The sequence below is a fragment of the Ciconia boyciana genome, chromosome 5, assembly GCF_034638445.1.
Source record: "Ciconia boyciana chromosome 5, ASM3463844v1, whole genome shotgun sequence".
NCBI classification, from domain to species: Eukaryota; Metazoa; Chordata; class Aves; order Ciconiiformes; family Ciconiidae; genus Ciconia; species Ciconia boyciana.
The window spans coordinates 50,077,980-50,366,337 of NC_132938.1; the positions used below are offsets into that span (position 1 = coordinate 50,077,980).

Sequence of the window (288,358 nt, forward strand, 5' to 3'; positions counted from 1 at the left end):
GCCCGATTTGCACCGTCCTAAAGGTTTTCATTTGTATATTAATTGCCTTTTTTATTACCAGATTTTCAATGGTTATTTTTATACCAGCAGTGCATAACTGTAGTTTGAGAATTGTCAGATTGGTTCTGGCAACTGGAGAAGTAAAATTTGCTTATTTGGGCACCTGAAAGACACAAGAAGCCATTTGATACATACTAAGAGATTTTGGCACAAAGATAAGGCTTCTTTCCTTCCCCCATTTTTTGAAGAGATTAGATGTGCTATAACTTTCAAACAGAAGGGGAACACAAATACATCTAGCTCTTATTCAGCTCATTTTGATTTTTAAAAAAAGATCTCAATAGAAAGATCAGGACATCTTTTGACTAGCTGCTCTTTCATGAAAAGGATGATTCTTCTCAAAACCAAACACTTCTAAATATAGACATTTCAGTGGTTTGTAACTTCTGCAAAAACTTTTAAAATTACTGAAAAGGGACTTCTAAACATATTTTGGAAGAAAGTTTTGAAACAAAAGTATTTTTCTATACAGAATACCAATGTCAAGTCCAGAAGTGGAGTGAAACATATTAGTTCAGTTAACTTTCCTCCTTGCCCCCAATCAACTCAAGTTTTATTTATTCTTACTTCAGGAGAAGCTAATGTTTGAGACTTAATGCTCTTTAAAATAGAGGAAAGAAAGTCTACTACAAAAATACCCAACCGGATATTACTGCTAAAAATACCAACACAGAAACCTAAAGTCAAGTCTGAGTTTGAACTTACATATTTCATTTTGGGAAGCAATACCTAATTAAGATGCATACACTACTGTCAGCACCAGGAAGGCAGTATTATCTCACTTTTTATTTTCTTCAAAAGCTGAAGAGATCTATACATGTATAATGCACACAAAGAGCAGAAGTTGAAGACTTACCTTATAATCTCTGATGTTTACCAGATTTGACAGGTTTCATGAATATAGTGGGGATTTACTTGTTGTAATCAGACTTCTGTTCTATTTTACAATTTGAAATAAGGAGCAAATGGCATATGTTATGCTGCTGTCGTTGGGATTTATATGACAAAGCATCAACACTAGCAGGTTTCCCCAACAGAAGAAGCAGTTTTGTTATTTCCTTATTCGAGTAATTCTAGCAGATCCAGTCTCCTCCCCCCCCCCCTTTTTTTAAATAAATATAGTAGTTTAGTTTCCTTGGCTTTCTGCTCTCAGGGATGCTAGTTGGGCTTTTTGTTGAAAAATTTTGTTTCTTTTGCAACAGGCCCAAACAATACCAGGAAAAAATCTTTAGTGTCTCCAACCTCTGTAGCAAATGCATTCAGGCAGTAGATGTAGTGGTAGCAATAATTTGTCTGCCTCAGACCTCTGAGGTTACCATTTGCCACAGATTAGCTGTCACTTTTATTATTCAGTTTACTGTAGTCAGATTGTAGCTATCAAGAATAAGCATACACCCTTTCTGGATTAAAGTACCTGAGTGCTTGTCCTGCTTTACGTTTTTCTCGCAGAATACAGCAAAGAGCACTCACTGCAGGGAAATGTCCAGTGAGCTATTACAAATGAGTGAATTATGCACAGGATGGAATAAAAGTATCAAAAAGCCCTTGTTCAGATTTCCTGAAAAAAAATATATATATAGAGAGAGATATTTGGGCATGGTATTGCAATGAACCGAAGTGTCATCTTTGGAGCAAGTGGCTGGAGGCTCTGTAGCCCCCCAGCTACCAGTAAAGAAGGATTTTGGGTTCCAGTCACACTGCTGGGGACCCTCGCAGCCCTACCTCAGTTTAGGGCACCCGCTTTGCTCTGCCTTAGAGGCATCCAGCTCTGATTCAAAATGATACTCTGACTGCCACCCCCAGGAGGGAATCCCCACCTGCAACTGAGAAGTGCTTTTTCCTGCAGTGCATATTCCACATGGAACTGTAATTCACACGACTGAAAGCAGGAGCCCAGGGTTTGGGGGTAGTTGGTGTCAGCAGCAGTGCCGGCAGCATGGGGACAGGAGGGGGAAATACTCTTTCCCCAGGACACGCTGGCTTGGCTGCCTTGCTCCCCAGGGTTTGGCCCGCGTTGGTTCCAAACCGATTGCTCTCTCCCCAGCAAAGGGGTGCCCAACACTTTCCGGGGAGCATCGCTGACCCTAGTTATCTGCCCATCACCCTGGGGGCTCGCTGCAGCTGTGGGGCTGCGAGATGGCGGGCTGTGCTGGTGGGACCAGCTGTAAGGGTGACCACCCCAGGGGATGAAGCTGTGCTGGTCCGTGCCACAGCCAGAGGAAAACTCTTCCCAAGGGAACATCACCCACAGCCCAAGCTTCTTCCACAGGAACGTGTGGCTTTGGCTCCCACAGCACACTAGAGCAGTATGATCTTCAGCCAGACCTTTTCAGTCTTATTCGATACTAGTCGTGCAGACCAGGCCAAATGATACAGGGAGACTCTTCTTGAAGCACTGAAAATTAAACTTAATCTGTATTTTGACAGTTTTCCTCAAACTTCAAGAGGACTTCTCTCAAGTAAGGAGATTGTTTAACAGCAGCATTTACTTTCCCAAGTATTACATGATTTTTAAATAAATCTTAAGGGTATTTCATAGCAAAACAGGAGCAGTTTAAGAAAGCAAAGAAACACAGTATTTTTTCCCCTAGAATAACCATAAGCATTTTCCTTGGGGAAAAGAGGTACGTCTTACCTGCTAGGCCGTATGGTGTTTGTACACAAAGTTAATGCAGAAGAAATCAGACAGCAACTTTCAGGAGCAGGTTGATTTAACAAGTCTAGTTTCTTTCAGTCACTATATAGCTGGACCTGTCAAAGGGTTTAATGCTTTATTCACAAAGAGGGCAAATAGGACTTGTGGAGACAGTAAAGTGGAAATCTTTCTGAAGCTGGTTCATCTGGTGTTCGGATGACAATGCTATAGGGCTACGTGCAAAGAGCATCGCTGTCTGTGGAGCAGTGACTGTCAGAGCACACAGATAAAAGGGGTAACCAAGGAGAAATAACAGAGTAGTTATAAAATAAGGAGCCTATAACCCCAGAGGAAAAACAAGGCTTTGTATAGCCATGTATTAGTTGGACTCGCAGAAGAGATTTATTTTTAGAAAAACACAGGAAGAAAGAAATGCCTCTTTACTGTAATTTAAATACTTACGGTTAAATATACTGCTAGCACTTAATTTAACTGCAGATAATTCTTTTCAATTTTTAGTGTCATGAGCAGCTTTGTTGGAAAACTTTAAAATATTATAAGAGCAGAACGAGTCAAGTCTTAAAAGACCATAGCCTAAAAAGGACAGGTCCTTGTATTACCTCTCTTGAGCCAAATTGCTGAACTGAAAGCAAAAACCAGAAGGAGGCATGAATCAAAGTATTATCCTTGTGCATTCCAGGAGCACGGGAAGAGCTGAGGTCTGGGGGAGGACTCGTAGGTCCAGGCAGGCAGCACAATAAATAGAACAGAAAGGAGCCAGTTTATTTTGCAGAGATTGCATCTATTCTGTGAACACAAGATTAGTAACAGGAGACTCGAGTTAATACTATTTATGGATATACACATTAGCATAAAATAACACCAGCCCTAAACCGCTCCCTCATTTCTGATCAAGTTTTATTTTATTAATAATTAGATTTATTGCTCCCACACCCTAGACCTCAGAACTTGTTTACAACACTTCATGCCAAAGCTTCAAATGCATTAAAGGGGAAGTTCATTATTTTTGATTTATAATTATCTATGACAAGAAAGATCTTAAACAAGAGCAGAAGAGAGCGGGAACTGATCTACTCATCCTCTGTTTATGCAACTACTACAAAGAGGCATGTGATGGTTCTGGCCTCAGTCCAGCTACCATTCTTCTCTATAGGGCTCTTTCTATGACTCTCAAACAAGCATCACGAAGCCCTTTTTAATCTTGAAATAACTCAGCTATAGACAGGCCATTGCTCTCAGTCTACAGAGATCCCAAGCTGCTGCCTTATGGCTGATGAGCTGTGAAGTGACAGAACAAAAAACTGTTGATATTTGGCATTATTGTTCTCCTGTAAATAAATTTTCCTGTAGCCTCAGTGATTCACTTCCCTCCTATCCCCATGTCATTAACTATCAACTGAGAAAGTCAACTAGTCTTGTTTAGTTCTGGGAAACATAGGCCAAAAAACCAACCAGCCAAAACTGTTGTTTAAAACCAGTAACACTTGACACTTGGGTTATGCCAGCTCTGCAGTCACGTTGTTCCCTGACGTGACCCCTGCGCACTGAGCAGGGGTCCCTGGCAGCAGCCCCCCTTGTCCCCTCCTCACGCCCAGGCAGGGCCACTCCAAGGTCTCAGCAGCTTGGGGGGCTTTGGCAAGTGCCGCCACACCAAAGTCAGTCCCAGTCCCCACCTCAGGCTCCACTGCTGCAGCACGGCGGCAAATACGACTGGCCAAGCAAGGCTTGGCAAGTTCCCTGCCCAGCTCACTGCGTCCCATCTCTGTCCGTCTGCCCCCTACTCATTAAACGTCATGAAGGCGTGGAGCAGGGGGGAGTTCATCCCCACAGGAAACGCACTGGCTAGACATCTACGGTTTTATTACTAGGGTCTTTTCCACATTACATTGGGGAACTGAATCAAAGTAATTGGTAACTTTATAGCCGTCAGCTCTTTGACCTACCCAGTATCTATGTCTTTTTTCCTCCTCCCACTCTATTCAAAATGTCAACTATAAAAACCTAATGATTTCTTCCTCTCTTCTAGAAATCCTTTTCAGAGTTTTGACCACATCCATGCACATAGGCGTTTTATTCCCAGTAGCTCCCCACCTCATTACCCTTGTCTTACCTTGGACCCCGAATTTATGGTTTTGTTTGCTGTTTTCTTGCATGCAATTCTGTGCCTTATGTATTTTCTAGATGTTTCTCTGCCTGCCACCTTAACACAGTCCTTGATCCTAGACAGACGTGGCCTGCATCTTTTTGCTTCGAAAAAATCACTTCCCCCAGTGATTCTTCCAGCAATAACCCTTTAACCTCTTTCAGATCAATATCAAAATCCACATATATTGTTTTTACTTTCAGTCTGCATATTCTTGCATATGTGCATATAAAAATGTTTTACACTTGAATATAAAGCTGAAATTAAAAATAATAAAACAAATTAATGGCTTGCATCTTCCCATCCATTCTAAGCTGCATTTATAGAATTTATTCCTTTGCCACATAAGCATCTCAATCCTTGGCCCCCAACCTGGCTGCCTCATAAATACAATACAGAGTTCCTCCTGGCATAATCTGCTGCTCTGTTTTTCTTCCCGTTTCACCTCGCTCTGCACCCCGGTTCCCCAGACAGGAGCAGCGCAGGGCTGCTGCAGGGAGCTTCGGCCATCTCTGCTGGCAGCAGGGGATAGCTCCCACCAGGACTGAGTCTGTGCCAGGTTATACTGGGGCCTGGTTTTACTCCTCCAAGGTTTGAATGGGGGAGAAGCAGAAATATGGCTTAAAGCTATCTTTCACTCCACCCATACACAGGATACTGCAACTGCCCTCCAGCTGCAAATTAAATTCTTTACTTTTTCTGAGGCAAAGGCAATTGAAGCGTTACACCCCCCTTCCCCAAGGCAGGCTCCCCTCCCATAGCTGCAGCACGGTGGGTCCCCAGCTACGACCCAGCCCTCCTGGGCAGCCGGGGTGGGCAGTCACACAGCTTGCAGAGGAGAGCTACACACCTCCTCTCATCTGACCCAACAGCTTCAGCACCTGCTCTGTCAGTGCTGTGAATTACTGGCGGGATTCGCACTTAGCAGGGCTGCTAAGAGCAGCAGAGAGCATTCCAACTTTGCAGCATCAGCAGCATCTGAAAGACAGAGCCACTGGGTGTCTATAAGCAGAGAGGGGCAGAAGACGGTTTTTATACACAGATTGCACAAGCACGTTTAGGCCTGTATTCATCATTACCTTTGAGATAAAGCCAACAGGGCTGCTATTCTTTTCCCAGTTAAATATATACATTCTCAGTCCCAAGATCATGCTTAAACCAATGTGCTCTAGGTAGAGGCAAACCTGTACTGTTGAAGGCAGTTAACCCAAGGGAAATACTGGGGTGGGAAGCCAAGGCTGAGTGGGTACACATCCAAAAGAAAGTGTGCAAGAAAGACCCTGGTGTAATAGCCCAGGAGAAGAGGCAGGGGAAGAGCAAGAGCCAAAGAATCCAACTGCTGTCTCATGAAACCCTTATTCCATAAAAAGGCACTGAAATTAGATGACATCTACGCATTGTGATAGCTTCCTTTATATAGATGAATGTAGTTTCTAGTGACTGATAGAAAGCAAGCAAGCAAGCAGAGCCGTTATGAATTTTATTGTGAAAGAAAACCAGAACAAAATGATTTCAAATTGTCCAGCCTGAAAGTGACCAGAGAAAGAGAAAAGGGCTTCTGATTACAGCACCTGCGGGAAGCTCTTCAGCCTCCTCCCTCCTGTAAGTGTTCTTTCAGCACTGGATGTGCCTACAGCTCTGAAGTGCTTTGTTTGGGTGCCATTAGAAGAGGTTTCCAGACAGATGCCTTATGCAAAGCCTGTAATTCTCAAATCTGCCTCAGTGAAGAATAATTTATATATAAAAAAATAACACTATGTTTCAGGTATTATTTTGCCATGGGACACATTCCAGTTGAAATTGAAGCATTTTATGTCTCGACACTGGGAGATTTTTTCCATAGAGAGTTCTTCAATCTATAGTCTATATTAAAAGATGCAATGGATGAAAGCTGGAGCTAGACAATAGCTCCAGCCCTAATAAAAAGGATAAGTAACCTAGGACCAGGATGCATTTGTTATTCTAAGACTTCTTCTGAAGAACTCTCACCTTCCCTCCATGACATGGGAACTCTGAACTACCACCAGCAGTTGGCTAGAGACATTTGTTGGCTGAGACATGGTTAGAAAAGTTTCTAACCTAAGGTCCTGCAGTTATGAAGATGCTTCCTGTGCACCATCTTCAATGCACTTGGAAAAGAGCTTGTTTTTTGAGGACATATGGGTATTGCTGGAGGATATCAGCAGAAATCAGGGTATCAGGTGAAAGTCCAGTATCTGGGAGTTATAGGCCAAGCTCATTCCTTGTCTTCCACTTATCTTTAGACTACCTAGAAGTCAGCAGATTAAGAGGATTTGAATTGTGAACCAGATTTGTTTTGAATCAGTGTTTCTCAGACTTGTGATCCCTCAGCACACATCACTCTGGATTAAAGTCCACAAGTGAACCTCTTTGCTGAGGCACCCTCCACCACCAAGCTGCCTCCCAGCCACCTAGTGGGTCATACTCTGGCACATTCCACCCTGCAGCTCCTTCTCACAAGCCCACACCACAGCAAGCTCCTACTGCACTTCTTACGTGCCTGTTGGGAATAAGTGCTGTAAAGGGTTTTATCTGGTTCCTAGCTGTGCAAAGGCGCATTGCATCTTTGCTTCTCTGGCCACAGACACCTGCCAAAACATGAAACTAAACATTTCCACAGTTTGCTACCTTCAGCCTCCTTTCTACATAGGCAGAAGAAACTGCCCAAATTTGAACCCCTACCCTGTTGCTTGCCAACGTGTCTAACTGACCCATCACATTGCTGTTAGACATTCCAGCTATGCTATTCATTTACTGCCACGGTGTTACTTCACAAAGATCAGTTTGAAGTGTCTTTCTTGGTTTTTTATATTACCGAAACGTTCCTTCCAGTTATTTCTTAACCTTCAGCAGTTCTGGGGTTTTTGCTAGCCTACTGCGTGTGGTTGCTCCTCAGTTACCATGACACCCACTAATGTGCAGAAGACTAGAGCCTAAGAACAGAAAACAGCCGAGTCACATGAGAAGATGGACAAGTTGTCAAGCAGATAAGCTAAAAAGCACAGAGAGGCTCCTCAGCTGATGTAAGTCAGTGTAGCACCATTGAAGTCAGAATTACAAATCTCTCCCTCTGACTCAGTAAATACCTTCAGGGATCAGAGAGTCGCACCTGCAATTTGCAGTGCTTGAACAACTGTTTTGCTACAGGTACCTTTTTGCCAATATATAACCATTTCAGGCTACACAAATCACAGCACAATTGATTCTAGGTATACACTTAAAATTGTTCTTTCCCCCCCTCCTTTTGCTGCTCCAGACATATTGAAATACTTCAAAATACCCAATTTCAAGCAATACCAAGCAGCTAGAAACATTTAGTAGCAACAGTGAATAATAACAATATGATGCACTCACTATTTGTCACGTTACAAGTCTGACTAGCACTCTGAAGTACTAGTGACCTAGCCAATAGGCCATCTGTTGCCTGGTATCTTCTCTTTTTGGTTTCCCCTTGGTCACATTACAGACTGCCTGACTCCTAAAGGGGCCTCTGAACAACAGCCCAGAAAACCCCCAGGCTGAGCCAGGAGCTGCTGAGAGCAGACTAACAGAAACACTCAGCACAGGGGTACATCCAGTTTCCTATCTGGCTCTTCATGAGACTAACACAAAAGCAGGCCAATTGAAAACAGCTCCAAGAACATAGGGAAAAGAGACTTCCTAGAAAACCTCTGTCTTCAGCATTCACATATAATGGTTACTTTCTAATCCAACATACCATTTATTAAAAGCAATCTCCAAGGCATCTGTTGTTTTCCTGACACCACACAAGAACAACACACCTAACTCATAGTTCTGACGCAAGTTTCAACAGGCTCATAAAAAGCCATTTTTTAGGGTCTGGTCAGCCTAAGATTCCCTAATAGTGCATCTTCCCTTGAAATCACAGGAACTAGCATCATGCTGTCTACTTCCCCTGGTAGGATCCCTCAGGCAATCAGCTTTGCTTTTATTTCCATGCTTACCTCAAATCTCAAGCCACAGCTGTGAGCCAGGAACACAAAGTTGTGGCACTACTGCTTGAAGTCTACAGTATAAGAGGACCACACCAAAGCAAATTGGTGGGCAAGGTCACTCCAGGTGATACCCATTCCTGAGGCTGGGAATTGGGCTGAACTGCTCCTAAAGGCTGAGATATAAGGACTTCCAGTGCAGGTGGCTGTTGGTTGGCTCAGGTGAAGGATGGTTTGAAGGGCAGGCTTTGATGTCGGTGCAGATAAAGCCTCAAAGGTTGGTCACTGCCTTACCCAGATTTCAGGCACCTGAATTCTTTAGTGGCTCTAGCATCTAACTGAGATTATATAGGAAGCTTGTGGCTGATGAGAAAGTAGAGAGTGAGAGAGGTTTCAAGCATTCAGTGTTGTTAGATACTGGTTTTCTTTGTATTTAGTTTGGTAGAAATATTTTCTTTCCTTTTACAACCTAGAAGGCAGAAATGTCTGAAATTTCAGTGCTGGGTTTCGCTTAAACAGAGACTACTAATTGTGGCTATTAGAAACCAGATTTAAATAATGAAATTCATATCACATGGGAGCTATTCTGAAACAGAATTTAGGACTTCATCAGTGAAAGCCTAATGCATTAACCCTACTATGCTTCCAATGCTAGAATTGACATAGATGGATCTTAATGAAACATGTTGTAGTTACTTTTCATTTTAAAAAGATAGACAAGATTGTAGCCTATTTGAGGTAAAGAGAGACAGATGAAGGGGGGGAAAAAAAGTAGGAAAATATGTCATTAAGCAATTTGTTCATCAAGTTCAGTATCTTGATAATATCCATGACAAATACCTACTGTTTCAAAGAGCAAATCCTCCTACTATAGATTCTAGATTCCATGGGTGTATAATAATAAAAATTCATCCTTTGTTCCTGTAGTTATTATAAAGCATCGGATTTAATTATCTGACTACAAACTTAAGGCAGTTACTTAAAAATTTCAGCTTATTCTATACCGTTTAAAAAATTATCAGCTTTTCTTATGCAATGAGATTTTAAGGGGGGACTATTTTTAGTGTAACAATTTAAACAACAAAATGTTTGTAGTTCTTCCATCATAATACTGCATGCCAAAGCTGAGCTCTGCAGCCAGTTTGCTGAAATCCTTTGTAATCCTCAGCACATTATTCACCTGGATCACCTTCTGAATTTTACTAAGTGGAGAGATAAGATGAAGAAAGTGAATGCTGCGGATTTTGTTGAGGTAGTTCAACTTTTAGGAACTACAGTTACAGATTTCAGAAATAAGCACAAACATGGACGTAAGTATGTAATTCAGCATTTATCAGAACATATTCAATGACTTTCCTGGAATTGTAAGAACAAAAAGCAGCTAACACTGTGTATGGAATACGAACACTGAAAGAAAAGCACAGGTGAAACTAAAACACAGATTCAAAGGACATGGAACAGATTTGAATTTCATGGCACAAACTTCTCCCCCACTCAGAGACTCAGCCCTGAATATCAAGTGCTTAAAATCTAAGTGACCGACAGAAAAAAATGAACAAACTTTCACACTTTCCTTCCTGTTGGAAAGTAAAAGTTAAGAAATGCATGGTCTTTCATCTTCTGCACTAGAAGATCAGGCCATATCCAGCTTGGAAGGCTTTATGGTAGCTGTGGGACAGGTATGTTTACGATGACACCGCAAGAAATATTTGATTGCCCTTTTATTTAAATGAGTGAAGTCCTAGCCCTAGTAAGGTCAACGTGACTTTTGCCAACTGTTCAGGAGCCTCTATTTTACATTTGCTTTAACAACCATTTAACAGAATGAATGAAGCCTTTGGGAGGCTATATGAAACGCAGCCTGCCATATGCTAGGTTCGATAGCAGGCTGGATTTGGGAAGCTCCTGCTTCCTCGGCTGCTTGTTCTCAGGCGGGCTCAGCACACCAGCCCCCAGCATCACCACATTATAGAAAAAGAGGAGCAGTTAGCTGACTGAGCTTCAAAATAAACCTCCTAAGAAGGGGTTATTTCTGATCTGGTTTTCATTAAGGCTGTACAAAAAGCTGGTACCGCCGTCGGGGTGGGGACAGGGCTGTGCGGCGTGGAGGTGAGGGGGGCCCCCAGAGCCGGCATGCACCAAAACTGCGGCATGACACTCGGTGCCCTGTCCCCAGTTGCAGGGGGGAAAGCCCAGTCTGCGTTTCTGAAGCCGCTGCCAAGTCAGGGGAGCAAAACTAAGAATGACCTGATTTTTTATAAAGAGATTCCAAGCAGAGTCTGAGATTTCAAAGCATTTTTTACTACTCCTCAATTCTTGAGTGAAAAGCCAAACCCCTGCGACTTTGTACCTTTTCAGATTGGCTAACCCGGCTGAGCAGACAGTAAAATGATGGCTTTTTTATTGGCAGCAGCATTAACAAAAATCCAGAAGGCCACACCCTGTCTAGCAGCAGTTGCTAGGGAGCACCAGGTTTTGTGTGCAGCATCATTAGCACACCAAACCCCAGGCTGAAGGAGCGGTTCCTGCTGCAGCCCGGGCTCCCAGGGGAAGGCAGCGATGCAGTCTGCTGGCATGCGCCTGGCCAGGCTCTGCCCGCTGAGCCTTAGCACGCTGGTTTTCCTCTATAGCCTCATATGCGGGAGTTTGTGGCTTTTCCTAACACCCCCTTTCCCAAATTCTGCTGCTAAATTGTGTGTAGTTGCAGTGTAAGCAGCGTCAGGAACCGGTATGAGCTTGTCCTCAGCTCTAGCAACCGCTTTCAGTTCTGTGACATTGACGCATGCTCCCAGGAGGCCTGATGAACACAATGCTGAACAAGTTTGCAAAGTTTGAGAACTATCTAGATTAAGGCTCTCAGCACTACTAATATTCGTGTAACTGATTGGGTATTATAACTCTAGGCATTTTTTCTACAAATAACATGGGTCTTGAGGTTTCCTGCTGAATTAGGATAAGTGTTATTGCATGGTAGCCTTCTGAGCAACACTGAAGATGATAATTGAGGAGACATTCTGGCTGAGGAATTTTTGTTTGTTGTTTTCTAGTACTGCTTCTGCTAAGGGGTAATTCTGCAAAATAATGTGCAGGCTCATTGCTTTGCTTAATATAAACAGTGAAGAACCTGACCTGAGCAGAGATGCAGAAGAGATATTATGTTATCTTCCTTTTGTTCGAACTTATGACATGGTTCAAGCCCATTATACTAGCTAAGCTACAATAAATACTTGACCTGTGAGTGCTGGAAGGGAATTCATTCTTATTTCCTTCCCCTAATTACATAAATCTGAATGACAAGCTATTTAATCTGGGTAATAGTTAACAGTCTCTGATTGCAGCTGTTAATATTACCCAAAGGAATATCAGCCACTAGTCAAGAAAGCTGTGGTAACACCTTGCTAATGAGAACCATATTTGAGGTTACTCAGACTAACAGTTTGATTCCCGTAAACACGTTCATTTTTTTAAAAAATAAATTTTGCTTTTATAATGATGGGGTCAGTAAGAGGGTCCCACTATATAAGGACCCTGTAAATTTTTTGAAACTTACTTGGACTGCCTCTGAACAGCCTGGAATTGCCTTTGGCTTTCCCTCTCAGGCAGCTGAGACTATTTCTTACTTCTAATAAGCAACTGCTTTCAGGCTGGTTTCTTTAATTAAAACTTTTAAAGCACTTTACATTGCACAATATAGCCTGCATAGAAGCGCCATCTCTGAAAGTGATGATGACCCTCAGAATAACCCTTGAAAGCACTAGGAAATCAAAAATGTTTTCTCTGTCTCCCCCCCCCCCCGCCATTGCATTTCAGGACCATCTTTTCTGCTGGTGCTTGGAGATCTCTAGCTTTTTCCTTGATGGAAAGGGGCTTTATGCTGCACTGCTAACTTTTATATCTGAGGTAGATGGAACATAATAATCTGAAGGGCTCGCTCATCATAGCAATTGTCAGGGCTGTAACACCTCCTCTCTTCAGGGTTTCCTTTTTCAGGGGAAAAAGACAGTATTCAACACAAATTTATAGTATTATTTTTTCCCCTCCCCTGAACCAGGGTCTTCCCTGGGAGCCTGTTTAGCTCTCTACGCTACTGTCTTCTGGAAAAATTTGTGTTACTTGCCTAAAGCAAAATTATCCTTGAAGAAAGAACAAACCTGCAGCCGTCTGCTTGGTTCCTCAGGTAATGTCTGTTGGTTCTGCCTTCGAAAAGCAAGTTTGGGAATTCTCTCTGTGAAGCTGGGCTCTTAGATGCAGATACTTTCAATGTTTAGTGTTCCCTATGTGCTGAATGTTTCTGTTTCTTAATGCATTTGGTTGCCTTTGGACTTAACGTGATATGGGTTTATCTGATGAGAAAAGGCATTTTCTAAAGGAAGCCAGAGAGTGTAGCACACCACTTTAAACCTGCCATGCAGAAGCCACTCTTCATTATATAATTTAATAACTTCCTGTTAAATTGTTGTTAATTTATTGAAAAATTATCCCAAAGAGCACTGAGGAAGTTTAAAATGTTAAACCTCACTGTCTTTCCATTCCTAGGGGCCTAGATCTATGTAGCTGAAGCTAAATAAAAAAGGGTAGCAGCATGACCAGCTAACCAAAGCTGCTATTTGGATTGCACCATTAAGAGATAGCAAGATTATTCCTTTTTCACAAGGCTTGCCAAATCTGTACAGTTTTCAGATTGTACAATACAATTCTGTGTAACAGCTATGTCTTGATTTTTTTAGTACACGGCTAAGTACTCTAAAAGTTGTTCTTGCTCTCTCTCTCTGTATGCGTATATATAATTATAATTATTGAAATTAAGTAGTTAAATTAAAGTCTATTTATTCTGGAGCAGCACAACTACAGAAACTTGATTATATTTTATTCAGTCACGGGAGAGTTTGATTTGCTTAGATACAGGAGAAGTAAGAACATACTACCAGGTAAAAGACAACGCAGGAAACAAGTTACTAACTGGAGAGCATGCAAGCAAATTGAAATAAAGTTCTAGGCTTATATTAATTTGATAGTATTTTTGATTGCAAAATGTAATCTCAGAAAAGCCTCAAAGCCTAGAATTTGATGAGATACTGTTGACACTCTATGGCAGTACTAATAGCCTAATTCAGATAAATTGAGAGCTGTCTCGCTCAGATAGGCTTTGGGAAAGTGCCTTTACCCCCATTCCGCTGATTATTAGTTTGGAGGACCAGGTGCCAATTGCCTAAAACTTCAGTGTCCCGTTTTATAGCCACATAATTAGAATCAAAAGTAGAAATGTCTTCAGAAACTTTAATTGATGAGAATACTCTGTTGCCTGTTACAGTTAATGATTATTCTCCGAGTTAGCTGAATACATGAGTCCAATGTCTTTTTCTTCCTAAGATTGTCATTTTTACATCTGTGCAAACCTTTTTGCAGGAGATGATGTACTGAATAATTGTTTTATTAAAATGTAACTGTTGGGGGGGGTGTTGATGGCCAAAGTAAGATGGCTGAACAAAATGTTAATTATACTGGAGAGCAGGACAGTGTCAGATAGTATTTGAAATAAAGATGAAATATAGGTGTTCAAATTTAAGTCAAAACAGGAATCTTAAATTTTGTAGAATTACCTCTGGAGATGTGGACAAGAAATTAACGAAATATCTGGGGAAAAAAAATGGGCTCTGCTATGGCTTGGGGTTATTCAGCACTAAGATCAATCTGTCACAGAAAACAGCAATGTTACTGAAAACAGGTTTCCACAGTGGTTTCTTATGAACTGTTGTTTAATGGTATTATAAATAGTTCAAATATTACAACTGTGACTCAGTTATTTGCAATACTGGGGGATACCTTATTAGGACTTGCTCCCACCAAACCTGCTTTGCTTACCATGACAGTTAGGCTACCATGGCTAAATATAGATTACAGAAGAAAGGTGCTAACGCTTTCAAGTTCAAGTACACACTTAGATAAATATTATGAATAGGCTGATGTTTTGTAAACTAGTGCTTGACAGAGGCACAGAATAGATGCTCTCCCGTGGGAATTTTCTGTGCTCTTTCTGTGGCTTTCATGGGAACAAGTAGATGCTCTTAAGACAGATATCTGAGCTCTCTTTTTATTACTATTAATTTCAGGTCCAATAGCAGCAAGAGACTGACAAAGCTCGCCAGCAGTGGGCTTTCGTGCAAGCTGCCCAATGTGGTTTTGCCAACACATTGATCTGCACTACCCTTGCTTGTCTGCCCTGACTTTTCCAGGGTACAGGTAATTTTAAACATGGTTCTAGTGCTGGTTTAGTCCTGCTGTAACCATGGCCTTGGTGGACCTGACAAACTTTGTGTTTTGGTGTGGATTTGGAGAGCATTCAGAAATCGGTTTACTTGAGTGTGTTATCAGGTGTGTCAGTAGTAAGGATGGAGTTAAATACCTGCCCATAAGGCTTCTAAGATCAGAGATCTGAGCCTGCAATGTTGCACAGGTCAGGTCAAACTGGGGCTTGGTTTCAAACATTTCACAAAACCCAGTGTTTCTATTTTTAAAGCTGTGTCTTTTAAAAGTACAATTTTGTATGCAGTGTTCAACAGTACTGTAAAGAAAAACCCCAGCAACACTCTTGTATTATAAGCAAGCTAAAATATCAGTGTGTAGCACACTTAGGCCAGACCTGTTTTAACTCGAGTTATATTTGCATTAAGCTATAGCCAGACATGCAAAAGTAATTAACTCTGTCATTAAAACTAGTATATGTATATAGACAATCTCTAGCCAACCTTCTCAGTGATTGCACTGTTTCTCTTATTTTATGAGTTACTCCTGCCAAAACCATTACAGTATCCGTAATAGAATGAGCAGAAATGGAGAAACGCAATAGGGAAAAAAAAAACCCCAAAAGGTCTTGCACTGTATCATCTCTGTAAGTATCAAAAATGAGGCCGTTTTCCTGAGTCAGGGTAAGAATTCACAAACCCTCTCTGATATGATATTACTGCTATGAAATTTATAAGCAGGTGTCCATGGCAAAGGATGGTGGTGTCACCAAGACCTATGGTTTGAGATTGAAATTCCCTGTTGATGAGATCATCTGTGCTATCAGCTTCCTGAGCTGGTGCTGTCACAGCATCGTCCTTTACGTGCAGCTTGATCCTGGCTCTGCTGCAGTTATGTCTGGGTAAACTTTCATCGATGTTGGTTGCAGTAAATTTACTCCCTTTGTCTCCCAAGCAGGGAGGAGGCTTGGGAAATAGGCTCCAGTTATTTGACTACATACATGAAAATTGGCCTTATCTACCTTGGAAATTTCTTTTCTATCTGCAACTGGAAAGTGTTAGGCTGTTACATCTCTTGAAAATGAAATCTTGGGTAGCTCTTTTTTTCTTTACCTGTTCCTTTTATTGGAAAAGAAAATTTACATTATAACTCTGCTTGAGCTCAGCATGTCCGTGAAGCCCTGTTTCCTATAGGAATAAAGATGAAATAAGATTTTAATTCTTGTTTTCTTGTTGTCAGTTCTGTTGTATCTTCTATACTTTGTTTGAATGCAAGAGGTTCTATCTACAACCATGACTTTATTGTCTAAGTCTGGTGGAACTTGCTTGCACACAGCTTTACAGTACTCAGTAAAACCATGGGAGAATAGTGAATTATGCCTTACCAGTGACTCTAAAAACATTCTTGAAAAGAATAGCAAGAAAACAGAAATGAACTAAATGTCTAGCTGCTGGGAGGGAAAAGGTTTCAATTCCATCATGCAGGGTATTTAAAATGATGTTGCCAAGGTCAGCTAGGACAGCAGTTTCCTTTGTTGGGAATTAAAGGTAGAACTAACCGTGACTTTGCTAGGAAGGTTGTCTATACAAAAAGGAGCCCGTTCCTTCTTTACTTGAAGTCTGTCATATTCTTACATGAAGCAGATAGATAGGATGTCTCATACCATTTAGAAAGTGGCAGCAGGTGGTCTGAATTAGCAGATTTAGTATGAAGGTTTTGACAGCCTATGTGCAACATACGCACTGCAGCTAGTAGGGTGAAGTTTGAGGCAGATGAACCAATCTATATTTCACTAACAACAAACTCTACTCCCTTGTCACTTGCTTATCTCGCCCATTTTGCTACCTTTTGTCTGCTCCTGAGATTTTTTTTCTCGCCCAGCAGAACACGCTGTGATTAAGACAGCTGCTGATCCGGCGTCCCCCGCTCCACTGCCTGCCGCCTCCTACACCTGCAGCGCAACAGCACAGCTTCCCCACAGCTCTGGCCTGAGTTTGGCAGGGGGGACCCAAAAATGTGGATAAGCACTATGCTGCAAGCCAGGACTTGTGTCTAGTGGGACTCCCTCCTCACAGGAGTCTTGCTAAAGGGTCTGTTTCTCAGGCCGCAACCCTGCCTCAGAAACCCTCCCCAGCCCAGGACCCCCACACTTGTGCACCAGCTGTGACCCCAATACATGGGCTGCCTGCCTCTCCCATCCCAAACCCTGACACATGGAGCCTTGGATATGGGCAGGTCAGAGAAGCTGAAACGTCCGTCTGAGACAGCACTCAGTTTCCATTCTCCTTTCTGCAGGCAGTGTGGTGCACAGCACTGCAAGCCATTAGGATGTATCGATCTGTAAACACTCAGGGCAAATCATCTTTAAAAAAGTAAGGATGTGAATTTAAATTGTATTAGTCAAAATGAACTAAACCTTGTACAGAAGGGCTCCTTCAGCATTAACTTTATTTGGAGCCATGTTTTCCCACACAAAGAAATCCTTTATGCTTCCCCTTATCTGCAAACAGCACTTCAAGCTTACCAAATTTATCATAGACATCTGATAAAACCAGAAATATGGGCAAATGAATCAGATTTTAAAAATGGTGGTTTAGTATTTGAATTTGCTCCTTTCATTTGGTTATTTCACCTTATTATTTATGTCATTTTAAAGATGACATAGTACAATACAGGGTCAGCTTTCCTCTATAATAACAATTTTCTTGTAGATTTGTTACTAATGCATGTGCCCTCTCTGTCCTGGCTGACTCAAATTTTCAAATCATCTAATTTTTCTCTGCCTTTTAGCATGTAGTCTTTTCAGTTACCAAGGTCGTGGGGAAGTTTTAATGTATTTCAGTGCAGGTTTTCTTATACATGCATTTTAAGTGTAATAAAAAAATGACAGATTGCAGTCTTGCTATTAAGCTTAATACCAACTTATTGTACAGATGGTAGTCCATCAAGATTAACAATGCTATGGGAACAAAATCCATCCATCCATCCAGCAGGTATCCCTTCAGCCTCTAGACAAAGTGCTTAAAAACAGTGTTTCTCTAGCTCTGTCACTATTTCATGCACAGTAATAACCTCTGGCAAGTTTTTTTTGTGTTCTCACTGGATTGTATGTTGAAAACAATACAGTTCCACTTCAAGCTGTTCTGTGTTTTATTTTTAAAACAAGTTTTATTGATACTGTATGTGCGGTGGCATTAGAGTCTGGCATACAAAAGTGTTAATCTCCCTGCTTAGTTCTGCCAATGCATTGATCTGCAGTACGATTGCTATTTTTATCCCTACTGTTTGAAGTACAGTCAGTCATGACCACATTTCCATTAAAGACTAGGCGCTGAACCATTTTAATCTGTGACTAATAAAAAATCGTAACATTTTCATTAAATCCACATACAGGCTCGGCACTATCATCAGTGCTGGCAGAGTAGTGATTTTCTGTTTCTTGAGCGATGCATCTGCCATTGTCAGTGATCTACACTGATTAGACAGCCAACTTTTTCCTTCACTCCCAAGTAACATGTACTCAGTATTAGTGTCCCCGATATGGTTGATCTATGTGTAAATCTATTGTTCAACGGGCAGAGGGAGAACACCACAATGAAAAGGAAAGCCAGAAGAATAAGCAATAGGTCCAAGAAACAGGAACTAGTAACCCCTTGACGTGGCCAAGATCTGAGGGAGAGACCTCCATTCTCTTAGCTCAAGGGGCAGAGATCCATACCGTAGATGTGAAAGTTTTAGCACTGCTATTTCCTTTGCAGAGGGCAAAAAATGCACAGGCGTTTTTGTAAACTTAGGAAATTGTGCCCACAAACACAGATGTTAAAATAACATTGTCGTTCTTTTAGCCTAACTCCACCAAAATGAAAATATTAGAATTGGATTACTCATGCAGACTTAATTCCTGCCTGCTCCAGGATTATAAAGTTTAAATTAATTACCTGATTACATATTTATCTATGTATTTATTACAGGGCTGCTTTGTCATTCTGTGGGAAAGGTGAGTAATGCTCTGTGAGAACCGGGTCTTGCTAGTGAAGGAGGCTGCTGTCTGCAAAAGCACCCCCTGCCAATTTGTGACAGAGAGCCTAAGTTGGGCAGCGGCTGGGGTGTGGAGCTTCAGCTGGTGAGGAAGGGACCTGGCTGTAGCTCTGGAGTGAGAGTGCTCCTCTGCTACCTTGTCCCAGCGGGGACAAGGGAGAGGTGTGGAGACTCGTGTAAGCTCAAACATCTGTTTTTAATACACAGGAAGAGAAAAATCAGGTAAGCAAGGTTATGGGAAAGGGTAAAGAAACATCCAGCGTAAGATGATGGGGAATAAGGAGCGGTATTAAAACTGAATAGCAGACAGGAAAAAGCCAGTGGGCAATCGGAAGGCTTCTAGCGTGGTTAGATAGCCTCTGGCCCAGAGCTGGCGTGGGGTCCGGGCAGAGCAGCCACCGTCTGTCTGCGGTCTGCCCGGGAGATACATTAACGTGGCAGAGATTAGCACTCAAAAGGTAGGAAATGCCAGACATAAATTACATGAGTAATCTTAATTTTGCTCTCGTGTATGCGTTTTATGATAGCGACACGATCAAATACTGCTGCTTTTTTTTTTTTTCCACAGGGCCTAAGCTTTTCTCGGTGAACAGGCTGGATGCTGCGAGCAGCCATCCCACACACTTAACGAGCGGCAATTACATTTTTTTTTTTTCCTTGTGTTCAAGTGAACAGCGTCGTATCTTCTGCATCGTGTGCTGGAGGAACCCTGGAGGAGCTCCCTGTAACGGCCACAACTCTGTAATAGGTGTTAGAGGCTCCCGTAATTACTATTTTTTTTTATCTTTAGGAAAGCGGGGCCAGTGTCACCATTATCCTGATTACCGGGTTTGAGGCACCCAGAGCTCAGCGCCGCTGTGGAGAAGCCCGAGCAGAGCGACAAGGTCCCGCTGGGGACAGGTACCTCCCGCGGCTCTGGAAGCGCCCGCGCAGCTGAGGCACGGCAGCGACGGCTGCGTGACCACCGCCTTTCATCGCCGCTCCTTACAGCCAAACGCTGCACGGACGTGAGGCCGCACCATCGGGAAGCGGCGCGGCTTGGGCCGCCGCGCTCGCCCCGGCCGTTCCCATGGCAGCGCCAACGCCCGCCCCTCCCCGCCGCCGGGGCGGGGGCACGCGCACGTGCGCGCGGGCAAGGGCTTCGCGCCCTCCCCGTGCCCCTGACGTCACGGGGGGTGAGCGAGCGTTGCGCCCCCCCACGCGCCGTTCCAGGCTGAGCTCACGAGCTGCCCCGCCCCGCGCGGCGGGGAGGGGCGGGGCGCGTCGAGGCCGCCGACTGCGGCTGCGCGCAGGCCGGTGCGGGGCCGGCCCCGCTGCGTGGCGCCGCCCCCTTGTCCCGGGCTGAACCATGCAGCCGCGGCGATACCTGCTCGGCTCCACCTTGCCCGCCCTCGGCGTCATCGCCTCGCGCCGGCACGGGGGCGGGGCGGGGCCTGTTGCTGGGTTACGGCTGTCATCCGCGCGCGCCGCCGCCGTGCTCGCTCTCTCGCTCGCCCGCCCGCCCTCCCCGCCCCCTCCCGGCGCCGCAGGAAACGAGCGGATCCCGGGGCGCTGCTGCCCGCCGCCCCCCCCCCCCGCGCCCCGTCCCCCGGCCCGGCCCGGCCCGGCCCTGCCCCGCCCAGCGCCCCGCGCCGCCGCTCCCACATGCCGGAGAGCGGAGCGGCCGCGGCGCCGAGCCCCGCCGCCCGGCTGCCCTGCGCCGCCCGGCTGGGGCCCTAGCGGCCCCCCCGCCGCTGGAGCCGGGGCCCGGCGGCGCCCGCAGTGCATGAGAGGGAGAGCGGGGCGGGGGCCGCGGCCCGAGCCACTCGCGTCCCGGCCGGCGGCGGCGGCGCGGGGACCGGCCCGGGGGGCAGCGAGGGGCGGCGAGGCGGCGGCTCCATGTGAGAGGACGCGGCGGCGTACCTGAGCCGCCGGGACAGCCGCAGCCGGGGGAGCGGGCCCAGGGCCCGGCCCCGAGGACCACCGGCCCGCAGCCCGCCCGGGGAGGGCTGGACCCGCCTGCCCCCTTGAAGCCGCCCGGCCCCCGGCGGCAGCCCCGGGGCAGCGGGTCCCCCCCCCGCCGGGGGAGGGGGGCTCCGCCTCGCCGCCGGCATCGCCCCGCCGGCGGGAAGGCGTGCGCGCCGCGAGCGGAGGGAGAGCCCAGCGGAGCCCGTCCCGAAAAGTGAGTGCGAGCGGGAGGAGCCGCCGGGGGAGGGGGGCTGGGTGCCCGGGGCCGCCGGTGGAGCACGCGGGGACCGGGGCGGGGGGCGCGGCGCCGCCGCCGCTTCCTATGCGGCTCACGTTGCCGGCTGCGCACGGTCTGGTGCCCCGCGGGCGGGCGGCTCCCGCCCGCCGCAGGCTGAGGGGGGGGGGGGCTCCGCGCCGTCGCGGCCCCTGGGAAGCGCCGAGGTCTCCTCCGCAACTTCTGCCGCCCCCTTTGTACCCGTCGCGGCGCGGGCCGGCAGCGCCGGCCCCTGCGAACAAAGGCGGCGGGCGGTTAAAGGGCTCGGGACCCCCTCCGTCCCCGCCCGTGAGAGCCGAGCGGAACCGCCGGGGCGGAAAGTTGTGCAAGGCTGGGAGCGAAGCGGACGGCCGCGCTGCTGTAAGCCCTGAGGTTTTCAGACACGCACCCCCACCCCCCGTGTTTGTTTTTTTTTTTTTTTCCTTCTGTAAAGGGTTGAGTTCCTCCTAACAGACCCTGTGGCTGCCTCCTGCCTGCTCGTTTGCATAACCCCTGGGTGGAAAATGCCGCTGTTATTGTCACGGGAAAACGTCATGAAGGAGTTGCTTTTTCATGTACAGCATTTTTAAATACAGTTTAAAAGCCAGAAGCAGTGTTGGCTCTTCCTGTTTATCGGAGAAGTTGCTTCTTCACGAAGTACGAGCAAGTGCTCTTGCTGTTCCTCCAAACCTTACTCTGAGGCTGGGGAACGAAGGGTCTCGTTTGGGAATGGGACTCTGTCTGCTTGGGGTTTGTTTTGCTTTGCTTTCTAGCATTTCTGCAGCGTGCGGAATTTCCCTCTGAGCAAAAACTACAAGAAAACTTAGATTGTTTTAATAGAGTATCTCAACTTGTTCTTAACTGCAGAAAACACTACCACAGTAGTTAGTCAGGGAAGGAATGTTTTCCGTCTGTCAGTGCTAAATTGTGCTATTTGGGAGTTAAAATTTATACAAGTTTGTTACATACGAGGAGGAGGTACTAAAAAGTGAAGAGAGTAGGTTGAATGTCGTTTATTTAATGAGACAGTGTTCAGACATAGATCCAGAAATCGTAACTATGCGAAAACTGTTGTCTGCATGAGTCTAGCCTCAGTGCTGATTCCTCTCCACATGGAGAGTTCCTCTCCACACTCCTTCCCTGGAAAGGGTCTAGAAAGACTTTGAAGGAAAAGGTTGTAGGATTTGTCTGGTTCTTCATTGAAGAAGAATAAATAGCTTGTGAACATTCTGTGGGTCAATTGCTAGGGTCCCGCTCTTCTGCGTTTTCTTTACCAGATGGAATGGAAAGTAGAGAAAAATAATATGTAGCAGCAATGTGTAGTGGCTGGAGGTCTAAAATACACGCGTGTGAACGGAAAGCCGTACTCCAGAGTTCCAGCAATGTGTGCTCGCTCTGTGCCTTAGTTTGTTTGTGCTATGCATTTGAGAGTAGTACAGTCTGTTTCCCAACTGTGTGCTTGTCTGTTCCACTGAGAAAGAGACAGCCTCTGAAAACTCGGGAAAATAAAGACATCAGTAGGAAGTTCAAAGGTAGATGGGGCACCTGACGTTTCGCAGTTTCTTTTTGAGACCAAGTATGCTCACAGGTAAGAAGACTCTTTTCTTAGACCAAAATATCTGTGTATCTTAAGCTCCCTGTCATTGCTGCTGTTTTAAAAAGGGGGTAAAAGAAGTTGAACTCTCCATTCAGTTCACTCTTTGCTTTTCTTGGCCCAGGACCCAGGAGGTGAGGAAAGGAAGTTGCATTCTCTTCAGGCTGTAGTGTTAAGGAGATGGTCAATGCTATGCTGTATTTAATATCTACAGGAGCTAAAAGGCACTATGTCCTTTTTTTCGATATGGTGATTACACTTGCTTTTATGTCACTTCCTGGTTCCAAACTTAAATCTGCCCTCTCCCAGTCCATCATCGTCCGGTAGTTAATGGCAGCCTGTTTCTGTCTCTTGATGGCATTTACGCATTCTTGTTGGTGTTCCAGGTTCATAAATATCTCAAGAAGATATATCACTTTGTTATTAAAATGACTTTTGTCAAGGTTTAAGTTTTTCCTCCTATTGCAGCTTAGATCTAATCAATGTAGTTCCTTTGTTCAAGCTGAATAATTTACTATTACAGCGGTGTCTGTTTGGAAACATAAATGTTTATCAGAAAGTATGTGAATTTCATTTGCATTAGCTCATAGAGATGCTTTTATAATAAGTAGCTTTTTAGTTTAGGGGAAGAAATCATTTTTATCTTTAGACTCTTAGACTGACAAATTAACTTTACTTCCCCTCATTATGTGCGCACGCAGTACTTTGCAAAAGTTTTGTTAATTACTTCAGTGGAATTTGTTGTCTCTGAATCAGTAAAACAAGGGAATGGTGTGTGATGATTTAAGCCTGGCAATGTTATTAAACAGAGAGGAATGCTATTCTTCTGTCTCTTTAAAGTAAACTAAGTTAGTTAAGTATCTTTTGGTCAGCATGTTTTAAATTCAGGCTGTATTTAGTGGACATGTTGAATCTTCTGGATCTTTTTCTGAAGAACACATGCTTGTTTACTGCCTATATGTACATTACATTTGAAAAAAAGGCAACATAAAGACCCTATCTGCAGAGCTGGTTCAGCCTTCTCTTATGTGGACTGTGTATATCAGGTAATTCTTGAAAGAGATGATGAGGATTACGTGTAATCACTCTTGAAAATGCTCTTCCATGACAGAAAGTATTGTGTTTTAGTGAATTTGTGGAAACTGATGGATGGCTCTGTACTGAAATGCTCCATGTATTCACAGGGTAGACAAAATCTGTTTACCAGGATCACTTCTATGGCCTTTAAGATAGTCGCTTGCGACAGCAAAGGCTAAAAAGACTTCAAATATTTGTCTGATGAAGACCTAGAACCGTGTAAGCATAGAAGTTAACTTATTGTTAACAAACTTCTTGGTCTTGCTTTGTGGTGGTACGGCCACTGGTTATTACACAGGCTGTTCTGGCTTAAATCAAAAGTCAGTTTAGCCCAGTATCCCGGGTCACCAGTGGGTCTGTGAAAGACTGTAGGCAGCACTGTGGGCTTATGAATCCCTGTCCCAGAACACCCTTCTGCTTGCTATCAGTGTGTGCTTTAGGACTGTGTCATTTCCGTGCATTTGGCAACCCTTGGTGGCTTCCTCTTGGGTGAAGGTGCTTGGTGGATTTGAGGGAAGAGTGGGCAATTCACTGCTTAGTGACTTGTTTTGAATATGTGAGTTGTCAGCTGTGTTGGATACCTTCTAATTCCTGTGTGAGGAGAGACGAAAAATACTTGACCCCTGTCCACTCCTCACCTGTCACAGTTTTGTGTCCAATAGAAAATGAAACATGGTTCTCCAGCTTTCACTTTATATAGATTATGGGTGAAATAATAAAGTAATCATTTTTTAGCTCTGTTCTCTGCTCAGCTGGAATCAGTAAATAAACATAACGGCTTGATTAGGTGCTTACTTAAATATTAAAGTACACATTTGCTTTTCTCCTTTGAGAACTTTGCATATGCAAGACATTTTTTGGCTGTAATGAATGTGAGAGGCATTGCAGCTCACTTGTGAGGGAACATTTCTTTGGAAGGGAGAGGGAATGGGAGCAATTATTCTGTTGCGATGTTGTGAATCCTGCCTAGTTCTTTCCGCCAGTGGTTCTGATCAGCCACTCCAGTGTTCATCCTGTATCAATGCATACATTGCAGTAAAGTGTTTTCTAATAGATCCTTGCTGGTTTTTTTGTCAGTAATGTGGATATGATTTATGTCTGTAAGCACTTCCACTTGCAGCCCATATTCCTGAAGTTTATGCTTAAAAAAGCTAGTAACTGGGGGGGTTTTGTTTTGTTTTGTTTTCCCCTACATTTACTTTGAAATAGCAGATTTCTTTTCAGAGCTTGATCAAAAAAATTTAAATTTGGAAACATAATGCATGTATATTATATTATAATTTAGTCTGTAAGGTCAAGTACTTCAAAAGTAAGGAATGTCAGAATAAAAAGGAACTACTGCATTCAATCTTGTTCATGTTCACCGTCACAAAAAGTACGTGGTCGTCTTTTTGCAAAATAGACAGGCCTCTATTATTCAGTAGCTCTTAAATATTTTGTTTTCTCAGTATTCTCTGAAACAATTGCAGTTATTTTTACAAGGGCAAAACAATGTATTTTTTCCATAATGTCATGTCTTAACATACCAGCAGACATCTTTTCCCATTTGCTGGGGCAACTGAAGATGTTACCATTGGCTAGAGAATACAAGCACCCACAGCTTGGCTGGTAAGAGGAGGTGTGTGAAATAGTCCGTATTGTCCAAAGCTAGCTTGCTTAGCTCAGATAAGCTTTGCCTGCACCTTGAGCTGGGGTGGTTGGCTTTGTGCTGGAGGATGAGGAGTGCTGGTGTGTGCTGTTTTGCTGGCACCATTCTGATGTGATCGTTTCAGCAAGTGCATGCTCACAAGTAGCTACAAGAGCAAGGTTTGCTCTGACAGCTCTTTTTTTCCCTCCTAAATCCCTCCAACATGATAAGTGGTGGCCACTGCAGTATGAACTAGTAAAATTTGTCTAGTTTTTTGACCAACCACAAATAGGGCCCTAAAATGGAGAAGCCCAAAATGGGATGTTTTAATTGTGTGTGCTGTTTTCAGTTTTGGCTGTAATTTAGAGTTGTACCAGTACAATACATTTTGCAATGCTATTTACCTTGGATTGTATTTAAAAAAAGAAAAACAATTTCCCTTTAATAGTCTCACAAAAGGTTGAGAGCACTGTTCAGATTTTGTACCCCAAATACATTGTTATGATACTGATTAACATTTCGAGGTGCCCTAGATGTCATGTGAGCATGGGGTCGTTGGGATGTTGGGGGGGCAGGGGGGGGCAAGTAATGTGTTTCTTGAAATTGCTTGATCTGTGTTTCTGATTGGTCACACAAGACTGCTTTCTAGCAACTACAGTATCAGGGAAGCCTGTAGTGGATGGCTAAGTTGGCCTAGGTGAATTTAGTTTGTCTTGTGACCTGATATTGGATGGCTGCTTATAGTGAGGGACGGCTCTGAGGCAGTTAAGGTTAAATAATGCTTTCTGTTTAAAGACTGACTATTCTAAGTTGTCCAAAATATGAATGTTTTGAAGTGCTTGCTTTCTTGAAAACCTTTCAGTAATACGGATGGTGTGAGCTGCCTGTTGCTTCTCTGGAGAAGCAGTGCTGAGAAGTCTATGAGCTCTTCAGCGTGGGCAGGCTGAGGTGAGGTGTACTCAGAGGGCAGGGCATACTGCTGAAGCAACACCTTCTAAGCACAGGATTTGCCTCCTTACCAAGGCAGGAGAGCTGCCCACAGGTGGAGCTGAGAGGTGTGCATGTGCTGTGGTGAGACCTGGCCTCGTGGAGCTGGAGCTGTGGAGAAGGGGACATTCAGGGAGGAGGAGTTGCAATAGTTTTCTCTAAACTCTTCATAAACCTCGATCAGTGAGTCTTGCCACTGCAGTATCCCGGGTTGTAATCATGGATTAATTCTTTCCCTTCCCTGGTCTCCCCCTGTATGGATGGGTCTGTCTGAAAATTAGAAACCTGAACTGATACTGGGATAATCGATACGCTTGCTCCTATGTTCCCTTCTCCAGTTCCTCAACCTTTTGGTCCGATGTCAAAGCTTGTCGTTCTCCCCCTTCAGCACTTCTTCCTTTAGAAATGTCACTCTGGGTGGCTAGGAAGGTGGGAGGAGACCTTGACGTGATACAGGTTACCAGAAACTTCCCCTGTGTGTTCCCTTGCTGGGATTATCAAAGAGCTTAAGGGTGGTGGTAGAGAGCTGACTGCACACGGAGTGTTGGGGGGTCTTTTTGATGGAATGAAGTACTCCTGAAATTGGTCATGCAGAGTTAGGGTTACTCAGCTGTAGTTTTGTGGTGGTGCAGGTTGTGGCAATTGCTTTGAACTTCTGAAGGACAGGAACTGCAAATTCCAGCAAGGTGGAATTAGAAATAATCAATTTGTTTGGGGCACTGCGTTTGTGAATTGTTTTTCTCCTAACTTGCTACTTGTTGCAAGAGTCTTGGGGGAGGGAGGCAATGATTCAACCTGCTATGCTTCCCTCACCCCAGACTGCCCACCTGGTGCATGTTTAAATTTCTCTGTGTAGCCAAGAAGGGGACAGATGCGCACTCTTGTGACAAGCCTCTGGTAGAAGGGGGCAGTTGTACCTCTCCGCTTTCATGGCGTGTTAGTCGTGTTCTCTGAGGTAGCAGGTGGATTCTGACTGTGCTGTCTCCAGTCCGGTTAAGAGCTAGACTTAGTCACTGCTTGACTCCCAGCTTGCTGGACTTTGTCTTGCCCTGGACTTGCTCTGCACTACCAGCTCTCTGTGAAAGTGGTACATGGTCCTGAATGGCCACTTCGTGTTCATGAAACGTGGGAAGAGTAGCATGTAGGCTTTGGTAGCCCCTTAGTAACACAGTAGTAATTCTAACTATGTTTTGACATTATATGTCTTCAGGGAAGTGATAATATGTGTGAAATAGGTCATCCTAAGAATATCTTACATGGGCCCTAATCTTAGGTGGGCTCTAATAGACAGATGTCTGAACTTTCCATTTTTCAAACCTGTAATACAGAAGTGTGTTTGTGTTAATGATCCTGATTATCTCCATAATGGTAGTTTCTTAGGATGTCTAGATGTTTAACTTAATTTTGAAAGTTTTACATACCTGAGAGTGCACTAAAACTAGGGTGGTTCTTAGACATGGCTTGCTGTAGCAAAACAACTTTGACATTCATGGTTATATTTGATTTGTTTCCAGGACACGCTGTTTCTTCATTTCAGGTTTTGTGTTGTATTCCCAGCTTTATAGCTGATTGTCATGGTAAATCTTGCACGATGTTCTGTTGTTATTTGTCCTTTGAATACTGTTATGCTGACTATTTTGAAATCAAGTAATTCCTGATGTGCAACAGAAAAGAAGTGGGCTGACTCTGGAATAACTGAGGGTCAAACTTCAGCTCAGCCATTTACTGATGTTTGGCTGTGCCTGGCAGGAGCACTAGATAACACTTGATATGACTCAGGAGCACAGGCAGGATATTTTGTTTGAAGGGTAGAGGTGGGTGGTGTCCCATGCCATGGGGTGGATGTGTGGCTGTCTAGTTAGGGGAGCTACATGCTGCGGTTGCTGGCTGCCTATGTAGGAGGTACGTACAGTCATACTGCTCAGCTTGCGTGTTGTTTACATGGGCTGTGGGAACCTTTCGAAAGGGTGCTGGGAATGACTGGAAAAACAAAAGCTTGTTTGGTGGCACAAAAGAAATGTTAACGTTTTGGTCCTTCTCATTCCTATTGTTTGTTTACACTGCAGTGCGGTGGGAACAAAATTGATTGCGTAGGTTAGGCATGACCTGGCAAAGATGAAAAAAGAGAAACTTAAAATTGAAACAATTTACCCTTCCTTCATAAAATCTTTTCAAACTTTGCAAAGATTGAAGGTTCCTGAGATGTTATATTCGCTTGTCCTTTATGGGGTTGTCATTTCATATTGCATTTGACCTGCTTAGTTGCTGCTGAAAGGAAGGGTTCCAGCTTCTCGCACCCCCAACCTCTTCCTGTGCTAGCTGTTGTTTTAATCTGACTTTTTGGTAATTAATTTTGTGCTGTTGGTTTTCTATCCTTTTAGTTCCCTGAATTTAAGTGAGAAGGAAACTAAAAATCCATTGAGTTGGCTCAGTGTGACATGGGATGTGCATTAGAGCTGGCACAGGGGATGCACAGCTGGTAGTGAATCATTTCTGCACTGGCTGGCCATTAGATCAGCTTAACTGTGCCCTGAAACCTCATGGTTGTGGTTTGATGATCTGCTGAAGCCAGTGTGGAGTATGTGCTGCAACCAAAAGGGCTGATCTTCCCCCTTTTTGGCTTTTGTGGTTGTGCTGTCCACTTCTCAAATCCAGCTGGTTGTGAACCAACATGAGTGCTAGTGCTGCCTGACTTAGCCTTTTGGGTAAGGGAGAGTGGGATTGCCCCTTTTAACAGCAAGACAAATTTAAGTAATCTAAAAATGCTTATAATCCATATACTAAACTGCAGAAGTATTGTCGTATGTATCATACTGTAAACTATATGCATGACAAAAACCACCTTTCAGCTACTACTGCCAATTCAACCTACAACTTGAGCATGCACTTAATCTTCAAAGGTTTTTCCCTGGAGTTCTCTTCATATCACAGTCATAGCTGTGCCAGTCTGGACAAACCAATCCTTTTATTCAGTAGAGCTACATTTAACACAGTGATCAAAGCTACAGTGTGCAGAAATATTAGTATTCAAATCTGTAAAAAACAAGGGAAACAAATTGTTCTATGAGCAGCAGAGCGAACAAAACCTAGTTTCCTGTGGATTTGTATCTGCTGCTGTATCCCACCACTGCAGTAACAGAGTCCTCATTACTGTCCTACTATCTTCTGTGACCTCCCTTATCACAATATGTTCAGATCCTGCAGCCTGACTACTGTGCTACTCTCCATATAACCTACCACGCTTTTTTTTTGTTTGCTAGATGGGCTGAAGGCAGCATGTGCTGTGATTATTGCAGAGCTATGTGTATGCTTGCTGGCTGCTGCCAAAGAGGAAAAAGACTCATATTCAAGAATTCTACTGATTGTAGAGCTGAGAGTCGAACTTTTGTGCTATTTTCTCTGTCTATTAGTTACCATCTCCAGAAAAGAATTAGGATTTCATTATATTAGGATTTCGTCACATGTATCTTTTTGTCTTTTCTTTATTTTCAGAATCACTTTTTGGAAAGGTGGGTAGTGCCACTGAAAAGTTTCACGTATAAAACTTCTAGTAGTTCACTATTTTTCAAGATCAGTCTTAATTGTTGTTACAGCTTATTATGCTGTTTAATAAAACATGTAATCCTTTTTAAAAGTACATTAGGTTTGTAGTTTAAGTGATTTTTTTTTTTTTTTTTAAACCAAGTTTGGGGATCTGAGCAATTGTTGTATGGAAATGTATTGTCTCGTATTAATCATGAATTTCATAGTAACGTCTTATGTTATTCATGATGTTTTAACACCGTAGTTTAGTGGAACATATTCTTGTTATAAAACTCCAGCTGAACTCAGAGTTCTTAAGTTTTTTTCTATACGTTTTCCTGTGTATTACTCTGCATTTCTCAGTTACAGTTAACATATCTGATCTTTCTGATGCTTTTTGGCATCCCCTTTAGGATGACTGTCGTCAACTTTCACCTTTTTTGAAACTGTTTTAGTTTAATTAGCATTTCAAACCATTTTTTACATTGTGTGCCTACTTGGAGTGCTGTATATTTACAAAGTGCCTACTTGGAATGCTGTATTCCGTTTGTAATGTACCAATTGTAATATTCTCCAAAACATTTTATATACATCCTAACAGGTTTTTTTACTGAATATCATTCTTCAGTGGACTATCCAGAGTGAATGTGTCTCTCTCTGAATTGGTTGTTAAAATCCAGAAAGTTGGCGAGTAGAACATTCACCTTGACATGCAATATCTTGTCGATTGTTCTTTTGTCTATCATATATTTCCCTTTTTATCTAGGTTGGTTAGACTATCTGAAGTTCCTACAGTTCCTTCTCTTGTCTTAACCTTAATAATTTTCATGTGAGTGAGTTTTGCCACTTTTTGCTTTCTGGACTGTTAGGGAATATGTGAAATAGTTCTAGTACAGAGCCCTGGCCTTCTACTGTTAACCCTTTTCTGCGAGTTTACAGACCACTTACTGCTTTTTCTTTCGAAGCTTTGTCGCTGGCATCTAATCACAAATAGTGTTTTCCCCTAACACCAAGATCAATTTTACTTAATGGTCTCTTGAGACTTTGGGGGAGGCTTTTTGAAAGTCAGTTTTTCAGCAATTTCTCCTTAGTTCACTGTTGTTGTTATAAAATTCTACTAGCCTAAAAAAGCATAGTTTCCTTTCCAGAAACCATGCTGTGTATATTCACTGATATCGACCTGCGTATGTTTTACAATAGTATTCTCTAAACAATTGTTTCAGCTAGCTTGCTGATGCATGAAAGACTTGTTTGTTTGTAACACGCTAAATTATATTTACTGGCTCTTTTAAATGTAGGTAAGTACTGTGTTTTCTCACATTCTAGTATTAGATATTTTTAGTAGGAGGTTAATGTAATTTTTTAATATTTACAAATTAATTTTTTTCTCTCGCTCCTCTGACATAATCCAGTTCTGATTTCTGCTAATAAAAAGAGAAAATGGAAAAGTAACAGACTTTCTCCAAATGTTAATGGCTTAGGTTTGTTAGCTCTCTTCTACACCCCCAAATTGTGTAGTGGAGTGCTGGCAGCTGAGAAACGTGAGTGCTCATGTAGTCTTTCTTAGACTTTGAATTTAGGATCTAGGAGGTCTTGAATTCGGATGACAGAAACACTGCAAGGTGTGCAGTGGAGAAGGAACAAACAGGAGTATAGAGGTGACTTGTTCTTCCAGCTATTTTTTGTGTCCCTTTTCAGGAAGGAAAACAACCTGCAAACCCAGGGCAGAGTGAGTCATTTAGCTTTTCTGAGGAGAAAAATGGCAGCCAGGACTGTTTGGTGGTAGACCATTCTGCTGCCCACTAAGAGCTTGCGCAGACACAGTGTTGTTGTGGTTTAACCCAGCAGGCAGCTAAACACCACACAGCCGCTCGCTCACTCCCCCCGAGTGGGATGGGGGAGAGAATTGGAAAAAAGGTAAAACTCGTGGGTTGAGATAAAGACACTTTCATAGGACAGAAAAGGAAGGGAAATAATGATAAAAGAATACAAACCAAGTGATGCACAATACAATTGCTCACCACCTGCTGACCGATGCCCAGCCAGTTCCCGAGCAGCGGCCACGCTCCCCAGCCAACTCCCCCCAGTGTTTTTGTTCAGCATGACGCCATATGGTGTGGAATATCCCTTTGGTCAGCTGTCCTGGCTGTGTCCCCTCCCAGCTTCTTGTGCACCCCCAGCCTCCTCGCTGGCAGGGCAGTATGAGAAGCTGAAAAGGCCTTGACTCTTTGTAAGCACTGCTCAGCCACAACTAAAACATCAGTGTGTTATCGACATTATTCTCATCCTAAATCCAAAGCACAGCACTATACCAGCTACTAGGAAGAAAATTAACTCTATCCCAGCCGAAACCAGGACAATATCCATCCCTTATTCTATACCATCTACGTCATGCCCAGGTCCCACACTTTCCAATATATACCAATTAATCACCACCACCTTTCCTGTCTTTTGATATATACACACAGATATCATTCCCTTGGTCTCTGGGCCATCCCTCTAAATTGTCCGTTGAGTTCATTTAGTCCATGACTTTGGGCTCCATCTGTCCTAACAGTCTTTCAGGGCAGGAGAGACGGTGTGTGGTGTTGGATTGTTGCATGCTGAAGCCAGTTCTGGTTCCATCACCAATGTGCTTGTCTGGTTCTGTCATCACTGCACTTTGCTTGGTTTCATCAAAATTCATTCTTCATTAATTTGGGTGATTCTTACTGTAGTACTGTTGATATGGCCTATAGCAACCATAGTAGTGATGATACACAGTATTATATAGCAATTAATGTCATACAATTCAAATCATTGTCTATTTTCACCCCGAATCAAATCCACTTGAGGTACACATCGGACTTCCCCATCCTTCCGCATTACCCACCAAGTGCACCCAGGTCCTTGAGCAAAAGCAGTCACACAGATGTGTTTGCCTTTGCCGGAGGCAGGAATAACCCAGACTGTCTTCCCCAGCATATTTTTTATGTGCGCTACAGGGACTTTATACCCCTTCTATAGTATGTAAAAGTTTTGATTGGGCAGGGCCAGCTCGATTGACAGATCCCCTAGTGTTGGCTAACCAGTTGGCTTTTGCTATATGTCCCCCCCAATGTATGAATGTCACACCACCCATTGCTCTCGGTGTAGTCTTTAACGGTCCATCGTATCATTTGATTTTCCTGGAGGCTGGTGCATGATAGGGAATGTGACATACCCACTCAATGCCATGCTCTTTGGCCCAGGCATCCATGAAGTGGTTTTGGAAATGAGTCCCATTGTCTGACTCAGTTCTTTCTGGGGTGCCGTGTCTCCATAAGGCTTGCTTTTCAAGGCCCAAGATAGTGTTCCGGTTGGTGGCATGGGGTATGGGATATGTTTCCAGCCATCTGGTGGTTGCTTCTGCCATGGTTAGCACATGGCGCTTGCCTTGGCGGGTTTGTGGGAGTGTGATATAATCAGTCTGCCAGGCCTCCCCATATTTATATGTCAGCCATTGTCCTCCATACCACAAAGGCTTTAACCGCTTGGCTTGCTTGATTGCAGTGCATGTTTCACATTCACAGATGACCGGGGACACTATTGCACAGGTTAAGGTCACCCCTCGATCACGAGCCCGTCTATATGTTGCATCTCTTCCTTGATGGCCTGAGGTGTCATGGGCCCACCAAGCTATAAATAATTCACCCTTATGTTGCCAGTCCAGATCCACCTGAGCCGCTTCAGTCTTAGCAGCCTGATCCACCTGCTGCTTGTTTTGATGTTCTTTAGTGTCCCGACTCTTGGGTATGTGAGCATCTACGTGACGTACTTTTACAACCAGGTTCTCTACCCAGGCAGCAACGTCTTGCCACAGTGTGGCAGCCCAGATGGGTTTGCCTCTGTGCTGCCAGTTGTTTTGCTTCCATTGCTGCAACCACCCCCACAGGGCATTTGCCACCATCCATGAGTCAGTATAGAGATAGAGCACTGGCCACTTTTCTCAATCAGCAATGTCTAAAGCCAGCTGGATGGCTTTCACCTCTGCCAATTGACTCAATTCACCTTCTCCTTCAGCAGTTTCTGCAACTTGTCATATAGGACTCCACACAGCAGCCTTCCACCTTTGATGTTTTCCTCCATTCTGGCAGGACCCATCAGTGAACAGGGTGTATTGCTTCTAATTTTCTGGCAGTTTATTATACAGTGGAGCTTCTTCAGCACATGCCACCTCCTCCTCTGGCGATATTCTGAAATCTTTGCCTTCTGGCCAGTCCATGATTACTTCCAAGATTCCTGGGCGATGTTTCCTAAGAAAGCTTGTGTTTCCTTTTTGCTAGTTGGTGGAGACGTAGCTGCTATCTTGTTGATCTCATCTGTTAGAATCTGATGACCTCGATCTTGCCATTTTATTCCTAAAAACTGGATCTCCTGTGCAGGTCCCTTGACCTTACTTTGTTTTATGGCAAAACCAGCCTTCAGAAGGATTTGGACTATTTTCTTCCCTTTCTCAAAAACTTCTTCTGCTGTATTGCCCCACACGATAATGTCATCAATGTATTGCAGGTGTTCAGAGCTTCACCCTGTTCCAGTGCTGTCTGGATCAGTCCATGGCAAATGGTAGGGCTGTGTTTCCACCCCTGGGGCAGTCGGTTGCAGGTGTACTGGACGCCCCTCCAAGTGAAAGCAAACTGTGGCCTGCACTGTGCCACCGAAGAGATTGAGAAGAACGCATTAGCGATATCAATTGTGGCATACCATTTGTCTGCCTTTGATTCCAGTTCATATTGAAGTTCCAGCATGTCCGGCATGGCAGCACTCAGCAGTGGTGTGACTTCATTCAGGCCGTGATAGTCTACTGTTAGTCTCCACTCTCCATTAGACTTTTGCACTGGCCATATGGGACTTTTAAAGGGTGAGTGAGTCTTGCTGATAGCTCCTTGTCTCTCCAGTCAATGAATTGGCTTATGGATGGGAATCGGGGAGTCTCGGTTGGTGCAATATTGCTGATGGTGCACCATTGTGGTATCGATTGGCACCTCAGCAACCCCATAACAGAAGGGTCCTCTGAGAGACCCGGCAAGGTAGACAGCTGTTTAATTTCCTCTGTCTCCAAGGCAGCTATACCAACAGCTCACCGGTACCCTTTTGGGTCCTTGAAATCCCCTCTCCTGAGGCAGTCTATGCCAAGGATGCACGGAGCCTCTGGGCCAGTCACAGGGGGGTGCTTCTGCCACTCATTCCCAGTTAGGCTCACTTCAGCCTCCAATACAGTCAGCTGTTGGGATCCCCCTGCCACTCCAGAAATGCAGATGGGTTCTGCCCCTGTATAGCTTGATGGCATTAGAGTGCACTGTGCACCGGTGTCTACTGGAGCCTTATACTCCTGTGGGTCTGATGTGCCAGGCCATCGAATCCACACAGTCCGGTAAACCTGGTTGTCCCTTTCCTCCACTTGGCTGGAGGCAGGGCCCCTCTTGTCCTGGTTATAGTATTCACTACTCACTTCCTGTAAATGTGAATCAGAAGTCCCTTTATTAAGATCAGAAGTAAGATCAGCCTTTCTACTCTGTCTGGGGAACTGCTCACTGCAGACTGGAGCAGCAATTTTCCTGGAAGAACCCCCTTTGTGATTGTTTTTCCTCGTAACTCACGTATCTGTGCCTCTAGGGTTGAGGTAGATTTTCCGTCCCACTTCCTCGTGTCCTCTCTGTGGTCACGCAGGTAAAACCACAGGGTGGCCCATGGTGTGTACCCACTATATCCTCTCTCTTGAGCAGAGGAACACTTACTCCTAATAGCTGAGATACTGGTCTGTACAGGTGGGGAGTAGGACCTATTATCTTTGAATTGCTGGAACTCCTGGGACAGTTTCTCCACAGCCGAGATGCAGGTCCACAGAGAGGAAGAGAGACTTTCTTCATATTGCTGGAGTTGGCCAGCCAATTCATCCACCATTTGTCCCTCTCTGTCTTTCCAGGTCATTACTGCCAATGAGTTGGCACACGACGATGGTGCGCTCCATACAAACTTCTACTACGTGGGTCGTGTGCGCTTGACTTCATCTGGATCTTTGGATAACTGCTTGTTGTCCAGGTCATCATAAATCACCTCCAGCACAACTAATTCTCTCAGGTACTGGATACCTCTCTCCATGGTGGTCCACTTGCCTGGGTGACATATAACATCTTCCTTGAAGAGATACCTTTCCTTCATGCTGTCACGTCCCACCTGTGGGGAGGGGGAAGTAAAATCGTGATGCTGAATGTGTCATGTTAAGGACGTGAGTCTGGTGTGTGGCTAAGGGAGAAGAGGTGGCCTTCCTGTTGAGTCACGAGGTTCAGAAAGGATCCCCTTTCTTTCTAAACTCCTTCTCAGAGAGGAGTCTAGGTGCGGCTGGATCCAGTCTTAGTCTCAGACTTGGTCAACGGTTTATGTCTAAGGGTTATGAGGATGGTAAGGGTAGCCACACAGCAGAGTCAGCGTTTGCCTGCCAGGTCCCTCTCAACCCCACTCAGGAGTGACTCAGATTCGCAGATCCCTCTGGTGTGGATTAAGGTGAAACGACACTCAAGGTCCATAAACAAACATCGACTTTACTAAGAACGAGAAACTCCTATATGAGCACTATTCTATAACTGTTGGTTATCGCACAGTTATATTGGCCTGAGCTGTGCGGCTTTGCTGAAAGTAAGGTAGGCCTTTTGTTAACAAACCCTGAGAGAAAAGGGGGAGAGAAAGATAAAGAGGGAGAGAGAGGAAGAGATTGGGGTAGAAATATCACCAGTCCTGGATCCAGTGTTGGTCCTGCCAACAGGGGTGTTCAGTGTAGAAGCCCCCGAGCCCCTGTGCGTGGCCCTGTTTATTGGCCCCAGCCCCGGACTTCTGGAACCTTCTCTCTTTCTGGCCTCAGGAGTGGTTCAGACACCTCTTTTTAGTAGCGTTGCACTGTTGTGTCGCTTACCGCCCGACTGCAGGACAGGAGCTGAAGGAGTCCCCGATCGGTGCGCGCTGGAGTCCACTCAGTTCTCTTCTCCCCATCAGATGCAGCAAGACGAACCAGGCAAGGCTGTCGGTGCAGTCCCATCTGGGTCGCCAAAACTGTTATGCCACAAGCGTGACAATTTTTACCCAGTGTGCAAGATGCCAATATACACACAGGGCAGAGGCATTTCATTTAATGTCTGTGCAGAGATGGGTGCTAGGTGGTCATTCCACAAAGCTAGCACAAAGTTCAGTCATGCAGGTACAATATTTATATGGTCTAGTTATACATATGCATAAGTAATTACACAAAGCAGTTTTCTGTTGGTCTCCATTTCTCTTATTTCAACTTAAAGCTACAGTGCTACTTTAATAGTTTCTTCTTTGAAGGTTAGTGATTAACAAGGCCTGCATGTTCCCCTTTGACTGATTAGCAAGTATGCGAGTTAGTTAAGCCTATACAAGCCAACTATTCAACCCATAAATCTCAGATTTCGGATATCAATTCCCCCCTTTGAGACTATCTAAGAATAAGTCTCATTTTCTCCCTAGATTGTTTAGCTAATGCTAAGCAACACTTGCAAGTACATTGTAATAACACATATAAACATACAAAGATACTTAAAGAAATTAGTATATCTACAAAGATATGTTAGCAATACTATTGATCCCAATAATGTAAGAAAATACAAGAATAATTCCCCTTGAATACAATCTATATGGGCTATAGATTCTATTTGAGTCCAAGTACAGTTCATTTAATTCCGAGTTAGCCTGTCAAGCCAAGAGAAGTGACGCTGCACCACTCCTTGTGGCTTCCATTTTGTCTCTCGGGGCATCATCCATTATGTCTCTCGGGGCTCACAGTACAGCTATTTGGGGCTCGTCCCTTACACATGCCTGACAGGAGTCGCCTCCAGAGGCTGAGGACTTGCGCCCCTTTTCCAATCGCTTTGTCAATGCTCCCTTGCCTAGAAAGGGATCCCAGTTGCTTGGCTTCCCTACCTTCTAATTCCAGGCTACTGGCCCCGTTATCTCAGCATCGGAGCAGCCAAGTGACAATGTGCTCGCCTGGACGAAGGCTGAAATCCTTTCGCATATCTCGCAGCTCACTCAGGGATAGGGATCAGGTAGTTACTGCCTAATTTATGAGTTCCACCTCTTCTTCTTCCTCTTCTCATGATGGCCCTGCTTTGGAGTAGCCTGCTTCATCCACTTCTTCCCTGTCTTAGTAGAAGTTTCTTCCCTTACTAAATGAGCTGACTTTCACATCCAATATTTCTTCTTGTGTATAGGAGCAACTGATACTGGCATGGGTTAGTTCTCTGGTTCAGCTGCAGTGCCTGTCACCAGGGTTGGAGTAGCCACAGTGCCTGTCACCTGGGGTTGGAGTAGCTGCAGTGCCTGTTGTTTTGTCATCAGATCCAGAGACCTTCTCTTCCACTTGAGAGTACTCAATAGTGTTGCTCTGTAGGCATGGTCCAGGCCCCAGCACATTGCAGTCATTTGTGTCTCTCTGGAATTGCCAGGGTGACAACATACTTTTTCCAAATAATTTACTAGTTTTTCAGGATTCTGCACTTGTTCAGGGGTGAAGTTTCAAAACATTGGATGTGCCCACTGTCCTAGGTGCTTGCCCATACTATCCCACACACCCTGCCACTCGTAACCATCCAGCCTCGGGCAGATCTCTGGGTGGTATTCTTAAATGGTTGTTTAACCTTAAAGAAGACCTGAAACACATTCAGGAGACATAGCAATAGGAACATGCCCATTTGAACATCGCAAGGATATTCAAAATTCTCAAGAGCTACTGTAACTAGCCTGGAGGAGAAGGGGAAGGTGAAGGAGCGGGGGGAAAGTGTCCCACCTTGTCTCCCCCATAAATTGGCTCTCTGAGGAGAAAAGGTAAAGAGTGTAATTATTAATAGTTTCCGAGAGATGGTTCCCGAAGTATGGCGATGACAGCAATTCTTAGTACAAATACAAGATTAGTCTCATGACCAGTAATTTTATCATATCATAAGCCAGTGTTACCCAGTACAGCAACATGATAACTTTAATCCAGCCCCCAGAGGTGATGAACAACACAACAGGGAACATACACAGCAAGTAAGATGTTACAGAACACAACTCTGAGAACAAGCATGACAACTCTGAGAGCAAATTAATCAATGTTGCAACCAGCAACCATTAACCTAATGTAATGAATGCTTATAACAAATTTGTTTTAATGTGCTCTGGTCAGATCTGTCGTTATCTCAACCCTTCGAGCCCCACGTTGTGCGCCAAAAGGACTGTCGTGGTTTAACCCAGCAGGCAGCTAAACACCACACAGCCGCTCGCTCACTCCCCCCGAGCTGGATGAGGGAGAGAACTGGAAAAAAGGTAAAACTCGTGGGTTGAGATAAAGACAATTTAATAGGACAGAAAAGGAAGGGAAAATAATAATAATGATAAAAGAATATACAAACCAAGTGATGCACAATGCAATTGCTCACTACCTGCTGACCGATGCCCAGCCAGTTCCCAAGCAGTGCCCATGCCTCCCCAGCCAACTCCCCCCAGTGTTTTTGTTCAGCATGACGCCATATGGTGTGGAATATCCCTTTGGTCAGTTGGGGTCAGCTGTCCCAGCCGTGTCCCCTCCCAGCTTCTTGTGCACCCCCAGCCTCCTCGCTGGCAGGGCAGTATGAGAAGCTGAAAAGGCCTTGACTTACTTGACAGTAAGCACTGCTCAGCCACAACTAAAACATCAGTGTGTTATCGACATTATTCTCATCCTAAATCCAAAGCACAGCACTATACCAGCTACTAGGAAGAAAATTAACTCTGTCCCAGCTGAAACCAGGACACGTGTATAGGAGGCAAAGCTATGAAACTGCTGTAGATGTTTTGGTGGAGAATAATCAGTAATGTTATTCCAGTAGAGCTGTAATAACTTTTTAACTAATATTTTGAATGAAAGGTCAAGCTCATTAAAACATTCAAATTTAATGTATTTTATCAAGCTGGCAGTTTTGGGAGGGGGATCTAAACGTTAAAATACTTTTTCTATATTTTAATTGGAATGTTCTGTTTTTAAAATGTGTGTATTAAATAATTTTAAAACAGAAGAATTGCCCCACTAGATCACACTGATGTTCTTTCTAGCCTAGTATCCTGTGTCTGATAGCAGCCATAAAAAACATCTGTAAGTGGATGCATGGGGAACATTGAGGACAAGATGTGTGTTAGATAGTTTTCTTTTTGTGCTTGCTCTCCAGCTGCTTTCAGCTCACGGAATCTCTGAGCCAGAGATTCTTTCTGCTTATTCAGAAACTCTTGAATTATTTCTCTTCTGTGAACTTGTCCAATTTCTCCTTCAACTCATGTAAATTTTTCATCTCCGTTGCATCCTTTCGCAACAAATTCCACAAGTCTACTAGCTATTGCCTGAAGAGTCACTCATGTTTTGAAGGTTGCCTTTACTAGCTTCATTAGCTGCTGTCTAGTGTTTGTGTTGGAAGGGGCAATGAAAAGTCAGTCAGTTGCTATCCTTTACTTTTCGTGTCACGTGCCTCTGGCATAGTCCCTTGAAATTGGGCTCTTTGGTCCAAAACAGACCATTTTTCAGGTGCCAGTTCTTACATACTTAAGTAATTTTTGCTGAAACAGTGCACATCTGTAAGAAGACAGGTATTTCTTCACTAACTGCTTGATTTTTTTATGGAAAAGGAGAGATGCTGTTTGGGCACCAGTGCTTACTAGCATTTCAGAATTGAAGTCAGCCCTAGGAATAGCAACTGCAACTGAAGTTTAGGCTACGGGGGGGATGTTTACTGAAGAATTGCTTGACCCTGTGGAAATGATGGGTACTAAAGTAAGGATGAGGAATTCTCATCTGTGTCTCCAGGAAATGGCAATTCCTGTATAGCTGTTCCCGTGGCCATCTTTTAACGTGGTTACAACATCAGCTTAGCAACTTAAGTTGCAGTGTCTTGATAATATGGAACATAAAAAAATAATAATAAAGAAACACTAGGATCTTTCTGAAATAGCAAGTTTCTTATGTAAGTATTACAACTGCTGCAACCAGGCAAAGCAAACAAAAATTCAACTCATAATTGAAGTTGTCTTTTGGTCTGCTGTGTTGATAGTGCATTGTCAATTTCCATTTTTTAATTATCATCACATGTATGAGTGTGTTTGTGAAGAAAAGTAAATTTAGTGCTTACTGGTTTTCTGTAAACCTCTAAAGCCTTTCTTTAACTGGGTGATTTAACTGGATAAATGTATAAGAAATAGATTCTGCAAGCTACATTTGAGGTCTTATTAAGGTTTTAGTGGCTTGTAACTCAAAGTGTTTCTTTAAAAGCTGATTTTAAATAATAATCATAGATTTTTTTTTTTTTTTTTTTTGGTCAAATTGGTAGCTGTCATGAAGACAAATCTGAAGACACTTGTGATGCATTTTAACTCAGTGGTTAATTTTCTGTTGCCACTACTAATAGGCTGTCATGCCAGTTCTTGTGGAGTACATGTGAAGACAGATAAATGAAATCCAGGTCTGATCCTGCAGTCATTGGAGTATACACTTAAATTTGGTCATAAGAATACCTGTAGAAAGCTACGTGTCTGCATAAATGTTTGCTGCATCAGTAGCTACAAATGTAAATTTGTCAAACTTCTTAGTGACGTACTTCTGTTGCCTCAGAACAAAACTGATTGTCAGTTTTTCATTGATAACACAATCTAAAAAGTACCAGGAACTTTTCATTAGTCTAAGCTTGCATTTATTTATTTGGAATAACAAGAAGTTAGTCTCTGAAGAGCAGGATTTTTCAAGTATGCTTAAGTCATTTAGGAACATAAATTCCATTGACTTTGTACTGCGAGAGGAGTAGAAATGAACTGAAGCAGAGGATTAATTTTGGAAGTTAAGCAAACTGAAAAGTGCAGCTGATCACAAATATCAGGCAGCATATTGTGTTATGAGGTCTCATTCTTGTATGAATCTTCTTGAGCCTAAACGAACATCTGACTAAAATTGTTGAAAGACTTGGTCAGGTATAGGCAGGGAGAATTAGCAAAATGTGAATTCAGAACTTAATTAGGAAAGCATTATGTTTAAACTTATTTTTAATTGCTGTTTAGAAGTCCTGTTCATTTGCTCTCAAGGAGGATACAGGAGAAGCGTTGTGTAACTCTCTCTTTAGAATCAGAGTCTTTGCAATAGTTATTGTACTGCTGTTTTCTTTGCGAGCACACGTCAGTGGTGCAATAGTAGGCAAAAGACTCCAAAGTCCAAGAAAAGCTTTAAGTGAAAACCTTAGAAGATGGTTGAAACTTTACAGTTAAGTAAAATTACCTGTCCATTTTTCCTATGAAATGTGATGGTTGTTTGCTTTTTGGCTACGCATTGATTAACTATTTGTTTGGCAGTAGCCAGGAAGACTGCAAAACTTGTTGTATGAATCTTATTTCAGCTATCAGTTGTCTTTCTGTGCCTTATCAGGCTGCTTGACAACTGTTTAATTGAAAAGTTTCACATGCTATTGAAGTGTTATTGTTAGAATAAGCACTTAATTCCAGAGGGAGGATATAATCTCATGGCTTGATAGTGAGAATCACAGTGTAGGGGGAGGGATGCTATCACTATCCTAGATAGGAGGCTTGTTTATTTTATAAATACCAATTATTTTTTCTGAATAGCAAAGGACAGAACCTTGGCTAATTGTAAATATCTCTGAGTGGGGACAAATATTTTACCGTCATTCTGTTACAGGAACTTTTGCTCAGAATTCAAATGCTACATCCAGTGTAACAAATGGGAATCTTGTCCCTGAGAAACTGCAGTAATAAGGATGAAACTCGCTTGCTTATTTTTGCTTGGGTAGTTATGCATATAAAAAACCCGGTAGTTAGCGCTATGCTTGACAAAAAGAAGCAGATGAGAAATGGTAGCAGAATGATTTCAGATTGCTTCTACACTGGCTTGCCACTAGGACAAGGGGTATTGCACTGTTAAATATTACACTGTTAAATATAAGTAATAGAGTGCATATACATACTTTTTCCGTTCAGATCTTGTTTTGCTTTATTGTCTGTGTTAACGTGTTATGCAGCTACAATACTTGTATGTTACTGCTGGTAAAAATGTCTTTCACAGATTCTAAATATAGTGGTTTAGAGGAACTATATCTGCCTGGCTTTTTTGCCTAGCTGATGGTGACTAGATGGAAGGATGCCTTCCCCGCCCCCCCCCCAGTCTCTAATCACAGAATAATGGAACTGACTTGTTAACAAAGCAAGCTGAGAAATTTTGAGTAAGGGAGGAGACTTCATTTTAATTCTCTCAAGGACTGCTGATATTGTACAGCTAAAGTTATTAGGGCAAAAATACTGATCTTGCTTGGAGGAAGTTTGTGGCCATAGTCATGTTAGAGCTGGTTATCAAGAATAGTTACAAAAAACCCCACTCAACAACACTGAGTGCTGGGGAATTAAGTTGAAACTTTGACTGCTTCAGTTTAATTGAAAGCAATGGACACAAGTACTTATAGCATTTTTGATCTTTGCTCACTATAGCTCTTCTCAGTTCTTTAGTTTGTCAAATCCAAATGAATCTTTGGATCCAAACTGAGTGCATCCATTGAGTAATTTTGTTGTTGTACAGAATTATAGTGCTCTCTTTATTATAGGTTGTCAGTATTGCATAGGAAGCTTTGCATAAGTCGTTACTATGATACATTTGAGCTTTTGGCAGGGAGGATACCTTGACCAAGAACCCTAAACTTTTCTGTTGACGAATAGGCATGAAAGTTTGCATTGCACTTACTGTCTTTTAAAAAGTCAATGCTAAGGCTTTTTATTATCAATTTAAGGAAGTGGAGAAGTTAACAGATTTTAGAACTTTTGAGTTGGTGATTTTTAAGAAAGCATAGTTAAATGCATTCTATGAGGTTTCTGATGTTTCATAGACTAACAAAAGGTTGCTTTATTAGTAGCTTTAATGAACAAATCGCTTTATTGGCTTAGACATACTGGTTGCTTTGTCGGTCCAAACAGCTATGGGTTCTTGTTTCAATTCACCATTGTGCTAAAGTAGAGAAGTGATAGCCATTGACCTTCTGTTAAAGCACAATAAAAAGTTTTTTGTGAAGAAGGAAAGTGTGCGGGGAAAAGAGCAATGCAGTTCTCTGACTTGAGTTCAGCAACGTAAAAATCAAGAGACCGTGTACCTCTCCTGTTGCTTTTCTTGCTAGGTGGCTCAGTATAGTGAACCACCTGAAACAAGAAAGGGCGAGACTGACTTTCTGAAGGCTGTTTTTCATGGAACCTGTGTGTAAAGTAAGAAGGTATTTGTATTGTAGCTGTAAGGAAGCATATCGAGTAGGTACTCATTTAATTCTGAATGGAAAGTGTGTTATTCTTCAAAAAAATTCTTTTTTATTATTGATTGTCTGGTTTGTTTTATTAAGTGATTAATACATGACTTAACTATAGCCTTTGATTGAATTAAGTGACCATATTTTATTTCTTGAATTACTTCGTAAGAATTTGTTTAAATGAGCAAACAGTATTTTTTTTTCTGGCTGTAGGGTTAAGACAAAGAGGAAATTTGTTAGATGCTTTAGACTTTTGTTAATGATAATAATTAGTTCTCAAAGTTGATGTCTGTGTAATGAAAGGATACTAAATCAGGTGGGATGACACATTCTTTGAGTTATCAGATTGCTTTCAAAACTTAGCATTTTACTTGTAAAAGATGAGCCTCTTCCTGTAACTAGAATAGTAGTGTTGCAGTTGAAGCTGGGGATTCAGATAGATTTGCAAATGTATTTTCATTACCTAACACGTGAAGTTATAATCATGGTTAAAAGGATTAGGAACTTTCTTTTTAATGAAAGCACTGTACGAGACCAATTTACTGTTCTCTGCAAACACTTTTTTTTTTTTTCTTCAGGGTGGGGGAGTACAGTGTAGCTCAGATGTTCTGTAGCTGGCTGGTTTCTGGTTTGCAGATGTGCATTGGAACACTTGTCATATGGTGGGAGCAGCTGCTGGAATATATTTTACACTTGAGTTATACTTTGAGTCTTGTTGTAGGAATCGTGTTGTATGCTTGGTGGTTATGATGTGTTGGGCCTAGTTCATAGTGGTATCTCTATTTGTATTACAATAAAGTGTTTGAATTACTGTTTTTCTCATGGAGTAGTTTCATGCCCCAATGCGTTCCTAATTCCTCAGGAAAGCAAGTTTTCCCTGAGATAATTTCTTGGGGAACACTATGACAAGCAGTGAAGCTGTCGTTGCATAAACTTATCTAGATTTCATTTTTGAGACAGTTGTTCCCTATAAACTTGTTTTTGAAGTTAGGAATGAGGTTGGGTGAGCTTGTATATGAATATATTGAGGAGAAGCAGTGCACTGAGAATGTGTTCAGACTGTGCTGATCCTGTTCAGAGAGGAGCTGACTTGCCATCATGCTCTGGTTAGCAGCTATAGCTTAGCAGTGCTATTTAGAGGAAGTACCTTTTGACTTTCTTTAGTTTTCTTCTGAATCTTATAGCATCAAAATGTCATTAATATAAAATTTGCATGGCTTTGCATGGAGGAAACTTAGAGCAGGAAAGCACATTTTTTTCATTTCCCCTTCCCATGAGGAGATGGGTTGGAGTTCTTCATTGCCACGGTACCTAGTGCCCTCTTTCTTACCTCTTCTGGTTACTGCCTTCCCCACTTTTCATCTTTCTCTCTGTGGTCTTTCAGCATGTGCTAGGAGGTTTGCTTTGCTCTAGTTCATGCTTTTCTTCGTGCTATCTCCCTATCTCCTTCTGGCTGCAGTGTTTTTCCTCTCCCCACTTGCTTGTCCAGTTCTGCCCTCCCACCCTTGTTTTGCATTTTAATGCTGTTTCAGTAGTTTTATATGTCTTGAAAATACTTGGTTTTCCTCTGTGAGCTGAAAAAATGACTTGTCAGCCCTGATTTTTGAAGGAGCCACCTTTTCCAGAGGCCATGTTAGCACCCCCTTCTGCCAGATATTCACAGATGTTCCTCAGCAACTCTGTGCTTGCCACTGAGTTTGTACCTCAGCTCCCCAGTGTACAAAATTAAAAGGTAACTTATGCCCTCAGAATTGTTTAGAATCAATTAAGGTATCCGAGTTTTTTGACATTATAATGGTTACTATAAAAATACTGTAAAAGTAGTCAACATGGAAATTTAGTTCAGGGGCAGCAGTTGGCTAAACAGGATTCATATTTGTAAATTCTTAATATCCAAAGTATCATTATGAGTAATGGAATGGAAGAGGTTGTGTGGCTTTGAATACTTTTTAACCCTTCATCCTACTATGTGGAAACTTGTGTTTTAACAGCCTGCTGTTGGGGAACTGGTTTTGAGGTTGTGTTGATATTATAATGACTGTGCACCATCTGTAACTTGAGTATGTGATGGCAACTGATGCCAGCTGTACGTATCAAAGAAAAGTGGTAATTCTGGTGCAGTTTTCATTGGAAAGATAGATTAAGTAAAGATAAAAAAAACAAATTGCAGAATTCTAGCTGTCCAGAGCTCTGCTGCAGTTAGCTTTGTCATTATACATTTCTTCATCAATATGAGCTTCCTAAACATCCATCTCGATAACAAATGGCAGCCCACAAACTGCATGTATTGAAGAAAGAAGACACAACTAACATCTGTTTGTTTTAAAACCAGCAACCATCTGCAACATACAATAAAACGTGTACTGTTTAGCCCTTAGATATCACTGCATCTGCAATATAAGAAGAGTGCATTTGATAGTCATCTTTCAAAATATATACCTCAGAACACTATTCCTCTAGAGAAATAGTAAAATCTTTGAATATCATGCAAGAACTTGCTGCAATACAACAAGAAAAGACCCTGTAGTGGCGTAGCATTGTGCCTTGGAATCTATACAGAAAATGGTTAAACATTAGCAGCTATAGTGGGAAATGTATGTGGAAGAAATTTCTCTCTGACCCTCTTCCCTAGCTTTCTAATAATCCCCTACTATCAAGTTCATGATCAGAGCCAAACTTTTTGTAGGTGAATTTGCATCAAATAGTACCAGGCCCTGCAGAGCAACAAATGCAAAGCTTGCCAATGAATCATCACCATCCTATGGTAAATATTTGCTCTCCTCCCCACTAAAATCAACAAAATCTGTGGGTCTTACATATCCACACACCAGAATGTAACGTACTCAATACAGTTCACCAAATGTTCTTATGGGAGTAAAGGGAGGGAAAGCAAACAACTGCTAAGCACCCAAATCAACTCACATCTACAAATGAGAAAAGACCTAACCACTCTATTCTTTCAGGCAAGCCAAGGTATCAAGAGGAACTGGGCAGTCAGAGTTTAACCAAGGTGGGCCTAAAGGAACGTTCAGAAGACAAATCTGGGTCTTTAAGTGCGGGATTATGCAGCCTATCATGACCTCAAGAGAGGGGTTTTGTGGAATGGCATAAACTTTCCCACTCCTTTAAATCTTTGGTGTATCACAGGTAAATAGTAGTTGTCTATTTTGCCCTCCTTCAATGACAAAGGCATTTTAACTTTTCTCATCTTCCTTGAAAAATCTCTCTCCATTCCACAGGTTTTCAGCCACCTCATATTAATTAACATAGCCCAGATGAAATCAGAGCTCATATTCTCAGCTTGAAGTTGTTTGGAAGGTTGTTCTCTGTCTTTTTGAAATCTGGAGGTCTTCTGTACCTGATGTCTTCAGCTATGTCAGTTGGACTAATAGAAGAGATTTTTTCCTTTGTAGTATCAGTGCTTCTAACACTGTTCTCCAGACCAAAATTGTTGTCTTAGAAAACTCAATTTCACTTAATTTGAGCAGAATGTTAACCTGGCCTTACAATGTTCAATTTCCCCAGTTTAGAGTCTAGTTCTGCCTTGAGTGAGAGACTGGCTCATTCGGTTTCCATAGGGCTTCTGTCTTCATCACTGCCTCGCTAATCGGAAGTTATTTTTAACTTGCGTAGCTGCCTTTTTCATCAGTCCTTTGGGGGTGGAGATGTAGACAGAGCAGTGGCATGATAGTTGGAAGAACTGGGGTTTCTATTCCTAGCTTCTGCCACTGACTTTCTCTGAGATTCTCTTATTTAAGAGCATAATATTCCTTTTTGTGCCTCATCCTCTATAAAACGAGAGTACTTAGCCACATCTGTAAAATGTTTCAAGATCTTTGGGTAAACGCTATTCTGAGTATTTGTGTTTATTTCAGGGGATCACAGTCTGTGATGATAGTACAATAATACAGTTTTATTTCTTTGTGGAAAAGAAGCAGCACCAGTAGTTCACCATTCTGCATTCAAATGGCAGTCTGTAACTTCTGTAATATTCTTAAGTTAATGTGGTCTTTAACATGTATAACTATTCATTATTTAATGGGAGCAGTGACTTAAAATGAGTTGCTATTAGTTTTACTGGACATGAGATGTTTTAATGAAAGCGGGGGTCTGCATTAATTACTTAAGTGTTTGTGGAACTGTTTTAGCAGGTGCTGAATTTCTGTCCTGTTGGTATTGTTCAAAACACGTTTAATGAAACATAAATATTGTTTTCCTGTAATGCATGCAATATCCAAGACAGACACACAAACTCCAAATGAGAAGGTACTCTGCTTAATGGTTCACATCTTATGTTTTTTCATTCTCATGGAAACAGCTTACTGCTATAGTTGCTGCATTAATCCATAATCCAATAAAGGGGATTTATTTGAGGGGTTGAAGGCAGAGAGAAGAAAAAGAATGTGTCTGTAGTGCACTGTGAGCAATAGTTGTGCTAAAAATAAGATAGAGCTCTTGAATGGCTCCGTGTTTGCCTTTCTCAGTATGTCAGAGACACACTAAAGTTTCACAGCAAAATTTTAAGGTGCAATTATATCCTTTCTCCTGCTCCTCAAGGAAAAAGACCACACCAACAAACCAAACAATCAACTCCCCAGGCCCAAGTTGTTCTTCCTGTTATTTCAGCTGTCACAAATGCAGGGATAACTGGGCCACTACTTAAATCCATACAATTGGCCTGTGTTAAATATAATATAATATTAAATAAATGCTGACCCTCCAGCTTTGGTAAGAACTATGTCAGTTCAGTGTACAACTCTGCTGTGGTATACCTAGCACACCTCTAGTAGCATATATGCACCAATATATGACCTCAAGACTCTTCTGAAATTAAGCGTTGTATAGGTATGTGTCATGTTGAAGCTCCCATGTAACTTACGTGTAGTAAAATGTTTGAATTAAAGCCATTCCTGATTGCAAAGAATGCATATGAATGGCTTGTACCTGTAGCTGAAGGAGGGCTGGCAGATTCTGCATGTGGATTTTTAAAGCTTTAAAGACAAAATTGAAAGAAGGAATGCATCGATATTTATTGACACTGATGAGTATTTATTGAAAGTTCAGTGACAGTCTGGTTCTTCCAAGGGTATGCTGACAGGCATTGCTACAAGTTTTCATGTTGATACCTTATTGCTAGAATTGCACACTTTTTTCTTTTCCCTCAAAGGAAGCTAAGACCTTGATGTATCTTCCTTTGAGTTTGGTGCTTCATAGAAAGTGAATGCAGGATCTTCGAACGACATTCATTGTTTTTGCTAGCATTTGAAAGGTACAATTATGTGACTCAGTCTCTGGAAAGTGAGCTCTGTGGCATCTTCAACTCTAAATGTCAGGTACAATAATTTTCATTCCTTTCCCCCTTTTCTTATGTGAAGGCTTTGCCTATAATTTTTAATGCAGTTTGTAAAGAACTCTGAAAAAACTTTATCAAAATGCTCAGACTTCTGAGAAAAGGTGTTAGTACTTACCTTTCTTCTTTTGAATATGGGTTGACTTCTAAGAGCTGTTAATTGCCCTATCTGGATCTTATAAATCACTGTCTGTAAGACAGACTATTTGTACTTTATTTGAAAATGTTGTTCGTTTCCCATGTCTGAAATGGATTTCACAAAATAGCCAAGAAGACGTGCTGATTTTTAAAGTTCTCATGCTAGAATCGTCATCTAATGAACTAGTGCTTTACTCTGATTTCCAGTGTACAGTTTAGATACAAATGTGCTCTTCGGGGTAGATATAAAAGCCTGGAAATCATTTGGTGCTCAGATACACACATATCTTCCTGTGGGTCAAATTAATTGGAAAGAAGTTTTGAACAGGATTAAGTGAAGGCATATGAATTCTAGGCCTAAGTTTTGGGTTTGGCACCTGCCATCATGGGATACAATCAAAGCCTTCAGCTGTCTACAAAATGCTCGAGCCTGTGGTCTGCAGAGAAGCCTGCATACATCACTGGAGTGTAATCCACAAAGCATTGCCTGCCTGGGACTGGAAACAGCACAGGCAAAAACTGCTGTGAGCGTCCAGGAGATCTTGAAGCAAGGTGAAGAGGCAAAAAATGGCTCTGACAAGCTTGTCTCAGTTTGAGTTGATGTTCTAGCTAGTAGTGAAAGGGCAGTGGGAGCTTGACACATCTCTCCTGGTCAGATACAGCAGTAGCTAGCAGGCAGATCTGGTGTTCTGGCTTGCAGCTTCTTATTCCTCTCTCAGCTGGCAGTGGACTAGTTGCTTCTAAAAATAGTACGTGTTACAGATGCTCCTGTTACCGCTGCATGAAGGAATGGGATCCTTCTGCTTTGTGTGGGTAGAATTACAGTCCCTGAACACGAGCAGAAGCAGAGCTGCAGGAACCCATGTCATGGTGGACACTGGTGTCTGGAGCACCTGAGTCTGCTGCTGGTGCTCATCAGCTGGCTTATATATTGTATTTTCTAAGTGTAAGTTTTGCAGGTCTTTGAATACTGTCATGCTAATTTAAACAGCAGCCAGCAGGAGGGTCTAGCACGCAGTATGCCATTAGAAAGGACTGACTTTTTTCCTTTATTTTGAGTTTGGGAATTTGTATAAAGGACATTCAGATTTTTGCAAGGAAATACTCCTCAGATTAGATTGTTAAAGCAGAATTCTTTTAGCAAAGACAGTCGTCTTTGTTTTAACAAGATTGGTCAATTTAAAGACAGTTTCATTTTTACCCTTACCTTTTTATGCTTTGCTACTGAAGTGGTGGTTACTGGGAGAGAGTACTCTATCTCATTTAAGTTTTAATTCTTTTCTGCTTGTTCATTCTGAGTGCTGCTATTTTATAAAGTCAGACAGAATGTTTTGTTAGCAAACAAATGGGAAGTATAAAGCAAACAGCCCTTCCTTCTCTAATAAATGCTTCCATTATTCTTTCTTGTTAGTTAGATAGAGTTTTATGTCATAGGCCAAACTTGAGTTGATAGCCAAGCTGGAAATGATAATAATGTCTCAGTTGTGGGAAATGGATAAGGTTACTGATAAACTTATTTTGAAAGGTGCCTGGTGTCTTCTTGAGAGTCTTTTGTCTTTTCTTAGTTTAGACTTACTGGCTTTGCTAACTCTTATAGTCATACTTTCTCTCTTTATTTTTCTTCTTTTTTTGTTTTGTTTTGGTTTTTTGTGAGATTGGAATTTAGTATTATACTGATGATATGATACCTCAAACTATTGGAAGTTGTTGGCATGGATTATAAAGAATTGAGTTTTATCCAGTTAAAATAGGAGGATACATGTAATGAATGCAATATTTATTTTCCTGTTTAAATACTAATATCATAAAAATATTTAGATGGCCACAGAACTGCAAGATCTTGCAGGATAATTTAACAATACTGTGTATGAGTCTGGATGCAGACACAGATTTAGCTGTTAATCTCAATATCTCAATTTATGAGAGTATTGCACAAAACACTGCGTGGCTGTATGCAAGTCACTGGGAACCTGAGACGTGTTCTCATTGAGGGTAGGTTCAAAGTTGTCCCAAGAATTGTCTGCCTATCCAGTACCTTGTGGTAATTCCCTCTTAAAATAATAAAGGCATGGATCAGCTGAGCTTACATGTGTGAGAAATCATATGTGTGCGTATATATATATACACACACATGAATGGACCAACTGCTTCAAAGGGGCCCATTGGATTCTGGGTATACAGTGGAATGACAGGTATGGTGCTGTAGACCAGAGTACTTACTCTATTTGTGTGTCTTACAATTAGCTGCACATCCATATTAACATAGAAAAGTGTTAGATGCCTTTGGTACAGACTCTTATCCGAGACCATGTTGGGGAATTTCTTGTTGTTTATCCACTTCAGTGATGTTCTGCTTGCTAGAAAGCAAAATTCATTCTGTCTGCTGGTACAAGGTAAGTAAACAGAACTGTTAGTTTTCCATACCTGATGCTAAAAGTTAGATTGGCTGTTCAAAGAATTTGAAAGACCCCAGGGACTGTTAAGAGTTGCTTTGACACACTGTTCTTTAATCTTATGTAAACTAAACCAAACGGAAAATAAAATTGCAAACTCTCCTTAGTATCAGAGACTGATTGCTAGGCTCTTCAGCTGTTTCAGTAGAAAACTTGGCATCCTATCTCTTTTGACACTGCAAATTCCCATTACCATAAATTTAGCTGCCTTTCTGCAGGTATCTGCATCTGTGTTGCTCCGTGAAGTTTTTTCTTTGTGAATCATGGTCTGAAAATAGGTATGGAGAGTACTGCCTTAGAACGGTAACAGAGAATAAGCTTGTCTAACTTTACGTACCTAATTTAATGGCACGTAAGCCATTAAAAGACTGGTGTACAAGGTCAGTAATAAGTTTTGCCTATGCAGTAGTTTTTCTTTAGTCTGAGAGAAGGTAATGTTACATTACATTCATTACTCCTACCAGGAGAGGTGAGTCTTGGTCTCTGAAAGCATCATTGAAAAAATGCCTTGCCATTTCTGTTTACTCTCTCTTCCAACTGCAAAACAGAATTGTTGCATGAGTAGCTTGATTCACTGGGTTGGAACTGTTTGGGGTTATTGTGGATTACTCATGGGAACTACTGCATCCTGAAAAGTTGGTTATTCCAATGCCTATAAAAAATTAAAAGAAAAACAAAAATTCTCTACAGCCAAGGTATCATTGGTGGTAGTTTCAGACAGATTCTAGGAGAATGAGCCCTTGATGGCACCAAAAGGTCAACATTAAATGCTCTGTTAATGGCCTATTAATGTTTCGTATTTCTTTGTGTGAGATTGCATACAATTGCTTCTTCCTTCTCCCTCAGTTAACTGATTAAGCAGGGACCTCTGGGAGGCTGTTGAAACTTTCTTATAGAAAACTGAGAAAATAGACGGATTCATGTGTAGGCTGTTTTGTTGCCTAATGTTTCCACCAAAGTTGTCTTAATCACATCAACATCTGTAAGCATGCACTGGCATTCATAGATCTGTTAAATCGTCTCCATCTTTCAAACAGGACAAGCTTAATGCAATGCCTCACCTCTTTATGATTGTCTGTTTGGACAGTTGGTGATCAAAATGCACGAATAACTGTTAATCTTTCACAGTGACTATAGCTTAAATTTCAGTGCCTTTGTAAACTTAACTTGAAATTATTCTCAGTATAGCTTTGTGTGTATGCTATGGCACGCATTTGTTTTCTTCATGTTACTGCTAAATTGCTGAAATCATTTCCTCCTTGTCCATCAGTTGCAGACTTTCGTTCAGTTCTGTTTAGTAGAACTAAAGCTGTATAAGCATAAAGAATAAGTTCAGATTGCAACGAAAATGGCCTTTAAGTTTTGATTGGAAGGTTTTAAGGCTGCACAGATACAATTGAGGACCTAATTGGGATTTAGAATTTCAACTGCTGTATGTGAAATCAGAAAAGATCATCTCAACATTCCCATTCTATTCTCTGTTACCAGCTCTGATAACTGGCATCCACTTTGATCCAAAATTTCAGTCAAGCCCACAGGAGTTACTCACCAGTCTCATCTCCCCTTTCAAAATAAAAAGGAATAGGCAACACCAATAACTCAAAGATTTATCTCTGAATCTCAAGCTGAATCCTAGGTTGTCTTGACAGACAACCTGAAACAGTTTGTTCCCTTCCTGTTACCTTGGATGTGTGACTGTACCTATGAGAAAATAATTTTGGCATACCATTAAAATTTTGCAGTGTGTGTGGATTGGGGGTCAGAAGATCTCAAAAATATGCAACTGAGATGTTATGCCCATGGCAGTGTGATAAGGATACTCTTTTTGTTTTGTCACCGAAGTGTTGCACTCAAAAATGCACGTTTGACAGAGTTCTTGGCAAGCTTTTTACCTTCTTTGACTCCTGATATAAAATTTTGCAATAAAAAAACCTGCCTGTGGTTGCAATTTACTGTTGCTCTATTTAGAGTTAAGTACTGCGCTGTATTTGTATGATGTGATCTTTCTGAAGCGACGGCAACTGTGACGTTAGTAATGGAGGAGTACACTAGAGGGGCTCCACTTCATCCATGTTCTAGTTTATCATCCATCTACCTTAAAGCTTTGCGGTAGTTACCTGTAGCATCTATTGCTTTTGGATATGAATAGTAAAGCACACTAAATATTGCATGATGATGTTCTCCAGCCTCTTCCTTGTTCTATCATATGCCCGTAGTGAAGTAAGTCGATAAGAAGCAACTTATTGACTCTGAGCTGATGAAGGGAAAAAAACCCCCTTTATCTTTTGTAGATATTTAGAAAACCTGTGTTCTGAAGGTGTTCACTCTGCTTTTGCCTCTTCAGCTTTGAATAGCAGTATTGATGTTTACAGTGAATTGTGATTATTTAAATTAGATCTTTGAAATACAGCAAAATGAGTTTATTTTCTGTTTCAGGAAGCCACCCTGGCTTTGAACTCTGAAGCGTTTCCTCCTTTATCTCCACTAGAGAGCACTACCAGCTGCGCTGCTAAGGCCTCTCATGTATTTACCAAAATGCTGATCGTGATGTGACAGTGGGTCCTGTGTAAAATGTCATTAGAAGTTGTATTAACCTCCTGTTATCTTGTCACGTGTGCTCATCAAGAGGATCTAGGGCCAGAAGGGACTTTGGGAGATCATTGAGACCCTCCTTCAAGACAAAAATCTACTGCATCTAGACCACTGTCTGTCAGGAATGTTTTGATCTCTTTTTAAGTCTTCAGTGAAGGAAAGTCCATGTTTTCCTTAGCTGGTTTCTTCTGCCACTTTGTGATCTATAGACTTGCCCTACCGCTTTGCCCCCTTCTTCTCAGTGCTTGCTGGATCACCGTTCCTGCAGCTCAGTCCCATTTCTTCCTCTATATTTGCTGTAGACGGGATAAATAGTATTTAGTTTCTTTCCTCCATAGACACATGCCTTTTGCTTTCAAAGAGTGCTATTTTCCTTTCCTCACTCTTGTCGTCTAAGCCAGAGGTTAACAAATCCGCGGGGCACTGTAGCATTGTCAGCGGTGATGGGTGCGGGCATCCAATGGTGAGGCAGCTGCACCTCAAATCATTACCTGGGGCAGTTCCTGCTCTGCTCAGAGGTGGCTTGTGTGTCAGCTGTGGTGCATTGCCAGGGCTCAGGAGTCCATGCTGTATAACTTGCATCTTCTCGAGGAGGGAGCGTGACCGCAGGAGAGCCGTGCTTGGCTGAGGCCTGGCCTTAGCGATGCCGCAGGGCTTGGGAGCACTCTTGTGCCGGAGGCTGAGGAGGTGGCAGCAGCAGAGGGACGGGGGCTGTGGCCTGGGGCTGCGCTGTATAAGGAGTCATGCTGAACCTTGCTAGTTTTGCTATGCTGTGCTAGGCTCGGCGACAAAAAAAGGTGGAGAAGCACTGCTTTGAACTGAACAACTCCAGTTTCTTCAGTCTTTTGTTGCAAGTTGCCATTCCAGGCTTTTGATCGTTGTTGTTTCCTCTATTCATAGATAAGATGGTGAAGACTGAAGTGTTTCTTTTGTTCAATTTGTGAAGGTGTGGTCAAAGAAATAAACATAAAAAGGATTTTTTTTAATTAATTTTTTGGTATTTGCAGTACTTAATCTTTTGTCGAAACTGGTGTTATGGAGAAACTGTTTGATTTTCACATTTGTGGATTCAGGGAAGGTGGTACCTTTTTCATACTTGGGTTACTCATTTCTCTACACTTGCTTCAGACAGTATAGCTTCAGACAAAACTTTGGACTGACCTAGGGAAGAACACAAATGACAGACTATTTTAATGTCCAAAAGTCTGTTTTCTGCTTTATAAAACGTGGAATTAGTTCTCCGTGCTTGTTCAGTCACCGTTTTGTGTGCTGAAGCAGGCAGCTTCTGTCTGGTTGGCAGAACCTGGCATTCAAGCATGATAACTCCTGTCAGGTTTGCGGTCTCCAGAGTGGAGGGCAAGGATTTAAAATCGAGTATGACTACAGCTCCTCCCAGTGGCAGGTCTTTCTCTGCTTCTGTTTCCTGGTAAGGCAATGCCAGACCAAGCGGTATTCTGAGAAACACCATCCATTTTTTACAGAGGCGGGAAGGGGTCATTTTGTGTCTAACCGGTAGGATCAGTACTAAGGAACTGACTGTGTATCTGTAACAGCCCGCTGGACAGAAAGACTGCCAGAAACATTGATAAGGTTTGCTCCCTCATTCAACATCACTTCATGTTCTCTCAATACAGGTTTGAAAAATAGCATGTCTCCATGAGGAAAGAAACTGCTGCTGTTGTTTTACACGTGCGATCACCCTGATTCTTCCTGCAGAAAATCTGTGAGATTTGTATTCTACTCACATAGTTAAACCTCTCATCCCAGCTCTCATCATCTGGCATCATGATTACTGCAGCATCCTTTTATCAGGCCTTTACAAAAGCAGTCTTGCTCTTGCTGTATCAACTCAGATATTGCTGCATGCTGAATTTTATTCTTGTACAACAAGTAATTTCAGAAGTGTTTGGGCAGTGCTTCCAGGAAGCAGTGGAGGAGATACCATGACTGTTGGCACCAACTGTTTTTGGCTCTATGCCAATCCATGCAATTTTGAAATATTTTCTGTGCTGCTGTTTGCATATATATAATGTCTGTGTGTGTATATATACACACAATGTCAATATATAACATTACATATTGTTAAAAATCGCACAGGATCTTTGAAAATCATTTACTCATTAGACTTTCTCTTGCGTTTCTGATTGCACAGGCAGTTGCATTTATTGAATTCCATTCCAGTTCTGCTTACAGTATTCCCTTTTTCTTACGTCCTAATTGGTAAGCATCTATATGCATCGACAGACTTGCACTACAAAGTGCAAACCCTCCACCATGTCCTTGGAGATTTTCAAGACCTGACTGGACTAAGGTCAAGTCCCTGAGCAACTTGGTCTGAATTTCAGTATTGACCATCACTTGAATAGAAGATTGGATTAGAGACCTCCTGAGATCCCTTAAGTCTAAACTAGTCTAACATTTTTTCTTTTTGTGTGTAGAATGAAAATCTGGCTCTCTAGTCAGTAGTAGGAGCCAAAGCTTCAGTGCTGGAGGACTAATCCGATGGAGAGTCAAGGGCTCAGCTTCCACTGACTCCTATCAGTGTACTGGAGCGCCAAGCAAATATATCAGAAATACCCTGCATTTTCCTATCTTTGCTTTGGGTGGAGTGCTAGGATGTGCTTCAGTGTATGTGCACAGCCGCAGGAGAAGCCTCCTGGCTCTAAGTATGTATGTACTCCCTACTCTGTGGAGGATGTAAAAGTTTGAAGTGGCTTGAGCATCATTAGTGATGTGTGCTTCACATCTTGATAACCTCCGTGCTTACCTGTTAGATTGTACTGGCCTCATCTCCGTATGGTTGCCTCCTTTACCTCCATTACATCAAACAAATACTGTTTATACCTTTTTTTTTTAAAACTTTTATGGCTTCTTCCTGTTTTGGCAGACAGCTGTAAATCATTAAAATATTGAGAACAGTATAGTTCATTTGGTAAGACTTAAAGGTCTATCAGTCTTCCGTTGTAAAAGCAAGTGATGACATTTTTTTAATAAGAAATTTGAGATTGGAATTTTTGTTAATTAGATGTTATTGACTATTGACATTAAAAAAAAAAAGCCTCAATTTTGATTATAGGGAGATAGAACAGAAGAACACTGGGGAGACAGAGTAGACTTAAAAAAAAAAAGCGGGGGGCGGTTTTACAACACTTTCTTCATTTTTACAGTCAAAAATCAAACATTAGCCTGTATACTGATGTGTGTGTGTGTTAATGTATTGTTTTACAATGTGTTACAGTTGACTGTTCCCCCCCCGCCTTCTGATCCTCCTTTTGGTTTCATTGAGTCATAAGGTGATTTAGATTAGGAGGGGCTTTGGAGGTTGCCTAGTCCAGACCCCCACTCAAAGCAAGGCCAGCTTAGATGAAGTCGCTCAGGGTTGCTCTTCAGGGTAAGTTTTAATATCTCCAAGAACAGATATTCCACAGCTTCTCTAGACAGCCTGCTTCAATATTTGACTGCCTGTGATGTGAAACTTTTTTCCAGAGCATATAGTCAGAATTCCTGTTGTTACAACTTCTGTCTGTAGCCTTTGTCCCATCACTATGTGCCTCCAAGAAGAGTCTGCCAGAGAGATTATCTGCAGGATAGGTTGTCAGTTATGCAGAGTTAAAGTCTCTCTTACTTTTCTGTAACAGTAAAACGCCTGTGACATATGAAATTACCTGAAAATATTTCTAGTCTATTCCTTTTAAGACATGAAAATTAATACCTTGGACCTTCTCCAGGAAGCGTATAAATTTGAGCACTGGTATGGTATAAGCTGCTCTGTCTGGTATGAATTAGTGTAGGAAGATGTTTGTCTTCACAGGAGTTGTAGCTTTCAAAGGTAAACTTATTTGGGATTTTTGATATATGGAGAGAAGTTTGTCTTCAGTAAAGCCAAAGTAGGGTAAAATTATGGTGAAATATTCTTTGTTCGTTGTTCTGTCTGCTGTTAAAACTAGTCTTTGATAATTTTAGAATCTGTGCAAGATTCTTACTTGGTCTGTGCTACCTAATACAAAGCAGGCTGAACTCCAAAACCTTTGAATTTTGGTCCCACAGGAGATCTAAGTTGTGGAAGGGAGCACAGACACCTCCCATCCTTTCCTTCAACTGCCAGACAGCAGTTACTAGACTTGCAAAACTCTTAGCAGCCTTCCTGGAAGACAACTGAATCATTAGCCCTTGGTAGTTAATGAATGAGCTTTTCAAAGGGAGGTGCTCTTGGTGGGTTTGGCCAACGGTCACACTCACTTTAGGAATACCATCTCCTTCTTGCAGCCTGTGTGCTTTCATCTGTCCATCTCCATCAAGTCTGATCCTTGTTTGGACCTTTCATGCGCTTGTGTTATTTGGTATGTGAATTGTGTGCACTGTAAACTTTGTCAGCAATAATACTTTGCGGTAAAATTAAGGTAACTTAAAATAATGCATTAATTATTTCCAAAAAGATATTTCATAAAAATCAGTTTTTAATGATTTGACATGTTTAAACCTCAACTAAAAGGTGCAAAGGTGAAGTTGCCCAGCAAGTTGCCCATTGTCTCTGGTTTAACTTGAAAAGTATCTTTCTTACACATTTAATGTCACCCCCCCCACCCCCTCAGTATTCTCAGTGAAAAAGAAGTCATGTTTGTTTGAAATAGGAATTCCTGGGACAGTTATTAAAAAAATAATGCTTTTTTTGTTGTTGATTATTACTTTAAGGAGTTCTAGCAACTTTTGATTAATCAGTGTTGTGGGTTTGATTCCCTCCCCTCCCCCCTTTTGAAACTGAGTTTCAAAAATCTTTTTATCTTTTTGTGTAATGTTTCCTATTGCTCAAATCTTGAGCTAGATGCATTTTGAATAATTAAATGAAACTGTAGTTTCACTAGACTATTATCCACAGAAAGATCTTAGGTGTTTTCTAGCAAATTAATTAGATACCAATTGCAAATTGGATTTAGAATTCTGTTCCTTAACTTTAACACTTCAAACAACACAAATTAGTAACTTCAGGTAGTTTTTTCCTTTTTTCTTTGGGAAACCACATGTACGTTTCCGGGGGGCTCTTCATGCATATTACTCCACTTTGTTCCAGAGCTGAACATCATGCAAAATATTCTTTAGCTGTCAAAGTCTCTTTTTGTAAGGGAACATTGCAGCTAGTGATTTAATATGATAGCCAGCCCTTCATTCTTTAATGTCTGTGAAGAGAGTGCTGCTGTTTCTCATCTTCTCCTTGAATGACCTTTGGGAGGATGACTTGCCTCCAGTGAGATAAAGCTGAAGAGCAGCCGTCATTGCCCCGACGCCAAACAACCTAGCTGTCTTGACAGTGGCCACTGCTGTCTGCTTGCAGGGATGGCAAAAGAAGACCTTTTGCAGGATAGTTCATGGATTAAGCTCATCCTGAGATTGCCTGCTGCGATGGTCTTAACTGAGAACATCTCTGTCTGCGTTGTGGGCTGAGCTGCTTATGAAGGAGTTCCTCAACCGCTGCAATTTACAGTCAGGCATTTTTAAGGTAAACAAACACCAATTTAGTTTGGGTCAGAAAGCCACGTTTATAATTCAGTTTCAGTTGCACAAAATATATGAATATTTAATAACATACTTGCAGTTGTCTCTTTAACTGAAGTTTTGAAGTACATGCTGATTTGCCAGCTACTGGAGGATGAAGAAATATTTAGCTGAATATAAACTTTAGTAGAAAATGATTCTTTTGGGGGAAAAAAAATAAAGGAAATGCTTCCTTGAATTTGGGTGAACATTTAAACTTGTATGAAATGCTAGAATTAAAATAAAATCTTGCAATTGAAACTGTGAGGGGGAGGGTTTGAAATAGAGTTACGGGCATTGTTTGTACCTAGAGGTAATTATACAATGTTTTCTGCTCCTCACTGACACAATATTTTGGCTAATGGGTTCAATATGTGACTGGTTGACATGTTCCATGAAGACTTATTTACATTGCATTAAAATACTGAGTAGAAAAACTAGGGGGTAGGAATAGAAACTATTTGCAGAAAGCTGAGAAAATATGATTTTGAGATCCTAAAGATGACACGAAGAGTTCCTAAAGAACTTCAGCTTATCTGACATGCTCCAAAGATACTGCTACTTAGCTAGGGGGACTAATATTCAGATACTGTCCTGATATGAGCGTGTAAAATGGTTGGAGGTATCTGCTCTGAAAGGTCCACGCTGCATTCAGGAGTGGCAAGCTGTGTGGTAGCTCTGAAGAGCATTGTGATAAAAGACGAGCTGACTATCCAAAGTGGGAATACTCGAAATCAGGTTGTTAAGAGTCTGGGAACTGGACTGCAGTGAACCAGGGCTATGGATGCAGGTGACGTATCCAGGTGTTAGAATATAATACTGGGAGGGACAGTGGCACTCCTTCATGGGAAAGGTCATTGACTGAGTAAATGTAACATAGAATTGCAAATAAATATTATTTGTGTGTTTTAATAAAGTCATTCCTAGCTGGTGAAGTCTAGAGGTATAATGTTTATGTATAACTGAAACACTGAAGATACATCGGTTAAAAAGCTCCAAGAAACAATGTGGGAGAACTCTTCCTCGTGTCTTGTTGATTTAAATCTTAGTCACTGAGAAATTCAATATTTGTGCCTAGATTGTATATGTTTTCTTATGCTGGTTTGAAAGCTTAGTGCCTAAGAGTTTTAGAATTACTTAAAATTTTTGTGTCGTGGAATCTGTGAGACGCAGGATATACTAGGCATCCAAAGGAGTGGATACAGTAAATCATAACAGCATCGCAGCTGTGATGGGGTAGAAGAATGAGAGTAAGACCAGGCTTCTTGTGCAGTGAGGAAGAAGGGTAATATCCCTTATTATACCAGCTAACGAAAAAGGAGGGGGTGTAATTTTCTAGTGTATGAATTCTTAGGTCTAAATGGCAAATGATAAATTAGTTACACTGATTAATTAACTAAAGCATTTAATTTAATTGAAGTTGCTTTAGATATGTTATGGCAGACAAAAAAAAGGCATGAGCAAAATGAGATTTCACCTTGACTGTGTCCTTAAGCACTCTATTTACAGTGCTACAACAAATGAAATAAAATGAGGTGTTTGAATGGCAGCTACACAAAATGAATGACAACAGACTCCCCTTTTTATGTCCTAAAAGGTCTTGGTGTCATTGTCTCCCTCTCACCCACTCCCAACTAAGTAAAAGAGGGAAAAAGAACAGTCCCCAAACAATGACAAATAAACCAAACAACAAAACAAACCAGCTGGTCTAACAAGATCCTGTGCTATTCTGTAGGTTTTATGACCTTTCAATATGACCCTTAGGAAACTGAGCTGGGAATGGGTTGCTTGGGATGCATCGTACTAAGGACATTGCATCACTCATGTGTTTCTTGTCAGATGTTATAAAGAACCCATTAGGTGAAGAAACTTTAAGAAGAACATTTAGTGTTGCAGGTAAACACCTTAGAATTACGTTGGTAAAAGCTCCACTTGTACTATTCTTTAGTTAATAAATTATGATAATAGTAATGTCATATTATAGTATTGTTTTCTGTCTTCAGGGTTTTTTTAATGGTGCCCACAGATGTCCTATTAATTAGCTCAAATGTGACGGTCAAGGCTTTGCAGAGCATGTTAACTTTTCTGTATGTCGTAGAAAAGCATTTTTCTTGACCTGAAGTCTGTTCAGACCTGGGTCTGAAGTCTGGAGCAAAGAATGTCATGATCTTAACAGGAATGATAAACTGCGTGTTCTGATCTCAGTTGTTCAGGTATCTTTTGCTAGTTTTTGTTCTCATCAACCTAGAATGTGAAGTGCTTTTCATTTAGGTTCTTGTACTATACTTGTACACGAATCAGTTCGTCTTGGTGTTGCTTTAGGGAGAAAGTACTTCCTGAAGTTTGAAAACCAGTAAGTCTCATATATTCTAAAGATGGCTTGTAAATTGGGTATTCTAGGACCAAAGATGTTCATAACTGTAGAGAAGTTGAGTATTTTCTCTTAATTATAAAAACTGCTAAAAGGCATGTAATCAGATGTGAATTTTGCCATATCCTTGTATACATATTTCTGCTTCCATTTAATCATTTTAACTTATTAAACCTTACATGGCTCTATGGCTTGCTTCATCTGCACTAGCTGCTTACTGCTAAGTGATTGCAGCGATGCGTGTATGTAAAACTTGGCTCCCAGGATTCGCATAGGTGACCTCCCTGTGACCTCACTACTTAATTGGTCTTTCACATCTTGATATTAATTAAAGCTTGTTAACATCCAAGAAAATAATGAGCCTTAAAACACAATAACTAGTCATCATTTAGAAGTAAAATCTTGTTTTGGTAATATGTAATGAAAGTCTGTTTAGAATGTTACATTGATGGCTAATTATCCCGTATAGCTAGGATACTAGTTCTAAGTCAGTTCTTCTCTTCTTCCCCTGTAATGCTGTGGGTCCACTTGCTGCTCAAATGCAAAGGCAACCGTGGACGATTGAAGGGCTGGAGTGCTTCGAGCAGCATGTTCGAGTGCATCCAGTATCCAGCTCGAGCTCCCTCTGCGCAGGGTTCAGAATGTTTATTGCTGCGGTTCTGCTCTCAGTTTTGAGTGCTTCTTTCTGTCTGGAAAGCTGGCTCCATCATGTCAAAACCCTTAACATTTATTTCTCCTATACTTTGGTTACAGGAAAAGGAAAGAAAACTATCTTTCCCGTTAGCTGTTTTTTCTTGTCCTGTCTTCAAGAAGAATTGTATCCCTCCTTTTCTATCCCCTCATTGTTAATATAGTAAGTAAATAGCTTAGTCTTTAACTTCTTTACCTTACTGGGGTGCCCTAAGCATAGTAAACATTAGTCCTGTTTTATAGACAAGGAAGTGAGGAACGGAGCAACAAATGATTTCATCAGTATGGTGTATGACATCCATGGATTTGGTTGTGCTTGAATTCCTGTGATAACCCTGCTGGCTCAAACGGCAATATCCCCAGCCTCCCCTGGCTCCCTTCATCTCTCCTGTTCTCCTCTACCCTCCACCTCACCGTCCACCTCTGTATTATGTTGATGAAGTCGTGTGTAGCATAGCACACTGATCTAGATTGGTCATCTTTCAAAGTGTGGCCTTCCTTTTTCCTGGGTTATTTTTCATCCAAATCAGTTTTCCCATTCTTCCCTGTCCAACTAAATGAACAATTATACCTCTGTATTCTCCTCTGTATGGGAGGGAGAAGGGTTTGAAATGAGGGATCAAAGGCTGTGTAACCTGGCATAAGCAACACTGCTGCTAAGAGCGAAACTGTTGTTAGGCTATAGTTTTTGAGTACTTTAAAGTAGGCAGTGCTACTGAAATAAATTCTTCTGATCAGCTTCTGACTCTTGACTTCTTCTAGAAGTTTTGGAGCATTTGTGCAGTGAACTAGATTTCAGAACTATTGCAGGTTAAAACTAATTATCTAGAGAACATCTAAAATGTCTGTGCAGTCTGCACAGATTCTTGTGCCAACACAAGGCCAGGGATGACATGGGGATGGAAACACCTGAGAGGAGAATGAAGTATGTTTTTGAAGCTAGCCTAAGTGTGGTTCTTCTGCCAGTGCATGTCAGACTGCAGCAGCTTCAGGTGAACTTCCCTGCAGTAAGCACTGTGACACTGGGTGACTCTAGCTCAGCAAAATTCAAGATGTGACTGTAGCGGGAGTTAATATGCCTGTGCTAGTGTGTGTTTAACTAGTGTCTTTAATGATGGAGAGTGCTTCAGTTTTGCATTCTGGCACACACTTAAAAAGCCTGTACTGAAGCATATGTACTGCTGTTGTTACTCGTGTTGTCTAGATTAAGCTTATATGTGATTATACCTCGATTTTTCTGTGTAGAAAATAGGTGGTATGGCATAAAGAGGTAGGGAGAAGCTAATTGTCTTTTGTTTTCTGTCCTGTAGATAAATTGGTAAATACACATATATTTGATAGTTTAGAAAAGATTTAACTATTTCTTCAGTTCTTTTTGTATCAGTCTCTGATTTTTGAATGGATGAAAGTATTATAAGATGTATGAAGAAATTCAGTTTATAGCAGTCTTAAGTATGGAATGTCCTTGTAGGTTGTTCCTTACTACTCAACCCAGTTCAAGAACTGACATACTATATAGTTTTGTGAACAAATTTTGCACTGCATCTATATGTATGTGGATTTTTTTGCCACCTCCTTTTTGTTAGGACGAAGTTGATGAAAGAATGTAATTTCTCTTTCCCTTGAGTTAGATTGAACTTTGTATTTTTATCTGTTTTAGAGTTGAAGTTCACTTAGTCTTTGTTAAGGAAATGTGAAGTATCCTCTAGGAAGTACAGTTTGCAAAATGCTCACTTTCTCTGACTGATAGCTTTGGATTACCTTCACTTTTTTTAGCTGGAGGACACAGTTTCCCTTCTAGGATTACCAGATTGATGATCTTGTATGAAAAAAGTGAAGAGGCAAGGCACTTTTTTCATCCTGATACATCAACATCTGTTAATGTTTTCTGTTGTTAAATGTAGCCAGCTTCTCCTATAAAGAAGCGCCAGCTTTTCACCAGAAAGTTACCAGGGGCATAGAACGTAATTGTGTGTTGTGATGAACTTCTATCTAAATTAAAAATAGCTTTTTAAACTTCCATAACCTTCTGGTGTTAAGCTAGCGTTTTTCCACATGACTCAGTCATACAGATTGTATTAACTGTAGCCATGGGTAAGGCTGTGTGGAAAGATCTGGACCGTGACTTCCAAAGGGGTAATGAAAATGCATTTGGCAGTGAATAAGAACTTCAGAAGGGGATATTTATAGTAAATATTTTGCCTTACTGTAAGCCTGTAGGTGGAGGGTGAGGCTTGAGTGGAGAAACAGGGCAAAAAATGTCTGTTATTTGATAATGGTTATGTTAATGTTGTAAGCTTTTATTTGAAGTAGCCAGTCATCTTTGACTTTTCTACATCTTAAACATGATAAAGGCCAATCCACTTGTTTCCTGCAGCCTGAAGAGCATAGAGGATTAGAGTAGCTTCATTGTTGTTGTGGTTCTTGATTTAACATGAAACTTAGTGGGAACATTGATCTATATAAGGCTCTTATCCTCTCTTGAACTTTGAAATTGGCTTGTAAGGTTTCTCATTTGAAATATTCCTATTGGTTAACCAGAAAGTGAAGGTCTGCTTTCCTCTATACTCAGACATGGATAAATCTCAAATTTCTTGGTTTTGGTTTGGTGTGTTTGTCGTGGTTTAACCCCAGCTGGCAACTAAGCCCCACATAGCCGCTCACTCACTGCCCCCCCGGTGGGATGGGGGGAGAGAATCGGAAGGGTAAAAGTGAGAAAACTCGTGGGTTGAAGGTAAAAACAGTTCAATAGGTAAAGCAAAAGCCACGCACGCAAGCAAAGCAAAACAAGAAATTAATTCACTCTTTCCCATCAGCAGGCATGTGTTCAGCCATCTCCAGGAAAGCAGGGCTCCATCACGCGTAACGGGTACTTGGGAAGACAAACGCCATCACTCCTAATGTCCCCCCCTTCCTTCTTCTTCCCCAGCTTTATACACTGAGCATGATGTTGTATGGTATGGAATAGCCCTTTGGCCAGTTGGAGTCAGCTGTCCCAGCTGTATCCCCTCCCAACTTCTTCTGCACCTGGAAGAACATGGGAAGCTGAAAAGTCCTTGATTTAGTATAAGCGCTACTTAGCAACAACTAATACATCCCTGTGTTATCAACACTGTTTCCAGCACAAATCCAAAACATAGCCGCATACCAGCTACCATAAAGAAAATCAACTCTATCCCAGCCAAAACCAGCACATTCTCCACCCCTTATTCCATACCACTTACATCACGCTCGGGTCTCACACTATTCAATACATTCTCATTACCCACTGTCACCGTTCCCATCCTTTGATATAATACACAGATATCATTCCCTTAGTCTATGGACCACCCCTGTGAAATGTCTGTAAAATGTCCATAAATGTCCACTGAGTTCATTTAGTCCATGACTTTGGGCTCCGTCTGTTATGGTTGTTACTCAGGACAGGAGAGGTGGTGTGTTGCTTGGAGTTACTGGCCACCAAAGCCAGCTCAGGTCGGGTCACTGCTGCACTTGCACTGCTTCTTGTAAGGCTTGTCCTCCATTGGTTCAGGTGGTTCCAGCTATAGTAATTCCCATAACATGCAACTCAAGTCATGGGTTACAACAATTTAAAGGTATATCCATTACAGTCTCCACCCCTGGTCCCTTTGGGCCAGGTTATAGGGTTTAACATTGCAGTGAACTCTTCCCCTTGACTCCTGGCCTGGCTAGCAACAAGGGGTTCCTGCTATAGTAATTATCATAGCATGCAACTCAAACCCTGGATTACAACCATTTAAAGGTATTTACATTACAATCTCCACCCCTGGTCCCTTTGGACCAGACCATCAGGTTTAACATTGCAATGAACTCCTCCCCTTGCCCCTGCTCCGGCTTGGAATTATCCACAGACTGCAGTCCCTTAGGGGAGTACCTGCTCCAAGTGGAGCCTTATTTATGAGCCACAGTCTCCCCAGGGGTATACCTCCTGTGGCATAGACTTATCCACAGCCACAGTCACTTTGAGATGCACCTGTTCCAGCGTGGCCTTCTCCATGGGCCAAAGTGTCTTCAGAGAGATACCTGCTCTAGCGTGGCCTTACCCACAGCCACAATCCCTTCAGAAGTAAACTTGCTCCAACATGGCCGTACCCACAGCTGCAGTCCCTCTAGGGCTGTACGTGCGCTGTCCTGGGCTTATCCATGGCCACATGCTTTGAGGTGATCCAGCATGTCCTCATGCACAGCCACTGATGCTTCAAGGTGTACCTGCTGGAGCATGGACTTATCCACAGCCACAGATGCTTCGAGGTGTACCTTCTCCAGCCTGGGCTTATCCTTGGGCCACAATCCCTTCAGAGGTATACCTGCTGCGGCACAGACCAATTTTTTGTTTGTTTGTTTTGGCATTTTCAAAAAATATTGCCGAAAAACTGAATTTCATAAAGGTGACTTCTATCTGCAGCTCTATGAAGACCTAGATTATGGATGAGAGTAAGTTACAGTAATTCTGAATATTGCTTGAAATTACAGTCAACAAAAAGAATTACAGGTCTTGCTTTATGGTGTGATTTGACATGGGGACACGATAATTTCTGTATTCAAGGGTTGGCTGTTTTGCCTGAGAGCCTTTTTCCTCTTTTGCCTGTTCTTCCCACAAACGCACCTTGCTGGATGATGTGGTACCTTCTTCCAGTAGCAGGGAACGAAGCGTGGTCTTTCCTTCCTTGTCACTTGGCAGGACTTGGCTGTGAGTGGGCAGTGGAGTCAGTCTGCCCATATACAGCAGGCCTGACACTTTTTACAAGCATCAGGCTTTCATGACACATGAATGTAAGATTATGTCAATGTTACTTCTCATCTCTCACCATTTGCCCCAGGTTCACAAGGGGACCAGGGGTCAGATGCGAAGTCTGGGCTAAGTTACTTGTGGCAATCCTACATAAAGGGGTTGAAAACCACCATTTAAGACTCTTGTTTCAGCCTTGCCAGGTCAGAGGCATTCTGTTCCAAGGGCGTAGCAGGAATTGCCTGGTTATTATCCTGTGCTTCTTGTGGAAAAATTACCATCCTGTCAGTGGTGACAGTGTGGCTGTTCTGAGAAGTAGGTTGCCCTCATCCTCGGCTCCATCAGTAGTAATGGAAATGGGTGGTTCTGAAACTTGCAGTCAAATGGCGAACCACTTGCTTCCTCTGTGGTATTTATTACAGGCCAGAGGTGTTATAGCAGCATCCCTCTTTCCATAAGACATCAGTTTTCTTTTACACTACTTTGGGATTTTTTTCATTGCCTTTGTTTGAAAAGGGGTAGCACTCATAATTAAGTCACCTTTAAAAAGAAGTACCAAGCATAAATTGATAGTGTTTCCTTCTTAAATCAGCAGATAGCCTGAAACAAGAACTCTGAAAGAGAGAAACATTTAGTACTTGCACTGAGGGTTACCTCTGAGGAAAATGTTAACTATTTCAATACTGGGTTGTAACTTGGCAGTCAGGTAAGTGCTTATTGCAAACGGCTTCCCAGAGCTCTAGAGGAGGAAAATCGCCAGCTGTTGGAAACAGGCACGTGTGGATATCTTTAACAACTTTTAATACTTACGAGGTAATATTTTAGCATACTGAAAATAAGTATGTAATATACAGTAGTGTGAATTTATTCTTTACTTGAAGGGTTACTGACTTCTTGTATTCAATTGGTTTATAATCTCCAGCTGTTTTCCTGTGCTGTGTAGAAAACTGTCTTGTACAGATGGTTTTTAGAGAAGAGGGGAGAGGCAAGAAGAGAAGGGGAAGCAGAGACTGCTCAGTAAAGCTGTAAGTGCATTTGGGAGGACTGGAGGAGAGGAACAACTCCTGTGCAGATGTCCCTGTATTTAGCTGTAATAGCTCCATACCTAATTTGGTGCGAGTGGTTGCTGCTGCCTGTGTTCATGACTCAAATGTAGGCTTCCTATCTAATGCCAGGAACCACATGTCTATCAACAGCACTACTTAAGCTAAGTGACTTTAGCTCCCAAGCCAAATTATGAAATCTGTTGTCCTTAAGCCCACTAGAAAAGGCATCCAGAAATCTGCCACTGGATCATCTCCTGCTCTCTCAGGAGACATCCTCACAAGCCCCAAACTGATTACCCTCATTAGACTATAATCACTGTGTAGGCTAAACCTTTTTTTCTCTCATAGCTGGAAGAGGATAGAAAGGACTTTCTTCTGTTTTAGCAGGTGCTGGGAATTGTTCAAACTGTGTGATTTTTACTTAGGTAGTCAGCCCAGATGAAGAAGTAAATATGACTCTTCTGGGGAGTGAAGTGTAGGGAAGTTAGCTAGGGAGGCAAGACCAGTGGCTGGAGGACTCGCTCAGCCCGAGTCAAAGAAACGCTAGCAATCAATCAATCGCGCTCTCTCTCTCTCTCTCTCTCTCTCTCTCTCTCGTTTTCTCACTTGCCTAAAATAAAGGCAACTGAACACATGGAGCAGGAAAGACTAGCCTACATGTGGTCCTTGGGTAAGAGCAGATACAGGAGATTGTTCAAAGTTTTACTACAATTTTCCATAGCGTGCAACCGTTGTGGATTGGAGCGATTAAATTTTAGAGTGCAAAATACCTTGACTCTAAGATATGTTAATTTTTTCCCCACTCTTTTAACTTTTTTTTTTAGGCTGTGTATGAGTATGTTGGAACAAATGTTGAGAACACTTTAATCATATACAAGAAGAACTTCTTTTTCCTTGCTGCATCAACTTGCAATAAATATCAAATGATGTTTCAGCTGGGAGGAGTACTGTAGCAAAGTTGAGACAAAGAAATGCAGTTGGTATGTGGGTGTCTCTCAGGTATAATGAATAAACACATCTCAAGTCTGGTAAGTGATGGAGTGTTTCTTACAAAATTACAGAGAATGAGTTGGTATCCCGTCACCTTTTTTTCTCTCCAACAGAGAATCCAGGTAGATGGACAGCATGCAAGATGAATACTGAAAATATGAACACAGTATGGAGTTAATGAGAAGGCAGTGTGTATGTACTTTTAGGCAAAGGGAGCCTCTAATTTGGATGGGTAATGATGATCATGTATCTATACTGAGATGTTTGTCAGTTCAGTTAGTTGGATATGTCACTGCATTTCCCACAGTGAATGGTGTTAAGAAATTAGAATGTCAGTGGTGTGGACTCTTACCTCAGAGCAGATGAGTGAAAAACAGGCCCCAAACCTCCCAGCATTACAGTGCTTTCATGCTCTTGGAAGCCAGGGTTCAGGTCACGTGCCTGTACTCTGCAGGGGAAGATGGCAAGTCCACTGATGTCCAGAAGAGTTAAAGAAAACACATCCTGGTATTGCAAACGCTAGGACTGTGTTTTTCCTTTTATCTCTGTGTGTGAGGCTGGGAAGAACACTGCCATTTGGTTTTTGGAGATAGGTGCTGTTTGTATGTTTTGTTTTCCAAACTAGAAAACTTGTCATCAACAAAGGGGTTCAGGTATGAGATGGAGGTCTTAGGAGGTACAGCTGATGTTTGTCCTGCACAATCTTGCACCAATTGCTCAATTCTGGAACAAAAATAGTTGTGTCTCACTTTTTCAACCATTTTTTGTGGTTCCTCTTGTGTGAGAGGGGGAAGAATGAGTCTGAGTTTAATTACTCATTCATCTCTCCTCACTCCAACCGGGTAGAAGGACCCTTGAGAAAAGCTGATGAAGCTGCAAACCACCACTTCTGTAGCATTGTGTCTTGGGTGAAATTGGACGTCCCTTCTTATATCCTTCCTATAACTGCTTTGAAGTCTGCCTGTTGTAGGGGACAGTGTACTTGGGTGTTGTGATGGCTTTTTAAAAAATGTTAAATCTTTCTGGTTTATTTTATTATCTTTGACATGAGAATCCAAAGAACATTTTCACATCTTAAAGTTGGAACCTTCTCTGATTTCTTCAGTGTGCTGCAGATGATGTAATTTTTGAAGCAATTTGCTGCTTCTCCCAATGGAGGGTTTTTTAAGGTTTTTATTACCAGTAGCAAACCTTCCATTAGAAGCTATCTTTTACCTATTTACCTATTGTACTGGTATATGAAAGGACTCTTAGTCCTTTGTATGTACCAATAAAGCAGCATTTTGGATTATGAAAGAAATACATAGCTTAGGTTCAGTTCATGGCACTACAAGTTCTTTTATTATTTTAATGAGATTTATAGAATTTCTTTTAGATTGCTGTCATCTTCACTTGAAAAATTATTTTTAAAAGCCTACATATCTTGTATTAATTCTTGCCTTGCACAAACAAATGTATATTCTGACTGTATTAAAAGTTAGGTATGTATTGAAAACAGGTTTGTATTTTTTTTTAATAAGCAACAATTTGAGAATTAACTTTGAGAAGATCGATTCATTTGCAAGGAAGTACACCAACCAGCCCTCTTCTTGACCAGCTGTTGAAAAGTAGAATGTAGGTGGTTGCCCTGCATGTTGGGTTTACTTTCTGAGACAGTGGGACTGGCAGCAGACAGAACAGGGGAGCTGGCCAGGCCGTGTGGCCAGCCCCAAGGGTCTCTGTTTCCAACTATCTTTCAGAGAGTTGCCTTAAAACTTGTTCATCTGTTGCGGAATGTATCTTCCGTCCTTCTGAGCCCTTTAGAGTTGTAGCTTCTCTTGCATTCTCTTGCTGTTTTCTAAATATGTAACAAACTTGTTGGCTTTTTTCAGTTTGAGTATCTTACTGTGTATCAAGCATGTTGGATGTTTAGATCTTAGCAATATGTTTAGACATTTAAACTTCACAATGAATTGTATACAGTATAGTGATTTTGCCGTAATCATGTATTACTAATCATGTGCTACACTGATTTGGCAAGAATATCTTTTTGTAGGAAGGCTTTCCCCCAGTTCAAAGTTGTATATATTTGATTATTTGTTCAGTAACTGTGTTTCATAATTTATATATTTTTTCTATATGTATATCCTTGCGAACAATTAAGTGAAATATATACTCTGCACATAATTTTTTTTTTTTAATTGGTACTTACACTTTGCATAGTCTACAGTCTTTTCCACTCTCCGTGTCCAAGTGATATTTCATCCAGGCTCTTTAACTAAGAGTGTGTCTGGCTGTTTGCCCATTGAGATTTTGCATACAGGAGAGTATGGCCTTAGCTTAGCATGAAATCATCTCTCCTTTGCATTTTTTTTTACATAGAAAAGGTCTGTGTCTTGTAATGGAGAATATTGCAAGAAAGCTTTGTTAGTATGAGAAATGTTTCTTTAAAACGATAAACAATCCTGCTGTGTTTATAAGTTTGGATTTGGCTAAGTTTGTGGAACACATAAGAGTTAATGTAATGATAAAAATAGCTGGTATTCTGAAAGGTAACCACAGTTCTGAGGATGATATCTTCATGATTCTGTCCTGTCAATGAATATTATGGAGAACATGCATTTAATATTTTAGTTAGAAACAGGGAAGTAACAAAAAAGATGTATTGATGAAAGTTTTGCTGATAAGACACTAGAAAGTAGAAGAAACAAAATATAGCAGTAACACCAATGTAAAAATTAAGTAAGTCTGTCTTCATGTTTTAAATGACACTATAGGATGCTTTTGGTGAAAGGAAAAAGTTTGTTCATTACTATTAACTATGTCACTATGAGTGGGACTTCAATTCTACTGTCCATAGATAGGCAAAAAAAAAAAATCTCATAGTGATATTACTTTGATATTCTTAAAAATATTAATTTATGTTGCAGATACTTATGCTATGAAACTGTGGCTTGTCAGTCACTGGCTCTATCTGCATGCGCCCTGGGATCAATAGTGCATTAAGGAAACTGACATGAGGAGGGGAAAAAATCATAAATAATGAATAGCAGGCTTCACTGGTGGCGCTTCATTTCTACCAAGAATAATACAAATTCTAGTGAAGTACCCTTGTACTTCCTAACCCTGTTAGACTCAAAACCGTTAGCGCAAATATTGATGCTTTCCTTTAGTCTGTTTCTTGTTAAGAAACATATCTGTGTAATCCTTAACTACGTGCTGCCAAAGGAAAAAGCTAGTGTTTCTATTTATCAGAAATAGAGGTACAGTAAGAATATTTGTATTAGAACTGATCTGCAGTCTACTGAGAGACGAGGATTTGAAGTAGGGGGATGTGGGGGTTGCTTTTAACAACGTTTTCTTAGCTTTATAAACAATAGATGGTTGTGAAAAGAGATTTTTTGTGGTATGCAGGACATGTGAAATGTTGAGCATTAGAGCATGATCCTTGCGCTTTAAATCTGTGTATTAATTTTTTTCATTAGCTCTCTCTGCTTCCACATCCTGCACATTGCTGGCAAGCATGCATCAGCAATAAGACTTTCTTCACTAATGTGTCTGACATATCTGGGAAATGTGGCTGGTCAGAGCTATAGCTGCTTTTTTTTGGAAGTTGGTTCTTTTCAAGCCATTTAAGTAATTTCACCTGATATTACTTTAAATTTTCTATATAATGTGCTCTTTCGATGAATAGCCGTGTAGAATCAGCACAGGAAGAGCAAAGTCCTTGGCAATACCAGCTCAATTGCATCTGCAGATGAGGATTTAAAATTCTATGCAGCAGACAGTACCTCCAGCAGGCGAGTAAAAGGTTACTGCATTATTTTGCTTGTTTGCATCTGTAGTCTTTATCTACCAAAGGTTTTTTTATCGTTCAATTTGTTGTGCATGCTTGTGTATAGATAGTACTGGAAGCTGATTTAATAGAAACATGAATATCAAAAGGGCAGAGCAAGGTGAAGGGAGAGGCTCAGTTCAGCTTTAAACCAAGGAAAGGGAGGGGGAAAGAGAAAGAGTAGAGGGGAGGGGAGAGAAAGCAGGAGAGAAATTAAGCTTTCAATGCAGTGTGAAAATGAGAAGTTTTTTTTGCGACTATATTCATTTCAGCTGCTTTCACATCACTTGCATTTTTCTTAACCTTTTGCTAAAGAGGATGCTATTGAACAAGCACTGATAGCTCTATGAATGTAAATGACAATTATTTCAAGTCAGATTATCCCGTAATCAGGTTAAGCAGTTGTGTTAATGTGAGACCTTCTACTTTCAGAAATAGCATTGCATACCATCTTAAACCAATTAAAATGAGCTTTTTACAATATTACTTGCATTTTTTTTTCTATGGAAAGGAAAAAGAAGTATATAGTTATTGCATTAGTATCTCTTGCAAATGAGAAAACATTTCCAGCAGTAAGTTACTTGCGTGTGTTAAATTAGAGAGGTATTCAATATTACATTTTGAGCAGAGTATACTTCTTTTTAAAGGTTAGAAGACCTGTTTATGTCTGACTCCTCATTTGAATTAGTTGTGCCTCTTTTGTTTTTCTCAGAGCAAAGGGCTCCTCGAAGACTTTATTAAAGCTGCTTATACGATCTGCCTCTAACTTGCTTTGAGAGTTGATTGTGGTACCTTTGGACATTCTACTATAAATTCTCTCATGCTTGTTTCTTCCCGGGCTTAAATTTCTGTTGGCTTTTCCTAGTGGTGTTCTCACTCACGTAGCTTTGTAGCAGCCATTCTTATTTCAGGATTTGATAGACCTGGGTAGCATTTTTCTCATGCATTCTGACTTTTCAAGAAGACTTTTTGGTGGTTGTTTTTTTTTTTTTCCTCCCAGACGCTGCAAGTAGTCAGTCTCAGAGTGTAGCAGTCAGACAGGTCTTGTCATTCTCCTGTGTAATTGGAAGGTCCTTTTCAAGCAGAGGCGTTACAAAAGGTTGGCAGCTCTGAACATGTGCTATAACCTGCTCTGTGCTGTGGCTGTGAGGAGTGGAGGTCCTCGCTGGCGTGAAGGATGCTGTGGGTGAGCGCGTGGGGCTGCGTGGGGTGGGGCTCTCAGCTGTTGGCTGCTGGCGTAGCCTCCTCTGGCCGGGGCCCAGGCTGGATAGGCTGCACTGCTGGGGAGGGTAAAACAGACTTGAAGTGACAAGAGCCACAGAAGGAATAGTCAGCAAGCAGTTTGGAGAGATTGCCATCCCTGAATTTACTCCTCTGTTAGACAGCTGTCCGTCTCTTCAAAGCAGCTTACTTTGCAAAGAGGAGTAGAGGGAGAAATGTACACATTTTTTAAATGCAAGATATTACTTGCTGAGGAGACTGGCTGACATTTTTTTTGAGAAACACTTCTTTTTTCCTTTCTGTTCAGCAGTCTTAATTTCAGCCAGGGGGCTGCAGAATGAGGCAACTGGCCAGTTTTGAGTGTTTATGGGACAGTACCGGTCCTAATTTCTTTAAGAATAAACTCGTCTGATGAGCAAGTCAATGTGTGGCTGTGGCTGCAGCATTATTTCTTCTTTAATGAAGAGGCTGGGCTGTTCAACCTGCTGCTCTAATCTTCTATCTTGCAGTCATACATCAGAGCAGTTGCAGAGACTATCCATTGAATGTCTCAATCAGCCGAAGAAGGTAACTATATTTTAAATTTTAACTGTACCATTAAAAGGATGCTGTATAATTTGGACTTACATGATAAAAAGACAAATTTCAGATGTTCTTAGCAGTTTTCTTGACCTTGCAGTAGCTATCCAATATCATTTTGCCATTATCAGGTTGTGTAGCAATAGAAATGTGCTGCAGTAATTGATTTTGTAATAGGATCAGGTGATTTACTGGCTGCACTGACAACCACTTGCTTGCTTGTTCTGAAACGTGGAGCACTCTAATGGATGTTTTGATTGCAGCCCCGAGTTGCTCTGAAACTGCTGGATGCTCAGAGATGTAACATCTCATTTGTCAGAATAAAAACTTCTCTAGCTGTGTTCTCCAGTAACACTGGAAATTCATTTAATTTTTTAAATACTGACTCTTCAGGTTCCCAATTCTTTGTAAAAATCCTTTCTGTCTAGAATTGGAAATTGTCTTAGTCAACTTTATGTGTGTCAACTTATCCCCTTTCCTGATAGCTACTTAAAACACATTAACGCGTGTGCTTTATGCATTTCCTGATAATTTGGTCCATGCTAAACGTAGTCCAAATCTGTGCCTAGAGGAGAGTATACAACAATTCTTTGTGGATTGCTATTAAATGGTGTATTTTTCTGTTAATATATTATGCTGTGGAAGCAGAAATCTGGCTCTAATTAGAAAACAAACCAAACCGAACTAAACAAAACCCGTTCCATATCAGAATATGGATTTTACTGTAGAAAAAGTCATTAGGAGCTGTGATCCAGTGAATGAAATTGGGGAGCTTAATTGGGTCTACCTTTTGGACCAAGCTGTCTTAGGCTCATAAAATTGAAATGTGTTGATAAAAGCTCTAAGAGTTTAAGATAAGTAGTGCACCATTCATCTCCAGGTTAGCTGAGTAGTATCAGCACAGAATATGTTACAGTGGTTAGTAATAGTTTGGACCTAATTCTTTTCACTTTCAAAAGAAGTCTTAGTTTTTATCCATTATTGTGCAAGAATAAACATGCCCATTTGAGTGCTTGTTCACTGTTATGTGCCATATCATCTAAGAATGAAAACTTAAAAACAAAAAACCCCATTGAGTTATTAAAAATGGCTTTCAGTTGTTGTTTTGTGTATTTTGGAGTGAAAACTGATGGGGAAAAAATTGCATCAGGAAGTAGAAGAGTCTCACATGGACCTTGAAGTAAGAAACAGTCAAAAGATAACTTCAGTATGCTGAAGTTTAGAGGATGACACTCACTTTGGCCTGAGGACATCAGTATGCTGTGTACAATAGGCGATTAAACAACTAATAGCTAAGATCAAATACGTAACAATTTATCAAGTGATCATATATACAGTGATTTAAGTGGCCTGAAGTAAATCAAGGTGGCTGGATTTGAAATTGTTGAACCTACTAATGATTAAACTAAACTAAAAAGTTGAGATCTTTCAGCCAGTTCTCACTCGATAAAAATCAGTGAGCAAGAAATATTTGATTTAAACAAGTAGTTTTTAATTTTGTTTTTAATTTATATCTCAGAGAAGGTAACTAAAAGAAAACTGATTCTCACTCATATAATTTGTTGCCCCATTTTCCTTATGAGAATATACTACTATTTCCATGTTTGTTCATGTAGTGTATTGCTTGACATTCAGTCTTCTTAGATGTTTGGTTTGGGTTTGTTGTTTTTGGGTTGGGTTTTTCGTTTGGTTTTGTTTGTTTGTTTGTTTTACATTGTGAAATGAGCATGAGTCCCTCTGCAAAACTAGGTTTCTCTCTCACCAATTTATACATGTGAAAAGAAACCCAGATTCCCATTTCTCCAGCATACAATATGCTTTTTCAGTCTGAAAGAACTGGTCATTGTGTTGGGGATGCAGAATGAGCCCAAGCATGTTTTTTGAACCTGAAGAGGAGTAGCCTTCAAAGGTGGTGATGGTGGTAGAGGGTAGCACTTCACTGAGCTCGGGTTGCAGAATTTACTTAGTGATTATTGAGTTTAGTGATTTGACTTCAAAAATGTATGTGGGGAGGCAACAATCTCACAGTGTTTCAACTATTTACTTTAAATTACCTTACCAGGCAATAGGAAATGCAACTATTGGCTTAAGAGAGAGAATAATTAAAAATCACTTCCATTTAAAGGAGTTAACTTGATGAGAAAAATAAGCTTAAATAGTTTGCTTTTACTTTGTTTTTATTTTTATACATCTTTCTCAAGATTAGTTTATACTACACGGGAATTTTGCCACCATGATGTTGTACGTTATAAAAGTATTTGCGAGAAAGTTGATGTGATCTGCTGTATTTTGTGATTCTAAACACAATGATAAAGAGCTAATGAATTATGTTCTGAAGTTCAAGACGAAAATCTTTGTAAATCACTGAGGAAAATAGTTGGAAAGAATTGCATTTTTCAGAGAAAATGGAAAGTAGGCTCTTTTTGTAAAATAGTAGTGTTTTGTGTGCAAAACTGCACTGCAAAACATACAACTCCATGAAACTGTAGCTAGGGCAGGGAAGAGAAAAGGGCCTTTCTGTTGAGAGCGATATGCTACTGAAAATGGTAGTAAATACTGATAATATGTGCTGCGGGAGTACTGTTGTGCTAATGGAGCAGAAGGAGTAATGGAACTAATTGAATAGTAGTATCAGAATCATTGAAATGGGATTTAGCAGTCTGAAAGTTCAGCTGGAGACTTGTCAAAGTGCCTCCAGTGCGTGTTGGTGACCCTTGGGTAACGCAGTCTGAGGTGCCCCTGCCCCACTGCCCTGCCCGTGCTGCATCCCGGTGTTGGCTCCAAACTCCCACCGCTCAGTCGCGTGCAGGGCAGATGGGGCAGCTACTCCTTATGTACAGTGTCTTACTCTAGGTCCTGGCACCTCACTGGTGCTCCAACTAACAAAAGCCAGCACTTTGCCAGATTTAAAACAAGAGTTTCCATCGTATTATTCATCCAGAAGGTATTTATAGTGGTAGTTGCTACAATAGCCCTGAAAAGGACTTGTTTTCCAAATAAATGGTCACGAGAATGAAACTTTGAGCCCAAGAAACATTACGCTGAACATTATAGTAAAAACCTATATTAAACTCGCAAAGAAACTGCCTTTATCTTAAATGGTATGTTCACCGTTGAGAATCAACCTTGGTAATTAGGCCTCAAGATTTGCCAAAATTGATTTAATTGTGCACACCATTTAGTGGGATGAATTTGTAGACTAAATGTTGCGTGTTTAAAGTGTCTCCCAAAGTGTCAGTGAAAGGAATCTTTCAACAAATTAAATTCCTTTATTTAAAAAAAAAAGGCATGTGAGAGAATTATATCAATTTTATTAAAATTGGTGCTGCTAATATACTTTTTACCTGCTTTAACAGAACTCTTAGAGGCGTTTCCCTGAGAAATACTGACAAAATGATGTTTCCTGGAAGGACTTTAATTTTTAACCAGTCTAGTTTAATTTGATTTTGCTGAAATGTGATAGTACTAGGTTTTTGTGTGCATGTGTTGTTTTGCATAACCATACTAGCTTCTAGGGGAACTGGAGGTGTTACCAGATTGCAAATGCTTGTTACCAATAGGAGAAACCCCATACTTCTGTTTACTGATCTCTTTGCAAAAATTAAGAGAAAAAATCACTGTGTAACACTTCTGAAATATTTCAGTCCTTTGTTTGAGAAGTTCTGATATTTTCTTTATATTCTGGAAATGGAGCATAGACCTTCATTCCCTTCTGACAGCGTTACAGTGATATCGGTAGTACTTGATGAAGAGCTGGACATGGAAAACGTATGTTGTAATGGCATCATCAGTAGAAAACATATGTTACAATGGCATCGTCAGTCTCCACTGAAAGTAGAAGCAGCTCAGCCTCCCCGGCTAGTCTGTGGCAGGGCAAGCAGGGTCTCGGCTTTCACTTGGGCAGCGCTTGCTCCGAGGAGCAGATGGTTTCAGGGAAAGAGTGGCTGAGCAGGGGAGCGGTTCAGGGTTCAGGCTGTTACCTGGGATGCTCGCTGTCTGCACCATACTTGGGGATGTTTTGGATTGGGGTGAGAAGGGGCAAGGCTAGAAAATGAGTGAAATTTTGCATGACTGTGGGAGCAACATAGCTAGGTCAAGAGTAAGTTATTTCTAGTGATCTTAACTCATATAATAGGGTTGGGATATTGGCAATGAGCAAAGTCTGTTTCTAACGCAGAACTGTGGAGTGAAATTCTCTCCAATAGTCTGCAGCGAGCGCTTTGCTATTTGTGAATGCCTGTGTAGCTAAAGACAAAAGATAATGATCTTCTAAACTGCTTTTCTCACTCTCCCTGACCTTCCAGATCAGTTGAGGGCTTCTGTACCTGATTACTTAATGAGGAATTGACCAGATTGATTAATAGCTTCCCCACCTTCCTGGTGATTTCATTAGGAACAAATACTAGTTTACTGGCAATTGCAGATCATTTTAGGGCCTCATCTAAACCTAACTTGAATTAAGTCCAGAATAAAATAATGTGACTGTGAAAAGGGATGCATGGTGTATCTTGCACCTCAGAATTTGTCAGACATGCTTATTTTATAAGAATGTAGATGACTGTATTCTTATATGTTTAGCCCTCATCTCAAACTGGAAAAGTAACAGTAGTAGAGAAGAAGAAATATTTAAGGAAAAAAAGAAGAGTCCTGCACAAAATTGGAGGAAGACTTGAGGAAGCTAAAGATGGGATACTAAGGGGAGAAGCAGTAAGTTATTAGGAACTAGAAACAGGCAGGGATTTTATTGGAGGGTGGAAAACCTTGCTATAAGCGACTGTTCTGTGTGTGTGTGAATCTTGCACAGCTGCTGAATCACAGTTTTGGTTTTGCTTTTGCAGATAACATGCAGTGTGTATGTGTGTGTATTTATATACACACACCAGAGTTATAGTTGGGATTTGTGTTTTCTTGTTTGTTCCAGCTGCCCTTCAAATTGGTGTCATTAGAAGCTTATCATGGGATCTGAATGTCAGGCTTCATTTTCTCAGAAATAAAATTTGTGATCATAATTCTGCGTTTTAGATAGCAGTCCTAATGTGCCTAAAAGGAACCTGGTAACTCCCACATGGCTAAATTTAGCTCTGCTAAGAATAATGTTTTTAAAAAAAAAAAAAAGAAGAAAAAGAAAAATCAAAGCCTTCTTTTGGTAGAATGAAGAGAAAATATAAATCTAGATATATCCAATAAAAAAAGCACAATTATGCCTTTTTAGGTCAAGACCTTTAGTAAATTTAAGATTAATTCTTCTTGTAAATGGATTTTCATGTTTAAATGTTATGTCGTACAGATGCTGAAGGCTAAAAGTTCCTAACTTCTGTTTCCCGTGGAGATACCTACTTCCCATATTTTTTGTATGGCACAACAAAACCAAGTAACATGGCATGTAACTATGGCATGAAGTATTTCAGCTGAGCAAGCAGATATGTATTTTTTGGAACTTCTTCAGTTGTGCCATCTTACATCCACTTTCTGGGTTAAGAGGTTAGCGTAATTGTAAGATAATAGAAGAGAGAAGACTTTGATGAATTCCCAAGTATGGTGGCCTATGATTTTTATGAATGAATGAATGTTGATTTATGGGGTGGTTTTTTGTTTGTTTTAAACTGGTCCTTCTCAGCATAGGGGGGCTGTCCTGTCTCCCAGCAGCTTAACAGTGAAAGTCTTACAGACTTATGGGGGAGGGACTGGAGGGGCATGATGTTATGCATTCAGAAAAGATGCCTTGCTGTAATCAGAAGGGCAGAGAGGGTAAAATGGACTGTGAATATCCTAAGGAATAAGTTTAACTCTAAATAGCAACAGACCTTTTATTCTGAATAATCGGGAGGCAGAGAACCTTCCTTGGTGTGGTGCTTGAGTGAGGTGGCGAGGGTGCAGAACTGAGAGGGAGGAAGCCTTCTGTGTGTGGGAGACGAGAGACTATGCTGAGGAACGGAGCAGGGGGAGAAATGACAAATAGGTTTTTAAGGTCAGAGGAACCATTATGATTATCTAGTCAGACCATCTGCATAGTGCAGCACAGGATTGCACCCATGCTGTAACCCCGAGTTTGAGGTTCAGCTGTGACTATATTCAGAGCTAAATCGTACTGCTCGTTCTCTTCATGCAAACTGTTCTGTGCCACAGAGCCCTAATCCAGCATTCGTCGCATTGTCACCTATTAACTCTTTAAAGATTCCTTTTTATATTAGTATTTTGATTTTCCTTGGTCTTTGTCAAGCTAACGTGGTTTCTCTCTCTTACTTTTTTTAAAACAGCAGCACATAATTTATTTCCTGCTGTTGGCAAAACAGGAAAAGTGATGACAGCCCAGTAAATAGTAACATTTTGTGGTAAAATGCTGTTACTGCCATCAATATTGTCATTATGAGAACAGCAGCAATGTAAGACAGTAAAACCATTGCAATGTCTTCTTGCTCAAAGCTGAATTTAGGAAAAAAAAGATCAATTTCAGAAATAAATGAGATTTCCCAAAAGTCCTAATTGGGACTAATTGAGATGGTTTACCAGAATGGTAGAGTTTTTCTTCATCCCAACAGGCTGACATCACAAGTCTTGATTTGAGTACAATCACTCTCTTACAAATGGTATTACAAGTGCTACAACACAGACAATCCTGTTAATAGTATTAAAGACTACGAGATTCTGGGGTTCAAATTAAATATTGTCAATTTTAATCAAACCAACTTTTCATATACAATCTTAATAACTCTTCCCCCAATTCTCCCCCCCAAAAAGGTCGATTTTTACTCATTAAATTACACAAGACAGCAATGAGCCATGGAGAGTGAAATGTCATCATAGCAATAGAGATCTTCAGATTCTTGAGCAGTAATATCACTGGAGCAAAAATGAACATGCGTGCTTGGCTTGGCTGGTTTGAAAGGCCCTCCAAGAAACTTCTTACCTACTGGCAGCTTAATGTTCCTGCTTTTCCTGTGAATGAATTTTCATTTTGCTAAGTACCAGACTTTATTCTTTGGGATTTTGTGCCGTGACTTAGAGCTTGTTGACTTTCCACCTTAGTAGATGGTATTCAGGGACACATCAAGAATAAAGCTGATGCAGTATGAACTGTTCTGGTCATTCTTGCAACATTTTAGTGGCTTAAAAATATCTTACATCCTCTTAAGCCGAATGCTATACTCTGCTCGCTGTTTTGGTAAAGTGATTGCAAAGACTTTTTTTCTTGTACGTTTTTTAAAGCTTCTGTTCTGAAGCTTTCAATCAGTTGTTTCCCCAGCACAGTTTTTATTCCAGTTTTAGCAGCATTTTATCTGTTGCGTTAACTATCTTTGCAGTTATACCGTAGTACAAGAGAAAAAGAGAAACAAACACCTTGGATATTGGTATGTTATGCTTTGTGGATAATATTAGAATTAAATTGTAAATTTAACAACTTATTCTCCACGGACTTCAAAAGGTATAAATTTTTTTATTAATACATATGATTTTTCTTAATTCCATAAGAAGCCTCTTTTTTCCTTTATCCTCTCTATTGAGATGTCACTGATGATATTGTATTGATCCACTAAAAAGGTTTGCATTGAAGCTTTTTACTTGATGTAGGCTGTCTTTTTTAATTATAGCTATGCCACTGTGCTGTGCAGAGCTCTGTAGTTAGGGTTGTGTCAGCACTTATGTTTTAAATCCCTCATTTTTATCAGCAACTTAATACTGACAATAAAAAATTGCTTTGAGGTAAATCATAGAAAGATCTTAGACTTCAGGGTCAGTCAGTAAGAGTTCACTATATTAAAAACTATTCAGATGAATCTGAGTTAATGAAAGGTTATAACCTTCTCTTTTACACATGCACTCTTTATGTGTGCGTGCAATACTGTTTTCAAAGTATTTTTTTTAAGGCTTTTTTCTTACTTGTGATACTGCCATTCAGCATCTAGAAGTCAGCAGATTTCATTGCCCCATTCTCTGGGCATCTTTAAGGGATCTACAGTAGCTCCTGGACCTGCCTGCCACTTTGTCTTGGTTTTTTTCCCTCCTCCTCCCTTCCTTTCCCTTCTCCCCAACCTGCAGTGGCTCTGAGGAGGACCTAATGAGAAGGAGGATGACTGTCTCAGTTGTGCTGTGTTTGCTGTACGTATACTTACCAAATGTCTGATCCTACATAAGAAAGTAATGTGTGCAGAGGGGTAGGGATTATTTTCTCCTTATATGAGAAACATAAAGCTACTACTGTAAAAGAATGTTTCTAGTATTGCAGACTGAGGCTGTTGGAAGTGGCTGTGCATTAGATATCTCTGCTGGCTCACGATCCAGAGCACAGAGCTATTCCCTAATGATGGGAGCCTAAATGAAGAGGACTTGGTTTTTCCAGAATGGTGTTAGTGGTAGTGCCTACCCTTTGCAAGAAAGGGTAATGGCTAGAGCACTGGAGGCCTCGTTCAGTTGCTTCCTCATCCTGCAAGGGTGTAAACACATATCCCTCCCTTTTCTAGAAGAGTGCTGAGAAATTGTTCGGGTGGGGGCATCTTCCAGCCCTGTTGTGGTGTGTAGGCCACTGTGTGATCAAGGGGGGAAAGCAAACAAGAAGGAATGTGATTTTGCAGACTTGGTGTACTTTGCCTTGAGTTTGGGGAAGAAATGCCCAAGTACCAGAATCTGCTCCCTGCTTTATTTCCAGGTCTCTCTCAAAAATTCGACAACTATGCAGAAAGAGCAGGACTAAAATACAGCTTTGCCTCCTAGCTGATATCCTAACGACTGGTTAGAGTCCTCATCCCTCTGTTACTCTGTGCTTTCTTGGTACAATGCTGTACTGAGGAGAAGGAAATGCTGGTTTAAATCCCCCTCATCAAATTTCGCTCTGATAATGCTCATGTGTGTGTTTCTTCATTTCTCATCTGTCTAACGAAGCCTAACATACAGACTTTATGATCTTTTGACTTTTTTGGTTTTTTTTTGTTTTACGGCCAGGTGTTAGCCTGGTCATTGGGCCCTCCTGGGATGGGAAAATGCTAGAGGAAAAAGAAACATCATCAGCACAGGGAACTGGCGATGGGTGCAACAAGTGAAAAGAAGAGGGAAGAGGTGTAGCACTCAAAAAATTGAATTTGAAGAGTCAGAGTTGTAGTGTAGCTGTGCTTTGAACTCTGACATTGCTATAGATACAAGTCTGGGTTTCACAGGAGCTTGATATCACAGTGAAGTCCAATGTAGTCCAACTGTGCTGAAGTCTGTGCAGGCCCGTCTGCAGAAGGGAGACAAAATCACTCTTTCACTTTACGTTTGTTGCTAAGATAAAGCAGTTAACTATGAAATGTACATACATACCATAGCATTGAGCAACCTAGAAAATATGTATAATAAAATATACCCTGGAAACTTCCACTGAATAATGAGGGTAGAAAATACCTCACTAAATACACCTTGTTTGCGTTCTGTGGGCATGTTGATAGGCCCTGAGGGCAAAAATTGATACGTGAGACTCTATTGTAATGCATGTGCAGGAAGAAGTTGTACTGACAAGGCAACGAGATTCTTGATCCTTTTTTTACCTTTCACTTTTTCAAAGCCTTTTTGCAGGGAAGTATACGTAATAAATCTCACTTTATAAATGGGGAAACAGACTCTGGAAGTGAAGAGGCTGAAGGTCCCTCTTCAGGCCCCTGGCAAATCTGAGTGTGGAAACCAAGTCTCCTCAGACTGAATTCAGCTGCTTTCCCACTAGATCACATTTTCTCCACATAGTATTTCCTTTGTGGGAAGAGCACAAAGAAATGTTAAGTCTCAAGTGGCTGAAAGGTGGCAAAACATTTGTATGGGTATTCCAAGTACTGTAAAAAGATGATTCCGACTTGGTATAGCTGGAGAAATAAGGCACGAGGAAGATAGTGACTCACCTAGATTCTCACATCTGGAGTTGGGATAAAACTTAGGTCTGATTCCTATCTTTTTAACACTTTTTAACAAAATGGCCTCTGTAGCCTCTTCTTTACAGAAGGAGGGACCTTATTGCTTCAGTTTCTTCTGTGCCGCTTCTTCACAAGTATGTGTGTAGCGTCTTTGCCAACCATTGGGGACTATGTGCCAACTAATGCAGCTGTCACTTGATTATTTTTTTCCCCCCAAGCTTTTTGGCTCCATCTGCTTGCCTGGTCACTTCCATTGTTTGCTTTCCACTTCCCACTGTGCTGGCTCCCAGATGCATAGTTGTCAGTAATAGTCAGTTTGTCCCTTTCCCCCCTCCAGTCTCCCCGAAGGATGCAGATTACACCTTTCCTTCCTCCAAACGCCTATGCCCATACTTGAAATTCAGGATGGGGAGTAGAAGAGGCTTCCTGAACATGTCATAACTTAATGTATACAAAAGCATTTTCCATCTGCTTTCCGCCCACAGCCACAGCTATTTCTCACAGTATCTGGAGTGACAACAAAATATTTTTCTTGAGCAGGTTTTGGTTAGGTGGCATAAATTGAGGAAGAAAGGAAACAGCTAGACAACATGTACTGAGGGGTAGTACGGGAGCTGGGAAAGCAGTTCTGTCATTTATTTCTCTTAAAGCTGTAACAACCTCTAATTTTGAGTGGTAATTTACTGATGAAAGATTGGTCACTAATTCTTTTCTCTACTTAGAAAGATACCTTGCATAACACGAGCAATTCAAGATCTTAAGATGTACAAATCGTGTTGCTAAGTCAGTGCATGGCATCGGAATTAGTATGGCGTGCCAGCTGAATTTGAAACAAAACCTGAATTGGCAAGCCACTTAACCTAATTCAAGTGAATAATGGGGATAGATTCTGCCTGCTCCTCATGCCCGTTTGATGCTCAATTTTATTTATATATCTATTTATTTTAAATATCTATGTGTCTCTATATATCTACTTGCAGCTCACTTGGTGTCAGTTTTTGTTTTGGAGCTCAAGAAAGCAGCAACAACTGGCAGTTAAAAACCGATTAAGTTTTGCAAGTATTGTTGGTCTACACTCCTCTCTCATTCCATTTTTGTAACCAAGATTATTTTGTCTTGCTTATGTGTACATATACATTAGTAGCTTCTCCTTTAAAAGTTTCTTATGATCAGATGGGAGCACTGGTGCCTGTATGCAGGTTAATTTTTAAGTACTTTGTTGTCCTGGTTTCAGCTTAACATCTTGCTTAACATTTTGCACACCTGGCACTTTTTTCTTTAGAAGAATGAGTAGGTAACATGGTTTTGCTGTACTTCATCTTTGTAGAGCTTCTAAACCCACAGAATTCTGGGAAAAAATAATACTGCATGTAAGGATAATTGTCATCCTGAAGAGACAAAAAATTTCCACTTCCCAGTTTGATTCTTATTAGAAATGTGGAGTAATCTTTCCCAGATGGAGAAGTTCCTGGCCATTTGGTGACCATAACTTCTATTGTGGACAAACTCGCAGAAGAGGCATCTTTTTTTATGAAGAACATAATGGATTTTTATGTTTCAGTCTCGAATTCTAGCTTCCTCAAACCTGTTTTATACAACATATAACATTAATCCTTTTGCTATTCTATAATGCTAGTTGTTTACATGAAAATATTTTATTTTTTTTCCCCAGAAGTACTCTACTTTCAAGTTGCTTGCGGACCTTTACTTTTGTAAATAAAGTAAAATAGCAGCCTTCTATCTGTGGAAAAAGGTAGGCAAAGAAGCAGAGTGGTTTTTATTGGAAACTACATTTAATGGTTCTGAGCTGTTACATTGACTCAGCGGCCAGCAAAGATAGCAAAAATGACTTGGGTTTTGGAATGTTTCAGATCCTTTATGATCCCATGGCATCTAAAAAAATCCCCAAACAAAACAATGCCCCCACTACCACCAAACAAAAACCAGCTATGAACCCTGTTCCGAGAGAACAAAGATACAAAAAGTATATTGACGTATCAGAGACATTAGCTCATTTTATGTCAGTGACTATGCTTTCTCGAAACACACCAAGCCAGATCTTGTCCCTTGTTGCATCACATCTGAGTAAAGGGAGGAGATGGCACGTTAAGAGTAAGAGGAATCTATAGTGTAGAGCAGGCATTGTTTTCCATTAGAGAGGTGAGTGCTTTTATGCAAACGTCCTGGTCAGCCAATACACAACAGGGTAGTCTGGCATTTTCTAACAGCTATTATTTATTCTCAGCTTTGCTATGGGTGGCTAAGTTTCATCTCTTCTTGAACAGAGAAGAATCTGATATTTTTTTCAGACTGTACAAATACAGGGAAAATTAAACATGAAAGCAGACTGTAAAACAGGTAAAGAGTAGAGTTAAGGGAGTGCAGAGCCTCTGGAAAGAATTTAATCAGGACATTTTTGGGGATTTTGTCTACTTTGAAGTCAGTGTAAACTTCATTATATAGATCCAGTCAAATTCAGGATAAAACATATCGAAGTTCTCACAACAAAGTCTTAAGAAGTACTAAGCACTTCAGCTGCCATTTGATGTACTGAATGCGCCAGCAGCAGCAAGTGGGCACAGGATTTGATTTCTCTACAAGTCAGTAGATGAGGCTGCCTCATTCTGTGTTAGTGCACAGAGTGGCTGGTTGTGGAATAGTGGGTTGCAGAAGTGCTGAAAGCCAGTGGCATCACATTCTTGTAACTTATAGAACAGGCTCTTAATGTCCTCTCTTCTCTGCTGATGCAAGAAGCACACTTTTAAAATTTCCTACATGTGCTAGATCTTCACATGCTGAAGGAAGTGGATGCTATTCCAATGCGTGTAGTTGATCTTTGAGTCTCAGAATTAAAATTCTAAGTGTAGGAACTATAGAAAATAATGCATACAACAAGTACCTGCTTGTGGAAATAGCTGAGAAATAAAAAGGTGATGGCAGTTCATTGGCTGTCTGTTATCAATTTATTTTAGCCATTGCATCTGAAAAGATTTTGTATTAGCCACATGCAGCTTTACAGATATTTGTGACTGGTTCCATGAGCAGGAAAATGTAGGTAGCTGAATACTTAAATCTTGTGCCATCACTTGCAGACTGATGGCTATGGTAAATGTCCTGATGACATATATTATATAAGGTGTAATTAGGTGACAGATGGCATCAAACTTCACTTGCAGTTGTAGTTGTCATAGTTTTTTGAGGAGGGAACAGTAACGACACACTGGTATTTTTGCACTTTATTTAACCACTTCTATTCACAAATAACAGATTTTGTGCATTTACTCATGCTGTTTGAATGCAATTATACTTTTGGTTTTAAAAAGCAAGTTCTCAGATGGCCGGTGAAGATATCCTTGATGCTGAGGAAGGCAGGTACTACTGCTATATAAATTTAGGCTTCTTTTTTAATGTGTAAGTATACAGTGGTTATTGTATCTTGACAGGCCATCTATCACAGTAGTAGGACTGATATGCCTAGAACCACAAGTCCGCTATTTTCCACAGTAAAGCTTACTACAACAGTAAATACAGGCAAGTATTGCGAATACATGAAGACCTTTGTCTTCTCTTAGTTGGTTTATATTAATGATTGTACTGATGGCTGGCAAAAAGCTTCTGGTATCAGGCAAAATCTATCACAAACAGAACATTTGATTTAATTTTCATGCAAAGATTGTAGTACAGTCCTTGCATTTTCTCAGGTAGAATTCAAAAAGGCATTATTTTGGTATTTCATGTTTTTTAATTCTATAAAATTGATCGCTGTCCCAAGGTCAAATTTTTATCTCTACTAGTCACAATGAGAGGGCCTGTTGTTTGTAATCTTCTAGTCTTGAATTTGTTTTTGCTCATTTACTTGGTCAATAACTCTCTTTAGAGCTGGTATGACAGATCTACAACAGGATCCAAATAACTTGGCTCTTGCTAAGAGTCCCATACAAAGGTGAATAGACTTTTGCTGCTTTCATATGATGTGAAACTTGGGTTGTGCTTTAGCAGCCTTGACGTTTCAGGATTGTACGCAGATTTACACAAGCATATGTTGGGTATGTCAAATCGAAGGAGTTCAGAGAGATAAAGACTTTCTGAAAATACTTGCTTCTAAACACTGCAACTACTTTAGACCTTAATTAGTCTAGTTGGTGAACTTCACTGACTGACTGGTTTAACATCTTAATTGTTAGTTTCCATTATGAAAGTCTTGTCCTAACAGTATCAATAATATGTTGCAAGGACAATGCTGCTTGGATTCCCTTCATCTCCATTGTTAGAGAAGCTTTAAATATTATTAAATTAAGGAATTGAGTTCTTGGCCTTTATGACAGTGTTCCTCTTCTGGGTGCACAAAGCCAATTTATCTCGAAGCATAAAATAAACAATCAAGTACTAATGTTATGAAGTGTCCATTTCTGCTTGTTTCAGCTGTTACTAAATATAAAAATTGATATGCTGGAACACTTACTCCTAAGTTGTCGTTTTCCAAGCCCTGCATAATACAGTAGATCAATAATGCACTTTCTTGGTTACAGGCACTGAACAGATCTGATCCTGTTTACTCTATATCTAGTAATGAATTATCTATAACTCATCTGAGACCTTATATTGTCCAACTTATTCTACTCCTGACATTTTTTTTCCTTGCTATCCCCTTATGCTTACTTCACTTCGTTTTACGCTGCCACGTCTGCCTGGAATATTCTCTGTTGTGACACACAGCTTCTACCTTCACCTTCCAATTTATTTTAAAAACACAGTTTTGCTGTGGTCTCATAAAGTCCCACTTTCCCGTGTTACTGCTTCTAATTTCCTTAAACAGTAGTGGAGGAACTTATAAGCAGCATATCTATCCTATTGCAAGCAGCTGATTGTCTATCTTGATTTTACATATTCCTTCTCTTCTTGGTCTGAGATTTGCAAATTCTGTTGAGCAAATACTGTCCTTTAGGCAGTATAAATGATGGACTCTGCTGTACAAGAGCCACTTGGCTCATTCTCTCTGGAAAGGTACCTGTGTATTGACAGTGGGAGATCCTAGTATTTGTCAAACCTGTACTTGGAGAAAGGATTTGCCCTGTGAAGGGCAAATGAAAGCATCTGCATTTGGATTTAATGTTTACGTACTGGGTATGAAGCTTATTGATAACTAATTTGGAGGTGATACATGTATACTAAGAAGCAAGCTCTGTGGTTGTTCTGCTCCTGTAGATCCTAAGGACTTGAACAGACTTTTCAGAAATGCGCTAAGGCTGCCGAGCAGTACTGAGCATTTCAGCCATGGGGTATTTTATAGTGGAAATGGTAAATGTAATATGTGAACAAGCAGGGATAGATTCACTTCCTAGAGCCTTTTGTAGGATATGTTAACACTTGGAAAGACATGTCAGTCTTTCTTCCGCCTCAGATTTTCTTTCAACAGATAGGGTGGAGCTTTTACATGCCACTTCTTTATTATCTTTCACTACCCCTGCTGTCATTCATTACTACTGAAGCATACAGTCACCAAGGTCATTACATAAGCAAATAAATGAATGCTCAAAACCAACTGCAGATACTTTTCAGAATAAACAAAGAATCTTCTCTTCAGATATTTTGGACTTCTCATCATATCTTGTAAACTTACAGTAACAAGTCCTTTATAAAATACAAATGAATGCATGAGGTACAAGCGTTGATTTTTGAGGGTTTTGTGTTAATGGGTGGCTGATTCCAGATCACTTTTGAAATAGTGTATGGCACTGCTGCTACTGGAACACAGAGATTCAGTTGGCATAGATTGACCTGTGTTTTATTTCATCTACTTTACTACAACATTTGTGAATATCAAAAGTCTGTGGCTGTTTCTGCGTTCAGTTGTGATCTTTCCCATTGCTGCTTATTGATGAGGATTTGATAAGAGCAGCATGTACTCCTGAACAGTGGTACTCTTTTTTTGTAGCTCAAAATTCCTAATTCTTCAATCATGTTAAATTTATTGCATCTTCATGAAGTATCTTACATTATAATCTCTCCCACACATCCCTGCTTTGTTTTAAAAAAAAAAACAAAAACAAACCACAAAACAAAACAAAACAAAGGATGGGAAGGTTCTTGATGATGTTCAGTTCCTTGAGGGATGTTCTAAGTAAAAAAACACCCGCCTCTCCTACCCAGTTGTTCATTGGATGGTTCAGCACAATCTTGTTAACATGGAAGGTGTTTAGAAAAGGGTAAGGTTTTTTTTGTAATAGGTTTCAGAGGTTTAGCTTTTCAGTTCCTTATTTTTGGTCATCAGTCTGAATAGTTTACCTGTCCTGTCTGTATGTCTGCATGCATCTCAGGCTCTCCCTGTGTATAAACTGATCGCTTTGCTTTCTGCTTGCAGATGAAGAATGCTAGGGCAAAATGGTTATTTCAGACCTTCTCCAAGAAGTGAATAGCAAGAAGTGGTAGCAGAACAGAAGCAGACATATGTGAATGCAACATAATGGTAGCAAAAATACTAAATCCTTTACCTTTAGAAAGACTCTTTTCCATAGTTCCAGTTGTGGAATGCATATGCCCTTGCATGGCACATCTTGAAGCCACTGATGAAGGGATTGGTGATATCTTTGCTTATGCTTTCAGAGTATATGCAGATTTGGCTTATATTTTGTTAAACTTCTGAGGTTATTTTAACGATTTAAGGAAGTTTAAAAAAAAATCTTTTAAAACTGTTTTGGGAGTTAAGCACTCTGGCCCAGTAATAAATTCTGTGGTGAGTTTGCTATCTGGATATATGCATGGACATTTTTTTTTTCTTTCCCTTGAAATTATCTGTCCTCATGAGCTTTCTCAGGACGCTCACTTATGAAGGTGACTGCCAAAGAAGCAGGAAGCCCACGAATTAGGGTAGTGAGATAGGAACTTTCTGGAGATTCCAGTTGACCAGCACTCTTCCTCATCTGTTTATCAAACAAAAATAACAATAAAAAAATTTTGTCCCCTGGAAAATATTTAACATTTTAATTGTGCTTACAGCTTGTTCTCTGCTTAAATAAGAGAAGTGCTAGCAGTTAATCGCTAAACATCACTTGTATGGTTCTTACGATTTCTGAGATATGTGTTTTGTCTCAGACTTCGTAGGCTGTAGATGCCAGCTACTTTCTAAGACTAGGGGTGATGTCCTTGGTTCACTTTTGATGGGTCTTATCAACACGGGGAAGCTATGAAACAGAACAGACCGTGAATCTGAAGTGAGCTCTTACTGATTTCCCAGGTGGACATTGCTGGGCTGCAGTGGGCATTCAGTTCAGGTTCAGCTGGGCTGATAGCAGGTTACAGCTGTGTGCTGCCTGTCTTGTCCCCCTGCTGAAGGAGATTGTTCACGTCTCTAATCTGTTTGTGGAACTGCTCGTGCGAGTGCTTCCTAATCTGTTTCAGGCAAAATGAATCTGCTTAGCTGAGAATTTAAACTTGTAAGCTAAGCTGGCTCATTCTGACTGAAGTGGATTAGTGATGCTTATGTGCGCAGGTACGCCAGGAGATCTGGTTGGATGCAGTGATAAGCAGGTTGGGTGTGAGAGGCTGAGGTACGCCTCAGGAAGAGTATATGCATGTCTGTCTACAATCCTTTCTGAAAGTTTCTTCAGATAGCTTATTTTAATGTGTCAGGAAGTCTACTTGGAAAACAAAATAAATTGTGTACAGAATAAGCGTGCTGGGGAGCTTGCTGAGCACTTCCTTTCTAGTAGCTGCTTTAGAATATTACCTATTCTAAACTTTTTAATATACGAGTGCTTTGTTGCAGTTTTATCTCTTAATTCAGTGAGCTAGGATTTCCCTATGATACTTGTTTTAGTCCTAGTATATCTCTGGCTATAAAAAGTTCATCTAATATTTCAGTTCCCGCTGGAATCTTATGCGCACAACTAAAAAGGAAAAAGAACAACTAAATGATCTTTCAAAAATATCTGTTAAAAAACTGCTGTCAGACTTTTGAAGTTGATTTGTTATATTTTGAAAAAGTCCTGCTAGAAAATCTTCTGAAGCTTTCTTTCATTTTTCAGAGATGTCGCCAAGTTCTGTTGCATAACTAGGAGAATTTCTGTGCAAGCTTATAAAAATCTCATGCTTTCTTGAGGTTGGCAATGTGATTTCTACTAAGTCAACCATCTCTTGTTGATGGATGGTACCTGCATCTGAGCTGCTTAATACTTCCATGTTGGGGTATAAATGATGGAGCACTCATCATCCAATCTCTGTTCCTTCACCAGTGGCAGAAAGATGTAGTGATGTCCAGACTGCTGTCCTGCTACTGTGAGTCGAGCCTTTTCCAGATGTTATGAATCTTCAGAAAAAGTTTCCTGAATGCATTCTGTCTTGTAAATGTATAATCTGGGACTGAATAGACTTGGGATCAGACTTTTAAGTAGCCTCCTCCTGTCCACTTCTAACAAGTCCTTTAAAACAGACAGCTCCAAATCTGTTAAGATTTCTTTCTAGTAGGCATGGAGGTGTTGGGTTGATGGTTGGACTAGACGATCTTAGAGGTCTTTTCCAACCTTAATGATTCTATGATTCTATGATTCTTCTATGATTCTAGTGAGCCTTAGTGCTGAGCATGGCAGATGTTGCTCTCTGGGACAGTTCCACCTCCCAAGCCAGATGTGCAGCAGGTTTCTTTTTTTTTTTTCCCCACACACAGACTCAAAAATCAAGGAATGAAAGACTGGTTTTGGGCAGTCTGTAAAAAGTGGCTTTGGGTCAGAAGTTCCAAAAAGAACCAAAACTGACTAAATTTACACTGACCAGTAGTTTTAAAATGGTCAGTTCCTCAACAGAGAAGTCAACATTGAGTGCAGGAGCTGCTGCTGAGAACAGCCATGGTCCTGACAGTTGATGCTCTCAGTGTCAAAGCAGTTATTTCACATATTGAAACAAGATACCAGAAGCACCTAAAAGAGCTTGAGGGTTTCAGGTCAATGCCCACCCATGAAGATGAGATATCTTGGAAATGTATGCTTGATCTCACTAGTATCTGAGGAGTAAGTGTAGATCTGTGAACCCCATTGGTTCCATTACCCCATGTTAACTGCAATACCTTTGAGAATGGCTATGAGCTCTGTGGAAATGGATTTCGGTACACGAGCCCTGCATTGTTACAAGTAGAAAATATGTTCTTGCCAGGCTTTGATAAAAATCTATGAGTAATGTCACCAGGAAATGAAAGCATTTCTTAAAGCCTAGTTTCTTTCCAGGATTCTTATTGGAGAAAGAAAATTTATTTGCTAGATATTTCCCAGGTGTCGAGATGATAGGAATGGAAATGCAAACACCTTAGAAAGTTCAACTGTATTTTTTGTACCATTTTACAATTTATACCTAATCATTGCTTCTATTGAGCAAATAGCTAACTCCTATGTCCAGGTGACCCAAAAGTGATTTCTGAACTTTGGACAGAACGGTACCATTTGTTAATCAGCCTTGCATCTGAGAACATGGAAGCCCACATTAGATTATAAGAAAAATTAAGACAGGCACAGACTCGAAGGCCATGATGGATGACTTGGACTTCACATTGCCAGCATGGTTTGTACTATATTCTGTTTTCCTCAATGGAGGACTGGACCTTTTGAAAATTTGAGCTGTTTAGTGAGAGTGCCTTACAGTTACTAAAAGCCTTTTTGGGCTGCTGCAGTGAGAATGGTTACTGTAAGGTCCATTTTGCAGGCTTCAAGCTATGCCTGTCATACGACATAACCTAATCAGCCAGGTTTTCCAGTAAGGACAAATATAGATGCACTGTTTTTGATGGTGCTTTTGTTACCGACAACCAATTTTTTTATTCAGAGTCACCCAATTTGGCATTCTATCAGTAGAAACAGTTGTAGTGAAATACAACTGTTAGCAGCTGGACTGTTCCACACATCACACTTACATGGTAGTGATAAAATCACGTTCTGAATTAGTTGGCTAATGGCCTCAAAATTTGGTTTAAATCAGTCAGTTATTTCACAAGTCTTTTTCTTGAACAGCTTTCTCTGTTAGAAAATAAACAACCAACCCAGAAATGTGCCTTGCCTGTTCAGTGCATCCAGAGCTCTGTTCTCTTGTCGACGGGGTTTGACTCTTCAGGCTCCCTTCCCTATTGTGTTATGGGTCCCTGTGGCACATAGGAGACAAACCAACTTGTCTCACAGATTGTACCATCTGAACTGCTTTGGATTTCCGCCTGTTACCAGCAATCTGGCAAGTCTCTCCTTCTGAACATCAACACACACTTCACTAGGGCCTGAGCAACTTCATCTACTTGCTTCAGAAATATGCTGGTCTCCAAGATCAGCATAGCAGCTGACCTTTGTGGAACGCTATACACCTGATGTAGCAGCAAGGGCAGACACCAGGTTTGGTGTAGTGACACCAGGGGAGTAGTGCAGTCTGTATTTGATCAATATAGCTGATACTGTTTAGCACTGCTGTCCGTGAAGGATAGTGATTACTCCTCACTTACATGAATCTGCACCGACAATGCCCTTGAAAAGTCAGGAATTTAGATAGGCCTGCAGTAAAGATGGATCGAGGCAATGACATCGGAGCCTTTTTCTCTTTGCAGCTGCCATTGTGTGACGGGTTCACTGTTGCACAGAAACTGACCTAGCCCTGCATGCCTTTCCACATAGGCATAAGAAACGGTGGCTCATGCGTGCCAACTCTAACAGACCGGTGGTTTGGTGAGACTTCTGACAACAGTCAATTTTAGACCCATAATGCTAGCAATGAAGCATGGCTTGCTTTTATTGAAGAGTGTAGCTTTAAGTTTATGGGTAGGTGTTTATTTTGCGGTGGTGTAAGATGTTAATTGGTCCCTAGCTGTTACCTGCTCTCTACTGGAAGGATGTAAGGTCTGCTGTCCTTACAACAGTTCACATCAGTCATTCTTAATCCTGTGCATCATATAACATCATATAAGTCAGAGGAAACCGGTGAGTTTAAATTGACTTGCCTAATTTTGTCTGGAATGGGTTACAGGACACTCAGTTAACTTCAGTGAAGCTCCACTGAAAATATCCTGTGGCAGAGCAGTAACAGCATCTTAAATTACATTAGTCTCTGAAAAGGATTTTTATCCATTCAAATTATGATCCCGATTTCAAATTTTAAGGTTGTTTGTATTTGTACAGGCTGTATCAGTATCTCTTTTAGTTGGTAGTTCAGGTAAATAATTTATTTGTTCACTGTATCTGTGGTCAGTGCATTCCTGCGTTGGACTCAGCTCTTTTTACTGCTTGTATTCACACCACCTTTCTGTAGTAGGAAAGTACTGTAGAGCAGAAACATAGAATATTTAGAGTTGATGGCTTCATAGGATTTGAAAGAAAGTTTGAATGCCTGCCTGACATTAATACCGTAGGCCACCTTACATTCTTATCCAGGCATGTGCTTTCACCTCTGGTCGTGCAGATACAAAAAATTACTTTCTTGGTCCCAGAAATAGTTTGGCCCAGTAAATTTAGGTTTCCGTAGGTTGTTAGGCAAATGCCCTGCTGCTGAACCATGCTGCTGAACCATACTGCTTAATCAGTTACTGAAATAAGATTCTCAGAGAGCCATTTTAAGGGCATTAAATCAATAACAATAATTGCAACCATTTCCATTTCTCCAGTGGAGCTTGCTGAGAGTCTGTTTGGGCTGGGGCCAGATTCTTTTAGACAGGTTGGGATATCATCTTCCTTCAAACCTGGCAATCTCGCATGCTGTTTGTCAGCAAGTGCCTTGTTGTTCTGCAAGGTCAGATTTTAGATCTACTGCTGGAAAGTTTCCCCATGACACAAAGAACGTAACACTTAGGAACCAATGTGTGGTAGGCAATGTTCTGGAGACGCGAGGTTAACGAGAAGGCATTTGATTTTTTTTTTTAATACCATGTGGAGACTGTAATTGGTTGTGGGTTTGGTTGGTTTTTTTTTTTTTGCTTTTAAGTGAGACACCAGGAAGGGGAATTTGTTCTACTGTGTCCTGATAGTATGTGACCTTGTTTTACTTATGTCTTTCTACTGCTGAAGATGCTGAAAATGCAGACAAACCAATGTATTAACAGATTTCAGCAAGTCTGGTAAATGTTGCCGTTCTGTTTCTCTTTGTATTTCTTGCTTTTATTAAAAGGAAAAAAGTGCAGGTCAAAGGCTCCTTATGGGATGTTGATGCAAAGGCATTTAACGAGTTCATTGACTAGCTCTGAAAGAAAGTACATGATTCTGGAGTTCATCTTTGAAAATACGGTATTCAGAATGGAGACAATATTGCCCAGCGGATACTGCACAAAATCTGATTGAATATACACAGCTGAACATTTCATAAGATATGAATTGGGACTGTCGACAGATAGGCATTCTTCATAAAATATATATTACTCCTTGTTCTTTTAGAGCAAGCTCACAGGAATGAGGCTGAGCTCTACTTTTCCCCACCAAAACGATAAAATACACCAGTGTTAATATCTTGTGTTGCTTGCATGAAGCATGTTTTCTACCCGAACCTGATCCCCAGTTACCTTTTCTTATCTCAGAAATTCACTTTATAACTCTGCTGAATTAAACAAAATAAGAAATTATCTTTGTCCATAACAGTCTTTTACTCCCAGCTGCTTTAACAGTACTGATAGAATTACTTCATTTTTTTCCTAGCAATTAGGACTACATGACAGCTGAATATTGTAGATAATCATCCTTCAGACTTTCTTTAAAGAATAGGCAACGGAAAACAGGAAATTAAAATAGAAATTTTTGGCAGTAGCCTGGAATAAGCATTGTCCACTATGGATCTTGAGGTAGAAAATGTTGTTGATGACAGCTTGGCAAGACTTGGGGGTTTTGTTCTTTTTCCCTTGTCTGTCATCTCCTTGTATGCTTCAATTAATATAGAACAACTGGGAATTTAAAAAAAAATATTAAAAAAAAGTGTAGTGTTCAAATTAATAGATGGCTAGTTAATCTCTTAGGGTATTCTTTATTTTCACAATAACCTGATAATCTTTTCTAGAAGGTTAGCCTGATGCAGAAGCCTGTGTCAGAACAGAATAAAGAGATTGTACTTTTCATGGCATAACCTGCGTTGCTTCTCCTTTACTTCATTAGTCATTATTAAGAGGCTTGAAAATACTGTTCTGTGCCTTGAAGCTTCTTGGGAGTAAAGGGAGTTGATTATTCTTGGTGATTAGAGGTAGTATAAGAGCTGCTTGAAAAGGGGGTATTTATTTTAAACTTTTTTTAATTGATGAAATACAGTTGTTCTCTAATAGTAGTTACTGCTCTTGATTCTCACTTTCCTCAGCTTCAATCCTGCTGTCATTTTCTTTTTAACCACTAGAATGCTTTTCAGTGTAAAGGGTATAAGTGTTCCCACCTGTTTGTGTGTTGTCTTTCCACATTAGAGGTGTCTATCTCCAACAGCTCTGAGGTAGGGGAGAGTTTAGTACTTGGTGTTAATTTACCCTTCCTCCCATTTAAATTTAACTAAATTAAGTTTAAATTAAACTAAATTTAGTTGCTATTTGTTCTCAAGGTCTATTCCCCCCACTTCAGTTAAAGATGACCTTTTTTTGGTCCATCTTTTCTGCTTTGTGTTCTAAGTTGACCCTTTTTTTGCTATCTCTGCTGTTCTGCATGTCTGCCTGCTTGTGCTGCACTTCTGCAGCATTTGAAGTGGAGATTCAGTCCAAGAAATCATGCTGCCGTTTTGCCAGAAGCTGACACCAGCCATCTGGTAAAATTACAATTCGGTATCAGTAAAACCCATAATTTGGGGAAATGTACCCAAAATGACTTTTATGATTAATGGACAGGAAAGAAACCGAGACAGAGAAGTCAGTTGGGTACTCTATGAATCACTTTGAGGTTTTCAGACCAAACGTCTTAATGGCAGCGTTCTTGCTGCCAAATGCTGTTTTGCTTTTGCCTTCAGAATAGTTTGCATTAATAATGAGCAACGCTGCTTGGAAGTTATTTATGTATTGCCCTTATGATACAGCTTCACAAAGCAGCACCACACTAGGTAACAGGCTATGTGAATGGATTCATAAAGCGATTTAGCATATCGTACTGCTAAGGTCTGTAGGTTTTCCCATTCAAAATGCATCCCAGCCCCAGGGCCACATTCAGCAATGTTGAAGAAAAATTTATATTAAGGCCATTTTGGCCATACCATGCTAGCTTGTGTGATAAGCTCGGTGGTTGTGAAATAAGTTTGCACTGGAACTAGGCAGGTTTTAATCAGCAGTTCGGTAATACGTTTTGCCTGTATGTCACTATGGGAGCAGAGAGGAGGTGACAACAGCAGCTCTTGTTTGTGTATATTCCCAGGGAGAGGCAGTCAGCTAACCGTGCCTTGGTAGCTGTGCATGTGCTGCATGTTCTGCAGTTGTTGAATGAGTGTGTTAAACTAAGATGGAATATATTTCTAATTTAAGACTTAAAGTGGTGATGAATTTACTATCTTCCTAGTAAGCTATTACAGTGAGTAATTATCCTCATAGTTAATTCCATTTGGATTTTTCTCATTTCAGCATTCAGTGATTGGATCTTGCTTCTTGTCTGTTAGATAAAATCCCTGTTCGCCTAGATAGTTGAGAAGAAAGTAGTTGTTTCTGCATAGTAATCACATTGCCTGTTTACTTAAAATAAGTGTTTACTGAATGGTTGTTCTGGACACATAGCTTAACATGTGTGTTAACTCAGTAGCGTTTTCCATGATACAGTAGCACTCCAGCATAGCCTAGCCGAAGTTTACTACTAGAAAGCAAGACTAGCAGTGTCATCCTTATCGCTTCTCAGGCTCCTTTCCTATGGTTGAAGGGCCTTGAGCTGCATAAAACCATCCAAAGCAGTTGTTGTTCCGGTTGTTCCTGTTGACAATGCTGTAAAACTGACAGCGAGGACTTTTGTTATGGGGAATATAGGTGGTCTGGTTTGGGGGCAGAAAGGCACATGTAGAAAGTGGAACACAGTGCTTAGTGCTGTGGAGATTTCGGGCCAGCTTGAAAAGCTATCGCAACTACGACAGACCCACAAACCTCATTTACTTACTTTTGTGGAAGAGGGGTGAATTCAACCCCAAAGTTATCCAAACCTTAAAGTTAAGTTTTAAGGACTGCTTAGTCTCCCATTGCACTGTAAGAGGATTCGTGATCTTTTTTGTAGAGAAATTCTGTATTACATGTGTATCTATCATGAAGTAAGAGTTGGGATGATTCTGTTTGTACATTTCTAGCCTTTGCTAAGTAGGCATGCAACAGCATCTTTAAATTTGAAGGGAGTATAATAAACTGCCTGCCTATTTTTCTAATCTGAGAATTTTTCAGCCCACGTGCTTCTCAACTAATGTAACTAAAGATACACTGTTTATGTTGCTATAAGTATGATCTAATGTTTGCTTTTGGCAAGAAACTCTTCCTCGTTGGTATGCACAGAAGGCATAGTTTACATGAGACCGAAATATTAACAGAAACTTGCTGTTCTAAATCAAGCAAACAAGCATGCTTGTGCTATATTGCTAGGAATAGTAGTATAGGCTTCCTGTAGTAATCTAATTTGTGAAAAAACAGGTATTCATTAATTATACAAGGTAAGAATTTTTTATTTAGAGAGGTAAAAATTTTAATGTAGGAACCCAAATAATGGTACAGTTGTCAAAGCAGAAAGGATGAGACAATGTAATTGAAAGTTGTGTGTTTTACTTTTCTAGTGCAGAGGTCTAAAACGGACACTGCTCGATATTAAAGATTAAATGGCGGCATGAAGGATTATATGGAGGACTTGCCTGTTTTGTTTTCAATAGTTGCTGGAAAACTTGGCACCGTGTAAATAACTCAAAGCTTTTTTTTCTGCTTTCCCTTTTCTGAGGAAAAGGGGAGAAGCCTTTCATTAGTCACACATGATAGTTAACTTGTCACATTTTACAGCTTAATCCTTTTTCTTTAAAGACTTGTTAGTGAAAAGACAAACCAGCCATCTTCTATATAACAGTCATTATTAATATAACTACTAAAAATAACATGATTATTTATATGAACACAGTAAGATCAGTCATAATACTGATCTCCTCCTGCTGTGGGTTGTTGCCTTCAATTATATCTTTCAAGGAATTTAAATGATTTTATTCTAAAATATATCCATTCACTTTTCTTGATGAAAACATAACAATGCAGAATTAAAAATAAGGAATAACTTTTGTGCTTTTACTGTTGGTCTTGGCTTTCCGGGAGCTAAGAGGTGTGAGCAGGATTCTTGATAAACAGACACGAGCTCCCCTCTTCTTCAGTAACACTGCACTGGTGTTAATAACTTGTCAGTTGGGATATAGCTTTGAGGAAAAGGACTTTGAATTTTTTTTTTTTAACACAGTTTTCTTATTACTGGGTGATGGAAGATGTCAACAATTTCCTCATGGGTCACTTTTGCATTTCCCTGTTATCTCTACCCCATCCTTACCACAGTATCTTGCAGTAATTCTCATTTTCTAAAGTGTCAAATTTTAAGGTAAAAGCATAATTTGTGTAACACACTATTCACTAATTATTTGCTATTACATTTTTCTCCTTATTGAAATGAGGAAAATGCAGGCATTTTTTTAACACTTCAAATACAAGAATTAAGGTCATGAATTACTTATGGAGAAGTGTTTACAGAAAAAAAATCAGTGGTTTCCTCTCTTCCTGTTATGTGTTGATTGCTTTAATTTTGTCATCAGGTCTCTATTAATACATTTTATAGCATGATTCTCAGTGCTAGAGTGTTAAAAACTGCTACAACTTTGACTCGGATTGATTTCTACCCCTCCCACACACACACACACTTCCCCTCCCCCCCAAGAAGTCTTTCTGAGTCAATCTCTTCGGTGTAAAATTTTAGCCAGAGCAGTCCTGTTTTTGAGGAGAACACATGAGAAGGGAAGAAAAGGGCTTTTGGTTTAAAGCATTAAGACTTTACACTCCTCCTGCTGTTGCAAAGAGAATCCGTGCAATCCATTTTAGCTGTAACATATCCAGATTCTGTGTTTGTATGTGCGTGAACCCCGCAGGTGGTTGTGTTGCTGGTGAATCCCTGTGTGCCCTGCCTGTAGACAGCAAGGAAGCATGTTGCACCTTTTGCAGCTTTTCCCACTCTCTACCCATGGTCACTATCTGTGAGGGTTAAGTGAACCTTTATTGAAGAGACTGGGCTTTTACAGTGATGGCTGAAAAGAGTTTTGTTCATCCGCTTACTCATGCAATACAGCGTTATTTGTTTCTGAATAAAGAATTGACATTAAAGGTTAACGTTCTGTGATGATGTTAAATGCGCACAAATGGAGATCATGTGGAAACACTATGGAAAAAAATAAATGTAAAGAGAAGAAATGATAGATCCATAAAATGGAATAATTTATTCTTCAACACTAACAGGACAAAGACCTATTGAACAGAAAATCTTATCTTTGGTTCAGCAGTTGAGTTTTAAGGAGGGTTTGGACATCTGCAGATGGAAATCTATGTATGAATGTAGCTGAAGGTCAGAAGAATGCAATCCGAGTGCTGGACTCTTGTTTTCTTAGTGATATAAAATTCTGGATCTGTATAAAGCAATTAGACATGATCATACATATTTTATCATAATTTGAAGAATAAGTATGTTGACTGCTTGTAGCTCAACCTGTTTCTTCTAAACTTTTGCTTATGAAAGGTCTATTCATCTCTCTTCTGCCTCTGATATTTCCTTATCATGCCACTCAGCTTAAGTACTGCTAAATATATGTAAATTCTTGTGGCAGTTACTCATGTCCTAAACTACTTTTTGTATTCTCATTCTCTAGTGGGTTTTGTGTGCTATTTCATATTTTATCCTTTATTAAATACTTTACCTGTGTCTACCAAAAGAGGTAGGATTACATGATAGGTCCTCCATACCCTTTTGTCTCTACAGCCCAGAATTAAACAAAATTTTCTTTTTAATGGCTTCTGTGTGTTTGTCCCCAATAACTGATAGCAAGGGACATTGCTCTGTCGTGCTCTTACTACCCATGTATCATTATCTATTGTCGCTCATCTAAATCCCTTCAGTTTCTGCAGGGAATGGATCAGAATGGAGCAAAGTGTCTGGGACTGTAAAGTAGAACTGTGGGCCAAAAGGGATTGGGAGACTGAGGCATGGGATTAAAGAGGGAGCTGTGTTAAGAGGCAGTCCTGGGAGAAAAAAGTAAGTTTGGATGATGAAATAGGGAGAGAAGGGGTAAGGTCTGTTGAAATAGGATTGTGGGGTTAATAGAAGCAGGTGAACAGAAGGGAGAGACATCTTACGGTGGACCATATGCGGTGGGAAGACTGGAATTGTCTTTGTTCAGAAACATTTAGGAGGGGAGGTCAGGGTGTAAGGACTTGATGAAAAGCCTCAGAAGGTACATACAAAGTTGGGGCCAGATTACAGTAGGGAGGGGGATAATTAAAACTGGCTACACAAGAAGATTAGAGGCAGCTGGGCTTAATTAACTTTGCACAGGAAACTTTAATTGTGGTATTTTTTTAAATTTAATGAATACTAAATCTAGTTTTTTGTGTGCTGTCAGATTTATGTTTGACATAAGTAAGTAATTAGAGGAGCACTTTCATTTAGTGTTGGTTACTTTGACCACTTTGCACTGAATAAACAACATGAATTGATTGTTGAAGTATCTAGACAGACTGAAAAAGGGAGCAGGATAATTTCTAATCCAACAGAAAAGTTACATGTGCTGCTCCACAAAGTGTTGGCAGAGCTTTGCTGGGCAGGGTGATAGTAGACCAGGAACAGAGAATCTTTCTAGCTGCTAATTTATTCTGGAGCTTGGAGCTGTGAATAATGGAGTTGACCGAGAGATTTGGGGTGTGTATAGGTTTGGAAGTAGTTTATCATTCTTAGAAAAAGCATGCATGCTTGTAGAATGAGATGCGTTGTTAATGATGTATTTTATTTTGATGAAAAGTTATTGAAAGGTTTTAAAGTTGTATGTTAATCTTGCCTTAATCACCATTTTGTGCTGATGGAATACGGAAAGTTTGTTTATTTTCCTCTTCAGTACAACATATTCAACTCAGAATTTTATGACTCAAGGAGTCCGTTACTGTGATCAAGATTGCTGTCCTGTGTAACACAGCAAGATTATTCTCCTGTAACTTTTGTTTAAAGCTCATAATGCTAGTTTAAGTTGTGGCTTTACCTGAAGTATGTTGTCTTTGTTAAGTCCTTGCATGAGGATAATTGTCCGCTACCATAACCTATAAAAGAAGGTGGTGGACTCTTCATTTGACTTTGTATAGTTTCAGTTTCTAGTTATTGCATGTTGATTGTTTTGGCTCGTTACTTTGCTATTGTTCAAAATCTTTCGCATATACAAACTGTGTAGCCAGTAATCAGATCAATATGTTAAACATTTTCTTTAATACAGCATGTATGTTGCTTGCTCGTAGTGTTTTGCATTGTTAGCTATCACAGCCATACACAAAATATTTTTTTTTCGTAGAACATGGTCTACAATCTTATCAGTGTTAATTATGTTATTTCTATCTATCTGCTTGATGCTGCATTTAATTTTCTTTGTATGCATGTTTTTCAAATGGGCTTAAGAGGTCTTAGGTGGCTGGCAGTGCTGGTGCATACCCATGGTGAGGTGCATTTGCACTTGGTGTGTTAGTCTGGATTTGGATCAAGAGCGCACTTTTAAAGTGTAACTCCTGATTGTTCACACCTGCTCCCCAAGAGAATGAGTTAAAGCACAGCTATCCCAGAGCACCTTCTGGGTGAAACTAAACCAGAAGATGTGCTCCAGCTGTGAGGGTCAGTTTAGGCCCTGGGGGTCAGAGCTGGTCTGGAAGTAAGAGCCCTCCCCAGAGCCCATATCCTGTGGGTGCTGAGTCTCAGCTTTGCACGTTTGCCCCTGCTGCACTGCACTGCACTGCACTGCTTGCCAATGTAGACCTAGCTTTACGTTACCAACATGCCAGGGTCAACCTTGGGCAACGTGTGCTTGTAAGGATTTTGTTTTTCTTTCAGAAGGTGGATTGGGATGTTGAAATGAAATCATAGGAGGTCCTTAGCTTGGGTGGGATGTTCCTTTTTTACATTCTATTTACCTCAATTATAATTCAGTATTACTCAGTTTAATATATCTCACCTTTTTTACTGGGTTATTTATATTAATGTTAGGCAGGATTTAATCAAATATCTACAGAAGTTTTTGTGTTAGTCCAATTGTCTTTGTCTACCAAATCTGTAATCTCAAAAAGATTTGTTCTAGGAGCGTCCACTGCCCATAAACCATGTTGTGACTGTAAATATTTTGTCTTTTCACTAACTGCTGTCCTGATCAGTATTAGCATGACTTAGGTTAGTATCCATGTCAGTCTAACTCGCTAATGTCAAAGTTAATTCTTTAAAACCTTTCCAAGTTCTGCTATACTTTGTTAAGAAAACAACACACCCCTCACCCCCACCTCTCTGCCACTCACCTCATTCCCTTTTTTTTTCTTTACAGTTTCAAGTGATAAAAAAGGAATAATAAAAAATAGCAGTACTGATAGAGATTTCCTGATTTTCCCATGGTTTTATGTTTTTATAGGTTAAAAATGTTTAACAACTTTTGTATCAGGATTCCTTGTATTTTGCTTTTCCGTAGGACCTGCTGCAAGTGTTATGAAACTTCCAGGGAGTTGCCAAGTTAGACTTGTTGACCAAGTTTAATGAGTTTTGCATGTTTATGCAAAGCGTTGCCACTGCACTGCAATGTTTTGGTGTCTGTCTAAAAAAATCTCTTTGTGGTCTGAGGTGGGTAGGAAAGCAACAGCTTTCCTCTATGGATCTGCTGGAGTTTAGCTGATTTGAGTCATTTTGGGCTCTGAGAGTATAAATGAAGGAGGCACTGTACTAGCTGAAAACAGCATTTTAGTTCTCTGGTAGTTGATTTGTAGATACACTTCTTCCTTCAAAAAAATAATCCTGTCTTATTCTGTATCTGCCTTATATATGGAAATGATTGTATCTTGCGTATTAGCTGACGGTAGTTAATTCTGAAGGCACTTAAGTGACAGAAGGCAGCTTTAATGTTTCAAATCTCTCAGATAATGTACATCCATCTGTTCTTTAGCAAATGCATCACCTCTTTGCACACTGATGATTTCTGATGTAGCACTGCTTGTAATTAAATTTTGATAATGCATTTTACAGGCTTCTGGAAAAACCAAGTTGAGTTTATTCGTGCAAATACAGAGTAAAACTGAAATCACTTATGACTAAAGCTAATGTTGTGAATTGACTACAAAAATGTAGGAATAATTAAAAATATATAATAGTACTAGTGTGTGTTCATTTTTTTAATTGGCTGGAATTTCATTTGGGTATATTAACAGTAACATTAGTGTTATTTTTGTTACTTAAGCATTTAGCAGAATCATGCATTTTATTACTTAAGTATTTAAATGCTGACCTTTCATGTTGGTTGCTTATAGATACAAATTGAAAGTGTGTATTAAATTATGGAAACAAATGCTGCATTTGCAGTTTTATCAAGTAAGTCCTAAACCAATAATTGATGCATATATTTGAAATTATGCTGTTGATACTGGAAAAATGTGATGAAAACTTGTAAGCTTCATTCATGGCTATTTAGAGAATCATTTGTGGTAGAAGTTAAAATTGGTAGATTGTGAAGATGTAAATCTCTTGTGTGGTTTGTTGTTTGTTTTTTTTTTTTTAATTACTGATTTTTACATGATTTAATGCTTCAAAAAATCTGAATCTTTTCTCTTTTTGTGAGAAGACAAGATGTCGTGTTGTCATGTTCATAATGCCCAAACTATGTAGCAAACCTGATAAATAGGTTGTACTAAGCTCAGATTATATATGAAACAAAATTTGACATTTGATGAAATGGAGTTATTAAACATCACTCCAATATGGTAAGGTTTCCAGGCTTTGAGGAAAAATGTTAAGTAAAACCATTTTTCTTAGAGTGCACTCTTCATGGCATCTTTCTCAAGTGCTACTTACTATATATAGAAAATTAAACACATTCACTTTTGATGGCCCTTGCACTCAAGGTTGGAGTCATTAGCTTCTGGTTTGGGTCATGTGCGCCCCAGTGCCCTAATGCTTTTTTCCACTGGTCAGGAGTCAGCACAGGCTCTGCTTGCTTCCATCATGTCCTTGACATGTGGAGCTTAATTGTCTTTTAGTCTTAGCTTCTCATTCCCTGATTGGAGCTAATTTGCTAGTGGACACTTTCTTCAGAACACATATTTCAGCTTTTGAGCTGATAAGGTTTTTTTTGAGGGCAATTGTCATCTGGGTAGGTATGTGGAAACTTGAGAACCGCATCTTTGGGGTTTAAGTAATGTTTCCCTGAGGAAGAGGGGACAAGTGTGCAGAATCCCATCTATGAATCCTTCTCAATGCAAGACTTGAAAAACATCTGTAAATGTGTTTCTGTGGCTTTTATGGTACAACACAATGAAAATTACCTTAGCGCTATGATTTCTGGTACTTTCTTCCCTCCTCACGAATAAGTTGAATGTTTTTATAGATGTCATGGAGCAAAGTTGGGGTTTATCTGTTCCACACCTCCATCATCCAAGGCTCTGGTTTTCTTGTTTTGAAATTTTTTTTAATGATAAGAGATAGAGGACTTTCTAAAAAGAACAAAAAAAGGGGGGGGGGAGGTTGCGAGAGGTTAGGACAATATCTTTCTGTACTAAAGTACTCATGGAAACTTATATCCTTCACTGCTCCTACTTGAAGGAGACTCAGCAGTCATGCTCCCTTACAGTATTGTATTGTGCTTTCTGAATCTCTCTCTGACAGTGTAGTCTGCTGAGTGTGTGGTGTGGTCTATGGACACCCGAGGACAGTGGTTCTATACACGATGAAAAAGCTAGTTATTTTCTCTTTGCACACATTTTCATGTGCAGCCTGTGAAGCTGACTACTTGTTGAGTTCATGTCTGACTTCACCTACTCAACACATCACTTGAATCTAGGGGAACTGGAGTCAGGATGTGCCAGCCTGAAAGGTTGTGTAGCTGGCAATCTAATACCAAAATTAAGGTCTTAGCTAGACTGTGTTATATCCCTCAGTTCTTGTATATTGCTTGCACACACATGTATAGCCAAATGTGTGGATAATTTGGAAATTGCATTAGTATTTTTCAATTTCAACTAATATGCACCTAAATGTGGCAATTTTTTAACTTCTCAGAGTCTCATTTAACAATTCTTGTAGCTTCTTAGAGTTTGGAGAACTTTACTGCTAACAGTGAGTTTTGCCAGGCGAGGTATGTGCCATTTCTGGACTGCGTGGGCTGCCTAGTGGTGTCTGCTTTTGACCACTGGGTATCTCTGTGGCCCATTTAAGACTTGGAAGTAATAAGGCTATATTCTATAGTGGGTGTTCTCTTTCTCATTTATCTAAAAGGAAATCATAGTAACAAGGAACGAAATTTTCAATTATACCTGAAAATATGCCTGCTCTGAAGGCATAAGACCAAAAGCAATTAATAATTTGTGAGTAATATATAGTCTGTAATCAAAGGAGAGGGAAAATATAATGCCATTCAAAAATTATCTTTGTCCAATTTTTAGCAAGTAATATCGCATACTTGGATCTTCTGTTAATGTGAACGTTAATGGTTCTTGTGGATTCTCTAGGAGGGCAAGTAGTTCTTCTGAATTTTGCAGAATCTGGTGCTTACAGAGATCATGATCAGATTGTTTGATAGAAGAAATAACTCTCTTGCTGCAAAGTTGTCTGCAGTCTGTGTTTTTCAAGTTGTGTGTCAAGTAGAAATTGTTCCTTGTTTCTTGGAATTTGAAGTTGTCAGGAGTAATGAAATACAATGAAATAAGTTTTTAATGCTTTATCTAATTTTTAAAAAAAAGTAACTTTTGTAATTTCCCACTTTTTCTTTTTTTGTCTCCGTAGAATGTGAAAGCATTTGCATCTTCAGATAGCCTAGCCAAGGTCCAAGAAGTAGCAAGCTGGCTTTTGGAAATGAATCAGGAACTGCTCTCTGTGGGCAGCAAGAGGCGACGAACTGGTGGATCTCTTCGAGGTAATGCTTCCTCAAGCCAAGTAGATGAGGAGCAGATGAATCGGGTCGTAGAAGAGGAGGAGCAGCAGCAAAGACGACAACAAGAGGAGCAGCACATTGGGAGGAATGGGGAGATAGGAGGAGAAGAACCTGGATTTGATGACAGGCATGAGTCTCAGCAGGAACAGTTAGAAGAAAATAACAATAGACTTATTACAGTGGATGAAGGATCCACTTGTAACCAAGAGGAAGAAGGTGATGAACATGCTGGTGATCAAGAGGAGGAGGTGGAAGAGGAGGAGGAAATGGACCAGGAGAGTGATGATTTCGATCAGTCTGATGACAGCAGTAGAGAAGATGAACATGCTAGCAGTAACAGCGTCACAAATTCCAATAGCCTCATGGACTTGCCCATTCACCAGTCATCGCCATTCTACGTAAAGACAAAGGTGAGAAACTATATTTTTTGGTGTTCTTAATCCTCGTTAACTCTGGATTTTGGAAAATAATTTGCATGTTTAACTTTAGTTTAAGTTTTACAATGAGGCAAAGATTTTACTTCCTAAAGAGCTCATTATGAAGAATTTATGCAGTCCACAAAAACTATACTGTTTTAACTGTTGATAATCAAATTATTTGCATGCATTTGACATGAGCAAATACTCCTATATATTTTAAGAAATAGAGCTCTGATGACTGTTCAAAAGATCAAGGTGTTTCTTTATAAATATTTTTACATACTAACTCATACACTTAATAAGACCCTCCTGGCATTATTTATGATATTTTCCTTCTCAAAGCAGGCAAGAAGGAAGGTAAGCAATTGTGCATATATGGTGTTCTCTGAGAATATCTAGTTCATTTAGATGAAAACATTGTAATCAAAAAATAGGGTGGAATATTATGGAAACATCAAGTTCTTCCTTCTGGCCAGGTTATAGCGAGTTCATTGACACAATATAGGTTAAAAAAAAGTGTGTTAGCCAGTCATTCAGTTACAAAGTCATTACATAATGGTGTATGGTATCCTGCTTGTGAGGACCTTGTAAATTGTGTGCAATGATTGTTGAGAACTTCTGATTTGCGATAAGAATTTGGAAATAAATATGCGTATTTTTATTGCTACTTATATCACCTAACATTTTAGATTTTAAAAAAATGGGTTTGGAGTATTAGCTCTAGTGTACATTAGTAGTTCACCATATTTTCAAAATTCTTCAGGAAGGAGGAATTCTGTTAACTCTTAGCAGCAGCAAAAACTGAAAGAATAATGAAAGCGGTGATACTAACTAATAAAAAAGAGGAGCAGGCAAGTGTTCTTGAGGAAGAAATGTTGTTCCTAAGCCTATGTACCAATTTATTTTTCTTAATCATTAATTGGTAATAGAACACCTAGCCTCCTCTCGCCTTTCAAAAACCAAAATCTCCTCAAATTTTTACAACGTACTTTACAAAAAAACAAACCACCCTGATGTAAAACAAAACAAACCCACAAAAATGCAGTTAACATAAGTTAACAGGATTCTCTATGTGTTTGAGTATGAACATGAATGTATAGAGATGGAGAATCAGTTTTGAAGATGCACTAGAACAGGTGAATAGGATGAACATTTGCTTCTGGAAGCTGCAGCAATATGTTTTTGGTAATGGCGATTAGTATGTAGTTCAATTGTGTGTTTAAAGTATCTCAACTAACATCTTCGATTTTTGAAAAGTCATAATGTTTTCACATGAGTTTTTAGTAAATGATATAATTTTCTATAGATAATTCTACTCTTCAAGGTACTGAAGTATATACTTTCTAATTTGGAGTGAAATACTGTCATATTTCATGTCATTCAATTGGCTTTTTACAACTCAAATTCTTGGTTTTATTGCAATACTTTGGTTTTCCCAGATTTAGTATGACTTACTGAGTATCGTATAACAACTTGCATCCAGTATGGACTTGATATTTAATGTAGGAAATGCTTACACTCAAAAAAATATTTTTAAGTCTCTGAATCGGAAACTTTTTGAAGTGCTTTGTAAATAACCATACTCAAATTATATACAGACAGAGCAGAGCATAGTTTTCAGTGGTGGTCAGTTCTGAAGCTTTTTTATCATCTCAATAATGAATGCAGGTTTTTTCTTTCCTTTTTAAAGGCGTATTTGACATAAACTGAAACAAGCTGGTTTAGCCTGAAGGAAGTTGTCTGAAAGATTTTTGTATAGATGCACAGTTTCTGTGTGGTGTGATAGTTGCTTTGCGTATTGTTTCCGTGCAGTGCTGGCCATTTTCCTCTGTGCTCTGTCCCCAGGCTGTGCTCCTGCATGAACTCTTGGTGAGCTAGGTAGCGAACTGTATTTGGGAATTGTTCTTGATGCATGGTGCAACTCTATTTTAGGTAGTTTTAACTGTATACCTGAAGGATCAGCACAGGTTAGAAAGCTGCTTGAGCTGGCACTACTCTAGGTCGTGGTTACACAGTAAGACTGACATAATGCAACATTAATGTGCCAATTCATTAATAAACCAGCATTTAACTGTACGATCATATTCTGTGTTAAGAAATGATATAGAAATATAGCTGTGCTGGAGCATGAATGAATTACCAGAGTAAAAATAAACATGACTAATTAATATGCTGCTTTTGAGAAGAAAAAGGAGTGTTTGTAGACTCATCAGCTGTATTTACAAGTGATTTCTGGTTCTACCTGTTGAAGATAGATGCATCCTAGGAGACTCGGACATGATGGACTTATTTTTAGCTTTTCAAATATGCTTCTCAGCATTTGTAGTCTAGTACAGTTCTCCTCATAACTCTGGCTGAATTACCTGCTCCCTTGCTGTATGCTGTACTCCTCTGAAACTTGCTTTGCGCCACCAAGTATCGGCTGTGATGGCTGAATCCGCTACTTACTGTTTATGTATCAGGTGTAAACCTGGCTCCTCAGAAGCATGCATTCCTCATCCAACACAGTTGCTAGTTTGGTCTCGTTGTGCGTAGCAATATTGGCAACACACGGTTGTCATCACTACCAAATACCAAGAGATAATCGTGAGACTGAATAAAATAGCAACTGCTACTGCTGTACGTGTCATTGTGCAGCTCATCTCAACTTTTTGATATCTCCGTTCTTTGTCCTTCTACTTTTTATCCTTTCTTCATAAACTACTGAATAAAGTCTCTTTCTAATCTGACTTTTTTTTTGCTTATTGGCCTGCGGGATCCTGTGTGGTTAAGGAAGGAAATGGCAAGGTTCCCACATAACACCACAATGTATCCTGCTTGCATTTGCCGCCTGTCACCTGACTTCCACTTGACAGCAGCAAGCTCGCTGTGTTCTACCTGGTAAACTTCACCAGAAGCATAAAACCCACTTATTTATATATAAATACATTTTATAGCTATTCATGTTTTAGCTAATGTTTATATAATATATATAAAATTCTATAAAAATATTTGCCTCATACTACTGCTCCGTGCAAATAACTGAGATAATTGTTGCCGTAATGTTGTGAAAATGTTATGACTAAAGGGTGTGTGCACTTGAAATGAGAAGGCTGGTGGTTCAGGAGAGTCTTCATTGCACTCACCAGCAACACCCAGGAATCCGGAGGGGTCCTTGTGGTTACCTGTTACGATTTCCTGCATAAAATGTTAGGCTGCTCTATATTGACTTCTGTGCAAGCTAAAGCATATTTGTAGAAAAATTTCACCATTTGAAAACAGGAAACAGTCCAGCAAGGCAAATCTCTCTCAAGCTTAGGTTAATAGTTTATCATCATCAGTGTTTAAACTTCTGTGCCTTTACTCTACTCTGCCTTCTTCCTGTTATCTGTCCTTTTTTTGACCATTACAATTAATTATTTTTGTATTGTACTGAAGAGCTGTTTAACAAGTGAGGTTTTTTCCCGCAAACATAAAGCAATCAAGTTCACTCCTGAAAGGTCTCTTAAATGTAAATAATAAGGACACTGTGTCCATTGGGCATATTTTCCTGTTTTTTGTTCTCGTTATGATACTTCCCTGAACACTCTGATTTTTGAACATCCATCTTGAATCGTAGATATCAGAACTGAGATTAAAACTCCAGTAGCAACTGCGCCAATGACAATTAAAATTTGTTCATGCTATATATTTACCTGTTTATATAACAAATGATTCTGTTAACACTTTTGACTGCAGCATTGCATTGGGATTTCATGTTCAACTGATTTGTCTAACATGATGCAAGCCTTTTTCAGAGAGCCTTCTGTCAGTAAGTATGGCCCATGTCCTTTCTACCTAGAGATAAGAATTGATGCTTGGTTGTATTAAAGTGGCTATTTTCTTCTCATATCTAGTGTACCTCATCAGATCCTTTACTGTTTGTTAATTTTTACTCCAATTGATCTGTGTCCTATCAAATGTTGTCATGTCTGTTATATAAAAATATTAAATAGCACAGGAGAGCAAAGTAAATAATATGTGCAGGACTTACAGAAACACGTGCTTGATGCCGATTCTTCGCTGATTGCATCGTATTTGTGGCATCCATTTCCAGTGCCTTGTGATGACTTTGTATTACTTGAGTTCCTTAGGAATGGTCATGTAACAACCACAACGTAAGCAAACAAATACATTTACAGTGCATTACGTATTTCATAACGACTGCCCTTAAATGCTTTTATCCCTCAGTACACGTGGCATTCTGTAGAACTGCAAGGACAAGAACGTATTACTGGTAGTCACCGTCACTGGGAAATAGCTCATGTAAATTAACTTTCTTGCTTATTTTAGATTTAAATTGTTTGTCTACTTGTGTTCATACTCTTGAAATTGTAGTATTAGCAAATATATCATGCTAGCAATATTTTATCTTTATCAAAACTGGTGTTTATTACATAGGTGATAACCAGCATGTTTTTACGGAAAAATTGGCATCAACGCTGTTAATCCTGTTCTATGTCAACCATTGCATTATTTTCTCTTAGACTGACACCTGGGTTTCAGCCTATGGTTATCCACGTTGTACTGTTTCCTTTTCTAATTTTTTTCCTATATGTCGTTAGGTTTATTTGAGATTTCTGAAATATTTTGATTGTTCTAATTCTTAAAAATAATTTTGATCATATTATATATCACCTTTAACTCATTCCATTTTTTTGTGTGTCTTTTATTTCTTAACTATTTCTACTACTCCCAGTTTCATAGTTTTTAAATATTAATGACTGTCCTCTTCAGTATACTTAAATCTTTTGGTTTTGATTGAGGCTTTCAGTTTCCATCAAGATGAGTTGTTTTTCTTTAACTGCTGTGAACTTTTCTTATTTGGAGGAGTATTGGCTTATTGATTATCTTAGAAATTATTTCTAAACAGTTAAAATAATTTACAGGTCTATTCAGCTTTGGTTTGGATTTGACGTATTTTGTGGAAGGGGGGAAAAAGTCATGATCATTTATACCCAAGCTACCATGACTTTAACTTTGTTCTATTAGTTTTTCTTTATCTAAAATTCTGCATTATATAATACTTTTAATATTAAATTTGCCTAATTTTGAAGCCACCTCAGTTAGGAAACAATCACTCAAAAATAAAAAAATTTAAAAAATTAAACCCATGAATTCCTGAGAAGTGTTAGCTGCATTCATTCCAGCAAATATTGTCACAGATTTCTGTGATTAAGCAAAACAACTACTTCATATCAGACTAGCAGGTGTGAGATCTCCAGAGGCAGATATATACATGCTCTAGGTCAAATTGTGGTATCAAGGCATGTTTTCCTTCTTATTCCTGCCTGCATGCTTGAAGTTGGTCTCTGGCAAAAGAGGAAAACACTCTGAAGATTTTACAGAAACCAGAAGATGCAATTTACTGTGTCCATGGCAAAAAGTTGTATTGTACGTGTAGGAACCAGTTGTTGGTGGATAGGCAAATGGCAGCCCTCTTTCATCTTAAAGTATGCCTCTCACTTTAGGCAGATGCCATCTTGAGTTTTCATATAATTTCTTCTTTTTATGCCACGCCCTCCCATTCGAGGTGGGATGCCGGGAGCCATTTCATATTTTTCCACAAATTGTGTTTTGAGGGGAGAATACACCAGAAGGCACTGAAGGTATTTTCATAGTGAAGTGAAGGTCTCCTTTCCTCTATACTCAGACATGGATAAATCTCACATTCCTTGGTTTTGGTTTGGTGTGTTTGTCATGGTTTAACCCCAGCCAGCAACTAAGCCCCACACAGCCGCTCGCTCACTCCCCCCCAGTGGGATGGGGGAGACAATGGGAAGGGTAAAAGTGAGAAAACTCGTGGGTTGGGATAAAGACAGTTTAATAGGGAAAGCAAAAGCTGCACACACAAGCACAGCAAAGCAAGGAATTCATTCACTCCTTCCCATGGGCAGGCAGGTGTTCAGCCATCTCCAGGAAAGCAGGGCTCCATCACACATAACGGTTACTTGGGAAGACAAACGCCATCACTCCAAACGTCCCCCCCTTCCTTCTTCTCCCCCCAGCTCTGTATGCTGAGCATGACACCATATGGTGCGGGATATCCCTTTGGTCAGTTGGGGTCAGCTGTCCCAGCCGTGTCCCCTCCCAGCTTCTTGTGCCCCCCCAGCCTCCTCGCTGGTGGGGTGGGGTGAGGAGCAGAAGAGGCCTTGACTCTGTGTCAGCACTGCTCAGCAGGAACTAAAACATCCCTGAGTTATCAACACTGTTTCCAGCACAAATCCAAAGCATAGCCCCACACTAGCTACTGTGAAGAAAATTAACTCCATCCCAGCCAAAACCAGCATAAACCACAAGGATATAAAGGATTGATTTTTCAGTGATTTTTGGCTTTGTATGGAAGGATAGCATTAATTTTTAAAACTAAAGAAAACTGAAGATTGCACTGGGCAGTTTGTGCATATGTGAAGGGAAAAAGGACTCCTGTATGAAAGTCTGCAGCTATTGTCAGAATGTTAATAGCCTAAAAGCTTTGTAGGGATAGGGGGAAATAAAGGATGATTAGAGAAATGCTGATCCTTGGAAGTAGTGTTTTGTTTTGTGTACAGGCAGTATATGCAGTTGAGAGAAGGTTGGAATATTGTGTGTAGGTGGGATGGTTTTGTACCAGCGTATGTTAATATTTTTCTCCTTTTCTGAGCAGCAGAGGGGGCTGTTATTGCTTTGCTCCAGCCCTACAGAGACTTGTGCAGTGTTCCTTGGCAAAGCTTTTTCCTGCTCTTGCAGCTAAAAACTTGAAGCATGTTTTTTAAGTCTAGGGAATAAATACAACTGGAACAGAAGGACTCAGTATTTTTTATTTGTGAAGAAATCTGTTTCCAGTATATAAAATGATGTACGAATATTTCCTTTAAAAAATAAGTGTAAACATTTTCAGATGGCCTGTGTGATAAGAATGCAATATATAGTTCTCTGCTCTGATTGCGCAGGGGAAAGAGAAAAACTTTATACTACAAAAAGAGATTTCTTTTTAATCTTTATTTTTTGCAGGGATCACACATAGGGTATGTAGATTGTTCATGCCTTTCATCTCCTTAGTTGTCTAACAGTTAATGCTTTAAAGAGTTTTAAACTAAGTAATAATTCAGCTAAAGCTGTGGCAAAAAGGATACACGTTAAGAATCGCTCTGATTGTAAAAAAAAAAAAAAAGTACATTGGTAATTTTTTTTCCCCCCTCTTGCTTCTCCCTGGGATTCTCCTTTTAATTAAAGCTTCTTTTACATCACTCTCTTTAAAAGCTTAGGAACTGGGAAATTTTCTCCTCCCTTGGTTATTCTGAACTGCAGCACTAAAATACAATGAGTTAAGATAAGTAAATGACTTAGGATAAACAATAAATGGTCTTTACAACTGTCAGTCAGGATTACTTTTCCATTACCATGACAGTTTAGTTATTTTGGAGCAAGTTCTGCTGTTTTAAAAAAGCGATTTTTGTTTTGCTCTTCTGATACAGAGCCTTATTTTTATCTTGGACTGTAATAGGATTGGAAATATTCATACTCTGAGATTTATATCAATCAACACTTTTAACCTTTGACTTCTTTCTCATTTATATACTGCAGAGTTTACTTGGTTGTGATTCCAAGCATGCAGGATCATTTGGAAAGGCTATGCAACTGTCATTAAGATGTAGTTTGTTAAATATTAAAGCTTCCATGGAAGGAATGCAGATTCTCAGTTTCTCTGCAGATAGCAAGGTTCTTCCTCATCTGTACTAACCTGCAGCATGCTTCTTTACTACAGATATCAACACTTCTTTTGAAAAGTACTTCTCACTTGCTCTGCTTTTACTTGACTGTGTTAAGTAATGGCTTCATATGCTGCCCAAGGCTTGCAGAGGTTTAGCTATACTTTTGCCTTTTGTGAGTAGAATTGCTCCTACGCTTTCACTTGCAGGTAAAACTGGTGTTAAATAATTGCTGCTCTGCTAATTTTCCCTGCTCTGTAAGTGGATCATGAAGCTTGCTAATTGATATGTGGGCTCTGCTTGTAGTAATGTGGTTATCCCTGATATAGTTTGTGGCTTATCTAAGAACTTGGCTATCTAGTTCAGCTTTCTCATGCAAAGTTCTTGAAATACCTAGTAATTAAATTTAACTGTTATGTTAAAATGTCACTGCAGTCAAAGGACAGGAATTTTTTTCTATAATAAATTCTGGTTTTTCTTTCCCTTAATGAAGGGTGTCTTACCTCTTTTGAATATGACTTTTACAAATATTACTACACAATTAAATGACAACGCTAATGTATAATTTGTGAAGTAAGTAATTGTGTATAGAAAGGAAAGTCAAGAATCTCAGTGCCTGGGAAGGAAGAAAAGTAGTTCAACAGAAAACATTGATGCTGACAGTTTGGGTCACAGTCAATCTTGACTACAAGATTGCATTTAATAAGTAGATTTTCATTGTTTTGGGTTTTTTTCCCTTCATTACAGAAAGATGCTTGGTTCTTGATGTGGAAAGAGGTAGTGCTGATTTAGTTTCTCATTTAGTTTCCCGTTACAGAGATTGCTTACCTAGACTAAGGACCTAGCTGAGTAAGGCACAAGCAGTTTTCTGCTTCTGTGCCAATAATTGAGGTCAGTCTTTCAACTCCAGTCAAGGGATTTACCTCAACTAGCCACACTGGAAAATAAACCTACAGAGCTTTTGATTGTGCCAGATTTGTCTGTGCAGGTATCTGACTGAATGTACAATTGCACCTTCTTTGTAGTGAAGCCTGCATCTCAGAGTGTATACCTTCCTTATTTCCTGGTGGTTCTTACCAGACATGTCCAGTAGTTTCTCCTGAACATACATACACTTCTTTTGTAGCCCTGTTGGTTGGTTCTTCACAGGCATATTTCCAGCAGTTCCCTAAAGCAGAAAAGATGCCAGCCACCTTTTGGGAGGTAGGGAAATGGCCTCTTGGTTCAGACTTGCTCAGAATTGATGCATTGCCACAAGGTTTTATTGACTTGAATTGTCTTTTAGTTGCTTGGCCTATGCAGAGCTCCTTAAAGGTAAATATTGGAAAGGAACTTGCCTGCGTTACTCAAACTGCCATATCAGTTTGCATTGTGTAGAATAAATTAAATTGCTACCTTCAGGATAACTACTTGAAGCAGTGTCTTGTAGTTGCACACTTTTTCATAGGCTTTGCAATCAGTGTCAGGCACCTACATGGTTTTTGCTCTGCATCTTTATTCTCAAAATGAAAATGAGCTTTTTTTTTTTTTAAGAAAAAAATAATTGCAGTAATACCATTTCAACTCACCAATTATATGGCAACGATATTATGAAGTAGAAATAATGAAAATGTGCTTGAGAATACTTTCAGTATGCTTACTCTGTTGGGATACATGGGTTGTCTAACAAATACATTTGGGAGCTCTGCCCCACTTAGATATGCCATTTGTTCCTTATGTTGTTCTTGACTATGTGGCAGGTGCTGCTGCCTGATGTGATTGCTAGCCCAAATATCTCCAGTCTGTAGTGATACAGCTGTATTTACTGAGCATTTTATCAGGGGATGCTGTTGCTCTGAGTGTCAGTTTTAAGCTTCTTTACCTTTTGGGTCTTAACTGAAGTTGATATTACTGGTTATGAAACTTGATGCAAATGGTGAATCGAAGTGTGAAGAAAGTAAAACTTTTGCTGGTGAGTTAGTTTTCAGTTTTGTTGACACCCCCCCCCTTCCCATACGGATGGTGTTAAATATTCTTTTGGCTATGAATTTGAAGTCTATGTTTAAAAATATAAGTTATGATCAGTACATTTCTTGTATTCACTGATGTTTTATACTTATAAAATTACGAGATCTGAAATTAGCTTAGAGGGCCAGAGGAACAGAAGGTGATCTGAGGACCAGAGTTACATTTAACAGCTGCTGCGGGAGTAACATTTTTTCCTGATGCATTTCTCACTGACTGTAATCTGCAAAATAGCAGTATGTCCTTTATTTCTGTAGGAGACTTTTCATTATCTGCAGAACATGTTGCTATTCATCAAACTGTGCACAGTAAAGTAATTTACATATCTTTACAAATTCTTGAGTATAAGGAGGAAAACTAGACAATGTCAATTTCTATGCTAGTTTAATCATTTCTGAACAGGCAGAATGCTTAAAACCGAAATTTCCAAGCTGTCTCAGCAGAATGTTTGAACAGCCAGCATCTAATGTCTATTGACAAAGGATGATTTTTGACACATGAACTGTTTTTCTTTGGCAGTATATGGTGTCTGATCTGTGCATGAAGCTAAGCTTGTGTAGTAATGCTATAACGTGCATTTTGTGTAGATTAATCTGCCGTTACGGTTTGTTTAGGTTGTGTGTAAATGTTTTACAGTTTTCTTTGTTGGTGAAATTTTTATTAGAAAAATCCCTATAAAACCTAGAACCAGTGTTTCTATAAACTGTTCTCTTTGTTGCAAGCATCTTCTCCCTTCTTGTCCATAGCGTGGTTAATGAAAACACTGTCTAAACTTCAACTTCATGTAAATTGTGCTAGAGTTCTGCCCATTCTCTCCTGGCCAAACAAGTTCATGACTTGAATTACTGTAACATGTGCGTTACGTTAAAAAAAATCTCTATAAAACTTTGTATGCATTGACTCTCTGTAGTACAACTTATGATGTAATGTTACTTATACTTAATTGGTATTGAGATTTTAAAGGTGAAAGTCATGAGTTCTTGTGCACAGATGGGTATCTCTATAATAACCACTGAAATACAAGTGGAAAACATTGCTGTTGGGCATCTCTTCTGTTCGTACTTCTCTCTTATTTCTCCTTTCTCCTCTTCTTGCTAATTTTAAATCTTGTTTCTTTAGTTTGTAACAACAAGAATTGGGAAGAGGGAGAGGATCCGAGAAGGACACAATTACTAAGGAAGTGCAGAGATTTCTATCCCAAGTCAAGGTGGTCCAAACCAACTATGTCTTTATAGAACCTTACTTCTTTTTATGTTTGTTCTTATTAAAAGCTGATGGTTTCTAGTGACTTTACTATCTGACCATATATCGCATAATATGAAAGGAACAAATTGTGAATTTTAGTAATATTCAGTGTAATTCAATCTTGGGAGACAGTGGCTATGCTTCTCAGCTGTGTCATGAAATATTACTCTGTTAATGCTTATTAAATTTTAATACATTTGTTCAATCCCTGGTGCCTCTGCTGAAGTGGAAAATGTACCTACTGCCACCACAGATTGCCAGCAGGGATAAATTCCACCTTATTCATCATCAGAAGTCATTACTACTTTTAAGTAAAGTATGAGCAACGTTTCCTGTAAGTGCAAATCACATTCTTATTCTTATGTCATCCAGCCACTGGTTATCTGTGTTTGGAATTGGGCAGGAGACCCTTTGTTCTTCTCATTTGAATTATGGAGTGTCCCTTAAGGATGCCAGCTACCATGATCATTATTGACCAAACATATTGAGTACTAAAAAAAAAAAAAAAAGACAACAAATAATGAACACTCTTTTTATCAATGTCATAATTCCTTCAGTTCCGATCCCTTGGTCAAATTTTCTAAAACACACAGAAAATAAGTCACTTAATTAAAATGACTAAGTAAAAATGAAATTAAGAAACTGGAAGTGACACAGCTAAATGGAAGAAATCAGACTTAAAATCATGAGTTATGGATCCCTCATTCTTGCCAAATGTAATAATGTTGTTCCTTCTCTTTAAGCTGGAGTTCATCCAAAGCAAGGACACTTTCAGTTGGTACCCTGAGGCACTCGCCCATCGGCACAATTTTTGGCTTTGATGTAAGCTGCTAGTATTACATGTCCTACAGCAAGTACGCTAAATGCTGCGTTTACCTGTATGCATGTGTATCTGTTTTGGAGGACAGACTGTTGAAACGCTTCCTATGCTGTGCCAGTCAGAATTTGGTACTGCTGCACTGGCATTCTTCACTGGCAGGGTTTGAAGACAGAGTATCAGACAGCCAGTAAACTCAAGGCTGGATTTAGTTGTCCATATACAAGAAGTCAATTTCTATGAAATACTTACAAGCATTTTAAATAGTAAGTGATATTTGAACAAATCAGAGAAAGCCAGTGTTTGTTAAATAAAAATACAGGCAAGGCTTCCCCTTCCTCTAAAAAGAAAAAAAAAAAAAGAAGGAAAGAAGACAAATAAAAGATCAAGATGGCAACCATACCAACCAAGAGTGCCAGCCCTTCCACAGACTACCTGCTTTTTTCTGTAGTCTAGGCATTCTTTACTTCGCATATCTTGAGCTTTATAAATAGCCTCACACCCCTTTGCAGTATGCTGTTAACCAGCTGAAAAGGATTATATAGCTTAATTTGGTGCTATCATGAATGCCAGCATAACAATCAGTTGTTGCATTTGTTACATTTATGTGTATTGTACAGTTCTAGTAAGAAAAACACAGTCTTGTATCAAAATAGACCTTGATGTCTATATTGTTTCAAGCATACAAAATGTGATACTTTGCATTATTCAGCTTTTTATTTTGGCAGTAGATAATATACCTAATATGAAGAGTGTTACTGTGTTGTCAGGCTTTATCCAAGAGGAATTTTTTTTTTTTTAATGCTGAATAAACAGATTAGACATTCTGGACAGAATTTTTCACTGCAGAAGAAAAACAATTATGAGGTGGCAGAAATATTTTTAACACCTTTCTGATGTTTTGGGGATTGTTCCTTTTCTCATTTAATATGTAGAAAGGAAGAAAATTCTAAGTCCAAACGTAATTTTTGGCAGTGCTTTTTGGACACTATTCAGAAACTGATAATCATGTTTTAAATATTTTGGTAATGCCTTGTGTACATTTTGTGCGTGTATGTATGTAAGTGGAGAATTTCTCATAGAAAGTCTTGCATTTTACATGGAAGGCTGATACTGTGATAAGAAAAGCTGAATTACTGTATGGAAAACTAATTTTTTGGTTTCCTGTCTTCCTTTTTCATAAAAGCAGCCTCCTTACTAATAAAAACACCTGCTTTCCCTTCCCCCAGCTTATCCTCAGCTGGGAATTTGCCTTGCATTTTAATCCAGTGTTAAATATTGCATGACTTCTCTACCTGTTGTTGTAGTTCTTAATTCTTGTCTCAGCTTTATTTAAAGGTGCAACAACAGCATAAATAAGTGGTCAGCAAATAAATTCCTGCAGAGCAGCTGTAGCAATTCTTTTTAACAGCTGGTGCAACTCTGACTAGACCAAAGAGTTAAAATTGCTTATCCAACAAGTCATATTATAGCCAATGAGGACTGGGCAGACATTTCTGGAATATTTGTAAAACGCAAGATGATGCAGCTGGATTTCTGTTACATACCTGGAATATTTTCTGAAATGTTTAATGAAGAAATGAAGACACATGCTTTAAAGAGAGTTTTTTAAAAAAAAAGTGACAATGACAACAAGCCCCTATAGTACAGTAAATAAAGTTAGGAGGCTTGTGGAGTAAAGCCCTATAATATAGGCCTCTGGTTACAAATGATTATATACACTTACAGGGATGTCTAAATATGGTAGGAATTACTTTTTAAAATGCGCACGGTTAAGTATATGTTTTAACGATATGATAGTGTCATTAGTATTGATATTATATAGTCTTGCCAATGTGCAGTTTACTAGACAGTCTGTATGTTTCTTTCATAAACACTTAATGTGACCTTACAGAAAGTTAGCTTGTGCAAATGGTCCCTTGTAATTTGCCAGTACTAGTGCAAAAGAGCATTTGACATGACTGAGGGCAGATCCCACGCCTATAGCTGCAGGTACCTGCATGTTCCCTTCCCTTTCCTTTGAGATGAAATTCTATATTTGTTGAGATGCCTGGGAAGCTTTTTATCATCCCCAAGAGCAGACATCTCTTCAGGACCAATATTGCACGCTAAGGGATCCATGGACAAGGAGTGGTGATCCAATAGCTCATTGTTGCCCAAAGATGGAGGTCTTGACTACTCTCCACTTCCAAACAATTTTGCTGTTTGTCTTGTGTTTGTCTCATCATGCATCTGGCTGCTTTGTGAGCTGTTTACATTTGCTAATCTAGTGGAAAAATAACTCAGCAACAACAAAATTGAGGATTTTCAGGTATCCTACTTACTGGAGTCATTTCAGAGCTCGGAAGCCTGACAAGTTCTACAGCCAGTTTAAGGAAGAGTTTGGAATAAAATGGCCAGAACAAGGAAGGGAGGTGCTACTCTTCTCCTTTTTGCTACTAGAATCTGCAGCTGACCTGTTTGTCTCATTTCAGCTCCAAAGAAGATCAGCTGTGGGATCGAACAGATCCAGTGGAGATCTGTTATTTTTTACTGACAGTCATTCAAACTCACTTGCATGGGTGGTTGCAGATAGAAACTGAAACTAGTGAGCCCTTGCTATTAGTTCCCCAGCAGGCAAGGCTAATGTAGTTAAATGCCATACATGAGTATTAAAATGCAGTAGGTCAAATTTGAGTATGATTTCATTTCTCCATGCACTCACACTTAGATACCAGGATGCTTGAACAGATATGAGCATGCACATAGGCATGAAAAATGTCTAGTAGATATGTTTATCTGATGATTTCCCCTTTGCTGATATATTCAATATTTCATATCTTCCTTGGCTTCTACTAGTGGATTTCTGGGGAATGCTGTCTTGTGAAGTGTGAAGTATTTTGCCAGACAGCAGCTTTACCATCATCCTTATCTATATTTGTTTGAACCTTTGCCATTTTTTTCAGTATAGGAGTGTCATACAAGTTGTACCGTCTTCTATCAGCAGCTGCGAAAGGCCTATCTCCTTCTGCCCTTTCATGGCAAAAATTTTAAAGTAGCTTTTTTGTATTAGATACCAACCTCTTTCATCACAGTAGTTATTAATGGCCATGCCTCAATACGATTCCAGAGCCAGAATTATAACCAGGAAGTATCATCTGAGTGAGTCCAAGTTAAGAAAATCGGGATTCTTCTTCACTATGTTATTAAGGTTTGTTGCCGAAGAAAACAAAGCTTGTGCAGTTGAGACATATGCCTGTCATTGTCTGTCTTCCCTTCCAGAGTTTACGCATCTTGTTACTAATTTTGACCCAATTTGACAAAGAGAGATATTAAGATTACACAAGTTTTTAAGGTAACTAGAGCGTAGGTAGGAAAGGGAGAGACTTATTAATGCATCTGCTGAGAAAGAAGTCTACAGAGTGACCATCGCCTGCTTAGACACCATTGAATCCTTGTGGAATTGGGTTTTGCTCTGACCATGGAAAGAGGTTCAATTGTTTGTTCCTTACTTTACACCATAGAAGCCATTATTAGTCAAAACTCATAGTAAGGCATAAGCCTGAGATAAAGCTTTGCTATGGCTGGACTGTTCAGAATGACTATCCCATGTAGGTCCTCTGACATTTTGGGACCATAAGGCCTTGGAGAAGCTGCAGTGTACTTCAAGGACAATTCGAACTGGCAGGACAATCTCACCTGGAGCCAGGCTTTGTTCATTCTGTTGCTCATGGTACAACAGGTCTACGCTTTTTTTTTTTTTTCCCATGAAGTACAGAGAAAGCCATCGGTTTGCATGTTTTACTAGTAGTTTTGCCCCTTTTGCAAACTATTCAAGCGTACATTTTTTAGGAAATTCTGATCTTGTGAGATCAAAATGATCCTCTCCATTGATTCCCTCCGTACGCCTTTCAGGGGTCTGGGTCATTATGTTTTCTTATACGTGCAGATTTTTGTATTGGGTAAACTTGGATACAATAGAGACTCTTTAGAGCAATCGTTTTTTCTGTGCAGCACCACTAATGCAGTTGCAGTTAGTTTTGTACAGCAGTGCCTCTTTTTCTATACAGCTTATTTGTTTGCCTGTACAAAGCAGACTAATGTGCAGTGTATCATTTGGGAACTATTTGTATCCTGGTATTAGAAATCCCTTGCATAAACAAACTTGGGACCACAGTTGCTATATAAGAGTAGTTACTAGTGTAGTACAGACTGCCTTGCTTTGCTAACAAAATGGTTCTTGCTCTTTCTACATATGCGTAGGGACCAACATGAATATCAAGGGAGCAGTAAGGCTTGTGTAAAATGTAAATTATGGTGCATTTTGTGTGCTACAGCTATGCAGAACTTACTAAAAATGTTATTTAGAAAGTATATTATCAAATAGATTCAAAGGATTATTATGCTACTATTATTATTTTGAGAAGATTACTTTTAAAATGTTGCAGTGCTCTGCTTTATCCATTTGAGGGCAGCTGTTCACCGATGTTAAGAACTGTGGAAAAACTGGGGTACTGCTTTCTGCACTTCAGTCTTTCTATACTTGCAAATACTTCATTTAGGTCTCTCTAGGTCTTGTACTGTTCCATCACCATATTAAAATGTCATGAGTTTGTTTAGTTTTTTCAAGTAATGTTAATTATGCAAAACAATTGTCAGCTCTAGAAGATTCTGTAAAGTTTGAGTAAGCTGGTTTTCATTGTTGGGATAAATGCTTAGATCCATGCCTTAAAACCAAGGCCTTCCTGAGTGAAGTATACTGAATGAGCTAGTGAATTTCGTAACATTTGCTTTCTGGTAAACAGCTCCTAAAAAGCTCTGCTGCAGGATCACTTTAAATGACTCTGACTGGAAGGTATAAAAATTATTGCTGCTTACTACATGCTTTCATTTTACAAAGATGTCTCTTCACTGGACCTGCCAAAAAAGAAAGAGGAGTCTTCTGGATTCTTAAATTTACAGTTAATAGTCCATGATGATCTCAAACTAGTATTTTCAAACTCCAGTTTTCAGGCACTTCTATGCATCTAAATAAAGTGATCTGATTTCAAACATGATCTTCTGATTAAAATGACACTTAAAAAGAGCATCATTGGAAATCAGCCCCACTTTATTTAGAAACAGGATGTTACAGATATGTATTACAAAGCATTAAAGCTCAGATTTTCATAGTTTCACATTGGTCAAGTTTATACATGTTCTCACCCTGTATAATATAAAAAATACACACTTTTAAAGATAAAAGCAACAGAGTGGCTCTTTAAACTTTACATTTAGAGCTTAAATTAGAATTATATGTGTAATAAATACAAAAATAAGTGATATCTACTATATGCAATATATTCTTGACACTTCTAAGATAGCCAGCCCTCTCCATTTTTGTCTTCCTTTTACACCCCCTTACTGCTTAAATTAGACTGTGTTGTATTTTCAGGCTAAGGACTTTCACGTATTAAATGTTTATAGCTGTCCAGCATAGCTTGGGGCCTTTAAACATTACTGTAAGACAATAATACCTACAGTCAGTAATGTGTAGCAAATCTAAGTCTAAAAAGAAGTGATGATACATCGAAATAAAATTGGGCCAACAAGATCTCATCTGCTAACGCAAGTGTTTTTTCTGGGAGATGATGATAAAAAAGGGGGGGAGAAATAGGCAGAGATAAAAACTGAAGCTTTTCCTTATTGCTATGGTAAAGTGTGAAATCTAGCACTGTAATTTCATGTGGAACAAAAAAAAAAGCCTTATTTTGCTTTGGCTTTATCCACTCGGAAAGGGGACTACACTGAATGTGAACATCATCTTTTATTTCAGTGAGAAGTGTGTCCCTGTGAATTACTCTAGAATAGTCTGGAAATTCCTGAGGAAAAACTAATGTACTGTTGGGACTTTTAGCTCGAACCACAAAAGAAGAAGGGCTGACAACCAGAGTTTTGTCTTTTCAGAGGCATGAGAATAACCTGCGACTGGAGACTGGCGCTGTGAGCGCTGCTTGGAGAATGCCACACTGCAGTCTTGTCTGCTCCCCAATTGTATGTAAATCTGTAAATGGGCCAACTTGTGTTCCTGTTTTGCACTTTGATTATGAGCTAACATTAAAAAAAAAGGGGGGGGGAGTAAGCCTGTAAAATAGTGAGATACTAGGCTCTGATATCAACTAATAAAGGCTGATACTAAAATAGTGATCTGCCACACTGTCAAATTCTCCTTTCAGCAATTGCACAATGAAATAATCTTTTAAAACTGAGTTCATTTCAGCAGTTTCTCTTAGTGCACACGCACACACACGGGCATTTCTGTAGGCAATTAAATGAAATATTGAGTATTTATTAAACTAGAATCTGAGGTTTGCTTTGTACAAAATACTGTATCTGATTTTGTCATGTTACATACTATTCAAATCTCAAATTATATAAATATAAATACATTTGGTAAAATATCTATATAAATATTTATATACAAATATAAACACATTTTGGTAAACTTCCCACTTTGTTGGAATGATTGAGACAGTGATCGGTACATCAACAATGGAAAACTTTGACCTGTTGCTTCTTTTTGAATGATACATCAATAGGGATATGTGAGTTGATCTCTTTTGGTTTTTTGGTTCTGTTCTTCACTTCAGTTATTCAAAATAGAAACAAAAGGCTACTCTTTCTCCCTCTTTTGGAGTATTTCAGTGAAGTTTTCTTATTTGAGTGAAACAGATCCCAGGACACCTTTCAAAGTCTTCCAGCCAAGTGAAAGCCTAATATTTGTTGTATAAAATATGAAGTAATGCAGAATGAAGCTATAAAATGTGATCTAATGATATTGCTGTTAAGTACAGGCTACTGGTAAACTGTTTTTTGGAGTTTATAGGATGAAGTATAAAGAAGGAAATGTAAAGAGTCTTTTAGAGAAAACGTATGTCTAAATGTGCTTTAGAATGGCATTTGAATGGAATGGTAGAAAAGAAAGAAAAACCCAACAAAAAACCCCCGAAATCACTGCATGAAAATACTGTGCTACCCAGCATTCTATCACAGCATTTCTGTATGCAACATCTGTAAAGAAATAAGGATTTTTTTGTTTGTCTGAGAAAGAGATATTTTGTTATAAGTGAATGCTTACTGTAATGTATATATACTCAATGAAACATTAGGGATTTTTATAGATTTTTTTTTTTTTTTTTTTAAAAAGCATTCAACAAGCAAATGTTTGGACGGGGAGGCCCTCTATATGCAAGTGAGGCATGCTTACAGCTTGGCTTTTTGAAGGGAAAACAAAGGGCTAAGTGGAGATGCTAATACAGGCATATTTTAACGCTGTCTTCTGTCAAGTTACAGTGTTGTGCTTCAAGCATTAAAGCATTACTACACTCCCTCTTTTGCCCTCACATAATTATACAGTTAATTATCTTTTCTGGGTTGTGCATAAAGGGACTTGTAAGATTTCTTAATGGTCATTTATTCACTGTGTTTTGAACTGTACCAACTCAGTTCATACAAGGGCTTTGATGGCTTTCTGCGTCTCATCAGCAATTTCATAAGACATTTTCACAGGCTTTTGTCTCTTTCTACTTAGTTCTGCTCAAACAGGTTTTCAAAATTTGAATATATTTTTAAGAAACATGTCCAAGAATAGAGAATGGAAAGGGATTATGGGAACCTAGAGGCATTGCAGGAAAGCTAATTTGATCAAGAAATTATTTAAAATGGAAGTAAACTAATTGTGGATAATCTGAGTAATAGACATTGCTGTTCTAGCTTTGTTTGGTGGAGTGAGAGCTTTTTTCCTGAGCCCTCAGTCAGGTTTGTTGCTAAGGGCAGGCAGACTTCGCCCCACATCCTTCAGGGGATGCTGTGCTCGGAGGGAGAGCCCTGCTCCTTTCCATTGGTGTGATGGATAAGCCTGAGCCAACTGGTACCCAAGCCTGTGATGGCCAGAAAAGGGAAGACTATTCCAGTACCATTGCGTCCCTGGAGCCAAAGCCTCCCGGATGCTGCTCCCCCAACAGCAGCAGGGAAAGGGAAGGAGGTGCAGGCTGGGGTACCTGTATATAAGTAAGGAGGGACAGGAAGAAGGAGCTAAAAATCACAATGTAGGTGAAAATCCAATTATAGCTTCTACTTTTATTAAAAGGGCAAGTTACGAGCCAGTATCTTCATTTTAGGGGACCTCCTTTTTTTTTTTCCAATTTTTTTTTTTATTTTTTGTTTCTTTTTTTAACTTTTGTACTTAGCAATATATTATGTTTGTGGAGACGATGGTTGAGAAACAGCAAAGTCCAGGTCAGTTTCTTAGTCGCTAGCTGTCAAATTTTATTGAAAGTCCAGAAGAAGTCTGCCCAGAGAGTGGTGGAGTTGATCCTGCAGTAACACAGTTACTGTCTGAAGGCTGCAATCTCCTTGGATTCTCCTTCTGAAAGCCCAATGCCAACTTGTAAAAAAATAAATAATAATTTTAAAAAAAAATTCTTCCTTTAAAGCACAGGCGTAAGCGGCTGTGGCTATTAAAACTCCTGGCAGTCATGATTTTCTTCTTCTTTTTCAGTCTGTGGATCCGTTTTTGGAGAAGGGCTCTTCTGACACTGCAGGGGAGGTCCCCCAGCTGTTTGACTGGCAGGAGCAGTCTGCCTGCCCCTTGGTAGTTTAATTCCTGTCTATACTAGGATAGCTTGCACTTCACTGAGCAGCAGACAGGTCAGGACACTTGGCAGGAGAAGGTTGAGAGACAAAGGCAGCAGGCTGTGGGGAGCTGAATCACCAGTCTGAAACTTTTTAAAAAAAAAAAAAAAAGAAAAGAAATCATGCAACTTTAGAAGCAAAGTTTTTAGCAATGTTCTTGCATTATTAGTAGACTTGACAAATTAAGAACAATAAAATGTCCAAACCTGGGAAAACTGCCATCAACCATGGCTTGGTTCCTGTTGATCTCAAAAGTGCCAAAGAACCTCTACCACACCAAACCGTGATGAAGATATTTAGCATCAGCATCATTGCACAGGGCCTGCCCTTCTGCCGTAGGCGGGTAAGTGTAAAAGTATTTAAAACCTGAATTTTGATCACTTGGCTTGTAGCTCAGTGCTTTGTCATGGTGCATTCATTCCATGAGGAAATACTTATATCTGTATTATCTGTTCACTCAGGGTGCCATAGAGGAGCCCTCAGGTCATTTATTTCAATAATTCTTGTGCTTTTATTTAATTAAAATCCGTACATGTTGTCTTAGCTATTACTCATTTAAAGGGACGTGCCAGAGATTCTTTTATAGTTGTAAACCACATAGATGAAAATAAATGCTGTACAAAATAGGTGCATTCATAAATCTGTATTTTGCTTTTATTCACCCTTTTAAGTGATGTAGATAGTTTGGAGTAAAATCCATTGAATGCAGTTCTGAATTGTATTGGCACATGCGACTTGGTGGATACTAAAGGAGAGAATTAAACTAATTAATATTTAAACGTTTTTAGTAAGAATTCTTAAAATATGATTTTAATGCTTTTGTAACTCAGTAATGGAGATAACATTTTTGCTGTTACAGAAAATAAAAATAGCATGTTACTATGTAGAGGTTGTGATATAGTTTATATATAGACAATCCTAGCCTGACAAGCTATCACGGGTCTTATGCTACAGCTTCAGGAACTATATGAATAAAGTGGCTCTTAAAGCACGTTATATGAGAGGGGGGGGGAAAAAAGGAGTATTTTAAATTTTGTCTCTCTGTAATATACAATTTTCAATAAAAAGCGAGTATTTTCAAATCAACTTACATCATTATTTCCTTACTCAGTTTGCATACTGCTGAGCTCATATTCTTTAAAGTAAAATTAATTTTTCTTCTTTATTACTCTTTGGATCTTTTTTCAGTAAAATTATAAATAAATTTGCTCTTCGTAATGAATTTTCCCAGCACTACTTTGAGTTTTCTGTTGCTACTGAATAAATACTATTTCCATTTATTGATGCATGTTTTAAAATCTAGCTCAGCTTTTGAAAATGTGCTGGCTTTCCTTGAATGTCAACATACTCCTTTTTAGTAAACTTAGTTAAACCACAGATGAAATTTAAATTTGACAAGATCAGCCTTGAAAGCTTGATTTCTTTTTACTATGTTGCTTTGAATGTCTGAGAATATTTCTTATATGTAAAAGGTATATGGCATGTGTTGAAAGCTAGCAACATAATATCAACCTGAAGCAATGCAAAAATTAGAACATATATATATATACATGACTTTATTATTGGATCATGTGCATTTCAGAAAAGTATTTTTTTCTGAAATTAGATATTGTACATACGTGTTTGAACATTGAATAGGAACATTTCATAAGGTTGAAAGTGATAAAGTAACCCTTTATATTTTAATAGATGTGGTTTCAAATTTTTATATGATTTGAGAACTGTTTGCTTGAAAATAAGCATTTGGAATATGTTTGGATAGTTTTAGTTCCTTTGTCATGGATAAAGCATAGTAAACAGCATAGAAGATAAGTTTAGTAGATATATTTCACAAGTCTTTTTGTGGCTATATTAATACATTATATGTTGGAACTTTAATGCTGATGTTTTATGTGTGTATTTTCTGTAACGAGAAGTGTGGTCACACATTAACTTATCACAAATATGAAAAAAGTAATTTCTAAAGCAGTTCCCTGAAGACTTTGCATTGTTCCAAAAGGACCACAATCTGTCTCGGTTGTCCTGTCCTATGCTGCATTCAAGCAGTCTGTTTAATGACTCAGAGGTTTTAGGTCTAGGAGGGTTTAAGAAGCTGTTCAGCATCTGCTTTTCTTTTAGCATTAAGACTAAGGAGGAAATTAGGAAATGCTGTAAATGTATGTTTTACCAGCTAAGCTATCATCAATCTATTTAAGTTTATCTTGTCTTCTGAAACTAATAATTCTCAGTATGATGGCTGCTGATAGTGGAAAAGATTAGAGCTCCGACTTTGGTCTCATGCCTTGCAACACTCAAAGCCTGCATGTAACTCACAGCGATTACCATATTGGGTTCCTTCCATGCTAACACGCATAGCTTGCATATAAGATCTGCATTTTCATTTCTGCATATTAAAATACCAACCAAATAAACAAAACCCAACCTAATTTTGGATATCAACAGATGAGAAAATCAATACTTTTGCTATGTAGATTTATCATTTTATGAAACATAGCAAGAACAAAAAAAGTATTTTCATGTAAAATGAAGTCTTCACCAATACACAAAGTCTTCACCAATATGCAACTCTTAGTTATTTGCTAAAAATTCTACTTTTCATTTAATAAGTAATGCATTGAATTATTTAGCATTTAATGGTCAGACCTAAACTTGATGTGCTTTAGAACATGAGCTACAGTTTGCTTCTAGGTTATTGAGTTGGTAATATGTCAATACCAACTTTTTTTTTGGCAAGTGTATGATTGGGCCATTCAAACACTGACCTGACTTAAAGATTATTGACCTTCTCCTTGTTTGAACTCATTTCTTGCCTTCCTTAATTGTACATTAAACCAAGCAAAACATCTTTAAAATGTGTACTATGATCCTTGGGAGTAAAAATACTTCCGTTATGAGAGCTGACAATTCATAGCTTCTGCATCCTCTGCATTAGTTATATTGGGCTTCTATCAAGAAGTGCACTATAAATGTTCACAAGACTTAACAGTTTGCCCTTATGCATTTTGTCAGTTTGCTCATGTAGTTACAGCACTTGTCTGCAATACTACTAATCTGAATCCAGTTAAAAATAGTATTACTTAGCATTCTTTGTGTAGCACTTGAGAATAACTTCAGTGCATAGCTCTAAAAGTACTGTACTTACACAATAAACGTATGTATTCCTTCAAAGCTGTCACTGAAAACAGTGATGCAGTATCGTCAAACGTAGACATAACCATGGTCCTCTTTAGCCATTAACATATCTTTTGTAGGCACCGAAGTAGATTTTGCAGTATAATGTGAAGACGCAATGAATACCTTTCAACTAGTACACACTTCAGGTATCAGATATCGTTTAGCTCTTCAGTGCGATGTAACTGCAGCTGATCATTGAACATACTTATGAGATAGTCACGCAGGTCACGTATGTCCCAAAATCCAGTGCTGTATTTTGTTTGCCATGATAAATACTTTCAGTTGACAAAAAATTGGTCTCTTAATTAAATAGGTGTTTTTTCCCTTAGACTGCTCTTAAACCACTAACAGTAGAAGTGTTTTTCCTTCTGAACTGTTATAATTCTTAACTATTTCAAAAACTGTACTTTAAAACTAGATTCTTCCCTCTCTAGTTTTCCATGTTTTTTCCTGAAAATTCCAGTACTTGTGGCTCTTGGAGGTTGCTGTATAACAATTTCATCACATGGAATATATGTTTTTAAGAAGTGCTAATAAGCTGGAGAATTTGCTAGAGTGACTTGTTCACTTGCAGCCTTCCTTCATTTCAAGTGGCTTAAAGTAACACTGAATTGTTACAAAGCAGGGGTTTCAGTGTGCGCCCTGTGGTATTCCAAGCTAGAAAAGTCAAGGTAGTAAATGTATCCATTTTCAGTGCCTGTACTCTCAGAAACACCAAAGATTCTGTTTACTGTACCATTTTGTGAGAACAGTTTCACTGGATGTGTGTATGTTTCACCCTTAAAATGTATGCAACCAAATTTTGGCAATTCATCAACTTAGTTCATCAACATCTAACTAACATCTTAGTTCATCCTACAGAGGGAAGCTGAAATGCTTCCCTCTGTAGGATGTACTTGTGTGTTAGGTGAACATAGGATAAAGCATTTAAGCATTGATTTATATACCAGCCTATGTTTTTTATATATAAGAGTATCCACTGGTCTTACGCATTACATATGGTTATTGGTCCGTTTATTACTATGGTAGAACACTTGGAACAAGACTCGAGTTCCTTTTCCTTCCTCTGGTTGACTGGTATGCTAATAATTTATTTGAAATAGTAATGTGTCTTATGCCTGAACAACTTCACTTATTTGGACTTGTTTCTTTATCCCTTCATTTCTGTGTTAAAACAACCAAAACACCCTTTTCATTGTCAGTCATATCTATGTAAATGCTTGTGCCAGCAGTTTAACCAAGTAGTCCGTCCGTTCAGTTTTTCAGGGAAACGTAGCCCTGAATTTTTCTGCAACAAATCATATTTCTTGCTTGAGTACAGCACGTTATTTCAGGATGACAGTAAGAAGTTACTAAATGGACAAAAAACTATTTAGCTTTCTCTGAAATGGTATATCCTCCCATCTTACACTTCCCTGTATTTCAGCTGACTTTGGATCAGGTCCTGAGTAATATGAAAAAGAACTAAACCATTTTCTCCTTAAACACAAAATGAAAAAATTATCTCTTTTTCCTTGGAATTTGGTAAGAAGAGACTATCAGAAGAGCATAAAGAAAAAACGTGTGAAAATGTGTGCACGTGCATGTATATAATTTTTTAATTTAAAACTTAAGGGAGTCTTAAGAGTCTGTACATGGACAAATCAGAGCACTCCCACACGCCTGTGTCTTCTACAAGAGACCTTTTGGTTCTGGGCTTTGTGGCAGGGAACTTGCATTATGGCCACTGGTGGTAAGGAGCCTCTTCGAGTGGCTGTCAGGAATAACTTTCTTTCAAAGCTGGTTTAGCCTTTACTTCAAATTCCCTTGTTTGTGTTAGAATTTGTCACCCGAACGGAAGTAGAGATCATGGACTGATCAGTTGATATCGACGTGAAAGGAAGTTTGTTCTTTTCCCCTATGCTTGTTTCTCATAAAGGAGTGTGTCCATGGCTCTGGATATCCAAATATTCACAATAAAGGCAGCCTTATAGAGGTTTTACTTTTCATTGTTAAACTTATAATTTATAGTGTTTGTCTTCTTGCTTTTATTATTTTTGGAGTTTCAGTTTTGGAATATCTTTGGAATGAAACAGAAGTACTTCAGAGGTCCAGCAGAAGGAAGTTAACTGAAAAGGCAGATGGTTTTGGGCAGAAAGAAAGGAATACTGAAAAGTTACAGAAATGAGCAAGACTAAGTCTTGTGTAGTGCTCTGCCTAGAGGGTAACTCCTTTTGGAAGATAAATAATCTTGAATAATGAACTATTTCCTCTCTGAAGTATATGCAGTATCTCCACTCTGAATCTGCTTTTCATCTTATCTCACAAGGGGAATAAAAGTTCTTCCTATGTGAGGTGATAGCCTTGAAAAGCAATATGTTACTTATTTTCTCAATGTGGAGCAGAGGCAGTCTAAAAATTATCTTCTTCACCCTTCTTTTTTTCCTTCTTCAATTATCTCATTTTGCTTGCAAACCAGTTGACTCTGTACTGTACTTGACAGGGAATAAAATAGGAATCACAGAAGTGGAAAAAGAAGTGGACAGATCCTCAATTATCTAGTCAATTCAAGGTGGGGTGGTTCAGCCTGACTCAGCTGAAGAGCCCCGTGGTCTCCCAGGCTATGCTTACAAGGGATTTGCCAAGCCATACCAAAATCCATCTTCCCCCCCCCCCCCCCCAAAACCATGGATACAGTCTGATGTAGCCAGTGTTTATGGCTCTGTAGAACTAGATACAGGCAGAAGTATGCTTCTGTCTACCCCTCCCCTTCTGTGGGGTGCTACAGAAGCTCTGAGCTTAAGATAGCCACTTGTAGGAGGGAGCACTTAGTTTGCTGTTCAAACAGCTGTTCCCTGTGTCCCCTGGAAAAAATAAAATTGCTAGCTAAACTGTGCATATCTAGTCCAACCTGCTGTACTGGGTCAAAAATACTTGGACAACCTCTGACAACTTGCTTGGGGATTTTTTTGGGGGTGGTGTGGGGTGGGGGTGGTGTTGGTTTGGTTTTTTTTTTTTCCCTCCAAACCTCCACAGCAACACATGTCATAGCACTCCCAGAGACTGCTTTTTGAGAATATTCACTGATCCTCTGTCACCATACTGACTCTTTGAGAAACACTTTTATATTTAAGTTGTTCTACCTATTTCTGGCCAAGATAAAAGCAGCAATCGGAAACTCATTTATATTTAACGCTAGCTGAAATGTTTTTCTTTGTGGTTTTGATGCATTTAAAACTTCCATTTCTCGTGCAATGAGCAGTGCTGTCTGTAACAGACTGATACGTGAGTGCAGATGCTAAAAGCATGTTAGGAGGATGCCGCAGTCAGTCACTTCCCTTCAGGAGGTGTCAGAAGGAAGGTTGCCTGGGCAATTTTACTCCTTTGTGCCCAATTGTTTAGATGTCTTTAGAAACCTTTATTGTTATTCACGTTGAGCTATTCAAACATGCTGGATTGACTTTGTGAAAGCTCTTTACCTGCTTAAAGTCTGTCCGTTATACTGTCTCAAGCCGTGGAGGTTATAGCATCCAGCAGAAGAAAAGAGGGAATGGGAGACAGCAGTGATGCCATAAACTGACCCAGCTGCCTCTTTGCTCATTGATCATGCCGTAGGGGAACTCATGAAATGTGTAATTAAATACTTCTTTTATTGCTTTGAAACCTAATTGCCTTAACCATGAATCTCCTTTTTCTCTTTTTGCAGTCCCTTGTATCACTAAGTAAACACTTTTTGTCCTTCTACAACACATGAAGCCATTTTCATTTCCTGAACAGATCTTTTTCAGGTACAGGGAAAGGATCCTTTGTGAGGAAAAAATGCTCTGCCATGTCATGACCATCTCTTCATACAAAAAGACAAAGAGGGCAAATTAATTTTAACTGGCAATCTTTGTTCTGCATTCCCCAGATTTTGAGTGGAAGTTGAACTGAACTAGAATGACACCCAGACAAGTCATAAGCAGGGTTGTCGCATGAGCATCTTGCTCTCGGATCTCTGCCACTTATCACAACCGATTGATTGTCGTTCCTTATGTCATGAACCGTTACTGTCAGGGAATGATGGCTTTGCCAGTTTAAATAGTTCCAGTCCTCAGAGCGAAGATCCCATGTCATTCCTAGTCTCACTGCTCAGCTTGTGTTTTTCTTCCAGACTCTGTCTGAGGCTCTGGCCTGCTCTATCTCACTCGCCCTTCTTGTAGTTTTGGACTGCTAATTCTGCTTTCTCCCCACAGCTTCTCATTGATACTCTTCCTCTGTTAAAAGTGGGCCTCTCTTTCCTCTCTCTCCCTTTGCCCTCTTTCCAGCTCCTGGTACACTTATTTATCTTGGTTTCATGATAAAATTGTTTGAAAATATAGTTTTGCATAGGGACAAGAGCAGTATCTTTCTAAATGCTATTCAGGTACTTTATAATGTTACTCAGTTGTTTGAAAACGCAAGAAGACAACACTGGAGTTGACATGACTTTTCCCTTTCTTTATTTTTAGTCAAGGAAGTCTGTACTTTTGATTTGTTGTGTTCCTTAAAATATTTTTTGAGTAACCAGTTTGATTGCAAGGTTTCTTGGTAAGAGGATCGAGATGGTTGCAGATCATTTGTACAGTCACGTGCAGTTTGATCACATTTCGGAAAAACTTCTAGTTATTTGCCTCTCAAATGGACATGATTTTAATTGTAAAATATACAATCCATGAAGTAGGGTATATGATTTTTCTTTAAAATTCAGATGATAATTGCAAACTGTACTACATTTTTAATAAGCTGCAAATATATGTTTGTAAAAGAGAAACGCTGGTTATGTATGTCATATGAAAATGTTGATCCTGTGCAAGAAGGCGATACAGTAAATCTGTTTTTAATAACTTTGCTACTACTGTAATATTTTGTAGTAGGCAAAACATTATAAGATTTGTGTGTGCAGTGTTTTTCATTTGTTTTGTAGATCATATTCTAATATATTGCAAGAGTACCAAAGATCCACTGACCCTAAACTGATTGATAAAGGGAGGAGAGAAGAAGAATGAGTTAAAATGCATAAATGATACTAAAAGTCTAAATATATTCTTCTATGTATGTTCTTCCCTCATGAATTATCTGAGTTTAGCAATACTTCCTTAACCCAACTTATTTCATACTTAGTATCAAAGGAACTCATAACACTTGGTAAATGCTAATTTTTGTGAGCTAGGGAATTGGTTTGGTTTTACAGGGAATAGTATAATAATGTGGCAAAGACAGCAAATGTTTTGTGTTGTAATTAGTAAAACATGCTTCTTTCCTCTCTGTTTCAGATGGTTCATTATTTCGGATAGTTTATTAAGCTTGTAAATGCTGTATTGCTTTGCATATGCAAGGTAGTAGATAAAATTTTATTTGTAAATTGCAAAAAAGAGGCAACTTGTATGTAGAAGACTCAGGTACGTAAAAGCCTTATTTTAGGAATCTGTAATATGTAAATACATGCAAATTTGAGACCAGATATTTTAGTATGTTTACCTTCCTGTGGAATTTCTAAAATTGCATTTCACTTCAGTTTCTGTAGTCAGCATATATTTCAGCTTATAATGTAGCTAGTGTATGATGAAGGTAACAGGTTGCAGCATACTGCTCTTACATGGTATCACATGGGACCTTTCCTTGTGATTTAGATGCCCGCATTTATATATACAGACATGGGTTTAAAAAGCATATTATTTACAAATATTATTCATATTACAAAAATATTGTCCTAAATGCTGTATGCAAAATTGTCCCTGTACGGAGACCTTACTGCTTGTAGAGATGAAAGACAGAAGACAAATGGGAATAGGAACATAATGTGTTATTAGCTGCTAGAAACAGAAGATTGTCCCTTGGCTTATAGGCCAGGAGTCTGTAGGTGACACTATACTGCTCTCTTTCTAAGGATACTCTCCCAACAGAATTTTACTTTCTGAAAATTGAAAAAGAACAGCAGAGGAGGTGCTACAAAGGTATTTTTTGTATGTTTTTAGTGCCATTTTTTTCTCCTACTTACCCTGTATTTAGGTAGACTTACTACTATACTCAAACAGTTAAGATTTTGTTGCTCTAAGTCAATCTGCATGATACAGTGTTCTGTAAGTACAAATGGCAGTCTCTTGCAAAGCATGTTGCTATTAATAAACCCTAACGCAAGATTACTTCTCATGATAACAGCAGCAGCTGGCAAGAATGTTTGCAATTTTAACATATTTGCAGCACTACTACATTCCATCTTGCATTTCTCCTGTGGTTCGTTGTCAGTGAAATTTCAGACTGAATTCTACCATGAATTTCTTCATGGCCTCGCAGTCTTCCCTTCTTTTGCCTCCTCTTCTCCAAATCCTGACTAGATACCAAGCTATCAAACAAGTACTCTACTGTCTAGTGCCTATTCTGTCCACATAGCTTTTCTAAAGCATCTCTCTTTTCTTTCCTGCCTCTTTACACCCACAGTGTTCCTGTCCTTTGCCTCTCTGCTTACGCTGTGTGCAGTTCTGGGAAGCCCTTCCTGCCCACGCACCTCCTTTAATGCAATGAGGAATTCTCTGTAGCTGGCTAGACTAATATTTCCTAATTGAGCCACACAGACCATCAGGGTGAAGAAATATAAAAATACAGCTGCTACAGCATCTATTAATTAATTTTTAATATACATGCATTTAGGTTTAAGTATAATAAATTATTAAAATATTACATGTCAATCAGTTTCCACTTCTTACCCTCGCTTTATTATCTCCAGGCAGATAATAAACGCTCATAGTTGGTACCAATTCTCTTCTTTTGAATAGCATCCAGAATCGGTGCTTGGGCACCTTTCTTTTTTGGGAGGAATGTGTTTGTTTTAAATAATAATAATAATCTTCTGTTTGTTTCATGTATTAGACGTAAGCTTGCCACTTGCTTGCAGTTTCCATTCACACTGATGCAAGAAATAAGTAAGATTATCTAACAGACACTGCACATGGCAAAAAACCTAATCATACAAATTAAAAAAAGCAAGACTACATCACCCCTTTAGCCAACGGCAGGATCTATGGTGTCTGTGCTATTTCTGACTGAGATTTATCTAATGGTATAAAATTGCTTCTGATAGAAATTGTTAGTTTTCTCATCATGTTTGAAATATCATTATGTGTTGAGGTCACTTTGCACTATAAAAATTTGACACTAATTGCAATTAATGTGAGGGCTGAAATTAATTTCCAGATTTATTAAGGACATATGTCCATAGCAGTACTTCTTCACTTTAGAAAGAAAATGGATTAGAATAATAACAGCAGCTATTTTGGTCGGTGCCTAATTTGTAATATTATGTGGATTAAAATTGCAGAAGTAGATCTCATTTTAGGATTTGTTTGTTGATGTTTTTAAAGACATCCCTCCCACCTCATGGATTAGAGAAAGTTTGTTAAAATTTTGTTGGAATTATTCTATTTAATTGTCAAATTAGTTTGCTGCAAATTTCTTTTAGTTTCTTCTCTGCTTCTGTTTTCTTGTTGCATAAAGAGCTGGTCATCATGAGGGAAAACTTCAGTGAGTTGTAGCCATTCCCTCCCCGAAGAAGAGGAGGCAGCTTGAACTGCCTGGTGCCAAGCTGTGTGAGTGATCATGGGTTCCCATGAGATCTGCTGGCATAACTAAAGTTAGCTTTCCAAATGGCCTGGACATTGCGCTGCCTTACTGAGTGAAATTTCTGTGGAGCATCTGATTAACATGGATCACTTTCTGGACCTGGCACCACCTCAGTTTATTACATCTGTTCAACCTGTCTTCCTTAGTTTGTCCTGTGCATTCCCATGAAGGGCTGTATCCAGATGCAGCTGTCTTGCAGGCACGGTACTAAGCCCTGCGCCAGTCTTGAGATTTCTGAGAAGGCATCCGAACTTCTGAGAGGGTCAAGAGGAAATAGTTTACTGTTCTGAAGTGCTGGCCCACTTTAATTTGAGCACACAAGTGAATGTCCAGAAATACTGCATAGTTGTCTGTGGCCGTGTTTAGCAGGTCCAGCCTTACTTTTCTCGATGTAGGAAGAGCTTGTATCAGAAGTGACCTATTCTTTCTGGTGTGTGGAGAAAGTAAATGCTTGAAGACATCTAAGACATCCTGAGGGAATTAATTCATTCCTGAAAACGTGGCAGTGAGGAGAGGCGGGTGCGGAAACCTTTGCGGCCCCCTCCCGACTCACCTACCCACCCTGACTTCTCTCTTTCTCTCTTCCTGATACAGAGGGAAAATTCAGTAGGGAAAATGCAGTTAAAATTCTCACTGGTCACTGAAGTGCAGGAATATTAAAAACCATCATTTGCACCTCTCTCCACTAATTTGGAATGCCGTTCTGACTTGGGGGACCTAATTTATAGAAACAGGTAGCATTGGCAGCTCCTTGCAGTGGGCACGTAGACCATATGAACTCATAATTGCTGAAAATTTTGAGCATATTCTTTGGGCCTCAGTAGACAATTTATGTCCCCTGAGGTTATTCAGACATAGTTACCCAGTCATAATAGGTACTGCAAGCCTAATAAAACTAATCTTTCAAGGGACATCAGTGTTTATTTGCTCTTAGCATTGTCTGTCTTTTGTGTATGTACGTTCATATAAAAATTGAGACATGTTATTTAATAATTGGCCCTAAGGCCTCGTATTTTCTTGGTGATTTTAAGATTTGTAATTCAGATTTGCGCTACTTAAGCATGAGCAATGTTAGTGAGCAAAAAACCCTTTAAATTGAACTGTCTTCTCTGTGAAGAGCTAACTGTAATCTTCATGATATAAACATCAAAATGTGTAAATTTTTTTAACATAGTTTAACAAGTGTATGCATAATGCCTAGTATTTGTATTTGTATATTTATGTATTTGGAAATAGAATCCTTTTTGCAAAGGTACTGGCGTTGACACAAATCATACCTCAGTGGGGTGAAACGTATGATAGAATTATTGAAAAATAAAATATATTAAGTAGTAGTTTTAAATGTCATTTAAACTATTTTCCACTGTTTCTCTAATTTTAATTTCAGATTGCCTGTATCTTAGAGTTGTTCTACCTTTTTGCTTAGCCTTCAGAACTATGAAGCCAGGACACCTATTTGTGCATTTTCATGCAAGAAATTCCTTGCTGTGAGGCAACATAGGACACAGACTTTGTTCTTGGTCCATTTTTTCTGTATTCCTGTAATGTAGCACAAATTTGAAGCTTCGATCTCTCTTCACTAGGAGTTCCAACTTCTTTACAGAGTTTTGAGAAATAGTTCATGTTTTAATGGTATGTGGACATATGGGGAATTAATATTCCTGGAGTCTTGGAGTCTTGAGACTGAACTGTTGAAAACCTGAAGTATTGCTTTTTTGGGGTTTTTTGGGTGTTTTGTGGGGGTTTTTTTTGGTTTTTTTTTTGTTTGTTGTTGTTGTTGGGGTTTTTTGGTGTTTTTTAGCTTACTGGGAGACAAATTTGATGGAAAAGAGGAAGGAGGTGGTAGAGAAGGGGAATTAAATGCAAACATTGGGACTTCGAAGAGACTTTTATAGATCTTCCTTTATAGATGTTTCCAATTTAATTTTCTAAAACAAATACTGAAGTTAAGAGGAAAAATAATTACTGCTGCAAAGTAGCCAACAAAATGAAAGCCATTGAATAAATGGTCTTTTTTTTTTTTCCCCAAATGTGGCCCCCTCTGTATTGTATGTACCTTAAGAGTGTATTGTCCAACTGTTCCATTCCAATCTTTAAATGAGCTCAGCATTATCAACATTATCAATAAGCTTTTTAAATTTTCTCTGAAAGAACAAAAAATCAGTATGCATTCCAGTAGCAAGGACATACAAATGTATGTTGTCTTTGAAGAATCAGAGTGCCAGATATTGGATGTGGCATTCCAAAGCATGTAATGACACGGATCACAAAGCTGTTGCCCTATTAAAAAGCTAATATATGCAACCATCTTTGTATTTCTAAAAGAATGTCAGTCGCTACTTATAAATATGCTAAAAACCTTTCTGAACTTCTGAATTCGTTTGACAGTGCTTGTGAACTTCATGGTCTATTTTTAAAATACAATATATAATTTTCATTCTGTAGCATGCAATATTAAAGCTAGTAGGTAATTGCTTCCTTTCTTCTTCCATTCAGAATTGGGGAGTCATAGCACCTCGTTATCTAATACTACTTAATAACAATCCTCAGAATACATACACAGATATGGATGCTGTTCTTTCAGGGAGAGTTTTAAGATTTTCTTCTAGCTTCTTGCCAATAAGTAGCAGCAGTGCTGCTTTGTAAGACTCTGCCCTTGATTATGCATATCTATCACAGACATATCAAACCCCATATCAAACACAAAGGCTTTATCTGGTCTGTTTTAGGTGTGCCTTCATTAAAGGTTTTCACTAATAGACAAATTAGCAAATTTACTACTATTATCTAGCAGAACTAACCTTAAGTTCTTCCTTTTTCATTTTTCTTTCCCTTTTTATTATCTTATATTCTAGCTTTAAAGTAATCAGATTTTTTTCAGTATAAACGAGAGCTCAGTTTTCAATAGGAAAAATATTAAATGGGAAAAACCTTGCGTATTGTCTTTTAATGTATTATAAATAAGGAAACTTTTTTTCTTTCTCCAGTCCTTCGCCCCTCACGTCTTAAAAATAATGAAATAAAAAATTCTCCCAGTTTACCTTCAGTACACAGTTTCTATTCTGTACACACAAGAGGGGAGACAAGAACCAAGGTGTAGTTGTAAGCAGTAGCTTTATAAACAAATCTAGAAACGAAGGTAATCTTGCCTTATGTCCTTCCTTTGTTTGTTTCTTTCACCTCATGGATAGTCTCCAAAGTTGCAAACAGAACCCCTGTCTTTGCTTGACTTGGAAAAGCAGGAGTGGTTTCTTTACTGTTAAACCAAAATGGAAAAAAATGCTTGTATTGAATGCTGGCTGCATGTCAGGTTGCAACAAGTTAAAAGTTGGAGGTCTCTGAGATGATACAGAATAGATGTTTCACGAACTGGATGCTCATGATGTTCTGACTAGTCCCTGGTCTAGAAGGCATCTAGCACAGAGCCAAAGGCAGATGAGACAACTCCATCCTGTCCTAATCCTGTTGGGAATAGTATAATTTCCACTGAGCGGGGAGACCTCTTGAAGGTCCCGTGATCCTTTGTACTTTTCTCTTCTGTCAAGTTTCCATACTAGTGAGGCTTTAGGGATGCATTTGGTTTTGTGGACGTATAATTCAATTGTTGCATCAGTGTAGCTGGCTTATTAATAAATGGTCTCGAACTGAAATCTTCCTCAGATTTTGCTGTCCTGTTTTAAGTAAAAATGTATATATTTCTTTACGAAGTATGATAAGAAATTTTCAATATATAAATGGAACTGGAGATAATTGAAATTAACCTATTTTGTGTGATATACATATATATTTCATTTGGAATGGGGAAAAATTGTCTGGGATATATGAATTTTTCTGAACGTGTAATTTTGCTTCTGAAAATGTGTTTACCTCACTGGGTCCAAATAGTTAGTATTCATTCAATCAAGATTTAGGGAAAGACCGTTTTTCCATACAAAAGTAACAGAAGATGTAGGCAGGAGGATGAAATACTGCTGCATAGAGACTCTCTGAAAAGAGAATTTGAGGGCACTACTTTGTTTACAAAGTTCATTAGGTGTTAAAAAATCACCACTACATTTAAAGTGTAAAATGTGCTTTTTTTCTTCATTTATGAATGAGAATGTTTGAGCTCTGATTTACAGCTGTGCTTATTTTCATAAAAATACAAATATCCCTAAATCTGATTCTCACCTGAAAGAAAAATTGGAAGTGGTCAGGAGCATTTGATAGATTACTCTAAATAAAAATTTGAGAGATTCAGCATAGCTACAGATGCAACTTGAGCTGCACTTTGTGTGTTCTTAATGCAGTGATTTAGTTTCTTTACAATGGTTGCTTGAAGGGAAATGGCATTTTCTGCTTCTCTGGTGGATGCTTCAAATTCAGAGGCTGTTTACAATATAATAGTTATCACAGGGTGGAGAAAGCCAGGCAGTGCCACACCAGTCCCAGGCTCGTGTTGTAGATACAGCATTGCTTCATTGGCTACAAGTGACATGAGATACACAGAAAGTGAGACCGACAAAAGACAGAACAGAAAAATGAGCTGCTATAGTACCAAGCAGCCAGAGCTGTATTGCTAAAAATGTGGCTGTTTCTGTGTATGCATGTCAGCAAAACAGAAAATTTTTGTAGTGGTAGAAGGTATTGAAGTATTTTTTTAGTACTCCCAGGGTGGCAGTCCCAGTTGACAAGAACTTTACATCATTTTAACAAGTGCCACTGTAGATTATACAGTGAAGTCTCTCAAACACGAATATATTCTTGAGAAAGAATATATCATGACTTGTTTGAGAATCCATTCATTCCATAAAAGGAAGGCCTGACACCGAGTGTTGGACAGCCAGACTATGCCATAGTTCCTTTTTTAATCTTGTTTTATGCCTTGCTTGCAGAGTCAAAGCTGAATTGGTTGTAGTTACAGAGATCTGACCTCTAGGTGCCACCAGTATGATAGAAATACAACCCCCTGTTCTTAATCAAAACCCTTTCAATTAACCTGATACTGAAGTTGTAAGTAGCAGCCTCTGTCATAGAGGAGAACCCCCCAAAGAGGTCGTGGTGGTTCCCTAGAGTGCCAGCTTCACTTCAGAGCTCAGAATGTGTGTTTCAAGGGAAAGATCCTGTACAGTATGGTGATTGACACTTTTGTGTAAAAAAATCATATGACTAGGCAGAGGAGAAAATAAAATACATTACGGCCCAGATATTGTCACTGAAATAACTGTAATAACTGATTTTCAAGATTTATTATAAAACAACTGTCTTGTCTTTTAAGACCCTTTGTTTCTACTTGCATGTAGTCAGAAGAGAAAGCTTGAATTTCGTTTTCCTATTGTTAATAGAGAATCCTTTGGATATTATCTTTATGGAAAAATTGATTTTTGCTATGCCTAGCATGCCATTATTTATGAACTTTTTTTATTAGAAACTATTTCTTGTAACAGTTAGTGGGGGGATGGCCTACCCTGACCTTGGTGAAGACGCTGTGTAAGAAGTCCTTGTAAGCTGGATTCTTAAATACATAGTATATGTGTAAACACACAAAGCTACAGTAATAATAATGTAGTAAATCTGATGGGGAAGGGAGCTTGCTGTAAGTTCAAAAGATGGGAGATCATCTTTAAGTGTCCTTTTTACCATTATTATGAAGAATGCAAACTGCACTGAAGTTTGAAGTCTCTCAGTGCATGAATTTCCAAAACACATCATTCAGAGAACTGTTTTGCACCCTTTTTCATAACTGTTGATAATCCAACTTAATTTTTCCTCTTCCTCCTTGAAAAAGTTGCGCTTGTCTGCAGGTGACTTGAATAGTCTAACAGGCATGGGTTTAGTCTATGATGAAAATTAAATTATCAGCAGAGTCTGCTAAGCTAGGTGGATTTTTTTAGCCTGACCCAGAGAGACATTTGTGATGTTCTTAGGAAGTACAGCATGTCTAAAATGTCCCATGGATTTAATAAAGAGCACGTAGAAGGAAGAACTCTGGTGTACCATTTATTTAGTTACCATACCAATGTAATGGACAGAATAGATTTAGGGTATTTTATAAGCAAAAGAGATTTCTAAAGCACATTTTCTACTTAAGGCTATGCTTATCTTATGTACCATATGAACATTTGTAGCACATGAAATATTTTGAGCATAAATTTTAAAAAATTTCAAAATTTTGCCATTCTATTTTTTTTAAAAAACATATTTGCCTCTGTGCAATATAATGGTTTGTTTTGTGGTCTCATTGTGTACCCCATTTTGCTTTCATAATGAAAAATATAATTTTGGATCACAATGATGTTCAGTAAGGTCCTTGTCATCTTGCACTTCTTTTATGCCAATTTATCATACTGTAGGAAGGGCTAGAAGGAACCACAAGTTCTTGTCCTGGCTTGAGAGGGATTTCATAATACTGGGGTAATCCCCAAGTTACTGTAGTAATCTTTTCTACAAAGACCAGTTTCTTAGGGGATAAAAAGCTGAATTTCTCCCTTTTCTAATACTGAAATCTGAACTGGAAAGAGCTAGAACTTAATTTCTGCCATTTATTTCTATATTTTATGGATTTTCTGCAGAAAAGTCATCCATGAATTTCTGGAGATGAAAATATGTTAGGTAGTTTATCTGAACAAATGGTATGAACATATATATTTTTTCCTATTAACATGAATGAGTAATATACTTTATTCTAAAATAGCAGAAGACTTATCCTAGCCGATCTGGATAGAAATGCTAACTATGACATATAGTCCTACACACAACCAGACACTATTAATTTTAATAAAACCTAAGAAATTTGTTTATTAATGTAATAAATTTACTCTCATATCATTCTTCGCTTCTCTTATTTTTTTGGTTACTGTTTTCAAGTGCAAGCAAGCTACAGCTATTGAAATAGAAAATAGCTGCTTATACTTTTGTCTTGCCACATGTCTGTAGAACATAACAGAAGGTATTACTTTTCTGTATTCCTTTATTTTTTCTTCAGGATAGAATCACAAAATCTTGTTGCCTTTTATGTAGTCCAAAATCAGTATGAAGATTGGACTAGTGCGCCTTGATATTCAGTTTGAAACTGAATAGCTCTGCTGCATTGAAGAGGTAGAAAATACAGATTTACTCACACTAGAAAATAAATTATAATACATTTCTTGCTTTTGTATTTGATTTAAGTTCTTACTTTTGGAAAGGCTGAGAGATTAAACCAGCAAGAAAGTTATCCAAAACTAATATCATTAGTAATGAAGAGGGGAAGAAAGGGGAGGGAGGTGAGGGTTTATGCATTAGAAGATTGAATTATTTATGAATAAAGTTCACCTTCCCCATAGTAAAGGTTTTCAAGTTGTGTGGATGTGCCATGTGCTTGTGAAATACTGTGTGCTTATAGTTATTAGGTATCTACTTGCAAACCAAATGAAGATGCCAGCTGCCTCATTTTCTGTGCAATTTTCTAGTTATGTTTTCCCAGAAAACATACTATCATCCTACCAAGACTTTTAGAAATGGTCCATGACTCTACATTCATATCTTGGCCACATGGTGTAAATATATACTGATTTTTATTATTTTTTTTAAATTCTTCTCAAAGTATAGTCTTTACGAGAAGGTTAAGTCAACAAAGCAGTGACAAATTAAGAAACTATTAGATTACTCTTTAGAAAACATTATTCCTGACTTGAGGGAAGTCTTGCTTAACGCTTTTATATATACAGTGGACTTGTCTGCCTGGTGCACGTGCTGATGTTGCTCTGAGGGATGTGCCTTGTGAAGATATGGGACACCTTTTTTTATCCAATCTAAAGTTTCTGACTGATGTTCTACTTAATGCTACCTGAAACAAAAACCCATACACCTATCAGAAAAACAAATTTACCATTAAATTGCAAGCGATTGAATTTTAAGTCAGAATAAACAGAATGCTTGGGGGAAAGTTGTATTATTTTAAAAGTTGAGGGACTTTATAAGAAGCATGAAATAGCTTAGATACTCGTAAACAATTTCTCATGCCATTAAGAGTTGATTCTGATGGAAGCTTTATTGTTCTGTTCTTAACTTAAAACTTTCTGTCATGGCTAAGTATATCCATTTTTGTATGTGTTTTTTTTTTTTTTTCCAGATAAATGTTAAATTTAACTGAATGGGTTTGTTCTTAAATTGTAATCCACCATGTAATCAAGGTGGAAAATTGATACCTTTTTTTAAGAGAAAGGACTAACGATGACTAGCAAAGTAAAACAAAGTGGTTTTCCCACTAAAGTAAAAGTTTAATTTTATTCTAATTCTCTTCCATTGTCTGTATGGGGGTTTTTTGGGGGGGGAGGCTGTCAAATATAAAAATTTAAGAAAATCACAATTTAACATAGTTACCATGTTAATTTTCAGTGAATTCTTTCACATCATGTAGCTTGTGATGTTGTTTCTGTAGTAGACATGAAGGGGCACTGTAGTGCTGTCTATAAATCTTCCTGTGTTTTCATCTTTTTAGTCTGTTCTGGAAGATCACGGTTTGAAATATAATTATTTTATCTGTTGTGTGTATGTGCATTACTTGTTAGGGAAATATGTTAATCCTTTTAAGTTAAAGAAATATCCTAGAAATGTCAATACAGTTAAAATCATTCTTGTTTAAAATGAGTCACTGTTTTCTCCTCCATACTGTTTATACTCATGAATATAGATAATATTCTCAAGACTGTTAGTGTTTAAAGGTTTCCATGTGCTAGAAGCACGTGAAGAGTATGGACAAGTGCTGGCGAAGTACAGCTGGGCTTGAAATATAAAAGGTATCAACAAAGCAACTTTGATTCCTTTTTTCTTTGTTTTTTTTTAACTTTGGATATTAAAGTACATTTGAAGTACATTTTCCTCGTTAATGGCAACCATTGCATATGCATTACTTGAGACCCTGCAGAACTGAATTACTGGAGATGCCTGATACATTTTTCTTGAGTAGAATAAGTTGGTATCCAAGGCAGGCACTGTGTCAGTGTCTCTTGAAACTACCATCGCAAACAGAAAGGTCATCATCTTGGGATGTATGGTCTGAAACAATGATTATAGATATAAGCAAGAAAAGATACAAGGAATAAATTTTTTACAATGAGGGTGGTGAGGCACTGGAAGAGGTTGCCCAGAGAAGTTGTGCATGCCCCATCATTGGAAGTGTTCAAGGTCAGGTTGGACGGGGCTTTGAGCAACCTGGTCTAGTGAAAGATGTCGCTGCCCACAGCAGGGGGTGGTGGACTAGATGATCTTTAAGGTCCCTTCCAACCCAAACCATTCTGTGATTCTGTGATTATTTCTGATGTCACTGTTTTTTCAACAGAGCCAACATTCACTCCACTCTTTTTCTTATGACAGTGTTCTGTTTGGTGTAGTTGGTATTCTATGATGATGATGAAATGATATAATAAAGAAGATTTTGAGGTTAAACTTTAGGAATGAGTGAGTGTAGCTCTGCCAGTTTCAGTGGCAAGCTGCTTCTTGCATACTCTCATATTTTTGAATTTTTTTATGTTGGGTTTTTTTGTAGACAACTTTGGTTTTGTTTCTGTGAATGTCTAGTTTTGTTTCTAAGTAGTAAAACATTGAATTTTAGAAGATTTCATATGGAACATGCAAAAATCTTGCACCTTTCAAGTTTAAATTTTCCAGAATAAGTGGGGCTTCCTTTGTTCATTGACTCTGCTTTAGCACCCCAGTCTGTATATCAGGACCATAGTCTGAAAAGGTAAGTAATGATATTGAGAAGCTCCAACTCCCTTGAAGATAACAAGCAAGGCAAACCTGCGTTAGTAGCATAGGAAATGCCATCTAGATACAGCACCTCTGTAGTATCATATTTGTTCCTCCTGGAGGGCTGATGAGCTGAAGGAATCCATGTATCTGGAAAGAACTAAAGTCATTTTGGCAGATAATTTTTCCATCGATAAAGTATTGTACCTTCTCTCATAATAAAATACTTTAATTTACTTAGTGTTTTTAAGCAAACAGTTTTCATCCTCGTGCATATTAAACAATTCAGAGAGCAGATTAAAAAATAAGAATTAAGAGTGATATGATAATTTTTAAGTACAGAAAATTATGGGAACCACTGATAATTTTAATGGCTGATAATAAATATATAGACTGAATATTAACACTTTTTTAGCCAATAAGTGGTTTATGAATAATTAATCATTGGTTAATATTTTATGCATCTCTGTATGTTCAAAATGTCTGTTACCTGTTATATCTTTTGATAAACTTTTTATTAATTCCTTAAGGTGCTTAAAATATGAAAAATACTTCTAAACGTGTGCTAGGAAAGATTGAAGTACACAATTTTTAACTTAAATTAGTAGATTTGACCTACATTAAAATTTGAAATTAGGTGGAGACTTCCAGTGAACTTTAATAGTGATTTTTTTAAAATTCTATTTAATACGGGGTTATGATAGACACGAGCAATAAAAATGTCATTTGAGAATGCCATTGTATAGCTTCATGACAAGCTCTTTCATGCCCTGAGAAAATTGCTTTCTCTTTTTTTGTTTATTCTACGATCACCAGTGCAAAGAAGCCAGTAACACAGCCAATTTTGTATGTGTGTTCTGTTTAACTCTCTAAGTGCGATGCATAAAGGTTAAAAGATTATGTGTGCTTTCTTAGGAGCTGCGTTATGATGACCTTAGAGGTAAATGTATTTTCCCCCCCAGATGGGGGGTTTCACTCTTCACTATTTTTAGAAGCAATACAGTGTTTTTATTGCAGTATGTCTTACTAGATGAATTTTTGAAAAATATCTTACTAGCCTTACTTGTCACAAAATACAAACGTTAGGATGCTGAGGGATTGAAACAGTAAGGCTTTTAAATTAGGAATTAAAAAACCCAAAGCCCTACGTATCAAACTTTTGACAGAGCGCTTGTTTGGGCAGTCTCAATACACCATCTTTTTCCATGTTTTTCTTAGAAAGCGTTAGGCTCCAGTTCTTCAAAAGCAACAGTAACACTCCAGATGCCACTGGGAAATCGCGAACAAGAAAAACATCATGTATTTTCACGTCAGCTTTATGTATCAAAACTGCATGCATCTTTCACATCTGCCAGTAGATAGATGCATGCAATTTCAAGTGCAAAAGTGCATGTGCAATTTTTAGACTTTATGCAAACAGCGTATATCTAATTAGCTACTTGCATAAACAAATACTCAACTGCATGCCTTGTATGCACGTCAGCTGAATGCAGTTATGCGCAAATTTTCTGAAAAGCAAGTGTCTTTTAGGCTCACTGCTTAAAAAGCTTGTCAGTGTCTGGAGGGTAGCGTGGATGTTGTCAGCATTTTAAAAAATGGCTTTACAAAAATGGATAGGCTGAGAGGGCTATTATGCAAAAAGTTAATAGATAATATGGTGCTTGTTGGTCACACATGCTGAAAGTACCAGAAACTGAAGTAGGAGAGCGTGTTCCTGTTCTTCAGGACTTCCCCCGCCCCCAGCCGATGAAGAGATTTGTTAATGAATGGAAAACTTTCATTAACAAGTTGCCTCCTTTAAAAACTAACTGAACTTGCAAATGATCAGAATAGCATTCAGCATATCATTAGTACACGAGGAATAAGCCTTAGAAAATTGGAAGAATTGGTTCATGCAGTTCAACAAAAGTACTTTAGAATTTGGGCTTTTCTTTGGTAGCTTGTGCCCCTTTGGTCTCTTTTCATTTTCTTGCTATCTGTGCAGACCCTTTACATTTTTTCCAGACCTCCCCCCACCCCTGTTCAATAGCTAATCTGCTAAATTCATGCTACAACTGCTTCATTGAGTGGAAGCGTTGTTCTGCCCGCTTCGTACCAGCTTTGTTACTGTGCAGTATTTTTCAGCTGTTTGTGCTCATTACCATACAGCTGGTATTTAGAGGAGAGAGGGAAGCAGGCAGAAGCTTTACTGTCTGCAAGTATAAGAAGCTCTTTTGCAAATGGGGTACTGGCAGATGGGACATGTGTTTAAACGGGTTTTGCTGATAACAGACTGCATTAAAAATCATTCTGAGAAAGTCTAAGGTCAGCCCCATGAATTCAGAACTTGAGAGGTATTCAGCTTTTGGAAGACCTTTATAGAATATTAATTAACCCTGGTCCATGAAAGTGACAAATGGATTGTTTGCAGAAATGTTAGATAATATCCCGCTGTCCCCTCTTTATGGTTCATTTCCTTTAGCATCTCCTGATTTGGTTTGTGGGGTTTTTTAAAAACCATAGGATTGTATACTGTGTTCGTGATCAGGGCTGTTGCCAAAACAAATGAGTGAACAAACAGTAAAATCCCAGGTTTCATGAAAGGAAAAATAATTTTCCTTTTGATGTTGCAACTGAACTTCACATTATGTACAATTATATAAATCTTTGCCAGAAGCCAACCCTTTACATATACATGGAAATTGATTCTCTTGCTAGCACTATGGGTAGTACTGCACTGGCTGAGATGATCTGAAGAGATAATTGAACAAAGTTTGTGTCTGGAGCTGGTATGTCTTCTACCGGATCTATTACTGTAGCTGGGAAGGGGGGACAAGCTTTCGGGCATACGGGCTGCTCTTCCAGGCCTGAAATGGAAGCAGGAAATTTTGAGGCTAAGTGCAAGCTGAGAACAGGTGTTCTGCATTTAGAAATACATGTTAATCATTTACTGTCTGAAATACAAGGTAATTGGTATGTGCTAGCACAGCCCTGCATGGGTCTAGTGCATGGCCCTTGTAACAGGATCATCGAATTCCTGGCTTCCTCCTGGAATTTGGTGCATTTCGTGCAGTGCTCCGAGCCCCTTGGGACACCCAGGGGTGACTAAGCAGTCGCCTGGCACAGATGGAGCGCTCCGACAGCTGGTGAAGAGTGGAAACACCAGTGGGTTAACATTTCTCAGAGTACCCACACTGTCTCTGACCCTCTCAGTCCTAACCCTCCAGAAAGAGCTACAAAATGCTTTCCAAAGCATTGAGCCTGGGACAATAAAGCCATAGATTCAATGGAGGTATTGATTTCATGGCATGTTATAATCTTTTTTCCCCTTGTTTCACACCTTTCTTTCCCATTGGAGACAAGCTGCATTACTAACACTACACTTTCTGCTCGGTGGAAACCAGAAAGTCTCAGATGCATACCTAAAAGCAGGCGGTCTCAGAAGCATACCTGAAACCTTGTCAGCTCAACTTCTCGCTCTCCTCCCCTTCCCCCTGCCCCAACTATATTACTTGGAGTAGTGAAAGATACTGCCTCTACCCACCAACCATGCTTTACAGATAATACAGAGGTATGCTGTGTTTGTGGATGTTGGTCCTGCAGCGCAGCAAGCTATTGTAGTTCCTAAAGCCAATGCCTGGAAGTCAGAAGATGAGCTCTGATTCCAGACCTACTAACAAAATGATTGTACAATGTAGGCCAGATTTTTATGTTCTGGAGAGAGGAAACCAAGTTGAGGTGCTTCTTACCTACTTAAGTATTTGCTCAGAGTTTTATTTCAAGAATACCTACAAAGCATCCAGAGATTTTCAAGAACAACACTGTTCAGCTGCAAAATACCATTGCTGCTTTTTAGCATGAGCTACACATGTGGAAAATGTAATGCAAAGACTTTTGCTTTGAATGAGTTAGAGTGACCATGTTTAAAATTGTATTGATAAAATTGAAGATTAAGGTGGGGCTTTCTATGTTTTTTGAGTTGCAAGTTAAAATGCTGTTCACTGGTTAGCTTTCACATTTTAAGCACATTCACTCTGTGCTTGGCAAGAGTGAAGTGCAGAATTCACTAACTGCAACTCGTTGAAGTTCTTTAAATCAAATATACTTTATTAGAATTCTTGATGTGTATTGCAGTACAGCAAAAAAAGCGATGGCCAAAGACCGACCCTGTTGTGACAGCTGCTGCACCAGGGGTAGTTCCCCTCCATCCCCTGAGTTTATAAAGTCTAGCACTTTGCTTTTGCACATCTGTCTTAAAATGCAGTTATACAAAAGTACAAGAAGAGGTTATGAACAGCTGCCATCTTCTGGATCCAGCTTTTCTGGCTGGAGGCTTTATTTGTGCACCCCTGCCTTCGACCCACCCTCCTCCTTTCTCTGTCTTTTCCCAGTAATGCTGCTCTGCCAGAAGTTGTTTCCTCCCTTCAGCTTTGCTGGCAAATGATCCTGTAAATGCTCTAATGTGCTTCAGGCAAAGTTAGTTAAGTTTAAAAGGCTATCAAAAGTGATTTGAGCTACCTGGAAAATCTTTTGCATGAAGGAGATGAAAGAGCAGCAGAGCTTTAAGGTCAGTAACCTCTTGTGGAAAGGTGGTAGAATACCTGGGGGTAAAACATCTTTACCTGGCCAAGTTGTTCAGAGTGAACATCTATCCGTGGCACATGTAGAGCAGATGTAAGTATTTCTGTCACCGTAAATGCCCTCCTACAACTGCTTGTGCTAGTATCGCTACTTTGATTAAAAATCACATGCTGGAGGTTGCAGACAGACGTTCACTTGGCTAAAATCCATGCCCCTGGAAACCTTCATCTCCCCCTAGCTGGTTGCAATTGCCCCTTTGGTGGCGGTTACAGCCTCGCTAGAGCCAGCAGAGCTCCCACACTGGCTGTGGGGCAATCAGCCAGAAAAGCTTAGCCAATTTAAATGGGTGATTTGCGCTAACCCAGCTAATTTTGCCTAAAGTATATTTAAAAACTCTCCTATGGATTGTTCCTTTGGTTCTGCAGTAGGGACAGTAGCATCTTCTGTTGGCACAGCTAAACATGGGGGAGGACGTGGTACAAAAGCTGCACGGTGTCCAGGTGTGACAAATGGGCAGCATGCTGAGTAAGGACCCTACTCAGCACTGTGCCCAACTCTGTGGCTTGAAGTTAAGGAAATAAAGCTTCCTGTGAAGTGGCTTGATGAGCAGAGATGAACAAAAGACTCTACAAGTATATTTCAGAAGTCCTTTTAGGTAAACTAAGAAGGGCAGCTGTAAATTAACTTGGTGGTTTGTTCTTGCATAGCAGAAAGCACTAGGTACTTTGCAGGCTGTGGACAGGAAACTTTATCATCTAAGTCTGGATGTTTATAAGCATGATGTAATTTCAAAGTTAATTTGAATTCAGTTCATGTGTAAAACTAATTCAGTGGGAGTATTTGGCCGGTAAATAATTTAAGCTTTTGCTATAAAAGAAGTCAGAATGTCTAGATAAGTTTTTCACACTAAATGCAAAGCGATTACATTCCTGGTACAAGTTAGAATTTTCCAGATCTATGATGTCATCTTTGTATTTGTGGTAGGGAATCTCAAATGACTGAGACTTATGAGAAGCAAATTACATCTTTAAAGTTGTCTAAGAACCACCTCTTGGAAAGCCTTTTGCATGTTCCTACCTTAAATATTTTGAAAAATATACAGAATTCCTTTGCATTATTATAACTTTTACAGGTGTATAGTTTGTCTGTTCCACATTATTTAAAAAATAATGCATGTGACTACTAATGTTTGCTTAATGTCTAATTAACGCTTGGTGCTCAGAATTGATAGATGTACAGATTTGAACAGATTGAGAGATTTTGGGCTGTCTGTCTTTGCCTGTTACACTGTTGCATGAGTTTTGTGATGAAGCTTGTGGTAGGATCTTAAGTGCCCTTAAGGTAATAGATCATCTTGCATTAAAGACTAAAAGAAATATTCCTAACAAGCAGACAGACAGCAGGCACTGTGTAGGTGAGGTAGAATGAAGTTCCATCCAGAACATCTAAAGGTATTTTATACTTATACTGACTTGTTTCAGAGACGTTCATGATAAAACCTTCAGTGAAAGAACAATGGCGTAGTTATCTATGGGAACTGAAAATAGTGGAGAAATCAATGTAATGAGTAATCAACATCTGAAGCAACTGACTGGCAATGAGAACAAATCAAAGACGGTTTTCAGTGAAAGCATGGAAATTACTGAAACTTCACAGTGTTTAGAGAGGTTGTGGTTCTGTCTTTGTTACGCTGAGGTCCTGAATCCCCTCCACTGGATGCTTCATTGGTTTTGCAACCCATGGGCAAAACCAAAGTTGTCAGTTACTGACAACAGAGAATGTCCTCTTAAAGTTTTTCACTTTTGTGAAAAGATTGTCTGCTTCTGTAGTAGAAGACGGGCTTTTAGCTCAGTTTTTCTGTTGTTAATATTTCTGCTTTGGAGAACTCTGCTGATGGGCCTTCAACATGTTGGGGTTTGGACAAATCGTCCAACCCAGTGAAGTTACCCAGTAAAAAAAAAAAAAAAGAAGAAGAAGAGAGAGAGACAGACATCAGTCCTGCATCCCTGGAATCTGTGTTAACAGCTGTACTTTAAACTCAAGAGCTCAGTGTTGCTTCAATGATGAATCATTTTTGATGCTTAGTATTCAATTAGGAAACCTTCTCAAAAAAATAAGAGGCAAATTAAAATAATTAGGAAATTGTTGCGGTGTTGGCCCTTCATGTGTATTGTTGAAACAGAAGTATACCCAGATGTATGGCAGGTGGAAATACCACTAGGCAAGGTATACCTGCAACAGTGTCAAAGCCCTGAAGGAAGGTGGTTAGTAGCCTTATTCACCGGCCTTGCACTAATCCACTTTGCTGACATATGCCCTTCTTTAGTTTTACATTGGTGCCACTCTCTTCAATTTCATTTGTTCAGTCACCAAATAGCTGTCCGTAACTTTGGTTAAATAAAATTCTTAGATGTTGTCCTTTAGATATATTATGTGAAGCTGTGCCGAAGTCACAGGTGCTATGTTTTTGTCTCGCTTCAGGTCCTGAGCAACCTCTGGAAGTACCTTCAGGTTACGAAGGATCTTTTATAAAAATTCAGAATGGAATTACACAGCCTGTTCCTATCAAGTCTCTTCAGGAAGCATTTTAGCATAATCCTAATCCATCTACTGTTCTCATTCTGCATACGACTAGTGATTGTTTCAGTCGTTTCTGTTTCTACATCCTACATTTGTTTTTAGGAGAGAATGAAATACAATCCTAATTCACATTAGTCTTGCAGATGTATGGAAAGAAAGCTGAATGATATTGATACATTTTTTTTCAGCATATCATGATTGCCAGTAAGTGCAGGGTGGATACACAGTGTCGGGGAAGTCAGCCTGAAGGCCTGTACTGAAAGAGAGTGCCACGGGGAGCAAGATCTTCTCTGAGAATAATGTTGATAAAAGAATTGAAAATGGCCTTAATTCACAATAGGAAGTGCAAAGAAACAAATACCCTGTCCCCTCCGAAGGCAATGTGAGAAATACAAAGATATCCCCCATTTGTGAAAGACAGACAAATTATTATGACAGATGTCAGCTGCGAATAATAGAAAGCACTTATCCTGGTCCATATTAGTTTAGGCAGTGTGTACCAGGAAGAGTAAGACTACAGCCTCCATTGGCTGCAATGCAGTGGTTCACTGAGGTCTTGAAACTATGGATAATAGATTTATTTTGGTTAGCTGAAAACATCATCTGATGAGGAATTTATAAGTAATAGCCATCATGGGTTCAGCTATTTCCAAAGCAGAAAGATAATCACCTCTCTTGGTTACAGAAATTTGCTATTGCAGTGTGTGCTATAAATCAGATTAAAAATGTACATCAGACAGCATGGTTTACCAGGCAGAAATTGGATTTTGGTGTGACACCTGGTCCATGGGTACCCATGCTCCCTGGTAATCCACTCAGTAAGCTGCTAGTTGACCTTTTTACTTTGGGGGAAAGGGCAGTTGGCAGGAATAAGATTATTATTATTTGGTCTCCCCCGTCTCCCTAGCTGTCAGGATTTAAGAGAAAACGAACTGTCTCACAGAGCTGGCAGTAATCTAGGTGTAATATGTCATTTTTCAGAGCAGGACTAACACAGACAAATGCTGTACTGGCTGATGGAGCAATGGTTCTCAGGCTGATGAAGTTGGTGGTGAACTTACTTGATGCTTCTGCCTCACCAAGAAGATCTGTTATTTCAAGGATCTTTTCAGTGCTACCAGATTCAAAATGGTGGTTAACATTTGCACTGCAAATGCTCTTTTACCTACACTTGGGGAATAGCAAAAGTTCTCAGTTTAATTGCAGTAAATTATTTCAGAAGGGATAGAAGAAGTCAAAGATCTTCACTCATGTATTTCTCAAGACAAATCAGGACAGACCCTTTTGGAAATCTTAACGTGAACCATGTTTTTCTTTTTCCCTCTGTGAGGGCAAGCGCAACGGTAGGACTGCACTTTCAGTCCTTCCAGCACAGTACCAGTTGATTCTCTGTGGGAGTTGTCATATTTCTTATCCATTAAAGCAGACTCCTTAATAGCTCCTATCACGGTCAGGCAAGCCTTAGAAGTTTAGAGCGTCTCTTACGAGACCTGGTATTACACATCTAATTCAGACAAGTAGGTCTCACAATCATGATTGCATTGTTTCCAAAGAAAATACAAGAATTATCCTTTCCTCTCCTGACGCATCAAAGCCCAACTCTTAAGAGGGCTAAATCTCCTGGCAAGAAGGTTGGGGTAAGATTTGCCTTTCAGCTATGCAGCAGCCAGCGCACAAAAGCTGACTAAATACCGTTGTATCGGCCATCAACGTTTAGCTGTGCATTCTTGACAGAAGTTTTCTGTTTGATGTGTTCCCTCTAAGAGGGGAGCTGCATAGATTGTGTACAATCTTTACAATGCTTTTGGTGTTGAAGCTCCAAGAGTGATCCTTTTTTCTAGTAGAGAGGAAAAAATACTGTCATAACTGTCTGTAGACAGTAGTGTGATTAAAAAAGGAGGAGAAGCATACTTCATCTTACCTGAGGAGCTTGTTTCTTTTGAGTAACAAGCTTCCAGGTAGTGGTCCATGCTGGAAAAAGAGGGTCCATCCAAAATACAGAGAGAAATCAAAATTAAAGGTTTGGTTCTGTTTTGTCTGAAGATATTATCTGTGCTATGGAAAATAAGTGAGGGAATTTCAGCCTGCAGGTTAGGACATAATTAAACCTTGACTGTGAGAACTGTCACATGGTGAGAGTTCCAAAGAGCAGGGCGAACGTTGCTTTGGTGCCAGTGATCGGCAGGTCTGGTTTGCCTGTAGTTTCCATCTCGCGTCTGGCATCGAGAGCAGCACCTGAGGCGGGAGGTGGAGGCAGGACCACCCCAGTCGGGTACGGCTGCTTTTTCCATTGGCATTGGACAGACCCCAGAGTTCGGAGGCGTGAGCTTTGGCCCTGGTAAAGAGGAGAAGCTTTGAGGCCAAAACAGAGATTTTGCAGCTTCTTTCTCCAAAGGCCTTTTCTCTCATTTCAACTTGAGCAGAATTGAAACTGCAGGGGAGAACCCAGTCTGCTGTCTTTTGTCTGGGTCGTAGTGGTGACATAAGCTGTTGGCCACAGTATTTGTTTCACAGTGAGAGCACTAACTGTTTAAAAATCTTCCGTTTCTAGAAGTGTATTCAAGATCTGAAGCAGCATTTTTGAAAACAAAAATGCCATTTTTATTAAAATGTGAGGTTATAATAACGCCTTTCTGGTTGGCAAATAACTGATTTACATCAAGCCACAACTTAAAACATAGTGCTTGGAACACCGTGAATACAAAATTGTATCCTTTCCTATCCCATGGGTAGGAGGAAACCATCATAATTGCAGATACAAAGAAGCAGTGGATTTTGACATTTTATTAAGGTTTGGACATATAATCACTCTTCAATGTTCTGTTCAAAGAAGCCTCTGCAGAAAATAGCAGAAAATTATCATGTACTGATAACGGAGGGAAGCATGTACTGAACTTCTGACTTACACTCTTGTTACTTGCTCCATCACATTCCCAGTTCTTTGTGTTCTGTCTTTATGGTTTCTGGTGTTCTGTGAGTTAAGTTCCCGTTCATTTTTGGAACTAAAAGGACATAAATAATAATGGCTGAATTCAGATATGACACAGGTTAACAATAAGCATGGAAATTCTTTACTGTCAGCTCTCAAAAGCAAAGCTAATGTCTTTTCCTGTTATTTTCTTTTGATTTCTTTTCCAAACATACAAGAAAAGTTAGCTGTCTCTGACTATTAGCTGGGGTTGATGTCATGTTACGTTTCTTTGTCGTAAAGTTCTTATTTATTGTTTAAATACTAGCATCAAATTCTGGACTCTGATTATAAACAAAGTCACTTCTTTTGTAAAGTTACTTGTGTAATTACTGTCTTGAGGATTTTACGTAAAAATATTTGTATAAATTGCCTTTTGCACGCATCTTGGTGCAAGAAACTGATCCTAGCTAAAATGGAATGAAAATTGTTTACGGGGTAAGAGGAGCTTTCTCATGTCAAGAAAAGTATACCGTGTTTAAAGAAATCCATGCTTTTACTGATAAAAGAATTATTCAAATAAATCTACTGTGTTCAAGTAAGTAATAATCTTTCACCTCATGTCTGGTGCAACTTTAAAAAAAAATAGTTTATTATTATGACTCCGCTAAAGTAGGTGGGAGAGGAATTGCCTGTTCTGTTTATTTACCAGTGAACAAATTTGAAAAAAAGAAAGCAAAAAAAAAAAAGATCAGATATTCAAACAGGAGTTTTAAAAAAAGACACACAGAGAGAGAAGGTCATAAATTCTTTGTACTGTCTTTGACTTTGTACTTTTTTGTATATTTGAACTCTCACTCCCAGGATTTTTTTCGTATTGCAGATTTCTGTACATGAGTGGATTTCTTAAAGAGCTTGCAGATACAGCCTTTAAAGGTGTCCTTCAAGTCAGTTAGCAGATGTCCTAAACTTCTGTAAGCAGATTAGGCTTTGTTGAAGTTTTTGGTATCGTTTTTTTGGTATTTTTTGCCAATTTTTTTTTTGCCATACTTTATTGCCGAAGTATGGTCTAAGTTGTAGCCTACCATATTGTTTTGCATTATCCATTGAGAGGTCATCTGTGACAGCTCATACTTCTACAGTCAAATCACATGGATGATGAATATGCCTTCATGATAGCATACAGAGATTTTCTGGAGAAAGAAAAAAGCTGTGAGTATGGTTGCTTCTGCCAGAGTACTTGTCATAGAAGTGATGATCATTTGTGCAATAACTTTGCTGATGTAGCCGAAGGTCTTATGCCTTGAAAAGTCCCAATTTTTACCTGCTGTTTCTCAGCTAACCGAACCCTTCATTTGGTTACAGCTAAGCTGGGCGAAGAGCGCTTTTGTTGGCAAAGAGCTCAGATCCAGTCTTAATGAGAAGCTGTAGCAGCTTAAGATACTCTTTCTTCCAGCTGTTTCTGGGCACTCTGCTCCCCCAGCACAACTGGTAGAAGGAATATGCTAATGCTCCGCAGCCACGTCTCTGCAAAATCCAGGGGCTTAGTTTACACCGTTGCAGTCATTGATAAACACGTGTCTAAGTCTCGTAGGTTGTTTGCCTGGGTAAGCTCAGCACAAGCCCTCTGTTGAAGGGAAATGACCTCTCAAATCTGCTGGCAAAGTTGTTTGTCAAATGAAACGGATATTTTAAATAGTAAGGCTCTGCCAACCTGGCTTGTTTGATTGGAGTGGATTAGGTCGGGCTGTTTGCGTGAGAGCTGCTTTGCTGGTGGGTGCAGGGGGCTGCAGAGGAAAGGGTGAGTGGCAGACGACTGAGGCAAGCCAGTTACCACCTGGGGTGCGGCGGGCGCTGCTTCCACTGGTACAGCAGAGGTGATGTGACCGTGTCAGCGTGGAGGGTGGTCGCAGTCGTAGGGAGGCTTTGTTGGCATCGGTATAGCAGGAGCAAGGGCTCTGTAGTAAAACCATCTTGTGAATTAGCGTGGCAGTACAAGGTCTGTGGAAGGGGGTGAAGGAAATGGGTGATTTGAAGCTATTGTAGATATTTCATCAATGGGTTTGCAGTACCTATCTTCCTTAATAAAAATTAGTTGGTTTTGAAATGGAAACTTTTACATGGGTGCAAATGCACGTCATGAATAATATCTGAGCAGAATGACTTGCATTTCACTGAAAGACCTTCCCATCTGGTGAAACCAAAACCACTTCAAAAACACATCAATAAAAAGTTACTAGAGTTTGTTTCTCTGATGTATCGTTGTATCCCTGCAGAATGAAAGTGCAATTTCGTTTAGTTGGCCTGAGCAATAGTAAGTGAATCATTGTGGAGTGGGCTTCAGAGCACGTATCCAGGGTCTCTGAAAAGTTTATACGTTATCTGCTAGTATGTACTAAACCTTGTGCTGCTGTTTCTCACTGCTTCTCTAACCTGTCTCATAACCTGAGAAAGCAAGGTACCGTGAATCCAAGTCTTCACTGCAACTGGCTGCTGTTAGCTGTCTACGAGGTGACCCCGTGTATGCTTACTAATGTGTAATTCTTAGCAGAACTTAGGCCTCTTGTATATCTATCCTGTGAGTAGCTTACTATAGTTTTCCCTTCACAGAGCCAAGAGATGTTGCACAAAGTCACATGCAGCAGCACTAGAAACAGAACTCGGGACTCCTTTAAAAGAAAGAAAAAGATAAACTAGACCGAAGACTTGTTTAGTCAACGAAGTTATCTTTTGAACTGGATAAATGAAATGTGTTTTAGTGATGCTATCTGCATATCTATCTGTTCAAAGGACTTGTGGAACAGATGACTTGGCCTGCCCCATCACACAATAGGGGTTTTTTCATGCGTGTGTGAGAATGAGCTGGGACTGCCAATACAGAAGAAGGTCCTGTAACTGCAACAGTGGATAGCAAACACAACTCAATTTTATGACAGATCTCTTGTTGTTGGATTAAGTCATTTACCTCTAGAATTTCTCAAAGAAAGCCACTTCTGAAAGTCAGGTATGCCTCTCTTTGCAGGTATCAGATTCAGGAGGTTTTAATGGTTAAAGCAGCAATAATACAGGTTTATAAGATCTTGGTCCAAATCCTGGCAGTACCATGAGTTCCCAATGAATTCGGATCACTTATCCTACCAATAGGGAATCCAGTGTATTTTGGCTTCTATGAGTCTGACCAGTTGGTACTATGAACATGTCCTCTTCCAACTCAGCTATGTTGGCTGAATAAACTGTCACCCTTTGGGCTACTTGCAGGTATTTGTCATGCATCCTGCCAGCAGACTTCTGCTGTTTCAGATCTGCCACTTAAGCTGCTCATGTCATCACTTCTTAGCCTGTTTAAGGGGAAAAAAGTGCATTTATTGCCAAAGATCTGCTACTATATATAGTTGTATAAGCCAGCTTAGCTCACCGACTGAAATAGGTTAAGGAGGGAAGAGTAACCTCTTCTTCTGGTACAGCTATATCCAGAAGAGGATATGCCCATGGCGTTACATGTTGAGAGTTGATTTTGAGTAGTTTGTTTCAGAAAAGCTTATGAAAGGTACACTCAGTCCCTGTCTTACAGTGAAGGAAATCTGTAGAGGGGTGTGGGCATTTCATTAGGAGAAGATAGCGGTAGGCATGAGGAATGTTTCTGGAGTAGACAGACCTCTGGTCTAGGATTGTTCTTGATGTAAAACATGTTTGATTGTCAGTGGTCATCTTCCCATAGATTTGAAAATGGGTTTTGAACTGGGAAAATCACAGTATCCTCCTCTTCTAAAAGATTTATTTCCTTGTCAGCTGCAATTTTGTACTGATGTAGTCTAAAGTCATCCTCTCTGGTCTGTATAGAGGCATTGATATGGAGAGTGTGCGCTTGTAGACTTGCTGTTCCCAGCCATTGCCCCAGGGTTTCTTTACAACTAAAAGGTGCAAATGGCACCATGAAGAAACAACCTGATTTCTAGCCAAGTTTTTAGTCCTTTTCTCCTTTAGGTTAGTTAAGCCCTCAGCTTGTGGGCCCCTCGCTCCATTTGCTCCCACTGAGCTGGGGTCTCTACCGTATTTCTAAGTAGTTCTTACTTTGAAAGGGCGATCTTATTACAAGGAATATTGATGTTATTTGACAAGCCCTTACACACATTGAGCTATCTGTTCTCTTCCAGCTTCGAGATCACACCCAAAAAGTGCTAACAAATGTATTAGGAGCTCCTTAAAATTAGTTTAACACAAAGAAGCAAATATACTCCATTCTGTTACTGGTTTAATGCAGATCAAGATAATATTCTCACCTCATTCCCAAAGGCCTCGAAAGGAATAATGCCATTCTGTGCTGGCATCCATACAGATAAAAGGTTGTATAATTGCATTATATGTAAGCTACTGCAAGCTGCTCCTCTTCTCCCTTTCATTTAAAAACATTTTGAAGGCACTAATGCGGGGGGGAGGAGGGCTTAACATCTGAGCACTGGCAAACTTTTTCTTAGCTGTGTGCTCTTCTAGAGTATTTCTGAGAACTGTGGTTTTGTTTTGGGGAGATGAAACATTGGAAGAACTGGAAGAAGGTTTAGAAAGATCTGTCAGAGGCGTAAAGTGGTTCATTTGCATTCCTGAAATTCTTGTGTTGTCTGGAAGCAATCAGTTGATAATTTCTTTCAGGCTGAGGTTTTCATTGGGCAGGACCAGATTTGTTCAGGTATAGATGTTACTGTTCAAACTTACGTTACAGAGCGTAAGCTATATGTGTGACCGGCCCAGCTGGATGATACTGCAGCAGCCTTTGTGCACCTAAACTACCCTCAAAACACTTCTTGACACCATCAGCCAGCTGGTTGCATGGTAGGGTCTTGTTTGGAGACCAGGTACATGTTCTGTTTCATCAAGTGCAAAGTCTGATGGTACCTCAGTAGAGAGAAAAGATTGACTGTATTTGAACCACTGTTGGGATCTCTGTAGGTATTACGTATCCTTGACCACAAATTCTCCTCGGGAGCTGAAGATGCTTTCCTCGCTTATTTGCATATTTAGGTAGATATAAAACTAGACAAATACTAACTGGCAGATGCAGATAAAGAAATAGCCTTCAAAAAGAGAGGATTGTGTTCAGCCTGCTGGTTGTTCTCACAGCCTTTTATGACTGCTCCTCAGGCTGGTACCCCCATTCTCTCATACTTGGTCATCTGCTAAACTTGTAAGTTAGAGTTCCACTTTCTATTGCAACCAAAAACTATAGGTTTTGTGGGGGTGGAGGGGGCATTATAATTGTCTTTCTCATGTTTTTTTCTTCTGAGATGAGATTTCTTTTGCTACAGCCATCTCTTTAACCTTGGTGTACACTGCCTCTGCTTAGAGAACAGCTTTAGGATCACAGCTCTTCAAAACAGATACCTTTTAGATTGTAGTAGATGTCCCCTGGAACTTGGAAATGGGAAATGAATTGGATTTTCCGTGTCTTGGAACTGTTGACCCATGCTTTAGATCAATGCGGGCTCTGGCTGAGTCTTCCTCTTTTCTCTTTCCCACATTTAGTGTGTAGTACTGAACAGCTAACCCAGCTCACTGTTCACATTTCTCCAGCTCTTCAGAGTGTAACACAAAATGTCCAGCTGTCCACCTGCTGTAAAAGGAAAGAAAATACATTCTTGAACTAGATGCATGTAATATAGTAATGTAACTAGTTATCATGAACGGGGAAGTGAATGAATCCCAGTTAGTGTAAATGTTCTTGCTTCTTGGTATCCTCACCTGCTGAGAGACATTGAACTTTCCTCTGTGATATGGCAAATTAAGTAATTAGCATTTTTTTCCCTTGGTATTTTGCATAAAGAAGCACAAAGCGTATTCAGATTTTCTGGTTAATGAGATAGTACTCTGAGAGCACCTAGTCGGTGGCTCTTCACTACTGAGTAGCCCACACATCTTGCCACAGATTTGAGGCTTCTCTGTGTAAAAGAACGAGGATTTTAGAGGACTCTCTGAAGGACTGTACTGATAAGGAGACTGACACCCCTATCTTAAGTTGAAATGTATCTTATTGACTAACCTGATCTCCTTCTATGACAAGGTGACCCACCTAGTGGATGAGGGAAAGGCTGTGGATTTTGTCTACCTAGACTTTAGTAAAGCCTTTGACACCATTTCCCACAGCATTCTCTTGCAGAAACTGGCTGCTCATGGCTTGGACGGGTGTACTCTTATCTGGGTAAAGAAGTGGCTGGATGGCCGGGCCCAAAGAGTGGTGGTGAATGGAGTTTACTCCAGTTGGTGGCCGGTCACAAGTGGTGTTCCCCAGGGCACTGTGTTGGAGCCAGTTCTGTTTAATGTCTTTATCAATGATCTGGACGAAGGGATCAAGTGCACCCTCAGTAAGTTTGCAGATGACACCATGTTGTGCGGGAGTGTTGATCTGCTTGAGGGTAGGAAGGCTCTGCAGAGGGACCTGGACAGGCTGGATTGATGGGCTGGGGCCAATTGTATGAGGTTCAACCAGGCTAAGTGCAAGGTCCTGTACTTGGGTCACAGCAACCCCATGCAACGCTACAGGCTTGGGGAAGAGTGGCTGGAAAGCTGCCCGGTGGAAAAGGACCTGGGGGTGTTGGTTGACAGCCGCCTGAATATGAGCCAGCAGTGTGCCCAGGTGGCCAAGAAGGCCAATGGCATCCTGGCTTGTATAAGAAATAGCGTGGCCAGCAGGACTAGGGAAGTGATCGTGCCCCTGTACTTGGCACTGGTGAGGCTGCACCTCGAATACTGTGTTCAGTTTTGGGCCCCTCACTACAAGAGAGACATTGAGGTGCTGGAGCGTGTCCAGAGAAGGGCAACGAAGCTGGTGAAGGGTCTGGAGCACAAGGCTGATGAGGAGCGTCTGAGGGAACTGGGGTTGTTTAGCCTGGAGAAAAGGAGGCTGAGGGGAGACCTTATGGCTCTCTACAACTACCTGAAAGGAGGTTGTAGAGAGGTGGGGGTCGGTCTCTTCTCCCAGGTAACAAGTGATAGGATGAGAGGAAATGGCCTCAAGTTGCGCCAGGGGAGGTTTAGATTGGATATTAGGAGAAATTTCTTCACCAAAAGGGTTGTCAAGCACTGGAATAGGCTGCCCAGGGAAGTGGTTGAGTCACCATCCCTTGAAGTATTTAAAAGACATTTGGATGAGGTGCTTAGGGACATGGTTTAGTGGTGGACTTGGCAGTGTTAGGTTTATGGTTGGACTTGATGATCTTAAAGGTCTTTTCCAACCTAAATGATTCTATGATATATTGGTTTAGCTTTTAACCCAGTAGTCTGCAGTACCTAAAATGCCGCTCTGAATTACAGGGAAGGTTGGTATCTTCTGCTCTGTTTTCCTTGGCGGGTTGATTGTTCAGTCTAAACGCGAGGCTGTTGGATTCCTTCTTAAATTAGCTTTCTACCAAACTTACTTTGTGTTAATCAGAATCAGTAAATGTTAGCATACTTTCCATAAGGCACCTGAAAAGACCGTTGCTGCAGTTGCTAGTTTAAAAAAACCCCAAACCTTTGCCAGATGACTTGTGACCAGGTAGCGTTCTCGTGCCGACTTACTTAGGTTAGGGTGAACACGTTCATTTTTTCAGTCTTGCATACCAGAGAATAAGAAGGTTGCTCAGTATAATGTTGCATGCAAATCCAGAGACCACCCGCTATTGCTAAACACAGGGATTTCAAATAATTTGTAACCAGGAGAGACTTTGAATGAAGTTTGCCAGAAATCTAGTAGGAACCAACATAAAAGAGTCCCTCGTATTGGTCAACCAATTCAGATTTTTGAATCAACATAGCCTAGGAGTTTCTAATCCCTCTGGTGATAGTGGTCTGCCTTCTAATTTTAGTCTCTTTCAGTTTGCAGTTACTTGTAAAGCATAATAGACCAGTGGAAAAAATCTGCATTTTAAAATAGTTTTTGAAGAACAGCGTAGGCATGAGTCATACCTGTCCCTGCAGGCCGTAAAAAAGCTGTCGACAGTTAGCTGGGAAGAAGTGTATTTAAACTTTGTTCTTGCCAATTTAAATCACTTTATTCAAAAGCATGAATGAGGTTGTAGTATTCCATTAAGACTGTTTTATCAAATTTTAATGAGGAAATATATTTATACAAGCAGCAAATGAGTTCTTCCCAGAATTTTATTTTAAATCAAATATTCCTAAACATTGTCTATGATTTTACAAGGGACAAAAGTGAACATTTTCAAATCTTGTCCCGAAGGGGAATTCAGCTAACAACTGGGTCTGTATTTAAATAACTGCATAGAGATTTAAATTTAGGTTGGTAAGTGAATGATCTGGTCAGTGGCTTGTAGCATGTTTTGTTGGAGGTAGATAGTAAAATGGAGATTATTCAGATCTGGCCAGTTTTCAAGGCTCTAGTTTGTTCTGCGTATGGAATTAGACTAAAGGGATGAGACCACATGAGGTGTGAAGCTTGTGTTGAAGGTTAAATTACAAGGAACCTAATGATACTCTGCGCTTCGATTTTTGCCAACTTTATGATCAGAAAACTGAGACTTCTGCTAAATACCAGACTGCAGACTCGTGCTCTTATACTCTTCCCTCCCGCTTCCCTTTCCCACTTCCATTCAGTCTCTCCCTGTCACATCAGCAGGCCTACGACGTATAGCAGGATTTCTTTTTCCCTTTCTGTGAGAAAGATTGGCATACATAAACCAGTTTGGCACTGATTGAATATTAGAGATGGAATATGGTAATAAAAGGAAAGTGGGCAAAAAAACCCCCTAGAGATTTGTCAGAACATCACTGGCATCGCTTTAGCAATCTTCTAGCTAATAACATGCTTTAGCAGTTGCTTTCAGCAAAAGAGAAGGAATAGGAATTAGGACGTACATTTGCACAGGCTTTATTGGAGCATCTTTAATCCCTCTTCTCGTGTACTAATTTCAAATAATAGTTTGTAATATTTTGCATCTTTCTCGAATATTAAAATGGTTTAAGATGCCAAGAATAAACTTCCCCATGCAGCTGACCACATTGGTGACTTGGACTATTCCTAGACATTTTGTTTTGTAGTATTTCATTGGTTTCATTTTTTTGGTAAATCAGTAACATTAGATGGGCTACATTGCCTTCAGTAATTGGATTGGTGAAATACTAAGAGTCTCCATAACATTACAAACTTTAAAACCATGGTTGCTGTCTAATTTTGTGGTTACAAGTGAATGGAACAGCAAGCCAAAAATTTCTGAAATCTCTAATTTGCTCCATCCTGTCTATAAATAAAGAAATTGTAAGTTTCAAAACCCAGGAATTTAGATAACTGATGTGCTATTTATCCCACAGGGAATGGATTGGTTTAGGGAGTGCATTAGTTGCATCACACTGAACTGGCAAGTTGACAGAAGCTTTGGAGAAATGGTTAAATATGTGATGTCTGAAGTTATGTAAAGGTTGCAATATGCAGTTTTCCTTGAGGGTAGAAACGGGTTTTTTTGACTTGTAATTTTTTAATTCAAGTATAAATATTATAGCTTGGTAAAGGGCGCATAAGCTTTTACTGAACAAAATGGTTTCCCAAAAGAAGCTTAGATACAACAGTGGACAGGTATGGCCATTTTCTTTGTACGCTGTCATTCTTAGGTTTCATACAGGTAGCACTGTTTGAAAATATCTCTGAAACACCGTGAAATGTGCCACCTTACTTCGTACTTTTTGCATTCTATGAGAGATCTCTGTTAAAAATATCTGTTCTGGGCTTGATTGTGTTAGAGTTATCTATCCCTAATCTTACCTAAATAATGCTAGATTCCGTGTAAAAAAATTCACTAACAATTCTCATCTCTCTCATCTGGATGAGGGACTACTTACCCTAAATTATACAGTGCTATGTTTCTTGTACAGGCCGGCAAGCGTGTTGTATGGTTTCTAGACTGCAAGCACCTGTTCAAGGCAGAGTTTGTTTAGAAGGGGCAGGTTTGCAGGCCTGCTCGCTCTCCTGTAGCCCCTTTTCATGCGAAATTGCACAGTGTAAGGTCAATGACAGTGGGTTAGCAAGGCTTCAAAGCATCTGGTGTGACCCCGGCATGCCTGGCATTCCTTTCTGCTGTGCAAAGGTTTGGCATCAATTCCCCTGCAGCCCGGAATGTACTCAGGGTGAGAAATCAGCTCACATCGTGGCTTCCCCAGGCTGCTGGAGAGGGGAGAGTTGTCATGGCAGTAAATCATGAGGGTTCATGGAAGATGAGTTAATCCCTTTCTCTGTGCTCTACGGATGGGTTGTGGTGAGAAAAGGAAGCCAGATCAAGCAGGTGTAATGTGTAATTGTGCCCTTTATAACCACCGCTGTCACTTACCGGGAGGGCAGAGTGTGTGTCGTGGAAAAATGACTGCATGTACCAGAAACACTTTGGGCTGCAAGGACTCTGTGTCCCACCAGCTCATAGCACTGACCAGACTGACCTGCACCCTGCCCTGGACTCACCGAGCATGCTGTAGCCAAAGGCAACGTGGGCAGAGATGCTTCTTCCCCGAGGTGGCTGCTTCCAGCTGCTCTGCAGATGTGGCCAAGTATGGGAGAAAAAAAATCAAATATCCTCTATGTCCTGCAGTTCAGAGACACACCCTTGTTTGTTGATGCTTGGACATTGTATAGAAAAATGCTTCCCCTGAATTCCAGGGAAAGAGAAAACATGGAAGAGGATGGAAAGGGAAAGGAGTAATAAGGTGGGACAAAAAGGCTTGTTAGGCTGAGATGCTGTGGAGAGGGCAGGGAGGAAACTAATAGGGAATTGCTGGGCCAGGAGATTGATACAGGGAGCAGATGGCAGGCGAATGGAGGACCCTGGGGCTGGTGATCACAGAGAAGTGAGGGTGAGGCAGGGACAGGGAGGGGCCAGGAGATTCATACACATTCAACAGAACAAACTGCTCTCCCAGGCTGACATTCATGGGTCCTATCCTTCTGCTATCAGCAGACCGCCGTGAAACGTACTGGCAAGTCATGTTTCATCTTCCTCTAGTGCTGTTGCACCAAGGGTGGCATCCTGCTGTATTCCTCACCGCTGGTTACCTGCAGCGGTGGGGCATCATGTGGGGGCTCAGGCTGTTCCATGCCACTGGCACGCTGAACAGGGAGTCACTGCGTTGCCAGATGATGGGGGGGGAAATTAAATTCCCTTGACATTATAAAATCCTGCCAGGACGCCATGCCTAGAACATTCACAAGTTTGCCTTTGCAAACTTGACCCATGTGCACAAGTGGGTAGATGCACGTGCACAAGTGGGTAACGATGTATCTTAAATTACAACCTCAGATGCTGTTTTTTCCATGGAATCTGTGACTTATTTAGTATGCAGCATGCACAGGGTTGTCTTGGTAAGCAGCTTTTTAGGAGTAAAAGCATCTTACACCTGTCATTTCAAACTCCTTTGAATGCTTGGTTTTGTAACCTTTATAGTCTCTTTAGGTAACACAGGTAGGAAAAGAGATTTGACATTTTTAATAGTTTTTTCTTCAAATTCTTCCTAAATCCTTCTGGTATAATCTATAATTCCAGGAATTCTTCTGTCTGTAGCCTGAAGGCTCACCACTAACCCCTTATCATTCTCGCGTACCACAGATGAGGGACAGAAACTATTTTGTAAATAGATTTCTATAGATTATGCCAGATAAATAAGCACTTCTCTTGGCAATCAAAATTAAGCTATCTCCAAAGAAAATAAAAATGGAAAACTTAACAGAAAACAGGCAGTAGATACCAGTGCTCTATTTGTATTCAGTGTGAAGGACAGACATTTTCAGAAAGCCTTCCAAGTCCAAGCAGACTTGACTTTTTCTGTACAAAGGTGATTTCCCAACCTGCTTATATTTGAGTGAAAACAGTTTGACCACTGGTGTTCAAAGGCAGAAATGCACACTTCACCACTTTGGAAAAATTCTTGTCAATATAAATAAAACCAACTCAGCTGTATGGTTGAAATACTGAAAAAAGGAACTGATCCCTATTAGGGGTTTTTGGTTTTGTTTTGTTTTGGTTTTTTGAATTGTGGTCATGATCTGTTGATCAGCAAGAAGGGCTTGTGCTTTGTGCGCCTTTGGTAGGATTTAAGAACAGTCTCAAGTGCATGGTTTTCTAACTTTATGGACTACGTCACAGGCAGAATCTGTGAAATGACTATAATAGGAATATAAGATAAAATTACTAAAAATGCAGCCTAGGGGTGGTATTTTAGAAAGCGACTATATAAGCACCCAAAGCGTAAGGTGTGGACTGCTATCTTTGTATTGCCCCAAACTGAATACCCTGTGCCCAAGTGGCGTCTGGCTGCTGGCGTGGCAGCCGCTGCCCTTGGCTTCTGTGGCGTGCAAGGATATCTGGGAGAAGAGCAGCCCACGGGAGGAACCCGGATGGGATGCGCGGTGCCAGCTTCCTCCACAGAGCAAGCGTGGGTGCCAGCAGGTTGCAGGGGCTGTTTGGCGGGGCAGGGTGACACCAGGCTGGCTGGCCGCAGCGACCTGCGCGGTGCCGCTTGGGCTCGCACAGGATGTAGCATGCAAGGTCATCTCTTCGGGAAATTTAGGAATGTACTTTGGTCTCTGAAGCAACTGCTGCTGTGTCTCAGACAGAAGCGCAGCCCTGTTCAATGTGAACTTGAGTGATTAGCACAGCTATTACTGCATCTATAAATAGAATTCCTCTTACAATATATTAAGTTTAATGATATAATAAATAGATTACAGTTAACTTTAATAGGAGCACAATGAATGGAGCCACAGTTCTTATGAAGATCTGCTGCCGCTAGTGAATGTTTTGCAAGATGCATTATATGTAATACCTTCTTCTTCCTTTGAAAAATGAATAATGTAACAATAGTGTGTAGAAACAAAACACAAAAAAGCAACTCATAATGTTCCTGTTGCACGGAAAGCAGTCAAGTACGTGAAAGTGCAGGTTGCATTAGCGACCTTAACTCTGCTCCTTATGAACATGCATTATGAAAAATGTTTATTATATGATAATATTGCTAGTTTTAAAACAAACCATACAAGATTTCTCTGTAGGAAACTTACATGTGGTTACTGTCACAGGGAATTAAAAACAACGTGAAGCCTAGCTCTACTGATATTTTTGTTTTCATTTATCTTTTTCTTCAACAAGAAAAAAAATGCTTTGGGAAGAAAATATTTTGGGGTTTTTTTCAGTGAAATAATACACAGTTCTAATGAGACAAGCTCCCTGGAGTTTTAACATGACATGTTTAAGGAAGGTTGACATTATACCCCCTGCCTGTGGTTCACCTTGTTGTGCTTGTTTTATGGTAAAACTTTAATGTTTGAGTGTCCATTTCCATTTGACAGAGACTTAAGTATGTTTTTCAATGCAAATAAGTCGCTCTGTGGTAATAATACAGCCCCCTGGGTGGGGAGGACAAAGCCTAAACCCCAGTTCCTTGCCATTTCACCTAAGGCTGTAGTTTGGCAAGCGTTTAAGGTAGCTCTTCTGGAGGCTGGGGAAGTTAAAAAGGAGAGCAGGCTGTACCTCTTGCTATGCTGGCACAGAAATCTGTGTGGCCATGCAGTGAGGGAGATGGGGAATCTGACCTGGCTGAAAAATAGCCCAGCAAAACAGTGTCCCTCGGTCAGCTGCCACCTCGGTTGACCACACAGCCATACAAAGAAGGCTGTGGTGGCACATCTGAGGAGGTGACGCAAGTGTAGAAATGAATGGCCAAGGGCAACCGCGGGTGCAGGGACTGCCTTTTCCCCCCCCCCCCCCCCAGTGGCTGTGCTGGCCTAAATGCACATCAAACTATAGCCAAGAGAGTGATGCCTCTAGGTGTAAATAATAGGCTTATGCTCTCTGCGTGGGACACTCAGGTCACAGCTCCTCATACCTTTTTCTCAGTGGTGTAGCTGGCTCAAGAAGTTTGTGCCCTGCCTGTGAATTGCTCATTTGCTTCTGCTGGCTCAGTTGTTTGTGCAGGCACGGTGGAAAATTAAACCAGTAACTGGTTCTAAAAAAAAAAAACAAACCCAAAGGAAAAAACTTAAAACTATTTCTCCTCACCCACATCAGTTAATGAATCTGGTTCACAGAGCATTTCTACAGATGTTTGTTCCTGCAGAAATAAGGGCGAGAGCCATTTGGGGATGGGAATGAGCAGGTGAGACTGGGACATCTTTAAGCTGGTGTTGCCACCAAGAAACAGTGCGTGGAACCATCCCCTTCATAAATGGGTGTATGACAGCTTTGGCTGTACTCCTTTAAAATAACCTAAGCATCGAAGCATATGTTGCAAGTTCTGTGCCCAACTACAGGCAACCAAGGAAGAGGACAGGAAGTACGACCTTCAAAGGGGAGTTCTGCTCTGCTGGAGACACGGTGATGCCATATTACATTAAGCCTGTCTTTGCAATCTCCCTGCTCTTAAAACATAATTTGAAGTTTATTCTAAGTATCCAATGCTGAAGTCTGTTACATACACTTCCTGTATAAATCCTTTTCAACGCTATTTTTGCGGCCATTAACTAGCGCACCTTTTGAATCCTATCACGGTATTTTTAAAAAAATATTTTTTTAAAGGCAAATGTTAAAAGAAAGTGGTTTATGGGAAATCTCTGCTACAGATATATACCTTTAAAAACAGTATTTATAATCAAAGTTCATACTTTTCTAATAAAATCAGGATTTATTAACAAATATTAATCTGATTTTTCAGTTGCTATCTATGCCATTTCCTTCTCTGCAAAAACAAAACTTAGGGGCTATTTACAATTTTGTTTAACTACAGTACCTCACTTTGCATGAAAATAAAGAATAATGTGTGGGAAATTTCAGTTTGAAAGCAGTCTTCAAAATGCTTTGCCAAGAAACATTATACAATTAGTAAAACAATTCAGTAGTACCTATCGTACTTTGTAATATGTCTTCTCCACTCCATTTAAGTGAGCTTTCGAAGACTTCGTGCAATTTAGGGTAGTGCCTCTGTGTGTCCTTCCTCCTGTAATAGAGTTCCTGTTGCTTTCCCTACTTCATCTCAAACCTTAAGTTCATCAACACTGCAAAAACGTGTCATTGATCAGTAAGCTACTGATCAGCGTGCATTGCAATGTGCAGGATTGTGTTTGACTTGTACTACACAAGATCATAAGCTTAAATTTCTTTCTGTAACTATGTTGAGGCAAACATGCTGGAGTGGACCTCTCTAAGCCTGCTGCAGGCATTCTAAGTAAACGGAGTAGAAATTCCTCCATCTAAACTGCTTCCAGGGAGGCAAGTTGCACTTGTTCTTCCGTCATACTCAGAGTGTAGCAGCTGTTGGTCACAAACTGGTGCACTTAAATTCATTTCTTCAAGTCTGTTCTGTTTCATCAATACTAATTGCATATTCTGTGCAAACACACTGTTACACCTGTGTGATAAGGCGCATCGTATGCTGTGCCCTTGAACTTTGCCTGTTAGCCAAATATCACTTTCCCTTAATTGGTTAGTGTCCTAAAACTTTGTCTTGCCCTGCCCGCAGGTATGGAATTTACCCATAAAATCGCTCCAGCTCAGCACCTAGGATGCACGCTAATAAATCTCAAATTAGCAACAGCCTTAAGGTCATTGCCTAGCCCAGCCTGAACCAGGAGAGACCATGAGAACATGGGATTTCCAAGATTCCAGTGGGTCACTTGTTTCATTTCATAATATGTTAAAAAAGAAAAAGATCTGACAATAATAGCGGTGCCCTTTTGCAGAGGAAGGGCCTGCCCTGAATTACTTTGGAACATGTTTAACACTTGCTGTCGTATGGGATTTTTTTCTTCTCTTCTAAGACTTTATACAAGTTGGACTCTAGCATCTGCCTTTCTCATTGACTGAATGGGGAACTTAGACTTTTAAATGTAGGTGTGCTAAGCTAAGCTGTAGTTAAATGTCTAAAGCAGATGGCAGAAGTACCTCTCTGCGGGGCCAGATTCTTGCCTGAATGGGAGCATTTGGCAAATTAAATGAAGTATGTGGTCAGATGAAGAGGTCGAATATAGAAGACAAAGCGCTGGCTGCTGCAGCTGCCCAAACTAGATTACCAAGCAGAAGGGAAGTGGTTTAAAACCTAAGCGGGTCCAAATTTGAGAAAGGGAAAAATAACTAAGTGTGACTGTCCTTCCCGGGTCATCTGCACTGTCTCCAGGGTAAATCTTGCACAGCTAAGGATTTGGCCCCACTTGATTAGGGCGTTTGGTTTCCTGGGTGGAAAAAAACACAATCCTATTAGACAACACACAAAAATACCTCTGAAACGCTTCTAAAGGAGTCAGTCTGCTAAACGTCTGCTAAATGTGCACAGTACACAGAATCCCTTCTGGCACTGTCTTGAATGATGCATTTACCAATATTAATGGAGATACCAAACCATATTGCTCCACAGTTCCTCGTGCACACATTATGCTCCTAACGCACATATGTGTATGTGAAATGCCAATTATGGTTTTTGCATTCCATGGTTTAAGCACCACTGTACTTCCAAAATGCTGACCGGCCATTACCACAGCCAGACCATCCTGTGGTCTCTCCACTCAAAAATGTTTCTCCAACCAAAAAACCAAAAATGTTGTTTCTTTGGTCTGTTGCACTGTAATCTCCGTTCTTCTGGGGATTATACAGCTCTGCGGGTGATTTCTGTAATTCATTCTAGTCTTTCATTAGAAGTAATAGACGGTCTTAATTACAGTATGCCACATGACAAACTGGTAAAGGTGCTAGAAATGTTGCCAACAGGAAAAGAATTGGATGGTGTGAATTTTTATTAATTAAGAGCTGGCAGTACTGCCAGGAAATAAGATTGGACTTGTGTCCACTGGAAACTATGTAATTTTGGTGTAGACATTTTTCTAAATGTCATGAATTGTATGCTGTTTGTGGTTTTAAAAACTTGAAAAATTATCTTCAGCTTAAACAAAATAAAACCAGCCTTTGAAGTTGAATATGTATCAAATACGGAAAGAAACATGGCAACTTTTGATTTTTCTCTTAACGTTGCTTTATAAACTATAGTCTTCTTCAATGTACCTTAATTTGTGATGAGCACTTACTTTATACCATTAAGTAAGTATTCTTAGAGCATATTAAGTTACTGCAATAAATATTATTGCAAATGTCAGTAGAGTTGTAAATGAATGCATCATCTCTGCTACTTGCTGTCAGGCTCTCAAAAGCATCTGAGGGGTCGGGGTCTTATTCCCCACCGTTGCATTTTCCAGGCAGGTGCAGAGTGAAGCTGTGTGACCTGCAGTGCTGCTCCGTCTTCTCGGGTTGGGCAGTTCCCCACTACTTCTGCAAAGCCTTAAGTAATTTCTTACAATTGCGAGTGTGGTGTATTCGTGACACTAAACTTTTCCGAGGACAGGGGAGTTCTCAAAGTCAAGGGAGAGAGAGAAAGCCCTTTCCAGGCAGTAGTTTAGAGCAGGAGCCTAACAGTAGGTGCCCTTAGCCTCTGGTGGAGTGCGTTCCTCTCCATTGACTACAGAGAGCCCAGGCTGTGGTTAGGCATTTTGGGGAAGAGCAGACACCCAACTAGAGTAGTCTTGCAACTACCCAGAGACTATCAAACTTAATTTGAGGTAGAGAGGATGATTCTTTATTTGTAGAGAATCGAACGTGGTACCACTATAGAGAAAAATACTGAATAGGTGAGAGCCAGAGCCATATCCATATGCATTTTCTGTCTCTTGCTCTGAGAAAGGCAGAGTGCTAGATGAAAGATGGTCACCATTCAAATGTCAAAATCTGTCTGTCGTATCTGTATCTAAAATTGGGAAAAACCCCAAACCTTTTGTGCAGAATAAATACCTGATATACCAAGTTTTCTACCACTAGCAAATAATTGTTGGGGTTACAACATGGGTCCTGACTGAGGCAAAGAGATTAGCAGTTAAGTTGGTGGTTTTTTACCATGAGAGAATATCGGCCAATCATTATCAAGAGAGAAGGAATCGGCAATAGTAGTACTCCAAAAGAGAGGAAAATAGTGATTTCTAATTATTATTCAACTCATTGACTGCTTACTCCAAAGCACGTTTTGTTCAAAAGATAAATCTAGTTATGCTGTCAGGTTACAGTTGCCTTTGGGCTGGGGGAGAGGCTAATCCCTGAGGATTTCCTGCCAGTGCCCGCTGCGATGCTGGAGGAAGAGTAGCCGTCATCCCCCCTCTGCATCGAGTGCAGTCACAGACTGGAGAAGGGGCAGAGATAGCTGAGAACATTACAGGGCATTATGCATGCCTGTATATAAAGTACTTCTAAATCCCCACAGCGGTAATGTTCGAATTCTTTCTTACTCTGATGATTGGGGTATTAATTTGCTTCCTGTGATTATTTAATGTGTATATGCAGCCTATATTTTTTTTCCTTCCCCTTTGCATGTGATGTGCTAGCAAAGGAAGACAGTAATAGTCTCCTGGGATATGTACAGCTCTGTTCATATCTGAGGTATGAAGTCAACTCAAGACCATTTTGTTCTCATAAAATATACAGCACTGCAGTTTAATGGATAATGGCATAAATGCCAAGATTTGATGGGCAGAACCATTTTCACTGGGAGACAAAAAAGACTACGAGGACTCAGTGTTGGATGGGAGATATGTAAAACCCTATAGAAGCAGGATGTTGTGTGCTATGGGGCAGTGAGTTTGCCTTATCTGAGTGTGCTAACGCCTGGCACGCTTAGCTATTATAAAGTAATAATACATATGCGTTTTTTTTAAGTACTAATGAAGAAGCTGACACGTTTTACAGAAAGTAATTCCACTCCTTTAGAAGTGTGTTCTTTTTTCTACTTTTTTTTGTACTGCTTTGGGTGATAAAGAAAAAGATGGTTTCCCCTCAGGTCAACAGGAACTGACTACGTGTTTGCTTCTGTTTGAGTGCGTCGGTCTGGAGGGCTGCTGAGCGTCTCCAGTTCCCACTGCACCTGGGGAAAATTATAGGGGAACGTTGCAGCTTCAGATCATGTTCTGGGTGTGCTCTGCTCTGCTCTGAACTTGGGCAGAAAACTTTGCGGCAGGGAAAAAAAACCACCGAGGGAAAATTGCGGAAGCTGGAGTCTCTTATTTGAGTTGTCTGTATAGAAACTGGAAAAAAAAAAAAAGCTGCCTAGCTGCTGTGCTGGTTGCAGGTATCTGTCTGAGAGCCCAACCATATGTCAGGAACTTCAGTGCCCTTGAATCGAACCGTAAGGGTGAATTGCACAGATTTGTTGATGTGCACAGAGTAGGAAACGACCAAAACACGAGCGTTCTTTAGCAAGTAATTACCTAGGGCTTTCCTTGCGCTTTCACTGAAATACAGGTGAGAATCCGTCGTAGGGTTTGTATCTGAAGCCCAGGCTAAGATGGCTTGGTGTCGCCTGAGGGCTGTCTCCTGACGGCGAGGCAGCGTGTGCGCACCGGCTGCTCCAGGTGCGCGGGGAAGGCTGCCCGCCGTCTGGGGAAACCCTGGACCTGCTCCTGCGTTTCACAGCTTCACCGCTGCTATGCCGTGAATTAATATTTTAATGTACGTTACATAATTGCTGGAGTCGGGTCTTCCAACTCCTAAATCCTCAAACCCCGTTTATTCTATTGTTTAGCCAATAGAGGGTATTTCAGCATCTTTTTCCCTGGCAAAACTGTGGTGGATTTCAAATTATTCTTAAAAACCGCACTTTTGAAGGACTAATTTGCGTCCGTCCACGGAATGCAGTCCCGCACGAGTCCAGCCAGGCTGGCCGAGGGCGACGGCATCGCCGTAGTTACCGGGGATGAGCTTGCTTTGCTCCCGCTTGGAAAACCGGGAAGCGTGTGGCGCTGGGGGGCCGGCCCCCGGCCTCCGAGGCCGTTTGGGGGACGAGGAGAAAAAGGGGGGGGAATAACCCCAACCCACGCAGCGCCTTTTGGGGTTTTGGGTTTTTTCCTTTCCTCTCCTCTTTCCCCGGGGTGGGGGCGGTTTCCCGCCGCCGGGGCCCGCCGGCTCCCTCCCGGCCGCGCAGCCCGCAGTGCCGCGCCGCCGCTGCGGAGGCGGGCGGGGAGGGAGGGACGGGGCGGGCGCGGGGGGAGGAGGGAGGCGGGGGGCGGGAGGAGCAGGCAGGCAGGCGGCAGGCAGGCAGGCCGGCGGGCAGGGGGAGCCGGGCTCCGCGCGGCGCGGGCGGGCGGGCAGGGCAGGGCAGGGCCGAGGCGAGCCGGGCCGGGCCGAGCCGCGCCGCGCCGCCGCCGCCCGCCGTGCCCGAGCATGTCGGCGCGGGAGGCGGTGACCTACCTGCCGGAGAAGGGGCTGTACTGCCAGCGCCTGCCCGGCCGCCGGGCCCGCGGCGCGCCGCAGCCGCGCAAGGGGAAGCGCGCAGACACCATGGGTTTCTACGGCACCCTCAAGATGATCTTCTACAAAGTGAGTGGCCGCCCCCCCACGCCCCGGCTACGCGCCCGCGGAGGGAGGCGGGGAGGGAGGGGCGGGGGCCGGGGCTGGGACCGGGGCCGGGACCGGGACCGGGACCGGCACCGGGGGGGCCGCGCGTCTTCCGCGCCGCCGCTCCGCGGGCGGAAACGTGCCGGCGGCGCGGGGCTGCCGCTCGGCTGTGGCTGTGGCTGTGGCTGCAGTGTGCGGCCGGGGAGAGCTGCCAGCGCTGGGCGGCGGGCGGTGATGCGGAATACAGTTCGCTGCCCCTTTTTTTTTTTTTTTTAATACGCGGCAGTCTCAATTATTTCGATCAATAAACGTTGTCTAAAGGAGTTGTGTTTTCCTGGCGACAGATTAAATATTTACGGGGGTGTTCGCTCGGCGGTGGCTGTTTTTCGGTTACATGGATACCTTACAGATGCCTAAATCTTGTCACCAGACCTCCCTGCTGTAGAGAAAGTTTTATCTTCTTCGTATAGTAAACGACGTTTTTGACCGTGTATTTACTTAGCACCTTCTGAGATGCTGAAAGTCTGTCTGTGTGGTGGACCCCATGAGAAAGTTCCCTAAAATACCTGAAAAAAACCCCTACCAAAAGAAATGGGTGAAATTGTTATTAGGCAATGGAATAGAGAACTGCATATTGGTTTTTTTACTAACGCAAAAGAGTAAATCACTATAGCTGCTTATTCTACTGCAGGCTTCGTACTTGTTATTTTTAAGGTGTGCTTTTGGAAAACTGCATCTCTCTCTTACGAGAAGCAGAAGAGGAATATGATGATGATAACCTCTCAGAAAGGCAAGCTGGAAAGACAAATTTTCCTTGAACAGAAAAAATCCTTTCTGAAAAGTCTATCATCAAATACTGAAATTCATGCTAAAATGCCTTATTTGTGCTTCCAGTAATTTTGATGGCTCGCTCGTCTACCACAGCGATAAAAGAGGGTATCCATTATTTTTTAGTGATGCTTACCACTGGTTTTCTTGGGGGAGGCGCAGGGGGCTGCTCTCCCTGGGGCATGGGGAAGTGGCGAGGGCGAGGTTGGTGGTTCGGCGGCACTCGGGGCGGTTCTGGCTGAACGCTTGTCTGGGGAGATGCTGTGGAGTGTCCCATGTGAGGCACGGGCAAGAAAACACGGCTACAAGGCAAGCTCTTCTGGTTGCCTTGTAGCTGATACTGTAAAAATAATAGTTAATCTTAGTTATCTTTCCTTTGTAATCACCAATGAAGCAGAACACAAGATCTTCAATGACTGTTTTCAGGGAACGCCATAAAGGTATTTTAAAAGTAAAAAAAAAAAAAAAAATATCCCAACAACAGCATATGGGCTGTAAGCTTTAGAGAGAGAATCCTGTTGGGGTTTGGTGGTTTGTTTTTAGGCAGGTAGACTGATACAATAAATGGTTAAATAACTATGTTATAATGCAACATTAAAAAAAAAATTAAATCAGTGGTCTAAGGAAGATGCCAACTTTTAAACTGTATCTTAAATGTGAAATTTTGAAAAAAAGGGAGCAAATGGTCAATCCAAAGTCTGAATTGTTACACAGGTAGTTCATGCATTTTGCAGCTCACAGTTGTATACAGCAGTAAGCATCCTTCTGCTGGCTGAAGTGTTCTGGTGTGTCACACCTTAAAAAAAGAAAATCAGCAAGAAACTCAGAAATTGCATTTGGCATGCATACGTCTCATTGAGTCCAAAAGCCTGTGGTTAAAGATTACCCAAATATGTAGAAAGTAATCTTTTATTTGTCTGACTGGATAAATATGGCTTTCGCTGGTTTCCATCTCTTTGGTAATTTTTGCAGACTGGCTTCCCCTTTTAGCAGCTGCCCTGCTCATTATTTGGTTTTGATCATATCTAATTGCGGGTGACATTCAAGACCAACGTTTAGTGTTTTTCATCCTTACCCTTCTTGTAAAAATGTCGGTTCATCTGTCAGTCAGCTTTACTGCAGTTTTATAAATGTTTTCAATGTACAACTTTAAAATAAAAGGGTAGACAAAAGAAAAAATATATTTGAAATTTTTTTTTAGGCCCTAAAATGAATATTTGGTTTATAATGCAGACAGGCTACCTAAAATTTAACCATTTCCATAAGAGACTTAGCAATGAACCTGAACACAAAGAATGGAGGGGTTTGGTTTAGTTCTTTCCCACCCCTCCCAGGAGAATAGAGAGAGAACAGTTTAGTAAATAAACCCACACAGAGTTCTGCATGCTTTTTCACATCTGAAATCTGGAAATTAAAAGAATGTCATTCCAATAGATTTTGGACCCTAAAACAGCAATAATATATACATGCACTGTCTAAAACATGTATCAAATATTGTTGAAGCTAGAAACTAAATTGTTGCTTTAAATCATCTTCTGAGTGTCAACTGTGTTGAAATTCGATATTAAAGTAAAAGGTAAAAATGGATTTATGTCACAGAAGTATGCATAAGTAAGGCTGGTCATGTAACTAAATCTGTGTTGTTACTCTTTTCCCTCACCTTGCAGATGAAGAGAAAGTTGGACCATGGCTCCGAGGTCCGTTCTTTCTCTCTGGGAAAGAAACCCTGCAAAGTCTCAGAATACACAAGGTAATTAAATGCAATAACAGATCACTGGATCGTGATTCTTGCGTATATCCTGTCTTTCCAATTGCTAAGCCTGATTCATGGCTCCTCTTAATGTTAAAGCACTGTAAAGCAAAGAACGGGTGGTATCAGCATTCGTATATTGCTTAGCTAATTTAAATTACATGAACTGAAGATTAGTTTTAATGAAGTAGCCAGACTTGCATTTCTTTGGTTGAGGTTTGTGTTTCATTCTAAATATAGCATGCCCATTTACTTCGAGACTTTTTGAGGGCTGAAGCATTCCTGGGAATAAAATCAATCAGATTTTTAAAAAGGGACATAATGATAAACCCTAAGACTATTACAAACTCTGATCAAATGTATCATTTTGCTATGGTAACAGGAATGAGAGAACGGAAATTTATGTAGGCAGAGCAGACCATCTGATCTTAACAGGAACACACACGTACTTGTTATCCACAATATGAAAGTATTACGGGTTCTAGTCTGCTTCCTTACTACTCCTAAATGGTACCAGATCGCACAAATAACTGCTGCTGTTCCGGGCAGATGCTTTGTGGGGTAAAGCACTCCTAAACGTGAGAAGCGGTGGTAGAGTAGGGCCCTGGATGCACGCCTTACAACTGCAGTTCTTACTGTATAGTTGCCATAACAATTGTGCTCAGATGTCACGCTGCTTCCCATCCTGTTTGAATCTACACCGTTTTACGTTTTTTCCCTGTAATAAGCATCAGCCCTCCCACAAGCATTGCGCTTGCCTCCCAAAACTGGCTGGGGACATTATATCTTCTGAATGCGCTATAGTAGTGTTCAGTCGCTGATGGATCTTTCAAAAGTAACTTAAATTTTATTTCTCTTCCTTTAAGAGGTTTAAGGGATGATAACTGAAAAGTTAGGACAGTGTGGGGAAACAGGTTCCAGGGTTGCTTTTCAGATGTGTAAACGCTGCAGTAGAGAAAAAGAGGCGATGTCTCGTTGCTGAGAAGGATGTGTTGCAGCTTCCACATCCCCCTCAAGTCTCAAGCTGGTAGCTTCTCCGGGTTTCTGAATCAGTCTAATGGAAGAACACTCTTGTTGGGCACCAGTTCTTCGGGTGACACACCGTTCTCTGCACTCCCGTAAGCGTATAAACAGTTCAGCAACAAAGAAAGTACACTTTTGTCAAGTGTATCCGTCAGATTCAGAGGAACTGCTGGACTTTTCCAGCTTCCACAGAAACCTGACTGACTGTTTCAGGGGAATGAAAACTTACAGGAAAAATAAAGCACAAACGAAAATCTGGTGGTTTAATCTCAGGTCAAAGGAAAGAGGCTCTTAGATCCTGTTTTGAATAACTGTTTTTGACTGAGAACCAGTTTACAGCAGAAGACATTAAAGTCTAACTGTTCTACTGGGGCAAGTTCATGGCTACGTATTGCTCAGATCCAATATAAGCCAATTTTAAGAGCTTTATTTTGGACCTTAAATGATAGGCCTTCTGCTGGATCTCTGTACAGGTGGTGAGAGTGAGTAAGCTGTAAACCAGATTTTATTTAAAAAATACTTTCAGTTGACATTGCTTGGATTTTGAGTCATTATTGGCATAAAAGAATCCTTAAATACTATCCGATCCTCTCTCTTTTAAACTGTTTGATTATATTTTATTTAATAATATTTAGGCAAATGATGCAGTTCTTGTGCCTGCTTGTTTCCATTTTCCCTAGGATCAGACACTTTAAAATTGACAGGCCTGATGGACTTTCTTTGTATATAACAAGTAAAGCCAGTAAGCAAATGTCATTAAGAGGATCCATCATCTGTGAAACAGTATTTTTAGATCAGCTTCTGTTTCTGTTATTACTCAGTAGAATTAACAGTTAAAAATAAGCCTGTTGAAACCAATCTTTACTTTTCTTTACCAGTGTGGGTAAATGTTAGGACATGCTATGATTGTCCTTCAGAACAAGAAAGAGTAGAGTGAAATACTTGTAGATTATGATCAGATATTAAAAGGAACTTGCCTTGCATCATTTGAAGCTATTCCTGTAGCCACTGAAAAGTCAGTAAAACCCCGAAGCTCATACCTACTAAAAAGCTGGATTTATCATAGACAAAAGCAAAGGGTTTTTTGGAGTCCCACACTGTATTTAAAATTTTCATGCTTGTGCAAACAGTACCGGAGTTCCAAATTTCCTGCTAGGGAATACAACTTTGATATTCTGTGAAAGAAGTACTTTACATTGGGGGGGGGAGGGGGAAGGAAAACCCAGTCAGCTGTATTTCTTTAGGCTTCTACAATAGCAGCTTAATCCCAGCTCTTTTAAAAGCTCCATGCCATATGAATGAGCTGGTTTTTAACATGTCAGAGGGAAAAACTCAAACTGTAATTCAGGGAGCACCTTTGGCTCCTTTTCCCTCTTCACCTCACCCTCCCTTTAATTCCTGTGTCACTCCATCAACACGCAAACTTTAAAATACTGTACAGAGTATTTCAAAGCGCAATTCCAAACACTGAGCCACTAGAACTGCTTGATATTACTAGCTCTTTGTCAACAAAATATATTAAGAGCTAAAAATAGATGGGTTTTTTTTTTCTCTTTGGCGATGAAGCAGCACTAGCACATTTCACATACAGGTGAGACTCTGAGCTCTGGCTTCCTATATCACCGGTCAGAAGGCACAAATGCAGCCCAGAAGGAAAGGAAATACTCTGGCAAGGAAAGGAATATATAAACCTACATCTTTATAGACAACCTGCTGGCCAATTAACGGAGTGGTAATTTTTCAGCCTTGAATGGTGATCCCCATTTTCCCCCTGGCTGGAGGATTAGTACTGCAGTGGTAGAAGCAGGTGGATTTATGAAAGTGAGGGAACTGACCTCTTGAGTGACCAGCAGAACAATTTTTCACGTTACTGCTTTTGCATGAAGTTAAAGAGTTTAAGTAATAGTTGCAAAATCTGTATTAGATTTTTTGTTCTGCAATAGACTTCCAAATTTTCCTTAACGTTTTACATGTGACTGTCACTTTTTATTTGTATCGTAGTACTACAGGGCTGGTGCCATGCTCTGCCACACCTACTACTTTTGGGGACCTGAGGGCAGCCAACGGCCAGGGACAGCAACGTCGCCGCATTACATCTGTGCAGCCACCCACAGGCCTTCAGGAATGGCTGAAAATGTTTCAGGTAACCAGTGCTTAGAAAAATAAACATCTGAAGCAGCTTACCTCCATGATTTAAAGTAAAAGGTTGCTTCAGTAGAGGCAGTCCTCCTTATACCTCCCAGAATGTCTCTGTCATTGATTTTGTGTACTGTTGCAAAAACAAATGGGCATCAACTTCAAGGAATTGTTGTTCCCTGTTTCAACTAGTTACTGTAGAGATTCACAAAAAATAACTACTTTCTCTGGTTTCTTAATAAAATAGCCCTTGCTGTTTGATGCTTTCACATTTTCTGCAAAGTCTGTCCAACATGTAACGGCTACCTCCATGGCCTCAAGCTAACTTGAGACGTTTTCACTTGGAGACTAGTAAGCGTTAGAGCGTGGTTTGCTTCAGTGCAGGTATAGCACTAAATTTGTCGTAAGTCTGGTGTCTTCTAAGAATAGAAAGAAAAGTTTACCAAAAATAGATTAGAAGGAAACTCGATGTGCATTTTTACTGATCTTTGTATACTGAACACAATGTCAGCCAGTACATGCGTGCACAATGGAATGGAGGGGGGAGAGAGGTTTTCTCTATCTTTCCAACAGCCTTCAGCAATGCCTAAAACTTAATCTGACAAAAGAAAAGGAGTAAAGGACAGTGCTGTGCACCACTTGCACAGGTCGAAACTGAAATCTGCATGGACACCACTCTGGTAGCACCTAAGCCAATTTTGTGTACATTAATACAGACACAGTTTGGGGCAGGCCTCTGCTCCTATTCCATAACCTGTACCATGGAGCTCTCTTTACTGTACAGTTTTGCTCTGTATTTTTAAGAAGCAGGGATGAGCCCTAGTCATTGATTCAAAACATGGAAATATTATGTCTTCCTATCTTGATTAATAAACATTTTCAAAAGGAGTAACTAACTAATACAGGCTTTGTTTCAATTACTGTAACAGGCAGAGGTAGAACAACAATATTGTAGATACGGTAGTGAGCATACAATTTTGCAGGCAGAAGCATGCTTTTGGCTTGATTCATGCTGCCACATAATACCATTGATCTCAATCACTGTCACTTCTGAACATTAAAATAATAATGTAGAACTCCTGCCCTCTTTATTTTTACACATTTATAATCTGCTTAAAACAGTGGAAGTTTGGAATTAAGATATTCTTGTACACATCATTCAGTTTCTTAAAAATACTCACATTTAATTATTATGGTGTATCTTTTTTGAGACTGTTCATAGAAATATATCTTTTTAACCCCTAAGAATCATATTTGAATGGTACTTGGTATATATGATAATGTAATACTACATTGTATTTTAACATTTTGTAATGTTAAAGCCTTCATACTAACAAAAGCTGTTTTGTTATCTAGAACATACAATGTGTATTTTCTCATATAAGATTGCTAGTTATCAATAGTTACATATTTAAAAAAAAGATTATGAAAGGCTGAAATGTTTGAGAGAGTGGTGCAAACATGCTTGAAAGTAAAAGCAATGCTATCGGCTCTTTGGCGAGGATAAGGAAAATAAGTCTGTAAGCCCATAGAAATTTTTGCCTGTAGGTAAGTAGTTATTTTAGGGTCCCAAATTTGGGGCTAGTAATGTAGAAACCATGCTTTAATAAATATATAATTAGATACTTTCGAGTTTTTGAAATACTTACTTGCAGTACTAGATTCCTAAATGCTGATCTTGAAGAGAGGGAGAGAGAGGCCTCTCTCTCATAACTGGAGATCGTTGAGTAGCACTTACTGATCACTTCTGTCACTGGTAGTTTTTATTGTATTCACAAAAGGGAGTCCCTTATTTTAGAACCACAAGCTTTCAAAGTCACGTAGCTGTATCTCAATGTTACATCCCCTTGGCTAATGCCAAGCCACCTCATTTTCTGTGTGCTTATTCTCCATCTGAGTTTTATGAAAGGGGCAAGTCTTAAACAGTCAAATGATAAAAGCACATTCGTAAAGCGAGGGGAGCTAGCTCTCCCCAAAGGGCAGAATTAAATGGCACATGTAGCATCATTCTTGCAATACAAAGGTTTTCCTGTACAGAAACAGAAATGGGAGAGCTTTCTTCTTTATGTACTGTATGCCTGCTAAGCCTGCTTAATAGCACTAGCTTATTTTATATGAAAACATATTTCCAATTAATTTTAAAGCTAAATTTCCAGGGGCACGTTAGCTGGACATGTGTACTGTTTCAAGGTAGAACTGCCCTTTGGCATAGAAGCTGGCAGTAACAAGTGATACTCAGTTATTTTGAGGTGTCTCGCCTGTGCATTGGCCTTCAGTCATTCTCCTACGTTATCTTTTCAAATTAAAAAGCAAGATCACTCTTCAAATATTAAGAAAACTTAAGATGGCCTTTAAGGGTTTTTTAAAATTTATTTTTATATGTTATTGCTGCTGTTATGTTTTATAGTTGATCTAAGCCTTTTATTTTTGAAAGTGACAAAAAACTAATGCAGAAAGGAGAAACAGTTGGAAGTGTAGTTGCACTTTCCCTTTAAACGTGAAGATGTATATTGATTTCAATGAACTGTTTGTCTGGAAAGAAAAATAGAAAAGCATTTTAATAGGTTCAAACCATTTAATTTCTTAAAGGCCTATTTATTTTTTCTGTTTTGCAGTGGCTCTTGGCTTCAGGTCTTTTTAATATCCACTATAAGATTTTTAAAACTCAGTGCTCAAGTGTATCTTTACAAGATTTTTCTTTTGCAAGAAATTTTCTTTTATTTGAAGCAGAATGTATTTTTTAAGTCACCAAATTGCTTGCCATAGGGGAAAAAAAAATCAGCCGCATGCTGAGTTCAGTCAGAGACGGTGCTGCTTTAAAAATTACTAGGTTCCCTCTTTCTCTCTTCATTCTTCCTACTTCACATACTTACGGTGTTGGGTTTTATTTAAGTAATGTGATAAAAAATTTGCATTTTCTTGGAATATTGATGTTGAAAAGTTGTTCCATACACAGTAAGTATAGGCAATCACTTTGAGTAACTAGTGAATGCTATTATTTTACCTAAAATTGGAAGCGTTTTTTCCTCAGCAGTTTAGATAGTGTCCAAAATGCTTTTGCCATTTCTGGCTAGCAAGAGTACTGTTCCTTGCTTTTACATAAATAATTGGCTAGGCCGCCTCAATTCAAATTACTTACCATTCTCCATTTCTTATTCTTCCAAAGACGCTCATGAATGCATAAATGTGCGACTGAGTAGTTCACCACATATGTGAAGCAGGCGGTAAAGATTGTAGCATAACCAGCATTGCAGCATTTTCTGCTCTGTATCTTGTGGTGGGACTAGGTCAGGGGTTTGGTGTTTCCGTACAACCCCTACGCACAGAACGGGAGAGGTCCGCACTGCAGCTACGTACCCCTTTTGGCTCTATCGCCATTATCAGTTTGTTTCAGAGGGAGGGTGCAGACTTAAAGCAGATCTCCCGATCGTCCCTGCTTACTTCCCATTGGTTTGGGTCGCAGGGCTGTTTTGATACATACAAACTGGACTCCTTTCAGAAGAAACTCTACGTTGTCCAACCTGTGGTGGAGACATAAGGGTCTGAACCAGTCGCTGCTCCTCTAGACAGCTTCACAGACTGGGATGCTCGGCCCAGGGGACCATACTAGGTCTTAAAGATGGGTTAATGTGGGGGCTTCAGCACCGGCTGCTCCCGAACCCCTCCTGTTGCGACGAACTACTTGCTGATGTAGATGGTGTTTCTTTCAGTGGATTTTGCTTATGTGCTATTTTTATCCAGGCTGAGATACCTTTGAGGTGGAGGATGGCAGGGTTCTCTGTAACTGATCCAAGCGTCAGACAGAAGCAGGCTCCAGAAGAGCCCTTCCTGCAGGTCTCTGTAATGACAGACCTCCATTAACAGAACTCAGTAACGGAGAACAGCACCCTCGAATTAAACCCTTTAAAATAGGTGTCCTAAATATACCTATAATAGAAAAAGGATGTAATTGCACAAACTGTAATTGTACAAATTGGAGCTAGCAGATGAGAGCTGTGGGACAGAAAAGTGTAGATCATGGAAGAGCAGAGGTGCCGAAGCAGAAGATAATAAAAGGCTAGGTGGCAGGTCAGACGGGAGGGATGGGGTGGAAGTTGTAGAAGTTGTCGAAGCAGCAAAGATGTCGTTTATATTGGTTAGAAAGCTGGTTTGCATGCCTGAAAAAGAAAGGGAAGGCATTTAAACATAATAGCAAAGGGGAAAAAGAAGGGATAGTTTTCAGGGGGGTAGTGCCATGGTTGCAGCAACTGCATTACTGAATGAGGAAATGGTGTGAACCAGCCAAGAGGCCTTGGCTGACAAATCAACACCTCCCTGAGGAAATGGGAGGGAAGAGGGGGGATGTTTGTTTAGGAATCTCCGATCATTCAACGAGCAGTATCAGTAGTCCCTGCTGGCTCTCCAAGGGGTCTGTGAATGAATCCTGGAGTTACCTTTTCTAGGGCACCCCCTGCCCATAATAAAAGCTTTATCTTAATGTTACATTAAAATTAAACTTAAGGTTTGAAGACAAGGAAAACCAATTAAACAAATGCATTTTAAAGATAAAGCGTATTCTTTACAAGAATCTTCAGTTTGAAAGGGAAGGAATCACCTGGTAGAAACCCAAGGTATCTGGACACTACACCACGTGTCTCGGAAGTCTCTGGTCATCTACAGTGTTTGAAACTGTGCAAACTGTTTGGCACACATTTACTTTTTTTTTCCTCTTCTGCAACATTTGTTCACTGTTGTTTCTCATCAAACCACAAACTTATTTCTTACCCTCTCTGCTGAAATGTGCTACCTGCAATTTTTTTGCAAACAGATCGAGCTATGGGGCCCAGAAAGAGTAATTTACTGCCTTCGTAAATGCAAACAGTTGTGTTCATCTGGCAAGGCTTCATCCCAATTTTCCATGCCAAACATTTCCCTCAGAGACCCCTTACCGACTGTAGCTGGAGGTTTGTTTGCTTAAGTGAACGACTAAGGGGACAATGTCCTAGAGAAAACATTTTGTAGCAGTGGATTGCTTAGAGAGAGCCTTAGGAAGCTGCCTGTAGCCATCCCCTAATGATGAATGGACAGATGAAAGAGGGTACTGCTTTTATTCATTAGCGTCCCTTTCCCATTCTTGAATCTTCTCCCTTTTCTGTTCAGATCTGTATCATGTTTTAAAAACAGAAATGTCTAAGTGTAACGGAGTTACAGATTAAGATAGTGTACAGTGAAATTATTAATCAATACCATGTTCATAACTGCTAGCAATGTTTGCCACAGCAAAAAACAATGCTCTTCACGTTGCGTTGTTCTAATTTAATAAATGTAGCTGCTTATAAGTTCAGGGTAGAGTGACCTTGGAAATTTAGATTATAAGGAAGTAGCACAGGTATTACTTTCCATTTTTTAAAATTCTCCTCAATTCGAACATGGCTGACAGATGAGATTAAAGATTGCAAACGTTTGTACCTAACCCCAGCTAAGCTCTGGGTTAATGAAACAACCCGCAGTTGGAAAGTTGGTGAGATAAACAGTTCTTCGGTGCATGATTTATGGAGAACTGCTCTGTGATGCAATGTTTCTATTGAAAGAAATTCATAATAAAAGCTGTTTATAACGGCACTAGTGCAATTTGTGCTGAGACATTCTTGTTTCTTTTTAATATTCTGAGGTATTGGATATGAGACACGGAACCCCTCATCTCATATGGTGACCATCTACATACACACACACGGATGGGGAATATTTTCTTGCCAGCTTAGACCATCTTACCAATTGCCAACAGTGTGTGGAAAGGCTCGGGTCGTAGGAACTTCCTTCCCCGTCCCCTCCTCTGTTAGGGTGGGCTGCCCAGCCTCTGCCACGCGTTTGCTGTAGAGCAAGAGCAGGTAACGGGGGTGGACACGCTGCTGCACCCTGCCTGCTTTCTCACTACTGTCCCGGCCGGGGCCCACTCCGTAGTGAAGGCAGCTGGAAGCTGCTTGCACTGCCCTGATGGAATGGGGTCACCTGAAAGTCAGGCGGGCCATCGTGTGGGTAAATGGTACTTTTCTTGATGTTCTAAGTATTTTGACGTTTTAACTAGGGAGAAATGATGCAACGTGATGATCTTTCTACATCGAGTAAAGCTGGGTATTTATCTGCTTCACGTTCGCTTTCAAAAATTCCACCTTCTCCTTCACTTGCCCCATTGTTCTGCAGAAACTTCACAATATACAAACATTGTAGTATTGCAGAGAGCGGAGGTAATTGTGAGAATCTGGAAGTCCACAGAACAGAAATGTAGAGCATGAGTAATAAAGGTCCTGAGATACATGGCAGATTAATACAGAAATATTAATTGTAAGGTATCTTGCCTTTTTATTTATTTATTTATTTATTTAATTTCAGTTAGCCTCTTACCATAACTGTAATATCATTTGTCTGTGCAAATTTACTTGTAAATGTCACTCCAGAAGACATTCAAGAATATGAATGTGAATCTGCTCTCAAAAACTGATGTCTCATTTTCTCTCCTCTCTAAGGCTTTATTCGTGCTCTAATTCTGTTGCTAAATCAGTTAGCGGTGGCTGTTGTTTTTTCCTGTAGAAATTATTTGTTTCTTTAAATTGTTTTCACATAACAAATCAAAACTCTCTGATGAGCACAGATGAGTTTAAGACATGCTTTTCAGATGTGCAGTATATTCAATTATTTTTTCCTACAAATGATGCTGCTAATCTGCTATGCTCTCAGATGAGTGCCTTATTAAAATCTTCAAATTTTATGGTGCCCACTAGTAAAAATGTGAAGTAAGGAAATTACCAACCAAAATTCCCTGTTTATTCAAGTGTAAATTGATACTTACAAAATATACGCTGGTTTATAGCCAGGATTCTGAAATTACAGCATTGTCACTTAGGGACCCACCATAGTAATAAGCAGGCAGTAAGCTAACGTACTTTTAGAAAGTTTCTTTCTTTCTTTTCCTTTCGTTTCATTTAAAGTTTTTGGTCTACCAGATGACACACAAAGGTTAAAAGTTACCATTTTACTTGAATGCACAATGGAGAAAGATGGAGAGGGAGCGCGTTCAGTTACAGCACCTTCATTGTCAGTAATGCGTGTAGATTTCATGAACTTGAAAAGAAGCTTAATTAATATAATTATTATTATTAAATATTATTATCTATTTAATTGCTAATCTGTATGTGTGTGTATAACAAATCCTTTCTTAGCTTATGAATCAATGTAGTAATTTTCAGTATTTTGTGTTGATTAACTTTTGTGTAATTAACATGAGCATTTATCTTGCTGGCTTTTTGTATGCTCTTTATATGCTTGTGTATAGCTCGGCAAGGAAACTTAACTTGCCTTATTGGCAAAGCAACGGCACTTACTAATATAAACTAAACTAGCGTATTAAACTAAGCTTCTGTTTCTTTCTTGTTTTTTTTTCTTGCAGAGCTGGAGTGGACCAGAGAAATTACTTGCTTTAGATGAACTCATTGATAGTTGTGAACCAACACAAGTAAAACACATGATGCAAGTGATAGAGCCCCAGTTTCAAAGAGACTTCATTTCCTTGCTCCCAAAAGAGGTGAGAAATATAGGTTAATACTGGACTGTGCAGTACATCAGCTGCCACCTTTTAAAAACTTCCATGCTAATTATGGCATTCAGTTTTGCCAACGTAGTGATGTAAACTGATGTTAGAGGTCCACAATTTGGTACGCTTCCATAACATGGCTACTGTAATTTCAGATTAACATACCTTTATCTCTTGATGGGCATTTAGATGCATGGAAATAAGGATAACTCCTTTAAACAAAATCCCAGTAGCTTTAAAAATATCTCTGTATCTTAATTGGGCTGATTGTGCTCTTTTTTTTGGAGAACTAATCTGTTAGGGCACACACACACAAAAACTTCCTCTGCATGCCAGACCTTTCTGCACGTTATTCTGTAAGTATAAGCATTATTGTTTAATGCTTTAAGGGGTAGGGGTTTTGTAAATATTATCTTTGAATTTATTTTAAACAAACTGAGCCCTAAAATCTCTACCAAAAAACCAAAAAGTAAACGCAGAAAAGCACTTCTCACTAAGGATAAAGCCAAACCCTAATTAAGCAGATACCTTACAGTAAATCCTTTACTGCAAATCAGATCATGTTGTATCAGGTTAAAGAGAAACTAAGATTTAGATTTCAGCGTGTGTGCTTTTCAGCATGTGTAACTAAATGCTGTCCACAGAAGAGTAATTCTTGATGTCCTCACAACTAGAACATGAGGGTGGATATGAAAGATTACAAACCCAAGTTGCTACAATTATTAAATGAATGTATTTGAGTTCATTTAGAAATGGTACTTCTGACCTTGATTGATTTTAGGGAATTGGAAATTGTTTTGGTATTTGGAGTGGGGAGGAAGTCTATTTTCTTTTGCCAGATGTACCGCCTGTTGGGTTTTCCATGTGAAAATTTTTATGAGGGCTGAAGTCTTCGTTAAGTCTTCAGTTTTGTAACACATTACAAAGCAAGTTCTTAGAAGATATTCTGGTGCTAGTATTTGGTTGCTGCATTTAACATGGTCTTGTTACCTGAAGGCTGTTCTGTATCTCTGTTCCTTGACGTTTTTTCTGGTGTATATCCTATTTCTGAATACTTAGATGTACAAGACCGTTCCTTCCTTTTACATACTGTCATGTCTTCACGAGTCAGGAAGTATCACGTGTGGCCTTCCCCTGCTGGTTAGCACTTGTAAGGGTTGGAAGCGATTCAGGCAATGAGTGTTAATGTAGTACACACGACATGGGGTTAGTATTTACAGAAGCACTTCCTGTGGCAGCCTTCTTCATAAGTGGAAAGGACACTGGGAGGAGACTTTAGGAAGACCTCTGCATGGTTGCCATGTTTCTAGAGAAGCTGCCCAAAGCAGCCTTCGTTCAGAGGCGGAGGAAGGCAGCAAGACTTTGTACTTCGAGAAGACAGAAGATGCCACTTCTGCATCTATTAAATCTGGAAATTTAATACAGAATTGCCATCAGTAACTCACAGCTCAGTTGTCTTTGCATGATTTAGTGGCAAAACTAATTCAAGTACAACCAGTGATCTAGTTACGCTGTAACTAATGATCATGTTGTTATTTCAGTTTTAGCAATTTCTTCACAGAAAAGATACGCTATTTAGCTGTAAAACTTCTCATTTATGTTTCTTGACTCCATTGTAAGCTACTTGTGTTTAATTTCTTTAATTTATTTTTAGTGTTTGTTCTTGCCTCTTGAAACCAGAATATTGTCAAGCACTTAGCTTCATGAAAGGCTGACTTCACCAGTGAAGCTGGCTTAAATAATTCTAGCTTCTTAACCCCCAGTCACTGTCACCAAAATTAACCAAGTTAAACAAAAAAACTCATTGAGCTAAGTCCACCATCTCCTCTCCTTTTTGAAGATCATTCTTCACCCAGACCTCCTAAGTGATGCTGTCTCCTTCTACTTACTCTGGCTGCAGTAGGGGGTGACGAACTGAGCTGTGGGGGCAAGAATAAGTTGTTAGGGTCTGTAGTTCTGTAAGAGGCTTCCCTATCAAAGCCAGCATCCTGTGAAAACACGCTCTCCTGAGTTGTCGCTCCGCATTAACATCTACAGTTATCTCCAGTGCTGTTGGATGCAAAGCAGTGATTTTATTACCTAACCAGAACAAGAAGATGATTTGGACAGGAGGACTTTTCTTCAAAAACATTTTCAGCAATGCAAAGACAGTGACTTAATAGCTGAATAACCAAGAAAATGTTTGCTTGCCTCCTGAGGAAACATGCAGTCAAACAGTTAATCTGAAATTAATACTCCTGGTTTTTTGCAGAGACTTTAGAAATAATTCTTGAAATTACTTGTTTGTGAAAACCAGGTCTAGAAACCAACAGATTAGGAGCTTTGCTGAAATCAACCAATGAAATTTTGTTGGTGCCGTGTGTGTGAGTGAAGAAGACGACTGCTTATTATTGGGTATTATTAACACTACAGCAGAGAGTAGTCACAGTTGAGTCAAAGGTCAGATCTTTGCTACCTGCAGTTTTCTTATAACTAGATCCATGAGCTGAGACAAAGGGACGTCATCTTTTATGCACTGCTAATCTTAAAGTCAACTGTGGGCTATGTTGACCCTTGATGACTATTTAGATAAATATAGTCTAAAATAAATGTCACCCATATGTAACCTGTTTTAGAATCTGTTGGCTTGCAGGTTTTAATTAACACCATCTTAGCAAGCGTCCGTATCTGTATAGATAGGACAAGTGATATTTAAACAAACTCTGCTGTCAGTTAAGGAACATCCAGCAAAAACGGAAAGGACGTCTTTCATGTTTGAGTCTTGCCGTGTGCAGGACTATCTGATGTGTGTTAGGAAACAGCACTTCTTAAATAATTTTACATACCAGGAATTAAGACAGAAAGTCTAAAAGGACGGGTACAGTTGTCGCTCTTGTAACAGAGAGACATTTAGGATCTGGTGTCTATTACGCTAAATGCTGACTCCCTGAGTAGGGACAGAAGGAAGATTCCTCACCTTTATCGCCTGGGGTGCATACGGGATCCAATGCATAACTTCAGACACAGGTCCCTCAAATGTGGACTCATACGTGCTCAACGTGAGCTGCAGGTGATGACTTGCAAACAAGATGTGTGTGCAGTCGAAATGCAAACGGTTCTGGCGTACTGAATTTTTATTTCCTGCTCAGTCACTGGCTGGTCTAGATTACCGAAAGTAAATGTTTCTCACATAGTAAGGTCAAAAATCTGCTGAGGTCAACAGCCTACGGTTATGACTTCCTTACTGAATTTCAGTCTGTGCTGCTTTGAAGAGCAGATTCTATTTATATACTTCATAACTCCAGATAAAAATTAAATAAAAAATCCTAAACACTAAAAGATATGTGAAGCAGAAGTAAAAGTGGATGATCTGATTTCCCTGACAACTTTTGCATCCTGTTAGTTACTGACAAAGGCCTCACTGTTCCAGCATGTAAGTTGTTTTCTGCATCGCTTTTTATCAATATTGTTCTTTCTGCAGAGTTTTTAGCCATGGAAGGGACTTCCCTGCCTCTTCTGTTTCTCTCCAATGACTGGGGAGATGCATTGTTGCTGTCAAGCAGAAAAAGCTGTACTTGGCTATCATACCCTTAAGGATAGCTGTCCCTGTATTTTGGATTGTGTTTTAGATGCTTCTGTCCCTGCTTAAGACTTCAGTACATCTGAAGATATTTGTGGAGATTTTGGGGCTTTTATCACGGTCATTGTATGGCTTAGCTCAGTCAACTGAGGTCTGAATTCGCCCAAGAACCTGGAAAAGCCACATGGAAAAGTTCATCTTCTGTTTATCTTCTGGTGCTTATTGGGATTTCCCATATGTTTTTGGTAACATATGGTGTACAGTCTTGAAGTTACACATTTCAATCCTTCTGCATCCCAGTTCATAAAACTCCCTGTAACGCCACTTAGGAGTGTGTTTGCATTCTAGTCGGAAAATGAGCGATACGTATGCTGCATTCCCTACAGCTGCAGAGTGCTTTTGAACTCAGGTACACGTAGCGTTTACTTCTTCTGGATTCAGGCTTACTGAGTGATGTTACTCATCACAACATACTTTCGCATCTGCTCACACGGCGAGTGTTGTATTTTCTAGTTAAACTCTCAGAATAACTTTTGGTATACTTGTTAGCTAAAATAACATAGACATAATTATTTTAGTAATGATTCTGTTAATGGCTCAAAGTAATGTGGATTACATTTTAAAAAAGATAGTAGTGATTTCAGCTGACATTTACTCTCTTGCAAATACAGGAATCATTTCTGATGGGATGTGTGTGGATTTAGTTACGTAAGATGATTGTTGTGCTCATGCGCCCAGTGGAGTAAACTGTAGCTCTGTTAAGTTTCTGAGATTGTTTAATAATTTATCGTTTCAATCTTCTGTATTTCAGCCCCTGATGTGTGATAATACTTCGAGTTACTTCACTTTTCCTTTCAAAAGCAATGCAGATAATACACTTTTTTTCTTTTTTACAGCTGGCACTGTATGTGCTGTCATTCCTGGAACCCAGGGACCTTCTGCAGGCAGCCCAGACATGCCGTTACTGGAGAATTCTGGCTGAGGATAATCTTCTCTGGAGAGAGAAATGCAAAGAGGAGGGTAAGACTGAGCAAAAAGATGGATGTAATGGTCAAAGTGTTGCTGTCGTTAAAAAGTGCAGTTCATTTACATAATAAGCTTAAAGTTTTATGAAGGCAATTCGGGTGACTTTAAATTTACTGCTAGTGATGCTTTGAGCTACGTGGTATGTATCTGTGGTGAAAGTAAGAAGCAGAAATAATCCATGGAGTACTAGAAATGAAACTAGAGTTAAGTGTGAACATCCTATTTATAAAGTATACTAGGTGTATGTTGTATTTTGTATTCTAAAATACAATTATTTTTGCTTTTTAAGGTTTTTTATTCAAAATGCAACCAAAGCAAATAGGAGCTGAGATGTAAAAATGATACGAGTATAGTCTCGCAGTTTGTAAATAACATGGAGGGGAAACCGTTTCCGTGGTCGGGTAGAAGGGATGCTGTAATTTCAGGTCATTTGTAGGAAAATTAACAGAGAAGTGGCACATGGTAGGGGGAGGAGGTGCTAACTTGATTGCTTAGAGAGGGACACACAATCCATAAGCCACATGGGTATCGCCCGCTCGTGCTAAATCAAGATGATACGGTGGTTCAGCAGTAATATGAATGGGCAGAAAAAGGCTCCCAGGAAAGTAGCCATATATTTGAGCACATGAAGAATGTAAGTTTTTATTTTTAAGGAAAATTATATGAACAAGGAGTCTATTCTGGGGAGCAGAGCACATGCATGTGATCTCAGAGCAGTATCCTTCTTGGACATGGGCAAACACAGGGACCTGTCCAGGCTGCCTCGGAGTATGGGGACAAGAACTTGTGAGAGGTCGATGCAAAGGCTTTAAAAAACATGACAATGTGAATGTAGCTGGCTATTTGTAAAGGCACCTAAATTAATTAGTTTTCTTTCGCAGTGGAAACCAGGTGTCTAACCTCTTAAATCTTCTCTAAAGCGTCTCCTCTTACAAATTTCAGTGAAAATGCATTAAGAGGACAGAATGAGAAGAAGGTTGAGAGGGGAATGAGCCTACATTTGTGAGCTTAGAAGTAAAAATAAATATGGCCAGGCACGAGAGTGCAGACAAACAAAACGGTATTGTAGACCGCTTAGATGTAGTGAGGTGCTCAGTAATAGGAAGGAGCAGTTAATTCAAGACTTGCAGATAGAGGCACCAGAGAAGGGGCTAAAAGCAGAAGAGTGAAATCCACATACTGGCAAGAGATAAGACTCTTGCTAGTAATGAGATGCAGTGGAGAGAGGAGCTGCATAGAAAAGAGAGATGGGTGAGAGGATTGTAAAAATATATATATATATATCTGTAGTAGCAAGGCTAAAACAAAGCACTACCGCTTAAGTGTCGATTCAGAAAGGGCACAGCTATACTTAAATTCCAGCCAGGAGAGGACAATGCCAAAGGCACGCAGCCCTTCGAATCAAGAAGAGAATTAAAAGCTCACTAATGTCAAGAGTCACAGTGAACTTCAAGGTAATGAAGATGGGTGACCAGAGAGGAGGACCACAGACAGGAAGGTTTACTTTTTGAAGGGTTCCAAAGTGAGCGTAGGAGTGGTTATGGAGTGTGTTGGATGATACCCATTTGAAAAAGGCAGTATTCTGCTACACTGCCTCCGAAAGGGGGGCTCAGAACAAGCTAGTAGGTTGCCAGCAAGGAATGATGAACTAGAGCATTTTCAGCCATGATTACAGTAATGATTACGCCTAAACGATAAGGAAAGGTGTAGTATAAAGAGCTGAGGAGCAGGGCGGTGTCTCTGACGCACAACGCAAATACTGGCATGCAGGAGTTGTTACGTAAAGGAGTATCTAATGTCAGAGGTCACTGTAAAGGTTTGGGAGGGAGAGAAGTTGTTTTCTTTGGGGTGGCCTCATCTCTCCCCCTCCCCCCTTTGTTAAAAATTCATTTTAGGGATTGATGAACCATTACATATCAAGAGGAGGAAAGTAATAAAACCAGGCTTTATACACAGTCCGTGGAAAAGCGCCTACATTAGACAACACAGGATTGATACCAACTGGCGGCGAGGAGAACTTAAATCGCCTAAGGTAAGTTTCTGAGCTATGTGCATAGTGCCGTGAACAAAGCAGGATCAACTTGTAGGTTTTGGGTTTTTTTTCCTTCGGACAAGCCAGACTATCCATGCACAACAAGCAATGTATTGTTACAGAAAAAAAAAAAAATTGTATTTTATCTTACCCTGGGTTTACATTAATTTCTGAGCACCGTATTAGCAAATCAAAATGTGCTTCTTCATACAGCAGAATTCTTTCACTGCTGTTCTAAAAATTTCTGTACAATTTTGTGAATTCCTATAAATATGCCAGTGTCTTTGAGACAGACAATCTCAGAAACTTGACTGGAAATACTTATATTTAAAATTAAACATACACACACATATATAATATATATAAATACATATATATGTATGTATTTGTAGAGCTGGGCCATGTTGCAACATAAAAATACTCCACAACTATTCTGTGATCATTTCATGCTTTATTTTATACATATTCTTCTAAATTGAGCAGTACAAGACAATAACTTCATTCTGTGTTACGATTTAAAAAAAGAAAAAAAATCAAAATTCTTTCATGACATTGATGTGTTATCATTACATCTTTTCCAATATGAAGATATGAAGCAATACTTCAAACCTTTTGTAAAATAAAATAGCAACTGTCTAATCAAACCTGGTATTGAACATGCAGCCAGAAACATGAAGAAAACCCATATTCATAGCCTTTTAAGGTTTTAAGGTAATTTGCCTGTTTTCTTGATTATTGTACAACAAAATAATAAAAATAAGAACAAAAAAGCTCCCGTGAAAAACCTATGGCTATATCCTGCTGTTTATTTGGCCGTGACTTACGTACATCTCTGGCAACGGCTCTATTTCTTGCCTTGATACGCCACATCAAGTTATCTTTGAATTATTATTAAAATTACAGCCTCAGGCATTATCCAAATGCCCATTTCATTTCGATGAACATCTTGAAAAGCATTCAGATACCTTAAATAAAAAGTCCTCATCCTATGTATTCTGATAAGGATTTTTTTGCTGTATTGCAGTAAAATATACTGAATTGCAGTTTTTCCCAAATCAAGCATTGAAAATCCCACCTCTATAAAGCAACGTTCCAATCCACGTTTCCAGCACATTAAATTACCGCTTTTGTTTGTATTTAATTGAGTTAATGGTTTTCTAGTTTTTGACTTTGGTGCTGCCTGGCATTTAATAGATTACAGTGCTTGGCTGGTAAGGAAAAAAAATAGCTAGAGTCAGCCTTGACCACCAAAATACAAATATGCAGCAAATAATACAACCCCATCCTTTTTATTCAAGAACGAAACAACTCTTAAAAGGTAAAAGTAACTCAACTGAAAAATAAAGAGATGGAATAACTGCAGAGGAATTGAGCAATGTCCAGTTACTAATTCAGCCTGCTTTTATTAGTGATTTTTCCTGGTACTTTTAGGAGGCTTACAATAACTGTAGTGTGCTTGCTAAGCAATGCAGTATCACTCCGTGGAAGAAGGAAAATACCTTCTTTGGTCCCAGCTGGCGGTAAATTAGACTTGACACACGGGATTAAGGGGCTTTATTATTACTGAAGCAACTCTAGCATTTTATAATTTATGAATCAGAAGAGCACTTTGTTTCTCCTGCTTCTTTCTAATCTCCTGCATTAAATTGTGACTGTACATTTTTATGTTCTTTGTCGTCAGGTGCTCAAAGGCCATGATGACCACGTGATCACATGCCTTCAGTTCTGCGGGAACCGAATAGTGAGCGGCTCTGATGACAACACACTGAAAGTGTGGTCAGCAGTTACAGGCAAGGTAAGTAAGTCAGTCGCTTATTTTGCTGAATTCCTTAGGAAATGAGCTACAGGTAAAGCACTGGTATGTCAAAAATGCTGCTGTGCCATCGGACTGCACTGCAGGGTGGTCTTCAGTGCCGTCTGGTGCAAGAATTGGAAAAAGTACTGGTAAACATTTGGGTCATCTTTTCCTACACAGAAACTAGTCTAGTTCAAAAAAGTCACCTTGATGTGAAATTGCAATGCTGCTCATGTTACCATCGGCATATATCCTTGTTCTCTTGGCAATTCTGCTATTCTTGTGGAGTCGTTTGTGACACGGATTCTAAAGAATTTGGACAGATACATTACTTTATCTTCCCTAAACCTTAATTTAGCCTGCTTTTACCCCTCTAGATCTCCCTTTCTCACTTGTCTTCTAGCATTCTTTCTGTTGTTTTCAAGTTATTGAAATGGGGTGTTCCATTTTACTGGCTCTGATTTCAAATACAGTTTGTTTTTCTTTCTAAGCTACTGTATTGCTGAGCCACCAAAAAAAAAAAAAAAAAAAGTAACTTGCTTTAGGTTTAAATATTTCCTATTAAATTAGATCCAGCTCAGGCAGGAATTTAATAAGCTTCAATAATTTAATTTTGGCTTAGAGAAGCAAAACAATATGTGCAATCAAAAAGACAGTACTGAACATTTCACTCATGTTAGAACATCACAGCTACTCAGCGCACAGAGTTTTTGGTTTAAGGTGACTGACTGACTGTGCTCCAAGGATATAGAAAAGGCCTCAGGGAAATAGTACTTTTTCCTTCTAGCCTAGTATTGTGTGTACTTAGTTTTGTTTTAATGATATAGTTACATGAACAACAGGACAGCTATTGAGGATAACGTGTTTAAAACGTAAAAGGTATCCACTTTATAATGCTGAAGCTGAACGTATTAAGCATTTGTCTTTGCATGCCTAGAAGATCCTTGACAGGATTGTAAATACTACTGTGGGGAAGAATAAAATTAAAAGCAATAGGCAGCCTCACCCTGCCTCTGTTGGCTTCCCTACAACGAACTGTCTAGTGAAGGAACCCATATTGAAATTTACATTTTTTAATTGAAAAGGGCAGCCTAAGCTCAAATGAAAAATGCTTCCTTTGTACATACCACCCTCTCAAAAGCAAAATGTTCCTTTAAATATATAAAATTGATCATAGTAGCATGACTTAACAATTCCTGTTCAGTAATTTTTTGGAAGTAATTACAAATCCTAGTGTGACTATTTACACCAAACCTTTAAGAGAGCCAGAAATTGTATATGAACGATGGAAGAGTGCTGTATCAGCCCTTACGCTTACTGATGCTGAAGAATTAAAATAAAAAAACCCTAAAGGTTGGTTTGTGCAAATGAACATGACTAAATAATTCCCTTGACAGATGAAAAGCCCAAAATAAGGATTCTGTGTTCTTACTGCTTTAGAAGGATGATTTCTTAAAATATGAGCAAATCGGTTAAAATAAAAAAAGAAACATGGAAACTGTAAAAGTGAATAACAACTATGAACTGAAGAAGATGGATTTGATAGCAGTGAATTAAGTAGGAGCCAGGAATTGCATAAGACTGGTAAAAAATGTTAAGAACAGGAACTCTATGTACAGCAAAAAAGCAAGGCATTTTCAAGGATGTTAGAAAGAACAGGATATTAACAACAGAAATTAGTATACTATCACTGATGCAGAAAAAATATTTATTTTGGGAGAAAATTCATGTGATGGAAATAGAGCATGCAGTGATAATAGAACACTTCATTTCAGCAGAAACTCACAAGGATGTTAAACAACAACTACCAAAGTTACGGTTTTTCTTCTTACAGTTGATGCAGATAATCTGTATTTGATGATTTTTTTCTAAAGTAACCTGTGGGGTAAAATTGGCATTTTTTCAAAAGGTATGAGCACAAGAAGATCCAAAGGACTGCCAGAAAGCTACAATGTGTCAATATTGAAATGGAGTAAGCTGAAAGACTGGGTATTTAGGATACATTATCTCAGATAAAAAATACTGGACTATGTCAAGAGGAGTCAACTAACAGTTAAAGGAAGGCCACGGCAATTAATGCCACTTAGCATTAGATTACAGAAAGAGAGATCATCAAACTGTCTTGACCTCTTTTCTCGTGCAGTTACAGGTTTGACTGATAAAAATAATAGTGCAGAAATAGACGGCTATGTGCACTGCGAGACTGTATCCCCATGACATGACTGAAGAAAATAGAGCAATGTAAAAATCAACATGGCACATATTTAAATGGGTTAGAAAGTGGGTAATTATAGAGATCATGTTGTTACTGTAGATGCAGAGTCTTCATGGAGTATCTTTCTAGAGGGGTCTTGCAAGGATCTCTTCTTATCTGTGCTAATTAGCACTTATTGCTGCCTGGTGAGAAAGCACATGTAGTCATTACTTGCAAGGAATACAGGCTGAGAGACGGAGACAAGTCATTGTTCCAGAGTGAGGGAGGTTTTCTAGAAGTAGGTGTGAGCAAACACTGTCTCTACATGGTGAGAGATCATGTCATACGTTTGTGATCAAAGAAGGTAGGCTGTGCTTATGTGGTGTGGGCTTCTCTCCTGGGCAACAGTAAAGTCTCAAAAAGGTTTGAAACGTGATTTTGCAGTATCGATGCTGTAGCTATGGCTTACGGAATGCAATGTTTCTTGGATAAACAAACAGAAAAATAAAAAACAGTATATGGTTTATAGATGGGTGGTAGAACTACTAAGTGAATGGTCTCTCCAGTTCTAACACTTATGCTTCAAAAGGGAGTTGGAAAACCTGCAGTGAGTCAGGAAAATGCCTGAAGGCTGCAAAACATGGCCTGTATTGAGAAATTTGGAAAGACACTTTAGTTTATCAAGGGGAAGATTATAGGGAAAATTCCTTATAGTCGAAGTACTGACAATGGAGAGAGAAATTTGATGAGTATTTTCTAAAAGGTGGGCTTTTTCAGTTCAATTGCAAAGCAGTCTCCAGGGGTCTTCTGGCTCTTGCTATGAAAGACTACTGTTACCTCCTAGATTACTTTTTCTTAAGTTTCCATTCAACTCTGTCAAAAGGGTAACTAAGCAAAATATTTCTTTTCAGTGTTTGAGAACACTGGTGGGGCATACAGGCGGAGTCTGGTCATCACAGATGAGGGACAATATCATCATCAGTGGCTCTACAGACCGAACGTTGAAAGTCTGGAATGCTGAGACTGGAGAATGCATACACACCTTGTACGGACACACCTCCACCGTGCGCTGCATGCATCTCCATGAGAAAAGGTAAGGCTCTGTCCAAAGCTACAGCCACAGTTTGGCTGGTAATATACACTTGTGTTCACAAAAAATGCCGGTTAAACTTCGGTACCTCATCCAACATTGAGTGAAATACAAACGAGGTGAAGCATTCACACTAAACTACATAAATCAACACAAGGGAGGAGATGATTAATAGCAGCAAAAGCATAAGAGTACTAACTAAAGAACAGAAAATTGAGTCATGTACTTTATAAAGTCACATTCTGCGTTATTTCAAAACTAATTCTTTGTTACGCTGTGATCCAGTCTCCCACACTCTGAATAATTTCTCCTTTTTGTCAATGTTACAAACTTTTACTCATTTTACAGAATGACTTTTTAAGTATTGTCACGGCAGTGTTTTACTAAAATTTTAACTGATTATATCATAATTTCTGCAATAGTAAACCATGTCTCGATTCAATGAACATTGGCAAAGTTCTTTTACTTGGCTGCGGTGTGGAGCTGTTGACAGCGTGCCTGTTAGTTGCATTTTTTCTTTTTTTGAAGAATTATGAGGTTTTTCTGTATTAATTCCATAATACTAATTCCTTCTCATTTCTGTTCTTGCCTAAAAAAGCTTTTAAAAGTATAAACTGAAAAAAAATCAAGCAGAATCACTGTTACTTTACTAAAATAAAAACTTCTAAAGATCTTCTTAGTTTAATTATTATAATTAGTTCACTCAGTCATTAAAACAGAATGCTCATAGCACTAGCTTGAGCTCAGCATATTCATAAGCTTTCATAGATAGATATATCTAACAGTCCACGTAATTTCTCATGGCATCGTTTTGCTGTTCAGGAATGAAGTGCCTTTTTAAATACTGATTGCTAATTACATCAAATAGATGGATCCTGAGGAGGTGAGTAGAGAAAGGAAGAACAACACTCAAGTCATTAGCGACCCTAATAAAATGTCATCCCAACCAGATCTTTGGTGGCTAGTGGACTAATGCTATCTAATGTCCCAAATTAAAACTCATAACTGATTTATACCCAAGTCTAATTATTCTAATACTTTTATGTCTGATGCTAAGTACAGGAGGGGTTTTCTTGTTCCTGCAGAGTGGTCAGCGGTTCTCGAGATGCTACACTGAGAGTTTGGGACATAGAGACAGGCCAGTGTTTACACGTTCTGATGGGCCACGTAGCTGCAGTTCGGTGCGTTCAGTATGATGGCAGGAGGGTTGTAAGTGGTGCATATGATTTTATGGTCAAAGTGTGGGATCCGGAGACAGAGACCTGTCTGCACACGCTGCAAGGGCATACTAACAGAGTCTACTCATTACAGGTATGTGATTTTCATCTGCCGCTCTAGTTTCCTTAAGTAACATTTAAAGTTGGTTTATTTCACCTTGTTTATTGAATTGTGGGTACCTACTCCAAAATTATACAGGCCACAAGAATATAGAGGCATCTGTGATATCTCCCCTCTTCCATTTTTGTTACACTAGTTACATGTCATCTTAATTTAGAGACTGAGATTTTTTTTAGAGGGGCTTTTTTTTTTAAAGCACCCAGTATAATGAACCCCAAATCTCTATACCAGCAAGTTAAGTAGTTTTCTGGGTTGTTCAGTTGGGGTTTTTTTGAAATCTTGCATGTATTTTGGAGCTATGGTTTTGGCTTCCCTGAAGAAATTCTGATGTTACTATTTTAAATAAATCAGATGATACAGTAATTGAAAATGTGCTTAAAAACCCGACTGGATTAATGTTCTCGATTATGCAGAACTGTTTATCTGTATTTTGTAGTCCCATCTTCCAGTCCCAAACTGTAACTCACAGTAAGGCTGAACCTAAAATTTTAATGCCCTGATGTAAATCTCCAGCCTTCTACTTCCTCTTGTCTGGGTAGAGGCCAGATCTACAACTGTGAGGCTTTGTAACAGAGACGTGTTACTGTAGATGCAGGTTATTATGGTACTGCTCTGTGGCACGGCTCTGTTGCCTACTAGTCACCCGACTGCTCATCAGAACCATGCTGGTGAAGATATACATAGGCCTCATACAGGCTCTTCTTACCTTTACCAACCCAAAAGATCATCTTGCTCATTCACAGAGTCAAAGCATCACTTCCAGGCGCTGAAAGGCGAAATAAATTAATTTCATGCTTGTGCCTGTTGTCACCACAATCTGGCAGGACTTAAAAAAGAAATTAACAAAGACAGTTCAAAATCAGGAAATTGCATTCAGCATGTAACTACTCTGGTTTGTGGCTCAGAAAGCGAAGCTCAGTGCTAGAGACATTTTTCATAAATGCTTTCATCATGAGGTATCTCTCACCATAATAGACTAAATATGAACAAAATACCTAAATGGTTTCCTTTCCCAAAATATGTAGTAAAATTTATCAGAAATCTCAGCTTGTCCCTTACATTCATATGCTGAGGAGGATTCTCTAGACAAGCAGCAAACAAGTTAAAACGCTGTACTACCTACCTATCTCTTAAAAATATTCCAAAGGTTGTATTTCATCTAGGGCAGTTCAGGAACAGTGTGTTATTCTGCCCTATCTTCACTGGTGGCTCTTGTTTTGGCCTATGAATATTCATGTCTTGCTCTGATACTGTAGTAGTAACGGATCAAATAATTGGGTTATGTTACACACCAATACTATTTACACCCTGTAAATGGAACTTGGTATTGTAAAACAAATTTCTGGGAGGCAGGAGGCTACAGGTGCTTACAGTTTTAGGACAGAAAGATTCTTTAAAATTGCATGGTGAGCTCCTGCCCTTTGGCCTGAAATAGCCCCAAACAGCAGAACTCCCACAAATAGAATAATGAGGCTGAATAACCGGCCTGTCCTCCCATCCCCACTCCATGGCAGGTTCTATTATACCTCAGTATTTCCCCATTTGTAGACCCTCTAACATTTTCCAGAGATCCTTATGTAGCAGTTGAAGGCTACTGACCATGTTGTCTTTTCTTACTCTTTCTTAGCTGCCTTTGAAGTAATCCACGGATTCTCAGGGTTCATGGATAACAGCTCAACCACTAATCCAAACCGTTGTCTGTTTGACTATAGCAGTATCAGAGTAAAGTTTTTCTTGATGCCCAGCCTTAAAGCTCTCTGTCTGAATACCTCATGTACATGGAATACAATTAATTTGCAGGAAAGGGGGAGAAGAACTCAAAATTTGTTACATCAATCTGGTTTAGTTCTGTTTAGGAAAAAACTTTCTGTAGTGTTTTCACCCAGCAAGTCTGTTGGACTACTTAGCACTCCTCATCCTTTTATCTGAAATCAAATTATTTCACATCCTCTTTTGAAAGCAGGGTGCCCAAAACAGGATGGAAAATTCCAGTCAAAGTCTTGTCAATGCTTACTAGAAGTGAAAAGTTATTTTACATGCCTTATATAGCATACCCCTATTTCAGATACCAGAGTGGGGGTTTTTTTAGTATATTTTCACTGGAAATGCAATGTATACAGCAGATAAGCAGTCTGTATGTGTCAGTTGCTATCTACATTCTTTTGAACCTAGGTGCCATGCTCAACCATGTTTGATCACAGAGATCTATGATGTTAGTTTTCTGCAGGTTTTATAACGAGAAGCAGTCTCAGATAGTTGACGTCCCTTAATTGCGTTCTTTCTTCACCGTTATTAGATACCAGTCAGTCCACATGGACAAGTTGTGTCGGATTGCCCTAGCTGTAACAAAGGCTCCTGCCCAGCCTTTATTCTCCCAGGCTGCAGCTGTACTTTCATTCATTGCCTGCCAAGCTCAGATCTTCACAATCTTCTCTTGACTTTTACACTCTTTGCTTTGGGTCAGTTGTACCATTTCAAATGTCACCCAAATCCTAATGAAAATACTAAATGCCAGACACACAAACACACGCACACGCGTGCACACACACACCCTCCCCCACCCCCTGGAACTCTTTCTGATACTTGTAACCATGCTGTGAACAAAGTTCTGAATGGGATAGTATCCCTGTGTCAAATTCGCCCCCCTCTTTGTGAAAATACAACCAAGACATCTGCTGTTTCACATGGTGTTTTACTCTGTGACAGAAAAAAATCATATTGGTTAAGATCATTTTCCCACAAATCTGTTTGCTGCTACTTACCACATTGCTAAGGGCTTACAACCAGATTGTTAGTTCCTTCTGGAAATTGAAGTTAGGCTGACCAATCCATAATTCCCCATCTCCCATCATCATCTCCCTCAATAAAGAAAGGAATTGTATTTGCCATCTGAAACCTTGTCTGTCTTCCATGGGTTCTCAAAGATAGCAGCAGATGCTCTGAGATTGTCTTAAAACAACTTGCCTTATGTGGGTTTTTTTCCCCATTCTAGCAAAAGCTTGTACTCAGTTGTCAGTGGTGTTAGTGCTGTGAGCCTACACTCAGATGGCTGAGGACTGAAGTAAAAAAAAGTTAAATAGCTGGCCTCACTTGGTGTTTCCTTCCCACTGAGCATAAATGAGCTTTTTTATTTTGGCCTTCTTCTTGTTTGGTGGTTTTTTTGGCGTTTTTTGTTTTTTGGTTTTTTTTTAACTGAATAGTGTTTTATCATCCTTAACATCTCTTGCTAGTTTTATCTTGTTTTGTGCCCTGCCTTTCTGATTTTGTCCCAGTGTGCTCTTTTAAACACATCTATTGATCTCGTTTCTACTTTTCGTACAATTCCTTGTGCTTTAGCCAAGTGGGTCTTGGTAATTTACTACACTTCCTATCTTTCCTTCACAGAAGGGTAGTTTGGGTCTTTAAGAAAGTGCCAACTCTCCTGAACTCTTCTTCCCCTCAGAGAATAGATATATAAAAACCTCATGGGAAGGAAGTCTCAATTTATTGAAGTATTCCTCCTTGAAGCCCACTGGTTTTATTCTACTGCTGTTTTTCCCTCCTTTTTTGAGAATTCTGGACTCTTATGTCATTGTCACTATCTCTCAAGTTACTTTCCACCTTTATATTCTCTACATGTTCAGTCCTCTTGGTCAAAAGTGTCTTACCTCTTAGCTGATTTCTCTCCGTGTTCATGTTCTACATCTTTTTATTTTATATATGACATGCATGTTAGCCTGTATACCTTTCCCAACAATAACTAGGAAGTTAAAATTCCTTACTGCACACAATTATGATTATAAAATGGCTAAACCCAGCATTTTTCCATTACATCCCTTCCATCTTCCTATGTTTTGGCTTCTGTGTAGATGATTCTGGATTAACATTGTTACCCTTCTCCAGCTTCAAGTCCCTCTGACTTGTGAAAAGCAGGTTTGGCTTGTTAACTTCTTCATTAGGAAAAGAACATTCTCTTACTATTGCACACTGCAGTATAGTCAGGATTCTGTTGTGTTTAAAAGAGTTGTGTTACATTTAGAAGACCAGTGGTTCAGAGTCTTTCTCCTTGAACCATGTACCTCGTAGACCATGTCTACAGCAGGAAATTACACTGACCATGAATCACCTGCTCTGATACCAAACATGGCCATCTCTACTGAGACTGAATTATTATTTTGTAATGCAGCTTCCGAATATATATAGTATCTAATGTTGCAGTTAGTGAATTAAATGCTTAATAGCCTTCTTCATACAGAGCATTGCAAGATCCTAATGTAATTGTTTGTAATAGATTTACCTTTCTTGTAGTTTGATGGTATCCATGTGGTGAGCGGATCTCTTGACACTTCCATCCGAGTTTGGGATGTGGAGACAGGCAACTGCATTCACACGCTAACAGGCCACCAGTCTCTCACAAGTGGAATGGAACTCAAGGACAATATACTTGTGTCTGGGAATGCCGATTCTACAGTCAAAATCTGGGACATTAAAACAGGACAATGTTTACAGACATTGCAAGGTGAGCTTAAACTACCTTCATGTAAATCAAGCTGCCTGCAGTAATCTACGTTGCAGATTCTATATAAAAAACTTTAAAAATTACATACAAAGAAACAAGCACGGACCACTTACAACTTAAAATATTTTTCTGATGACAGCTCTATGATCTTTCTCTGAATTAGAAGAACAAAATGTATTTAATCTAATCTATTCAAATCACTTGCCTATTATGGAAGGCAGATGGTCTGGACTGATAGCAATTTGCTACGGGTATATTAGCCTAATAAGCCACAGAAATATGTAGGAAATGACATCTCGAAACAGTCAGTCAACGTATTTATTTAGGGGTCACTTGGATGTTTCAAAGCCTACTGATTAATTGGATCGGGAGGCAAAGTACACTGTCTGTTGCAATAAATCAAGAGAAATGAGTGGAAGATGCTTTCTTTATTTCAGTAAGAAGAAAGATTTCCTTTTCCATTCTGACAGTTGCCACTCAGGCATCGTGCACACGAACACATTGTTTTGTTTCCCCACACAAAAAAGGTCTTATATCATTCCCATATATCATATGCAGCATCGCTGGCTGGAGCAGAAAATTAAATTTCACTGTAAAGCAAACTCTGCGGTTTTAACAGTATATATTTATATGTCAATATGTAACTGTCAATATTTACTGATAGAGTAATCTCATAATAACACTTCGAAGGGACTTGGAGACAAATGCTTACGGCAGTCACCTCATTCTGGGTGGTTAAGTTCATTTTCATGCATGTCCAAGTCCACACTTGCCCTACTGTTTGTATGCAACAAAACGAGATCACTGTAACAAAGAAGGAGGTATTGGGAATTTTTCTATACCTGCATTCACTTTTTGAAAGCACAGCAAGGCTTCTGTACCTTTTAATGCACAAAAACTGAGTTAACGCATCTAGGTAGAAAAAGCTGTATGCAAATAGCTAGGTATTTATTTTCTATGCAGTGCTGTCTGACATTGCTTTCTAATTACAAATAAAAATGCTTTGATTTACTGTTACAGGTCCCAACAAGCATCAGAGTGCTGTGACCTGTTTACAGTTCAACAAGAACTTTGTAATTACCAGCTCAGATGATGGGACTGTAAAACTTTGGGACTTGAAAACGGGTGAATTTATCCGAAATCTAGTCACATTGGAGAGCGGGGGAAGCGGAGGCGTCGTGTGGCGGATCAGAGCTTCTAACACAAAGCTAGTGTGTGCGGTTGGGAGCCGCAACGGGACTGAGGAAACAAAGCTGCTGGTGTTGGACTTTGACGTGGATATGAAGTGAAGGGCAGAAAGATGAATTTGTCCAAATGTGTAGACGATGTTCTCCTTTCCCTCCCCCTGAAAAAAAAAGAAAAAAGAAAAAAAAGAAAAAGGAAAAAAATCCCTTGTCCTTGGTGGTGCAGGATGTTGGCTTGGGGCAACAGATCCTAAAGACCTACAGTACAGACTACGAAGGAGAAGACAAAGATGACAAACTATAACTGACAAGAGAGGCATTTGCTGTCTCGTCACATAAAAAAGGCTACACTTTTGACCGGGGCAGCTTTGCAAAAATACGACTATTTGAAATGAAACCAGGTGCAATTATTTCTTTACTTTCCTCCACCTGCTCCTTGAGCAATTTGGAGGTGGAAAAAAAAATTGTTACAGTTCTTGTTAACAGGTTATTTTACCATAAAGATCTTGAAAGAAGCTGCACGGGTGAGCCTGCTCGTGCACCCCTGGGTCCCGGCAGCCCCTCCGAGCAACACGCTCTCTCTTAGCCCCGCTCTGAGCAGGGGGTTGGACCGGACAACCTCCAGTGGTCCCTTCCAACCTCTATGAGCAGTCACTGGTTGACTTTCAAAAACTAGAGAGCATCTGCAATGGAAAAAAAAAACAACCAAACAAAAGTCCATTCCTGGTGTGGAAAAGCTAAAATATTACTGTGAATTGTTTTGTACAGTTTTATCAGAGCTTTTTCTTTTTTTTCTTTTATTCCTCTTTTTTTTTTGCCAATTATTGCCAATGTCAATCACAGTATTAGCCTCTGTTTAATCTATTTACTGTTGCTTCCATCTACACTCTTCAACGCATAAGTTGCTCTGAGGTGGCAAGTTGTCCTGGGTTTTGAGTCCTCTGATGGATTTAATTCGCAATGCTGGTGCTAGAAGTAGGTCTTCAATTACGGGATTGTTGTCCCACCCCTGTACTGTATTCCCAGTGGCCAAACTTATTTATGCTGCTAAATGAAAGAAAGAAAAGCAAATTATTTTTTTTTATTTTTTTTTCTGCTGTGACGTTTTAGTCCCAGACTGAATTCCAAATTTGCTCTAGTTTGGTTACAGAAAAAGACTTTTTGCCACTGAAACTTGAGCCAACTGTGCCTCTAAGAGGCTGAGAGTGGAAGAGTTTCAGACAATTAAGAGTGAAGTTTGCCTGCAAATAAAGAATTGAGTGTGTGTGCAAAGCTTATTTTCTTTTTTCTGGGCAAAAATTAAAACACATTCCTTAGAACAAAGCTATTGCAGCCTGTTCTGTGGGGAAATTTTTCTTTGTGAGGGCTGTGGTGAATGGAATGAACATACATAAAAAACTGACAAAATTTTTAAAAAATATTATAAAATACAAAAATGAAAATAAAGTTGCTGGTCAGTCTTAGTGTTTTACAGTATTTGAGAAAAAAAACAACTGTTACAGTTATTGCTGGGAGGAACTGACATAGCAAAAACTTATGTTTTTGTAAAGATGTCACATGCAAACAAAATGAGAAACGAAAGAGTCAAATGGTTTGCCTCATTCTCCAAGAGCCACAACTCAAGCTGAACTGTGAAAGTGGTTTAACACTGTATCATAGGCGATCTTTTTTCCTCCTTTTTTTTTTTTGTTTTTGTTTTATTTATAGTCTGATTTAAAACAATCAGATTCCAGTTGGTTAATTTTAGTTATGTAACAACCTGACATGATGGAGGAAAACAACCTTTAAAGGGATTGTGTCTATGGTTTGATTCACTTAGAAATTTTATTTTCTTATAACTTAAGTGCAATAAAATGTGTTTTTTCATGTTAGTATGTCTGGTTTTTTTTTTTTCTATTTCTTGTTGTTAATTTAGTATCATATGTCCTACGAAGGGTAAAGCAGGTCAAGTTGCTCAGCTTACTGATAGATGATAAAATATGTCACCGGACTTTTTATGTAACCCTTCCACAAACAGGTGCGCAAGTGTCTTCCCCTTCAGTTGCCATACAGGATTTGTCACATGGGCTTTGACAAACATGCGGGAAAGCCATTAGCTTCCTGTCGCTAAGACCATGTCAGGATTTGACTCTGGAGGGAGTTAGCTATAAAAAGCTGCTCACGTATGTAAAACTTCTTCCGATAGCATCTTGTAACTGTATCTTAAATTGAAACTTGATGTTTATTATTTATGGATTTCAATCAATTGATTGCAGTCTGACAGCAGAGAATAAATCCATAAATACAACTAAAATCAAAGTTAGGATTGTAGGAGAGCTTGAAATAAAGCTTCTGAAGAAGAAAAAAAAAAACCCACATCATTCCAGATCAGTCCAACAGGAGTTTTATCAGTGCCCTGAAACCAAGGTAAGTCATCAGCTGTCTCAGAAACTTACCACTTGAGTGTCAGTTTCTCTCTCAAATCTCCTTGACCAAAATCATTGTTTTCTTCTGTGTAAGACTTCTGTCAGGGCATAGCACTTACCTGTTCATGACAAGTTTTCCCTGTAGAAAATTGTCATTAAAGAAAACCAAACCAAAACATTAGAAGAAAAAAATACATGGATGGAAAAGAAAAATATTTTTATACTTCTACATCTATGACTATGTGCTATTCAAATGTCGTTCCAATCCCCACATTATGCAAAACAAGCAATGCTGAAGGATCACGCTTCCATCTGGCCTCTAGAGATTAAAAAGCCATACAAAATGACTGAGCAGCTACAAATTGTAAAAATCTGTTCACTGAGTTGGTGTTTAAGGGAAAAAAAGCACTGACATACAAAAGCTATGATCGTCTCAGTATTTATGTAAAAACAATTAAAGAGCTAATCCTCTTCTAAAATGACGGTGAAAGATTGCCAGGAATTCACATTGTTCTGCTGAGAACACAGGCCAGGACTCTCAGCCCCCCGATGACAGAAGGTACATCAGTCTGGGCTGAACTACTTGTGAGAGGGGATGGAAATAGAAGGGTAAAAATATGAATATTTAATGCAGGGAACAGAGCAATAGCTTTTAAGATTATGTAATTTTCTTCCATGATTTGTAGAAATTGCAACAACATGTTTTCAAAGAGCAAAGGCACTGGCCTGGCGGTGCAGGAGAATGAGAGATTTCTGAGTAACATTACGCTGGAGGGCAGGAAGAGTGAAATGACAGAAGAGGAAGACTAACAAATCCAAATCAGTTCAAGCTGTGTTGAAGTACACTTTTAAGCAGCCAATATGACCAGGAGCAAAATGTGCTTAACCAGAATTCAGAAGTTTTCCGGTTGATAGTGCAGTTCCAACACTATCTTATGTTCAAATTAATGCAGAATAACTTGAACACGTTAGGCAAACCACATTTAGAGCTTCCTTCATCCCAGATTTGGGTTAAAAAAAAAGTTATTGGCTGCAAAGTCAAGATATGATAGACTGTCACATTAAATACAAAAACCAACACAGTACTTAAAAACTACTTTTTTTAAAAGGCTTTTCCCCTTCAATAAAACAACTTTACAAAGTTAATTGTATTCGCGCTCTAAAGACTTCCATTTTGTGAAAAGTCTGTTTAGGTTTGTAAGAGTTGATGTTGTTTATGAGACATCTGAACAACATAGCTCAATAAGCAGAAATTTGTTAGTTTATTTAAGTGACAGCATTTCAAAAATGGGTCTGTAGTAAACACATCGTGTAAGAAACTGTTCAAGCAGTTTTTCTTTACAGTCTCCTTATTACCCCCTTTATGCTGATGCACTCACCATAACATAGTCCACTTAGTATGAAGTCTTCAGTTTGGCAGCACATGCTCCAACTGAGACTGTTTAGGAAACATTTTAATTTCATGTAATTAGATTTTGATTTTAAGGTGGGTGGAGGTTTTGGTTGTTTTTTTTTTTTAATTAAAACATTTAAGAATACTAGTATAAGACTATAACTGCTTTATGCTCTTAATACGCAGGCACTTCTTGAATCTAGGGGCTTAGTCATCATAGGCTATGTCAAAATATCTGCAGCTATCCTAGAGAGGTAATTGCACTAGTGTTTCTGGCATCTTACCCTCTTGTTTTAATGCTGATTCCCTTTTTTCTTGTTGTTTCAGCCCCAGAAAGAGCTTCCTCGTCTTCTCCTGTATCTGAAGACAAGTCAACATTAAAAAAATTTTTTTTTAATAGGTACTATTCTTAGAGGACCTTGATTTTAGCTAACAATGTCAGAACTAGTATTGCCACTTCTCCAAGAGCCTGTTCCTATGGTCTCCATTTACTTATTCAAGAGATAAGACCAGACATTTAACAGCTGTGTCTACACCAATTTGTAGTTCAGATCAGCAGCTCTCCCAATGGAGCACAGCGCTGCCTCAGAGCCCACAAACAGGATTCCTTCAGGGTGTAACTAAATCTGGAGCAGCTTTTCAGGAGCACATCCCAGGTACTCAAGCCACTAGTGGAGCATGTGGGACCAAACCAGAGCTAGTCCAACACCTCAAAAATACATTCACGTGGACATTAGGTCTTCAGGACCAGCAAACTGGCACTACAGCTCTGCTCCTCCTGCACAGCACTAACTGCTACTGTGGGCGTAACTTTCAACAAACCCTCTCCCACAGCACCCCTGGCTCCTGATTCATCATCGGCAACCAGCTCCCATCCAAACAGCCGCAGCAGAAAAACAGAATCCGCCTGATACCACTACAGAGTTCTTGCCAGAGAAAAAAGTTCGGATGCCTTCAACTCTCAGCATGCTTATGGAGAGGTTCTTCTGATCGGCTTATGGTATCCAGTTTAAAAGAAATGCAAATCTCTCATTATCAGTCTGGCCAAAATTTTCTACCAGCAAGTCAACACCTGAATCATTCAGAAAAAAAATAATGGAATTCTGTAATTAGATAGGCAAAAGAACCAGATTATAACAATAAAAAAGAAAAACCTGCCAGTAATTACTTGAGTCACTCTGAGCAAACAACTGTTAATTACTTAAAGGGTAATATCCAAACATACTCACCACTGAATCCTTAATAAAAGTGGGATTATTTTCTTTCCATCTCCTGCCATTTTATCTATAACCTTGATCCCTGACATTGTGCAACGATTCACATGCTGTGTGATGATGGTTAGTATTTTATGATGATATATGATGTTTATGATTATACATGCAGTATATGAGCTGTATGATATACACCAGGTTTTTCAAACTTCATCGAAAAATGGCATACACAATTTTTCAAACACCTCTTCAAGCATCAGTGCAGGTTTACAAATACAACAGATGTTTTAACATAAAAGCTGTTCCAGATCCCTTCTGAGATAGCTAGTCTGACAAACTAGGTGTCACTAAAAAGTCGGCAGCCAGTACAGGCTCTTGCTCCCTGTTCAGATTGCCAAATGGCCCAGCAGCTGTGGCGGTACTTCAGAGAAAAGAAATGGTGCATTGTGCTACCACGAGTACACGCTGCCGAGGGGAAATGCTGCAGCACTCTGCGTGACTGCAGTTGCCTAAGAACCAATGGCTTTATGCCCATGTATACTGCATTGCTCTAGCCCGGATGGGACATAAGAGTCCTATAAAATCGTAACTAAGCTAGGACAGAATCTCCCCACCAACTAGAGATGGCAGAAATCATTAATCACAGAGGTTGCCACTCAAGAGCTTGGTGGCATAGAAGAATCCAGCACCATTTCTAAACTAGACACTGTACAGGAGAACTGAGACTTGGCCAAAGGCATCCTCCAGCTCTCCTTTGTCCTCACCTCTGCCTTGCTTAGATCCAACCTCAACTACCTGATCCCTACTCACAAGCTGATTCTGTCCAACCCTACGTGGTAGCAATAGTTTTAGTGAAAGATAAGCTGAGCTATTTGTCTTCTGCATCTCTGTGCTGCTGGAATCTACACTGTACTTTCTGCCATGTTCTGCACAGGGACAGCACAACCTCAAGATGTGAAGATGAGAAGACATCATTCAGCCCAGAGCGAGAGATTTATCATCAGTGTTGCTAAAATGATTTCTACCCTGAGTCTAGACTGAAAATAATATTCTAGACCTGGTGCAATTAGGTAAGTTTCAAGTTGATTTCAATTCCTTATTTTTTCAGACACAAAGCTTTTAATGCCACAAACCTCATCTGGCGCCTAGGTCTCTTCATGCCTGCAGAACAGGCACATCCTAAGAAGCTTCACAGTTTAAGCAGGATCATGAGTCTTGTTGCCTGGAAGCTGGGAGAGGTCATGGTCTATGGACAGTGAAAAAACATGGAAGGTCTATGTGAGCTGCATCAGAAATGACCTATGAAATTCAGAGAAAGGCAGGTGCAATGAATTTGGGGCTTTTTCTGTCCAAGAGATCATAATTGTAAGTCCTACAACGGCTAGTGTGGGGTATTTCATCATCTTCACCAACAAAGCACAGGATTAAGCTTTCTTTATGAAACCTTTAGTCTGGCTGCCCTGTAATTGAGGATACGACCAACCATGTTAGCTCTGACTCGCATGAACTTCTCTTACCTAGGGCGGGTTGTCTGATGAGAAGATGAATGAAATGCCCCCGGACCTCATTCTTCTGTCTGGCTCCTCACGTCAGCCAGCCAGATGTCTGAGATGCAGGTTTTGCAGGGTGCTTACAGTGCGCTATTCGAGAGTGCTTTGTCTTTTAATTTAAAACAGGAAACATGGAATGTAGAAGATCCAAAAACTTCAAAGGCAGTTTCCATTGCCAAAGGAGTTGCACTCAAGTTCATTCTCTAGATTAAATATTCAAATCTGGCAGTGTGGGAAGATGCTCACACCTTCAAGAGGATTGACGATTTCTAAGGGATAGAGGGATTCAGATTAGTTGGCTGTAAATACCAGTGTGGTAAACTGAGCAGTACAACTGTTCCTAAATGGGAGTTTTATTTCAAGCTCCTCAGTTTTGAAATGAATTTCTAATAATACCACAGTTTCGCAGATACACAAACAATATAAAGCATGTTTCCTTTACCCTGATATACAGAAGATCCGAGTACTACATTCCCCTCTCTTTTCAAACTGTCATTTGCTTTTAAGTTTCCCCGATGTATTTCATTGCTGATTTTAAATTTTCACATTATAGTTTGGAAAAAGGAAGAATTCAAAAGCTGCAGACTAGACAGGGGTCCAAAAATGTGCCTTCAGACAGTTTGCTGCTACTTGTCTGCTTTGGTGTTCCTCCTGTCAATTCTCAGTTGACAGGAGTGAATGTTTCAATTAACTAGCATACACATTTTCCCAAACAAACAAGTTTTATAGAAATATGTTGTTGTTGTCCCCAGGGAAAAGTTTCTTGATTTTTTGTTGGTGTTTCTATTGCCCATTTAGCACATGCTTTAGGCATGCACTGGATGCTGTCTTTACCATTCTTCTGACTACTGCCATGCTTCAAATACCCCATTTCATCCAAAACAACACAGTAACACAATGTTCCTTGTGTCCACCCTTCAGTCTCACATACATTTTTGCATTTCAAAACCAGGTGACTGATCCGTCTGGATTCACCTGTTCACAGACAGTCATTTACCAGTAGAACCAGCTCTTGAGAGCTCACCGTTTATCACTGTTGGCCATATGGCAGAATAAGGACAACCCAGGGCAGAGAAGCAATAAGATGGAGGAATGCTCTATGTGAGATATCACTAATGTGGCCATCTGTTAGTATAACTAAATGGGATATGGCTCCACTAAGCCCACAGGTCTCCAATTTGAGTTGAAAAATTGAAGATTACAGCCTATATTTTAAAAGGCTCAAACTACATATTCATTTCTATACATACACATTCACATCTTGAAACACTTCTGGTTTTACATATTTTTAAAAAGGCTTGACGACCACATAATCTTTCTGTTTTCCTCTATTTGCTTCCCTCATTTTCTCTTTTCTTTGACACTCACACTTCAGTTCCCTTATGTTTCACTTCCTCCTTTGTCCTGTTCCCTATGTTTTTCTTTTCATGTTTTACCATTCATGTCCCTATTTTTCACATTTTTTAATCTTCTTCATCTTTCCCCATTCTCAGACTTCTCCGCTCAAAACTGACATAGACGGCTTCTCTCTCTTCCTTCACCCCAAGATCTGAGTTGGCGAGCTAGAGTCTTTTTCACATCACTCTATAGATACAAGATACACAGGAGATACATAAGACCGATGAGAAGCAAATACAGAGCACTCAGAAAAACTAATTTATTTGTCTGCTTCAACATGAAAGATCTAATGTTTGTCTACCCACAGTCCACAAATGACTCAAATGGACCAACAGCAATAGGATCAGGCCCTCTAAGCACAGACTGGTCTACCACAAATTTCACAAACAACTAAGCAAGAAGCATTGCCTAATTCGATACTCATCAATTTTTCTCTCTTCTGCTTTCTGCCAAAAGATAGTATTTTCTTTAAAAATCATATGTTTTCTTGCTCCTTAGGAAATCTAGTGTATAAAGGCAAGTTTGAAAATATTCCTCCTTACAAAACATGAGTGATACACGGTTTTCCAAATCTGTACAGAATTTGGAAGTTACTTTTGGTGACACGCCTCTAGACAGATTCACCTCTGGACAGAAACTATCATCCCAACAGATGCCTGTTTCATAAAGCTCTGTATAAATAAGAATTTGAGGCTGTAAATGAACCTATATTCCAAACTTAACAACAGCAGCTGATAATTCCTTCCAGTACTACCAACACAGCGCAGCTGGGATGGCACAGTCTGTCAGAGTATGTTAGGAATAATATATAAACCACGTCTAAAACAATCTAGTGCACATTGCTCACTAATTCTTAATATGCAGTGACAGCGTAAGCAATAAAAGCTCCAGAGCCAGCATATGATATGACTGCATACCGGGTATACTACCCTGGCGCTGGTGAAATTTAACTGTTCTAGTGACACAATATATCCAATTGAAAAAAGCCAGGGATATCCAGCACTTCTGAGACTTGTCTTCTGTATAGTGTTAAACCAACATAACTTAATTCAAAAGGATAAAACAGCTATTAAGAAGGACACAAATTGTGTCCAAAGCAACAAAGCCACAGATAAGACATCCTCATCTCTGCAGAACAAAAAGCAGTAAAAACAAACAAACAAACAAACCCCACACAACAACAACAACCCAAACCCTCAAAACTCAAACCCAAATCCCCGTATCTTTTATCTCCCTGCTTCATTTCAGCTTAATGATACTGTTAACAATTGCAGATGACCTCCTCTCCTTGCAAATGCATTCCCACCCACATACAGCCCAAGTTCTCTGTATACCGTACTCATGGACTGTATGGCTGCATTTACCCAGTCAGAAAGATAAATAGGATTTGCCTCACAGTTTTGTTTTTATTTTTGCTCATTCTATTCAAGCATTTTGCTCTTGCTTGTTGTTTTACAAACAGAACAGAACAGCAACTACTGTACTTCCCCACAGCTTGAACAAAGCTGACAACAGATGAGTGTTGCTGCTTATCCTTTCCAGGCTGAAGGATTGTTGGATCAGGGAAAATAAGTTAGAATTAGATAGAGTTTCAAAGTCCAAAAAGCAGAACACGTGACTAGCATTGTATCTCAAATGCCTGAGGTAAAGAAGCCTTCCCCGCTGACAACCGGACTAATACCCCGTACAGCTAACAGGAGCCACCACGTAGCGTACAAAGGCAGTTAAACCTGACAGTAAAGGGAGCAGAAGCTCTTCCATAGACAAAAGGAGCGCACCGGAGAAGAAAAGAAAAAAAAAAAAAAAAAGCATGGGTTTAATATCAGCATATTCTGATTTGCTCTTGGAAAATCCACACAATACCCCCATTATGCAATCTGATTTATCAGACAGCACAACACAGACAAAATTGTTCTGACAGGAAGGCAAGAGTTCCTTTAATCCTCAACTCTCCAAACAAATTGTGCTCTCTAAGTAATACCTGAATCCAGTTATTTATGCACACAAACCGGCACTTGAATTTTCTGCATCACAGAAGTGCCCTCTTCCCATACACCCGGCTAGAACGAGCACCCGCAGATGCACCTCCAGCCATCGACCCTTCCCTCCGGGCTGGCCACAGCCACCACACACCCAGCAGACCCTCTATATAAAAGGATCTCTCTCTCTCCATGGCTGGTCTCTAAAAATTTGGAATATCGCCCATAAAGATTATCCTTCTTATCACTTTGGCTTTTGGTAAAAGCAATACAGGTGAGACAAAAGATGCTGCTTCACAGGCCTGAGAATGGAAGAATTGTTCTTTTAACTGTGTGATAAACAGGAAGAAATTATCTCAGTCATAAAGTAAATGAAGTGACAGTAGTAATACCTCACACTAAACCAAAATTTACCTTGCCTACATTTTAGGACACTTCCCCTGTACCTAGGTAAGAGGTACAGAGACAACTGACTGTGCAGTTCCTGCGGTATTTTTCCTTTCCAGGAGGGATGGCTATTTCAACCTGCTCTTCTTACAAAATGTACAAAACCTACTTTGAGTGTAACCCTTGTCTCTTTCTCTGCCAGCTCAGGATGTAAATTTTGCACTACTCTTGGAAAGCAACACAGGTTTTTGAGAACAGCTCCCGATCAGAAGCCTTCTGTGGGATGCGGCATGTCTTCTGAGATCCATGTTTGGTAGCGAGAGCATCTCCTTGCCTAAGTTTCCATCTCACATCTTCTTAGGCATTTTCCAGCATCCACCCAATGTGCATTAAACAGTGAGCAATTGAGAGTTCAAGCAAATGATATGGAGGCATGGATAATTAGCCCCTAGGAATGCATCCAGCTACAGTTATACTCCATGAAGGTTAGAGGCCTGATTCCTCCTCATTTAAATCTGATATTGAAGGAATTTATAGAGCTTTATCCAAGCTACTAATTTGCAATTTTACTGCAAACAATTTACAATCAAATGAAGTAGCAAAGCTAGAAGCAAACAGTACATTAATGACTTAATTTTCCTTTTGCATTTCTCTTCATTTTATCTTCCAGTGAAGACCAATCTTAAGAAATTGGATAATTGGCCAGTAAATAAATACAAACTTTTTTCTTTTAATTATTACTGCATAAAAGCTGAATTGCTGGTATGAACTACAGTGTTGTCTTCTGCTGAGGACAGTCCTGTATCACCAACCTCCAGCAACAGAAACCGGGAAAACATCACTATTTCTCAGACTGAAAATTCATGCTCTAACAAAGCAGTACAAAAAGTATCACAGTATCTGAACACAAAATTTAGTGTTCTGGACTAGTAATATGCAATTTGTAAATTGTACAGCCATGTGCACTACAAGAGGTTACTTAAAAACACAGTAACTATTCTGTCAAAAAGGAAGTGTGAATGTCAAAGCAGCTTTTATAATACTCCACTGGAGCTTCATCTACACTAGGAGAGATCTAGGTGCAGCTAAATCAGTGAATTATTTTTTTTTAGGTTTAGAGGCAGTCTAAAGGCACTGGCCAAGCACCAAAATTAAGTCTAGGGGAAGGAGCTAGGACAGATTGTTTTTTCACAGGACAGTGGTCAGTTTGAGGCTTGCTCCTAGAAGAGACACCCTGCTGCCCTCTGGAACAGGCTCTAGTGCTGAGCTGACCTGCTGAGACAGTTGGAGAACTCACATTTTTATAAATAGTTCATTTTCCAGAGGTTTAGTGAGCTGAGCTGGCTCAAGGGGGTCAGTTAGCTGCCAACACACAGGAAGCAAGTGGCCAGGAGCAAGGCAGGTCTGCCTCTTCCAGTGGCAGATAGCTGCTAAAACCTCAGGAGACACTGAGTCAGGCTAATATCTCAAAAGCTGTTGGGGAAAGTGGGGGTGCTGCACTCATCTCAACTCTTCTATTCCCACATCTCCTGTCTCACTTATTCTCATGCTCACCTGACACTCAGACCCCATTCAAATGCTTAAACCCCCTTGGCAGCTATGAGCTGTCAGATCAGCTCAGGAGCTCAAACCACATCTTCTGACCAGCTTAAGCATCTCAGCAAACATCACCATAACACAGGACTAGACTGAATTGCTTTTCTTAAAGAAGTTATATGAAATTTTGCCCTAACTTGAACATCCACGGCTAGGCAATAGCACAAACTCTGAACACCAAGCTACATACTGCTGTTAGATAGAGAAAGAAATATTCTGAAGGAAATGTAATGGCTGGAGAGATCTTCTATGCTCAAGATACCTTAGCCTGCACATCCTTCACACCACCTCTGCAGAGAAGAGGACTTGGGCACCTATACAGTAAACTTTCAAACTCATCTCTATGCCCAGTCCTGTTCATCTGCAGAATGCCACATGGGAAAGCAGGAGACTGCTGTAGGAACAGAAACCCCACACGCTGCTAGGTGTTCAACGTCTGGGGTGGAACCCACTGCTTTTGCCTCCAGGTATAACTGCACCATGTTTACTCATCATGAGCCCAAAAGAAATGCACAGGAAGAACTTGCAGTTACAGAGCTTGATTCCAGCATGGAGGAACAAGTCTGAGTCCTGCTTAAGATGTGAAATTACGAGACGCTGAGACGTAATTGGGCAGAAAGCTGGGCCTGGCCCAACTTGGCTGAGTAAAGTAAATCAATATGCCATCAAGGAGAGTAATGCAGCAAGGTAAAAAGAAGTTTGGTTTGCAGAACACTCTCTCCAATGGTTTGAAAATGAAATGCTTTCTTCTTCTAGCTAAGCAAACACAGCACAAAGCATTTCTCTGAACCAGAAGTGTATGACAGAAACCCAAGGTGCAATAAGCACTTTCCCGTAAGTGTCCTCCTAGGCTGACAAAAGAGGCAGCGAGAATGTGTACAGCTGAATCAAGCATTACTACCCACAAATAAAACAGTTTCCGCCTGTTTCTTGCTTTCAAGAAAACAGTTTCTTGCTGGGCTGAGAAAAAGAAGGAAGAACTGAATTTGGATAACTTGAGCAAGACATTAAACATTACACCAGTGAACAAAGAACAGACATCAATTCCAACATCCAAATACCTGCCAAACAGGTCAAATTATCTTCAGGACTGAATCACAGAATGGTTTGGGTTGGAAGGGACCTTTAAAGATCATCTAGTACAACCCCCCTGCCGTGGGCAGGGACATCTTACACCAGGTCACGTTGCTCAACACCCTGTCCAGCCTGACCTTGAAGACTTCCAATGAAGGTCCATCCACAACCTCTCTGGGCAACCTGCTCCAGTGTCTCACCACCATCATAATAAAAAAATGCCTTCCTTATGTCCAATCTAAACCTACCCTCTTTCAGTTTAAAACTGTTGCCCCTTGTCCTGTCACTACAGGTAAAAAGTCTCTCTTCATCTTTCTTATAAGCCTCCTTTATATATCTCACTAATGATCTCACTGGAAAATGCTATGAGGAATAGGCTAAGGAAATGCAGACTGGGAAAATACCCTGCATGCCTAAGAGAAAAGACAAACGCCACACTGGGACTTAGGAAGACAGCAATCTCAACCAGAGATAAAAAGAAGATACATCTTGAAAAATGTAAGAAAATGTATCAGATGATAGAAATTAAGAAAACAGACGTATTTCTCTATCGTCTCATATTCTGCAGGATCGTTCACCCTCGTACAAAAAGAGCAAAGTGAACATAACTTGCAATAAGGCTAGCAGTGCTTGTACAATTAACAAAGGGCTGCATGAGGTGCGTGCCCTTGAGCTGAGGCCTATGCCCTCCTAAGAAGGAGTAGCTGGGGAGGCAGCGATGCCAATTATTAGCTCTCACCACAGAATACTTGGCAAAGACAGGGAGCAAAATGCAGTGGCAGTTTTAAATCAGCCTTTGCACTCTGCTACCCACCCTGGAGCTGCTTTGTGGTGGTCCAATCTTCCAGCACAAGGCAGAGGAGCTGAAAGATGCCAACTGCCAGTGGCCCCAGGGCTCATTACAGCAGTCACAGGACACCATAGGTTTTCCTCAGGTGCAGAGATTACCCAGATACTCTTCTCTTTCCACCTTCCTTTCCTTGCAATCACCTTTGAATGCACAACCGTTAACCTAAAAGCTTTCCACTACCCAATAAACGTTTCAATCATTTCTCTGTGCTGATGTGTCTTAAGAGTTTAAATTAGCTAACTTGCATTTTGGCACCAGAGCAGGGCAAAAAAACTTTCAGAAATGACCTGCGAAAGGTATTTGTGAAACACAAATTTGCCAACTGCTTTGGCAACAAATTACCAAATGAAAGATTAGGCTGCACAGGCAGAGGCATAAGTGGAAGATGTACATACACGTACAAGGAAAGGATCATTTTAGGACTATGCATTCGGTGCCAATCACCTTAATGTGGGAAAACAGTACAAGGATTCAGAGGGCAGACATCCAAAGACCCCAAGAGACCTAAAATGAAGAGGACATAAAAACAGCTTACATAAAATCTGCAAATAGTTGAAGATCTGAAGCTAGGAATTTTGTGGGTTAAAATAAAGAGAAAGATCTAAACACAACAGGAAGAAATTAAGAAAAATCAGACCACTGGGATAAAGATGCTTCACAGTAAAATTTAATAGGCAGTGGAATGGTTTCCCAAAGCAAGCAGCTGAAGTTTGAAAAACCTTGGCTTTAAAAGTGCATCAGAAAAAATATCAGAATAGCAATTTAGATTTGAAACTTGGAAAACATGTAAGGCTGTAAATCATTGAGAACAGACATGTACATGCTTTTAAAGCCTTCCACAAGGGAAGTATCTCACAGAGAATATGCCATGAGAAATACGGGTCTAAAGCTTTTCCCACTTGCAGTATGCAATTCTCTTTCCTTCCCCCGCCAAGCCAATATTGACTATTTCTACCATGCAGCAAAGTGGGACATGTTCTAGTGATGTGCAATTACTCTTTGTAACGCAAACAGTACTTCCGACACGCTGCTGTAATCTCAATGGTGGCCTCTAATGGAACTTGTCTGCTTATTCCCATTTCCATTGGGATGGCAGCCTATGATGCAACTCCACTGTCAGTCTGGCCTAGGCTGTTCCCCTGAGACCCCAGAACCATTCAGTGTGTCAAAAAAGTCATTTTAAGAAACATAGAAACATAAGTACTTTATCCCTACTTGACTCCGTGTCAAGGGAGTTGCACAAAAACCTCGGGATGTTTCAGTGCTAAACATTATGTAACAGCTACTTCTCTCATTTAAAATCCTCAGTTGTTAAAAAACAAAACAAAACAAGCAAAACCCTCCTGATAATTAGAAAATCTTCACTCTGATAGTCCAGAAACTGCCACAACATAATAAGATTTCTCAGTTTCTTTATCTTCATCTCTTTCAAAAGCAGAATTTTTGATCTTCAAGCAAACTTGGTTTCTTTTCTCCTTGTTTCTTATGTAATGGTGTAGTCAGACCTGTTCCCTTCTGAACCACTATTCTATGTCATTAAGAACAGCTACAGCTCTCTGCTATTGTAAGCACCAACATCCTTTAATCCCTTCATTAATTTAAATATATTCTAAAAGGCACTTAGCTCTCTACTGGGACTCCAAAACAACCGGTCTATTAGGAGAGTCGTATACAAGCTTCACTTTCTAAGTGCAAGACAACTGTTGCACTTATTCCCTGGAAGCATCAATACTGGTGGATGTTTCTGCTGGGAGGCAAAAATACCCACCTTCTCTAGCTCAGCAGGAAGACCAACAGCTGCAAAAGGAAGAGCCCATCTCTCATGACTCATTTTTGGAAGAGATCCCACAGGTCTAGCGACATTGACGTCTCTAAGTGCCAGTACAAAAAGCTGAACACATTTATTTTTTTAATGGAAGCCTGAAAAGGTTACTGGAAAGTAAAGAAGTGTCACTTACAGAATATAGCCAAAAGTTCTCAGCCAAAGATCTCCAAAGGCTTTAAAGAAATACCAGTATCATTATCCTCATTTTACAGATGGAAAAGTGAAAACATGGTAAGGTAATGCCAATGTCAGGGTTATCAATTCAACTCAGATTTCCTAGGACTGTTCACTGAGACACAAATCCATTCTTTATCCAAATGTATTTCACATGTAATGAAATAGATTGCAAAGAACTTGGCCTTGTTCTGAAATCATAAAATTTCTTATAAAATTGGTTTTGTCTGTACAAAAATCAAGATTATATGCACTGCTCTCCTTATTCTCTATTTAGTTTTGACTGAAGAGTGGTTAGAGAGAAAAAGCGAGCTTAGCAAAATGAAGCACATTACTTAAAGCTTGCACAATATAACCATACTTTAAATTCTAGGGTGAAATTTCTGACCTAACTGAAGCTCATACTGATTTCAGTGGGGCAAGGTTTTCACCCTGTAATGTGTGGTAAAAGGGAAGAAAGATAACTTTGTACAGGCACTTTAAAGAAGTGCTACATTCAAAGGAGAGAAAAGTTAAGTCAATGAAGTATTTCATGTAAACTCGGTGAGCTCATTTCCCAGATGAGACAGATATCTGCTGAGCTTGCCTTAAAGGGCAAAAAGTAAAGATGGCTTCACCTCCTAAATGTGGCCTGGGGCACAGTTAGGATGATTTACCTTAAGACAGTTTAAATGCTCTTGGCTTATTCTGACTGAAGATCATGTCTCCTGACAGCCAAAGATACTGAAGCACTGAGGTTAGGTCAGAACTCAGCCCCAAGACTCCAGAATAAAACAGAAAAGGCACATCACAAACAGCTGAAAAGAACAACAGCCTTCATCTCAAAAAGCTATCAAAGAACAGCTTTGCTAAATAAGAGGGGGGCAGTAATAGTAATTAAAAAGAGTATATTAATTGAAAGGTTGACATTTTCTTGCACACTAACTGACACCTACAAGCAAATAATTACAAGGAAGCATAAGTAAAAAGTGTCAGCCTGATATAAGCAATGACGACAACCTTGTAGGCAAGAAAAGCTTTCAAGAAAAGTCTTCAAAAACTTGTGGAAGACAAAGAGATACTTAAGACTAGAAAGAGGCAGATACACAGAGTAGGAAAAGGAGAATAGAGAGAATCAGATTTCAGTGCACCTACCTGTAATTGCTAGCAAGGTTAGAAAACAACAAAGATTTAATCTACAGACATGGAGAAGATAGCATGGTGATCAGTAGCAGTCAACACAATGGACATCAATGCAAACTCGTATGACATTACTAGAAAAACTACCAATGATGCCCTACCCTACCTCATGCAACACTTCCATAGTGAACCAAAGGGAATGTGAGTAACATAAAGCAGGCACATTCCTAGTTGAAAACCTGTATTTGAAGGATAGCTACCACTAGCTTGTTGTCTTACTGAGACTCATAGCGTACAGTCATTTCATCAATGCCTTGGATGATGTAATACACTTGCTGCGTTTGCAGACCACGTAAAGTTGCAAAGGGCAAAAACTGCTGGAGAACAGAATTAGAATCCCAAACAATCCTAAGAAAATGGAAAAGTGGTCTGAAATAAATAGGGTGTGCCTCAGTAAAGGCAAACGCTAAGTGTTATACTTCAGATCTTGTCAGCAATCTGAAGGTCACAACAATCAACTGCACAAATACTGGATGCAAAATGACCGGCTAGAAGACAGAAGAGGACCTGGAGGGTTAAAATGGCTCAGAAATCAAACATCAATCACACTGTCATGCTGCTGGGAGAAAAAAAATAAACCCCCCAAACATTACAGCGCTAAGAGCTAACAAAGCCTCCTCTGAAGTAGTTTGTTCAGTTTAGGACTCTACATTTCAAAAAATCCACTGACTGTACACCACTTAGAATTTAGAGGCAAGAAGATGAGGATGAGCAATGTCTGCATAGAAGGCCCTTTGAGCAAACACAGAAAGAATGAGAGGTGCTCCATCTGAGGAAGAGAGAGACCGAGAAGTTGGCTAACATGTATATGAAGTGTTGGTGCAAAGAGGAAGAAGTAAAATGTCCTCTATGTTCAGGGTATGAGAAATCACCAGTGAATTAAATATGCTGCTTAGGGATATTGCTTAATTTCCATAATGGAAATATCTTTGAAAATGTTAGATAAACATTGGTAGCAATGTTTGAGGTACAGCTGAACTGCCCTGGAGATGGGGGTTAAACAGATAATCTTTAGGGCCCTATTTTACGTGATTTTTATGATAAACCCTAGTTTTTAGAACACTGCATATGATTCACTCACTAGGCATGTGCGTCATTTACAAATGACTATTTTCAATGTGTTTTCTCTCTTTAGAAAACACAGCAATTTTCTTGACTCTGGTTTGTGATATTCCCCCCACAGTTTCTATCTACAGAAGCATTTACTTCAGAACTTTGCACATCAGACATGCACATTTGAACAGTATGCAGTATTCATGACACTATCCTGGCTGAGTAAGGCAGGGAGCCAATGATACTCTGAGAGTGTAGGCAAGGGAGAAACAGGAGGGAGCAGAGTCAGCAGTGCTTATGGAGGGAGGGGAACGTGGGCTTGGAAGAGAAAAACGAAAGGAAGGGACCCAGGGTTAGCCAGAACAGACCAGAGAGTAAAGAATTTCAAAGTTAGGGCAACACTCCAAATTTAAGGAAAAGCAATCTGCCTTGTTAAAACACCCCACTGAGCATGCTGTTGTGCCTTTCCATGACTTTTCTCCTCTCTTCCCCTCCCACCCCAGGATAACTGGAGTATAGAATCATGTTTATACTTGTTCTGCTTATTGAACAGGATCTTAAAATTGGGTGGGGTGGAGGTGGGACTGATGCTGAGCTGTCAAAGAAACTGGAAAACAGAAATAATCAAATGTGAGCTTCATTGGGAACTGAAGTCAGGGTGGCTTTTGAAGTTTGTACTTTTTGTAATGGGCTGCAAACAGGAGCTTAGTTGGAAACCAACACTTTGTTTAGAACTTCTTTCCCGATGGTAGTTATCCCATGCCTTCTACTTTCCTAAGCGAATGGTGGCAGAAGACCATGAAAAGATTAAAATTTCCACTCCCTTCTTAGGCACCTGGCAACTCTGCCTCCCAATATACTGCTTCTTATTTAATTACCACTTCAAACAAAACTGCATTATATCCACAGTCAATGCTTTGCTTTCCAACAGGCAGAACAACATTGTAAAGAAGATTTAAGGTGCATCACTTTAACAGCCGTAGGAAGAGAATACAACATCCTTAGCAGAAAGGCATAGAAGAAACAATGGAGGTGTGACAGGTTGCTTAAAAAGGGAGGGCGGGGGAGTTACAGAAATTATTAGTGAGGACAGCGAAAGAAGGAAGGGCACATAGAAGTGAAAGGATGTGGATCTTGTCCCTTCAGCTTTTACGCTGAACATTCAAAGGGTATGATCTAAAACATCCTTCAAATTGATACTAATATTTTATTCATGCAGCCACAATACTTGAAGTACTGCAGTTACCAAACTGGAAACACAGAACACAAGGCACTTGCTGTCTTCCGCTATTTTACTTAGTAAGCAGCTGCTACTACCTTATCTGCCTATCATTTTCCCTCTATTGCTCTGCTGTTGGAAGGTCCCACCAATGCTACCATTAGGAACAGAAAGGGCCTTGGGCAGTTTCTATCATTTGTACCACTGTATTAGTAAAATCAGTGGAGGTTTATTTGATACAGCTAATGCATCAGCAGGCACAAGAGCCTTCTCTGCACTACACCACCTGCCACTCTGTTGTTTCTTCCGAAGCACTCAATGGATGTGTTATGAGAAGGAGCCATGAAATCACCTGAGATGAGCAGATATAGAAAACCTTTTTTCCAAAGTAAATTTTCTTATACTGAAAAGTGGCAAATTTTGCCTTGATGTAGTAATACATGGATTGAGTTGGGATGGTATTTTTCTGCCTGTTTAAATTTGCATCTCTGCAACAGATGGAATAGAATAGTTGTAGCCGTAGGCCAAACTCTGAGAATTATTCTAGTGTAGGCAATAATAATGATCACAAATGGTAAAATGAAGCAAAAGTTCAAATTTAACTCATCGATACATTATTCTCCTCCTTGCCACAGAAAACTTGGCAATAACTGCTCCCTGCAGATCCTTTCTGAATGCAGCCGAAGACTCAGTGTGGGATTTCCAAAAGTCCTCTAAGTGACTTCAGAGCATAGCTGGGCAGGAATTCTCATGTTTCTACTCCACAAACAATACCAACCTTTGGAACATAGCTAGGGAACATTTGTTCCCTAAAGAAATAAAAATTTAAATTACCTGTGTTTCCTACCAAACAGGAATTTCAGGATTTCCTTTCAAGTAAGTCAATGCTGCTAGACTACTCTATAGCTGAGGAGTGTAAGAACTGAAGCACCGACGAGCTGCAAGCTTAGCAGCTCCAGGAATTCAGGCTCATGAGGTGTCACAAGTCAGAAATGCAGAAGTTTCAGCTGCCAACCAGCTGGTGCACAACCAAAGAACCTGGGATTTGGGGAAAATGACAACTTACCATATTGCCCTTAAAAGGCTAAGCAGATATGGAACCAACTCACATGAGTTTTATGAAAGTGCACCTGGAATTTGGTTTTGTAAAAAAAATAAAAATTCAGACTTACAAATTGATTCTAAATGAAATTTGTGACCTTATGTCACTTAGGTCATTTAGAAAATCCTTCCCTCCTAAAACTAGTATGAAAAAACACCTGCAGAGAAAGATTACTACAGAAGGGTAAGTTCATCTCTACATGCAACATAGTTCAGTTATACGTACCAGATTTCTTTTTGTAACAATATATTACGGTACCAAAAGGAATTGCAACCCATTGACAGCTCTTTAGTCCTAAGAAAAGCCAGAGAAGTCTAACATCACAATATGAAGCTTATCTGGGCCGTTAGGTACTTGCAAGAGTGCAACAGTACAGTACATTTTTGAGATGCTTAGTGCTAACACTTCCTTGCACTTTACAGTCTTTCCAAGTTCTACACAAAGGCTATGAGGTCTACAGGCAATTCGTCTCCATTTTGCTTATTATTATTATATAACTTGTGAATATCCATAAATGAAGTGCGGGATCCAGCCAAGAAACATGTAATGGCTGGTTGCTTCTAAGGGGGAATAAAAGCATGAATATTTGGGTGCTGCCTTAAGAGAATTAGAAATCTTTCAAAAAGAATTTAAAAAAATGTTTTACATAGTTTTTTATTCTTTTCCTCCTCAGGTGCAATACCCCAATGGATGAGAAGCTACACGTCCATGCCAACACTTAGCTGCAAAGCCATGCAAATATTTAAACTGAGTTGGAAATCCCTGGAAGGCAAAACAGCTTTTCAAGGTCTCAAAAATTTTATTAAATTACAGCTTTCTACACTATACAATCTTCTTACCTACCATAGAAAATGGTAGGTAAGGTACCAGATTAAATCAGTTGCACAGCCACAAGGCATAGTGCAATAAAGAATCCATTACCCAAATCATTTTCTACCTAAGCAAATGGAAAATGTAAAGACATTTACATTAGCGTCTGATGCGAATGTAAACCCTGCGTTACTGATGGGGAAATGATACTACAGCTGTCCATTCTGTGTGTGATTGCAATACCGGGCCACCCATTTATCAAACTGCCTCTTTTATTTAAAAATGTATTAAATATGTGCATGAGCTCTGCATTATATGGTAGCAACAAAGCGAAGAAACATTCCTCTACTCTTTGTTATCTGCCATCAATGCAAAATTGGGGGCTGAGAAGTTATTATAAATCATATTTTTTCACTGAGTTTCTACACAAAGCCTATATGTTTCTCTTAGAAACGTTTATTATTCCAGAGCTGATCACACAATGCAATCCAGGTGATAGCCATACTTAGGATTTCATTGAATTTTTATTTTTACCCCCATTTTCAAAGCTCTGAAAAAGGAAAAACAACCAAATGCTCATCTGGACATTTTTTTAGATGTGGAAATTCTCTGGCTCAAGGACATTTATACAAGGCACAAAAAGATGAACCAAAATGGGCCGAATTTTGCTTACAATATTCATGTGTATAGTTCAGCTGAAATGAGTCGGACTGCCTCTTAAACAGACCCCATCACCCGTGAAATCCACATACAGTAAACTGAAAACTAAAATGGAAGATGGAGTGAAACTGAAGAACATCCTTTGGTCCATAGTTGGACCATCTGGCAGCAACTTCCCTGATGTCAGCTTACTACCAGACACCTTCACGGATGGACTACCGGTGACTCAACGCTGCATGTGCTCCTTTCAGCATCAGTGCATGAACAGCAATTCCCCACCTAATACTAGGGGACACCGAGGTACTAGCACTATGACAGAAATGAACATGAAGCAGTGCTCCCCCCATCACTTGGGTCTATTAGATAGTTCACAGCTTTTTTCTTAAAAAGAGAACAGGTCTTGTCCAAATACAGCCCAAATCTCAATTCAGAAGACAGCATTCTGCCTTTCTAAGATTAAGTTCATCATCAAGCAAAGAAGTTAAAGAGGGGAAAAAAAAAAAAAAAAAGAAAAAGCAAGTATTTCCCATCACACTCATTAAATTAGACTGATATGGGGACTACATTCTGCTGACCACAATTTGTGAATGAACACATAGCTGGCATAATTTATCATCATACCCCGTATGTTAATAAAAGATTATAACATGTACTGCCATGTCAGGTCACATTCAAGATAGTTGATGACTGCTCAAGAACTGTTAAAATGCAAGAAAAAGCCCTATCAAAATGAAAACAGCCCTTTAAGAACATTATTTCAGTGCTTCTCAATTTCTATTACCAACTCAGCTGGGGAGAAGTGAGATACCAAAGTAATTTCCCTTTCTCGTATATAATGACAAAGGTTTATTTTTTTTTCTTTTTTAATGGAAACCACTGTATTATTCATTTTGTTTCCATTCTTATTCCAAGAAGATCTGTTTTTGTAAACAGCCACTGAAATGAAAACCAATGCATACATTAAAAAGACTAAAGGCTAAATAAAAAACCAGTCTAGGTTTTCTCACCCATATAGCACACAACTGAGCTCTCATCTCACCATGGTTAGAAGTTCCTTTCAGAAAATAAAGCTAAACAGAACTACACCTTTCATTTTCACAGCTCCATAATAATGATATCTCATAGAAATAATAGTCTGCTATGGTCTTGTAGCAAGTATTTTTATAACAGTTTATCCAGTTAGAAGTTATATCATTTTACTGGAGAACAGTATATGTAATGCCTGCACTGAGAATAGGAAAGTAATATGAATGAATACAGTCCTGTAAGTCTGACCTCAGGAGTATGGGAGAATTTAGAACAAATTTTGAAAGGAAGGTTAATGAGTGACATGGACATAAAGGCAAAATGGGCTAAAATTCAAAGAGTTCTCCAGGCTGACAGGGTAAGATAACCCATGTTTTACACAAAGACAAAAGAAATCAGTCAGTCTCATATAGCTGGACTTCAGTAAAGCATTTCCAGTGGAAACCATTTGTCAATTTAGAAAGTAGTAGCTGGTGAGTAGGCAGCTGGGTGAAGGACAAACAGCAACAAGAAGTATTAAGGGGAAGAACGTCAGACAGCAGGGAGCTTAGCTACTAGAGTTTTTCAAGGATAAGTCTAGGTTAGCATTTTCTTTAATAACCTTGGCATAAACAGGTGGGCTAACGAGAGTCTGCAATGGGGGGTGTGATTGCCAACATAGAGGAGGATTGCAATAACTACCCCAAAAGAAATTTATTTCTTTGGTGACAAGAACAATAGAAATTGAAGTGAGTCCCACATGAACAAAAAAATACGGTGACTCTGCACTTGGGAGCTAACTGCAAAAAACTCCTGCAATAAGCTGAGAGCTCATCAATAAGAAATTACTAAGGTGGAGAATGTATGGTCTGTAAGATTCAGCTATGAAAGAGACAAATGTAATGTTAGGAAGCATCAATCAAGGGATTTTCAGTAGATAGAAAAGTATTAATGCCACTGTACAAGGGCTTTCTTTCAAAAACTGCACGTGATAATGTCTTCAACATTCAAGACAGAGATTCACAAACCAGAACAGGGTAGAGAAGTGCTGCCACAACAGTCCAGAAGTGCATATCTTACAAGGGAAGGACAGAGAAGCTAAGATGTTTAGCTTGATAGACAACTGGGATGTTATCTGTAATTACAACGGGGTAAACAGGCAGGAAAAAAACCTGACACAAGAATAAAAGAGGTATAAACTGGCCATTAGGCTGAAAATTAGCAGCAGTTTCTCAGATATTAGGACAATTTGGTTGCAGACGAGCCAATGAGAGCACCTGAAGCTAAGCAACCCAACCCACACTGCTGGGTACAAGACGCAGTACCTCCTGCCACTGCATACCACCAAGGAGGCCTAAGATTAAAATGCATTTTATGCATCAATGATGCCTGCCAGTGCTGCAGTGACAGGGAGCAAAAGGAGAAAGTGTTCAAGGTGTCTTATCCATTAGAAAACAGTGACTCCACTAGAGTCACTACATTAATGGTGGTGCTTGATATAATACAGCCTGCAACAGCAAGGGACTCAAGCCTGACACTTTCAATTGTATCTGTGTGAATGTGCTGGCCTGCATTTATTTATAAATAAAGTAAATAATAACAATATCCATGGAATACCAGAGAAGCAAGCAAAGCCTGCAATTTTATTTACTTTATCACATTTCAAGAATCAAAAGCAGTAAAAAGCAATTTAGAAGAGATTAGTGGGTGCTAATGCTTTCACTGCATTAGAGGACATTCTCACAGGAACCCTGACACAGCGTCTTAGGGAATGACACTGGTAAATAAAGATGGAGTAGTGAATCAAAAGACACACAGACCTTCTCTAGAAGCATACCAGGATGACAAAATTAATGACTTCTGTGTATAATGTCTGAAGTCATTTTTTTCAAAGTGTGCTTTTTCCTATAAAATCCAAGACACTAATGAGAACACAAGTAATAGACCTTCCCCTATCAGTACAATTGACTAAGCATGGCACACACAATGCTATCTAGCTAGGATGCCTGGTTTAAAAACAGTACAGCAAACAAATTAATGAACTATCACGGTCTTAATAGCATACATCTGGCCATTAACGTTAAATATTTTTATGAGTTAAACTTTGTTAAGGAAAATAGCTTCATGCTGTCCATACTTCAATACTAAATATAGGACTAACATGTCTGTCCCCCCTCTACTCATTGTTAACAAGAAGTACTTAGGAGTCATACAGCACCTCTTACTCTCCACTGGCATCAAATCTAGGTTGACTCTAATAGCATGCAAGCGACTGTGCTGGAGAAGGGAGGGTTTGCTTTGTTTCTCCTGAAGGGGAGTTTCTGGCAGCTGGTAACTACTCACACGGATGTAGATTTGCCACATAGGATTAAAAAAAGGTGAAGGAAAATTGAAGGAAAAGAAAAGAAGTCAGCCATTTTCCTGAAAGGACTTTTAACATTGACAGCAAATTCCAATGTACGTTTAGTTCAGTTTGTCTGGGCCTGACATCATGATCGCACCTATGCAGGGCAGCTCGTTCCCCAAACCCCCTCCAGGCCTGACCGCTCAGCAGTATTATGGCTTTGACAGTTGAGGGACACTGTCTCAAGAAAGTACTATTAATTTCTGAGGTGAAATACCAGAGATTGACACTCATGGTTATTTCGCGCAATAAGTCTATTCAATAGCACTCAGGGACAAGCCAAACAAAAATGAGGTTAGGCCTCTTGAGCACACATATAGGGAAGATTACAATGAACCACCATTTTGTGCATCAAACACAAAAGCACACCTCGCTGTGTGAATGTGTTTCTGGGATTACTGGGAGGTCTGAGATTCCCTGGATGCATACAGGGACAGGAGAAGAGCAGACTGAAGGGCCAATTAGCCTTCTTCCCATTGAACAGCTTCCATGGCTCATGCAAATCAATTTAACATGGCTGTTAGGCTGCAGAAAAAAAAATCCCAAACAAAATCCAGCACTGCTGAAAACTGATGCCTGCACAATACACGCTCTCCTGGGTAATCTGCAGCATCCAGACATTGCCACTGCATGAGTCCCATCCCTGCAAAGGGAGGTTAATACGCATCAGCGAGAGAAAGAATATTCTTTCCTTTCTCACAGCTCTGACTGGGACACGATGCAAAACAGCAGCTCTCTTACCTTACCTAGCAGGAAAGTTTCCCTCATCGCTTTGAAAAACCACTCCGTGAGCATATGTTAACTCATTCAGCATCACTGCGCTAAGCCCCCTTTCTGAGTCCTGCCTGAATCAGGCAATTATGCCACCCCACTATTTTATTCTGAAGCTAACAGAGCCATGTCGGGAACACGCTAAGACATGTGGGCTATTGCTCAGACAGCTTTCTGAAAGGTAGTGGGAGCTGCTGTTGCCCTGGGATTCCTGCAGCACTGCTGAACAGGTGGGCCAAGAGGCCGCTGCTTCGGACAGCTGAAAGATGCCATCAAACAGCTGACTTGCAGCATCTCACTCCCGTGGCAGAGCTGAACCCTGAGGTCAACAGGAACCGGGAGACTTCCTAACCCCAGAGGCAAGAATTTGGCTCTGTGATGCGGAGGGGCTGTTGGGTCAAAGCAACCCTCATCAGATGCCGAGGTCAACAGGGGCTAAAAGACTGCATGGGACGGGAAGGAAGATTTTGTTCATCTTCATTTGCCTGAAGTAGGCAATGATTTACCAAGGGGAGCTCACAGTTTTAAAGTTTTTCCCTTGTCCCTCGAACACACTACTGGCAGCTCCCGCAGTCCAGGGTGCTCCAGGGCACAGCAGCTTCTCCCAGGCTCCTTCAAAGCCAAAGAAACACTGCACTGCTGGGTGGTAGGCAGGCATGTCTCATTCCAGCTGTATAACTGCCACTGCAGGACATGCCCCCAACCCAAGATGTGGCCTGAGAGTTCAACAACCCCCCACTCCTTTTTTGTCTGAGCACTCATTCATCAGTGTTACAAAAGCCCAGCCAAGCATGGGGGACAAAGCTGAACTGCGAGACTTTGCAGAAGGTCCTGGATTCACATTAACCTCCTCATGCTTATCCACATTATTCAATATAAAAACATGCTTTCTTCTTAAAACTATAGCCTGGGTATCTCTGAATTTTGAAATTTGTAAATGAACATAAGAAAAGGTAATTCAAATGAGGAGAAATGTGAGGCAGTTAAGACCAAGGTAAAGTGTATCACAGAGCAAGTGAAAGAACACGAGGTTTACAGAAATGTTGGATTCACTTGGTGAACAATTTGCACACTGAAGGCTTAAAAGTGTTTTTCTTGTGTGTATGTAATGTTAGTCTAATATATGAATAACAACAGAGCTGGTTTCCTCTTACTTCTTGTCTTAAATCAGTGCATCTCATCTTTAAACCAAACTGATTTTTTTCCCCCCAAGGTATGCAGTCCACTGACTGCAACTAACTTGGAATCATACCTATACACTATTAGAAAATGTTTTGTGGACCTATATGGAAGACCCAAGACGTGTAAGGAAATCTGGGATTTGAGATTAAGTCAGCAGCATTTTCCAGTTCATCTGCTGGTATACAAAACTTCATTTATCTTCCACAAAAACCCACTAATTTCCCATTGCCAGATAGCATGGCTACAAAGAAATGCTGTCCTTCTACAGCTGTTTATCGCAGAGACTGCTGCATCCAGATTTCCAGTTGCACAGCCAGATGGCCCTGAGTGAGCTGCCCCATTGCTGAACCAATATGGGCTGGGAGAAGGGAGGAGTATTAGAGGAGAAAACCTAAAGGTTGCTTCAGAAGGAATTTCACCTGAAGCAGCTTCTCTGACTATGGTCCTGTTTCTCAGCTGAGAAAAGGAAGACGGAGTGAGGGGACATGACCACGCAACCCCATGAGGACCAACCCTGCCTGTGGAAGCCCAGGACAACAGGAGCCTTTTCCAAAGCTTAGGCAGCAGCATGTCACCACCACAAGTCCCTTCCTTCGCAGGACAAAGACAGACTTCCTCACTAACATACAAAATATCATGACTTCAAGTGAGCATCCAACTACCGCAGTGCTGGTAGAACTGGACTCTGCTATAACGGAGGAGGCAATGTGCCAGCTCATACAGCCTGACAACTCAAGGACAATTTCTGCTGGATTCGATCAGCTGAGGTTCACAGATGGGCCACGTGACACATTGCCACTTACCAACCAACAAAAGGGTTATTTCTTCCTGCTGATTTAAAGCCTAGATGACCCCTCTGGAAGATTCATCAGCAGTAATACTGAAGGAATCTAAAACAAAGCTGGGCCTCCCTCCTTCAGTGAGAAAGGGAATTTTTTCTCCCAAGATTGCTATGATGTTCCACTGTCATTCAGGAAACCCAGATTCCCTGGCTTTGACTGGTCATTTGGCAAGGAGACATGAGTTGTTTAATTATCTCCCAAGGAGCAGCAAAATGACAGTGGAGCACGCATTTGGAAGGTGGAAAGGCAGCACCTAATGACAAGTCTGTAAGCTGCTGAGCAAAATCTGCTTCCTGTGATAACTGCTTGCTGCTTTTTGAACATTACTTGTGAAGTCAGAGACTGATCTTCACCCACAGTGGCAAAGACAAGAAGGACAGTAATTGTATAAGTACTGTTGCAGATTCTCCTTACCCTGGACACTGGGAAGGACTTGTTAAAAGGCAATGCACAAACCAGTAAGACATGCAGTGCTGTTATCCATCAAACTAGCCTGTGCTCAAAAGACCTGGAAGGGCAGCAGCATCAGTGCAAGCAGTTTCAAAAGCCTGGACTGCCTTGCATTATGAATGCCAGCCTAAAATCAGGTCAGTTTTTGTCTGCAACAAACAACTATTTTACTAGACTGTCAGATGTCAGAAAGCTCCTCTCAGACTACAGGATTTTATTAGATGGGTGCATAACAAATTAAATGTACCAAGGCTTAATACAAGGACTTTGGTCTCTGCTTCTGTGACAGCTGAATCCAAGGAACTTTCATAAGTGTTGGTCCAAATGTCACATATGCACTGCAATAAAACAATATTAGTTTCTCTAACAGCACCTTGCACTCCAGTGTCTTCAGCTGGGGATATATAACGTCCATTTTGCAGGACATAGAAAGTGAAAGAACAGAATGACCAGCACTGATGCTGACTTTCCCTTCAGAGGCTGCTAAGGTGAAGATTTGCAGGGTGTGGTAATGCTCCGAACCCAATTTTGATCCTTTCAGGCCACTGCAGTGACACAAAAGTCTTAGCCTGTCAGTTCTAGGTGTACCCTTCATCTCTTCCCATGACCAAGGCTCCTGTGTTCAGAATAGGAGACAGCTGCTATCAAGCTGGCAGAGAACTGACACAGGGTGAGTGCAGTGTCTCCTCTGCCCCGCTGAAAAATATCATTTTCAGTTTAACCAAAAGCATTGAACCAGGCTGTTATCGATGAAAAATACAATGGTGTGTGACATCATGTAAAATAGTGGCACAAGTCCTTGGATTACACTACTGCATCTGCTTGAAACAGCAAATGTAAAAGCTATGAATCCAGCAATAAGGGACAGGACTGTAATTCTACGAAGGCCAGGTGAAGGGCAGGTTACGGACAACAAGGAGCAATCCAATTTGGTTACACTAGCTAAGGTAAAATTTACAATGGCTATCAATCCTCATGCTTTAAGGCATAAACTGAGCACCATCTGGGGCCAGAAAGAAATTTCCCTCTGTGGTACACTATAACACAATTGGCTGCATGTATTTCTTCCTCTGAATCATCACATATTGGTTACTGTCAGAGACAGGACACAAGACTGTACGGATCACTGGTCTGTTCCAGAGCAGCAATTTCTACGTTGTTCATTTTCTTCACAGTCCTTACAGATTACAATAATGTTATTAATACTGCAGCAGTCATTTTCCCAATATACAGTAATAGTTTCTCTAATTCTGCAACAATTAAATAATTCCAACAACTAATCAAAAGCACTAGTCTACATTTTTATGAGGTCTGAGTGATTTACTAGTTCTGTTTTGGAAAACAAATCTCACAATCTAATTACTTGTATTTTTAAATTACACATCAAGCATATTATCTAGCATTCAATTTGACAATAGCAATAGTATGAAGAAAAAGCACCAGTAATGTTTAAAAAAGTAATTTAGAATTCAGCTTTGAATTTATTTTAAAGAAAAGATGTAAGTATTGTCTTCCTGACTGAGATTTATTAACACTCCCCCTTTCCATTATCTGAACATCTCACTTGCCCTAAAGCACATCTGTAAAGACAGTGAGAGACTGCATGCATTTTCTATATCCATAAATTACAGATGTTGCTCTGAGCTACTCATCTATCAAGACAATTTTCCATAAGAGTAAGACCAACCTGAAAAGTATCTATCTAACAGAAAATATGGAAAATAATTAGTAAAAGCACACAGTCTGCAGACCTAATTTGTTTTACTGGGAACATTCTCTACCCAAAGCTTTATAATAGGGTGTGACAGAACACAGGGAAGGAAATCAAAGCCCAAACAACACTTCTGAGTATCAAAACAAAGACCTTGATGCATCAGTAACATGCTGTTGTGTACGCACACTGCCATAACAAACTCAGTAAAGAGGATATGGATAATTTAATTATACCTTCTGTGTTGAATAACTTATGCTAGTTCATATTTTCCAACTAATAACATTATGTCATATATTTTACAGGTTAGCACATCTGTTATATCTTGCCTACATACCTCAATTATATTCAGTTCCATGAACATGCTATGTGCATCTATGGAAGAACAGAAGACCTGTATCTAATATCTAACATAATATGTGATTATCCTAAAGCTGAAGTGTATAGAACAAAAGGCAAATTGAGAAGCAAATGCAAGCAGCAGTTTTACAAAGAAAGATTCTGTCATCAGAGAGCCCAGTTACGGTATCTTAACCTTTCCACTTCCACAGGCAATTGAAAAAATGAATAAATGCTGAGAAAGCAGATAACTAGATTAAGAACACAGAGCCTTTTCTAGGTTGCATAAAATACAGAACATGACTTAACTGAACAGAAAGAGGGAAAACAGTACTTGTGGGAGACAAAAGAAAGACACACACTTGAACATTTAATGCCAATCATGTGCTTATCCTAAACAGAAGACAAATACTGTATTACTACCTTCAGAGCTGGGTGAAAGAAAAGAAGACAGAGCTTTCATGTATAGGAAAATGTCCCTTCTTCACTGCAATTTGCATTTCAGAAATAATAAAATACCCTGGGTTCCCCCGGGTTCTCTTGTACAATCTCTGCAAAAGCCATTGTTTCCCTTTGTTTTGTAAAGCATTTTTGTAAAGATGAAACTACAGGTTTCTAAACCTGAGACAAGTTGTTGGTTTTCTTTTCCTCCTCACCAAAACAGAAATCTTTGGTGGAAAGAAGAGTACTTCAATTCTGTTCTGACTTATGCAAATAGAACAGAAAATTATATGGGAGCAGCTGTAACACATGATACATCAACACTTTAGGCTTGATTTCCCCACAGTCAAATGAAGATGTCTTATGAAACAAGGGCAGAAAAAGGAAACACATTAGAGTAGAAAAGATTAACAGCCACTTTTCATAAAATTATTGCCAGCTAGGAAACAAGTGTTTTATATCAATGGTTCCATCTCACAGCCCCAAGAAGCCTACCTAAAATTTCTCGACCACCCACACTGCACCCAATAGGCAAGACTTTCAAAACTGGATGCCTATCAGACTTATAGCTGCATGTAGATACTTACGTTATGTGCCCTGATTTTCTTAAATGCTGAGCACCTAGTAGTCCTCTGCAGAGTAAAACAAGAACTGCTGGGTATCCAGTAGAAAAAAAAGATTGCACTTACTTGGAAGCCTAACTTTTAAACCTCACTTTTAAAAAATTACCTTGGTTTGTATCATTACAGTTAAAGGACTGAAAGAGACTCCCTTTGGAGTCCATCTGTGCAACTCTTAATAGGCTGCACGAATACCTGCTGAAAAGAGACAGGCACCGCCTGTTTCAAGCATGAGCATATTTTTCCCACCACAGTATCCCTAGCCCTTGTGCACATGGGGAACAAGAAACCAGAGCTAGAATCATACCTAATTTTCTGGAAATCAGTGCCAATAAGATACAGGGCACACTCCCCAAATAAGCACTTTATAGGTTTAATGGTGCAACTGACTTACTTCAAACCTTCTATTGAAAACATCACTGTTTTTCACACAGATGAACCACTGCCCTTTACACTTCCAATACCATCAGCCTAGAAAGAGGAAAGACTCTGACCACTACCCTTTTTCATCATAACAGCACAACCTTTTGCTTGATGGTGCAAATAGAAAAAACCCAAACTTTCTTTTCCTTTTTTTTTTGTTTGGGTTTTTTTTGCATAGCAAGTAGATTTCACAAGAAGGTTAGTAATGAAACCCTAAGAAAACATTTACAGGATTAAAGTCAAAACCTGGAAAGGCAATAAATCATTTACTGTAAACACAAAGAAATTGAGGGCAGTTTAAGTGAGGCAATATCTTTGATCCACTGTCTCTCATCACCAGTGAAATCTGAGAAAACACACAGAAATATGTTGTGTGTGTCCTCAGGAAACTGAAATACAGTTAATTAAGAAACAGGATTTTGCCTTTTGATCTATCTAATAATTCTCCCTCTGACATGTACACAGAACAATAAGACAATGAAGGGTTTAGGTCACTGTTGCTAAAGGCATTATTTTCTACAACCTTTCCCTCCCACGGTGCTATGGAAAGCTTGCAGCTCTTGTCTGTCCTCACTACATATTATCCTTCTCATACACACACTGATACTTACAAATAAGGAATGTGGTTGACCTGGCAACAGGATGTTCATTTCCTAATTTATCCACCATTTCTTTTAATAACATTAGTCTCGGCTAAGTAGAGAGCAGTTCTAGCATTACACAATTTTGCATGTGTCTAGTTATACCAAGTACAAACAGCAATCCCCAAACCACTCCATGTTGCGAGATACACTTCACTATCAAGAACGTGTTTCTACCAAACAGGAAAATAGACCATCATAATCAAAACTGTCTATCTAACTTTTATAATTCAGTATTACCTTAGGAAGTTTTTTCCCCCCAATTTGCTTACTAGAATCAGAAGGATTGAAAATTATGCCCTGCAAAGAAGCTTCTGGGCAGGCAGCGGTCTTGTGAGAGGAAGGGAAAAAAGGGAGATTAGACTAGGGAAAGCAAGAGACCTGTCCAGGATGGACTGATGCCCGAGAAATCTCTGATCAACACAAAGGCCCAAAGAGACTGATGTGATAGTGATGTATGTAAGGGGAGACCTTATCCCATCTCTCCCAGCCGTGAAAAATAAGAGGAACACTGGTATCTGAAAGTCTTGATTTGGGATGCCTAACCTGAGGCAAATTTACAAGGCCTTGATTTTTCAGAGAGGGTGATCTGCATCATCTGAAATGTAAGCCTGTATTTAACAAAGCTCCTGAAAAACACAGCTAAACAGGAAGGTGAGCTCATGTTCCCATTCTGCTATGATGATTATTTTGTTCATATTCTGTATCTATTCCTCTAACCTTTTTTCTACAGCTCTAATGATCCAATTTGAATTTGCCATATGATTCAATGGTCTCTGTGAGAAAGACAGTATCAAGATGCAGTAGGTTGTACCATAAGCAGTCTGCGCCACGTCTTGAGCTTAATTTCTCCAAATAAGCGGCACTGTAGATAAGCTCTGATCACTATCACAAGTGCCACCCTGCTCACAAGACATTCAAACCTTTCCAGCATATCTCTGCAAGATTTTGTAGACAAAACCACAATATGCAGTGCAACTCTCCTCTTCTTAATAAAGATGACTGCAATCCCCAAGGCTGTTTGTGCAAGCTACTGTTTGGGTGCATACATAGTAGCGCAGCACCAGCATCTAACTTTGTACAAAATAAGTAAGAGGATTCAGTCCTTTCTGGCAGAAAGTACTTAACAATCAGAATATCCATTTTATTCTGTTTGATTACTCCCCCCCAACTCTTTCCAGCCAAATCAGGCTGTCAAGCATATTTTCAATATACATAGCAAAGAAGTGTAAAATCCAACAACCTATATTCCTTTAAACTGAAATTTTGCATCACCAGGTTTTTGCAAAAGTAGTGTATTAAAAGACAGCTAATTTGAAGAAAGTGTTTGCCAGTAAAAGCTGGAACACAGCCAGAAAGCTACAGTATACAAGGATTTTAATGGGTATGAAATGTTTGGTACTCTGTGGTGAAATTAGTTAACAGACTAATTTTTCCTTTCTAGGGGGCTACACTCAAAAACCTGCAGGTGTGAGACCTGAGTGTGTGGGTATGCTTGTCCACGCCTGAAGCCATTTGCCCACCACACAGTTTGAGCAGCACTGCACTGTTTAGGAGCACTGAGGAATACTGTGCCTGTAAGTCAGGATTTCAAGTAGTATCAGCAGCATACTGTGATGAACGTGCACCACATCAGTTCACATTCCTGCCTGCCTCTAGACTGCAGCGTCTGTTCTTCTCACAGATAATGATTGAATTTGATGGCTATATTCTCCAGAGCCTCCTCCCTCCAGCACTACTTCACACCTGAACAAACCCAAGTGCAAAATGCTTCCACTCCGATTTGGTAGCAGTTAAGACTACTGTCTTCACAGGGTGTAAACAACATGCAAGACAGCAAAAGCTCAAGCTCTGTATGTAGCAACTCAGTAGGTCCATAGCAACTACATAAAAACATCTTCAATTTTTGCATTAGCAACATCATTTTTACTACAGTGTCTACCAGACTACCCACTGGCTCCCTTGCTAGGTAGGGCTTTCCAAATAAGGCACAATGCTGGCAATAAGTAAGTCTATGTATTATCAAAAAACCCTCCCAATCTTGAAATAGCTACTATGTGTCGTTGGTAAGTCCTTACCAACATTTATCAACAGAAATCACCTATAGGAATTCATCCAAAATGTTCCCAGTACACAGAAATTGTTAATTGATAAGGAAAATCTAAACTGGCAATTACAGGCCCAGTCCTAAACTAGCTTGAAACAGAACTCCAGTCAAATTATTTTCCCCTAGCATGAAAATACATCTTTTAGGTTCTTGTCAGTCCAGAAGCAAACTGATACAGAAAAAAACCTGCAGATACCTGACCATCCTTTTCTGGGTAGAAGAAAGTTCTCTTCTCTGCACATCATTGACCTAGGACATACCTACACACAATCTGGAAATATTGCTAGGCCTTAATTAATATCACACATTGCTAAAATGACAGAGAGATGTTTGACCAACAAGCATATCCAGTCCTTTCCCAGCATACCACTGGTGTTGAGACTGTCTCCTCAGCACCTTTATGATCATTTTAGCAGTAGCCAATGTTAGCACACAGGTACAAAAATAACCTTTTATTTAGCTGATTCAGATAAGGAGGTAGAGTTTGTAGAAAAGCCTGGAGGGCTTCCTAGCAGCCAAAACAGTTGTCTGGCTGTATTACTTGCCAGGGGGAGTGTCTGGGGGGCGGGGAGCAAATCTGGGACAGTGCTTCTCGTATCCCCAACAATGCCAGGTGCATTCTGTCCTTTGAACACTCCGTAGGTGCACTCACATGCTGTGCAAATGGTGCTGTCACTCTGCAGAGCTCCACTTATCCTATACACTCTATCAAGCAGGTACTTGCAGTCTTCAGGGTGCTCTTAAGAAGTCTCTCACATTCCTGCTGTAAGGCAAGATGGGATTTGTAGGTTGCTTGTACTAGGCCAAAACTTCTGCTGCTTCTCAGGGACAAAGTGGATGCCAGATGCAAAATCCAGAAATACACAGTGCTCACAAGACCATCCCACCAGATACAACACAGGTGCACTCACTGTGAATATGCCTGAAATACTTCTGACTGATCAGACATGTTCCTCGTCACCTGTGAGGAAGTCTTTTCCTGGCTCAGCACACTAAGAAATGGCAGGATTGCTGCTGCCACCCCAGAGATTCAGGGTGCTGCTACTAAGGGGAGTAGGTGCTGCTGCAGTGAAACTTCCTTTTCCGGCAACAGCCCCTTCCTCATCACTCTCCTCATGCCTTCCCAGTCACCACCTGATGTTCCTTGTTGGACTGAACAAGCAAAGGAGGGAGCATGCCACCCCCTCAGCTGCATTTCTTGATGAGGCAGCTCCCTTTCTCCTCCAGAGAAAATCAGTGGGACAAAAGCATCCCATGGGCTCTCAGTTGAACCACACTGGCCTGCTCATCATGTTAGGGAAAGAGATGATACAGCTGTTCCCCCCAACACCCACTTTTATCCACGTGTGGAGAAGAAAACTGGTCATTGGGAACATGGATCCCTGCTGGGTGAGGGAAATTAATTCACACATGCTTCTACCTGATTCACCTTCTTCCATATGTCCTCAGGAAAATCAAAGGACAATGATTTCTATAGGCTCCAGCTGGGTATTACAATACTCTTGAACCACCGTTGCAGTTTCTGACAACAGAAACTTCTCACTTTTTCCCATGACTGCCCCAGGCAATTCTCTCCTGTACTCTGGAATCCCTGCTCCTGGCCAGCAGCAGGTCCTGCTGAATGCAGACCATCAACTACAGAAACGCGGTTGCCCAGGTCAGGAAGAACTCCTTCCAAAATATTAGTATTTAGCAACAGACTGTTCAGTTAGTTAACTATCACAGCAGAAGATATTTTCGTTTAGTCAATCACTAGCTGATTGCAGCTAACCACATAATCCTTTAGTATTATCTGTCCTTAAAAAATAATTTATTTAAACAAGGCAGCCATCACTATCCGTAAATTTACTATTTTAGTATGGCACTTCTTTCATGGTTTTTCTACTTAGAGAAAGCTTTTTATAGAATTGGGGGGCGGGCGGGCAGGCAGGGGGAGAGTACTGACTGTGCACCTGTTCCCCAAAGGTTCATAAATGGTCTCCATCTCTCCTATAATCTCCACATTCAAGATGTGGGATTGAATAGCGTTTGGGGTAAGAGTCTCTTTAGCACTTAGCCCTAAAGATGGTCTTCTTAATAGCCGTAAAATCTGCAGAGGGAATAGATGAACTAAAAGGTTTAATGGCTGGCTTGCATTTTACTGTGTTCCACAGGGACCAGATGGTTTTACATCCTGTATCTATACTTTTGCTGAAGGTGGTTTAGAATTTCCATTTCAATCAATGCATAGCTTTTATCAGTGCTCTTCCCAAAACCACATCCATTACATGGGGAAACTAGATTATATAAACTTGATTTCAAGATGTTAAATCATTGTCTGGGAAAGGCAAGCCTCTATGAAGTTACACAGATTATTCTGTAGCATCAGTAACAGGCTACTATGTAATCCTCAGTATTGTCTCCTATTCAATTTTTTTTCTCAAATAAACCACATTTTATAGAGAGGTTGGGACTGGAGGTTTAGGGCAGCTTTGTGCAACATTCTTTTAGGGAAATTAACACCGTGGTGCTTTCTTTGTGCAGCTTTGGATTTGAAATCTCTCTAGAGGGGCAGTTTGGAAGGATAGTCATTGTTTAATTAGTACTCTTTTCAATTAGCATCTGGAGTTAAAGATCCACAAGTAGGTATATATCCAAGAAATTCTCAGAATTACCTACCAGTAACTGAATATGCAGAAGTTCAGAAAATCACTCATCCTCCCTCACTTCAGCATCTTCAGAGATTTTCTTCCTTTAAATTAGCAAAAACAAATGTGAAGTAAGCAGGACTGCATGCTCTTCTTCTACTTCCATGCTCAAAGAGTACAACCCAGAGGCAGCTATAAAATCACTTTCTTTTCCAGTTCCTAAACTCAACACATGCACACCTAAGAACATATGCAGGTAAGGTACACTCTGAAAACAACAGTAATATCATTAACTACAAAAGGTCAATATGGTCCTACTTAGGCATGCATACAGCTGGTCTGGGTATCAAAACTGTTAAGGACCAACAGATGCTCAGAACCCTGGAAAAATCAGGATCTTGCATACAGATTTGGAAGCCGAAGCTTAGGTATCAATTCAACTATGTGGAGACTTTCACAGCTTCTAAGGAAACCACCCCCCCCTAGCAGACTATGATGCATGTCTTGTTTAGTCAGCCCACTACTACTACTTGATGAAATGGCATACAGACAACAACAGGCAGAAACAAACATTTAGTAGGGAGATTTAGGTAGAAAAAAGAAATCCTGCCTGACACTCACCAGTTACTAGCTGTTTTGAACCATTACTTCAAGGACTTTAAAGGACTCCATTAGCTTGATTCTTCAGAGACTTTAGGCAAAACTAAGCCAAACCACTACACTAAAAATTACAGGTCACTTATTCTTATTTGCTATTGCTTTACAACAAATTCTTTTTTTCCTAATAACTGCAGTGTAAAGGTTTGCTTATGGAGGGCTGTTTCTACCTATGGGAAAAGCAAGCTGTTCCACATAGGTTGCCATACTGTTGGGAGGAGCAATACAGCTCCAGCTCCTACTTCACCTCACCTCTAGCAAGAACAGCTATACTGGCAACTGCTCCTGCCCTACTGAGTAAGGAAGGGGCTGGAGTATGTAGGCAGCAGTTACCTGGAGAGGGAAGGAAGGGTAGCTCACATCAGTGCTTCTCCTCTCCCTACAGCAACAATGGCTTATCCTCAGAACAGAGAATCACAGCTTTGCCTTCACTTCTGAGATGCCTTAAGCCAGCTCTGTGTATGAATACCTGAAAACAAGACAGCTCAAGGTAAGCATACTAAAATAATTAATTTTTATATACCATTAATGTATATGAGTACACAAACAGACTATCAATTTCTAGCTGAAAATCATCTGTGGCAGAGCCAAACTCATTGTTATGCTGAGAGAAGCCATGATGAGAAATCTTTCTCTTTAATTTGTAACAAGCCTGAAGAAAAAAGTCATCCAACATCCAGGGAAACATCACCTCCAACATTCTTAGCAAAGTATCATCAGTTGCAAGTAATCTGATTTTCTGGGAAAAGATTTCCATTTGTATCATGCCAAAGACAACAGAAGGCCATAGGTATTCCTCAAGAAGGATGGTTCTTTGCCTTCTGAAATGAGTCAATAAGAAACTAGTCAGAAAACCAGGGAGAGTTGACTGAATGGGGATACACACTGCAAGCTGTGTTTGCACCATCACGTATCTTCCGCTTGTTTAGATGTAAATTCAGTATTCCAGGTCCCAGACCACTTGCTGCCTAAGGAAATAATGTTAACTCATGAGCGAGCACAGGAAGGCTGGGAAGGGGAGAAGGGGAATGCCAGTTGCACAGCTTTTACACTGATCCTTATCAGACCACTCTCAGGGCAGAATACCTGTTGTCTCTTGCTTTCTTAGCTGGAGGTAAGGTGCCTTTACTGGGAGTTAGCTGTGGATAAGAGGGAAAAAATGATACAAGAACAAATAATATAAAATGCTGGAAAACCACCTGGTAGGGGAACCCAGTCTACTCTTGTATTCAGCAAACCGGAAGATTTTTCCTATCTCACTCACGCAAACTCCCCTCTCCAAACAACCCTCCATGGCAGCTATCTAATTAGCAATGCTGGCACTGGTGCGGGAGGATGAGCCTGCCTCTGAGTTCACCTCTGCCCCATGGCAGAGACATGCTTTATTACTAATGCACCAGTTTGCTGCTGATCATGGAATAGAAACAGATTTAATCTGGGTACATATGTATGTTTTTGTTAAACTCATTTTCCAGGTACTGAATATCTTTGCAACTAAGGCTGAGTAGGAAAAAACAAAGATGGTTTCATGGAAGAAAGAGCTTTTCATTACAGCTATCATGTTTAGTAGAAACAAAAACATGTATGAAAGCCCACTGTTGCAGGTCTACACCTGAAAGGTGTTTGTGAGGTGTCACAGGCCTCACACCTAAATACAAAAATAATGAACAGGAAAGAGATTCAGTAAAACTGCTAACACGTAATATCATAATGCCACTAAGAAATGGTAATGACTGCATACTTATTCTCACAGAATAAAAACATTAGCATACCAAAACCATATACAATATTTTAGCAATCACAATCAAGCAGGATCAGAGCCCCAAAGATCCTGCACTCTAACAGAAGCACATATTTACAAATATGTCATTAAGCCAAATATTTAACCTGCACTTCAGAGAGGTCACCCAAGCAAGCTTAATTCTGGTTTTCTTTCGTATTGGAATTTCTACTTGCTGAGAAAAAAAATGGTACCCTAGGCCACAATTCCTGTTCTTCCCCTCCATTTCCATTGACACCCACCCACTTCAGCTCCTACCCCTTTTTTTAATATTCCATCCATCTTGCTTGTTCCTTCCCTCCCATACCCTTGGCCCTGTTCAATCTCAGCTCTGCTTGCCCTCACCCCACCTTCTATCTCTTCTCCCACACACCAGTCACCAGTCCCTCCTCCTCTGCCTCTACTCCTCCAAAGACACTCGCCTACTTTCTCTTCCACCTACACCTCTCCCTCCCCTTTCCAGCTCCTGCCCCTCCCTCCTTTCTCTCCCCAATTTCCCAGGCCCCTCCTGGGGTTCCTGCACCCAACCTCCCCCCCTCCGCATGCAGTCATGCCAGCTTTCCTTCAGGCTCCAACGGCAAGAGCTCTGAGAAGACAAGGGGAAAATCAGTCCTGGCACTGCACACTGCTGCAACTGGAAAGGATTAAACACAGTGAGCAACCAACTCAGACCCCAAAGCCCTAAGATAAAGCGTATTCAGTTGAGTGGGCATCAAAAATACCCGAAGGGACAGAACATGCTGCGTGGACACAGAATCTTCTGAGCCCTACAGCAATATGCACAAACGTATTTAGGCTTACAGCTCCTACCGAAATGTCTACTTCCCTGCCCCCCAAATCTACAGCTCATCAGAAGACTGAACACCTTTGTGAATCTTGAACTCAGCCATTAGGTTCTGACAAGTCTGCGTGGTGCGTGAGCTAGCTTAGATTTTCAGAGGCTCACAAATTGACCAAAAATGGAGAACTTAACATAGCTAAATGTAGACTTGGATGGATGCCCTGACAAATTTCAAGTCTCTGCTTGAAAACAGACTAGAGCTTCAAAAGCAAAACAGGTATGCATTTATTTCAAGATAGGCAAAACATCTTTACTCCTTAAACTCGTTTTCAGAAATGGACAAACGTACTTGAAACTCTCCCACAATGCAGCCTGAGGCAGATCCTTGGCTGGAATAAGTTCACCCCAAATGCTTACAATTTGGAAAGCTGTATAGAATTTAAAATGAGGTCTCTATAACAGAAAGCACCAGATTACACTATCTTCATTCATAATTAGCACATACACACTCAGCTTTTTAATTGCTTTTTCCACATTCCTGCCATTACAGCTACTGTAAACATCAACCCTGAAAATTTAACCATCGTTTTATGTCAGCACTATTTTGTTGTGCTGGGCGAGCACAGGCCAGCCTACTCAGTCTTTAAACAGATTCGATGACCAGCTTTGCAAGAAGGCACTGACTGTAATTCATATCAAAGATTCTCTGTATTTCTCCTCCCATGTTTCTTCAAAATATTTGAAAAGGGTTATTTAGAAGACTTTCACCAAGATGAAGCTGGTAAAGATGTCTGTATGTGGGCAAATGTTGCAAGCCACTTGCAACAGAAAAGAATTAAACAAGGGTATGTTTCCTTCTTGTTTGATGTTCCTGTGACCACTCATTTTGAGGATTCTTGGCTCCCCACTGATGCTAGTATGACCCTGATGGTGCTCAAAACAGCGCACAATTGGCTTCTGCATTTCAAAACTGAACCTGATTATTTTGCCTGTCTCCTCTTCTGAGGGACAAACTTCAGAGAAAAGATGTAAAAACAATTTAGGAAGTTATCTGTGTATGTCACATACTGACCTTTATCATCCAGGACTCCACAGAGCAAGAATTCCACATCAAGAATTACTGGAATTGTGAGGTTTTTCACCAACATTTGACAAGGCTTCTTTGATGGAAAAGGCATGTTATACTAACCCAAAATTTCCACTAATGTTTATTTTAATGTGAAAAAGTATTAAATCTATCTTAGATTTCTTTGCAAACAAGCAAAAAAAAGTTGGCAGGCCTGCTGCTGCTTCCAACCAGTCCTCCAGGACCTTTATATTATTATTATTATTATCATTATTATTAACAGTGATTTCCCCTGACTATCAGTCAAACCTGCTGTGCAAGGCAAAGCTGAACTGCCACACAGCTTTTTGCTGATGGGCTCTGCCAGACATTCTCAAGAACAATATCGGAATATTTTTAAAGCTGTTACAACCTGGCCTATATTCTTCCCCTTCAACAATGTCAGCATAAATCTCAAAAATCATGATTCAACCTCTGAAACAAATTGATGGCTTCACCAGAACAGAAAAGATAGATACTTAAAAATCGGTCCTATAGATCAATACATCCATTAGAATGTGTCACCTGAACCCATTCATAACTCTCTGTTGTGAGGGATGTCACAAGCTTAAGTAGCCTAAGACCAAACAAAAATGACCAAAGAGTCATCTCATTGTCTTTCTGAGGTAGTCTCTATTCGAACAATACAGGATATTTCAGTAACCTCTACAGTTCTGTGAAGGTTATGAAGATTCTGTGAAAGTAGTGCAAATTAAAAAAATAAATGAATAAAACATTTCCAGTAGCAGGGAATTCTCTTTACTCAAACCTTCCTTAGTCAAACTTTTTAAAAATAGGTTATAAAGTCTGCTAATTATAGAGTACTGAACCTCATTCAGTCAATCACAGCACTGGATCCACTCAGAATAAACACCACCACTACTGATAAATGTACAATATTCTTAATACCATTTAGCTCCTTATATGAGCAAGGGCATAATTAAGGTGCTTGATGCTGATCTATGCAGAATACTCATGTTTAAAGGAGCCACTGTCAATATTTCACTTTGCTGGATGAAGCATAACGAACACTAATGAAGAGCTTTGTCATGGTCTTCTAAAGAAGAAGTCTAATAGCCTGGGAATCCTGACATTGAACACATTAGTTCATTCAAATCTTGTTTCCCAGTCCTTCACTTGCAACTACCCTTCTTTGATTCTAGTCAGAAAAGTTAATCTGTTTTTTCCTCTATCAAATATATTACTCTGCTCTCAGGAATCTGTTGCATGAATCCAGACTCCATACACTCACAAGTACCTATCCAGAAGAGGCAAAGCAAAACAGACAACATGCAGTAACATACTTTTACAATGCTGCAAGTAAACAGGACATTAAAATTACTTATTCTCATTTGTTCAACACAATAACTTTACATCCAACTATTAAGTGTTTTCACATTCTGTAATATAGTTATACGTGCTTCTGTGATGCCATAATCCTCTTCTCTTTAGGAAGCTCCAGGAAACACACTTGTTGATTCACACCAGAGCAGAACATTATTAAATAAAACTAGTATTCATAAGTGTGTGAATGTGCAACAAAAAGCAAGTAAAGTGGATCCCAAAAGAGCATCTTACTTATTTTTGCATCTGTATTTTCTCTGAGATTATTCAAAATGCACCCCAGTTACAAGAGATCTCACAACACAGTTATTACACTTGTGCAGGGATGCCATTCGAATTAGGTAATAAAACCTACTGAGTAGTAAGATTTTAATTCTCACTATTTGGTATTGCACAAAGACTTTAAAATAGCTTTTAATGATATTTGAATGAGATGAACAGAATAACCCCAATAAATATACAAAAGGGGTTTCTCTTAGTAGCTCTGTCCTACTTTTAAAGCTTTTACTCTAATAGCAATGCTATTCTTTACCTCCCCTGTAGCAGATTGCACAGTTTTCTCCTGTCTTTGTAGCATGGCTAATAAGTTCTGGGTTAGAGCAGCTTAGACCTCAGGCTACTAGTATGTTGAAATCAATTATGCAAAGCCCATTCATTTTGATACAATGTACTAAACTGCTGCTGTCACCGCAATAGAATGGCTGCTCAGATTGGTTTCTTGGATTTCTCCCCCCCTGCCCCTTCTTTTTTATCATTACAATGTCTTCATCCATGGCCAAAGTTGGCATTCTTTGTCAAATATGCTGCCTCCTACCTAGGATGCAATGCTCATTTCAAGATTAATCAAAACCAACTTGAAATTCTAGTAGCAATGAAAGCTGAAAACATGAATTCTGCGTATAGCATGAGTTTTACATGCAATGAGATTAAGAACCTAATTCATTCAGTATATCAAATCACTAATTTGGTTACAAATGACTATTCCAAGGTTAAAGAAAGAAAATTCTCTAAAAGCATAAGAGCTGCACAAATTAAGAAGCCCTTCTCTAACCTTTGTTTTTAAATGGATAGACAATGTGTGTATTAACAAGATACTGTGATATAATTACTTGCTTATAAATTTAGGATGTAGGTGTATACCTTACAGTTCTTAAAAGTGGAAGTGGCATTAGCTATCTCAGATTTCTTGTCAAATTTACTTTATTTTTATAACATATTCATCCATTTCAATGGCAATCATAATTCTTATATGAAACTATTATTTATCATAATAGAACGAGGAACAACAGTAAAAAAAAAAATTATTAAAACATACTCAAGAGACATCGTGACTATATACATGAGGTTTCTTAAGACACCTGAACCAATCCATTAATTCAAAGGCACTGAAATGGGTGGACTTCTCTAAGAAGCTTTTCAACTTGCAACACTGGTAGGAAAGCTTTTTCTTTTTTTTAAAAAAGCGAACATTTCTCTGTCTGTTTAGTATGCCGAGTCAGCTCAACAAAGGGTCAGACAGGAACCAGAAGGGAGGAGGGAGCAGGACTACCCCTTTTGGCAGTAGTGAGCCATTTCATTGGCACAGCCAACTCATGCAACCTCACATCCTACCTTACTAAAGGATGTGAAAATATACTAATGCCACTGAAAATCATGAACTTACCATGTATGATTCAACATTACATCTTAGTCAGAAAATAACAGCCCTTAAAATTCTATTTGAGCCCATAAATGAAGTAAAAAGTTAGTAGCAAAAGAATCACAAGTGGCTCACATGTTGCCAGGGAGATAAATTCAGAAAGAAACAGGAAACAATGCTTCAGTCTATAAATGTGAGGTACTAAGGTGGAAGGAGGGGCATAACTTTCAACTTGCAGATCGTGAGCTTATACAAAAGACCCCAAACAAAGGACACACAAGAACCCCTCACGAGGGCTGCCAAAATAAAAGTATCAGTACTTCACTATGAAACTGAGAGTGTATTTCCAGGTATGTTATTTCTCACAGTGAAGCCAATTTAAAAAGAATCTGACTTCCCTCACCCCTTCTTCATCTGTCTTCCTTCACCTCTCCATGCACAGCCTGTTGTTTTCTGCAAGGTGCCAACGCAACTGCTTGAGGTATAACTGTAAGGCATATCACAGAAATGCCCTAGATTAAAAAAGACAAAAACCCCTTCTAATTAAACTCAATAACTGTGACATAAATACTTTCCAATAGTAAGAATGATACAGCACTTGAATACAGAATAGGGAACTGCTTGAACTAAGTCATGCCTCACATAATGAAAGGCTGTAAAGTTACAGAGCAATTTCTCCCTAAATATACAGGCCTGAGTCTCAAAAACTACATTTCCACATGTCTCCTGGACAGATGAGCATGCAGCCCAATTATTCTGAGCCTAACTTACCCCTCCACAAGAGAATTTGTGAACTAACAAACAGAAAACATGCAAACTATCTGTAAAAGAAACCAGTCACACCTTTAGCTTGGACACTATCAATTACACACCATCTTCAAACTTCTGCGAAGTCTGGGAAATAAGGAAGGTGCAACATGCCACCAGAGAGCTATGTCCACCGTAAACATCGTGGGAATGTAAACACAGTGCAGCGTGAATGCTGCGGGTGTTGGCAGAATGCTCATTTTCTGCTCTGCTGCTGCGGGACTAGCTTACCAGTGCTTGCAAAACTTGTTCCTTTCCCATCTCCCAGCCTCCCCCAAACCCTTTCAATTCAATCTCAAACTGCAATGATCATTAAAAACAATGAGTATGTCTGGCGCAAGTAAACGTGCCTTGACTATCAACGATTCATTAAGTACCTGGCACTGGATCCATAATATGGGATTCTGACATGGAAAGAAAAGCTTTAGAGCTCATTGAAAAGTACGAGCTTTACATACAAAAGAGTTAGAAGGTGCATCTTTGTCTAACAAATAAGAGAAGGCTAAGTCCTTTGTGACGATGCTGATTGTTTCATCCTCTGTATAAGCTAATTTTCCTATTTAGATACCACCTTTTCCAAATCACAGATAAATTAAGTCAACTTTAGCTAATGTGGTAATGATTTGTAGTGAGTGGCAGAAATTCCCCCGTAATTATGCATGAATTGATGTGTGATTTCATAATGAGTTTAAGTGAAGAAATCATCATTTTGTGATAAATGCTTTATTTCTTAAAATGCTTGTAACACATTTCTAATAAATTTAATCAAGTGACTCGCACTCATGTAACATTTACAATTATTAGGTGTGCAGTCTTTTACACTGCCTTATAGCTTTGGCTGATTGCTGTGTGTTAAAGTTTAGCATTTCATAAACATGGTTATAACAACCATTATGTTATTTTTGCTCAGAACCATGAATTATTTCAGTTTGAAGTTAATTTACATTCTGTGCAAGTTTTGTGCCTCAAAGGCAAAATTCTTTCGCCATTTACATATGGATGTACACCTTAGGAAATGAAATCAAGTGCTTCTACCTTTCAGGACACACCTCGTCCTTCAACATGTCACGTGAGGGATAGCAAAGTCTCACTATAGAAAGCTCATTACTGGATTCCCAATTTAAAAGAACTCCCAAAGTACAACTGCTTCATCTCTCTAAAACATCCTTGATCAGTCACCCCCAGTCCTTCCAACTCTCCTGGCTGAAAACCAGTACAACATTCAATTTGGTAGCAGAGCTGAATTTCTGTGGGAGCTGGGGAGGAAGAAAGCTTTCTAAAATGACCTGAAGGCATCTTATCCTATGTTTTTTTTACTAAGAATTTTAGCTCAGATCTTTCCTTCTATAGCAAGCTGCTATAGGGAATGGATGACCAAGGGGAGTCCCAGATCTAGAGACTTCTGTGAGCTGCCCCATCCTTAAAGACTGGAAATCAGATACTTCCTACACTTCCACACATTTAGGTGCTGGAATTTAGCTATCCCAAGTGTACCATAGGGGTTAGCAACTTCCTAAAAGGAGATCTGCCTGACCAAGGGGAGCCTACAGCTCTGCTATGCTTCCTCACACTCCAATCCCTTCTTAGAGCTTCAGAAGAAAAAGGTAAAAGGAAACCTGTCTTGGTATTCCACATCTGCAAGAAATTTTTGTTTTATTTCTCACTACAAATAAAAACCTCATATAAAAAGAATATTAAACTCAAGATGGTGAAGCTGGCCAGTTTTAAATGCTGAATCAGTGTTAAATGGTACCAGTAGTAAATCTCAAATGCCACGATTACTTACACAGTGCTTTCCCTAGAGCTAGAAAAGATCATTCAAAGAACTACACATTAGCACCTCAAAAGACAAGAAGAGATCTTACATGTATCAAATACATACAAATGTTTATTTTGATGCTAGGGTGGACTGGAGCCATTTATATTTGAGTTAACATGAAGAATATAGTCTAAAAATAAACCCATACTGCTATCTCAAGAAGAAAAAGAAAGAGGCTTGGAATAACTGCTTGAGCACCTGAGTTCCCTGGAACACATCATTAATGCATAATTATCACTGAATACACTGATTTTGGTTTGAACTTAGTAACTTATCAGTGAACCCAAGTTCCAATGATCTACATTCAAAAGGATTTTATTACATGCTCAATTCCCTTAGGATTCCTAGAAGAATTGTAGCACAAGTATATCTTAGCAAATCTCTCTCTTAAGAGCCTCTATATTATAGCTGTTAATAAATCCATCTAGATGATAATCTTGCTTCCTATCTTCCCACCTATTCCCACATGAGGTCAAAAAGGTGAGTGACAGTGACAAACTGAAAGCCTCTTCCCTGAGCAGGTATTCATTCCTCCCTGATCCTCACAGGCATTCTTCAAGTTTTTTCCCCCCACTCTGGTATAAAGTTGAATCACAGGACAAGCTGGAATCAAGCTTCGGATTCCTCTGTCCTGCCAACCTGTTCTTGCCAAATTCTATCCTCCCACAGCCAGAATATGTTTGACAGCCTAATTCAGCCCATTTAATCATCCTCCTTCAAATATCCAGACTCCTCCTCATCTAAGCTACACTCCCTGACTGTATTTGTTAAAGTTTTTGTTTTACAATCAATAACAATGCCAAAGATTAAAAAAAAAATACACTGATCATGTGGGCTGGGATTTTTGAAGGAGGAAGGTATTGAACTTCCATTGGATTCCAACAGGAGTTGGGCTTCTATTTGTTTTACAGGCCTCTGAATATCTCGGGTCTAATATATCAAAGGTATAGTGTGGGAAAGACAGAGAAAAAAAGTTTTGAAAAATGTAGGAGTAGTAGTTCTCTTCAGAAGAAGGGTAAGTGATTGTCAGTTGACTTAAATGCTCAGGCTTCAGGAAGACCAAACATCCCCTGACTTTCTTCACTTTAAGGCTCAGTGCATAGTCTCCTTAATTCCACTGCTTGCTTACAACAAAATACTAGCTTTTTGGTATAAAAGTTAACAAAGCTTCAACTTATTGAACCTCAAATGTCAAAATTTGCATTATTTTTCTGCAGCTGTGTATGCTATTCCAACTGGCTCATACTTAAATGTTACTAAAAAAGCCCATCAAAAAAGCAACCAATACATGCACTATTAAAAGCCGTTCAAAATCTCACTCTTCTGTTGTAAAATTCTTCCAAATAAAGTTGTGTACGTTTTTCCTTCCTCTGAAATATTTATTTAATTTACACAAATAAATACTGCATTTGTCAGTATGTACAGGACAGGACATTGCAATTTGCTTTTTCAAGTAAGTACATTAAACATTCAATATTTCTCACAAAATAAAAACCACACACTATCCTTACACCTTTTGTTACACATACTAAGCCAGAGGCTCTCTCTTAAAAACATTCTGTTTCATTTCTCTCTTCAAAAAGGTCCTGTATTTAGAACTGTTTAAATAGTATTTTTCTTCATCAGGTTTTTTATTTTATATGGGTCTAGAGGTAGTACTTCTCCAGTGTTGTATCCTGTATATGGGATCAGTTACGACATTAGTGAGCATTCCATATTTCAGCGTGAAAGCCATTCTAAAAGGCAAAATACCATAAAATCATCAGGAGATTGTAATATTAGCATTGTGTTTTCTCAGTCTAAACTCACATCCTGTAGTAAAAAGGGAAACATCGCGTTCATATGATCAAGATCTCAGGTTAATTCATCAATAATATTTTATAATTTTATCTGGCCATCTATGTTTTATGAATGTTATTTGCACTTTCCACAGAGCTGTAAAAATAATGAACAATATAAATTCTATTTTTTATGTTCCCCTGAAACACTGAATAATCAAACCTAAGCCATAACATCACTAAAATGCACAAAGAAAAATGCACAATCAGATCATTTTTAGAGAAAGGCTGTTGAGCTACACACTTTCCGTAAACATAGATTAGTTTTGCAAAATGGAAACAAAATATGTTGTTCCTCCTTTCTATAAATATACTGTATTCTAAACTGATAGGCATACACAATCTGTCAGGCAGTAAGAGACGGTTATCTATATTGTTTATTGTTTACCTAATAACACAGGCTAACTAATTTTGGAATAGTACTATTCATGATGGCCAGTAGACAGTAACAATAATACACATTCCACTCAACTAAAAATCCTTGCAAGTTTTGCCAAAATAAGAAGACCAAATCTAGGAGTACTGCAGCTACGACGTGTCTTCTAATTGATTGGCATGCGCCATACCTGCGGTGAACACCCATATGAACAAGTATAAGCCAGAGACATCACAGCATACAGCTACTCTTTACAGCTCCAGCTAAAGGAATTGTTTCAGTATATACCTAAATCAAATAAATTCTCTAATACCTTTCAGAACAGGGACCTCTGTCATCAACTGTAATGGCACATTCAATTTCAACTGTAAAACAGGACAAATAGATTAATACTGAAATACTACAGCAGTAGGCATGACATAAAAGCATAAATGTTTTAATATGTTAGCATTACCTGTGGCAGTGAATATTTTTATTGTAACTGATAAATTTCACTTTATGTTGAACTATACTGGCATCAACAAAAGGCATGGAATGGATGAGACGGACAGAAAACAGGTACACTACCCCCAAAACTGTTTCCAAGAGTAAGCTGAGATTCTTTGGATGAGTTAGTAGAGACTTTGTATGAGTCATGTTCTTGAAAAGTTAGTGGTATTAAATGAATAGTAAATAGTACACTTACCCCCCAAAATTACAATCCCACTCCAGCATTTGCCAATATATGATATGTAGTTATTGGAACACATTGAAGATTAATGAGCACACTGAAATGTACCCACACCCGTTTCAGTGCCACTTGGAGTCAGAATTATGGCATTAACCCACAGGCTCTGCATCCCAGGAACCAGTAAGCAGTGCCAAAGAATCCTTGTTAAGTTATAATTACAAGATTTCCGTTTTGTCAGCCACTTCAGGGGCAGATGCATGTGATTTCAAGATGCCAGCTCTTTAGTGTTAGATGGAAACAGGATGAGATCATTAATTAAAACTAGTTAAATAAAATTTCAAATATTTTCTATAAACTGCTCTCATTTTCCAGTGCACCATAGCTACAGTCTGCCCTACACAAACCTACGTAGTTTTATAATTAAAGTGTTACAGAAAAAGGGGAAATATATTTCTAAGGAAATATACTTTAGCATACAAAAAAAAATTAAAACAGAGATATATCAGAGTAGGTGCGGTCCAGCATCAGATGAAGTGTGGTTTAGCTAGTTTTTTAAACTTAGTCCTGTTTTTGCCACATTACTTTCTTTATATGAGTCTATGAAATTTTAAATAAATTCAGAATTATAAAGGGAATAACTTCCCTGCCTCATTCAGTAGTAGAAAGAAGGCTGACTGCAGTAACTTCCATTTTCTTACATACAATAAAACCCTTGAGACATTCCTATTAATAATCACTGAGAAATGCAAAGAAAAAAATAAAATAAAGACCTGAGCAAAGTTTTAGGAAGAAGGGGAACTTATCAGTTGTGGAATTCATCTGGGTATGACACAGGTTGCTGCAGACTTAAAGCCACTGGAAGTCCTTGCTTCAGGGTTCTGGAATATAAAATATTCATGGTGTATAATTTTGCATAATTTGTTTAGCTACTGAAGCATAATTTAGTTCCTTGGTGCACAGATACAAAGAAAAGAATGAAGGAAAGAACAAAATATTTTACCAAAACTAAAGGTTTTTTACCATTCTGTTGTGTGTGGTGTATGACATCCACATGCATACAAACTAGTCTTTAGATATTACAAATAAACAGATACATATAGATATCAATACCAAAACATCTTTAATGTGTTCGGTGTTAGGTTCTCATGCTTTTGTTCATTTGCTGAAGATATTGACTTCCCCTCAGCCACATGCTGTACTCTCGGAAATATATCTGAGTTGGGCATAGTCAAGCTCCAGATTCAGAAAGCATCTTCAGCGGTATTCACCAGCTCTAGGCTAGTTTGTACTTGCTCAAACGCTCTGTATACAAAGAAAAAACACAACCATAAAGAATCCAAGAAATGTTGTGGATAGGATATTCAAAGCTATTGGTATTTCAGCCTGATTTCCCTTCCATTGAGCTAAATCTTACCTGAAATGAACTCAGCAAGTTCAGAATGCAAAGCCACACACTCTACCCTGGATTTGCAAAATCAAACCCAAATCCAGGGTTGCCCACAACAAATCCACATCCTTTTTCTGACATTCACTCTGCACCAAAGTCCCAGGGACTAGATTCAAAAGAACAACACAAAATAAGAACAAGTGCTCATTCCTTTTTAACCACTCTTGTTTGTTTTCACACTTTTACTCAGTTGCATAATAAAAACCATTGCAAGACAGCATCAAAAGAAAGGGCCGAGACTTCAAGAGCTCACACTTAAAATTACAACATACAAGAGACAGGGAAGGGGAAGAGTGGCAACAAGATGATGACAGTCCATGATAATTTTTCTTTTACTGAATTGGTGTGTTAGTCTGTCATCTGATTTTTAAAAATTTCATTATATGAAATTTTAGTAGAATAGATCATTAAAAAGAATAACTTTTTTCATACACAGAGACAAAAGATTACTGACAATATTGTTGTGAATCAAATTTTGTTAATTGTTCTTCCAAATCATACATGTGCAATCCTTTGGAAACACCTAAATAAACATACATAGGTACGTAGTTATCAGAAGGAATTTTAAGATTAATATTTTGGGAGATCATTTTTCCATTGTTTTTCCATATTTACTGTTACATTATTTTTACAACCATCTATAAACCGTAATAGACTTTATACTTTTAAATAACAGCTACATCTCACTTCTTTCGTCTCTTACGCCAAACACATTTCACAGGGAGTTTGGCCCAAGCAAGAGCTTTATGATCACGACACTACCAAATACGATGAGCAAATAAAACTACAAACATTAACATGCATTACATCTTAGGGAAGAAGTCTCAAAAGTTAATAATGTAGTTAGGCTCTCCATTTCCCTCAAAAACTAGACCAAACTGAGTATTTAACTACATTTAGAACTTTTCAGATATCCCATCTTATTTCTTATGAAACTCACATGGACAGACAGACAGACAGATAGGTAGATGTATTGCTCTGCTCTTTCACTTTAGCCACTGAAGCCATGGAGAGCTGCTTATTTCCTGTCACAGTACAACAGAGCCCAACACTGGGGAAAAAAAAGGATGAAAATCATCATGAAACAGGCTACACACACCTGATTTTGAAAGACACTTTCTTGAATTCTGATGCCTTTTAATATGGGAAACGACTTCTGTATATTTATTTGCAATCTAAGTTTCCTCATGTAAAACCCACTAATTTTAGTCCATTATGCCAGCTTCAACATAAGTAGTATGTCATAATCTGGAAGGCCTGATAAGGAGAAAAAAATTACCAATAATTGAAAGATGTTATGACCTTACTGGTATGTACAAAACTGTAAAACAGGAAACCATCTATTCAGTGCAACCCCAAATGAGTTTCTAACCTACTATTGCCAGAGGGAACATAATCTTCTTATGCAAAATTACTTTCCTATCATTTTTTAATTCACATAAAATTCAACAAGTATGTAAAACAGATAGGGAGAGAAGACAGGAAGAGAGTAAACACACAACAGAAATTCCTGCAAACTGCAAATTTTCTTCAAAGTCCCTAACCAGCAGATCAAACTTGACCATTTCCAAGTTAACTGCCTGTCAGTTCTGCCTTTGTATCTCAAGAAGCTCTGGGAGCAAGAATGGGTTGACCTGGGCTTGGTCAACCAGCAGCAGCATATGTATTGCCTGCATTTACCATCTGTTTGCGAAAGGATAGAGTGATAGTATATAACGTAACAGTTATTTAAAGCCCTTTGCAAAATCAAGTCACTACTGCTGAGCGTTTCTATACCTCAGGCTATATGAAGACAAGTTAAGTGCTGATTCTGAACTCTACCATTTTTTTTTTATTTCACTACGATGGGCAGGCTGGGAGTTACCCAAGACAATGAACGTAGCCATAACCCTTCTTCATGGTAAACATATAATTTCCCCAGTGATCCAGTAAGCAATAACAAAAAGTTATGTGTAGTACATATAGTGTTTATATTCCCCTGGGTTTAATATGGCTCACAGTAAAATTGATTTTCTGGAATCTTGCAATAAACCTCATCAAAGTAAATGAAACCCACGCTGGCTTTTTATAAAGTGATTGGATTCAGGGTGATAAATTAACCCTCACCATCAGAGAGACTCCCAATAATGCACTTGCTCGATTAAACTCCTCCAGACTCTGTTTAGATTTTAATTTTTCTATAGGACTTATTTAACTCTCTCAAAGCTTCCAACTTAATGCTTGCAGAAGGGTTAGCAGCTGCAAACTGTACTTTTTCTCCTCAGACTAAACAGATCAACCAGATTTTTATTTGCTGAGCGCTTGCTTGACACTATTCTCTAACCTATATAAAAAAACCACTGGTAGCTATTCATATCCTGTGGGAGTGAGGAGGAGGAAAAAAATTACTTTCTGCCTACTAAGAGTTCCTAATCAAACACCAGAAACTGAGAAGGATTTAATAATTCTAAACTTTTGTACACATGTGAAATCAACATTTGTAAGAGATGCTAGAGCAAAATCCAATGGATATCCTGCAATAACCTACAGAAGCCTGGCTCACAACAGGCTTTCCTGCACTATCCATTCCCAACAGATGATTCTCACCTGAAATGACCACCTGGACTTGCCAAGGTAGATTATTCCTAATTCTTTGCCAGTCTTTGGACATTCCAGTTTTTCCACTGTTCAGCTCCCGTTTCAGCAGGAGGCAAAATGTGTAAAAAAAAAAATTCAAAGTGACCTTCCCTAACATTCCTCAACAGCCTCTAGCGACTTTCTCAAATAAAAAAGTGTTTGATGTATACTCACAGCTACTGTGCAATGCAAAAAACTGTTGCCATATTTATTCCTGGTTAAATGAAAAAATTATTCATTTAACCAGGAGTAAAACCTCTGAGATTTTTTTTCTCATTTCCCAGCCTGTCTAGGGAAAACAGGCTGCAGTAAACAATCATGCCCTATTTTATTCCTGCTTAAATGAATTATCATAATAATAATTACTAGCAAAAACATCTGGTTTCTGCTCAGCACAGACGGCAAATTCTTTGACACATTGCTTGCATTTCCCCTTCTTCTTAGTCTCCAGGCTGAGGGTCCGAGGCTTTTTTTAGACCAGTATACATGCCAACCTCACAGCATGCCTGATGGTACAGATTTATGGAGAGACTGCTGATGACCATAAAATGTTTCCTCTGTTTTTTCTGCCTCCGGAAAATTATGCCTTTGTAATAATATCTTCTCTTTAGAGCATTTCCCTGCTTTTTATACAGATGACATTTGCATGTAAACAAGTTCTTGCTGGTTTTTTCACTACTAAACAACAGCCAGGAAAAGCAATGTTCCCTTTGACATCACATTGGCCTGTTATTGTAGAATGATCCTAATGTCACTATTTAAGGTTTTGAATTAGGAAATGAAGAAGCAATTTAACTTTCAATTTAATTAATATTTCCACTGTAACAGAAGATTGTTATTTTGTGGAAAAGAGAAAGAAGAATTACAAATCAGCTCATTTATCATGTGAGACTTTGAACAGTACTGATACTTAAGCACACTAACAGTATCATCTTTTGCATATCCATGATGCCTTTTATCAGAGGATCTGCATTAGTGGCTGCTTGAGTTGCTCTGCCTCCACTGAACAACGCTGGAATGGACAGGAGAGCTCAAACTCAGCAGCAGCCATGGTCCAAGCAGCCCAGAAGTATGAAATTGTTGGGAGCAGGGAGGGGACCACATGAAGACAAGTACTGCCTGCTGTCATGGTCTCTGCACATTTTTCCTCAAGGTACAAGGGGATGTAAGGTCCCCAAGGGTCTCACTGGGTTTTAAGGGGTGATCTGTACAAAGAAGCCTAGTCAGGGCCCAAAAAAGGTTAAGAAACCACCAGACAAGAAAGAGCTTAACATATCACTTTAGAGCCATGAGGTTTAAAAGACAAGTCTCGTAACTTTGCAGAGCCATTCAGCATCTCTGGCCACTGGTGCTAGGCAAAGCTTCTCAAAGGGAGAAGGAAACTCTTGTGGGAGGACAGGCATTTACTTTCACAGTGTGGCTGCAGCCCAGTTTGTTATGAACAAACCCTGCATGCAGCACAGCCTTTTCCAAAAGAGTCTGCCTGGCAGTCTCCAGCATTTCACCTTCATTTAACTGTCTACATTTCTCACCTTTCATCCTCTCCAACCCCTTGGCCTGGGGAGGTGCCCTTTCCCCAGCAGAGCAGGTGGGTAGGGTCCCCACTGCCCACCTACGGTCCCCGCTGTGCACGCAGCAATGGGGAGGGCACAGAGATGACTTCACCCCTAGTGTGTTGAAAGGCCCTCACTCTTGCTCACAGCTGTCTCAGGGCTGCTCTGCACTAAATACTATGTCTGTATTGGTGGACAGCATGTATCAACTGTAAAGCAGCCCTGAGCTCCCTCAGTACTACAAGGGTACGTCAGGTCACCCCAACCTCACTTCCTTGCCAGAGTGACTCCTATGCCAGAAGTACAAAGGAGGTTTGCCAGAGCTTGGCTTGTAAACAGCCTATTAATTTCAAGCAATTTTGGATCCTGAAGTGTTTGAAAAAGTAAATAAATATTAGTCTCATTTCATAAATGGAAACCAGAAGCACCGAGACATTCCATAACACACAGGGAGCCAGGAGCAGAGTTCAGGGATCTGGACTTCGCTGTCTGACCACTCCCGCAATAGTCCTCTCTATGTCTTTTAAAGAATCTATGTTAATACAGGCCATTGGTCTGCTGGTTTATTCTTGCTGAGCTCAGTGATGCAAATATTTGGTTTGGGCTCCCAGCGATCTGAGCCAGAAGAAACCCTGCCCTGCAGTCTGTGTGGTGTCACTCCCAGGATATGGCTTAGCTCTATACCCACCAATACAATCAGTATCATCTGTTTTATGTCCCTGTTTGAATCACAAATGGTTCACCTTTCTTTCATCTAAATTTAAGTTTATCTCAACTGCCCATGATATGTAAGATTTCAAAGTTAATCATTATAAGCTCAAGTTCATAAAATCACTCTTACATGAAAGAAGCAATTAAAATGAAGCATGTATTCACTTAATAATAAAAGGCCTATACTAACACAAGGGTCAATATATTTAAATGCTTTCAGCAAATGACTATAAATCTTATTACAACATTTTACATTCTTTATAACCTCTTTGTGAACTTCCAAGGTTTCCTTGAAATATTTTTCCTTGAAAAATTTTTCAAATTTTATAACATTGAAAAGGGATCTTCAACTTGTCATTAAACATTTAGGAAACAAACAACCCAAACCCCTTCAAATAAAACACAAAATATTGTCAGAATTCTACCACACAAGAACATTTTTAAACATGTGAAGGAAATATGAGAGAACTCTTATCCATTATTTCTACAGATACATAGATTCTATAGAATATATTTATAGCTTACAATACAATATTCTTAAGTTCAAGAAAATAAGTTATTGTGACATTGTATTTGATGAGAATCTTTACCTAGAGAATAACCTAGAGTCCTGAGTATGAGTCAGCTGATCAGTATCTAACTGAAGTTTTGCATTAATAGAAAGAATACAACAAGATTTTTCTATAAAAGATTATGCCAAGCATATGAAAATTGTAATTTTTTGAGCTATGATTTATTTGGTTATATTCTGTTTTAAGACCCTAATCTGCAGGCCACACTAATACAAATAACCTCATGGATTCAACTACTTATTGCGAGTGAAGGCTGCAGTATGAAATTATCTGTCCTAAGAAGAAACGAAAAACAAATGGAAATAGAGTCTTCATGATCCTAAAAGAGGAGATCCTAAAAGAGGAATTAATCAGAGCCAAACAGAAGTTTCGGAGGGAAACAACTTAGGACTCATACTTGCCAGTACCTACCTCAGGTTGCTTTCACTTTCCAAAGGAAATGAAAAAACCCCATATTTTTAATTGCTCTTATGGAATATATCCATTTTACTAGGTTGTCTTTCACACAGACAGGGCAAAGAGTCCTCTGTTGAGTGGTTTGATTTTTGTACTGCATTTCATAGTTACAATTTCTGTGGCACTGACTTTAAAAAGTTGTAATTTTATAGCATTCCCAGACACCTCGAAAATCCATTTCAGTGACTAAGCTTTGGGGCTAAAACCTGTATTTAGGCAGATATGCCAATAACTCATGTACCATCAGGTAAATCTGAGGGTGTATTCATCAGTGCTTAGATCTGGCATCCTGGCCATTCACCATCCCACAGTATTGCATGGAGTGGAGCGTACATGTGAAAACAAGTGCTTCCTCACAGCAGTCTGCTCACTTCATAGTAGGGTAATTTCTACAGAAAATCTTCATAGAGATTGACTGGGAGGAGATAGAAGGAAATCAGGGAAGGCAACTGCTCTACTGTGAGGTCCTCCCAGAATCCATGTGAGAAAAGCAAACCCAACCAAACAAAAGGTCCTTCTGGGTGTAGATGTAGATAGCGGTACACACAGGCTAAGGTTACAGTAACTTCAGCTACATTTCTCTTACACTCTTGCACTTCTTTAGAAAGGCTTGCAGGGTCTGCTATGGTAAAAACTAGGAGCCTTGTGAATTACAGCTTCTGTGAGAGCTGGAATCAGCCACAGGATCAGTGCGGTATGGCAGCAGACATTTCATCTCTACAAAGGACACAACAGAAGTGTGATACTACGGAACTTGCAAAGACCTTCACTTTCTTGTTCCAGTCCCATGACAAAGTTAGATTCAAATGGTAGACATAAATATCTAATAATAACAGACACTACTTTTACATCAAATCATCAATAAAAACATGAAAGATGGAGGCCAAAGATGAGCCAAGCCCAGATGACCCAAAAAAAGATTACTCTGATTCTAACTGGTTGTCTGTAAATAACAATTCTTGAACCTCCACATTTTCTAATAATGCACTTTTGTACACAAAGCATTTTCTTCTACACTGGCATCACCAGAACACTCAGCATTGCTGAAAATCAAACTGCTTCTATTTATATGCCTAAGCATCAATTTAGGAGCCTATTTTAAGCATCTCAGTCTGAAAAGGTTTCCATTTTCGTGTGAGCAGCATTAGTGCGCTGTCAAAATGTATGACTTGAGTAGGCATGTGAGCACCAGTAAAACTCTATCCAGATGCCTACTCACCCTCTCTCTATCTTCCCCTCTCCCTCAACAGTTCCTTTGATTTCTAGATTCATGTGAAGCATTCAGCATTTACTGTAAGACAGTTCAGAACAGAAAGGTCAGGAGGCTGGCAGTGGAGGGACTGCCTCCTTCTCATGAGCAATGCTGAGCCAGGCTGAGCTCAGGGGTGCAGCCTGGTGGTTTCACTATCTCTATAGTCAGACATGGGCTGCCCCTTCCCATAAAGCTCAGGCTTCCCAGTTACATAGCAAGGAAAGGATCCGACTGCTCTGTGAGGAGCTGGGCTATGCAGGAAAGGGCGCTTCTTTCAGGTACAATGACTGGAGGTAGTTAAGGCGATAGTCCTGAAGGCCAATAGCAAGTAGATGCTTTAAGAAGCCTTGGCCAGAGTAGATCCAGTGAGGAAATCAAGTGTAACATTTGGGGAAGAGTTATGAAAGTGGAAAATCAAGCATATACATTGTTAAACGCAGGAAGGTTTGGAATAATTAGAGATAGCAATACATGAATGTTGGGTAGGTCAGAAAATGGAAAGACCAGTATGGGTGAAGTGGGATAGGGGTGGGGTAAGACGGCACAGCTAACTGGCTAATAGAGCAATGGACTTCTAACTGGACTATAAGGGAGAAAGGTTTCTCAAACTAGAAGAAAAGGTTGGTTGAAGGTGACCTCAGTTTCACTTGGGGGGTGGAGAGAACATCTTTTTAAAAACAAAGAATAGTAACAGACTCAGGAGGGGAAGAGTCGCCTCAGTAAAAAAAAGACAGTCTCCTGTCCTCAGACAGGGGCGAGACAGAAAACCTGCCTGCAGGAGGGCCTTTGGTTTGCACGCCAAAGGAAAAGGCAGCTCTGGGAATGCAAAACAAGCCCAGGGATGCAATGCGGCATCATCACTCTCTGACCAGACAACCATACCCATCTGGAAGAAATGGTGCTGGCAAATCCAAGCAGCAAAAGTCAGAGCTCACTCATTACCAAACTCGCAGCAGCACTCCCAAGCACCCGTGACTGCAACACGGGGCTGGTTCTTACCTACAGAGCAAGTGGCTAGTAGAAACAATAATCACACTGAAGAGTACCTGTATTCATTAGGAACCTTATATTACCATTAGGTAACATGCACAGGCTCAAAAGGGCCTCCTCCTGATGTGGTTACAGTGTGGAACAAGGCTTTGTTGTTGTAAAAGTATGGCTTTTACATACTTCAGAGCAGGGCTCCTTCTTGGGATTCTCCCATCCTTTCAAAGAGAGTTGGCTGTAAAAAGGGACAAGAAAATTGATTTAAGTGTCTTGCCAGGACAGGTCTAGGTGGACTGGGAAAATGGTGTTGCCTAATCAAGAAATTCAAAGATCAAATCTGCTGAATTAGTTTTTAAAATTAGTTGTAAGGCTAATTCTAGAACCAATTCACCAGTTATTTTAATAGAAGTCTGCTTGATTACTTTATCTCCTAGGGAAGGCACCTGTACTTGAAACATGCGACATTTGAATTAGAAAATATCTTTAAATAGGTAAATAAAACACAAATCTCCTCCTCGCTGCAATTGCTCTGACAGAGATTCCAGCAACTTTTCTCAAATGCCTGCAGCAGGGAAGATGGAAACCCTTCCTTCTCCCCTGCTCTTTCTTCCATCTGTAATTTCAGCAGCTCCTATCCAGACCCTTTGCTCCCCATAAGCTAATGAACTGGACATCAGACTGTCCTATTTGACATTCACTGTCCCAACTCATCACCCAATAAACCCTTCCTTTAGACCTGAGTTTCTGGTAATCTTGGCAAGAAACTTTATCTTGCCTGTGCCTCATTTCCTCCAACACTAATCTTCTACTTCATTGCTTTCTCCTCCTCTGTCTTTCCTCTTTACCCCTTATTCCTGTGTCCCCAGAGGGTACCTACCGCTCCACTCATCTAGACTCTTCTGCCTCCTACTTATACAAATTTTCCCACAATGACTTTCCCAGACCCATCAAATTATCCTAGCCCTCGCTGTCCTTTTTAACACAGTTTTCTGTCCTGGCCTACAGTTCCCCAGCTGCTCTGCCCCTCTAAACCTCCTCATTCCCAAATATACAAATTAAATGTCTGCATCTTCCTCTTTCCCTGTGTATTTTCTTGCTGTCAGAGTAGGTCTCTGTGCTGGTTTTGGCTCAGATAGAGTTAACTTTTTCCATAGTAGCTAGTATGGGACTATGTTTTAGATTTGTGCTGGAAACAGTGTTGATAACACAGGGATGTTTTAGCTATTGCTGAGCAGTGCTTACACAGAGTCAAGGCCTTTTCTGCTTCTCACCCCAGCGAAGAGGCTGGGGGGGCACAAGAAGCTGGGAGGGGACACGGCTGGGACAGCTGACCCCAACTGACCAAAGGGATATCCCGCACCATATGGCGTCATACTCAGCATATAGAGCTGGGGGGAGAAGAAGGAAGGGGAGGATGTTCAGAGTGATGGCGTTTGTCTTCCCAAGTAACCATTACGTGTGATGGAGCCCTGCTTTCCTGGAGATGGCTGAACACCTGCCTGCCCATGGGAAGGAGTGAATGAATTCCTTGTTTTGCTTTGCTTGCATGCGTGGCTTTTGCTTTACTTATTAAACTGCCTTTATCCCAACCCACGAGTTTTCTCACTTTTACCCTTCCGATTCTCTCCCCCATCCCTCGGGGGGGAGTGAGCGAGCGGCTGTGTGGGGTTTAGTTGCCGTCTGGGGTTAAACCACGACAGACTCCATCTCCTGACACTATGTGGAAGCTCTTTAGCAGGAGAGTAGCAAAGATCCAGATGACGGTCAAATAAATGGCTGCGACCCCTTTCCTAAATGCAAACACTCAAAGGAAACCATGCCCAGCTTGATGCAGCACAGCCTAGCAAAATATTAAGAGGAAACAGTAGATGTTCTGAACAGAAAACATTTCCACATTGCTCTTGATTATATCTAGCACAGAAAGAGGGTAACAACAAACAATATCTCATACCATGAGATTCATTATAATGTCAAAAGAGCTGGCATTTCTGGGACAATGGATGTATTAGTGTGACACATCTCGCTACACAAAAAAGGAGGTGGATTTCCAGTGTTTAAATGGAGGAGGTCTTCTGCATTTTTAATAAACTGAACAATACAGAGGTCATGTTTTTTTCCTTTTCACTGTGGGATTATAAACTTGAGTCTCTAAGAATGAGAACATCTCCTGGAAAGTAGTAAGTCTCTTATCTGTCATCTTGGGAATTGATATAAACTGCCATTGAATTCATCTGTGTCTGCTAGAACATGGTCAGAACATCATAGGATCAGACCTATGTAAAAATAAACACATACAAATACTGCATCTACCTGAATCTGCCGACTCGCTTTATCAAATTCACAGCCGTATGGTTCCAGATGAAGAAGGAGAGATACTAGTTTTCTTATTAATTTTTCTATTTCAGAAAATGTGGAAGACTGAAGATTGTAACTTATCTGAAGATAGGGGATGGGAGGAGGGAGAGAGTAGAAGGATAACGTACCAATGAAATGTTGACAGTTTTCTATTTTTTTGCCAATTGTTGCTAAAATGACAGACGGTGATGTTTATGAAATGTATAATTCAAAGCAAATTTGCCTAGATAACCAAGTTAAAAATGCTTTATCTTTCCTAACAAACATTATGCAGCAATGAGCAAAACCCAAAATACATAATACAAACTGAAAATGCAAGAAAACAAATCTTTTCTTTTCCCCTAAGTCAACAAATTTTCTGAGCCCAAATAAAGTTCTTGGCTTTCTTTCAAATCTTCACAGCTAATCAATAGTTTAGTCATATGATGAAAAATGATGTATCCATATTCTTCACAATTGACATTTGCTAACTGTCTCCAAGGTCGCATTGATTGCCAGTTGTTCAGTTTACCCAACTTCTGTTTTGAGCCAAATAATATGATCTTTGTTTCATTAATATTTAATAGTAATTTAGATTGTGCCAGATGATCTTAAAGCTCATTTAAATCAGCTTGAAGATAATATTAAGCTGTCTTCTAGTATAATCTATTACCATAAATGATTGTGTCATCTGCATATAAATGGTGAGTTGAATATGATAACGAAGTGCAAAGATTATCAATATAGAATGACAAATGCATCTGACTTAAAATAAATCCTTCAGGGACCCATTTATTCCGTTTTCACTGGTAAAAGATGCATTGTTTCACTTCAAGTATTCTACAGAAAACATAAAGGATTTGGATCATGAGATATAATATTTATCCTGTGTGAAAAAAGAAAATAAAAATTCCAAATTGTAGAACTCTCTCTTTTCAAGTGTGGCAATTACAGATCATACAGACCTGTACAGATTATATTTTTTGTACAACAGGCCTTGATTAATTTTAGGGTTTTTTAAAGAGTGATTACACTCAAGAATGTGGTTTTATTTAGACTGGGTTTAGTTCGTGTTCGTTTTTCACTAGCTGGTCATTTAAATTAGTTCATTTCAATTATCACTAAATGCCATGCCCACTGAAGAAAAGTACCTGAATGCAGTTAACGATATGACACCCAAAGCTGTTTCCTCTATAAAAACGACAGCTGGGAGGGCTGCAGGGAAACCCTGCTTGGCAATAAGGCTGCATTTAAAAGAATTAAATTGTCAAATTTTCTAAGCTCATGGGTTTAATTAAAGTCAGTGGACAATTTCAGGGACAAAAGAAACAATTACAACAGTGAGAAACACTAATAAATACATTAGAAATGGTTAAAAACAGTTGAAGACAAAGTAAGTGCATTTACTGGCAGCTATTGTCTAAGGAAATTACATAAAATAGTCAAGACACGGCACTGTGGAAAACACGGTGAGGTGACAGAGACTACTGGAACTAAGCACTTGCTGAGAACTGGGAGAACAGATACACCAGATCTGTGAGGCCTCTCTTCTGTTTTCCATTCAAAATCTTCCTGCTCAAAATTTCAGGTGTTTTGATATCACAGAGACCTTAAAATTTTATGTATCTGAACTAACCATTTAGCTTGGGTGCAGGTACATATGGAAAAAGATCCAGGGTTATTTTGGCCTCCTAGGATCTCAGCTCAGAAGTTCTCAGCATTTGGTCTGGCAGATTCATCTGTTGCAATAAACTGGTCACAAATAAATCTGGACTAGAAAGTGGAACGGTTTTATTTATTCAGGAGCGAAATTCTGGAAAAACCTTGTAAATATGGTAATGGGAACAAGAAATGTAGGAAGCAAGGCATACTTACAGAAAGGACTGTAAATTTAATTAAGAGAACGCCTAAATCCAGGAAATTAATTCTGTGATGTGATTCCTAGGGAATCCAGTCCTCAAGCATATGCAAAGAGTTTTGAGAGCCAACTGGATTGCTGGGTGCCTGCACTACACTTGTATTAACTTCACAGTTCAAGACTCTAACTTGTGTGGACCAGAAAGGAATTTTCTTTTCCTTCCTTAGTCTATCATTTGGTTTCTGGAAATGGGATGACACAAAAACCAGGATGTAAACAGAGTACAGCTGTGTTCCTAGTGACGTAAAATTCTCAGATGAATGGTGTCCTGCTCACACACAAAGGATTAAGCCATTCATCAGATTTAGGATCAGGAGGACATCTGTCCTCCAAGTCAGATTAGCAGGGATCAGAGGGGTTTTATTTGCCTCAACAGTAATTTAGGGCATGATCAGCTTCTTGGGATCACCCAGGAGTTAATTTTATAAATATTTTGCTAGCACACAGACCTGGAAGACTAGTAATGTCCTCCACTCTCTTGCTTTCTGCATGTGACATATTACAGGTGCAGCTTTTAGACTTTTATTATGATCTTAAATTTCTCTTAAGTGTTGAGAATTATGATGTCTGGTGACATAGGATGATCTATGGATTCTTCTGAACTAGTATCTACTGTATGGTTGTCTGCCAGAGCAAGAATGAGAGGATTCAGTTGCCCAGATGCTGCCTGCTGGTCCTGCATTCCTACTCATCTACGCATATGTACATCAAGTGCAGTGTGCTCATATACACTCTTTGTTATGCCAGGCAACATGGTATGTGATAGGCTTCTAAAACAGCAGGTCCCAGCTGTGATCTGCAAGGCCATATCATATGCTCTGCAGCTGATTCACAAAGCCTATAGAACAATAACATTTACCAGTTTGTCAGTTCTATGTGGTTACACTGGTGTCCACAAGAATGAGGGCTGACAGTGGTCCACAGGTTCAAGTTTGGGAAGCACTAGTACTCACAGTTTCTACCTTAGTACATCAAAGATATCCTGCTCATGAGGAGTAACTGCATGTGCACTCTGAAGATGTGCACTTGCACAGCTTCAGCCTTCACCCCTCAAGTATCCCTGGGATGCTGGGACACCTTTATTAACATGCCCTGTATCTCATAGCTTGGGTGAGTGGTACAGGTCTTTCAGCCCTTAGCCTAGTGGCTTTACTCCAGGATAGGCGTCAAATCACCATATTCCTTCCACAGGCTCTATATCCCATCTACCAGCTCATTCCTCTGTAACTGAAACTTGCCTCTTCTGGTGACAGACAAATTCTTAAACGTAAGGACAAGAACCAAAGGATTCACTGTCAAGAAATTAATTACACTATTCAGTAGTTATGGAGGTCCTATGCCTACAAATCTTAAATAAGAGCTCAGCAGAGTGGGCTATCACATCATAAGCACACTCGATGTCAGTTACACATGCACACACATAGAGTAGCATTCTTGTAGAGGGCAAATTTCATCCCCACAATTGCTAAATACTTGTAATTCCTTTGTAGGATCACGAATGAATCTGAAGAGACCCTGAACATGTTCTCATCTTTGTGTTTATCTGTTTCTGAGATCTCAAAACACTTCTGTGGATTGACAGTGATTCCCCTGCTATAGGTGTTGTGAAAGACAGCTGTAAACTTCCCCTAAGTACCTAGCCAAAGCTGTGTCATACAGTATGCCAGAATTGAGAGAGCACCATGGTAGGAGGTATTTGAGAGCCACTTGTATTAAACCACATTGCCCTGCAGAGATTCTGAGCAGTGCTGTTATCTGTAGGTGAGCTGTTGCAACTCCTTACGCTCTTGGTTTATGCCTGTTGTTTTTAACATGCACAACACTCATATCAGCTAAGTGCAGAGATGTCTAAGGTACAGGAAGTAATAGCAAGCCACCTTATAAATCAGACCCTGCAGGAAAACTTCCCACACATACGCCCCATGAATTATAAGACTATTTACACGTCAACAGTAACACTATTGCATAATAGATATAACAGCACGAGCACAGACAGGTTTTCCTTTTTGTAGAGGAAAAAAAGGAAATGGTACACAATCCAACGTAGAGAGATTTTTTTGAGTCCATATTACATTTTCTGTACCAACTGTTTTTCATGAAAAATTCCAACGCTGCTCAACTTCAACTGGAGTGCAAAGCAGTGTGAAAACTATGAATCATTATGGAAGTATTTTTATAATGTACAGCTATTTATTCTTTGATTTAGATTTAGCATTAGTGATTGATTTTTAGTCTTTTTAAATTTTAGAGTTATAGTGTTTTGCTTAATTCAGGTTCTTCCTTTAAGAATCAGCTAGGACACTGATGATAACTTTGAGGAAAAAATATCACCAAAACCAACAATTACAATTTGTTTAAGCTCACCGTGTAAAAGATTTTGATGGTATAAACTGCAGAAAGGTCAAACTTTGAATTAGTAAATTTATCTTTCATATACCCCCCCCCCCCCCGAAATTATAATATTAGCTCTAAAAGGGAAAAGACAACCAAGTAAGATTTTCTTTTGTAGGTTTCAAGTTCAAATCCAGACTACCTGGTTAGATATTAAAATTGTTGTCATCTCATGGATAACTTGTGTCTCCTCTATATTAGTTCTGTAATCTCACTTCAAACTCACCACAGTCCTTTGCACTGAATGACAGGATGTAGAGGAAACAAAAAAAACGTATGGGTCCTGAAAGGCCACACTACTTCTGTTATATTCAGAAGACAGGACTGTTCCTCTTTTGGCAGTTGGTAAGCATGTCTCTACCATATAGTTAATCCAGGCTCTCATTCAAGCACCTGTAATCCACAAAGATAACACACTGACCTGAGTTATAAGCAATTTCTAAGCCCAGACTGGCTTTTACAGGTTAGACCTTAGTGTCAGCTATAACTCAGACTCAAAGAGGAGCAACATACAATGAGAATGAAAGGAGAGCTGGAGAGAGTGAGGAAGGGAAATCACTTCAGTGTCCCTGGTCTTCCTCCCCCAGTCTTCTGCAATACTTAAGGGATGAGGAGATGAACAAATGTATTTTCTTTCTGCATATGAGACAGATTTCTATCAGATAGGTAAGAAGAGAAGAGCAACTTTTTCTAACTGCCATCACCATCACATTCAACTGTGAGAGTCGAGAAGGATGATTTTAGCAGTTGTGTTTTCTGTTGCTCAGAAACCTATGACAAAGAAATCAAGGAGGTCAGAGAAAATAGGATTTCATTAATCAAGGTGAGCAAAGAGAAGGGCTTGAACAAAAGTTGCACCTCTCTGGACAGAATGAAAAAGCCTGATTCCCATGGTAGTGGGCTGGAGACGCATTAAAATTTAGAACCAGTCTATATGGCAAGGACAGGAAAAAGGAAGAGCTGGAGGCAATTTGCAGGCTAAAAAACTTCAGTGACAAAAGGTTACGGATACTGGGACAGTCTATTAATCTGCCCATCAATGTACAGCTTCTATTTGATGCTCTGAATATATTTTGTACTTTGATAGTCAGCAAGCCAATGTGGATTAGAACTACTTTGTGGTGGCGCTGACCATGGTGCAGAGGGCAAAGCTGGGCCATCAGCTGAAACAGCCTTACTGCAACAGGCCACAGGTGATGACCAGCTTTAGTCACTGACCTCTAATGACCACCTGCCAGCACTCTCCTGAAGAGTCATATCCCACAAAATTTCAGAAAGATAAGAAAAAGATGTAAATTGGTTTAAAAGAAAGTCTGTACAACAAAGGGCTTGACACCTATAGGGGTAACAGACTCAGAAAAGACAAATGGAGGCAGGACATTCTGGCCTCTCTGAGAACACCATCCAGAATTCAGAACACCTTCAGGAATGGGAATTCAGGAATCAGGAATTTCAAGGGAAGGAATTTTGTTCAGGTGAGTGTTATTACTCATATGTCAGCAATTCTCACATACTCTCTCTGAGTGACACAGATCTATTTGTCTTGCACCTAACTGAGCAGAGCTGAACAGAAAGCAGACAGTCATCAGTGCCCCTTTCTCTCCCGTTCCCAGAAAAGAGTGCTTGCGGAGGTGAAACTAGAGATGGTGCTTGGATGCTGCCAAAGCTCACTGTTAGTTTAGAAGCAAAGAGGTTCACCTGGGACTGGACCTAATGTAGCTGAGAAAGAAAAAGGGACAAAGGACTGGGGAAAAAGCACCTATGAACTTTCAATTTACTAACCTACTCTCACTGCTACAAAAACAAGGGTTTACCTCAGAAAACAGTGACGTGAAAGAAAGGCTGTAAGTGTCTGCTAAATGAAATGCAGATAATATCACTGCAAGTAAGCAAAACATGTTCTTGTATCTCCATTAACTTGCTCTATTCCGAATTGCCTACAACAGGTGGCAGAGTCTGGATGCAATGTATTTTGTACCTTGCAACAGCTGTGAACAGGGTACACACTGAAATGTTAAAGAGACATTACTTGTCACAACTGTCTCACATGACCAAGAGCAGTTCCAGAATTCAAAATATTTCCTTGTTCTGAAGTTAAATTGGGCCACTGTGATATTAATCCTGCAATTTAATACTCAAAGGCTTTAAGAGACAAACAGATAGACAGAAAGAAATGGGATTAGAAACCTGCAACATTTTTCACACTTTGATAGGTTTTACATGATATTAGCACAAGACCAGGTAAAGTTGCTTTTTAATAATTGTATTACAGACTTCATGGGCCAGTTCTTCAGCTAGTGCAAGCTAGCATAGTTCTGTTGACTTTAGCTACAATGATTTACATTAGTTGACAATCTCTCTACATACACACCCTATGTAGATCCATATTTACAGCTTCATCCAAACCAAATTATAATGACCAAATCAGAAATCTAGCTAAAATATCTGTTAACTGACTTTCAAACTAGAATCCAAAGCAGCTGAGTAACACCAGGTTAGACTATCTAAAACTACAGCTTTTCCTAAATAATCAGGGGAAACCAAAGGGAGAAAGTGGTTGAGTGAATGAATAACCAGTGAGCCTCATTTAGAGGTCTTCATAGAAACATCCCTTTTTATGCAACTTGAATATAATATATACTTTTTCTCAGATTAATACTGAAGGCTACCCATAGAAATGCACCAGTTCCTTATCGTCATCAGGAAACAATGCAACATACACGGTTTCTTAGAGAAGACCATAAATACACATTACAGTATCTCCCTTCTTTGTCTATAAAAAGCTCTTCCAAATGCAAGGACGCAGAAACAGAAGAGCTTGGGGTTTTTGTGTGCTTTTTTTTTTTTAAATAAGCATTCTAAAGCTTTTTTTCATTATTGGCAATGAAATTGTAATAATCGATACATACTTTCAAGAATATAAAGTTAATTTTAAATATGGAACTATGGGTATATATAACACAGTTTATCTGTCTTCTAAATTACAAATAAGTCTGGGCAATAGTCCTAGTACCCATTAATGTTAAACATAACAACTGTTTTCAGGATTAAACATCCTACCAACTTGATGAATGTTATACATTTATTATATTGTGTGTATATAAGACGCATCATATTGTGTTCTGTGCATAAAAGATCAATGGATGCTTCTATTTTAAACATCGTTTTGAAGGCGATTATAATTCATATTTTAATTAAATCCACCTTAAGTCAGAAATGTTTATTCTCTGCCCAGAAATCAATCTCTTAAAAAAAATTTCTGTGGACTCAAGTTTTGCTTCTACCACCATTAATTTTCCTACTTCAGCCTAATATTAAAATAAACAGATTTTTAAAAGCCCTACAGGCAAAAATAAATGTACAGATACATCAACATTTTTGTATACATGGCTCCCAACTGCACATACATTTATTATTTCTTCATTGATACAGCATTTTTACCCTTTAAAAAGATACTTTATAACTTTTCCTCACAAAAAAATGAGTAAAAAGTAAAGGGCACCACTGAAATTTAGTCTTGTCAGCTGTAACACAGTGACAGCCAGACAGAGAATCAGTGGCAAGGACACTGAACAAGAAAAGACTATGGGACAAATTGTGGCCACATGGTCTTCATGAAACTCAGCTCTCATAATTTTGAAGCATACTCCCTGAAATTGTAAGAAAAGCAAAGAGTGCATTACAGAACTGCCAGTAACATGTGTTGGTTATGTCTCTGTTTTATTTAAAGAACATGCTTGTTAGTACAGTTTGCCTTTCTGCAGCCTACTTTGTTCAGGCAGCTTTAGACTTCCAGCATAAGTTAGCCTACTGTACTCTCCTAGAGCATACAAGGCCTGGTCTGCTTAGGAAGGCAGGCTCCAGATGGAGCTGCGGTCCCTCTAGTCTTGCTGTCAGTATGGAAAGCAGTCAAGTCTGAATTTCAGGAGAGTCTGGAACTGTCGCAACCTCTTATGTCTACCGAAACAGCCAGGGTGGCTACTGAGCTTCAAATCATAGCCTGTAGACCACACACAGTCCACAATGGGCACGTGCCTGGCCCACTGCTAATAGCATTTCAGTCTGACACAAGTGGTGGCTGTCCTTGGGCAGGATCTGTTTTCTTCTCTTCACTGTGGAGGGATGCAAGCACGGCAATTCTGACACCACTGTCTTGTTATGCCCCTGTTAGCATCTGGATCTGGCTTCTGACCTACTCACAAACACCTTGCTTGAGTACCCTCTCCTGGGGAGAAGAGTCCATGTTCTCCCAGTTACCACAATGCGTGTTCAGTGTCTAAATAAGGGGAAGACCCACAATACAACTGTGAGAGAATAACATCATAGGCATATTCAGTTTGCAATAAAAGTGGAAGCAGAATGGTGGTAATGGCAGATAACAGGCTACAGATTATTTGTTTTGATCCCATGTACTTCTACTTTATTTCCCATACGGTCCAGTTAATGAGCCACTTGAAGAGTCCTGATGTGCAAATGGCCTTAAACACCAGTACTTGCTCTTTTCCAGACTAATAAAGCTCCTCACTGATATGCTCCCATCACCTCTGCAGCAAAACAAGACTAATTTCAGAATCAGTGAAACAGCACTTTGAAGACACCTTCAAAGTAGCCTTGTTGATTTACTGCCTGGACTCAGATCTCAAGGCTCCTCCATTTTGTTAGCTTTTCCTCAAAGTACTTCTGTTGCATTTACTGAATTATTTCATTTATGTGTTTATGATAAACTATTAAAACATCAGAGAAAAAGTACAGAGGTTCCATTAAAATGACATATCAGATTCAAGCAGTACCTATGAATAAACTCCAACATTTTATCCATAGCGCACCATCAGCTTTGCACCATCAGCTTTGAATTACCATTCAAAAATTCTTAACGGCATCCAGACATTCACAAATCCCACATACTAGCATGGGATTGGACCATATTAACTCTTGCTTACAGGTAATCGGATCAGCTCTCTCTGTTTTGTATCGCAATTGCAGAAAATAACTTCCCAGACATCCAGCCTTTCCTTGTGGAGGGAGACAGGACTGCCCTCTCCACCATGCTGCTTGCAACAATAGCTTTGCTGCAGCAGGGTGCTCTGGGAGGTACTCTGCAGAGTTGCTTTGGGCACTAGCTGTGTCATCAGGACACTGGAGCAGACTCACGATCCTCATTTAGGGCCCCATCCTGATAATGGGCCCCATTCCTTTCACGCATCCCATGTATATATGTTACCGAGAAGTGAGTAATAGAGAGCTCTTTTCATACCAGCAGTACAGAGTTCTCAGTGTCAGTTCCTTGAGCCTACGTATTTTTCTAGTATAACTTAAGGGTACTGAAGGCCTATTAGCCCATAAAAGGCTGAAAGCTACCGACCCTAGAAGGTGACCATGCTTAGCATCTTGAACTTTTAGAACCCCTGTGCCTCAGTTCTTTGGCCATAAAATGAGGATAAAAGTTATTTCCCTAACTCATGGGAATGTGAAAATCAAAACTGCAAGGTATCCTACTTACAAAGCAACAGAGATAATAAACATTCTCTAGAGTACTGCATGAAAAAATAATCTTGGCAAATAAAAAGTTTTGGTTTAGCACTCCCTGGCTACTCACAAATTAATCATTCACTGAGAAAAGTGTAAAGGTATAAAGGTCAAGAAACCCAAAGTTTTAACAGGCCTGATAATACTTACTTCACCCTTCTAGTACCCTAGCTGGGCAGCTCCCTTAGGGCACTGGTTGATCTTACATATGGTAAAACATGTGCTGCAGGACAGTGGATGGAATTATGGATTAGCGTATCAGCTTCCGAATTCTCTATTGTTAATGGGTTTAAATCTGAACTTTATTGTTAGGTTGTTTTAAGGTGGGTTTTTCTGTGTCTAATTTGTGAACCATTACACACACCTACATTCTTCTAAAACTGCCAGGTAACTTGGTTCACTTGTGGAACTGAAATGTAACCTTTAATTTTACAGCCTATACTTTAGAAAATTAAGCATTTGAGCGGCTGAGACTTTTGGAAGGTGGGAGTGGTACACCAACCACATACGAAGTGGAAAGCCACAAGAGAATTCTTTGTGCTAAGAATAATGAGTCAGGAATACACTTATGGAAAGCACATATCCCACTCTTTCATCAATATGCAGACACTTTCCTAAAGCTATTCTCATCTTCTGCAGCCACTGGTAAAATGCACAGACATAACCTCAGATCCAGTATAAACAAATGAAATGTAAATGTCAGTGTGGTTGTAGCTACCTCCCCTGGAGCTGATTTTGCCACAGGATTAGACTGAATGTAAATAATGGGGAAAGTACAGCACTTTGAAAGAAACATGTCAATTTAAATTAAATAGGGCTTCTCATTTTATCTTACAAACCATGATCCAAGTAAGATTCTCTGGCTTTCTGCCAAGCAACTGGGTAACAGGCACTGAAGACCAATGAGTATTTGCCTTTTGTGACACTTGAAAATCTTTGGATTAATTCACAGCCCACTGTTTGCAACCCAGCTCAACAACAGCCCACTGCTGAGCTCTCGTTGCCTGTCCCTTTGGTGTCTGGTATACCTTGCTAAACAGAGCATCCCCAGAAGCAAATCTCCCTGGGAGCAAGGTCACATAGGCAAGTACATACAGGACGACTGCCAGCCTCCTACGCACTAGGGATACTTTATACAGTCCGTGTAAGTATGTATATAGACACTCTCCCCCTTCCCCAAACACCACACCCTGGAACAGCTGAAAGAACAGGCCTTAACTCTGCTGTAACTTGTCCGGCATGTTCGGTTTTGTAGCCTCCATTTGACTCAGATGAGGTTTAGTTCCGATTAAACCTGCCGCAGTTGGTTTGGTTCCCTAGACAAGACAAAAATTTACTGAAGCACACGCATCAGTGCTTTCTAAAACTTCAAAGAAGACCTCGAATAAGCAAGACAAGTCTACACAGTTATAAGTATTATTACAGGAATATAATCTTTCTATCTTCAGGAATAAAAAATTTAAGAACCATTATTTATAGCGTGTGGTGGTGCTAGATTGTTTTAACTCAGAGAAAACATTGTTCTTAATAGTTTGGCTTCCCCAAGATTAGCTTAAGCACTCTTTAAAAATCTGGGCTAAATTACAAGAGTTCATATAAATCTCCTTCTAGGTTTGGGTCTCAGCTCTTGAGGAATTTTGATTTGTGATTCTTGAAATACTATTTAGCCTGATCCTACACTTTGTCACAAAATCCTTGCTGGGAAATATACACATAGAGAGAGTTTTCTAAATGGACTGTTTAACTCTATTGCTCTATTCTGAACATAATACAGTGCACAACTATAGTTTTGGGGGGAAATGAGATTGCAGATGGGCATCTTGGGTGCATGGATTGGTCTAGTTTGCTTTCACCCACTGATTACAGCCCAAGCACATCTCAACCCCTTTTACAGGTTGACAGTGCAAAGATGGTCTCTGAACAGGGGCTTCTACAGCATCAGATGAAATAAAAGAGTTGTGGTAATTTCTAAAGTAATTGTTTTATCAAGTATTTAATAAATAGTAATAATATTTATATTTAAATGTTTAATGTTTCAAAGGACAAGATATCCATCTGATCAGTATATGCTTTGAAATTTCACACAGCATTACCAGGAATGTTTTCTCAGCACATCTAAACCAAGATTAGAGCTTTTTCATTACAATATTCATATTGAAGCCTATGACAGTTATCAGACAACATACTACAGGAAAGTGACATCTCTGACATTGGTAATATCGAGCCATCAGCATCAACAGAACAGTATCTTTTTTGTTTGATACTGTTTTAAGGCAAGAGTATGACAATTATACAAAGCGATACGCACAACAAAAAGCCTTACTGGAAGCACTAGAGTGAGACTGTGGTTGATAAGACCCATGAGGCTGAAGGAACTGCTGGCACTGGGGGTGAGCCTGCATTACCCAACTTTCTTCTCTCAGTGTGGGGCACCACTGGATACTGTATCATGAGTGAACACAGACCTGTTCAGCGCCCATAACAAAATAAGGAGTGAGATCAAATCAAAGCAGAAATGCAGACACTTTATCCCATTCCCCTAAGTACTTGATTGTTAAAGCTGCTGTGATTGCCTTAGGCAAAGTTTGACCAACTGACTGTCCTGAAATCAAATATGGTGGTACATTTTGGAAAGTACA

The 288,358-nt window shown here is 39.8% G+C and overlaps 1 protein-coding gene and 1 long non-coding RNA gene across 15 annotated transcripts; one reads left to right on the forward strand and one right to left on the reverse strand.

Annotated features, from left to right (window-relative positions):
- The first annotated feature begins 19,510 nt into the window (after positions 1-19,510).
- Positions 19,511-215,575, forward strand: FBXW7 (F-box and WD repeat domain containing 7). 14 transcript variants are annotated; one of them, XM_072861852.1, is made up of 13 exons: positions 19,511-19,572; positions 19,905-20,014; positions 109,771-110,328; positions 184,188-184,270; positions 187,295-187,436; positions 194,853-194,987; positions 199,452-199,575; positions 201,477-201,613; positions 203,295-203,408; positions 206,514-206,695; positions 207,778-208,003; positions 212,318-212,528; positions 213,549-215,575. In XM_072861852.1, exons 3-13 carry the CDS (start codon positions 109,840-109,842, stop codon positions 213,815-213,817), a joined length of 2,112 nt encoding a protein of 703 aa, XP_072717953.1. In that variant the 5' UTR covers positions 19,511-19,572; positions 19,905-20,014; positions 109,771-109,839; the 3' UTR covers positions 213,818-215,575. The 14 variants fall into 14 exon arrangements, with proteins under 14 accessions (XP_072717953.1, XP_072717952.1, XP_072717949.1 ...); XM_072861851.1 differs by lacking the exons at positions 19,511-19,572; positions 19,905-20,014 and adding exons at positions 20,661-21,275; positions 87,510-87,590; XM_072861848.1 differs by lacking the exons at positions 19,511-19,572; positions 19,905-20,014 and adding exons at positions 20,662-21,275; positions 36,066-36,220.
- Positions 215,576-251,170: 35,595 nt separating this feature from the next.
- LOC140651838 (uncharacterized) lies at positions 251,171-264,835 on the reverse strand. Its single transcript, XR_012042547.1, has 4 exons — positions 264,727-264,835; positions 263,600-263,651; positions 252,131-252,266; positions 251,171-251,244 (listed from the first exon to the last, which is right to left on the reverse strand). It is a non-coding gene; the product is annotated as an uncharacterized lncRNA (long non-coding RNA).
- Between the last annotated feature and the right edge of the window lie 23,523 nt (positions 264,836-288,358).

Coding starts and splice junctions, on each gene's coding strand:
- FBXW7 (XM_072861847.1), top strand. CDS start 70,330: ATGCAGTTGGTATGTGGGTGTCTCTCAGGTATAATGAATAAACACATC. Junction 199,576..201,476: donor AGAGAAATGCAAAGAGGAGG/GTAAGACTGAGC, acceptor AATTCATTTTAG/GGATTGATGAACCATTACAT. Junction 212,529..213,548: donor ATGTTTACAGACATTGCAAG/GTGAGCTTAAAC, acceptor TTACTGTTACAG/GTCCCAACAAGCATCAGAGT.